General features: G+C 40.4%; 31 protein-coding genes and 2 pseudogenes across 42 annotated transcripts in view; 19 read left to right on the top strand and 14 right to left on the bottom strand.

The window, feature by feature from the left end:
* LOC117490018 (MICOS complex subunit Mic10-like) overlaps positions 1-1,798 on the top strand; it is a 4,869-nt gene extending 3,071 nt beyond the window's left edge. The window contains exons 2-4 of the mRNA XM_034139637.1: positions 1,301-1,348; positions 1,432-1,541; positions 1,628-1,798. Of these exons, the coding sequence (XP_033995528.1) occupies positions 1,301-1,348; positions 1,432-1,541; positions 1,628-1,636 (167 nt within the window). The 3' untranslated portion in view covers positions 1,637-1,798. The remainder of the gene's footprint in view (positions 1-1,300; positions 1,349-1,431; positions 1,542-1,627) is intronic.
* Positions 1,799-4,052: 2,254 nt separating this feature from the next.
* nbl1 (NBL1, DAN family BMP antagonist) lies at positions 4,053-9,376 on the top strand. Of its 2 annotated transcripts, XM_034139626.1 has the most exons (5): positions 4,053-4,297; positions 4,376-4,497; positions 6,092-6,272; positions 7,221-7,332; positions 8,773-9,376. In XM_034139626.1, the coding sequence occupies exons 3-5, from the start codon at positions 6,100-6,102 to the stop codon at positions 9,052-9,054; spliced, it is 567 nt and encodes a 188-aa protein (XP_033995517.1). In that variant the 5' UTR covers positions 4,053-4,297; positions 4,376-4,497; positions 6,092-6,099; the 3' UTR covers positions 9,055-9,376. The 2 variants fall into 2 exon arrangements, with proteins under 2 accessions (XP_033995517.1, XP_033995516.1); XM_034139625.1 differs by having other exon boundaries at positions 4,053-4,497.
* Positions 9,377-14,282: 4,906 nt separating this feature from the next.
* Positions 14,283-19,992, top strand: LOC117490011 (transmembrane protein 88). The gene is made up of 3 exons (XM_034139630.1): positions 14,283-14,440; positions 15,309-15,600; positions 17,767-19,992. The coding sequence occupies exons 2-3, from the start codon at positions 15,310-15,312 to the stop codon at positions 17,992-17,994; spliced, it is 519 nt and encodes a 172-aa protein (XP_033995521.1). The 5' UTR covers positions 14,283-14,440; position 15,309; the 3' UTR covers positions 17,995-19,992.
* A 34,282-nt stretch (positions 19,993-54,274) lies between these two features.
* On the top strand, positions 54,275-55,666 carry LOC117489650 (putative nuclease HARBI1). The gene is made up of 4 exons (XM_034139115.1): positions 54,275-54,683; positions 54,765-54,882; positions 55,098-55,207; positions 55,293-55,666. The coding sequence occupies exons 1-4, from the start codon at positions 54,275-54,277 to the stop codon at positions 55,664-55,666; spliced, it is 1,011 nt and encodes a 336-aa protein (XP_033995006.1).
* Positions 55,667-58,629: 2,963 nt separating this feature from the next.
* LOC117489987 (von Willebrand factor A domain-containing protein 1-like) lies at positions 58,630-68,609 on the top strand. The gene is made up of 5 exons (XM_034139597.1): positions 58,630-58,880; positions 64,506-65,045; positions 65,188-65,466; positions 65,967-66,242; positions 66,439-68,609. The coding sequence occupies exons 1-5, from the start codon at positions 58,799-58,801 to the stop codon at positions 66,738-66,740; spliced, it is 1,479 nt and encodes a 492-aa protein (XP_033995488.1). The 5' UTR covers positions 58,630-58,798; the 3' UTR covers positions 66,741-68,609.
* Positions 68,610-69,910: 1,301 nt separating this feature from the next.
* Positions 69,911-72,247, top strand: LOC117490017 (olfactory receptor class A-like protein 4). The gene is made up of 4 exons (XM_034139636.1): positions 69,911-70,180; positions 70,484-70,747; positions 71,396-71,641; positions 72,035-72,247. Exons 1-4 carry the CDS (start codon positions 69,950-69,952, stop codon positions 72,245-72,247), a joined length of 954 nt encoding a protein of 317 aa, XP_033995527.1. The 5' UTR covers positions 69,911-69,949.
* A 518-nt stretch (positions 72,248-72,765) lies between these two features.
* LOC117489992 (olfactory receptor class A-like protein 4) lies at positions 72,766-73,956 on the bottom strand. The gene is made up of 2 exons (XM_034139603.1): positions 73,870-73,956; positions 72,766-73,791 (listed from the first exon to the last, which is right to left on the bottom strand). Exons 1-2 carry the CDS (start codon positions 73,954-73,956, stop codon positions 72,766-72,768), a joined length of 1,113 nt encoding a protein of 370 aa, XP_033995494.1.
* Positions 73,957-75,827: 1,871 nt separating this feature from the next.
* fndc10 (fibronectin type III domain containing 10) lies at positions 75,828-77,794 on the top strand. Its single transcript, XM_034139605.1, has 2 exons — positions 75,828-75,899; positions 76,065-77,794. Exon 2 carries the CDS (start codon positions 76,211-76,213, stop codon positions 77,225-77,227), a length of 1,017 nt encoding a protein of 338 aa, XP_033995496.1. The 5' UTR covers positions 75,828-75,899; positions 76,065-76,210; the 3' UTR covers positions 77,228-77,794.
* A 1,637-nt stretch (positions 77,795-79,431) lies between these two features.
* On the top strand, positions 79,432-84,734 carry ssu72 (SSU72 homolog, RNA polymerase II CTD phosphatase). The gene is made up of 5 exons (XM_034139623.1): positions 79,432-79,713; positions 80,634-80,777; positions 82,798-82,937; positions 83,122-83,240; positions 83,758-84,734. The coding sequence occupies exons 1-5, from the start codon at positions 79,634-79,636 to the stop codon at positions 83,857-83,859; spliced, it is 585 nt and encodes a 194-aa protein (XP_033995514.1). The 5' UTR covers positions 79,432-79,633; the 3' UTR covers positions 83,860-84,734.
* Positions 84,735-85,506: 772 nt separating this feature from the next.
* Positions 85,507-87,528, top strand: LOC117489649 (annotated as a pseudogene).
* On the bottom strand, positions 87,127-93,864 carry atad3 (ATPase family AAA domain containing 3). Its single transcript, XM_034139587.1, has 16 exons — positions 93,672-93,864; positions 93,077-93,153; positions 92,851-92,952; positions 92,673-92,732; positions 92,525-92,594; positions 92,272-92,437; positions 91,796-91,865; positions 90,357-90,512; positions 90,213-90,269; positions 89,999-90,124; positions 89,779-89,903; positions 89,602-89,653; positions 89,399-89,469; positions 89,119-89,286; positions 88,671-88,779; positions 87,127-88,515 (listed from the first exon to the last, which is right to left on the bottom strand). The coding sequence occupies exons 1-16, from the start codon at positions 93,862-93,864 to the stop codon at positions 88,057-88,059; spliced, it is 2,061 nt and encodes a 686-aa protein (XP_033995478.1). The 3' UTR covers positions 87,127-88,056.
* Positions 93,865-95,299: 1,435 nt separating this feature from the next.
* Positions 95,300-97,909, bottom strand: mrpl20 (mitochondrial ribosomal protein L20). Its single transcript, XM_034139635.1, has 4 exons — positions 97,662-97,909; positions 97,266-97,376; positions 96,709-96,786; positions 95,300-96,605 (listed from the first exon to the last, which is right to left on the bottom strand). Exons 1-4 carry the CDS (start codon positions 97,746-97,748, stop codon positions 96,432-96,434), a joined length of 450 nt encoding a protein of 149 aa, XP_033995526.1. The 5' UTR covers positions 97,749-97,909; the 3' UTR covers positions 95,300-96,431.
* A 350-nt stretch (positions 97,910-98,259) lies between these two features.
* sdhb (succinate dehydrogenase complex, subunit B, iron sulfur (Ip)) lies at positions 98,260-105,323 on the top strand. Its single transcript, XM_034139616.1, has 8 exons — positions 98,260-98,403; positions 99,197-99,330; positions 102,884-102,969; positions 103,196-103,332; positions 103,747-103,863; positions 103,950-104,051; positions 104,163-104,285; positions 104,769-105,323. Exons 1-8 carry the CDS (start codon positions 98,332-98,334, stop codon positions 104,847-104,849), a joined length of 852 nt encoding a protein of 283 aa, XP_033995507.1. The 5' UTR covers positions 98,260-98,331; the 3' UTR covers positions 104,850-105,323.
* An 812-nt stretch (positions 105,324-106,135) lies between these two features.
* On the top strand, positions 106,136-113,196 carry mfap2 (microfibril associated protein 2). Its single transcript, XM_034139633.1, has 9 exons — positions 106,136-106,217; positions 107,895-107,956; positions 109,144-109,191; positions 109,598-109,624; positions 109,722-109,802; positions 109,891-109,932; positions 110,018-110,105; positions 110,405-110,478; positions 112,392-113,196. The coding sequence occupies exons 2-9, from the start codon at positions 107,926-107,928 to the stop codon at positions 112,493-112,495; spliced, it is 495 nt and encodes a 164-aa protein (XP_033995524.1). The 5' UTR covers positions 106,136-106,217; positions 107,895-107,925; the 3' UTR covers positions 112,496-113,196.
* Positions 113,197-113,265: 69 nt separating this feature from the next.
* Positions 113,266-133,683, bottom strand: LOC117489973 (rootletin-like). Its single transcript, XM_034139578.1, has 37 exons — positions 133,486-133,683; positions 133,062-133,188; positions 132,827-132,966; positions 130,590-130,781; positions 130,429-130,506; positions 130,259-130,350; positions 129,989-130,154; positions 129,791-129,897; positions 129,456-129,683; positions 129,280-129,370; positions 128,464-128,550; positions 128,178-128,390; positions 127,496-127,695; positions 127,197-127,379; positions 126,282-126,426; positions 126,050-126,196; positions 125,608-125,838; positions 124,751-124,944; positions 124,540-124,667; positions 124,243-124,412; positions 123,962-124,141; positions 123,338-123,472; positions 122,667-122,810; positions 121,603-121,841; positions 121,366-121,525; positions 121,078-121,245; positions 120,565-120,988; positions 119,936-120,093; positions 119,729-119,849; positions 119,483-119,646; positions 118,851-119,066; positions 117,879-118,103; positions 117,649-117,798; positions 117,271-117,471; positions 116,671-116,802; positions 114,825-114,998; positions 113,266-114,112 (listed from the first exon to the last, which is right to left on the bottom strand). The coding sequence occupies exons 1-37, from the start codon at positions 133,540-133,542 to the stop codon at positions 114,026-114,028; spliced, it is 6,054 nt and encodes a 2,017-aa protein (XP_033995469.1). The 5' UTR covers positions 133,543-133,683; the 3' UTR covers positions 113,266-114,025.
* Positions 133,684-138,642: 4,959 nt separating this feature from the next.
* necap2 (NECAP endocytosis associated 2) lies at positions 138,643-143,791 on the bottom strand. Its single transcript, XM_034139619.1, has 8 exons — positions 143,506-143,791; positions 142,398-142,498; positions 141,667-141,771; positions 141,489-141,570; positions 141,060-141,168; positions 140,155-140,299; positions 139,993-140,077; positions 138,643-139,667 (listed from the first exon to the last, which is right to left on the bottom strand). Exons 1-8 carry the CDS (start codon positions 143,598-143,600, stop codon positions 139,619-139,621), a joined length of 771 nt encoding a protein of 256 aa, XP_033995510.1. The 5' UTR covers positions 143,601-143,791; the 3' UTR covers positions 138,643-139,618.
* Positions 143,792-144,803: 1,012 nt separating this feature from the next.
* Positions 144,804-149,567, bottom strand: LOC117490014 (SUZ domain-containing protein 1-like). The gene is made up of 4 exons (XM_034139634.1): positions 148,938-149,567; positions 147,757-147,806; positions 147,387-147,653; positions 144,804-147,292 (listed from the first exon to the last, which is right to left on the bottom strand). Exons 1-4 carry the CDS (start codon positions 148,986-148,988, stop codon positions 147,181-147,183), a joined length of 480 nt encoding a protein of 159 aa, XP_033995525.1. The 5' UTR covers positions 148,989-149,567; the 3' UTR covers positions 144,804-147,180.
* Positions 149,568-151,848: 2,281 nt separating this feature from the next.
* fbxo42 (F-box protein 42) lies at positions 151,849-158,206 on the top strand. Its single transcript, XM_034139594.1, has 10 exons — positions 151,849-152,066; positions 152,991-153,270; positions 153,460-153,576; positions 153,930-154,064; positions 154,651-154,804; positions 154,922-155,032; positions 155,533-155,629; positions 155,860-155,916; positions 156,035-156,151; positions 156,465-158,206. Exons 2-10 carry the CDS (start codon positions 152,997-152,999, stop codon positions 157,515-157,517), a joined length of 2,115 nt encoding a protein of 704 aa, XP_033995485.1. The 5' UTR covers positions 151,849-152,066; positions 152,991-152,996; the 3' UTR covers positions 157,518-158,206.
* An 891-nt stretch (positions 158,207-159,097) lies between these two features.
* On the top strand, positions 159,098-167,013 carry slc25a34 (solute carrier family 25 member 34). The gene is made up of 6 exons (XM_034139604.1): positions 159,098-159,337; positions 159,754-160,504; positions 164,239-164,304; positions 164,787-164,939; positions 165,060-165,194; positions 165,534-167,013. The coding sequence occupies exons 2-6, from the start codon at positions 160,004-160,006 to the stop codon at positions 165,699-165,701; spliced, it is 1,023 nt and encodes a 340-aa protein (XP_033995495.1). The 5' UTR covers positions 159,098-159,337; positions 159,754-160,003; the 3' UTR covers positions 165,702-167,013.
* On the top strand, positions 166,839-170,834 carry LOC117489993 (annotated as a pseudogene).
* A 512-nt stretch (positions 170,835-171,346) lies between these two features.
* On the top strand, positions 171,347-176,066 carry fblim1 (filamin binding LIM protein 1). The gene is made up of 8 exons (XM_034139601.1): positions 171,347-171,777; positions 172,146-172,515; positions 173,058-173,215; positions 173,739-173,832; positions 173,925-174,094; positions 174,456-174,634; positions 174,872-174,992; positions 175,093-176,066. Exons 2-8 carry the CDS (start codon positions 172,170-172,172, stop codon positions 175,201-175,203), a joined length of 1,179 nt encoding a protein of 392 aa, XP_033995492.1. The 5' UTR covers positions 171,347-171,777; positions 172,146-172,169; the 3' UTR covers positions 175,204-176,066.
* Positions 176,067-177,010: 944 nt separating this feature from the next.
* si:ch1073-335m2.2 (msx2-interacting protein) lies at positions 177,011-195,128 on the top strand. Of its 4 annotated transcripts, none has more exons than XM_034139574.1 (15): positions 177,011-177,296; positions 178,503-178,817; positions 181,762-182,235; positions 182,389-182,543; positions 183,287-183,487; positions 183,620-183,771; positions 183,857-183,982; positions 184,087-184,200; positions 184,289-184,402; positions 184,486-184,586; positions 184,847-192,188; positions 192,474-192,542; positions 192,644-192,838; positions 193,365-193,523; positions 194,104-195,128. In XM_034139574.1, the coding sequence occupies exons 1-15, from the start codon at positions 177,214-177,216 to the stop codon at positions 194,233-194,235; spliced, it is 9,732 nt and encodes a 3,243-aa protein (XP_033995465.1). In that variant the 5' UTR covers positions 177,011-177,213; the 3' UTR covers positions 194,236-195,128. The 4 variants fall into 4 exon arrangements, with proteins under 4 accessions (XP_033995465.1, XP_033995466.1, XP_033995464.1 ...); XM_034139575.1 differs by having other exon boundaries at positions 181,759-182,235; positions 183,626-183,771; XM_034139573.1 differs by having other exon boundaries at positions 181,759-182,235.
* Positions 195,129-195,209: 81 nt separating this feature from the next.
* Positions 195,210-201,195, bottom strand: prkar2ab (protein kinase, cAMP-dependent, regulatory, type II, alpha, B). The gene is made up of 10 exons (XM_034139640.1): positions 200,941-201,195; positions 199,826-199,859; positions 199,595-199,734; positions 199,234-199,340; positions 197,631-197,784; positions 197,437-197,538; positions 197,250-197,324; positions 197,100-197,165; positions 196,744-196,882; positions 195,210-195,747 (listed from the first exon to the last, which is right to left on the bottom strand). Exons 1-10 carry the CDS (start codon positions 201,184-201,186, stop codon positions 195,623-195,625), a joined length of 1,188 nt encoding a protein of 395 aa, XP_033995531.1. The 5' UTR covers positions 201,187-201,195; the 3' UTR covers positions 195,210-195,622.
* Positions 201,196-201,875: 680 nt separating this feature from the next.
* Positions 201,876-209,154, bottom strand: slc25a20 (solute carrier family 25 member 20). The gene is made up of 10 exons (XM_034139614.1): positions 209,040-209,154; positions 208,833-208,945; positions 206,167-206,259; positions 205,941-206,068; positions 205,755-205,845; positions 205,254-205,371; positions 204,564-204,636; positions 204,371-204,480; positions 203,176-203,300; positions 201,876-202,600 (listed from the first exon to the last, which is right to left on the bottom strand). Exons 2-10 carry the CDS (start codon positions 208,938-208,940, stop codon positions 202,538-202,540), a joined length of 909 nt encoding a protein of 302 aa, XP_033995505.1. The 5' UTR covers positions 208,941-208,945; positions 209,040-209,154; the 3' UTR covers positions 201,876-202,537.
* A 1,284-nt stretch (positions 209,155-210,438) lies between these two features.
* Positions 210,439-219,886, bottom strand: LOC117489977 (NCK-interacting protein with SH3 domain-like). The gene is given in 14 exon segments (XM_034139586.1): positions 210,439-212,126; positions 212,624-212,796; positions 212,892-212,981; positions 213,625-213,753; positions 213,942-214,022; positions 214,124-214,262; positions 214,885-214,971; positions 215,523-215,693; positions 216,362-216,640; positions 216,642-216,910; positions 217,088-217,163; positions 218,093-218,297; positions 218,417-218,529; positions 219,391-219,886. Coding segments are annotated over 14 exon segments (2,208 nt in total). The 5' UTR covers positions 219,562-219,886; the 3' UTR covers positions 210,439-211,901.
* Positions 219,887-219,992: 106 nt separating this feature from the next.
* ndufaf3 (NADH:ubiquinone oxidoreductase complex assembly factor) lies at positions 219,993-223,256 on the top strand. Its single transcript, XM_034139620.1, has 5 exons — positions 219,993-220,283; positions 221,592-221,787; positions 221,879-221,945; positions 222,202-222,302; positions 222,420-223,256. The coding sequence occupies exons 1-5, from the start codon at positions 220,108-220,110 to the stop codon at positions 222,525-222,527; spliced, it is 648 nt and encodes a 215-aa protein (XP_033995511.1). The 5' UTR covers positions 219,993-220,107; the 3' UTR covers positions 222,528-223,256.
* An 838-nt stretch (positions 223,257-224,094) lies between these two features.
* On the bottom strand, positions 224,095-227,906 carry zgc:112334 (uncharacterized protein LOC619199 homolog). Its single transcript, XM_034139638.1, has 11 exons — positions 227,651-227,906; positions 227,085-227,192; positions 226,896-226,992; positions 226,670-226,807; positions 226,386-226,584; positions 226,160-226,291; positions 225,503-225,602; positions 225,224-225,395; positions 224,964-225,108; positions 224,467-224,521; positions 224,095-224,357 (listed from the first exon to the last, which is right to left on the bottom strand). The coding sequence occupies exons 1-11, from the start codon at positions 227,690-227,692 to the stop codon at positions 224,211-224,213; spliced, it is 1,335 nt and encodes a 444-aa protein (XP_033995529.1). The 5' UTR covers positions 227,693-227,906; the 3' UTR covers positions 224,095-224,210.
* Positions 227,907-228,378: 472 nt separating this feature from the next.
* Positions 228,379-234,041, top strand: LOC117489989 (transmembrane protein 43). Its single transcript, XM_034139600.1, has 12 exons — positions 228,379-228,601; positions 229,403-229,543; positions 229,666-229,800; positions 230,442-230,536; positions 230,653-230,702; positions 230,940-231,009; positions 231,089-231,159; positions 231,283-231,410; positions 231,520-231,594; positions 232,314-232,415; positions 232,675-232,792; positions 232,882-234,041. Exons 1-12 carry the CDS (start codon positions 228,584-228,586, stop codon positions 233,085-233,087), a joined length of 1,209 nt encoding a protein of 402 aa, XP_033995491.1. The 5' UTR covers positions 228,379-228,583; the 3' UTR covers positions 233,088-234,041.
* Positions 234,042-234,353: 312 nt separating this feature from the next.
* LOC117490008 (rho-related GTP-binding protein RhoA-B) lies at positions 234,354-238,092 on the bottom strand. Its single transcript, XM_034139624.1, has 5 exons — positions 237,981-238,092; positions 236,875-237,032; positions 236,380-236,500; positions 235,188-235,318; positions 234,354-235,103 (listed from the first exon to the last, which is right to left on the bottom strand). Exons 2-5 carry the CDS (start codon positions 237,028-237,030, stop codon positions 234,930-234,932), a joined length of 582 nt encoding a protein of 193 aa, XP_033995515.1. The 5' UTR covers positions 237,031-237,032; positions 237,981-238,092; the 3' UTR covers positions 234,354-234,929.
* A 1,877-nt stretch (positions 238,093-239,969) lies between these two features.
* LOC117490004 (cytokine-inducible SH2-containing protein-like) lies at positions 239,970-243,062 on the bottom strand. Its single transcript, XM_034139621.1, has 3 exons — positions 242,830-243,062; positions 241,803-241,959; positions 239,970-241,518 (listed from the first exon to the last, which is right to left on the bottom strand). The coding sequence occupies exons 2-3, from the start codon at positions 241,939-241,941 to the stop codon at positions 241,013-241,015; spliced, it is 645 nt and encodes a 214-aa protein (XP_033995512.1). The 5' UTR covers positions 241,942-241,959; positions 242,830-243,062; the 3' UTR covers positions 239,970-241,012.
* Positions 243,063-246,690: 3,628 nt separating this feature from the next.
* LOC117489996 (WD repeat-containing protein 82-like) lies at positions 246,691-257,514 on the bottom strand. 5 transcript variants are annotated; one of them, XM_034139611.1, is made up of 15 exons: positions 257,106-257,368; positions 256,793-256,893; positions 256,607-256,673; positions 256,248-256,350; positions 255,505-255,621; positions 254,932-255,087; positions 254,744-254,813; positions 253,937-254,079; positions 250,613-250,786; positions 249,667-249,762; positions 249,467-249,582; positions 248,269-248,332; positions 247,930-248,080; positions 247,017-247,138; positions 246,691-246,858 (listed from the first exon to the last, which is right to left on the bottom strand). In XM_034139611.1, exons 1-15 carry the CDS (start codon positions 257,264-257,266, stop codon positions 246,691-246,693), a joined length of 1,809 nt encoding a protein of 602 aa, XP_033995502.1. In that variant the 5' UTR covers positions 257,267-257,368. The 5 variants fall into 5 exon arrangements, with proteins under 5 accessions (XP_033995502.1, XP_033995499.1, XP_033995498.1 ...); XM_034139608.1 differs by lacking the exons at positions 253,937-254,079; positions 254,744-254,813; positions 254,932-255,087; ... (3 more) ...; positions 256,793-256,893; positions 257,106-257,368 and adding exons at positions 249,245-249,286; positions 249,368-249,382; positions 250,895-250,972; positions 251,786-251,861 and having other exon boundaries at positions 248,269-248,394; positions 249,478-249,582; positions 250,613-250,791; XM_034139607.1 differs by lacking the exons at positions 253,937-254,079; positions 254,744-254,813; positions 254,932-255,087; ... (3 more) ...; positions 256,793-256,893; positions 257,106-257,368 and adding exons at positions 249,245-249,286; positions 250,895-250,972; positions 251,786-251,861 and having other exon boundaries at positions 248,269-248,394; positions 249,478-249,582; positions 250,613-250,791.
* Positions 257,515-257,915: 401 nt separating this feature from the next.
* Positions 257,916-261,990, top strand: LOC117489991 (mitochondrial RNA pseudouridine synthase rpusd4-like). The gene is made up of 6 exons (XM_034139602.1): positions 257,916-258,411; positions 259,177-259,384; positions 259,952-260,045; positions 260,335-260,485; positions 260,595-260,692; positions 261,567-261,990. Exons 1-6 carry the CDS (start codon positions 257,988-257,990, stop codon positions 261,765-261,767), a joined length of 1,176 nt encoding a protein of 391 aa, XP_033995493.1. The 5' UTR covers positions 257,916-257,987; the 3' UTR covers positions 261,768-261,990.
* A 74-nt stretch (positions 261,991-262,064) lies between these two features.
* LOC117489975 (glutamine-rich protein 1-like) lies at positions 262,065-268,859 on the bottom strand. Of its 4 annotated transcripts, none has more exons than XM_034139582.1 (12): positions 268,841-268,859; positions 267,252-267,509; positions 267,107-267,169; positions 266,606-266,740; positions 265,335-266,522; positions 264,847-265,006; positions 264,439-264,593; positions 264,236-264,350; positions 264,050-264,158; positions 263,781-263,944; positions 263,597-263,687; positions 262,065-263,166 (listed from the first exon to the last, which is right to left on the bottom strand). In XM_034139582.1, the coding sequence occupies exons 2-12, from the start codon at positions 267,498-267,500 to the stop codon at positions 262,977-262,979; spliced, it is 2,619 nt and encodes an 872-aa protein (XP_033995473.1). In that variant the 5' UTR covers positions 267,501-267,509; positions 268,841-268,859; the 3' UTR covers positions 262,065-262,976. The 4 variants fall into 4 exon arrangements, with proteins under 4 accessions (XP_033995473.1, XP_033995472.1, XP_033995474.1 ...); XM_034139581.1 differs by lacking the exon at positions 268,841-268,859 and adding an exon at positions 268,180-268,637; XM_034139583.1 differs by lacking the exon at positions 268,841-268,859 and adding an exon at positions 268,180-268,637 and having other exon boundaries at positions 263,793-263,944.
* Positions 268,860-277,221: the final 8,362 nt, after the last annotated feature.

Below are 277,221 nucleotides of genomic sequence, written 5' to 3'. Positions count from 1 at the left end.
TAATCCTAACCCTACATTTGAAAATTGCAATGTCTGTTATACCATACATGCGGCAAACTGTTTTCACCCTTTGAGGCTGAAAGTTGGTCAAATGTTTTGTGAGATTGTGTGTGTGGATGCATGCATGCAAGTGGTCACAGCTATTGTGAATTAAGGCTAATTTAAAGTTAAAATATTTCACTAAGTCAAAATGATTGAAAATAAATGTCTTTAGTGATCCCGTTCCGTTTAAGTACTTGGAAAAACGACTTTAGATAATGAACAAAGGAAAAACAATACCACAGTTTCTGGGAGTACGTTCAGTTTTTTGGGTTATACAGTTCATTCTATTTCACATCCATAATCTATCCAACTTGAAGACATCCAGACAAATAGAATAGAGGCCAAAAGGAGATGTTTATCAGCCCTCATATTTTGCCAATGCTTTAACTGTATTACTGTCAGTGGAACATCATGGGACTTCAAAACTGCTCTGGCTCAAGAGTAAAGAAACACTGAGGCTTCAACAGACGGAGAACCTTAAATCTAACTGAATCTCTGCTTGAAATGGACGCAGAGGAAAATGATTTATTGTAGATCTGCAAAGATAGTGAGGGTGTGCGGGGTCTTTTGTGGTCTTGTTTTACATTTGTAAGTTGTGTAATAGAGAACAGTCTGAGGTTTCTGGTTCGGTCATGCTGCATAGCTCTCTGAATCCAATTAAGAGTCGGAGGGGCCCAAATGGATGTTTTTTTATGTGTTTTCTGTGCTGGCCGGCCTGCTGTTGGGTGTGGTGTGTCCTGCAGTGAGGTGAAGTTAAACGCACAAACACATTCCTCCTCAAGATCCCACTCCGGTCTCAGCACTTAAAACAACTCCTGTGCCACTGACTTACCTTCCGCTTGACCATACTGGCTCAAGACATTGCTTACCTGCACATGTTTGCACTCTTTGACCTACATTTGTTTTGTACTTCAGCCTCATGGACACTGTCGTTCCTCATTTTAGCTGATTTCCCCCTCCCTTTCACCCCTTTTAATATTTTCTTTCTTTCTTGGAAGGTTGTGCTCTTTCTGCTTTTTCTCTCCTTCTCTTTTCCTAATGAGCAATGTCTTGCTAACTTGTGCTATTTACCAACTCTTGCATCAAACATAATAGCGGCACCCCACTGACCTCATTACAACAGATTTAAATCTGTGCCAGACAGTTTTTATGTTGGATCAGACATGATCACATTACCTCAGTGCTCAAGTCAAATATTTTTTTGGAAGTGTATTTTAATCACAGCACTCTTACTTTGTTATTCTCTCACTTTTTGCAGTTACTGGCCTTGGTCTTGGCGTTTTGTTCTCTGTCGTTCTCTTCAAACGTAAGTGCTCCTTTTTAAGATAGACTTTTAAATGCATGTTTTTTTTATTTTAAACATAATTTATGGTTGAGTTTCTCCCTCAGGTCGCACATGGCCTGTTTCACTTGGTTCAGGTTTGGGACTGGGCATGGGATACGCCAACTGCCAGCATGACTTAAGGTCACCATACCTGGTTCATGGCAGCATGGTTAAGGTAAGCAGAGTGTATGAAATGTATTATTTACTAAAGGTTTGTGCACTGATCATACTTTTTAACAATATTTGTTTGCTTATTTACAGGACCAATAATGAAGGACTACAGATGATTAGGATTTGCCACGAAGATGCTTGTCTGTTCTTGTTGTTGTTTTGCTGCTCATTTCTGTCCTAGCACTAATGATCAATGATGCGAACATTGTGTGTATCAAGTGGCAGTCAGTGTATATTTAATAAAGCTATTCTGGAAATCTGTCTTTGTTTCTCTCTCTTTCTCTGTGTTTTTCTGAGGGGAACAAAATGTGGTTTGGGGTGGGATGCAATTTTGTGTGTTAATGAGCTGGGAGACTTGAACTCCTGCTGTTTTGGAATGAGTGCCAGGTTCAGCATCTGCAGCCCTTTTGGAGAGTGGGAGGATGAAAAGTTGCACAGAAAGAAGAACATACAGTTTGTGGGAGACTAATGCATAGAAAGAAAGGTAGGCCTATGTTAGTTCATATGGATTTCGCATTTATAGATTTATGTTTCTTTTGATACCATAATGGGTTGATTCCTAAGTAACAAAGTCCAAGTTTAACTCAAGCTAGATTAAGCATTTGCGCAGTATGCAATAATTTTGCAGTCCTGTTTTAAGTTGTGTGAATTGGACAAGTGTGTTTGCTGTGACTGTTTTCTTCACAGGGAGTCAGAAAAGCACACGTCTCCATATCAAGAAGAATCTCTGACGTCTTGTGTAATCGTTGGCCGTCAGTCTGTTTGGAGAGATTGTTTTGAGTGTGATTGATCACTTATGTGTAGTTGCGTGGGCTTGCTATGAGAGAAGAGGGATTGTTTGTGTGAGCGTGTGCAGGCGCACACGTTTATCCAGCCCCCTGGTGAAGCAGAATCCGTGGAATGCAGAGGAATGCCTTTTCTGGACTGGAGCTCGGTCTTATTACTAACAGGTGAGTTCTGCACTTTGCACTCTGAACATAACACATGGTTTACACTTCACATCAAAGAAAACATTGACACATGCGTGCATTCACTATCACACACACTCACATTTTCCCTCTCCATCACAATAACAGCCTTCTCAGCAATGTAAGCACATAATGAGCAAAGCCAGAAATTAAGCCATGTCACTCGTCCCCTGTCCATTAAAATATTTGTTTGCAAGTGGAGCGTGAGACAGCTAGGGGTGCTTATGGACACAAGCCAGGCTGAACACCTGTAGGCAGGTAGGATGAAGTGCAGGAATGGGGTGTGTGTGTGAGGGGGACCAGTGACACCGCTGAGATGTAACAAGGCAGTCGAAACCCATAGGCCATACTTGTCTGTGCCTGTCTGAAATGTCTCCTTGGTGAATCATAATTACAAGTCTAATAATGCTAATAAAATGTTTTCATTTAATAACTCAAAACGGTTCAGTCAGTGTTGGTGAAGGTCTGGCATGAAATATAAGACCAGACATGCCTTGTGTGCTGCTGCATGACTCAAGCTTTGAGCTACTGATGCTCACGTATTCAGATCTTTGTGTTAAAACATAGACCACACTGTAAAAAAACACCAAAAGTATGTAAGCCAAAAGTATTTGTATGTAATGCACAACAAAGGTCCCTGTGATTGCTTTTATTGTCTACTTAAAAAAAATAATATATATATATATATAATTTTTATATATATATATATATATATATATATATATATATATATATATATATATATATATATATATATATATATATATATATATATATATATATATATATATATATAGGCTAAAGTAAAGACAAATCTTTCGGCCAACTAATTCTTAAAAATATAATGTTTGGACTTCTTTAATGTCCCTCTGTTGTTGATAGTTGTCATTGGTATGTTCTTTTTTCCTCTTCTTTTTACTTTACGTATGTCGTTGTAATCAGTTTATTTTGTATTAATTTTTTTCGTGCTGAAAACACTGCTACTGACAGTTATTTGGAGCCAGAGAAGACACTTACATTTTGCCCAAAGATCTGAATTGTGTATCATAATATTAAGCCAATAGTTATGCCCGTATTCCTTTTAAAATAAGATTTCAAAGGGGTGAACTCCCAGGTCAGCAAAACCAGGGAACAACATCATGCCTTGAAGCAACTCGTGCTCATGAGTCTGTCAGTGGTTTCACTCCAAACATATTGAGGGGCCTTAATTAGATCATGTTGTCATGAGTTTATGGTTAACCTGCTGTTGATATAATTTCCTTAAGGAATCAGAGAAATGTATCAGAGCATTGATTCACATCTGCTTTACAGCTTGTATTGCATGTTCACAATGTCAAACGTATATCTAAAAAAAAACATATCTAGTAAAGCAATGACATATGTAGGCTCTTTGCAAAGTTAACGCATGGTTGTAAATATTTTGTAATCTTATTATATTTGCATTATGTCCTGTAAATCTGATCTGGGGTCTCGCCTCGATTATACTTTGGGAAACATTTCAAACCTTCCCCTGAGTCCCCCCTCCTCCTCCCCGTCTTCTTTCGTCCAGAAACAGCACAGCAGGACTCCAGTCTGTGGGCTCAACCGCGCCTAACCCCGGCTACAGAGTTTTACAACAAAAGACAACAACTTGGAAAGTATTTTTCCGTGGAGTTACGAGATAATTTAACACTGGCCGAGAGGAGAACAAAGGGGAGGGACGGTCTGATGGACTCTGGGATGAGATAGCGCTCATAACTAACCCCATCTCCCCATCCTTCCCCGTCGGACGCACGGTTCTTTTTCTTCCCGGGTGATGCATGTAACTCTTTTATGACTGACTGGGCTCTGAAGTATTCCTGCAGCTGACCAAGTGCTCATATTTTTCTAGAGATTATCAGCGCACGGAGGTATTCCGCAACCCGCATCCTCAGGCTTCGGTGAGGGGGCTCGATCAGCTCAGCGGGACATAGCGCTGTGTTCAACCGGCTGTTTCCTGTAGGGTCACTGTTGGTAAGTTTCTCTAGTAAGACCACTGCTGTAGCACGTTACTCAGGAAGTTACTTAATACTTTTAACTAAAGTTTTGAAGTAACAATTCTCAATTTACAGTCGTTTTTCTACCAACCGTTAGCTAGGTTAGCCAGTTTTCATCCGTAAGTCTACTTTAGCTGCGACACTTGTTTAAAAATGACGGAACAATTTCTCCCATCTTCCGAAGTAACCATAAACTGTATCAATAAAAGAAGTTACTCTAAGGAAACCCCGTAATTCGCCAGGGGGATATCACTTTGGGCGACTAAATATGTTCAGCCGTTAAACAGAACCGTGGCCGGCGTTAATGTTCATTACGTTACTGGGAGCTGATGTCTTGTGACAGATTGCGGCTATAAAATTGTTCAAAATCTAATTGAATCTTAAGCCATATAAAATGTCCGGAAAATAAGTAGTTTTTTGTATCGTAAAACTCGCTACATAGCCTATTTGGAAGGGTAATGTATCTGTTACTGCACGAGTTATACGCAGTGGTGTAAAGTAAGTAAATTTACTGAAGTACTGTACTTGAGTATAATGTTGAGGTAGCTACTTGTAGCTACTTTACTTTATTTTCAAATTAAACTACTTTATACTTTACTCTTTACAAATGTTGTACTTACTACAGTAGTACACTATAACGTAATTCAATTAAACCCCACTATTAACAAAGTACAACTTTGAAGAGCACAGATTAATGCTCCAAGAATTTGTAATAAAATAATAAAATAATATTTGGTGATAATGGTCCATTCTGTATAACGTGTACTTAAAGTATATTTTTATGCCAATACTTTTTTACTTTTACTTAAGTACAAATTATAATGCAATGCTTTTACTTTTAACAGAGTCTTTTTACACTATATTGCTACTATTACTTAAGAAAATAATCTGAGTATTTCTTCCACCTCTGGTTATAGGTGCTTAGTCTTGTGGTGTCTGCTGGGATTAAAGAAAGTAAAACATAATGTTAGCCTAAACTTTGAGATGTGAAGTTTTTCAAAAAACATAGAAAAGGCACATTTATATTTTTTATTTCAATTAAGTCTTCACCCTCATGGACATGGTCTATGGTCATAGACATGGTTTGTTGTGTCAGAGACATTTGGAAGTGCTAAAAAGTGTGTGAAGTAGTCGACGTGGGTGACCATGAGACACCTTTTTTTTTTATAAGCAGCAGGAGAAAACGATTTTGTAGGTTGTAAATGACGTGCCTGGTTGAGGTATTTTTAAAGAAGAGAATGAAACAGAGCAGACTTGGTATTAGAGTCAGTTTAGCCTCCCTCCCCCATCGTATTGTCTCTTTTGGTATATATTAACACATTATGTTCTCTCTGCCGCTGGTGATACATAAAGGCCATTAAGAAGTATCTTTTAATCATAATGAGCCAAACATGCAAGCTACTAATCACCAGGAAGTTGCCAATCCACATGTCCGTGGATATGTGAAGTCCAAAATGTACTGTACAGCTCGGCAACATCAGATCAGTGGCACTAGTTTTTGTGATTTGTGTTTTTGTGTGGAACAAGGTTAACAGAGCGTTAACTTGCTGACTGGTTTTACGCCCCTTTAGGTGCAGTCATGTGGCAGAGGATTCAGATTTGTTGGGCACTGTTTGCACTGTATTCAGCGGCACCGCCTGCCCACATCAACCGCCTGGCGCTGTTCCCTGACAAAAGCGCCTGGTGCGAGGCCAAGAACATCACACAGATAGTCGGGCACACAGGATGTCAGCCTCGCTCTATTCAAAACAGGTCAGGATGAAGGCCCTCTCTGTCTGTCTCTTTCTCTGTCTGACAATTTCTCTGCAACTCAAAAAGTGAATAATGCAGAATGTCTAGATGTCAATAATGTTGCATCCTCAAAGATCAAATCAAGTGAGTTGACACTTGTGAGGCAGAGCTAATCCTTCCATAACCCTACAAGTACAGTGTGAAGCTTGAATAAATAACAAACTACTCACACTACGCCGAGCAAGTTTCAACTCTGCATGTTGATTTCTAAACTTGCTCAAAATGAATGTTAATCATGCCTGCATGGTTGGAAAACTGCATTGAATAAATATAAAAGAATGTTGGGAAACTGCAGGCATGGTCTTAGAGGTAACACTGAGGATATCTGAATTTCTGTACCTTTTAGCTAACATACTCAAACAGGAGTAAAACAAAAATATAGGAGATTATTTGTTGCTCTGGGGAGTATTTACACAGGAGAGGTATTCATGTCTACAGATCATCCAGTGCACCAATAGAATTGGAGGGAAGAAACCCTCTTTAATGGTCACACATGCAGAGCACACAGCACACACACAGTGACATGTGTTCTCTACATTTAACCCATCCTAGTACCAGGAGCAGTGGGCTCCAGTAGCTTAGTAATGTGTTTTTATACATTTTTGGAGAACAATTAAGCTATAAGCTATTTTAGGCTTACTAGTATGGAAAGTCCATGCTGTATTGTCATTATAACATGATATGCCCACTGTTTTCATGATGGCTCACCTCACCAGCAGATGCAGACATACAATTCAATGCTTTACACATTTACCTGGCATTATAAGAACTACTTCCCTTTAGGTTTTATGTAAAACATGCCAGATATTGTCTTTGGCCTGAGGGTACCAGACATCCCCAGGTTACACAGGAATGAACAGACTGGCCGTGCAGTTAATCATGTAATAATGCACTTTGTCCTCCTCACAGAGCTTGTCTGGGCCAGTGTTTCAGCTACAGCGTCCCCAACACTTTCCCACAGTCAACCGAATCCCTGGTGCACTGTGACTCCTGCATGCCTGCCGAGTCACAGTGGGAAGTGGTAAGATTTATTACACCATTAGCTAATGTAGCAAGCGCACACCAGCACCAGTCTGTCAAACCCCCATGCAAAACCACAGGTTTCCAACATAAACGAATCCTGTTCACTGGCTTGCACAAAGCAGATAAGAAACACAGAAATTGAGACTTTTGAATAGATTTATGTCAGAATGTCTGCGGTTTCCTATGGGCCTACATCCTGTATTTATATTCCTCTAAAGTTCATTGTCCCTGTTAGCCAGAAGGAATCCAGTCTTTCGACAACAAAGCCTCTGTAGTGAGGTGTATGTCGTTTGGAGAGCTGCCAGGTAGACTTGGCGGGTGGGACCACAGGTGAGCCCGCCTCATGTTTCAGTTGGAAATATTGTATCTCTTGGAGTGCAACGCTGTTACCTGATAGATTAATTAATTTTCAAACTATTTTTTTTAGCTTCAGCAGTTCTAGAGAAATCACATTTACGGTCTCGCCTTACTTCTAATTATCTGAAAATTGATGTTTATGTCTGTGGTTATGATTGTTGTTGCAGGACTTTAAACAAAATTCAGTTTGAAGCAAAACAAAGTCAGCTCTCATGAAAGAGGATACTGCTCCATGCTGCTTTGGCACTTGGTGGTAGATCAAGATAAAACTGCTGAATGATCATTTTCAATGAATAATGGAAACAGTGAGGGGAAGTTGTGTGAGGTCTGGAAGAGCTTGTGCAACACTGAGGTTTTATATATTCTGTTTATTTCATACTTAGTGAGAATATAATCTTCGTGCAGTCTTTTTCTTGGCAATCAAATACAACAGTATAGGGAGTAAGAATTTGACCTAAAACACATCCACTCATCAATCCACATATACAAATATGTACATAGTGTAAAAATCTGATTATCTCAATAAATATAAAGTATATAAACCACTAAAAAATATAATTCCCGAATAAAATGGAAAATTCCCTTTTCTTACCAATTTAACAGTTATTGTCGGTGTTAATTATGTAAACACATAAAGGCAACCCTTTAGACAAATGGTAACCTACAAAAAACCCCACAAAATACCAGTTAAACGTGATTTACAACAATTTAATTGTTGTTACTTGACAAAACTTTTATTTGGTTGGTATAATTACTGTGTGAAACATAAGTAATAGTTTTTTGCAGAAAAATACTTTCGAAAACAATTTTTGGAAGTTGTAGATTAATATTTCCTCCATCCTTAAAGATATGAAAAGTAACAGCGTCATATCAGGCCAAACATTCAAAAATGGTTGGATTTCAGTACCGGCCAAATGCAAAGTTCAGTTTCTGTTCATGGGATCAGAATTCCGGTAGCCATTTACTTTGTAACTCCAGATATGAAAACAAAACCCTCTTTATCTCTCCCTCTCTCCTTTGTTCTCTCTGTCTGTATGACGTATGTATTTTTATTAACATAAATGCATGTGTGTGTGAACAGGTGACTCTGGATTGCCCGGGCAGTAAAGAGTCTCCTCACGTGGATAAGCTGGTGGAGAGGATCTTCTTCTGCAGCTGCCAGCCCTGCATTAAGGAGGGCGGCCAGGAGGGGGGGGTGATGCAGCTGTATCCAGCAGACAACGTGGTGGAAACTCCGTCTTTATCCGACACCATCAGCGGCGCTCAGGCTCGCCCTCTGCCCCCTCCAGACACACACTCTCATAAGCATGCTCACCCACACACAGATCATCACACACTACCGCACACATCAGACGGAGGTTAGGTGGCGCTCTCTTTGTAACTTTGCTCCTCTCTGCTGCCCTCTGTCCTCCACACCACATCCTTTGTACCAATCTGTAGTATTGTAAAGGCACTTTGAGAATATGGCTTACCTATGTGTTAAAACCTCTCTCTCACACAGAGACATACTTACACTCACATTTTTTTAAAGTAATGCTCTCAGATTTCACTCCATTGTATATAAACTCGAACAAACACATCAGTCCATGCACTCTTTTTGTTTGCTGATTTAACATGTGTGCTTACATGCGCTGTAGTCTGAATACTTTTAATCTGCTTTAATACACTATATCTTATTGTTGACATAACTGTCTTTTGTCTTTTGTTCTATTCATAAGTGCGAGTAAAAACATTTTTTTGACAGTGAGCCTCACAAGAAATTTGGTTTTGATTCAAAGAATCACCCACGGCTCCTTTTACAGTTTCTAAAAACTGAAGTTTTTTTTTTTTGTATCATGTGGCTGCTGTGGGAGTTTGGGCCACAGCACATGGTGTTGGTTATCAACAAAAACTCACAAAACCTGGACATTTAATAGATGCCACTTACTGGAGCACAGAAGAGGTGCATGATGGGAAGAGACCCCGCTGTTTGCTGCGTCTTTGGCTTAAATCTGTTCTCACTGTGCCAGAAAGTTTAATGACATGCTGTGATGGAAACCACTAAGAAAGTTTTGCAGAGATACTTTCACTTGTGTATCCATATTATTCATGCTCTTTGTATGTTCCTTAATTATAATGCAGAATTCTAAAAATATTTCAATCTTAAAACAAAGCTAGTTAATGGTCTCAATGTTATTCCTGTTCATGCTGACAGTAAAAATTGTCCCCTATTAGAGACTGCAAAGTGGGTAGATAGTGGGTATAACCCCCATTCCTCATTTTGTGCCCCTTTAAGCACTGTGTAAGATTTGGCCCCACGTTTTTAATTTGAAATGTTTAAAAACTTCTCTAAAATCTGTTGCTAATGTTAATTAATATTCAAGCTGTAACTGAAGATAGCACAATAGGTAAAATTGCTGTCATTGTGCCAAGTAGGGGTGGTATATGTATATTGAATTGTAAATCTGATATTGTGACAGCCATAGTGTCAAAAATACAGCTGTTGAAATGATGACCTTATTATCTCCATAACGGTACATCAGTTCACAGATAGACGTGGATAGGGAGACAGATATCCTTTTATGTGCATTGTTGGTGTTCGAGTGCTCCTTGTTGACCTGAAATGCTGCTGCTAAGATGAATTACCATGGCAACCTGCACGATGCTGTTCACAAATGGATGGAGAGTGACTTTGTGGCTGGAGGCAGAGAGCGGCACACAAAGCTCGATGTTCCTGAAAGGATACAAATGGAGGGCGTTCAGTTCATGCTCTGCTGGGTTAAATAAACTCAACCTCTGGCCAGTCAATGAAATAAGGCCAGAGGACATTTCTGAAGAACAGTGTTTGTAGTGGCTGCCAAAAAGAAAAGTGTTTGCTACGTTTAGTTAAAAAAATTCACAGAGAGTCCAGCAGATGTCAGCAGATGTTACAGGTGGAGTCTGGGTAGGCTTTATTACCAGTAAGCCCCTTAACTTTTAAACTCCTCAGGACCAGACACCAAACACACCAAGCAGTATTAGCCCCTTATTCTCTGAATCTCTCCTCTGCTTCATTAATAATTTCCTCATCTGTATCTCTACGTCCAGACCGTATCTCTTTTCCTCAGCTCTGTCCCATATCTACGGTGGCCCGGAAGTGCAAGACACCACAGCATTTCACAAAACACCACAGCATTTCACAAAACACAACAGCATTTCAGAAAACACAACAGCATTTCAGAAAACACCGCAGCATTTCAGAAAACGCTACAGCATTTCACAAAACGCCGCAGCATTTCACAAAACGCAACAGCATTTCACAAAACGCAACAGCATTTCACAAAACGCCGCAGCATTTCAGAAAACACAACAGCATTTCACAAAACACAACAGCATTTCACAAAACACAACAGCATTTCACAAAACACAACAGCATTTCACAAAACGCCGCAGCATTTCACAAAACGCCGCAGCATTTCAGAAAACGCCGCAGCATTTCAGAAAACGCCGCAGCATTTCAGAAAACACAACAGCATTTCAGAAAACACAACAGCATTTCACAAAACGCCGCAGCATTTCAGAAAACACAACAGCATTTCAGAAAACACAACAGCATTTCAGAAAACACAACAGCATTTCAGAAAACACAACAGCATTTCACAAAACGCCGCAGCATTTCAGAAAACACAACAGCATTTCAGAAAACACAACAGCATTTCAGAAAACACCACAGCATTTCACATTGGACGGAAAGGGTATTCCTTTAGGGAGAACACTTCTTGTTTGTGATTGGACAGAGCCAGCCAGAGAAGCACTGCTGTGATTGGTTGTTTTTGCTGCCAGTCAAGAAATGACGCTTCGTGATTGGTCAGCACCCGAGCGCAACATGTCCCAACACATCAACCGTTAGCTGTTAGCACACACTCAGAGCTCACAGCTCCTCATATCTGTTCAGAAACTGGACAAAAGTTAAACAAGTACAAACCACAGACTGTCTATGTCATGGCGAATACAGTCGCTGCTTTATTTATGTCTGTATGACGCTGTTGTGAGTGTGGACGGAGCAGCTACAGGTTAGTTTAGCCTGATCGATCCGCCCCCTCTCCAGCACGTCTTGTTTGAATGACAGGAGTAAACACTGACAGCTGCGGTGAAACTCGACAACAAAATGAACATATTGACCATGATTTAATTGTAATACACGTTTCAAAGTGATGCCGAAGTAACTACATACTGATACCGGTTAGTAAAATCCATGAATTAATGCTTTGACAAGTCTGCAGACAAGACGGCAGGCGAAAAGCTTTTAAAATGCGTGTTTTCTGAATGGAATCGGATCCATCAGGCTAAACTAACCTAGCTGCTCCGTCCACACTCACAACAACGTCATACAGACATAAATAAAGCAGCGACTGTATTCGCCATGACATATACAGTCTATGGTTTGTACTTGTTTAACTTTTGTCCCGTTTCTGAACAGATATGAGGAGCTGTGAGCTCTGAGTGTGTGCTAACAGCTAACGGCTGATGTGTTGGGACCATAGACTGTATATGACATGTTGCGCTGTCGGGTGCTGACCGATCACGAAGCGTCATTTCTTGACTGGCAGCAAAAACAACCAATCACAGCAGTGCTTCTCTGGCTGGCTCTGTCCAATCACAAACAAGAAGTGTTCTCCCTAAAGAAATACCCTTTCCGTCCAATGTGAAATGCTGTTGTGTTTTCTGAAATGCTGTTGCGTTTTCTGAAATGCTGTTGCGTTTTCTGAAATGCTGTTGTGTTTTGTGAAATGCTGTTGTGTTTTGTGAAATGCTGTTGTGTTTTGTGAAATGCTGCGGCGTTTTCTGAAATGCTGTTGCGTTTTCTGAAATGCTGTGGCGTTTTTTGAAATGCTGTTGCGTTTTCTGAAATGCTGTGGCGTTTTCTGAAATGCTGTTGTGTTTTCTGAAATGCTGTGGTGTTTTCAGAAATGCTGTGGTGTTTTCTGAAATGCTGTAGTGTTTTCTGAAATGCTGTGGTGTTTTCTGAAATGCTGTTGTGTTTTCTGAAATGCTGTAGTGTTTTGTGAAATGCTGTAGTGTTTTGTGAAATGCTGTAGTGTTTTCTGAAATGCTGTAGTGTTTTCTGAAATGCTGTAGTGTTTTCTGAAATGCTGTTGTGTTTCTGAAATGCTGTAGTGTTTTGTGAAATGCTGTTGTGTTTTCTGAAATGATGTGGTGTTTTATGAAATGCTGTGGTGTCTTGCACTTCCGGGCCACCGTACATATCCTCTCATTTCTTCCCCCTTGTTCTGAGTAATTACATTTGAGCAGTGAAAGGTTGACTGTCTGTCTGTGCTGCAAAACAAATCGATCATCCTCTTATCTCTCCTGCCACACAGCTGACTATGCTCTGAAGATTGGTGAGAGGCAGACTGCAGAAAGAGAAACTCAGAGGGACATTTCTGAACATATCACAGCTTTTTGTCATCTATTAACTCAAGTTTGATTTTTTTCCTTACCCTTTAACTGTCTACTGTGTTTTGTCCTCTGTGCACGCAGACAGGTTTTAATACTCTTCCTCTTTTACCTGTCATAAAACACTCCTTATGTAACTCCTTATAATACATGATACAATTTGGCGATTTCATTTTATAATATTCTAGTCTTTCTCATCATTTTTGTCTGTGTGAAAGTCACAGCATGTGTGACCGTTAGGATTTTAAGTGCACTCTAATCTAATTTTCGTGAGATGCTATCTGATTACCTGTCTTAAATGAAACACATTTAGTTATGTAAACCTCAGCAAAGGTCGCTGATTGGGCAGATTACATGAACAGGTCTGGCAGGTCTATTATAACTTAAAATGGCCTATTTTAGTTTTTTTTAAACAGACAAAAGTGCCACACCATCATCATTGACAATTACCTTATTAGAGAGTACTTAAAGACACTATGTATTAGGCCTGGAAACTACAGGACAAGAATACACACAAACTGTTTTAGTCTAAAAAACTGTTATTTTAATCTTCAGATGTCTCGTCGGCATATAGTTTAGGATGGCTATCCTTGCTTTTACTGAGCCACCAACTGTGTGATTGGTGTATGCTTTGATCCGATTAAATCTAGAGTGCACACTGTGGAATTTGCTAAAAAAGCATGCTTTGTCAAAGGTAAGTATGGCTTTCATATATCAGTTAACAGCCATTAATAAGAGCAAGTTTTGCCTGTAAAACAATCACTTTCATTGTTTGATATTTGATAGCAATGTATTTCATTCATTTATGAATACAAATATTGAATTTGTAAAAAGCCATCAGGTTTGCACTGAATGCATTAATGTTAGTAATTCCTTTCAGCCAGTTTTTATAAGTGGGCAGTTGTGATTTTTTATTATTATTGGTTTGAAGGAACATTTTCAACACCTTTCCCACACAAAAGTTGTTACGTGAATAGGGTTACATGATGCAAGAAAATGTACAGCAATGACGTGAAAACATGTTGTAAAAAATATTGGAACTAAAACTTTGTTTGTTTTTCAGCTTGGAAACGTTATTTTTGTTCACCAACGTGAGCGCGCATTTAACGATGGTGCGCGTGGCCCGGAGACGCTCGCTCCCACAGACGCGCGAGGTTTCTCACACAGCAGCACAACAGCAGCACGCGGGGTTCAACTCACAGGTGCTTCTGTCCGCTGCTTGTTTTTCAAAAAAAAAAAATTCCTTCATTTCGTATACAATTAAGAGCTCCGAGTGGATCAGCGGGAAAGGAACTATACCACAAAGACACCGGTTGGATTAACGGGATTTGGAGGTATGGCAACAATTCTCGTTTACATCGTGTTGTTTATTATAGTTTACATAACTCTTTCAAATGCATTAATGATTGTTGCATCTGACAGTTTCCAGACAGAAAATGCAGAGTAATCAGATCTAAAATAAATAAAGGAAAAGCAAATAAAGCAGACAATATGCATTCAGATTAGGAATCATGATTAAAGTGATTTGCAAATGCTGTTAGAAAAGCACAACATGTGTCCTGTCCAGTGTGATGCTCCTGGTTTGTGTATGCAGCTCAGCAGCAGCAGGTCGTTCAGGGTTAAATATAAAAAAGATTTCAGTCGATTTAAAATGGAACGCATTGGCATACAGTCAGTGCTTCAGTGACAAAGCCCTGATCAATGACACCGACCAGAGGAGCGATGAAGACAGCTCAAAGTGTGTGTGTGGTGTGTGTGTGTGTGTGTGTGTGTGTGTGTGTGTGGTGTGTGTGTGTGTGTGTGTGTGTGTGTGTGTGTGTGTGTGTGTGTGTGTGTGTGTGTGTGTGTGTGTGTGTGTGTGTGTGTGTGTGTGTGTGTGTGTGTGTGTGTGTGTGTGTGTGTGTGTGTGTGTTCTGTCAAAGCAGGCTATGTTCCTCATTTACATAGTTACAACGAGTTATTGGCTGAATTGATTTTTTTTTAAAGAGAAGAAGGGGGGCAGGGCATTGCAAATATGTTAAATAACTTAATTGTCCATTAAAACAGATTATCATTATACACATTTAAAAAGGCACAGGAATGTTTTTGCATGCATATTCTCTAATTCTATCTCTTTTTCATCCATTAAATAACAACTCAAGGGATGTATCAGTATTACCCCTAAATCCGCTCTCTCATTTTCTATCTCTCCTTCTGCCTCAGGATGTGTGGTGTGGATGTGGACCTGGAGGATGGTTCAGTCGAGGAAGAGAAAGAAGATGAGTTCTGGATCGGGGAGGGAGTGAAGATGCTGCCCCCTCCTGTGGCCCACAGCGGGGGCAGTGCATGGGGCAGCCGCAGGGGCAGGGTGGGATGCCTGGCCTGTGGGGCGGCCCTCGTCCTCTGGGACATCTTTGTGGTTTCAGCCAGCGCTTTGCTCCTGGCTGTTGTCTTCTCTGTGGTGCTGCTTCCTGCAATGCTGCTGCTGTACGCCGGGTTCCTCTGCCACTCCAGGGTGAGATATCACTCTGTTATGTGGTTATTGTTAATTTACAAGCTGAGAGGACAAGTTTACTATTATTCTAGTTGACTACTGATGTAAAAATGTCGCTCATTAAGTAAACCCACATAAAATGATCATTAATTTCGTGTTTCAGCTAAAGCAAGCACCTGTTTTTAGTCAGACACAGTTAATGGATAACAGGTGAACATTAAGAAGTATTTACTAGCTAGAGGGCCAGACGTTTCTTTCTCAAGGAGTTGTTGAAGAGCAAAACAGAGCTTTAAGCAGAGTAATTGATCATGTGAACAAAGTCACATGATCAATTAGATGAATAATAATGTTGAATGTGATAATATGTCAGTGTTGTCTCTACAGCTTATTCTGCTCCCCCGAGTGGCTAAAAAAAACATCCTGCAGCTTTAAAAAGGAAAGTGCTCTCTGTGTTGACCTGACAGTATGTTTACATATCCAACAAGAAGGACATCTGCACTTTTCAAGGGAAGTTTAGGCAAGTAATCTTGTGACATTTAGAAAGAGGATTATCTCTAACTGGCACCTGGAGTCTTTGAGGGAAACAGACAGCCTTTTTAACAGCAGTGATACATCTATACCTGACACTATCTCCACAACGTTTTTCAGGCTTTTTTATCCGGGTTGTACCTATAGTTTTGAAGCTTTCAATTGATTAAAGTGAATGCTGGAGCTTGTCAGTTTTCTTGTTATGAGGTGAGGAGAAGGGTGCGCCTTGTTATTTGGATGAGTGATATGCGGGGCAGACAGATCATCAGTAAAATATTGTGATTGCACGCATCATGCTGATTCATGCTGTGAAGATATACAGCTTTGTCTTCGTCTCACTGCACAGGTTGTAACCAAACAGCACCCTCGAGGTATTTAAAATGAAGCCAATTTGGAAAAGTGCCTTAAACCTGCATTCTCTCTAATGGCCATCATTACAAAAGGAAATCTCGGGTTGCATAGAAGTGTATGAGTACATTTACCCTTTTCCTGACTTTGGTTTGGGCTATCTTGGGATTGACAGGTTGCTACCCCTTTTGTTGAATGTTGTCAGTTTCTTCAGTTTACAACATTAACCCTCAAAGTGTTTTCAGTTCATGGATGTTATCAAATTTAAGTCAGTTAAAACATTTATGGTCGCTTCAATATGTCTTTTTCAGTGCTTGGTTGTATTTTGGCATTTTGCTCCACCCTCTCCAGTCACGTATGGTTCCAAATATACAAGATGGTGATGGTCAAAATGCTTACCTCGAGGCTTTAAAACTGAAATTCACAACCAACGGGTTTCATAACATATTGTTCATAACACCACATCCTACATTCGATACAGTTGGTCCTTTCCCCCTGGTTTCCCTGTGTTGAATGATTTGGTTTCTGAAGTATGACAAGAGCATACAATAATGAAGAACATTGAATGCGTGCGCATGCAACGCGACTATTATCGCGGTTATGCCAGAGCAAATGTCAGTTCTGAGCAAACAATTACAGACAATGTCAGTCAGAGAGTTCTCCCTTTTGTGGAGACAGACTGAACATGGCGAAAGGGCCCCACTGAGAAGACAAGAGTGTCTGGTTTGGTGCCAGCTGTGCACTGACACGCTGTACTGTGAGAGAGCACAGTGCACTTGACAGAGGTGTGTGTGTCTGTGTGTTCATGAGTGAGTTAGACACTGCCGTTGCTAGGGTGCTTTTGGTGGAGGGGAAGCTCCTTTTGAAAAGTCTTACAATAGGAGATTTAGTTTGTCTGAGTGGGCTTGACAGAGAAAGAGATGATGTTCTCGTACTTTGTGTCTGTATGTTTTTGTGAAGATGTTAGTGTACTTGTGAAGCTGCCCGTTTTACGTCTTTATAGTTCCCATCTCTTTCCTCCTCCCTCTCGTTCGCCCTCACAAGGTGATTGACAGCTCAGAGGGTTACTGACAGCTACTGAGCCATTTCTTATCTGAACTGCGGAGGGAGGCTGGGAGAAACTCTTTCACAGCCCACTACCCACAACGTCATTCTGCACATCGAGCATAGATCGACACACACAAATAATAATTCCCACCTCTTTGCTTTGTGACAGAAGAGAAGAAGCCCCTGCTGATCCCAAAAGGTGCATCATGTCCTCTGGGCCCCCCCATGTCTGCTTTAATGATGCCTCTGTGTTTTTCCTTGTAGGTCCTTGACGCCCCCACTGCGATATGCCGCTACCTTGATGACAACAGCTGCTCCGCCCTCATCATCTTGGGTTTTGTGATGATGTCACCGCTCGTGGTCGTGGCGGCGGCCATTTTCTGCGGGCTGGTCCGAAGGTTTCGAATCCTGCTTCTCATTCAGCCGATCTCACGTGCCTGGTACCGAGGGCGACTGTTGGACTGGGCCGGCAGCCTCCACGCCTGGGTCTGATCGAGGCGAGGCTCCGGAGGGTCGGAGGGTCGGATATGCTAACAGCCCGGGGAGAGCGGAAAGTTGGATTAGAGTGAAATCAACCAGAGAGATACAGGGGGTAGACAAAATAACAGAAACACCTCCAAATGTATTCAATATTGTGAAATACAGGGAGATGTAAACACAACTGGATGCTAGTTTCACGCTTTGGTAAAAAAAACAGTTATTCACGTTCTTGTAGAGAGGTACTTACATTTCTTTTTGAGGGTGGTTAATGGGGGGAATGGTTTTAGACAGCAATGGATTTTTGGGGGGGTTTCATTACCAGGATTGGCTACTAGGACAAATGGGCTGTGGACAGAGCCATGCTAGCTGTTTTCCCCTGTTTCCAGTCTTTATGCTAAGCTAGCTAACCTGCCCCTTACTTTATCATTTTACTTAACTGACAGGTGTGAGAGTTGTGTTGTCCTCAAGCTTTGTACTGTTGTTGTACTGAGTTGCATATTGAAAGGTGTCTTTGTTATTTTGTCTACCCACTCTATGTTTATTTTGTGAAAATATGGTCGTGCTTAAGTTTATTGTAGCAATTTCAGCCTTTGCGGAGTGATGTCTGTACTTAAACTTCACAAAACAAAACATATTCACAAGTAATTTGATACAAGAGGAACAAAATGCATCTTAGGACAGTTAAAAATCACTTTTGTAAAATGAAGGGGACAGGAAGGATTCTCATAAATATTGCAATATCACAATGGCTTTGACCCAAAAAGGACTCAGAGGAATTGTCATATATCTGTTGACAAGGTAGCAGAAACAAAAACCGCTTTATCATTGTGGTATTTGATTAAACATTATTTATTAAAAACATATTTTTGTGACTTTGTGTCGCTCTGTTTCATGTTGGACTTTCTCAGAAATGTATTTCTGTGAAGTTATGTGTGGTTGTACATTAGAAGTCTAGCAGAAAGTCAAAACATAATTGCGCAAATTATATTTGAGGTGTTTTGAGATTAACTTGGTTTGGTTAGTTGGTTTTCATTTCCGAGGACCTTCAAACACCCTGAACATAGGGTAAATAAAGACGTGATTTGAATATTGTCTGTTAGGCAAATAAATAGCCATTTATGTTTGTTTATCTGATACAGCAGCATCACTAGCAGTCATGTCTTGGTGGGAGGGAGGGCCTATATATGAAACATATTTCATTTAAGTGTCTCTCTTAGATCACATTGTGCCATAACAAAACAGACTCTCCATTATAAAAACAACAAACATCGACAGTACGACAAAGAAAAATGGCTGTTCAGTAGAGTCCAGGTGTTAAGGGAAAGATTTGAATCATCAGATAAGGAGCTCATCCTGCTGCCTCTTTGCTTTGCTCTTTGTCCGCGTGTCCATGCTCTGTATTCGGATTTGAAGTTTAGTTTTTTAGAAGAAGCTTTGAATTGTTTTCATGATGAACAGTTGTTACTTGTTCTGTGCCACTGTTATAACACTGACATTTATTTGTTTCCTATTAAAATATATTGAGTTGCATGCTTTCGTTAATCCTGTGTTGATCCTCCATTTAGTGGACATTGTTTATTTACATTAATTAAGCCCTTTTAACTTCAGGTATTTGAAGTTGATTGAAAATAAACTTTTTTATTTTTGCAAAGTTCGATACTGGTTAATCACCCCTAAAGATAATGTTTTTGGAAAAATGACAGGGTTTATTTTTTGTTTACTTTTTAATTTCAGTGTAAACAGAAACACATTGTCCTTTTCAGACCTTGCACCAAAAAAGGATGGTGTTTATTTTTACATTGTGTCTTTTGTCTCCTGTTGTAAAGGTTTGTGGATTTGAGTCCAGTGTGATGACCCGACATTCACCCTCTCCAAAATACATCCACATAACACATAAAAACACAACACAGGGCCACTATGACCTCAATAAATAAAAATAAAGCATTGTGACAAAGTCTATGACACAACATAAATGCTTCAACAATTTACTTTTTGTCCCATTTGTGCAAATTAAAGGGACATTTTGCCTCTGATGTTTTGTTTGTCGTGTCTGTCCTGATAATGTGTCTAGTCCATTTACCACCATATTGACGGATACATCATCCTCCTCTTGTTCAGAGTGATGTGCGATTGCACTCAGTAGAAATGTAGGCGTTCACTTAGCAATTTGTGTGAGCTCCTCACAATGTCTGCCCAGAAAAAGAATGTATTTCTGCTTGGCAGACAAATATACAAAAGGTCAAATCTCAACATCCAATCGTAAAGAGAAAATGTGTTTTTGGCACAGAGTAATCAAAACTGTGTAGTACCGCAAGCTCTAATTGATTCCTTGTTTTTCATCCAGGAAATTCAATTTTTAATGTAAGTGTTAAACATTTACACTACAGTGTTAGGAAGTAGTGGCTTGTAATTAAACATAAAATCAGTTATACCACACACTTGGGAAAAGGGATGTTGTTGTTTATTGTTGCTTTTTTTTACTATTGATTCTATACTTCAATTTTTCTTCATTAAATATAAGTCGAATATTTTTTTGTTGTTGGTAGGTTTACAGTATGTACGTCCTCTAAACTAGTCGGCACCTTTTTGGGATAAAAACAATTGAGTTGCATTTTTTGCTTACATGTCAAAAATGTTATATTGTATTTTGTTATAATTCACTATCACATGAACTGTGTCATTTTGATAATTTGTTTACAGAATACATTGAACTACTTTTTCTTAACATCAGCAGTACCAACTAGATGTATCCCAATGGTAGGGGAATGTTGGAGTAATATGTTGTTTTCAAAGCTACACCTTCAAAGTACCATCCCCAACATTGTCTATTTATCAACCCTACATCATCAAGGTAGAGTTCATGCACAGCTGATTGTGTTTAGACAGTGAAACTTGGCAGCTGGAGCAAAAATCCCACAGAAGCTGTTATCAGCAGCTTAACGTTGTTCACCCAGACATGTAGTGCAAGTGGTCGACATCACTTTGTTGTCAGTTGTCTCCTCTCCTCATTGTGTGGGTGTTTCTCAATGTCAAGGAAGGATCCTTCAGAGCCACTATTTCACGGATGCTACATCATCGAATCCCGCCGAAGGACTGTTCCAATGTCCAGATCAGGATCCTTAGAATTCTACCGAGGACTGAGTCCTTCGTTGCGGGACATTTCGAGGATGCGCATGTGTATCCTCGGCGGTCTTAAAAGCCCCACAATGCTTTGGGCACGGAACAATTTCCAAAATCTTAAAAGTAAGTATGTTCAGTGGCGTAGTAAATGTGCACATGACTTGTGTTTAAAGTATATAGTCCTTTTGAGTTTTGCCCGTGTGAACGCAAACCGAACCTTCTGAAAAATGAAACAATGTAACAAACTGTCGTCTGGTGCGCACCAGAGAAGCGGACTATTAGGTGTGAATGAGACCTTAGAGCGTTTTGCACCTAAATAAATAATTAAAATGAACCTTGTTTTGACTTTGCCTCTTTTGTAGATATTTGTGGTTTATGCTACAATGTGCACCAATATGTGTAAAAAAGGTTTGCAGACATCAAGTATGATATATTTTATTATTGATTGGTGATGGTGATTTTATGATTTTCTTATGGCTGCTTATCCTCCAGGACTTTTTCAAGGCTGCAAACAGAAGGAGAACGTTCTATGTTAGTTTAGTGGTTCTGTCCTGGAGAGATGATCATTTTACAAAATACAGTTACTCAAGTACGATCTTCGCAAATCAGTTATGAGTCTTCAAACAAATCGCGCTCAATTTAAGGCGGGGCCTCACATATGATGCACACCTGCACACTTGCTAGCCTGTTCCATTCTTCGTTCTCTGAATGCCAGGAAGGATTCTTGCCTAGCCTCTGAAGGACCTGGGTGTTTCTCAATGTCGAGGAGGCTTCCTTGGTAGGACATGTCTTCCGAGTCAGGTCCTTCAGATGCTAGGCAAGAATCCTTCCTAGCCTCGGATATCAAAAAATGGTGGAACAGGCTAACAGGTGTGCAGGTGTGCATCATATGTGAGGCCCCGCCTTAAATGGAGCGCGATTTCCGCCAAAGATTTTGGAAATTGGTCCGTGCGCAAAGCATTGTGGGGATTTTAAGACCGCGGAGGATACACATGTGCAGCCTCGAAATTTCCCGCAACGAAGGACGCCGGCCTCGGTAGAATTCCAAGGATCCTGGACATTGGAACAGTCCTTCGGTGGGACTCGATGACGTAGCATCCTTGAAATAGTGGATCTGGAGGAGCCTTCCTCGACATTGAGAAACACCCCCTGACTCGGAAGACATGTCCTACCAAGGAAGCGTCCTCGACATTGAGAAACACCCCCAGACTCATCCTCTTTAACTTTTAATTCATCCTCCATCTGTACGCTGTTGACTGTGAAGTGTCTGAAATGTCGCTGAGCTCTAGTGCTCGCCTGAGGCAGAAACAAGAGAACCAAACTCAATTGTTTTTAGTTAAAAAGGAGAATTGGCTTATAATGGGAGTCAATCGCTGTGACAATTAGAATAGATGCAGAGTATGGGGGAGGAAACTGCAGCAGGACGGATGTGTCAATGATCTTTGGATGCTAAGACCTTTAGCAAATGGCAGAGTGAGTGCATTGATGCCCTTGAGAACTACATTGTAATAATACCTCTCTGAACTATAATTAATCACAGATAATGAAATCCCTTAAAAACTTCCAAATAACCTTTTCATTCATGATGCCAATTTGTCAGCATTTAACATTGACTGTTTCTACTTGTTTCATTGCATGAGGGTTCAAACAGAGATCAATCTAATGGCGCATTTCCACTGCAGCGCGTAGCACGGTTTAAGCGTGCCGTGCCAAACCCGGCCCGTTTTTTGTTGGATTTCCACTAGGGGTAGTTCCAAGTTCTATTCCACGCAGCTAAGCTAACATGGCGGATGGATTCCGGAGACCCGACCCACTCGTCTTTAACGGTAACATCGCAGAGAACTGGCGGGTATTCAAACAGGAATATTACATTTTCTTCGCGGCGGCACACTATGACAAGCCAACTCGCACACGGCCATACATTCTCCTCAATATAACGGGACCAGAGGCCATCGAGTGCGAGAGGTCTTTTGTCTATGCGGCTGAGGTGAGGGGTCCTGGCGACGACGCGCACATCATCGAGTCTAAAGAAGACCCGGAGTATCTGAAAAGAAAATGTAGGGAGATGTGCAACCCTCAAACGAATGTCACCATGGAAAGACACAAGTTCAATACAAGGAATCAAAAAGTTGGTGAGTCAATTGAATCGTATGTCAGTGCTTTAACGGCCCGTCCACACAGCGGCGTGCAACGCGACCAACAACCAATCACATGAATCTCCCGCCCCCGACATACAGTTTACGAAGTAAACTGGATATAAACTCCCCAAACAGGCGAAAACCTACCAGTTTCACCCACTGTCTCTGCCACCTCCCTCCATGCCTGGCTCCTCCGGTTTGTATCCCGGTAGGTAAATAGGGACTGGTCGTAAAGCACCGGGTGATTCCCTACCGTTATAATTAATTTCTCCTCCATTTTTTGGAATATGTCTCTCCCAGCATACACGCGGTTTGTTTGGCTAGCGCTTGTACTGGCAGATTTGCATAAACGGGATTTGATTGGCTGACGCTTCCACCGAAGCTTCAAAAGCTTCAAAAGTTGAACATTGCTCAACTTTTTGCAGCGAGCAACGCGCGCAAAGCTACGCTTCGCTCCCACAATACAGTTCGGCGAAGCTTGACGTCACGCCATTCAACGTGAATGGGCAGAAGCGTTGAAGCTTCATCGCACGCCGCTGTGTGGACGGCCGTAAGGATCAAGGCAAAAAGCTGCAACTTTGGAAATCTCTGTGAAGAACTAATCAGAGATAGACTAGTCTGTGGTATCAGTAATGACAACTTAAGGAAAGTGCTCCTGAGAGACTGTGATTTAACACTAATCAAGGCTGTTAAAGGTCCCATGTCATGGCCATTTCTACTGATCATAATTCCATTGTTGAGGTATACTAAAATAGATTTATACTGTGCAATTTTCCAAACTCACATTGGTTTCGCATACAGCATCTCTGTAAAGTATGTGTATTCACCGGTATTCACTCTCGGTATACACACACAGGTGTTTCATAACGTAGTCACCTCAAACACAAACAAACAGACTGGAGTTAAAGACTGTCTCAGCCTATTATTTTCTGTTTGATGGAGACTTCATACTGACTTCAACACGTGCCACATATTTTATACATTATTGGTGATGTTTGGTTTTAGTTCAAAAGTTTGCAGTTAAAATATTCTGCTGCTTTCCCAAGCCTTTTTACTTTCTTTTCTCTTCTGAATACATATTCATTCACTACTATTTACATTTCATATCTAACTCCTTCAGCCTACTTTCAGCTATAAACCATTCAACTATTAACTTATTCAGCTATTTCAGGACATTGAGGCTATACATTTGGTTGTTTATACCTTTTTTAAACCTTTTCTTTTAAATATTAAGCTTCTTCACTATTTTTCCTACTCTTCAGTTTAACATTTCACTTTCAAGTTTTCAACAAAGTCATTGCAATGCATTTGAGCTGCAACAATTTTGATTCAAATCATTTCACTTTTCTGCATTTCTCCGCTAAGTTCAGCAACACACTTACTTGGTTTTTGTAGCTAAAAGCATACAGAGACCATTCAACTAACATAATATTCAGCTTTTTCTGCATTTTCAGCTAAATTCAGCCACAAATGTTCACAGTTTACAACATGCACACACATTTTCACCAGGAAATGCATTTTCTAGTTACTGAGGGAATTGCTACACTTATTCTTTGAGATAGCTTTTGTGTTTATCAGTTACTAAATGCACACATATTTGATAATCTGTACATTTGCAGCACTTTGTATGTTCTGTCATATGTGCTCAGTACAACTGTTTTGTTTACTACTGTAGGAAGAGCTAAAGAAAGGGGATGTAGAGTATTCACATTTGGTCTCTGTTGTCCTTCTACAGACACCATACCTGAATGTAGGGATCTACAGGGGTTGAACCCGTACCCAGGGGTTCTCTAGTTTGGTTCTGATAACTGCCATGTGTATATAATGTTGCTCCGTCACTATTAAGGTTATTAAACCAAGTTCCAAGATAAACATGACTCGTTTATGAGAACATCAAACAGAGCTCAAATGCTTTTTCTCTTGTGGGTTTACCACAAGGTGTTTTTTTATTTCCTGTTTTTTTACACATGCTCTCTGCAGTACAGGTTAGCTCTGAGTGTTAGCGATGCTTGCTAATGTAAACAAAGTCCATATTACTTCCAAAACACGTTGCGCATTGTTTCTGATAGCGACGTTTCTGATAGGGCCGTCGGTCAAAAGCCAGCCCACTTTCCGATATTACGTCATATCGGCAGCAAATCAGGATTAGCTCCGTTGTACCCCCGTTTTTAGAGATTTGGGTACGGAGGAAAAGAGAGAGGGTTTGACACTGTGAGTTCCCTGACACACCGGGGACACATATTTATGTATAAAAGACATCAAAAAGTGCATTTTGCATGATAGGAGACCTTTAAGTCAACCCACTGGTAAATATGTACATCATTTAGAAAAAGAACATTTGACGGACTTACTAAGTACTAAATGAACTGTTGAAATGATTGCAAGCAAATGGTCCAGCAATTCTGGCAGCATCATAAGCTCAACTGCAAACTGCACGTTGATTTTTTGAGCTAAATGCTAACCTCAGCATGCTATCATGATGACAGAAGAACCATTAAAAAAATCTCCCCGGATAAGGTAACAAACAAACAAAAAGCATTGATGTTTTGCGACAAAACGGTGAAGTGACAGACAAATGCATTTGATCCAGACCCTTTCCAAATATGACGGTATTCTTCTTTCAATACCTCACCGGCTCTTTCAACGTGAATGCATTAGTGTAAGAGTCCTTCACATTGCTCTCAACAGAGCTCGGAAAATGTCAATATTCACTTTTTGCTTTCAAAGTGAACTCGAGTGTATGCTTCTTTCTGCCTGAGTGCAGCTTTGACTGCAAAAAGAGACAAAAGAGAATATTGCAAAGCAGATGTTAAATGACACATAAAGTAGCCTACTTTGTGAAAGCTCTAATGTTTCCCTGCGAACACTAAAAACAGATTACATATAAAGCACAATTAGCTTCTGTGGCTGTGACATCACTTCCAGGGCGCGTGTCGTGACTCAAGGCTTTATCTCCATATAAACAACATGAGATCGGAATAGATCATTTCACAAAATGATGTTTCTTTTGTACTCATTCAGTTCCAATCTACAGAGCCAAAACAATGAAAAGCACATCACAAGGGCATCGTTAATGTCCTCTCACTCCAAATATGAATGCAACACTTCATTACTGAAAATGTCAACAAATAAAGTGCCATCCTGAACACAATCCAAAGCAAACAAAGAACAATGACAATTACACTGACAACAAATTAATTAGCAGGATTAAAAAAAAAATCACAACACTGATCTTGACTGATGCTAAGAGACCAGACACTATAGCTACATCGTAAACACACAGCAGGACAGGATGAAGATTATGTTTGCTGCAGTGAGTTTGTTTGTGAGCCTCCTCCCACTGCGGTCCTGCAATTTCCTCTCAATTATAATCAAAATACTACTTCAAACTCAACTATTATCGCCTGCATTTGAAGAAGGATTCAATAAAGCACAAGCTGTTTTTCTGGGCTGCTGAAGGTTAAAATATATTGCAAGTGGCCGCAGAATGGACACTTGTATTAATCTGTCGACATGGCTGCAGGTGTTTGTGTGTTTATTGTATTAAAATGAGTGGTGTCCTTGTTCATAGCCTGCTGAGTATGTCAGTGTGATGTATGTGTTTGTTTTTGTGCCTTCACTGTGTGTGCAGTGGGACATGATTATGTGTTTGTTGGACCCACTGTGTGGCTCTGTGGTAGTCACGAGTGGCTAAGCCAATAACCGACGTGTTAGCACACAGATGTTCGCCAGCTATGAGCAAACAAATTCAGATCTTTCATTTTCTCTGTGCCTGGTGTCGGTCAACTGCTGGTGATAAAGCAGAGGAATACAGAGGGATAATTACCACCAGGCAGCCAGGCGCGACGCCCACAGCAGGCTGTCTGGAGTTGACAATACTTCCAGGGCAGGGGCGTGTAAAGTTAAAGTGCTTTTAATTGGCGTAATTAACCTTTTGTCATACCTAGGCTTAATTTACATGCTCATCCAATTAGACTCTGTAATGTATGAGGCATGAAAATCATCCAGGGCTCCAGAGGCGAAGTAGGAGGAAGCATAAAGAGGCAGAGATGGTTGAAGTTGGCTCTCAGTGCTGATTGAAGAGGAAGCTGAGTAGCAGTTCATGTAAAAAGTAACACTGATTTGCATGAACGAGGTAGTACAAAAATAAAATTAATAGTTTTGGAGAAATCCATTAGAAACATAAAATAGTAGGCTACAGTTAATATTTCATGTAAACAGTCCGTTTTGTTTATATGTAATGGTTTATATATATATGGTCTGTTTGGAAGCTTTACAGTGAGGAGCACGTTAGCCTATTAGCAAAAAGACTGCGAAGAGGGGGGAAAAGCTAGCAGCTTACAAAATATGCCCATTAGCTCCTTTGAAGGGGACCTGTTATGCATTTCGAATTTCGCATTTTGCAAACCCAAAGTTCCTTCCTCTGCCTGAATCGCCTGCATTGTACTCCTTTGTTTACTTCCGTAACATAATGACATTGAAGGGGGAGACATCTCTAAGGGGTTTGACCAATCACAACAGAGCCGGCCAGCTAACCAATCAGAGCAGACTGGGCTCTGGTTTCAGACAGAGGGTGAAAAGAGGTTCTGGAGTAAAATAAAGAGCTTTTTGAACATTAAAGCATGGAGACATGCTCATGTCATTCTCCAACATGCAGTTACTTTTTGGATGGATTTATTTCTTGACTTTAGTTTAATAAAGTGTAATGCTAGTAAGCTAATGTCTAAAGAAAGTGTGCGTGTGTAAAAGTAAGAAAATGAATAAATTGTACCGTGACATTATGATATCCGCAGGTCTCCCTTGAAAAAGAGATCGTTGATCTCAATGGGATTTTTTAACCTGGTTAAATAAAGGCTACAAACAAACAATATGCTTTTACTTGTTGTGTACATGTGGAATGTTTGACCATATGGTGGAACAATGACGGTCTAACTTTAGGATCTTTCCCCAGGCGAAAAATAATGGTGTATTTGTACTTGAGTAAATGTACTTAGCTACTTACTACCACTGCACATCAGTATATTTTCACACATTTTACCCAACATTTGTTTTTGTAAGAGAGTAGACAGAACAACTTGATGTTTTAAAATGAACACTTTTACTTAAGACAATAAAGAAAACAAAGAAACAAGGTAAATAACAATAAAATAAAATCTGTGGGATCTGGATTTAAAGCTGCTGTTTTTAGCAGACGGACCAGTCCAACAGTTAATTCAGCAGGGATTGCTGGGGGCCATGGCTCTTGCAGGTGATGTATTCTTCGCGTTGAGCGTCTGCTTTCAGCCGGCGTTTCTCCCGCTTCTTCTCCCGCTTCTTCTCCTGGTTCTGCTGGTACTTTCCAACCCAGGGTCCAACTGAGAGTCTGTCCTTCTGCATGGACTGCAGGGTCTCTTTGACCTCAGCTGTTTTTCCTTTTGATAAAACAAGATAAATTGTTAACCCTTTTGTCATGTTCAGGTCAAATCTGACCAATACACTACTTGTATTAATCATACATATTGTGTTTTGCATTTGATTGCTTCAAGGCCTTACGAAATCCTCCACAGTAGGCATTTAAACATATAAAATTGATGATCACAACTTTCATTGCATATTGAGTGGTTGAGTGGCTATGGTGTGCCTGGTCCAAAATGACCGCCATATGAAATGAATAGGTAACGCTAGATTATGTTCATCCATCAGATAGTACACACTCAAATCGGATATAAATGTTAATTTTGGGATACATATTCAGTGTCTATTCTTTGTATATTCACTGTAGTTGTTCACGTAAACCAGTAGTCTGAGGCATTGTTTACAGCTTAAAAGGGGTTAAATAAAATGTTGGGATGATTAATGGTTTTTGTGTTAATGTAAGAGCAGTTAAAACAGACCGCTCAAATTTGACTGAGAACACCAAAGTAAGGTGGGAGAAACAATCACCACAGGAGGTTTAATTAAAGAAAACAAGTTAAACACAAGGCCACAGTAGAGGAATATGTAACCCTTCCAACCCTGATGAAACATACCCTCAAACTTTGGGATTGTTCTCGCAGCCAAAAGGAGATAGTCGGAGTAATCATCAACAAGCCTACTCTCCATTTCTTCCTCTGCAACCCAGTTGTTGAAGACATTTTTGTTTTTCAACACTTTTTTACTAAAGAAAAAATAATAAAGGAAACAAAGAAACAAGGTAAATAACAATAACAACAAAATGAAATCTGTTAGAAAGTGGATTTTAGGCAGTTGTATTAGCAGACGTACCAGTCCAACAGTTCATCGAGCAGAGATTGCTGGGGGCCATGGCTCTTGGAGGCGATGTATTTGGCGTGTTGAGCCTCTGCTTTCAGCCGGCGTTTCTCCCGCTTCTTCTCGTAGTTCTGCTGGTACTTTCCAACCCAGTGTTCAACTGAGAGTCTGTCCTTCTGCATGGACTGCAGGGTCTCTCTGACCTCAGCTGTTTTTCCTTCAGATAAAAGAAGATAAAAGTTTACTTCATGTTAATAAAAAATGTAACACAAGGCCACAGTAGAGGAATATGACACAGGCGTGTGGAGTATTGGATTACATGTAAAGACATAACGTAAACTTAATACAGTTGTGTGAAATCTGTTGACAGAATACATTTAATTAAAGATTTTTCAGTTTAACGGATTCAATTTGAAAAAGTAACACCCCAACCCTCATGATACCGTAAGACTTTGGGTTTGGTTTGGCAGCAAAGAGGAGATAGGTGGCGTCATCAATGACAGGCCTACTGTGCATTTCTTTCTCTGCAACCCAGTTGTTGTGGAGAGTCTTCTTCTTTCTCTGAGGTGACTTCAGGTCGGGGATCAGGATGTCAGCATCCTCTCGTCTCTTCTCCTGCTCTTCATTCAGAGCAATGAAATTGTGAGTTGGGCTTTGGACTCCCTTCAGCATCACCTGTTGCCACTGAAGCCTCTCTTGCTTCAACTGGTTCTGCTGTCTTTCCTTTGGGGCCTCCTGCCTCCTCCTGTCTGTCTCCATGTTTACTTTCTGGAGACTTTCTGTCACTTTTTGAGTCTCTTCTCTGTCCCTCTCGCTTTTTGCCAGGGTCTCCAGAGCAGCTGTTTGTCTGCGCTCCATCTCCACTGCTTTGAGCTCCACATACATTTGTCTTCTGACCTCCACCTTTCTCTCCTCTGGGGTCAGTTTAGATAAAGTATGGACAAGCTCCATCTCAGCAATGAGGTGTTGTCTAGAAGACATGTTAGTGTTCACAATTTGAACTTTTTTCTCTCTCTCCAGTAGGTTTGTGTGAAATGAACAGCAGAGAGGCCTCCGTTGGTATGGAGATCCAGCAGAGTTCCATGTTCATGTGTCGGGAACATTCAGGAGTTCCGGAGCAGAATATTTTCTCTAGAATTCCAAAGGTGCCATATAAGGTAATACTGTATAACTACTGTATGTACTTCAGCCTATGTGTTATTCTGTCTCTATTTTTTGATGATATGTCCCTTTTTGAAGTTTTTTTTTGTTTCTTTCTGCAGTTGTTTTGAGTCTATTAACATTTATTTTATAATTATACCTCTTTTGAGCCTTTTCCTGGTTGCTACATATGTCCCTTTAAGTAATGTTTTGCAGGTGAAGGGACCAAAAGTGTCACTGTCCCCTTGGTCTGTACCCCGCAGGTCCATTCAGTTATCCGTCATAATCAAATATATTGCCAGGAAACTCAGCTTCAGACAGTCCCCAGGTAATGACACGTTGGGGATCCCTTGACTTTACCCCTTTTGCAACTTATTTTTTTAGATTGTCTATGTTCGCACCACCAGATACCAAAGCAAATCCTTGTATGTGTAAACGTACCTGGAAATAAACTTGATTCTTATTTTGATTCTTCTGATTGCCACGCTGGGGTGGACCTTTTTGGGTTTTAGTTAAATATATTGATGAACATCAAATGGATCAATGAATGTGTGTGTGTGTGTGTGTGTGTGTGTGTGTGTGTGTGTGTGTGTGTGTGTGTGTGTGTGTGTGTGTGTGTGTGTGTGTGTGTGTGTGTGTGTGTGTGTGTGTGTGTGTGTGTGTGTGCATGTGTGCCCCTGGAAATATGTGTTGCCAGTCACTCAGACAGTGTAAGTTGAGTTCAGGATGGTGACAAACTGTCTACAGGTTCATGAATTCAGAAGACTTCTAGAATGATTTAATGACACATTGTCTCCAGGTAATGCTTCATAGACATTTTGTGATTTGCTTCAACTTCTCAAAGCAACACACTTTAAATTAATAGTTCAACACTTTGATGAAACAAACGTATTTGTCTTTGGTAAAGATGATTGATACCACTCTCATGTCTGTATGATAAATATGAAGCTACTGTCAGAAGATGGTTAGCTTAGCTTAGGAAAAAGATTAGAAAATGATTGATGTTTTTCATTTGACCCAAGGATTTATAATCACAAAAAACACAAAAAACACAAAAAAAGACCACTGCTGGAGTGGTGAGACATTTTTCAGATATAAAAGACATAACATGCAGCTGACATATTGTGCTTTTTCAGGGTGTTCCCTTTCCTGTAGAATGTTATAAAGGTTTTTGCGCCTATACAAATTTCACAAAATACAAATACCAACCTGAAAATGAGCATGGAAGAGACTTCAAACAAGAATGAATGTGTTAATTGCAGAGCTTTACACGTGTACATCTCTATTACTATTGGTCCCCAGTGTTAGGGAATCATTTGCTTAGGTATTCAACCTTCGACACAGGTCATCGTTTTCTCTTCTCACTGTCTCTTTTCCCATGGCATAGTTCTACGGCCTTGGGTATTGCTGCTATCTCTCTTAAGGAGGAGCAGCTTGGGCGCATTGTTGTTGCCAGTCTATGACAGAGCACAAGCCGCCATGGACGAGAGCTCTAGTTAGATTCAGGGTCCATATTTGTTTAGTCTCGCTGATGAAGAATGTTGATTATTACACTCCGAACTAGTTAAAACCTCGAGCTGCAGAAAGAGTTCTTCAGAATTGGTTTGGCAACCACTGTGTCAACTCGTGACACACCACCTGTCTTATCAATTCTCCGGCCGTAACTCCAAATAAACCATCAGTGTTTGCCATCAGTGTTTGCCATCAAAGCTCCAGCTCTACTCGTGTCTCTCTGAGTCCTGTTTCCAATTGCTTCAGAAGTTTCCCCCACACCCAGGCTCACGGTGTGGCAGTGAGTTTGTCATAATGGGATTTGATTATTAAATATAAAACAAAATGGAAGGGGCTTCAAGATGACCCTGCGTTTGTCATGTTTAGAAAAGTTGGTTTAATACAATAATTCTTACACTAGATGTTATGAATACATGGTACGTATTCTTCAATACTTTGACATTAAATCAGCTTATAACCAAAATGAATTGGGGAGCTCAGAAGAGGCCTACAACTCATTTAGATGATTCGGTTTCTGATTTTTAGTGAAGTGTCTGAAGTCATGAATTGTGTTCCTCATGCAATATGCACCTTATACTGTATGTACTCAGACAGGGATCTGAATTCCTGACGTACAGTTCTGGTCTAGGTTATTTATATCTGTACGATGACATCTATTCTTTGACACCGCGTCAAAGACGATCACACCTTCTCCAGACTCTCATGGCTGGCTGTTTGGTGGGCTTTGGGGATTTTTAGCAACAGATTTGTTGAGTACAAGAAGTTTCTTCCTTATGATAATCATGACAGAGCTGTGTCATCTGTTCTTGTGTTACAAAAGTAATCACAACTAATCACGCTCAGAGCTCAGAATCAGTGTACTTCGCATCACAATCACAGGCAATCATGAGAGAGCATTCACAGCGTTGAGTTCAACTCAGACTGGCTGCAAAAATTCCTAAGATGCATGCATCGTAAGAAAAAGGAAGAAGCTTTAACATCATTAATCTATTTCAATTTGAAATACTTTATTTGTCCTTCAAGTGGCAATACAAGGCTTTTTAAATCACAAGTATCGCAGTTTAGCACCATCAGAGATAATACAAAACAAAAATGTGATTTCCTGTCATCATAATGATTGTTGACTCTTGTGCCCTCTTTCTCTTTGTCAGTTTCTTTGCTGCTTTCCGAGCCACTCATGTGAAAATGAATCTGTTCTATGTGCCATTTACAGCAGGCTCTCTCAGTCCATTTTTCACTTGTACTCCTCCCAGCCTTTCTCTCACCAATCAGCCTCTTTGCTCTCTCTTTTTCCTGCGACAGAAAATTACAGCTCTCTTTCATCTCGTTCTCTGCCTCTTTGTCCTCCACATTCTGTCTTTCCCGCTGTAGCTTAGAGGAGCTAGATTTTACACAGCAAGACATTGCCAAAACCACATGAACATAAATATTTAGACAGATGTTTTTCTCCATTTTAATCATAGCTACAATTGCAAAGAATTAGCTATTATCTTAAAAACAATGTTGTTTCCTAACAACTGAGTTTTAGAAATATCAACAACTATTCGATCGTTGACAGTCAGAAGATGAATCCTATAGACTTTGTTGATCCCTGGGATTTCCTCTAGCTCCACCATTTGGTTGACATTTGTTTTGATTTTTGTGATTGATGAACAACTGTAGAATGCGTTGCCATGACATTCAGCATTCACCCTGAGAATGAATCTTGTGGTCCCTTACATTTTTCTCTAGTGCCAACAGTCAAAATAGATTATATTCATCAGCTGTACTTTGTAATGAGTGTTAATTATTGTTAAACACTGGGGACCATTTTGAGATGGGATCACACCAGCTGCGACTTCCCACAAGGCCAAGGGCTCAAAATGCCTCTCCCTACTTCTTACCTATCTTCATCCAAAGCCCATCTTTGAGTTTATTTCAAATTACCAATAATTGATGGACTAGTTTGATGTCAACTGCACACATGTAACGTTTTGTGATGCCAAAATGAACCAGGGGAGATCTTGCTTGGATCATGGCCATTTTTTAACTCTTCCTTCATTTCTTTCTCAAAACACAATCTCTTTCTAAACCTATCCAAGTTGTTTCCTGTGAAGATGAACGTTCATTTTGAAAAGACTGTATGCAGTTGAAAGCAATAAACTATTATACAGGAGAGCCTTTTTTTAAACCACCACCAACAATAGGAACCAAATGCTTCACAGGAAAATGACCTAGCTTCTGTTTACCACAGTACATCTCAAGTCTGATCTATAACTTCTTTCCTCATTGTTTGGGATTTTCTTTTCCAGACTAAGTGATTGATTTGAAGTGAACCAAGGAGAGACCCCTTGTGTAAAACTAGATTAAGAAATAACACTTACTCAGCTAGGAGGTTTCATAGACGCTTTAAATCCTCTCTTACAAATCCTCTACCCAATGCACACAGCCACAAAGCAAGTGACACAACGTAGCCTTCACAGGAGCATCACTCAGCAACCGAGTGAAATCATGACTAAACTTTTAGTGTGTGTGAATATCCAGTATCCACATAGTGTCTTTCAAACAGACCGCCACAGTAGACATGGTGGATGTGATCACTGCACAGGAAAAAAGAACAAACACCTCTCCTCAACCATCCCAGTACAATCAATTATGAAAACTGTTTTTTTTTCTTGAGGTCCAAACATATCCAGAATGGAAGCTGCCTGTTGCTGGACTTTTGTAGGAGAAAGTATGACAATCTTGGAATAAGCTCTTGTAAGATATACTAAGAACTGTTGAATAAGGAAACTTCTTTCCTGTCAGACAGCTACTGTACCCACTCTGACCAAACACAATAGTTTCTGCCCCCATGTCAGCCACGCTCCGTCTCTTAGTACCTCCCACCTGGGAGAAGAAAAGCTCCCACTGCTTCACATTACCCCCTCCTTCTCCTCCAGCTGTCCTCTCATTACTGTCCTTTCACTTCATGGCTTAGTACTTTGGGTCTTTACCGAGCGCTGCTGTCCTCCCTCGTCCCTCCTCCTATTTTCAGAGAATTAAAACCAATTTTCCTTTTTTTCCAATCTTGTCTCATTACAGCTTATTCCTCATCTCCTGTGGCTGCAGGATGAAAAGAGGAACCAACGCAGGCTATTCATGAACACTAATTCCGTCCTCTGCAGGAGACGTGCCGCCTCCAGGAGGTGATTGCACTGCACCCCATGGGGTCATCACACAAATGATCTCTGTACAGTCAATGTGACAGAAAAGGGACTTGTGATGTGGAGTGGCAGTGCTCTATTCTCCTTTGCACCTTTCTCCTTTGAAGAAACAAGCAGTCAAGATTAATCAAATCCTCTTTTTCCAATTCCTCATCAATCTGAAAATATGTTTGTTAAGGTGAAATGTAAAAAAGAAAAATCAAATAATGTGCTGCAGTTTGTGTGTTTAATTATTGAATGAAACAAGTAATCAACCAGTATTGATTTTTCTCTTGAGGTAAAGATGTTAATTTTGATAACAGATCTAATAAGACCAAATAAATCATAACTTTGATGATGAATGTAGTGATGAAGAGATTCTGTGTTATTGGTGTGACCATAATAATAAGTGTCACAGTACACAGACTCAATTTGACACAGAAGATTAAGGTTAATGTCATGAGTTTCATCTAATAAGGATTAAATGGTAAACCTTAAAGAAAAGAAGGATCCAAAGGATGATCCAAATCATTCTGTATGCAATCACTCACATGGCTGCTGTATTCATTTCATTTGTTGTGTTGTCTGAATGTGATTACGAATAATATATGTGAGGATCCACAGTTCTGCCTCCCTCTTTTCCCCCTCTGTGTTGGTTTTTGTCTGTCTGTGTGTCTGTCTTCCTGGCTGGGCGTGGCTGACCTACTTTTGGATTCCCGCCTCCACACCTGCTGCTCGTCACCCTGATTGCATCTACTCACCTACACCTGCATATAAACCCGGTTAACTCATCCAGTACTCGCCAGTTCGTCGTCTAACCACCAGTGGTAAAAACGTCTCGGCTAACTTAGCTTCTAGCTAAACCTTGAGCTCTAGTGTTTGTTGCTAATTCTAACCTTGTGCTCTCCCTGTCCAGTGACCAACTTACCTGCTCCTCTGCCTGCCGCGCCCAGCCACCTTCCCTCCTGCTGTGTTCCTCCGTGTTCCCTCGCTCCCCTGGTTCAATCTGCTCTCTCGGCACCCCAGGTCCCAGGATTCTGACCTCCGCTCCAGCTCTTGGTACATTCCCTGGCCCTGGCTTTTTGGATTCCCTTATCCCCTGTTTTTTGGATTATATCTCTCCTGCTCTGTCCCCTGCTACAGCCTAACCCCACAGACCCTGCCTGTTTGGAAATAAACCTTTTGGTTCAACATAACTTCAGTCTCCGTTCCTAGTGTTCAGTATTGCGGGTTCACTCCAGTAGCTTTTTGAGAGCGTAACAATATACCTCTCAGAGAAGACTCAAATTATCCCACAATGCAATATGAAAAGTAGTGTGCCATTCAAAGTCAATAATCAACAGCAGAATGTGAGTCATAGCCTGAGTTCTGTTCAAAGTTGCAGCTTGCCATTACATATTATATATGGTGTCCTATAGGTTTCCCTTTAATGGTGAAAAGGCTTTTAAGTATCATTATGAGTTTCTTTGAGTATTGTGTTAAAGTGGTGCCCTTATTTCTTTCAATGATGAAACGAGTTTCTGACGACGTGCTCAGGAGATGAGATGCAATTATGTAACGACAGAAGATGAATAATTTTAACAGATAATGTTAGAATATAAAATATTAAAAAGTTCTCTCTCTAATATAAAGTTTGCTGGTGTTCAAAATGATTATTACTTCTTAGTGTCACGTTAGGCTATCGAATACATTGACGCTAGGCTTTGTGTAGAACACTTGTTAACAGGCAAATATGTATTAAAGGTTTTCTATCATGCTATTTTTAGGCATATATTATGGGTCTCAGATATATCATTTTTTTTTTTAAAACATGTCTATGATGTGTTTTGCACAAAATACCAAACAGATCACCCATTCTAGCCATGCCTCATATCCCTCTATTTCAGCCCTGTTATGGCGCATTTCCACTACAGCGCGGAGCACGGTTTAAGCGTGCCGTGCCGTGCCCGGCCCGTTTTTGGTTGCGTTTCCACTAGGCGTAGTAGGTCCGGCTAGCGGGTACTTTTTCACAGTTTTCTGGCTCTCCAAAATCGAGGTTCTTTCCGGGCCAACAACCGGGCTGAGTATGCTAAACTAGTGAGAGAATCGCTGGCAACTACAACAAAATGAACATATTTTACCGTGATTTTATTGTAATACACGTTTCAGAATGATGCCGAAGTAACAACATACTGATACCGGTTAGTAAAAACCATGAATTAATGCTTTGACAAGTCTGCAGACAAGACGGCCGGCGAAAAACCTTTTAAAATGCGTGTTTTCTGAATGGAGATTGGCTAAGCTAACGCAGTATATGCTCCGACCGTCCACATTCACAACAACGGCCTACAGACATAAATAAACCAGCGACTGTACTCGCCATGACACAGACAGTCTGTGGTGTGTACTTGTTTAACTTTTGTCTAGTTTCTGAACAGATATGAGGAGCTGTGAGCTCTGAGGGCTAACAGCTAACGGCTGATGTTGGTTTTGTGTTTCGCATTGAAGATGACGTCACGGCTCCGCCTACACTGCGTTACTATAGATACTACCCCAGTTCCTAAACTGTAATGGAAACGCAGCATAAAGTGAGCCTGGCCTAACGAGGCCTAGCCATACCGTACTAAGCCGAGCGAGGCCCTGCAGTGGAAAAGCGCCATTAGAGAACTGCTGATTCTGGGTCTGTAGCTTTTTTTTTTAAAAAAGAGCTAATGCCTGCTCAGAATTCTACGAGATACAGCTAAATGCTGCCGTGATGAAACGCCATATCATGTTCAAAACCACATCAAGGATTATTTCTGAAACAGTGTTGAGCTCAAATGCTTTTTCTCGCGCGGGTTTACCACACCTCACAAGGTGAGTACCTTTTTATATCCTGTTTTTTTACACATACTCTCTCCAGCACAGGTTAGCTCTGAGTGTTAGCGATGCTTGCTAATGTAAACAAACACCATATTACATCCAAAACACGTCGGGCTGATAGCAACGTTTCTGATAGTGCCGTGGGTCCACATTTCCGATATTACGTCATATCGGCAGCAAATCTGGATCAGCTCCGTTGTACCCCCATTTTTAGAGATGTGGGTAAGGAGGAAAAGAGAGAGGGTTTTGTTTTCTGACACTTTGTGAGTTCCCTGACACACATTTACAGTATGTATAAAAGACATCAAAAAGTGCATTTTGCATAATAGGAGACCTTTAAACTAAATTCCTTATGGGCATGAACCTGCCTTACCTCACCTTAAAATGCTTATAGAGTAATGCAAATATTACATTATTGGTAAACATTTTTATTACAGTGTTGGTCAAGTCATTACACTTTTGAGTTATGATGAGGTTAAGTCAGGGGTGTCCAAACTACGGCCCGGGGGCAAAATGCGGCCTGCAGACCATTTTGAATCGGCCCAGCAAATTAAAAAAGTATAATGGAATATGGCCCACAAATTAAACTTGTGCTTGTCTTATATATATTACACTATGGTATTCATGTGTTAATAAGACAATTTTTCAAATAAATTCAGTCAATTAAAGTTGGAAACGTTTTCTAACATATCTTAGTTGATAAGAAAAAAGCCCAATGACTTATTTACATAACAAGCTTGAAATACACCCTTCCTATTTCTCATTATTATAATCAATCTGAGGCTTCTGTTTTAAGGGATGAGCTGCCAACACTCACAAGCATAATTGACCTACATTTGATAGATTTTGCTAACTGAACTTATGAGGCAATATACTTCTAGTGAGTGGCCCAGCCCTTCGTATATTTTACTGTATGTGGCCCTCTGGGTTAATTGCACGTTTTACAACAATTTCATGAACTTGATGGAGCCACCTGGGTGTAATTCAGCAGAACCTCTGTGATGAGATGTGAGATCCCTGAGTGTCCGTGATTCAGATAAGTATCAACACTGTGAACACCCTAAGATGTTTGCTGTGTAGTATAATATATGTATAACATTGCAGGTATTAACATCTGAGTACAAAAACCTGAGGCTTTGTTATTCAGGAACGCAGCTGAAGTTCATATACATTTTCCCCTAATTAATTCAGATGATTTTCCATTTTATTCAGAGATGAAGACAGATACACTGGTGCAAGTCTTTCATCTCTGGTTCAGCTTTGTCCCTGTTGGGTAAGAGAAGCCTTTTCACTCAGATTACGTGTTTCTTGCATGATGATAATAAGCAGAATGCAAAAAATGACCCTTGACAAATGCTGTAGAAGTGACTCAATATCATCTCAGGTGTTTACATCAGCAAAAATTCTGCAATCTTCTGCAGGTTATGGATAAAATATTCTTTGGCTATAGTGTTGTTGTTGGGACAAACACATTGTCATTATATTGATGATAGCATTGTTACAAATGTTTATTGTATATATTACTTTACAGTGCAAACATCGCATGTTCCCCTCACGATGAATTGTAATCACGTTTCATCCTGAGACATCATTAATAATTTAGTCAGTACAATCATTCGGTTTATAACCTCGACTATGAATCCAATGGGTCAAGCGAGCATATCAAAGACAAGGTGCTGTTAGTGTGCAGTAAAGGTTTCCATACATTTTCCTAAAACCCCAGCATTAGTCAATCAAATATCTTGAGGGGCTGGCGCTGTGAACACAAGGTACTATATGAGCTAAAAGGAAAATGGATGACAATCTTTTTTTATAAAAATAAAAACTTGTACTCTTTGATCCTCTCTTATTGTGAATATTTCAGCTGGATGTGATGAGAGCACTGTTTAGTAAATTAACCTGAAACCTCAAAACTGTAAAAGGTGAGAGGGTGTTTTTATTTGTATTTGTCAAAGTCAGGGGGTAATATAGTTAGCTGGGACCTGTAATGTCTAAGTAATCAGGTTACTGAATGTGCGATTCATTTAAGACCACAAACACTGTAACGTGCAGAAACAGGCCCTGATCATATTTGATGTGAACTCCCACAGACACACACAGAAAAAAGTGCTGTAAAATCAAAATAATGATAAGCCATCTTCACTCTCCTCATGTGTCCTCACAGCAGCCTCAGTGACTGAACATATGTTATCGTGTGTGTGTGTGTGTGTGTGTGTGTGTGGTGTGTGTGTGTGTGTGTGTGTGTGTGTGTGTGTGTGTGTGTGTGTGTGTGTGTGTGTGTGTGTGTGTGTGTGTGTGTGTGTGTGTGTGTATGTGTGTGTGTGTGTGTGTGTGTGTGTGTGTGTGTGTGTGTGTGTGTGTGTGTGTGTGTGTGTGTGTGTGTGTGTGTGTGTGTGTGTGTGTGTGTGTGTGTGTGTGTGTGTGTGTCCATAGAGAGAGACGGATGAGCTTGGAAAATATGGCATCAGTGCACACAAACTCAACCATAAATCAACATAAAAACGAACACAAGCACAGTGAGAATGAGAGAAAAAACGAGATTAGAGGAAAGTAAACGCAGGCTTCAGTTTACTCCAGAAATGTGGGTCTGTGACTAAAATTAAAACCAAAAATCACTCCTAAGAAGGCACCATTTAAAAAGTGTTATTAAGTTGTGAGTAATGGAATTATTATTAAGTCGTTAACTAAAGATTTATGGATCAGTTTTAATTAAATTATTAATACAAATCTCTAGTTGCCAGGTTCTGAAGAATCCCCTTGGCTGTTGCTTTACCACAGAATAACACTTATCTTTTTAATTAACGAGGAAGGACCCACCTTGTTCTCTGATTCGATGCTAACATCAATTCTATATTTAATTAAACATTAATTAATGACTATAGAGTGCTGCAAGAGTGACATATTTAAGTTCAACCCAGAAGTTAGCATCGCCCTAGTTTTAGATAAAAAGCCAACAGGATTTTTCAATTGGCTTTTGGATTGTTGCTGCGAATAAGGTTTATGGCAATCAAACATTTAGGATTACTTACACTTTCAGCAGATAGTCTTCACAAATACACCACTTTTATGATGTTTGAGTTTTTTTTTGGCTGAAGCTAACATTAGGTAATAAACGAACCACAATCCACTTACGCAGGCCAAAACATACTTGCTGGTTGGCTGTAGTGTTTGCAGTGTGTTTGAATGCGACCTTATGACACAGGTGACAAGAAGGCCGTTGAGCTGTACTGTCAGATGGTTTATCACAGCTGGTTAAAATGTAAGAGGCCCATCAGTCCTGACTCGACACTGAAGGCAGCCCAGCTCTCAGTCTTGCAGAGGATTGACAGTGTGACGTGCTCGGGGTCACGTATGAAGAGAACTGCAGAATCACAAGTGCTGTGCAGCAGCGGTAAGTACTCAAGCTGGACACGTTAGCGGTGAAGCAGAAAAACAATGACTGACAGAGGAGTGAGTCAAAGATTGAAAGCCGTGGCGTTAATGTACCATCCCCAAAACCATAACAAATACATAGAAAGATTGTAAGAAAAGCTCCAGTAAGAACTCTGGGAGTGAAAACACTATTTGATGCTGGAAAATGGGTAACCTCTCTACATCACATTGTCTACATAAACTAGAGTAATAGTCTTTTAGACATCATTGAGCTACACTTCCTTCCTCTCTCCAACTCAAGTTTCTGTCGCAAGTTACATGACAGGATAATAAATAGATCAGATTGGGCAAAAGGTAAACACATTTTCTTTCTCTGCATGGTCCTTTCCATTATGTTGTCAGACACTTCTAAGCTGATCTTGTAAGTGGCAGCAAAAAGCGGTTTTACGTGACGTACACTGAGAGTGCAGTATGGCCCTGTTCCATATACTTTAAATTGGACCAATTTTAAAACCTGTTTGCCTCCATCAGTCAGTTAGACACAAAAACATGGGGAAATAGGGCACAGATTGGAAAGTACGGGCACATACCTTCTAAAAAAAAAATCTAAATTCAAACGGTCACAGTGCAGCTTACTCGAGTGCAGTGATGGTTTACTTACTTGAACCTCTTTAATGCAAAATATTTCTAACTCGAGGCACTCTGAATACTCTGAATCTATTCTTATTTGGCTGGTTTTCACTCCACTCGTGTGCAGAGGGTCCTTTAGTTGCTGTGCATACATTTTCAGTAATAATGGTGTTTTTTTTCAGCAGCATACCTGTCATCTTTACCAAACACAGATAGTGTATAAGCCTCAGAGACAACTCCTGTGTCTCTTATAATAAATAAATAATCCCAACAAATAAACCGTCTCCCTCACTGCCACTTCCCTCTCGATGTGCAGCACTGAGATCACAGCCAGACTCCACAGTTTGCCTCCAGGGGCAGATGAAAGAGCAATATTGATGAGAAGGAAGCAGCTGATGGAGGACAGAAACAGTGAGACAATGCTGGAAATCAAGAAACTGCTGGACGTTGAGAGGAGTGAAGGTCAGACGAGAGGAAAGATGTGAAACTGAATGAAGTATTCACAAAAACACAGCGTGGTGCGGTTATCATCATCCGGCAATATGTTAGGCATCACTGGGCCTGGAAACATCTGGAAAAAACACAAACATCTGCTACATGTTCAGCCTGTGCAACATTACCTGAACAACACTGTCTTTATAAAACATGTTCTCAAACACCGAAAAGTCATCAAAAATCATTACACAAGGTTTTCAACACTGGTTCTTTGAAATACCTTTCTCTCTCTGACCAACATTCAAAACCAAAAGATTATCAATAAAAGACAAAGAAACCACCAAATATTCACATTTTAGAAGCTGAAACCAAATAATGTGTTTCCCTTTATGACTCTAACCCTGAGGCTGTTGACAAAGATTGGTTAATTCGACCCACTGAGGATGTTATACAATACACATTTAGAAATTCGTATATGGAAACCAGCAAAAAAAACAGCAAAGTAAACATTGTCCCCTTAGTGCGGTTAGATAAGTGTACCTTTTATCCTTTAAACATCTGATACTCTACTGATGTAACAGACTTTAGGTCTCTAGGCAGAGATTATAATTTACAAACACTTCTGTAATAAATTCAAACCAACATTAAACTTCCTCAGTTCTCTCCTTCTTGCCTCTTCCACCTGTGTGTGTGTGTGTGTTGTGTGTGTGTGTGTGTGTGTGTGTGTGTGTGTGTGTGTGTGTGTGTGTGTGTGTGTGTGTGTGTGCGTGCGTGCGTGCGTGCGTGCGTGCGTGCGTGCGTGCGTGCGTGCGTGCGTGCGTGCGTGCGTGCGTGCGTGCGTGCGTGCGTGCGTGCGTGCGTGCGTGCGTGCGTGCGTGCGTGCGTGCGTGATAACAATATAATTATTTGGGGAAAATACTGGAGATCTTTTGTGAATAGGCAAAGTAAAATGCTTGTGAAATCATTTTTAATAATACGCTCTGGATTCTTGATGGATATAAACCCAAGATAAAGATTTCAGATAATGTTTTCGAGGTTTAGATGATTAAAGGAATAGCTGCCTCTGGCCACGGACATGATTTATTGATTTGTTATTGTTTGAGTCATGCACATAGTGGCCTATACCCTCATGGCTTTACAAGAAACCGAAGACACAGTAAGAATGATTCAACCTTTTATTACAAAAATAGAGGTGACTTGTCTTACCGACTAGTCTTGTACAAAACATTCTGCAAGCTCTGCAGATCAAAAAGCTTACCTTTTCTGAAGCACAACTCAAGTTTCTCAGCAAATAATGTGACACCCCTAACATGACCCTACAGAGGTGGACCAACTCCTCAGTTTAATGATCATCAGTTCCCATTTGAATACACAATCAACTCTTTTTAGTCACAAAAGATATATGACTCGACAGTGTATGGATGCTAAACTGGATCAGAAATCTGAAGAGGAAAAGCTGGGACACCAATAATCATCTCCTCACAAAGCTCTCCTCACACACTCCCTGGTGGTCTCACACCAATTTACACCTTTATCATGTGGCTCGGACAACTCTCAGCATGTGTCTTATATGACGCCGGCAAATCACACTGACTCTTGTTCAAGGATGGGCAGTGACAGATGACATGTTACCAGGAACACACAACGTGATATCAAAAGTATTACAGGAAAACATATTGATGTGGCTGCGTCCATTTTCTTTTTAAAAGGTACAATATACCCAATGTTTGATTTTGAGGAAATCCGAAAGTATTCAGATAATATTATATGTTTCTATCACTGTTAGATATTACTAGGATAATCATTATGATTGTGTTTTTTATTATTATAAGAGAATTCCTCAAATATTAGGAAGCTATTCTCAAAATATTTAACTGTCTAATATCATGAGTGTTAGCAGTGGACAAGTAACTGCAAACATATTTGACTACCATTTTATCATTAATGAAAATAATCTGTCTGTTTTTCTATGTTTGCTGGTGTGAAATTAAGACATTTCCTTTGTGTTGTTCCCTTAGCAAGATTAAAGTCAATCAACACAAACAAATCAATGTAATGAGGAAGCATTTCAGTTAGCACCGTCCCTTGTTCAGCTGTTAAAGGTCACCTATTATGCAAAATCCACTTTCCATGCTATTTCCACATAAATATGTGTTCCCTCTGTGTTAAGAGATTCGGAGAGTTTCAGGAAAAAACATTCTCTCTCTTTTTCTCCTGATCCAGCAGCAGCTCATTAGCATTTAAAGCTACAGATACAGAATCAGCGCTTTTAAAACACTGCTGAAACAGATGAGTATATGGTATGCTACAATGCATGATCTGTTTGGTATTTCGAGCCAAACACTTCAGAGACATGTTTTGTGTATATCTGAGACCTATAATATATTGTTGGAAAAGAGTGTAATAGGGAACCTTTAAGGTCATCACAAACATAGGGAACATCCTGCTTTACAAGCACAAATCTAAAATGATACAAGAAACTGTATCATGAAAATAGTCCCACCACCTACTGCTAAAACAAACCCTCAGAACCACCAGAAGAAATACAATAAATAAGAATTAAGCAAGAAAACTCCAATTAAAGCAGAGTTTGAGACTAAAATACAACACTGGTGCTTGAAACACGAGCTGTCTGACACAGAGCCTGGATGAGAAACACAGAGGACAACCTGCTGCTGCCGACATCTTGTGAAGCAACTAGACAATGCTGCATTGATTAATAAATGGTGACCCATGCAGGACATCGACAGCTGAAATGCTGCAGTGTCAGACACCAACAGGAAACTAGACTATCTCCATTAAAAGGCATTTATTTTCACATTGAGCACCACATGTTGAAACTGTATAATGCTATAACATATTGATTATGGCAGATTTAACTGTGACAAAAAAGTTTGGACATAACCCAATTTCCACCAGATCTTTAATGACTTATATCTAATTTCCTTTTACCATCTGATTTCATAGTTTTCCTGTTAAGCCTCAGCCTTCTTCTTTAAATATGAACCCATGGAGACATTTTTATTTCACAGATATGTAAGTAAGTATTATTTTCTTCATTAAATCTTCATAATCCTATGATTAAAGAAAAGGTACAATCAAAGTAGTGAAACATGCTGATATATACTGATTACCAATGTGACAGGTATGCCTGGTTTCAATCAACGTCATCTTTTTAATACTGAATATTGGGACTGAAAATTCTCTTGAGATGTTCTCAAGTCATATGAATCCCATCATACATTCTCCAAAGGGTTAACACAAGTTTTAAGATAAAGTCCTTTTTCGTTATTTTACCAGCTTATCCTTTAGTTAACATGAATTTAACCCCAAACCTTCTTTATTTTTAACTTGCCTATTTGGTCACTGATTTGTTGTTTGTTTGTTTGTTGACAGCCAGAGATATTTTTTCATTCACACCCCTTTTTCATTTTTCATATTTGTCTGATGTTTAGACTTGCTTAGATATCAAATCATTTACTTGTTTTGTCAAAAAATGCTCTCCGTGGAAAAAAGATAAGAAGAGACGGGGACGAGAGGGGGAGATTAAATGTTTTTGAAGTATTGCTCCATATGTAATCAACTCTCTTTCATCAAAGATACAGTGAAAAAAGTAGGTACATCAATTCTGGTGAAAAGCCCAACCCCTCCTCCCTGTTGAAACCGCTGCCATCTGGCAAAAGAAACAGAAATATCTGCTTTCGTCCCTTCAGACTACAGAGCAGCTTCTCTCCTCAGGCCGGGAGATTCCTCCACTTATTCTCCAGAATCACCACTAAAAAACAGTGTGCGTTTGTGGACAGCTGTTGTCACTGCATTAGCTCTACAACTGTGAAACATGGATCGAGAAACATAACACTTTTTTGTGTTGGTGAGATCAACAAGCAGGTTCAGGTTGAAGATCCATGAAGACAAAGGGTTGGACCCACACACCCACACACCCAAAGACCAACCCTTTTATCCCTATACACATGCTGCTACATGACTACAAAGTGGTTGCTTGTCTAGTCACCTACCTTTTCTACCAAATGTCACCTAATATGTATACAAATGTAAAATATATCCTTCAACAGCCAAGATAAATGACATATTTAATACAAATCCAGCGCTGGTAAAACACTTGAGACCCCTGGGAGCGATGAGCATGAGCATGGGTTAGCACGTCCAGCATACAGACACTGAGGTAAATTGATCTTTTACTGGTCAGAAACATTCAGGTTGATTGATTGATTGATTGATTGATTGATTTATTGATTGATTGATTGATTGGTCCCAGGTCACAGCAGGACAAACATGCTGCTGATGTCACATCCCATTTATTTCTCTGATTGCTTAGAGTGTATGGTGATTTGCAGCTCAGCGAGGAAATCAAAAAGCGAATCAGTGTGTGTTTATCTGTGCCTGCAGCATTAACACCGTCCGAAGGTGAGATATGGTGTGTGACCATAATATTGACCTTACATGTGTTTTAATGGTTGCATCAGAGTTATTCTCTAGAGCAGGGCTATTCAATTAGTTTGGAATGGGGGCCGGTTGATGAAAATGATCCAAAGCAAGGGGCCGGGAAAAAGATGGCTTGAAATATGAGCAATCATATTTAAGAGCTTCAGATACAGTAAATACTACAACAGCATAGTGGAGTGCATATATTGTGTTTAATTCAATCAAACAACATAGCCCTAAGGCCTTTATAGATCTAAATGGCAAGTTCAGAACTCAGTGGGCCTACATGTTTCATTTGATTTCATTTAGGTGAAATTATCTAATCATTCACGCAGAGATGCAATCAATGACAGGAGTTGTCACTACAGTATAGTAGGTGGGTTCGAAACCCGAGCCCGTCGAAGTTTTCAGGCATTGTCTACCCCTCTATCTCTCAATGTAACACCCTCTCTGGAATAAAGGCACTATGGCACAAAAAAAAAAATTAAAAAAAAATCTTAAAAAAAAAAAATTGATTACTTTTTAACATTATACTCAAAGGGCCAGTAAATATCACCCCGGGGCCGGATTTGGCCCGCGGGCCGCCAATTGAATAGCCCTGCTCTAGAGTTTTCCAAAAAATCAATGAGGAAATATGTTGTGTGTAGGGCACACACATGGTTAGCAGTGCAACAGCTTTACATGTGTGGCTTCTTTCTATTCTCACTGCATTTAAAATAGATATGAGGTTCTGCTACACCTGAAGGCAGCTTCTGCTCTGTGGTCAGACTGCTGGAGATTATAATGAAGTATTCAGATTCAAATCAATAGTCAATATACATCATGGTGTGAACATGAAAGCACATTAATCACTTTTGAAGCCTCTGGCCTTTAATCAGCGGAACATTTTGCCTCTTAAGAAATATGTTGCAACATTTAGTGTTTTGACAACATCACGGCGTTCATATCATCTGTCTTTAAGGGATTGTTCAATAGTGATTCTTATGTTTCACTTTATTCCCAAACATAAGGTCAATATTACAGCTCATCGATGATACAAGCATTCTGCTTTTCACTGTTTCCATGAGATTATCCATCTTGTAGAAGGGCATGGTTTACAGTCACATTATTACAAAATCAATCTGCAAAGACTTGATTAAGGCAATTCATCCATGACAGCATATATCAACATCAATTAGTTATTTTGATTGCATGAAAATACAGCTGTAAGTGCAGCAACAATATCAATAATTGGGACACAATTAGATGTTAACAGCGAAATTACTCATCGTGTAAAGATTTCCAGTAACTCTTAATATATTTGCCGTACAGAAAATGTAAGACCAGTGCATTCAATTATCCACATCCTCTTTAGCGTACCTTACCCTGCCGTTACCATGGAAACAGGTAAATGTCTACTTGTCTATGCCTTTTCACAAATTGCATGTGTGCCGTTCAGTGATTAACCCCTATTGTTTTATTTGAATAGTCACAAATTAGATGAAGATTGTTAGTAATTGACAAGAAAATAAAAGGTCCTCTAGTTTGGAGTGATTTGTTAGCAAATAGATGTGGGATCCATAAACTCAAATCTTATCTTTCATGTCTTGAAGCAAATTATTAACTAGAATTTCACTGTTGGTTCGAATTTTTGAGAAAGCCAGTTTCATTTAAATGTGTAGATGACTTTCACTAGCCCTTGTGCACACTTTCTGCAGCTCCAACCCACAAACAACCAGGGCAGGGGACAGAAAGTCGATGTTGAATACGTTTCATTGACTGTTTAATGTGGCTGTAAAAACTAGGAAGGGTTGCCTGAAGTGCCTCTGCATTGGCATACCAGTCAAAGTATGAGGACTCACGAGGAGAGCAGTTTAACCATTTATTCTCTTCACATGCAGTTGACAGTTGATGTAGATGATGGTGGTGATGATGATGATTTTAAGGCTAGGATATAAAACACAAGTGGAAATCAAGAAGAGCTACAACACTCTGTAACAAACTAATCAAATATTGCTTTCGCCGGATAAGCCTAAACATCGACATATTTTCAAACTGATCCAAGCCTGAAGATTAAACTGGATAATAATTGAATAAAGGACTTTTGACAATATGTCAAAAGTCATGTAGAAGGTCACGTAGCACGTGATTGTACCTACAACATTGTGCAATCTTCAGATACATTTCTCTGCAGGGGTCGTTCTTCCAGCTACTTAGTGTTGTCCTCACTAAAGCTATGAACTTGTATTTCAGTGTTTTTCCAGGTCATCTTCTCAGTTATCTTCTCACAGCCTCCCCGTTACCATTTCCTGTATCCTTTTCCAAAAGGTCTACAACTCTCTGTATAAATGACCAATGTGATGTTTATATCGAATTAGAAATGTGACTGGCAGACATTAGCTTATAAGCCTATTACACGATTTCAGCTGCTCCATTAGCTAAATGGCGTTAGAGTCAGAAACCTACCTTCATCTGTTACATACCAGTGGGACAATTCGAGTCTGTTTTCAGAGTTACTATCTGGCGAAATGCCCACAGCCTCAGCGTGCAGCCAAAGCTGCATTCGAGTAATGGCTCTCTCTGTTTTAAGAGGCAGCTGAAGGTTAGTGTTGAAACTGAAACCGGAGAGTTTTATTTATTCCAGCGGACTCATCTTCTCACAGAGATCTGAAAGTGGTGATTAGATTTTACTCTGTGCCAGCTCACTGACACACACAATACAAAAACACCAACAAACTCATAGAGGAGTGAAGTCATTTTACACTTGACATTTAAATTGGACACAAATTGTGTTTTTGTGTGTGCGCTGTGGATCTATCTTTTTTTCCGCATAATTTACATCAATTTACGTTTACATCAATTAAAACAAAAAGGTGAAATCTGTTGACACAAAACATTTAGTTAAAGTCAACTTTTCAGTTTTTTCAGTTCTCCTAGAAATGTGAAACTGTGTGTTTAGTGGTAATTAACATATGTAAATGTACTTATATGCTAACTTAAGATGGTAAATATTTTGCATAATAAACATCAACATATTCACATTTTGTAAAAGTCTTTACATCCTGACAGTGGCTCAGTCAGTAGGGGCTTGGACTGGGAGCCGTAGGGTCGCTGGTTCAAAAATATGGAGTGTGGACTTCTACTTGGAGAGCTCCCAGTTCACCTCCTGCCCTGCTGTGGTGCCCTTGAGCAAGGCACCGGACACCCCCCTTCCCCCCCACTCCCATTGCTCCCCGGGCGCTGTACAATAGCTGCCCACTGCTCCTAGTACTAGACTCCTTGTACTAGGATGGGTTAAAAGCAGAGGCCAAATTTCACTGTGTGTGCTGTGTGCTCTGCATGTGTGACCATTAAAGAGGGTTTCATCCCTCTCTATTCTATTTAGCATTTAGCACCGTGCTCTAAGGTTTCCACGGAGCTTATGATGTCTGTTTTCACACTTTGGACATACCGTATTATTTGCTCAAGATACACCTACCTTTGATATCTTACGGTAAAACTGAACCTTTTTAAAACAAAATGTGGTTTTAATGTGCCAGGAAACAAAGCAAAGTCAGTGAAGAAGAAGACCACAACATGGATGTGAACAATGATGGATTTAAAATAATTTTAAAAAATTTAAAAAACACCCACATAAAAACTCACAAGTACACATCTACACATGCCCAGACCCACTAACACCCACGTTACGCTCATATACATATTTGTCCATGCAAACATGAAGAGAACACTGCCGTTAAAATCGTTTCAATGGGAAATTCCAGTTTCCATATTACAGGGAGGTCTGGTGCTGTCGCAGGCCCGGACATGCAGCAGACAGCGGATGAGAACTGAGAGGGAAGGAAGCGAGGCTCCATCCTTATTAATCTGTCCTTTGAGTCAATGCCGTCTAATCAATATCCGAAAGTGCTCTGTATATTATTTTCCCCCTGCTTTTACAAGGGAGACTATTTGGTTCAACGCTTGCCTTGAGGCCTTTTTCTGCCATTAATGTAAAAAAACTCAAATTTCAACTCCAACTTTTAAAGAGCATGTTCATAATGACAGCGGCCAGTCTTAGAAAAAACAGGTTACAACTTAATTATTGTACTGTGTGTTCAATATAATCGTATACGTGTGCTGTGGTGATAACAAATCCTGTCAATTTGTGCGGCAGAGGCAGTGAGCTGACAGCACATTAATCTGGACTTAATCAGCTGGACTCCGCAGAGTCCGAGCTTATCAACATGGTGTAAATAAAATAGCTTTTTAATAGCACGTCTCCCCTCTTTGTGCACAACCAGGCCTTGGTGTTTCTTACTCTGTGAAGAATGTAGTGATTGGAGTTTGTTAATCATGTATGTCTTCATGCTGCATGCACATAATGCATTTATAAAACTGCTTCTGTCAGTCTTCTTCAATAAATGAACATGAATATATGAACTCACTCACAAGCTGGCAGTGAGGTCACTTGTTATGCACAGAACTATGAAAATCAAAAGCAATCAAGTGTAAAGTGAAAGTAAAATCACATTTACAGAGTGATAGTTATAGGAAGCTGTTACTGATGCAGAACAAACATCACTTTGAATGAGACCTCTTGACTAAATATGCTTACTTGAAAAACAAATGCTGTGTTGGAGGGAAACTCCCTCTGGAGGGAACTTTTGGATTTTAGCCTTTGATGACCATTTAGATGCATAAAAAACCTAAATAACTTACTACAGGTGGGAAACCCCCAAACAGCACAATATGTCATCTGCATGTTATGTTTATGCCTGAAGAATGTTTCACCACTCCAGCAGTGGTCTATTGGTGTGTTTATAAGTCCATGGTGCCAATAGAAAGCATCAAGTTATTCCAATGTTTCCAATCGTTTCGCTAAGCTAAGCTAACCATCTTCTGACAGCAGCTTCATTTTTATCATACAGACATGAGAGTGGTATCAATCATCTCTACTAAAGACAAATACCTTTGTTTCATCGAAATGTTAAACTATTCATTTAAAGTGTGCTGCTTTGAGAAGATGAAACACACACACACACACACACACACACACACACACACACACACACACACACACACACACACACACACACACACACACACACACACACACACACACACACACACACACGCAATACCGTGAACTCGATCCAGGTTATCCTTCTGATAAGTGCCTGCAGTGATTTGTGTATTTCTTGCCATGGGTGCCCTGTTACTGTTTCCCAAAGTGGGGTCCTGTTTTTGTGGTCAGCATGAGGGGCTTCCAGCGTGTCCCCAGAAGAAAAGAAGACCTGAGGCCTGTACGACGAAGCCGCATTTTCGCTTAGCGAGCTAACTTCAGGGAAAACTCTGGGTTTCCGGTCCTACGACGCTGGTTCACTTCTTAACGGGCTAGATCTCCATGGTAACTTATGCTGAGCGGCTAACCAAAGGCCTATACTACGAATCTAGTTCAACATATCCTGGATATGTTTTGAGTTATCCGGTTGACCTAATCCAAAACAAACACGCTCTCGCTAAACGGTCCTACGACGCTGGCTATCAACTTGATCGCTCAAGCCAGCCGTGTCCTATCTAGTTAGGTGCGCGTTCACATAAAAGGGGTGGTATTTGGAGCGATCGACCAATCACAAACATGGACAAGCCGCGTACTGACAGCGCAGCGCGTCATACTTCCTGAATGAAAAGTCAACTATAATATTAGACATATGAAGAAGTTAAACTTTAAACATCCATGACTTAAACACTTTATCCAGGATAAAAGCCACATAGCTGCACCTGCAAGGTGAATACAGCTGGTAGAAAAAAAGTGTTTGAATGCGTACATCAACAGGTTTATGATATCACTGCTGCCCGTCTGGATCTGACTTTAATTACATTTGACTCGAGTGCTTCGTCAACTTAATGTGTTGCTTAAAATAATACTTCTGCATACAGTATGTGACACTGTAAGTGTTGCACGGCCAGATACGGCTCAAGAAGCTGACTCAAATAAGGAAATATATGATACATTATGATGTGATATGATATGAATGATAATGGGACACATCGCCGTCTGCACTCACAGTGCTGCGGACTGTACTTAATGTTACTCTGATCCGGTTACTTATGTTGTGGCAGATATTTAAGTAAGCTTTCTTAACGCTAATGTTATATTAGTCAGATTGCTCTGAAGATGGGAGGTGATATTCTATTCATTTTCACGTTCACACAGTCGGTGATTTTGGCCGGCCGTCTTTCCTGCAACGGCAGTTTAAACTGTATTTCCTTTATCCTGTAATATGACTTGATCGCTTTAAACTCTGCACACTGTTGTTATCAGCTGTTCCACCATGGTTGCTACTTGCTACCTCAACCTATAATAGATGTATCCTTATTGAAACGGTCTGAGGACAAGGATTTAACATGGACATTAAATAAATCAACAGTAGGTGGCGATATATGCTCCAAGTGGAAGCGATTCGCCATTAAAGCAAAGAAGAAGAAGAACTCCGCACAGTTGATCTCTTATCCTGGAACCTATCCTGCTCCGGAGCAGGCTAGCCGTTCAGCATAAGTTATCTAGCCCGCTAAGAAGTGAACCAGCGTCGTAGGACCGGAAATCCAGAAAGTTAGCTCGCTAAGTGAAAATCCTGATTCGTAGTACAGGCCCCTGTACTACGAATCAGGATTTTCGTTTAGCGAGCTAACTTCATATCATAAACCTGTTGATGTACGCATTCAAACACTTTTTCTTTTACCAGCTGTATTCACCTTGCAGGTGCAGCTATGTGGCTTTTATCCTGGATAAAGTGTTTAAGTCATGGATGTTTAAAGTTTAACTTCTTCATATGTCTAATATTATAGTTGACTTTTCATTCAGGAAGTATGACGCTGCACTGTCAGAACGCGGCTTGTCCATGTTTGTGATTGGTCGATCGCTCCAAATACCACCCCTTTTATGTGAACGCGCACCTAACTAGATAGGACACGGCTGGCTTGAGCGATCGAGTTGATAGCCAGCGTTGTAGGACCGTTTAGCGAAAACGCGTTTGTTTTGGATTAGGTCAACCGGATAACTCAAAACATATCCAGGATATGTTGAACTAGATTCGTAGTATAGGCCTCAGGCTAGCCGTTCAGAATAAGTTATCTAGCCCGCTAAGAAGTGAACCAGCGTCGTAGGACCAGAAATCCAGGAAGTTAGCTCGCTAAGCTAAAATCCTGCTTCGTAGTACAGGCCCCTGGTCCGGAGCAGGTTAGGTTGCAGGCTAAGAGATCAGTCTATAAAAGCTCCGCCAATCGACCAATGAAATCTCTGTGAAAATGACGTCGCCATTTGTCGATGACACTGTGGAGCTCGGAGCGAGAATTGTGAGATGCGCTCTGAGTCGGGAGAGGATCTTTAGGGACAGACTAAACCCTTTGGCTTTCTCTGAAGAGTATTTGTATGAAAGATACAGGTTCTCATCAGAAGGGCTGACTTATCCGTGTCAGCTCCTCGAGACATATATTGCTAATGCCACACATCGGAGTTGTGCTGCAGACTGTATGTATTGCTTTGCGACCGGTAGTTTCCTGTATGCTGTGGGTGATGCAGAGTACCTCAGCAAGAATACAGTCTGCAGTGCTATTCATAAGGTCGCACATGCTCTGACAGGGCTCGCAGAGTCCTTTGTGTTTCCTGGCACATGTCCCACGCAGACGATCAAAGAGGGATTTTACAACATGGCAGGTATGTGATTATATCTTTACAGTGAATGTTGTTCCTATGACGTACACTGTTGTATAATAAATGCAGCCTACTATTTCATAGGGTTTCCCAGGGTGCTTGGCTGTATCGACTGTACCCATATACCGATCTCTGCATGTCTGGGAGATAATGAAGGCGACTATGTAAATCGCAAATCATTGCACAGCCTCAACATTCAGGTAAATCTTGCACATTCACTTATAGAACACATATTGAAGTCTGGGTGATTAAAGGAAATCACACATTTAAATATTCACACAGTACATGTTTCACACTTGGACTGTCTTTCTCTATAACATGGACTCATTTCAAATGAACATTGATGCTACACTGACTATGATGCTCTTATTGTGGAAGTAGGCTTGTTAACCACAAATGCTTTTGCAGGCCACTGACCACATGTGACCACAGGTGTATAATCACGAGCCTTGAGGCAAAGTGGCCTGGGTCAGTCCATGACTCAAGGATCTTTTCTGAGTCTTCACTGTGTCACAAACTCGAGCAGGGTATGGCAACTGTACATTCTTTTGTTTTGTGCTTCTTAAGCTGCCTGTTGTGGTACTTATTATGGAAATGTTCCTTTATCTTCAGGGCTCTTCAGTGGAGTGCTGCTCGGGGACAGGGGTTATGCCTGCCAGTCTTTCCTGATGACCCCGTATCCTGACCCTGGTGAAGGGCCACAAACCAGTTTTAATGTGGCCCATGCCAAAACCAGGGTCAGGATTGAAATGACCTTTGGCATACTGAAGGCCCGATTCACCTGCCTGCGGGGGCTCAGAGTGGCCCCTGAAAGAGCTTGCCGAATCATAACGGCCTGTGTTGTGCTGCACAACATTGCCACAATGAGGAAGGAGAGGGGCCCTCCTGCAAACCCCCAACCTCCTGATGTGGTAGACCCCATCACCCTGGACTACCCTACTGGCAGGGCTGTCAGAGAAGCCATCGCATTATTATTTGCTTTATAAAAAAAGAACACACAGAGAGAGAGAGATGTTACAAATTTACCTGTCTTTCTCTGTCCAATTTTTCCACCTCCAGCTTGGTTTTTTTTATATATCAAGAGCTTTCGGTGCTCTATAAGCAGGTCATTTAATTGGATGCTTTGTACTAGGGTCCTTTTGTACAGGGCCCTCACAGTGTCTGCTTCAGCCTGAAACACATCAGAATCAGAATCAGAAACAGAATCAGAAACAGAAACAGGTTTATTGCCAGGTAGGTTCGCACATACTAGGAATTTGACTTGATGTCATGGTGCATACATAAAATATAAAAAACAAGAAATCTAATATAAAACAAAAAATCTTTTACACCGTAATAAAATATAGTTAAATAGCAATAAAAATAGAAATAAAACAGTAATTTACATGGAAATAGAATGCTATGAATGAATTTTAGAATGTAAACTATGAAATGTGAAATAAGAATAAGAATATGTGCAGTAAGGAGTATGAACATTGTGTGCATTAATGTAATGCATATAGTCTATGATGTGGCAGAGGTAAAGTGTCAGTGGGGGGGGCCGGGCCTTGTTTAAGAGGCCGGTAGCGGAGGGGAAGAAACTGTTCAGGTGGCGAGAGGTTTTGGTCCTGATGGAGCGCAGCCTCCTGCCAGAGGGGAGGGGGGCGAACAGTTTGTGTCCAGGGTGGGAGGGGTCGGCCACTATCTTCCCTGCCCGCCTCAGGGTCCTGGAGGCATGCAGGTCGTGGAGGGATGGCAGATTGCAGCCGATCACCTTCTCTGCAGAGCGGATGACCCGCTGCAGCCTGCCCTTATCCTTGGCTGTGGCTGTGGCTGTGGCTGTGGCTGTGGCTGCGGCTGCGGCGTACCAGATGGTGATGGAGGAGGTGAGGATGGACTCGATGATGGAGGTGTAGAAGTTCACCATCATCGTCTTTGGCAGGTTGAATTTCTTCAGCTGCCTCAGGAAGAACATCCTCTGCTGTACTTTTTTGATGAGGGAGCAGATGTTCTGCTCCCATTTGAGGTCCTGGGCGATGATGGTGCCCAGGAATCGGAAAGACTTCACAGCAGTTACTGGGGAGTCACACAGAGTGATGGGGGTGGGTGGGGCTGCGTTCTTCCTGAAGTCCACAACCATCTCCACTGTCTTGAGAGCGTTGAGCTCCAGGTGGTTGTCCCTACACCAGGTCACCAGATGGTCCATCTCCCACCTGTAGGCAGACTCGTCCCCACCAGAGATGAGTCCGATGAGGGTGGTGTCGTCTGCGAACTTCAGGAGCTTGACAGACTGGTGACTGGAGGTGCAGCTGTTGGTATACAGGGAGAAGAGCAGAGGTGAAAGAACGCAGCCTTGAGGGGAACCGGTGCCGGGGGTCAGAGACGTGTTTCCCCAGCCTCACGTGCTGCTTTCTGTCAGACAGGAAGTCTGTGATCCACCTGCAGGTGGAGTCGGGCACGTGCAGCTGGGAGAGCTTGTCCTGCAGCAGAGCCGGGATGATGGTGTTGAAGGTGGAGCTGAAGTCCACAAACAGGATCCTGGCGTAGGTTCCTGCTGTGTCCAGGTGTTGGAGGAGGAAGTGAAGGGCCATGTTGACAGCGTCGTCCACAGACCTGTTGGCTCTGTAGGCGAACTGCAGGGGGTCCAGGAGTGGGTCTGTGATGGATTTCAGGTGGGACAGGACAAGGCGCTCAAAGGACTTCATAACCACAGAGGTCAGGGCGACGGGTCTGTAGTCATTAGCCGCGTTCACACCGGAGTACTTTTCCCCGCACTTTTCCCCGTACTTTTCCCGTTTAGTTCCGTTAGTACCCCTTATGTCGCGTTCACACCAAAAAGAGTACTTAGTGCCGGGAACTTTTACCCCCATTTTTAGTGCCTGCTGAGAGGTGGTACTATCCTGGGGGGAAAAAGTGCCCCAGTTCTGATTGGCTGGGCGAATTGCAAACCACGCCCCGTAAAACTCTGAAAAGTTTTTTGAAGCCGCCATTGTATTTGCTGGCATTAGCATTATTAGCATTAGCCCCGCGCACCAACGGAGAGAGAATAACTTATGGCAACACAAAAAAAAACATGGGAGCGGTGGAGTGATGAGGAGGTGTCGGCGTTCTGGCGATTTACTCGGAAGGCTTCAGTAGAAGCTGCTGGGAGTCCCAGCAGCTTAAGGGCACGGCTGGCTTGAGTTAACGAGTTGATAACCCGCGTCATAGGACCGTTTAGCAAGAGCGCGTTTGTTTTGGATTAGGTAAACCGGGTAACTCAAACATATCCAGGTTATGTTGAACCGGCTTCGTCGTACAGGCCTCGGATGAGTTTCATTGTTATCCATTCAGCACAAGAAAAAGTAAAGCGACAACAGATGAGATCATTTGTTTCTTGAAACGACAGCAGACATGTCATTCCGGCCTGCTTGTGATGAGATTTTCTTGGTTCCCCTGGAACAGTCTGTAACATGGGTGTCTACAGGACCGTCCCTCCCTACAGGCCGATCATGGGGAGGGGTCCTCATCCTGCGGAGGGTGCCTCAACTGAGCCGAAAATGTGGCGCACCTATGCGCTTATGCGGCGCAATTAGTGTGGCGCGGCACCGTTTCGCCGCTGCGAGGCTTCACTAGTGCCATTCGACGCTCCGTCGGGCCTCATCATATAACTTTGCGTGGGGCCTCATGTTGGCCAGGGACGGCCCTGGGTGCCTATTTGGGTGCCTGTCTGTTTGTATGACTAAGTGATGACCTCTGCCTGGACTGAGGAAATTACAGTACAAAAGGGAAAATCAATCTATAAGAAAGCATTTGTCCTCACAAGTCCCATTAAAGACCAAACTCCAGATTGAATGTCCTGGCTCAGAAGCTAGATGAGGAGGAGTAATCGGGACATGACAGAGTGAAACAGTTTGAGTGAGAATCTAACATTAAAGGAAATAAATGCACCGTGAAAACCTTGTGCGCATGACGCACCTGCGTTTACTGAAGAAAAGTTTGGATGGCTCGTGCAGAAGCGTAACTGCGGAAGAGGCGACAGAGGTGCAGACAGGAGTGATTTCTGCGATGAGAGCCGATGAAGGGAGACCCGTCGTTGTTTATTTCACCTGCCTGTGCTGTTTCTGATCATTATTTTATTTAAATGCTGTTCAGAGAGGATGAGGGGCTTTTTACTTCGATGTGTTCTTCTATGGGCGATGTTGCAGCGGAGCAAAACGCAAAGTGCTGTACCTGCCACAGGTGAGTTGATAACACACGGGGCAGACTCAAACAGAAGAAGAAAACCGCAGGGACATGGCCGAATTAAACTTTAACAGACCTTTTTACACATATAAATAGATACAATGTTTCTCTTGCGTCTTCGGGGTTAGATTGGGGAAATGTGATGTTTTGTAAGTGGAGCCTGGGCTGAAAGTTAAACCTTGAGAAAAAAAGTATTTTGGACTCTTGTAGAAAGTCACAATTTGTTACACTATGGGTAACATAGACATATTTTATAGACATTAGGCTATAAAATGTGTTTTGTGAGTTAAATTGCATCACGAGACAGTCTGGCATAAAGCAACGTGAGTTAATGATCAGGCATTTAATATGTCACAACAGGCCAGGATCCTTTCCACTGACAATCTGGTTCAAACAAGTTGACACATGGACAGTGGTGTCTCAGGGTGTTGTTTTGTTGTTGTGCATTCCATAATAGTTCTTCATTACTTTAGATTCGGGATATGTATTGGGTGTGTCTTTTAATATGGTCCAAGTGTGTGATCTAATCAATATAATTGTCTGTAATCATCAGAATGACTGAGTCACGTTTTTAGGCTTCAATATAAACAGTGTCTGTGATTTATTTATCCTTATGAATCACACATTCACATTACATCCGCTTAAATACTGTATTTTAGTAGTTTTTAAAAGTTCTTGTAGACTTCTTGAGTATTTAAATATAATGCTTCATTATTATCACAGCTTGGTAATGTAATGTACTTTTTACTCCACTACTTTTATCTGACAACTGCAGTCTAGTTACTTTGTCAGATAATGATTTAACATACAAAACACATGATGCAGTGTTACAGAAAAAACTACCCACAAATATCAAGTTCACATTTGTTTTAACTTTACCTAACATCAAAACACTATTTATGAACCAATGCATCAGTATATTCCATTTATATATTATAGGTTAAAACTTGAAGGGGCCATTTTTCTGCATGTATTTCACTTTTGACTCCTTTGTCACATCGTTCTGATAAATAGTTCTGTACTTTTACTGAAGTGAAAGGCTGTGTCTATTTAAAAGTGTTCTGGACACCTCTCCCGCCACTGCAGGTGATGTCAGATATTTTTTATAGGTTTAAACTGGAAAATGAACTGGACTGAAGTTATGTTATTGACTCAATGGAACAAATGATCTGGGAGTATTAACTGCGACAAGCTATGGAAAATGAAAACGTGTTCAAATTATGACACAGTTACTACAGCCAAACTGGACCTTGACCAGTTTAACATTATAAGTTAACAGTACGTCCACCAGTCTGCCTTAAAATGCTTTCAGAGGCAGTCCTGCAATTTGTTACTGCACTTCCATAAAGTTGAGAAACCCACAACTTTTAAAAAAGAAGGGTAAAAAAAAAAAGAAACCCTGAATCCTACATTTTGCCAGTGTTGTGGAGTAGTGAAATGCATGTAATTAAACCAACATTTTGCAATAGCTCGCAGATAATGCCTCTGTCCAGCTTCCACTTGCACACATTTAACCTTTAACATGTGGGTAGTGCCTGCCTGAGCCAAAGGGCGGGCTCGCTCAGTGCTCACACAGCATCGTGGAAAACTTCAGAATATCAGGCCAAGGAAGAATCACCTTGGCCTGGACTATATACACAAAAAAACATGTATTTATTTGTTAGGTATGCAAAGACTAGTACATTTGAACTACTTTTCCCCCTATGGTGGCTTTGCTTCTTCTATTGTCAAATAAGTGGTGGCTAAGCTATGCTTGTAAAGTAGCTTCCCCAACACTGCATTTCCCACAATGCAACTACAACAGCATATTTCTGGTTACCCTCCCTGTCTGATCAACATTCACGACTTTCAAACTGCATGACCCCAGGTTGTAACAACAGGGTTTTTGTTATGATTTTGTAGGCCCAAACCCTAATGACTTCACTTTGACATCATCAGGGTTTTTTTCTCAGACTCCACCAAGACATTTAACTAGTTTTACTTGCATTTACTCCCTATAACAGGTAAACTTACCTTGCTTTGTGAATTTGATAGAGTGCCAATTTAAAACCAGAACGCTTTGGGTGTGTGATTAAACAACAAGATATTAAATGTGTTGATAAGAGAGATTAAAGGTGCTGGTAGGTGAATATAATTAGCTTTGGATAGACTCAGGCTAGATGTCTTAGATGCTAGATGCCCTTGTTTCCAGTCTATGCTAAGCTAAGCTAACTCTTTGTTGAGTTTATGAGTCTCATATTTAATGTAGAGAATTTAGTCGATCTTCCCATTTAATTTCTGCAAGAAAGCAAATCATTGTATCAGTAGTGAGAGGTCTGGAGGTAAAATAGGGGCTGATTTTTACACTACAGATTTTTTTAAAAGCTGACACCGATCCGTGAAGTGCTGAACTAAAGGCAAGGCAATTCAAAGTGCTTTGCAAAAATGAAAGACATTAACAGGATTAAGACATAGGGCAGCAGAAACACATTATACAATGGCATTTAAAAACAGTCATTAAAAAGCAAAGACAATTTAAAAAAAAACATGAAACAAGCTAACATGCATACAAAATACATGAATAAAAGTTACAGTGCAGTGTAAGATATAAATAGTTCAATTAAAAGCAGCAACAAAAAGAAAAGTCTTCAGCCTGGATTTAAAAGTAGCGGACCTGCAGATTTCTGGTAGTTTGTTCCAGATATTTGGAGCATAATAACTGAAAGCTGCTTCTCCATGTTTAGTTCTGACTCTGGGGACAGAAAGCAGACCAGTCCCAGAAGACCTGAGAGTTCTGGACCTAGCAGGATTTTGGCCCTAAACCATTCAATGCTATATGAACCAGCAGCAGTATTTTGAAATCAAATCTTCAGACAGGAAGCCAGTGTAAAGACCTCAGAACTGGAGTGATGTGATCCACTTTCTTAGTGTTACTGAGGACTCGAGCAGCAGACTTGTAAAGCCATCGTTACAGTAGTCTAGTCTACTGAAGATAAAAGCATGGACAAGTCTTTCCAAATCCTTCTGTGACATAAGGCCTTTAATCCTATATATATTCTTAAGGCGATAGTAGGCTGACTTAGTAAGTGTTTTAAAGTGACTCTTTAAATTCAGCTCAGAGTCCATAACTACAGTTATTTCTGGCTTTATCTGTTGCTTTGAACATTGCCAACTGAAGCTCAGTGCTGACTTTTATTAGTTCCTCCTTGGTTCCAAAAACAATTACCTGCATACCTGGCATTTTGTGTTAATTTAGCTTCACTTTCACTTTTTATGCAAGAAAATCTGCAAAAGGTTTAAAGGCAGCAGAGCAACATACATTTTATGTTTAAAATGTTTTAGATCACCATTAGTTGGGAAAGGCCTGCGTTGATTTTGATCCAACACAGACCAATACGCTCCCATCTGTGTGTTTGATGTCTGCGCAGGTTGATTTTACAGTAAACTTCACAGGAATCATTAACATATTTCCTGTTCATCTGCGCAATGTGGCATATGGCCTTGGCACAGCTTAAAACAAATTAAATGACAGATGACATGCTCAAATCTCTCACACACAAACACATTTTCACATGTATTTTACCTCTAATGTCTGCAAAGATAGAGAAATTCCTCTACATCTCAATCAACAACCCTAATCCAACCATCTCCCCTCTTCTTTCTTTCTCGTTTCTTTGTTCTCTGTCTCCTCTTCCCCTTTCAGCTTCTACTCTTTCTCCATGTATGTGAAAAGAGCTTTCACCTCTCTCCCCTGTATTTTCTCTTCTGTTGTTCCTGTCATTTGCTTTTCAATACGATGTTAGCTGGCACGTCCTTGCCTCATTTCCCTTTTCTCCCTAATTTCCTCTGTGCCTGTTTATTTTCCAGCCAATTTATTTTCTGCTTCCCTATTAATGTTTAATGATTATGGACTATGCTATAACATAATGGGTGTGTTTTGTGGAGGAGCTGTAAAAGGAAAAGAGTGTGAACGACATAGAAGAATCGAAGCAATAAAACAGATGTGTATAATATATAAGGGACAATTAGGAATGACCCTGTGTTGAATTAATTCTCATAAAGCACATCTCAAACCAGATTTTCAAATCGAATGTCAGTGTATTTATAATACGCAGAATATTTCATGAACTACAAGCAGCCAATTCACCAGAATTCACATGCAGTGAGCCGTGTCATTAAGAAACACTCAGTGGTGTACAGGAGGAACAGACAAATGAGACCCCAAATGTATTTGACAAGTATCTTGTGCAGGACGGAGCTTGCAGGTAGAATTGATTCTTATCATTGTAAATGATTCCACTTAGATGACATTTTGACAATGAAAGGGAGCGCAATAGCTTCTGAGAAATGATCAAAGGTGAAGACGGGGAAATGTGTTCATTCGAGTGGAGAGATCCCGATGTGTGGGATGTGATTTCTCTTTTTCTCACTGCACTGCCTTTTCTAGTGGCTTGTTTTTGTGTGTCAGTGATTTATCTTCAGTGTAGATTTTACTCTGGTTTGATAAATCGTCTGTGGGGACCCATTTCTCTTTATTGCTCTGCTGCTGTTTTCTCCATTTAAAGTATTCTCAGTGCAATATTATTCTGACATGTTTTGAATACGTTTGAGCAGATTGTTTATTATATTCATGAAACGACACCTCATATACCTGTTATTGCATTTCACTTTTTATATTAATGCTTCCCAAAGGACTGCAATGGCATCTTTGACATTTATAAGACCAGCCTAGAAAACGTAAATCTGTGTCCACTATATTTTATGAGTTATTAAGGGGATCTTTAAAGCTGCTTACGACAATATATTTATGAAACAAATGAATTTAGACATACAAAAGAGGTCCTTTGTAATGGAAAACTCAAAGAATTATCACCTGAATGCAGTTGTACTAACTTTCGGCCTCTTTTTTAGTTGTCCGTGCTTCTACTACTATTACTACTATTACTATTAATCCCTCTATCATCTCTCATCAGCAGAAATTAGGCGACTAGCTGGTGAACATAAAGATGCATTTATCAGGCGATTAGCAAATAGCAGAGTTTTTACTGGACTCATGTTGAGCATATAATCAGAAACTCCAAACCAATGCTCGTGTCCTGTTGTGTCGTACGCAAGCTATTCTGTTCAAAATAATAAAAACTGGTAACTGAATCGCTTTAGTTGCATGCAAAAGTAGAGGGACTCTCTGAGTGATTGACTCAAGTAAATTTCTCGCTAGCGGTTTTTATATCGCACTCAACTGGCATATTCCTCTTGAACATCCGTTCTCAGTTCACTAATTAATGAGCCGAACGTTTCAGTGAGTGGGACTACGCAGTCAAATCTCTGTTCAAGCATGGCAAGGAAACTGTGTATGTTCAGTGATATGTGTGTGCCAGGATAAGCTAATTATTCACTCATCTCCAGGATAAGACAATAATGCACACATGTTAAATGTACAACAAAATAATATGTAAATGTTGTGTTGATAGCTTGTTTTATACTGCCCCCAAGTGGCCAACAAAATGTTTGTACATGCAGCTTTGAACATTATAGGTTGCATAAATAAATCTAATGTATAACCATTTACCCTTTCAGTCCAACTGTCAATCCAGACCCATATAATGAAATGACCGTCCTTTTTCCCCCTTGTTTTTTGCAAAGCTTTAAACTGCTGTGAAGGCGATGTTCTCCTTCTCCTGGACTCTTCAGGAAGTGTTGCAAACCGAGAGTTCTCGCGCTTGTTGCACTTCGCCACCATTCTGCTTCGCCCCTTCTCATTGGGTCGTGGGCACGTAAGGGTCGGGCTGCTGCAGGTGGGCACAAACCCTAACCTGGAGTTTGGCCTGGACGTCCACAACAACCAGGAAAGTCTGCAGAAAGCTCTGCAGAGTGTCAGCCAGCTGCAGGGAGACACAAACACCAAGGCGGCGCTCAGGGTGGCCCAGGGGCTTCTGACAGAGACAGACGAGAACATGCCGAAGGTGCTGCTGTGGCTGACTGATGGTGTGGAACCCGGAGACGTAGGGGGGGCGATGGCCGAGCTGAAGGCGCAGGGAGTGTCAGTGTTAGCTGTGTCTACAGTACATGGAAACCACCAGGTGTTACAGCGTGCCGTGACACCTCCACTGGAGTCTCACCTCTACTCTGTTGACATCGATGACATCGACATCATCACAGAAGACCTGAGGGAGGCCATTATCAGTATGTGGGTTTTTAAATATGAAATTGAGCACAGTACAAGCATGCTTATTTTTTGGAAAGAAAAGGGGATTTTTCACTACAGGCTTACCCTCTTTCTATATTTTATCTCACGCTGCCTCTCTTTCTCTTGTCTTATCTGTAGAAATTATTCGTGCAGAACGGCTGCGTGTGGTTGACCTGACTTCCCACAGTGCCGTGCTGCAGTGGCGTCCTGTTCTGAAAGCAGACAGCGGTTACTATGAGATCTCATACAACTCTTTGGGGAAAGCAGGCCCTGAAACTAAACGCACTCTCTCAGGCAACTCCAGCTGGGTGGAGCTGACCAACCTGCAGCCTGACACCACCTACACTGCTGCCCTGCACCCAGAGTCCAACCAGAGGCTGTTCAACACACTCTCTGTTAACTTCACCACACTTCCTGGTGAGAGGATTTAAAAACATATACTTGAACGCTCCTGTAATGCACATAAAAAAACCATACTAGGTTCACGACTAAACAGTAAAAAGAAAGAAAGTAAATTCAGTTGTTATTGTTTTTATCATTTTGCAGAATATTCCTCAACTAATGGAGTTTTATCAGTTGAAATCGTATTGGACATGCTTAAATTAACATAGAAGTATCACAACACTGGAGACATTTACCATGTTAAGTGTCGAAGAGAGTTGATGACTTCTTTCTAGACAACAGATACCCATTAGAGAGCCTGTTACAGCATGTTTCTGTTCTCTGTCTGACATTTAAAGTTGGCTTAATGTATCATTGTTTAATTTGCAACAACGCACTTACCATCTGTGTTCTGTATCAGGTGCTGCACAGCAATATTCCTAATGCACACTAGGTTCAGACCTAAATAAATGTTGATGACTCTTAATTCCCTGCAGCCAGTCACCACTTCTCCCCCCTGTCTCCTCTCCCCTCAGATGTTTTAGGCCCGACAGTGGTTTCTGTGTCAGACTCTGGCTCTCGTCAGATCCGTGTGAGCTGGGGTCCCCTGCAGCCTGCTGGAGTTCAGAGATATACGGTGGAGTATGGAGCTTTTCCAAGCGGAGAGGTCCTCACCGTGACATTACCTAGCCAGCAGAACTCTACTTTACTGACCGGCCTGCAGCCAGGCACTCAGTACCTCGTCACAGTCAGTGCTCTGCATAGGAATGGAAAAGAAAGAGCAATGTCTGTTAGAGCATGCACTCAAGAGGGTATGTATACTATGTCTGACTGTGTGAGTTTGTGTCCTTCAGTTGTTCTCCCTTCAGGATCAGTTTGTCATCTTTGCTTAAAAGCATTGTTTACTTCTCTTGCTTGAAAGTTGACCTTTGAGTCCTGCATTCAGCTTTACTTTCCCTGGTGGTTTAAATATTTTCCTTACTTTTCTCTGTCTTTTTTATCCTGCAGCAGCTCTACCAGCCCTAAGCGACCTTCACTTGATCCCAGTGGAGCATCAGGAGGTGCAGGTAGCGTGGCAGGCCAATCAAGAAGGTTTAAAAGGCTACTGGCTGAGCTGGGAGAGACAAAACCCCCACACCTACACCTCTAAGCCCTCCATCTCCTCCCTCTACCTGCCTGCTTCTTCTCGTTCAACGCGCCTCAAGCACCTCGCACCGAGCAGTCGAGTGTGTGTGTCTCCGGTCTACAGCTCGGGCCGAGGAGAAGGGTTATGCTGCACTGCAGAGAGGCACACAGATTGGCTGAGCTGAATATTATTATCTGAAATGTTCTTCTTAATTCCTGCATAATGTTCATACTTGTCAGGGTTGGTCCATTAGAGCCAGTATAATTTCCCATTTGCCTGTCTCTCTTCCCTGATAGATTCCAGCCAGCAGGGTTAACAATCACAGTCTGCAGCAATCAAGCAGCTGGAGCAAAAAAAGTGGGTGAAATCGAGCATTTTGAGCGCTGGATGCTCTAGTCTAGATAACTAACGCAAGACTGAGTATCATTATGATTATTATTGTACTTGGTTAAAATGTTCACCTTGAAATGAATTATAGTGACAGACAAGTCTTTATCACATAGCTACAGACCACTGTCACACAATGGCTGAGCAAAATCTGGCATAATTATACATTTTAATCCTCAACTTTGCAGGAATGCCGCCCACCATACACACACATTTGCTTAACATATCAGTTAGTCAAGAATATAAACAGCTGCAAGACTACGCAGGTAGGCAGCAATCATTGTGTAAGCACCAATCATTGTGTAAGCAGCTATTGTTATTGAAAACATAAATAAAGGTCTGCACACTATAGCTCCCTTAAGAGCAGCTTATGAGCCCATCCACAGGTGACATTTAGTGCAAATGCGTTTCTTTAGAATAGATCTTTATTTATGTATTCATTGCCGTCTCCTATTAGTCCAGCGCCTACCTTTAACAGTGCATTCGTAGACTATTGATATAGAAAATCTGTATTTATTGTTCTTATTATCAGTAGGTCACGTCAGCCTAATACTTACTGTTACATAAGTAATGTGTATTGACTTGAAATTATCCTTACAATTATTTAAAGTTCTTTATATGTAAAACGTCCTTCCCAGTATTTTCCTTCTGTCATGTATTAGATCAAAAATAACTGGTATGACCTCTCACTGGTATTAGATCCTAAAAGCATTACATTGAGGATTCACCCAGCTGACTATACTTCATTACAGTTTGAATGTTGTTTTGGTAATAAAGCCTGACAAAAAATAAGATAAAGCATGAGAAAATGACATATTATTATTTAGGTACCATAAACCACAAATCATTGGGAGTTGTAGAGCTACAGTAAAGCTATAAAAGTCAGACAGAAGGTCCCTGATACTCTGCGACCTGAGAAGCTGAAGAAGCCGGATTCAATTTAATTATGTCATCTTTCAAATATGTAATTATTGATTTGCTAGTTTTCATATGAGTCTTAAATGAACGTATTTAACATTAGCCTGCAGCGGAAGATGGCCAATTTAGAGGATTATCACCTTGCCTGTTATTGTTTTTCAATAAGCATAGCGCTTAGAATAATAAAAACGCAGTGTTCATCTGTGAAAATGATCCAAATGTATGAATATAAAAAAGTGTATTACAGTATACAGCAGTGTCAGTGCAAGGTTATTTCCCCCAAAAATAACTACATGCAACAATCATTTTGCTGACGCATGCTGGAACATATTTTGGAATAACTTTTATTATCTATGACCACATTTTGGCTTATGTGCATTTCAGTTCATTATATAGAGATTTAGAAAATTAAAGAGCACACTGTAAACGGTAAACTCTGAATATATGTTTCTGCATTTCTGTATGTGGTAAAAACACAGAGAGGATTGTTATTATTATTATTGTTATCATTTTTTTCATTCTCCTAAACGTTTTCTACAGTGCTCAAGCGTTTTGACATATTTGTGCTGTGAATATATATTTTGTCATGTTTAGAATTCAGTTCCAGATTTGTCTATTAAGATGTTTCTCTGGTCAAATGAAAAGATAAGAAAAACATTATATTTATATTAAAGAGATTTGCACTGTGACCTTAAGCATTTTATTTATTTATCTTTTCAGAAGGGAATCAAAAAAATCAGTTTTAAAATATGTTTTCCTCTCTTGTATTTGTTTGCTTACGGAACCATCTAGTGGCTGTTAGCTGCAAACAGAAATTCAGAAAAGGTTCAGAAAATAAGTTAGAGGTGAACTTCATGTCTTCTTCTGATTTGAAACACATGTTTTAGAATGATTAGAAATCATCTCCCTTTATATTTACATGTTTATATTGAACACACACACACACACACACACACACCTGTTGAGGAAACATAATATTTAACCTGCACAGATAGAATGTAATGCAGGGACTGAAAAAAACATTTTGTTCTAGATGATCTTACAATCACACTTAATGTAACCATTAATTTGATTTGTGTTATTGGTTAAAACATTGGAGTTACTTGTTCTTGCAGCAGGGGTAATGCAAGGTCTGCTGCTGTTCAACTCTTACCTGCTGAATGTCTTGCTCATCTTACCTTTACCATTCACTGTTAAGATTAAATAAAGACATACTGTTGGATATAATTGGATGTAGGTTAAATCCTTAATGTTTGTTAAAACTGTTGTAGGATGTACCTCAGTGTCACTACCTAAACAGGTGAATGACAACAAGGGTCTTTTACAGGATGTGAGCGGAACGCAGGGCCGCTAGTGACCAAATGAATTAGTGACCACTGTGGTTCTGCAATGCTAAATGAGGAAGGGATGAAAACCACAACTTGAATTTCTGTAATAAAACAGATTTAAAGGCAAAATTATTTATTTTGGGGAATGGACTGTTTCAGTGTTTACTGGTTTTGACTTAAAGCCAAAACAGAGTTGCTATTAGTTTATTTCCTTCTCTACTGAACACCCCCGTACAAGAAGCACACAAAAAGAGAACGTCCACTTCCCAGAGGATGATGGCAAAAAAAATGAAGTTGCAAAGGAAGCACTTTGCATTCAGGGACGCTGATTAATCTCCTGTGTTTCATTAACATGCACCTGGAGCTCCCCAAGGCATTAAACATTATGTTGCTTTTTGGCTTTCTGATAGCCTAACGGTGGTTGTCTCACCAGACCGGAGCAAAAAGACACCTCTGCTGCCAGGTATTTGTCTTGATGACACACACAGGATCATGGACCCCTTTATTGGCCCCAAGAGGGAGTACTCTTAGGTTAGCTGCACCTGCAAAGATCTACAATCAGAATACCAGCGGGGTGAATGTACTGCTGCAGCATGCTGCAGGATGAGAGCTGGAGAATATTCCTCTGACAAACAAAAATGAAGATGGAACATATTTTTAAACTTTACATCACTTGCTAAAACTTTGTTGACAAGTTTTTGAGACAATGGTTGAAATTAACAGCCACATAGAGGGAGGCGAGGATGCAGGGCTTGTGGGGATGGGACTTCGTATCTCTGTGTCTCCCGTGCAAACTGCTTTTTACATCATCCTGGTGATGCTGGGGATCATTGGTAATGCCACCGTGGTTGGGGTGATTGGTAAGAGTGTCATAGTGGACCGGGTTGGGGGACGTAACTCGGACATAATTATCATTAACATGGCACTGTCCAACCTGCTGGTGTCTGTGATGAGGAACACACTGCTTATCGTCTCAGACGTGGGACTTGAGGTATGTGCTTTTTAAGTTCATGAGTTATGCTCCAGTGAGTTCAAATGTCTGTTGAATTTACTTTTTTTGCACCACCTAACTTACCAGTTGCCTAAATGCCAAAAGTGTACATATTGGTCAACCCGTTTTGTAAGAGAAGTACTGTGTTTGCCCTACACAAACTAGAAAGTTAAGTACACTGGAGGTGAATTAAATGTCAGTATGTTGGTGACTTCTTTGTATCTTAAGGAGAAAAGTGTGAGTACGGGGACAACAGTGAGGAAGAGTTCCAAATGTGTGATTATGCACCACTTTCTTTTACAGCTATACTCATCCAAAGAGTGGTGTCAGTTTCTCATGGGTGTCTGGGTGTGGCTGCGATCGGTCAACGTGTGGTCAACGCTCTTCCTCAGTGCGTTCCACCTCCAAACATTGAGGCGTGTGGCTCCAGCTATTGGGAACCTTCATGCGCCCCGGGGTCTCCCTAAGACCCTAATGTTCATTTTGGGCCTCATCTGGTGTCTCAACTTTATTTACTCCATTCCTGCTCATATCTATTCCACTAGTGGGGACGTAAACAGCACCGAGGTAGGAGCTTGCTGCATTAGATTCAATGAATGGAGCACACCTGTCGTTTTGCATATTTCAGCCTTTATTTTTGCCAATCCTGTACACCTTAAATCACAGCTAATGATTGTCCACACCTTGCTACTTGTTTTTAAATGTGCTTTACATTTTTTAACAATTCAAAGCTGGTTACTATTCATTGCTTTTAGAGCTGATTATCCGCATTGTTAAATAACCTGCTTTCAGTAAACATTGAGTTTGCATTTATTTCAGTTAAAACATTACTTTTAAAGACATTTCTATATATACAAATCCCTAATCAACTAATATTTCATGTGGAGCAAACATAGTTACACATGATTCAATATATGTATGTGATTTTGCATCCACCCTGAGAAAATGGTTGGATTTAAATGAATTGAGCATTTAGAACATTTTGAGTGAGGCTTTTAAAAAATGTATTTATAGGTAGTTTCCTGATCATACTCATTTGTATTCAATCATAAAACAACATTAATCTCTCCCTTGAGAGATTAATGGGGTTGAAACTACTTTTATGTGTCTAAGTTTATCTCTTTTTCTATAGAGTTAATTTGTCTCCTTAAATTGCTAACCCTGTGTATCTTTCACCCTGTTTCCTCCACTCTCATCTTCCTCCTCCTCTCTCAGACCCTGATGCTGGTGAGCAGCACGACGCGCCCCCTGCTGGGCTGTGTCTGGAACTTCCCCTCCAGCTACAGCGGCCTCGCCTACGCCACCACATCTATGGTGATCCATGAAACTATTCCCATAATCCTAATGGCCTTCACCAACCTGGGCTCCCTCTACACGCTCTACACCCACAGCAGGATGAGGAGCTCGGTACCAGATGCACCAGTCATAAAGCGCGTGCCTGCTGAGAGGAGAGCAGCCAAGGTGAGGAAGAGGAGGAAGGGTGTGAAGAGCTCACTGAAGCCATGTTCATCATGTGGATGAGTAGTGATTATTTTTGGTCAAATAGCAGTATTTTACAGTATAAATTAATAGTGTATAAGTCAACTTATACTGTATTTAAAATATTCCTAAGTATCTGGGCCACTCTCAAGCTTCAGAAAGATTATCAGGTTTACGCTATTCACATGTCTCTGTTAGGTCTTTAGATTTCACCTTTTAAGAGTTTGTAAATAAAACTGCAACTGAACTAGTGGATAGGATAAAACATTTAAATGTACACCAGTTTCCTTATAGGATTGTTTTTCATTTTTATTGGAGTCAATAACATATTTCATCGGTTTTACTTCCATCCTTTTTCCCATGTTTTTTTCTCAGGTAATTCTTGCTCTCATAATGCTCTTCATTGCATCCTGGGGAACCAGCATCATCTCAGTCAACTATTTCAACTACAACCGCGGCTCCTCAGCAGAGTTTCTTCTGGTCATCGCTCGTTTTGCCAACATCATCTTCATTGCCATGTCACCGGCTGTTCTGGCAGTGGGCCACCGGCGGCTGCGTTCGTTCATCAAGTCTATGCTCTCTAAATGACAGAGCCCCGTGCAGCTCTCACAATACCGCTAATCAAAAGCTATTGTTTGCATCAACTTCAAAAACACATTTAAAGGGGGTCAACATGTTGAGTACTTTTCTCTAATTTGTCCTCTGTACAACACTATTTTGGAAGAGTTTTCTTTGGCTTATTGAATTTGGTTTGAGCTTTTGTTTTTTTAGGCATGTAAAATATTGAGACATTGTATGTGATTTTGGCTAAAAGATTATTTGAATACATCTTAGCTCAAAAGAAACAACAAAGAAGCAATGATAGATTGAATTAGATTAACTAGTTTCGACCATACAAGAAAACAAATCCCCTGCTGATAATAATTTGTGACTCAGAAAACATACTGTGTCTCTGCTTGACTTGCACTTAATGGCTTGAAATATCTCAGAATAACCTCAAATAATACTTGACAAAAGTTCTGTCCAGAGGACACATGCAGTTGGTGCCTTCATATTGAGGATGCATCCCTGCTATTAAAGTAGTCGCATTTTCATTTTTGCTTCCATTATTTATCTTCTTTAACTTTCCCCTTAACTTGTATGACCTTACTATCTTTTTCAACAATAAAAACTGTTTGTTTTCCCTTCTTTTTGCCTTCAGTCTTTGGGGATTCACCCCCGTTTTCAGTGACCTCCCTGTGACATTTAAGAACTTTAGTCCACATCAGGAGCATACGCTTGATTCTCCTCCTCAGCTTGCCATGTCCCAGGGCCACCACCATGGGACTGAATCCTACAAACAGTGAGGCAGAGAAGTGGGCCACAGTCAGCAGCCCCTCAGCGTGGTGTCCCCCGTCATGGTTGTAGTACGTCACCGCAGCAACCTGTAGCACCCAGCAGACCACAAAGAGCGACACCAGCGACATGATTACATTAGCAGCTTTGCGTTCACTGGACACGTGTTTTTCCATATCCCCATGGGCTCCTCCTGACTCTCCCCCTGCCGTAACAGCTCGGATGTGCTTCGCCAGAGCATGAAGTGTGGCCAGGTTGGTGCAAACCATCAGCACCAGGGGCAACACCTCGTTAAGTGCGAGCGAGGAAGAGGCGAAGGCTGAGCCCTGTTGAAGGGAGGGGAACTCCCACACACAGCCCAGGAGAGGCCTGGTGGTGCAGCTGATCACCATCAGCTCTACAGTGAAGTTGCCGTGAACATGGGTGCTATATATCAGAGCTGGAATTGAGGTGACCAGGTTTGCCCCCCACACCATTCCTAGAACGATCCAGACCCGCCTCCTCTCCCTCTGCTGAGCCAGGGGTCCATGGGCCATGTGCTGCCTCCTCAGGGTGGTGCAGTGGAAGGCGCTAAGGGCCAGCGTCGCCCAACAGCCCACAGCTCGCCACCACACCCACAGCAGCATGAAGACTCGGCACCAGCCCGGAGACAGAGACACATCCAAGCCCAGGTCTGACACAAAGATGGGCACTGTGCGGAAAAGTGAGGTCAGAAGGTTGGCCAGTGACAGGTGCACCAAGATGGTGTCAGAGGGAGGGAGTCTTCCTGACGGACTGTCCACGGCTGACTGAAACACCTGAGACAACAAGACACACTGAGTACAATCCAAAACATACAGCTCCATCAACAATTACTAGTCTCTTTGTTATCTCACCACATGGATGACCAAGATGTTTCCCAGGATGCCAGAAAAGACCAAGAACCCAAACAAAAAAGCCTCTACAGTGAGGTCTTCTGACATGGCATCATCCTCTGCATGGGGACATACTTTGCTTTTTCTTTGTGTGAGAGTCAGAGTGAAACATCGAGGCTTCAACAAACCCCTACCACTGCTGATGGTCCTCATCACGTTTATATACACACACACACACAGATAAACACATTTGACACGCAGAAGGTTTCTTTGCTGAACAAGCTCAAGGTTAATTTAACCTAATATGTTGATCATTTGAGTGTGCACGCAGAGGCAGACATTTTCCACGTTTTCTTCCCGCATCAACGACCAACTGCAAATGCAACGCTGTCTCTTCGCCTGAATGATCGCATCAACAGCCATGGGTTGCTTTGTAACAGCCTGTTCTGCTCCCATGAAGTTATTCATACTAAACTATCACTTATGGAAATGTATTTTGTGAAGGACCAGCAATCTGCTCATTTATTTCTCAGGAGTAGTTCTTGAAGTTCCATAGTTAAGACAATACAAATATATAACTATAATTATACCATCAAAATAACTTTTACTGCAAATTAAACAGATTCAACCAATTACCCTGTGTGACCTTTAAGGGACAAATGGATCTAAATCAGTCCCACTGACACAGCATTTTCTTCTCCTAGCAGTCAGCTATTTACTCTTTTCCTGTACTAATTGTTTACTGAGTCGCCAAGTTTCTCTCCTGGGACGAGGCAATTATTATTTCAAATAATCTCACATAAGCACTGCTTAATTAAATTCATTGTGGAGGGCGATGATGCATCTTTTTTCCATCATGCTTGGGATAAACTTGTTTCTTTATAGGCGCTCTTGTTCATGCTGATTTTATACAGAGAACATGTGGCTTAAACCTCATTCAACAGTAATTAGCTTTTACAGGGAACAGACTAAATGAAAGCCACCTGCTCTGTACGTGCAATCTGACAATACAGCAGTCACTTTGTGGTGGTTATATTGTGTTACGGTTGTGTCAGAGTGGTCTTTGTATAAATTAATGCACATCTTTTTGTTGGTAGTGTGAATGTTTTTTAAGTGTTATAACAATGAGATGGATAGACAAAATGACATCAAGATCTTCCAATACAATTCTACACAAACCATTATTTCCCCTTCCTTCTCTTTTTATTCTATCATTCTATTTGAGCTGCACTTAAAAGCAGTGCAGTTTACAGAAAGCATGAATGCAATCGGAAGAGGTCCTTATTAGAAAATGACCTTTAGTTATTTTCTGTAGGTCTTGTGTGCATACAGTATACTGTATAGCAGCTTATTTATGCTTTAACTCTCCAGAAGCTACTATTTTACTTTTTACTCCACTACATGCACGTGCTAACCATAGGGTGCTAACTCAAGTTACTTTGAACATTTAGATTCAGCTGAGTAATGCACAATATTATAAATTAATAGTTGATCAACTTTATTGATACCATGATACAATTCACAAGCCATACTGTATGGTAATGAAAACAAACTGCTCCTTTAGTAGCTGCAACATTAAACTGATAATAATAATCCTTCAATAATAATAGGCTTTTACTTTTGGTACATTCAGTTGGATGGCAGTACTTACTTTTACTAAAGTAGTAGGACATGGAAATACAGTGGAGCAGAAGTTCCTGATTATTAAACTGAAGTAAAGACTTGAGTGAATGCTCTTGGTTTCTGTCCACCACTGACAGGTAGCTAACAGCAGGTGAGCAGCAGGTGGGTTGAAGTAACGCTGCATCTGTCAGTCTGTCAGGAGGACTCTGGTTGTTGACAGACACCTGAAGCACTGTGTGGGATGATGACTCAGAATGTACTTGATGACTACAAATATTCTGTGCACGCACCCACGCTCGCAAGCACACCGGCGCGCGCTCCTCTACGTGCACTCTCGCACAGCACCGGAGCATCACGTCGAGACAGATAGGAAGAAGAAAGGGAATCTGACGGCACGATAGCCGGGTCCTCTCGTACCACCGAAACTAGTAAGTGATTTTTATAAATGCCTGTCAGTCGGAGGCTGCAATGAGGTGACTTTTATCACCGTTTAGGCGCTGTAAACTTCATCCTGCAAGCTTATCCTACGCAAGGTCATACTCAACTGTCTTTCTGACAGGCATGACTAAATAGTTTTTTTTCTTTAATCGCAGATGAATCGCCGAACCTCTCGTCCATGGACGTGTTATTGTGTTTCAAGCGGGTTTCGTCGTTTGCACTGAGGCAGAGCTGATCTAATGGCAGACATCAGCCCATCTGATCCATTGTGAAAGAAAAGTATTCGACGAGAGGCAGTGAGATGGAAAGCCAAAAACGACCATCACTGCTCGCCTTATCGGCACTCCTGCTCTGCACATTACACCACACAGCTGGGAGCAGATCTCATCGCAGCAGCTCAGCACTGTCAACAACAACAACATCCCCATCAGGGGCTAGAGAAAGGCATCATTTGGGAACCATAAACTGGCTGAGACAGACTAACACCAGCTCAGGCAATCAAAGTCAAGAAAGTAGGCCATCACGAAAGCTAAAAGAGGTAACAGGCCAAGGGAATAGTTTCTCCTTTAACACCAACAGAGACAATAATACTACTGTGGTATCTGAAAGGTTTGGCAGGCCACCAAACTGGAGCCCAGAGGAGGAGGTGTCCCCACTGTGTGCCTACCGAGTGATCGAGGGAGGCATCGGTGGGCAGCTGTGTTTTCGACACACATTGTTTGGGTACGAGTGTCATAAGGGAGACTGCAGGACAGTGGTGTCTTTGGGGAATCTGGTGGCAAATATTCTCACCAATGGCAGCGTACTGTTACAGTGGACCCATGTGGCAAAATCTGCCATGAAAAAAGAGACTGCAGCAGGTCAGAGGAGCAGTGGAAAGCCAGGGACAAATTTAACTAGAGAGGAAACTAGAGCACCACACAGTGTTTTCAGTGGCCGACGACACAGGCGGGGAGGCTACGAGTTAAGCTGCTGGTGGAATGGAAGCTACACTCAGTTTGAGTGTGCCGGTGTCCATCTTGGATCTGGCTGCAGGGACTTTCTCCTCACTGAGCTGCATGAGAACATCCCATACCGCCTCTGCCTGCGCTCCTTGGCCAACTCTGATCCAACTCAGAAAGAAAACCATCGGGACTGTGTTGAGTTTACCCTGCCGCCGTCTGGGATGCAGGACATTGTGATTGCCATGACAACGGTTGGGGGAGCTATTTGCGTGATGCTGGTCATCATCTGCTTGCTGGTGGCGTACATTACAGAAAACATCATGAGCCCCGCTACACAGCACACATACTCCTACCACACTCACTCGCGACACTGAATTATACATTTAATATCCATGATGACCACATCTAATCTCCCAATCATGGTCCCTCACCGTCAATAATACATTATTCAATCGGCCATATAGTGATGCTCACATTTGTTATGACTGAATTGAAGCACAAACTACTGTGGCTCTGCAAATAACATGCCTTGTCAACCTCTGCGAGGATGCACTTAACCAAAATAACTGGTAACCTAAGTTAAGTATTATACAGTTTACTGTGTTGTGTTTCTATTTTAAGGTTGTCTGTGATTGGGTCTGTCACTCTGTGTGCTGGCAGCATTTATACAGCAATACAACGAATGAAATGGTGTTGAGGGCATCAGAAACAGCAGCAAAATGTGCAGCCTGTGAAAGTGTCCAGACTTGTCATGTCCTTGCTGCGACACAGCAAATAAAACGTTATTTTCACTCCACCGTATAGTTGTTTTTAGGTCCACCTCAGTATGGATCTGTTCCATTTTTTAAGGAAAATACAATCTGGTGTTAAATATCCAAATACTTTGTCAAACATCTTGAGTTGGAAAGCATTTATGTCCTGCTGTCAGTGAATAAAGTACCATGAGGTCACTTGTAATACTTGATAGCTCTCCTTGTCTTCCTTCTTGTGTGCATGTGTTCATCCTCACATCCCTGGACAAACAATCAATTCCAGACACAAATTCAAAATATCTGTATAAAAACTAACTTTTGCTAGGGCAGATGCTGGTCAACCACTCAGGCTTGATCTCGTTATTTAGTTATTTTAAAATGATTGTATTGAAAGTAAAGGAAAAATATATAAATATTTTTTTTTAAAAAGAGAGAGAGAAAAAGATGAAAGTTGTAAGATGAAAGTTTTTCCTTTTTTCAATGGATTCATTGTACATGTGTTCAAATACAGAGTAATATGTTTTTTTGTTTTTACCATAAGATGGTGCTAAATTGTTTCATTTTCGTTTCATTAATAAATTGCAGGGAAGTTGGCTTGGCTCCATTTATGAAATTTTCCAACAATAATAAATAGTTGTAGGATATACAGCATGTTATTTCTAACTCAATATTACAATCAATATCAAGAGTATTTGTAACACTACGAGGTGCATTATTTGTATCCTAATACCCTATAAAAGACACTTTTTAAAGCTTGGTTTTCATTAGGATTTATAATGTTTTCTTTTTTTCTCTCACCATAAATCTCTTAATAAGAAAGAGCAAAAAAATATAAATGAAGGGACAGTTATTAATAAGAGTGGACCTAATCTTTTTGTTAGAGCTCTTTGTTTTACAAATATACACATTTCCTACACAAGAAAACACATTGTCTTAAAAAAAATTACTGAAATTTCAGGCAATAGATTCAAATAATAATAATTACTCCACTATCACTGTGACATTCAACATTATGTAGAGAGTCAGATTAAAGACACAAAACAATAATATGATTACTAAATATAGCTTAATAAAAATGGTATAGGTAATAAAATCAAATATATTTTTTAAATGTTATTTGGCAAATTAATATTGTGATCACATGTGTTATTGTTTTTAAATTTGGATAAACTCAAAGTATGCCTTAAATTCAAGACTAAGTTGATAAGATGGACGAGAGTACTTGGTGTTATTGATGTGAAAAGCTGAAGAATTGACATTTGCTGCAGAAACAAAGTAATACAGCTGCTGCTCAACCAATTATTTAGTTCTCTTGCTCACTCCTCAACATTTAATTATTCCTAAGAGAATAATCAACATTTGATAACCAGTCAAAGCAAGCTCTGTTCCTAGCAGGATGCTTGGCTCCAGGGAGCTATCCACCTGATAAGATGGACTCCCGGATGTCTTTCCTGCTGTCTGACACTGTTTGTCCTCTTATCATCTGAAGAAGAGATTGTTTTATGAATGTTTTTGGGCAAGTCAATCAACTATCTGGGTCATACCAAGACACAGCTGTGGAGAAAGAATGTTAAAGCTCCAAGGCTGTTTGCCTGCATGAACCAGGGGAGGGAAAGGAGAGGAAATAGCTCAAATGACTACAACTAAACGAAAGGGTTTGTTTTTATTAGTAGCTTACAATATTACATACTTGGCTTCCATCCGAATGTAATCATTGGTTTAAGTTTCTAATTAGTTCTACATTTTATTTTAGTGACGTCACTTCTACTTTCTGCCTGATGCGCGGTAAGCCCCGCCCCCAAATTACATCACTTCATAAAGCCGTGGTCACCAACGGAGCTCCGCCATTTTAACTTCATCCATCTAAAGAAGACGAGCCACTCGCACAGTATTTTAAGTCGAACCGTTACCGTATTTAGCGTAACAAAGGGGGGTTTGTGTTGTTTATCGTCCTTACAGAGATCGACCTAACCGATTCTTTATAAATTCTGACAGCCTGTCTCGGTTATTTTCAACCGGAGAGTCGCAATGCCGAGCCACCCGCTGCGTGTAGCGGTTGTGTGCTCGAGCAACCAGAACCGCAGTATGGAGGCGCACAGTATCCTCAGGTAAACACGAGCCGCCAGGAGGACCAGGAAAACCTCCGTGAAGTGAACCGAATCTGTGCCGCTTTCTGAGCCCGTCATGAGTCAAACCAAGACCGTGTCGGACCGTCCGTCGGGCCTCTCGCAGTAAACAATGGACTCGCTGCTTTAGAGTTAACCCAGGGGCTATTGCCTACTCTAGACTCAGATTTAGGCGTATTTGTTTAGGTTTCGCGGTCGCCTTAAGTAAAAGTACACAGATTTTGATTTCAAAAAGAGAAAGGGCGTTTAAAAATGACCGGCCCGAGTTTTCTTTTCTCCCCACATGATGATTATAGCGCCCCCCTGTAGGGAATATTCCGGAAGAGAGCAACTGCAGCTTGTGGAGTTTTAGAGTGGTAACCAGCTCTGATTAGCCCCCTCTTTACACCTTGTACAAAGGCTGAATTGAGATGTATTAGTTTTTCTACTTAAGGTCTGGATGGTTCGGGACTGTTAAACAATTGTACCTGATCTCATCCTTAATGGCTGCTCTTTTCTCATTGGAAAGCTGTACAACTTGTATGTACTTGGAAAAGGATTTAAGGGCCAATGACAGTTGATGACAGACTGTCACCCTCGTGGTTAGCTGAAGTAAAACAAATAACGCTTTCCCTTCATTTTTGCTTTAAATTTACATGTTAAATCTCTTGTTTAGGGGGATATGAGGTGTGCATTAAGCCTTAATACAGCCATTGAAATTGATAGACCCTGTTATACATAGAATATTTATCTTTTAATAGAGGAGACCAATTGAAAACCTGACTTCATTGTGTACCTTTTTTATATACGACATGGAAAGAGGCTGATGACTGCATTATTTACTTCTGCAATGTTTTATTTTTTCTATAGTTGTTGCCAGAAATGGTATGTAATTTACTGTTTTGTTCTTTTCATCTCTGCAGCAAACGTGGATTTGATGTGCGTTCATTTGGGACAGGGTCTCATGTGAAGCTACCCGGTCCTGCCCCGGATAAGCCAAATGTGTATGACTTCAAAACTACATATGTACAGATGTACAACGACTTGGTCCGCAAGGACAAGGAACTGTATCCCCTTCTCACTCACTTTTCCACACGCATATATTCATACTGTATACAGGAAACCAGATAAGTAGACATGGCCCATGTACATGTATCGTGTTTGATATTAATCTAGGAAGGACAACATGCAGGTATGATGGCGTTTGAACGGCACAACAGATGGGACTGCACGGATGGGTAAATCACACGAAGGGAATGTTTAAAATGTGTAACAGACGTTTGCTTTGATATTAAACCTATTATATGCAGGGGTTGTGCAAACACCTTGCAATACAACAGTAAGTACTATTTGGTGAAGATCATGTATGCTCATCTTTTAAGATTTAAATTATAATTTCTCAAACTAAGTTAATGTTGAGTGTCAGTACTTGCAAACATGTTAACGTTACCACTGTTGTTCCTCACCATGCAGTTACCCTGTGTTTTTAATATATGCATTTCTTCCCCCCTGTCACAATATGTTTTTGCTGCTTCAGTAACACCAGCAATTTAGACAGAAGATTTTTTTTCCAGCAGGGAATTAACATAGACTTGTCTTTTGTAGTTAATTGCTGTTAGTTATCTGAATGTATGTTGTAACAGAGATAAGCACAGCAAAACTGAAGGGCTAAGGTATGCCAAATTTAAACTTCATTGACAAAATAAACCCAACATGGCATTTCACAGGAGTTAATTCTCAAAACAAGTGTAGTTTTCCTGCTTTCTTAGACATAAATATATTAAATATTGACTTCAGTGCTCCAAAGTAATGAGGAATTACTTGTGTTGGTTCTCATTAGTGAGACTGTAAATGCACATGCTAGCGGATACTCTAAAACTGGACCGCATTACTGAAAGCCTGTCATTTGTTGAAGCTGGAGATATAATAAAAATACATTAGTGAGTTATTTCCTATGTATCCTCACTGGCCCACGAAGAGTTTCCAAAAAGTACTGTATCTTTCGTTCATCACATCAAGTACAGACTGGAGGCGTTTTTATCTTTTTATTGATAATAGTTGAAATAATCCATGTCTCCACTATAAGGTAGCAGTCTGCCCTGGAAATGTCCCCCTTTATTGTATATGTTAAGGATGTTATTCCTGTTACATCTGGAATAAAAAAAAAATTAAAAATCATATTGCCGTGTTAAAGTAAAGAGTAATCTAAATGTAGGGCTATGTCTAAACTCAGCTTAAGTTATTCTGGTTAAATATGCTTCTTGTGAAATTCTGGTTTAAAAACTAGGAGATTTGTGCTTCACCAAATGTTACTTGCTAATCTTACTGTATTGCAGGTGTATATTTTGCAAATATATGTAGGTTGTCTGTATTGCTGCATTTCCAAGGTGCCGTGTTACAAAGTGTAAATTAGCTGCTCTGTTAATCCCCTATGTATTAATATATAATGTGTATATACTGCTTCTTACGAAACGACTTGTATTCTTGCACATTTGCATGGATTTCTTTAAAAAAAAATATATAGCCCACTATTATAGACAATTCGCTATGGTGGTTGGTCTTTTTTTATTTATATATTTGGCAATGTATTGAAGGATGATCCTGTGTAGAGAAAGTCTTACATAGACTTATGTTTGACTGCTGTTAACATTGAGTATTGGATAAACTAAATATTTTGTATAATTTATTCTTTTTTTATATATATTTATTAAGCTTAAACAAGTCATCTGCCCAATGACAGATGAAGCTTTTAGCTATAAGTGACTCATTTTTAATGTGGCCCTGAAATGCCATTCTTCGATCAGCCCTTTTTTTTTTTAAATAGCTGTTTAGTGGTAGTTTGTTCAGCCACCAGCAGGGGATGCTGCAGTTTCACACAAACACTGATGTAATCAGATGTGAACCCCAGCATGCAAACAGAATCTGCATTCTTTTTCAAACAAGTTAATATCTTTCTGTTTTTCCCACTGGCTGTTTTCTGGCCATTTTTTATTGTTCTATGGTCCTGTCTCTTATAGTGTGATGAGTGTATTACCTTGAAGTGTTTCTCTCGCTCCTGCTGTGTTCCTTGACCTACCAACTCCTAAGATACACACAGAATGGCATCCTGCACATGCTGGACCGCAACAAGCGCATCAAATCAAAGCCGGAGCGCTTTCAAAACTGCAAGGATAAGTTTGACCTGGTCATCACCTGTGAAGAGAGAGTCTATGACCAAGTGCTGGAGGGTGAGGCTTCTTATAAGTAATGACTAATCACTGAAAGGATGTTGTTGGTAATTCAGAGCCCCTTGCTAGAACACTGTTTTGATACAACTTTCTTAATCACATTTTTATCCCAAAATGATTTTAGGCAGACCAAGTTTTAATTACACTTATTGTATTGCTTTATTTTTCTGTTCTTGTTCCCCAGATCTAAATTCAAGAGAGCAGGAGACTCTGCAGTCTGTTCACGTCATCAATGTAGACATTCAGGATAACCACGAGGAAGCCACGCTGGGCGCCTTCCTCATCTGTGAGCTGTGTCAATGTGTGAGTGTCTCCATCTAAATGCTGTTGTACAGGACCACTGAGGCAAAGTACAACAAGGCTGCGCTGTAACCCCTATGACATTGTGGTTTAGTGATGAATCTGTATAGCCAAGTAAACATTTTTTTTTAAGGAAATATTTTACCCCATTTCCAAAATAGGGGGTTCAGTGGTCACCTGATAAAAATAGAGCTGCAAATGAGTAGTAAAATAATGGGCAACTATTTTGATAATTGTATACTCAAAGTAATGTTACAAGCAACAATTGCAAAAATGTTTTGTTTTTTTATCCTCTTGGACACCTTTTTTGTGTATTATATCATAATAAACTGGATATCTTTTGTTTTTACGACTCTCGAAACAAGAAATCTAAAGAACTAACATGGGAATTAATAAACAATATTTGCTAGTTTCCTATGCTATGAAAGGGTGCAATAAGATTCATAAATGGTATTTATTAGTGGTAATTTGTAGTTGGCATTCAGGCTGTGTTTAATGTGCTTCCTCCCCATCCCTGCAGATCCAGCACACTGATGACATGGAGGATGAAATGGATGAACTCATTCAGGAGTTTGAGGAGAAGAGCAACCGGCCTTTTCTCCACACTGTCTGTTTCTACTAATGCGCAATAGAAACTTGAAATACACACAAACCTAGATCACAAGCAATCAAACATTAGTATATGGACACACACTTCTTACTCCTCAGTCATCTACACAGTAGATAGACATACATAAACATTGTGTGCCTACACAACTACACACACATACACACGCAGCTTTGGGTCAGGACCTAACAAATGGCTGCTGTTGGACATATTGGGGATGATGGTGTTTGTCCTCTATGCAGAGGACGAACTGGCTGCTCTCGCTCTGCCTTTATTTCTCCTGATCAAGGTCAGGCCTTGGTCAGGCCTTGGTCAGCCCTTCATCCCAGTCCAGTGAAATCACTCAACCATGTCTCCTCAGGGAGAGCCATAGCACCCCACCCTGACTCAACCACTCCCTCTCCAGTCCCTCTGGTTTAGGCCACATTCAGAACAGCATATGAATGCTGATTTTTGTTTCCCCCAGATGATATACCGTATAATTGTTATTCATTTAAGCCCATGTCAGACTTTTTATTCCTGATCTTGGGAAGTGTAAATGTTTTGTTTTTTTTTGGGGTCAGACGGGGATGAGTTAATTGAACTGAATGCTTGTTTTTGTGTGACAATGTGTTGTGGATTAGTTTGGATAAGTGGGTGGGCTAATAATGATAACCAAACCTAGACCTCTGAGGCTCTCCTCCAGTGTGTTTCCTATATAATGTGTTGATTCTATTTCAACTTGGATATGCTATTTTTCAGGGCATAGTATGTATTTTTCTTTTGTAAATGTTAAAGAATTGAAACATTGTAATTATTTGCAAACTGCGAGCTCGGCTCAGAGTGCCTGATTTTTCTGTATGTACATATGAATCCTCTAAAGAAAGAAAGAAACATCTCTAAGAAACATGTCATGGCTCTTTATTTGGTTTGTGTTATGTAGTTCATGAGGGTTTCATGTAAAATGGGTATTGTTACACAAAATCTTCTAGCATTCAATTACCCACTATTATGCTTATGGTCCTGGTTATTTTAATGTCTGATTTAAATTTTAGAGATACATGTGAACAGATTATTTAGAAATATTTCAATTTGTAAATATTAGCGTAAAGCAAAACAGTTTAAATCAAATCCTCGGTCTGGCTTTGGATGTAGCTACCTTTGACCAACACTAATCTAGAGCAGTTTATTTGGGTCATTTTCACCTTCTAACCAGTAAATCAAATACACAAATCTAAAATAAAAACAATACGTCTTTACTTGTATATTAACCAAGGCAAAGGTTATTCTGACCAAACATATGTAGGCTGAAGACTTAAGAAATCAAGTTTACCTCACCTTGACAAACTATAATAAACACCCTCAACGACTGCATTTGTGAAAACGACAAAAAGTTGGCAGTTGAATAGTTTAGACGTTTTACCGTTTTTACGATTACAAAAACAATTTGTAAATCTACCTGTGACTTGGAAAATCCATCACCGACTCTCCCCTGCTGTGGTTCAAGATAACTGAGCACCGACCAGCTGTTGTTGGGTGCAGTGCACACAAGCAGTAAGATAAACCCCCATAATGTTCCTAACTTTGCCGGACATTATGCCTTTCCACCTTCATGTGACCTTTATGACATATTATCTCAGCTTACTGTTATTGTATTCTGCCAGACTGTGACGTTGTGCTGTCATGAACGCGCTTTCTGACCGCTTTCACAACCTCTTCTTACCGTGAATGAGAGGAGAGCACGGTGTCAGATACAACCAGCTGATCTAATACAACTTTATTGTAAAGAGTGAGACAAACTCGATGCTTCCTGAACCTGTTTTAATGGTTTCTGTGAGTTGATGTTAAGATATGTGGGAAGTGTTTAAAAAGTAATAATACCTCAGTGTAGAAATACTCGGTTACAAATAGAGGTCAAGTATTCTAAATGTCACGTGTCAGTGTGCAAAAAGGATGACCATCAAAATGTAGGCTACTTAAAGTAAAACATTTATAAAATATGTGTATTTATCAATATATAAATGTATAAGAGTTATTGTATATCGATAGATTTAGTGATTTTGCAGCTGGTAAAGATGAAATGCACTACTTTACATACAGCTTTGCAGCTGAATATATAAAAATACATTTGATGTTTTTTGATTGAATAATCTGAATCTGTGAGGTAAATAGCTATAGGTTTGCACGTTTATTAATAATAATGGAGTAAAAAGTACAATATAGTACCTCAAGTACAGGCCTGAGTAAAAGTTTTAAATGACTGACTCTATGTGGAATAAAGAGATGTTCAGACCAGTCTGTGATTCAGACATATCTGTTCAGAGGCAGAGAAATTGAGCTCTAGTTCCTGTGACTCAACTGTGACCTGTTGGTATTTATCAAATCATTCTCTTACCTCCAGGGACATAAAACCCATGTTAAAAATCTTTCACCATCGTGAGTTAATTTTTTTTTCTTTACTTTTCTGTGTTCAAATCTCCCACCACTGGCTGCTGCTCTCTCTACTGCAGACATCAAGTCTATGATGTGGTTCCATATAACGGGTCCCAGTCCATGTTGGATTCAAACTTTGTTGTAAGAGACATCAGGTCCCAGCAGAATATGGACGTGGTAGTTGGACTTCTGCTGATCCTCAGCATCAGGTTGTTCTTGCAGTCGCTGGACAGGGTTTGAAAAGCCTTTGGTTCCTGAAGGAAGGCCCTCTGCAGTGACCATACATGTATACACTATATTCCAAATTATTGGGCATTAATATGAAGTTGGTCCCCCCTTTGCAGTCATAATAGCTTCCACTCTTTTGTGAAGGCTTTCTACAAGATTTTGGAGTCACCTACACATTACAAACACCTGCATTCAATGATTAAGAGGAGTGTCCCAATACTTTTATACACTATATAGACAAAAAGTATTGGGCCACCTACACATTACACCTACAGGAGCTTTTGACATCCCATTCCAAATTCTTAGGCATTAATATGAAGTTGGTCCCCCCCTTTACAGCTATAACACCAACACAAATGTAGGAGCCTTCACCATCCCAGTTTCCCTGTCTTTCTCTCCAGATGCAGGTTTCTGGTCATGGAGGCCTACATTCAGTAACACAATGGAGTTATTCAGGACTCCAGTGGGAACATGCTGCAGAGCAATCAAAATGTGTGTGATAATGTTAATGAAACATGAAGATACAAATGTTGATTAGATTAAGTTGTTAATTTGTTTGTGTTTTTTATTTTCAATAACGTAATAGCCCTTTCCGGTGAGTTGAAATATAACTTTATATTTTCTGGCAACTTAGTGCCTTGATTGGATAGCTTGCATAAGGTAGCCTTCCTTTAATGTTGTCGGACTCACAATGAAGCTGTTGAGGGGACCTTGTTGCAGTGTTGTGAGCATACAGGAAAAACTATTTTTAAAATCAAGTTCACCATCATCAAAATATTACTTTCATAATAGGAATGACCAGATTGTTTGGATATTTAAGTGAACCTGTACTTCATATAACATCAAGTCATCCTATAATGTCTGACAGGAAGTTGTATCATGGGGCCTTTTCAAACCAAGGACAGCTTCACACCCTTGACTCTGCTCAGTAGAAAAAGCTTCCTGAAGCCCCCATTAGTTTGTATGAGTTATGAAATCCCTTGTGGGTTCCTATAGGACGGGATCACTGCCTCATCCAATCTCACCACCTCCTCTCTGACGTGATTCATTGTGTTGCTATACAGTCTTTGAAAACCCTTAATAATGCTTGATAATTTAATTGCAAGGTATGATGTTTCTAAATTGTACATAAGCATTTTACAAGGGTTATGTACAACTAAATCCAAAGATGTCATGCCCCTTACTGAAAGACTCTCTTGACCTCTGCTATACAGGTTGTGTAACATCACCAGCAACTGCACCCCGAAAACATGAGATCATTTGTTTATAAAAACACAGATGCATTTAATCATTTCAACAGACTCTCCACAGTGCATAACACTTATATACTGTTATTGCAGACACACAGTCTGGTTTCCATGTAAAGTACACTTTTACAATGTATATCATATATATTAGGTGTCAGGCATCATTTGTTTTTTTTGTCAAGTTAGTTGATTATTTGCTCCTACCTGCTGAACTCATCTTCTGTCACAGACAGTCCAACATACTTTAAGACAAACTGACACACTAGTTAAAGAGGCCGGACACTAATCTTTCTAATCCAGGCCGCCCATTGAACAAATCTAAGACTTAAACTGGAGTTCCATCCTTTGGAGGAGGAGATGCAGCTTTGTCTTCCTTTTCTGTCACTTTGCCTTCACTGTCAGTGGGGGCTAAACTCTCTGCTTCTGTCGCAGCTTTGACAGCATCGTCACAGTCCTGTCCAGCTGGGGGGGCACTTTTTCCTTCTGCTGGTTGGTCGATGTCTGAAAGAGGTGCTAAACTTTCACCTTCTAGTTTTGTACTTGACTCAAGAACTGGAGCGATCACCTCATGAGCCTCTGGGGCCTCGCTGAGGGGCAAAGTGAAGCCCATTTGGTCTACGCCGGCCTTCACTCCAGCTAGGGGACGGGTAAGGGTCCTGGTCTGAGCCTCTTCGTCTCCATGAAGCCAGTCCATCTTCTGAAGGTGCTGCTTGAAAGCTTCGTCGACTCGAGCGTCAATCATAGCCTCTGTCAGGACGCCATCTTGAGAGGAATATGCTGCCGCCTAAAAGATAACACGAGTTAACACAACTGGTCTTTAAATGTATTTTCTTCCAGATAAATGATGTAGCATTTTTGAAGTAAGATTTTACATGGCTGTTTATGAAAAACAATGGAACAATGGAACTATGGATTTCAATTTAAAAAAAGGGGACATACCTGCCAGGCCACACCCAGCTTAGAGATCTCTCTTCCTGACATGCCCTCTATACGCTTCGCTATGTCGGAGCACTTTTGACCATAATCAAACTGTGCCAGCTTCATCCTCCTGCAAAACAACAACACAAACACAAGGACAGATTAATGAGAGTTCAGTTCATTGCCTCCTGTCCTGTTTGCGGATCACTCTTCAGCCTCCATCGCTCCTCTCTGTAATAATTGCATCCAGATGACCAGCAGGCTATTTCACTACCTGCATCTAGGGCCTAAAACTAATCCTCATCCTGGCAACGACGTTCAGCCAAAGCTTCACTCTATCAAGTATAATACGACTCGTGAAAATGACTCAGGATAAATATATCTATATGTGAATGATTAACATGGTGGACTGAACCTTATTATAGCGACTTGACCTATTTAACGGCTGTGTTTCTGGGATAGTACTCACTGCCTCCCTCCAGTGGCGGGCTCCAGCACATATTTGTCAAAGTACAGCCGGACCAGCCTCTCCCTCTCATCAGGACCCGGAAGAGCAAAGTTCACCATTTCATCGATACGGTCGTTTATGGCCCAGTCAAACTGCTCTGGTTGGTTACTTGCCAACACCAGCATGAACCTGACAGAAAAACAAAGAAATCAAAAAGCTTAGTGGGAAGTTGAAGGAGAATGATGTGAAAATGACCACTGTTTAAGGGTTTAATTTGTACAGAATGTAAATCAATTCTTACTTGTTGCTCTGCTCTCCAGTGCGATACAAGAATGCATTCAAAGTGGCTCTGAGGTCTTCACTGATCTTTTCCTACATAAGTAAATATTGCACAATATGGAGTTAGAATAAATTAGGGATAATTTAAAGAATAGGAACATTTATTTTGAAACAAGGAACATTTAGCTTATGGAGCTAGGTTTCTGAAAAATGTAATAAACTTACAGTGGATCTCTTACGAAGGAATGCATCAGCTTCATCAACAAAAAGCAGAAGTCTGTAACAGGATAAAAAACACAAGATGAGATAAACTGTTGATTTTGTATCTGGAGTGGACAGTATTGCTGTCTGTATAGTCTTCTAAAAAAAGTGCGTAATGTAGTATACTATTAAGCAGCTTACCCGCGTCGACTTGTGCCAGCCCAGTCAAACACTTTGTGGATGGCTGTCACACCGTCACGGCCCATGGGTGCCACGTCACCACCAGTCATGATTGCGTAGTCCATCCCAGAATGCATTGCCAGCTTCTACTCAATAGGGAAAAAAAGGCCTTACAGTTAGAAAAGCTTTTTTTCCATATATGTAGGAGTTTATTAAGTCGTCGTTCAGCCCTCAGGTTTACCTTAGCAAAGAGAGTTTTGCCCGTGCCTGGCGGGCCGTACATCAGGATGTTCCTGTACAGGCCGTTGTTCTGCCTTGTGTTTCTTGTTGCTATGGCAATATCACGTACACGCTCCTCCAGGGAAGGCTAATAGTACATAGAAAAATACATTTACATCATCACTTCAGAAATACACGTTGGTTACATCCTCTGTAGTTTTGTGGTGTCCACTTACACTGAGCACAACTCCCTCAAGAGCGTCCTGAGGTTTGCTCTTCAGACGCTTGGCCATCTAAAAAGTGACCAGAAAGAGTTCAATTAGTATATCATAATCTGCAACTATCAAAACAAGCAAAGGATCCATGTGTTAATTTTCTACCTTGACCGGATGCTTGATAACCTCTGCCACGGTGAATCGGGACGTTTCCCGCACCAGCGACGGCTTCCCGAGCCTGGCCTCGATGTAACGTCCTGCCACCCCGGTTGCGCTTCGGGCTGAATAAACTCCCACAGCTAAAAGGGTCAGCCCTGCCACCTGGTGGTGAGAAGGAACAGTTAGACAACATTCACAATAATGCTCCCTCTGAGGATCAAATAATAGACATCCAAATAAAAAGCCATGACAGGAAACAGACAGTACAAACTTTCCAAAATAAAATGTTTTGTTACTCTTTTGTCTAAATATAACTAAATGAATAGGGCAATAATAGCAAAAGCATAAAAGCAATGGGGTAAATGTTTTAGCGTTGTATATATGGTGAATATTAGCCGCTTTCACACCAAGTACTTTGCCGTACTTAGTGCCAGCACTTATTACCCCAGGGCACTAAGTACCAATCGCGTTCACACCGGAGTACTTTTCCCTGAGGGAAGATTAGGCAAATGAGCCGCTGACGTCACTTCGTCTTCTTCTGCTTCTGCTTTGGGTTTACTGGCAGGCTGCAAACAACTTCACGGCGTATACTGCCGCCGGAAGTCCCCGGCCGGAAGTCCCCGGCCGGAAGTCCCCGGGACTGGCTTCAGTAGAAGCTGCTGGGACTCCCAGCAGCTTCTACTGAAGCCTTCCGAGTAAATCGCCAGAACGCCGACACCTCCTCATCTCCACCGCTCCCATGTTTTCTTTTGTGTTGCCATAAGTTATTCTCTCTCCGTTGGTGCGCGGGGCTAATGCTAATGCTGCTAACAAATACAATGGCGGCTTCAAAAAACTTTTCAGAGTTTTACGGGGCGTGGTTTGCAATTCGCCCAGCCAATAGAAATTGGTACTTTTTTGGTACCACCTCTCTAGCAGGCACTGAAAATGGGGGTAAAAGTTCCCGGCACTAAGTACTCTTTTTGGTGTGAACGCGACATCAGGGGTACTAACGGAACTAAACGGGAAAAGTACGGGGTAAAAGTACTCCGGTGTGAACGCGCCTAGTTAATTGAGTTATGGAGAAGCGCTGGGATAATATGAGTGTATAGTTCTTCCTATCTACCGCTTTTTGGACATTACATATTTATTTCTGTATTTTACTTGTGAGTATGTGTATATTAAGAGTTTACTGTTCTTTTTGTTACTAATTTGTTGGATGTTAAAAATAAATCTTAATCATTTGCAGATGCATGTTATGAAAAGATTTTTTTTTTTGGTACTTTTTTTTAACAATGGTATGAAACAGTGCTTTAACCATTTACTTTATGCTAAGGACTGAATTTATTAGAAGCCTTTTTAATGAACATGCTTCAGTAGTTGACAGGTCTTTCTTCAGCGGCTCCTTATGTATTTATAGTTTAATAATTCCCCAAACTGATTCTGAATGGAAACAAAAGTCTTACCGTGGCTGTAACTTTGTCCCAGTCCGACACAAAGGCCCTGAACCCTTCTCCAAACACAGCACCTGCAGTCCTAAAACAAAGCAAATACACGTCTCTGTCAGCATGCCTTTTGGGCGTTCACATGATGCAACTCTAGATTAACCAGTTAACATTAAAAAATAATCCCTTCTAAAATAACACTTATTCTATTACAGTTTTATACTGGTATTCATTTGTAATACCTTCAGTTTGAACTAGTAACACGATTAAGGACAGCAAGAACTTTCAATACACATCTTACCAGATTCAGAATCTGGTTTATTGCCAAGTAGGTTTACACATACGAGGAATTTGCTTTGGTGTAAATTGTGCAAACATAAACACAGTAAGAGGAATTAAGCAGAAGAAGCAAAAATAGTACTATTACAAAAACTATTTTAATTCCCAAAATCATAGAAACTGCAGTGTTAAATCTTAAAGAGGTCTGTGTGTCTTACTTTATGGACTCCAGGACCGTCTGCCTGTGTTCTGCAGCCTTCAGACGGATTTGCTCGCGGATGATGTCGGCGTTCTCTCGCTCCACCTGGGCTCGTGCTTTGGTCTCGGCCTGTATACGCAGGAGCTCGTTCTTGTGCCTCAGCCCCATCTCGTGCTCTATTGTCGCTATATAAAAAAGACACAACAAGTACATAAACCACCACTCAAGATCTTCAAAAGCTTCAACAAGATCTTAAAGGTAAAGCCTCTTACATTTCCTCATGGCCTCCTGCTTCTGCACAGACTCCTCTTGTTTGCGGAGGTTCTCATCATTCAGTGTTTGCTGTAATAGAAAGATATATTAGTACTATGTCACATTATAAGACTTTTTTTTTGATCGATATTTGGGAGATGACCTCACCTGTTGCCTTAGTTGGTCCTCATATCGCTGTCTGGCCAGCTTATCTTGAAAATGAGCTCTCTGTAACAGAACAAAACAAAACATAACCACACAACTCAAACCTCTCTAGTTCACTGCAAAGCATACTTCTAGTTGATCTTAAACTATTATATATTTAAAAAAATCCTCTCTGTCTCACCGCTTGATGCTGCTTGGTCTCCTCATTAAGAGTTTTCCTCCTCTCCTCCGCTTGAACTCGTATTTGGTCTCCTTTGATCTGCTCAACTGCTGCTTCGTACTCCTGTTACAGAAACACACAAAAGAGTGTATTCTTTAGTGTGTGTAAATTAGCCCAATTAATATCACCTTCATTCCCTGCTGGAAATGAAAAGAAGGCAGTAGTATAGTACACGTTTCCACTGTACCTTTATTTTGCTCTGATGCTCCATCTGAGTGCTCTGCTCCTGCATTCGAGACAAGTCCAGAGCTTCTTTGGCATGTCCTGGGTGGAGGAGAGAGAGGAGAGTCAACAACACGGTAGTAAAAGATGCTGTGGCTTCTCAACATGGAAACTTCCAGTGATCAATGTAACCTGCTTGCCTGGCACTTAATCCTCACAGATTTGTGTCTACTCTCTGTTCACCTCATATTACCTTAGCGGATAAGGACGATGCTTCAAATTATAAATGCATGTATGAGAAACAACAGATTGTGGGTGTTGCATACCAGATGGCAAGGTGATGACCTTTGAACCCAGTCCAATAGTTTGAATGAAGGTGAGAGAACACAGCGTTGTTCTCATGATCAACCAACAGTGTCTCAAAGCTGACCTAAAATGTACATTCACAGAAGCTGGCTGTGTTAATGTGGGCCTCATTTCCAAAGCTACAGCATCACTGAAGCGACCACCACCGTGAACCGGAGAGGTTCTGGATGCTGGAGCATCACGACTCTCTGCAGTCATAATTTTATAATAAGGAGAAACCTCCACTGAGCTACCCGGCCCTGCACAACACTTACGGGAGTTGTCGAGGTCCTTGGCCGCCTGAGCAGCCCTCTCCAGCCCGGTGGGATCGAAGTTGCTCCATTTGTCCTTGGGTTTATCTCCGCCGCCGCCGGAGCCTCCAGCCGGCGGGGCAGGCGGTGCAGGGGGAACCGGGAGACCGGGGGGCACTTCAGGCTGCCCCTTGTTCAGGCCGAACAGCCACGACATTTTGACGAGAAGGAATAAAACTCAGTTTATCCGCTTGTGTATGGAGCGAGAGACCTGTCACTGCACTCTCCACTACACTCGTGTCATGCCGCAATCTTCTGCGCATGTGCAGCATAAATGACAGGTTGGATTGAATAACTGCAGCGAGGATTGGCTGGTATCGAGTACATCTGCTTCTCATTGGCTGGCCCAACTACCTGTCCCCAGTAGAGGTCATTCATGTAGTCCACGATGTAGTCCCATCCAAAATGATACGGTAGCCGCAGAGGGTCATACATGCGAATCACAGGAAATTCGTTTTCTTTTGGTTGCATCAGGCTGTGTCTGGTTTTGTCAATTGAAGGTCATTGACATTAATGCATGTGTGCTTTGTATCCAGGGTTGGAAGAAGTATTCAGATCCTTTTCTTCCTTAAAAGTACTGAAAACTACAAGCACAGTCCTTCATTAAAAACTATCTGAAGTATCATCAGCAAAATGTAGTAAACGTTTAAAACAATGTAGCCTACTAATTGTGCAGTCAATTGTTTCCTGTAAGGGTTTTGCTATTATATATGATTTTGTGAATTAATATTACTGCTCTGTTCATGTGTATTGCATTGCAATGCTTTAGATGTTTAAGGTTATGCTAATGCTATACAATGTACATTCTAAGGTCTATGAAAAGTGTGTGTCATATCTCTTAAAATTCAACTTTTCATCAGAAAAACAGCACTGTTTTCAAAGAGAGTTTAAAAATAGTACATTTATCTTTAGTATAGTTAACTTTAAAATGCAAATGTTCAAGTAAAGTGAAATTATCTTTAATTTGTATTCCAGTAAACAGAGTGCACTTTTAGTAGTGTCCAGCACTGTTTTTCTAGCAAAGAGCAATAATCAAGAATACATGTTGGTACTGGAGGAATGTTAAGTTTTGAAACCTGGTTGTACGTGCTTCTCGATTACCTTGGGTTTATTGAATAAAGATAATTGTGTCCACACATTGTCTCAAGACACAAAGTTATAAGTTTTAGATTTTAGCAAATCTAAAACTATTTTAAAGACATTCCTGCTTGATTTTATTCCATTTTATACTATGTTTTTATTTTGTTTGTTTTAAATTTCATTTGTAAGTTTTGTTTTATTGTGTTTTTATTGTGTCTTAATTATGTTCTGGTGCTTTTATGACTTCTTAACATGTGGCTTGTGTGTTCATTGATCATTGTACGCCTCCTATGTTGATGTCTTATTGTTTTGTCAAGCACTTTGTGACTTTGTCTGTGAAAAGCGCTTTATAAATAAACTTTACTTACGCATAGTGTAAAATTACAGCTTTCACAGAAGAACACTTGTAGGCACAAAGCATCCAAAATTAAAGCTAGAAATGTCTAATCCAATTCGGATATATCTGATAATCACATATTTAACTTGTTTAAATAGAAGACAGGAAGACAACATATATATCAAAAATGTTTAATGAATAAACATTTAGAGGACAACCTTGCCAAAACAAATGGCAAAATATATATTTACAGAGACAAAAGTAATCAACAAAACTTAAGGACACTCTTCTTCCAAAAACTCACAATCATCATCAAATCCTAACTTAACAAAAAGTTATCATTATGCAAAGGAGGCTTGTGTAAATTGATAATCATGATACTGGAGGTAATCAGGGCGACCGTAGGAGTATCTTGTGGTAACACTGTTAGAACAGTGGCAGAAGCAGAGCGGACAGAAAGTGGACAAACAATTACTTTGCAGCTGGCATCTTGGACTATAACAAGATCCTTGTTATGATACGAGAGTGCACAAATTCTAAAATATTCTTCCATCTACTCTAAACTTAACTTGAAATGGTTCACCTTTAACACATTTTGAAAAGTATTCATGAGTTGCCAATTGCTGGAATCATCAGATAGGGACTTAAAAGGAAAAGACGTCTACATTTGTCTAACCTGTTTTCATGGTAACACAAAAACGCGGAATGGCTGAAGATGAGCATAGCAAGCAGAGGAACCTTCAAGGTCAGTCATTCGTAGAGACGCTAGAATGTCCAAGAGCAATATATTGTATCTCTTTTACTTTAGGGACATTACTCATTGCTTAACATGTCAACGTATTTACACCTGAAGCAGACAGAGACAGGTGCATCATTGTCTGCTCTCTGATCAGTCATTTTAACCCACGTACTGTATGATGACTTGACCCTGGTAATGAGATGTGAACATTTATGTGGGTTGTTGTACTCAGCCCTGGTAACTAGAGTTGCAGGATTTGGACCTTAATCCCAGACATTAGTCCGGAATTTTGCACTTCTGATTTCGTTGTTTTGCAGTCTATAGTTTGTGGTCAAAGAATAATCCCACTGGCTTGTTGTCCTGAAAACGGTGATGCTAACTGGGTTGCAATTCAGATACACGTCATCTCAGCAGCACTCTCAAGTGATCAAACATACTAAGTCAAAGCAACAACTTTAAAGAAAGTAAGGGATAGGATGCCTAATTGTTTAATGAACATCTTTATAGTCCACTGCCACAGTTCTTTAAACCACATAACATAAGAAATCTGTAACTGAAGCAAGTCATTTTACTGTAGCAAAACAACACGGGAGAAGACACCCACGGGCTCTTTGCCGTCACCCAACGCTGCCCGAAAGCCTTCCTGTTGTCTAGCCCGCGCCACTTTTGCAAGTGAGAGGAAGGACCGAGGTTCTGTGATGGCCATGTCGCTGATCACACGCCGGTTTAGCTGAACACTTGACTGTATGAAGGACAAGAAAAAATATGTCACACAGACAGAGTGAATAAACAGCCTGGAAAACAGAGATGATGGTTGCACCGCTGGGAAATTCAGCACAGCCTACCTTGGTGAGGTTGTGCATTAGGACGGGATACTTCATGCCGTGCTCACGTGATGCTGCTGCAATGCGTGAGATCCAGAGCTGAAGAAATAAAGAGCACAAAAAATACAATTAATGATGTTAATGGGAATTAGTGACAACAGTCACAATGGGACCAATCAATTGGGTTCTGTTTAAAATTATGCAAATTATTTACAATTGTTTTCATTCCTGTTTGTGTTTCAATCAATTTGTTACTGCTTGAAAAAAAAATTATTGACAATATTAGCCCTTGTGCAAGTTGTATGTTTATATATTTAATTTAATTATATGTATCGTCTATTTACCTTTTTAAATCATTTTTGATGACAACTAAAATTGTTGCATTGTAAGTATTTTTTATTGTTTTCTAATAACCTGACATTACCCTCTGTTACATACTCATCTATCTATCCATCTATTTATTTACTATTTTATTTCATACATTTTAAATCTCAGAGTGAAGCCTGTGTGCAGTCAGTGCCATGTGTTTGTCATCAGGTCGTTGGAGGACATTTGTATTTGAGTATTTCTTGTCTCACCGTCCTCATGTAGCGTTTCTTGAGCCTCCGACCTTTGGTGGCGTAGACGAAAGCCCTCCTGACCGCCTTCACTGCCAAGCTGTAGCAGCGGTTCTTCCTGCCTCTGAAGTGCTGGAGGAAGAAGCGACAGAAGGGATGACTTAAACCAAATAACCATAATTATGTATGCTACATTTATTGGATTAAAAATGATGAGGCATATTTACAACCGACTCAAACAGCATGGCTCATCTGTACACAGCAGGACTAACATTGCAAATTACTTTTACTGAAGGTCTGGTTTGAACAAGGTTTCAAATGTAACTTTCACAAAGATTACAATATTATAAAAAGCACAACCTGTTGACAGAACAGCTCTAAGCCATATTCTCCTCCAGAAAATAGTCGTGGCCTTACCTTGGCATTTTTGACTATGTCTTGTATTTTCCAGTATCTGTCCGGTCCACGGCTTCGGATCCAGCAAGACAGCGACAGGAACACCATCTTCAAGCGCACTACTTCACCACGGTCTTCTTGTTAACAGAATATAAACACTGAAGTGACCTTAGCACAGCCTTACTGTAAAGAGACTCACTGTTATGTGTGTCCAACACGCTGTGCGACAACTGACACAAGCGCACAGGGTTTGTTTGATTTGCAAGCCTGGTCGTCTCGGAAGGTGTCCTCTGCTGAAGCTCCGCCCGTCTACTGCTGACAAGAAAACGCTAGCATCATTAATCATTACCAATTGCTGACTATGATATTTCTAGATTTATTTTAAATAATATAATTGGTTTATATGGGCTCACATTTTTTTGAAAATTAGTATTTATAATCCATCAGAATATAACAAAAGAGATATTACAACTGTGAGACTGTGCTCCCATCAATTATGTTTTTAGTAATACAGTTTATGGATACTAGGTTATGTTGACATGACCCCTGTCATGTTTAAGGTTACTTTACAAAAACTTTTCTTGTCTGCCCGGTAGACGACGGTCAGCAAAACATTCGCTCCAACAAGAGCTATGACGCAGCCGTGGTGTATGCTGGGATAGCAGGCGGTGGAGGTCAGAGAATATCCAAAATGTCGGCTGCTTGCCTCTCGTCCTTGAGCCGCTGTGGGGTTTTGTCGTTCCGCTCGCCCGCAGGACTGGCGGTAAGTGGACATTAAACATTATAATAAAGAAACCGTCTCAACTAAACGTTAATGTCAGCAAGAGCTTCTGTCATCGCGTTGCTCATGGTAACGTCACATCGTAGCAACAACGCTCTCCCTGTTGACAGCGGAGGGCTCCGTCTATGCTCTGAAGCTCCTGTTACGTAGTCAGCTACTAGTTACCTGACTTTAGACTGACCAACAATCACTTATAACCTGTACTTTTCTTCTTTATCGACTGGTGTTTGTTTATCTTTAAATGTAGACGATTAATGTCCACGTAAACAGGCAACGTGACAGGAAATGAGCAAAACAAACATGTAAACAATGATAATCTTATTATAGTAACGTGAACTAAATATACTAGCTATTAAAACTACTTATTATAAAGAGGTATGATATGTTTTAAGTACATAATTCAGTCAAATCAAACAACGAGAAAACATTGAGTAATGTATCTTTAACCATGTCATGCTTTATGTTTTAAATTTAGGATCACGAATGATGGATATTATCAATAAATTATTATTTATTTGTGTTGTAGTTATTCTGCTTTAACTAAAATAAATACTTCACTTATGACTCAGTGCGTTAGGGTTCATGTTAAGTTGTTAATGTTTAAGTTATTTACAGAAGCAGACACAGAAGATCCACTGATATTGAAAAAAACTAGTGAAGTACAGTACTGTTCTGTTTCTTACTGTGAAGTATTTTCGCCAAAGTGTTTTGTAATGTGTAATGAGTAGAGTCAGTGTCAAAATAATCTTGTGTTTTCTCCCCTCCCTGGCCTCAGGCGGTGCGGTATGCCCAGACAGCGGCGGCTCCAGCAGCTGAGCCCAGAATAAAGAAGTTCCAGATTTACAGATGGGACCCCGACACTCCAGGGGACAAACCCCGCATGCAGACCTACGACATCAACCTCAACACGTAGGTGCTACAGCTCCTCCCTCTGCCACGAGGAAGTGTGTCTACCTGTGTTTTTCAATCCTAAATGACTGAAATACGCAAGACAAGGTTTCCTGATATCCTCAAATAATGGCCGAAGTGTAGCTGAATATGTTATTATCTAGACTCTCAGAAAAAAATCTCTGCTTATCCTTTTAAACTGAAGAATATGCCTCTTTTTCAAAGGCACTGCTATGAGCTGATCATGTTCATTTGCATTGTGGGAGGCGAATCTCTTAGGCGCTGTTTACACGAGGAGAAAACTGCTTGTATCTGCATAGTTTCGCGTGCGTATAGCCCTATTATTTACACGAGGCCGATAGAAACGGACCCCACAAACGATAACGGGTCCCAAGGTGGATAGATTTGCAAACAAAACGCTCTGGGGGGTCAACCGAGTCCGTGTAATCACCTCTATACGAATATTTCCTGAAAAAATAGCGATAGCCCCACCTCTCCTGCTCACTGCTGTAGCAACTATCAAAAATAGCTGTGTTAATTAAACGCACAAGGGGTTCTTGAATGAAATAATATTATAAAAGGCAAACCAGAATTGTTAACGCCCAATATACTCCTTAAACAAAATAAACAGAGTCAGATTTCATGCATTGATCCATTATATTGACAAAGGAGCGATCTCACCCGGTGTTTGTAGAGAATATCTCTCTTTCTGAGCGCGTCCTCTCCACAGAGACGTGCTTCTTGGTCGGTCGATGCAATATCCACAGATTCGGTTTCTTTCAGTTAACTTCCCCGTTGCATTTATCCATATGCTGAGGAAATTACTATATCCCGCTGAATACCAGGGCCCTTTCTCATGTCATCAAATGTCCCTGCTCGACTCCCCTCCTCGACTCCTATCCTCGAGACTTAGTCCCGCCCACAGGAGATGCGAGCGGAGGAGCCGAGGAGGGGAACCGAGGAGAGAGGAGGGGAAGCAGCAGGCGGTTAGAGAAATGAGAACTCCTCTCCTCTGAGTGGTCATTTTAAAGAGACGTCCATTAATGATGACAGGAGGCACAGCAGCCCTCTGTCTGATGGACAGATGTGTTCATGACGACTTATATATTTACTTTCATTCATTCACAGTGCGGTATAATGAGACAATAACAGGCTACAGATGCGGACACACACACACACACACACACACATACACACACACACATATATATATATTTATATATATATTTATATAAATGTATACAATTTCAGAATTAAACAGAGCACTCTCATAATAACGTAACACTATCAGAGACTGGATATATCCCCTCTCCCCTCTCTGGTCGCTACAATGAGGAAAATAAATTACGGGCCAAAAGTTTTATTTACAAGTATTAAAAGTAAGCAGAGGACACCAAACCAACTGAGACCTGTCTCTCCGCTGCATCTACGCACACACTGTACCACACACACCTACACCACACACACGCACCTACAGCTCCTAAAGCATAATAATCAGGCTACAGCCGTTATGTATTTTATTATGTGAAGCACTAAATGGTTTTAGAAAAATATCGACTCTTTGTTTGTAGATATCTACTAAACTAAAGCAAATAAAGAGAGTAGGCCTGTTATACTGAGTGATATGATATATATTATACACACTGCTCTGCTTTCTGCACGGACCTCACAGCTGTTCTCACTGTAAACATCGCGTCGCGATGAAAGCAGTTAATAAAATAATATCCAGGGGATGCATGCAGAGCTGTCATTGGCTGAGATAAGTCACGACTCTTTGAAACATCTCTGTTCCCGGAAATGCATCCACGGAGGAGCCGTGGAGGACTGTGGAGGACCCATCAGTGTATCCTCGGTTATAGCTCCTCCAGAGAGCCTCCTCGACGCTCGATGCTCGGTCCTCGATGTGCATTTCGAGAAATGAGATGTCCTTCAACATGGCGCGCTAAAATTCATTTCCGGGTCACTACCGGAGGACCGAGGAGTCGAGGAGGGACATTTGATGACATGAGAAAGGGCCCAGCAATCGCCACACACACTTCCTCCTGTCAGTAGCTACTGCTAGTGCTACTGCTACTGACCATGCTACAGATATTAGTGCAAAATCTACAGCTCCTCTACCACAACCATCAGCAACAAGTGGACATGGAGAATTACATGAACTACATGTTGCTAAATCCACCGCGGGGCTTAGGTGTAGGCTCCACGAGGACGAAAACGGGTTGAATCCGCATATTTCTCATGCGTATAGCCCTTTAAGCTTGACGACGCCGTAACGGAAACGTAGAAACAGACCCCGCAAACGACAACGGGTCCAAAGGTGGATAGATCTGGGAACGGAGCGCTCTGGGGGGTCCAACGGGGCCGTGGGGTCGCCTATACGGTCATGCGTTTCATAGCCCCGCCTCTCCCCACCTCTGCTGCTCACCCCCGCAAAAGTACACTGCACACTGAATTCAGATTATTTATCTTTATCTCGATATGAACATAAACGCGAGTGAAGTCTAATCTGACAGGACGGAGACACGCAGCTGTGAAGCAGCGGGAGCAAAACACACACTTCAAGTCAGATCACCACCCTTAGCTATTTTAATTACCTCTCAAACTACCTAAACTAGTTATAAATATGTTTATTTTTACTGTCGGGTTTACTTACTGGATCAGCTGCTGCATGAGGAAGCATGAAGATTTAAACTTTAACACACATTAACTCTGCGCGGTTCCCTCCGCCCCCACCGCGGAGAATAAACAGAAGTGCAGCCATGACAACCATTCTTCTTCGCTGCTTTTGTGGAGGAAGTTGCTGCTTTTGTGGAGGAAGTTACAGCGCCACGTACAGGTTCGGCATATGTACTGCAGCTTTTCCAGCGGTTGGATGTAAACGGAGCCGTCTCGTGGAGCTTGACACAATCCGGTGTATATTGCGTGTGGGCGGAAGGTTTTTTGCGGTTGCATTTGCGTTACTCCGATACGTTTTGCCGTATGCGTTCCCTTGGAGCCGGGGCCTTAAACAGAAGGGTAGCCATGGCAACATTGCTGCCGGGCTGCTCGGGCTGCTCTTCTTCGCTGCTTTTGGTGTATTTTGGCGGAAGTTACAGCGCCACTTACAGTCCCGGCATATGTACTACATCGTTTCCAGCGGCCTCGTTTGAACAGACACGTTAAATGAAACTAATGCATGTGAACGGAAGACTTTTTTGAATATGCATACTGTGCATAAACGCAAACGTTCCCGTGTGAAGGAGGCCTTAGTTTAGTTCAATGCAGTTCTCAATTGCGTGTAAACAGAGGGCATGTTTATTTAATTGAGAACAGCCTTCAGGTAAAATTAACCTAAGTGGATCCAAGAGTCTGGCATGTTTCCCATCCTCTCCCTCATGTGTTCTCTAATCACCTGCAGAAACATCATCTAACCCCTGTCAACATGACACTGCAGCCAATAAAGTCCAAATCCAAAAATGCTTGACTCCATACTAATCTGAATTTCTTGTTGGACAAGTCAAGCACATCAGAGAAATGTTACACTCATGTCTTGACATTCTGGATTTACCGCCTGGTTTTGTTCTTCTTCATGTAGATGTGGCCCGATGGTTCTTGACGCCCTGATCAAGATCAAAAATGAAATGGACCCGACCCTGACCTTCCGCCGCTCCTGCAGAGAAGGTGAGTAACATGGAGGCAAGGTTAAACCAATGTACAGAAGCATTAGCCTTTTAACAGAGAGTTACAGTCTTCATAACTCCTCTTTTCCTAAATAAATAAATAATGTTATTACTCTTAAATAAAAAATGCATATGCCCACTTTTGTGATACAAAACAACATTTGTCTTCACATTTTCCTGTCTCAGAAATGATATACATTTGTATTAATTATTTATTTTAAATGCAGGTATTTGTGGATCCTGTGCAATGAACATTAATGGAGGAAACACACTTGCCTGTCTCAACAAGATCGACAGCAACACTAGCAAGCCCTCTAAGATTTACCCTCTGCCACACATGTATGTGGTGAAGGACCTCGTACCTGTGAGTATTTGTCCACCATCACTGAGTAACTGAGTCCACTGACAACAGGCCCTGTCAGTTTTTATTTCTGTGTCCAACAATGTTGCCCCAATCTGTTTTACTCAACCCTAACATTACTAAATGAACAGACTTTTCATTCTATCATTAGTTGAATTTATTCAGGATATATATGTGCATGGTTCATTTGCTGTATAGATTGCCTAGCCTAGATTGAAATAATGTTTTTGATTTATAGACTCTAAAATGACACACTCAATACAAATACATATATTCCTGGCACTGAGTTAACCAAGCAAACGTTTCAGAGGCGTTTTTTAGACACTTAAACATCCTCAGCTTTTCTTCACTGCTTTTGCTGAAGCCCTGTTTACATAAAGTTCCCTTCTGACGTGTATGCCAACTGTGTCGCTGCAGGACATGAGTAACTTCTACGCCCAGTACAAGTCCATCGAGCCCTACCTGAAGAAGAAGGATGAGTCCAACGAAGGGAAGGAGCAGTACCTGCAGACCGTGGAGGACAGACAGAAACTGGTACACCGCTGGGTTTGATTTTTAGTAACACATAGCTGTTTTCCAGTCCCATGAAAATAAATATCACCCCTTCTTCCCCTGCGTAGGACGGGCTGTACGAGTGTATCCTGTGCGCCTGCTGCAGCACCAGCTGCCCCAGCTACTGGTGGAACGGAGACAAATACCTCGGCCCCGCTGTGCTCATGCAGGTGTGTGTCCGAGCAAACACACATTTCCCCGCCAATGACTTTTATTCTGAATTTGCATTTAAAAAATACAACGAATGAAGAGCTCATGGGTCCCATTGTGTTGTCTCTCAGGCGTACCGTTGGATGATCGACTCCCGAGACGAGTTCACGGAGGAACGTCTGGCCAAGCTGCAGGATCCTTTCTCCCTCTACCGCTGCCACACCATCATGAACTGCACCAAGACCTGCCCCAAGGTAACCTGCTGTGCATCTCCACAGCCACACAGCATAACACCGCTTATTTCTCCTGCCCTTTAATCACTAGGACTGGTATTTTAGTGTTTTTGGTCACCAGATTATATTTAGCATTGCAGTCATTATAGTTTAGCCACAATATCAGAAACAGAAAAGTGCTACATTGAAAGAAAATAAAAATTGTATTTAAAAGGTTGTCTGCTGTTCTTTGTTTAAAATAAAGAGAGATTTTGTAGTTTGTTAAAGATTAACATTGTCATTTTTTTAAATACATTTTTTGTCAGCAGTATTGCATGTTATTTGAGTCCCAGTTTTGTTTAATTACATGTGGGCCATCCATTCTTTGTCATTGTAAAAAATAAATAGTTTATGAACATATCTTTTACTAGTTTTGTTAAACAAAATCAACAAAACCTCAATACATATAACGTGCTGGAGGTGCTGTTTCTCACTGCTTTTGCCTCGTCTGTCTCTTTATTCTAGGGTCTGAACCCAGGAAAAGCGATAGCTGAGATCAAGAAGATGATGGCCACATACAAGGAGAAGAAGGCGGTCGCCGTCTGAAACCTCAGTTCTCCTCTTGTAATCTTTCCCTCCATGATAACATTATATATTGATTTTGAATAAAAAATGCTTTTTGAGGTCTGAAGGGCCAGTACACCAATCTGCTCCACCGCCACACTCCACAGACTGCACTCTGCTCTAATGGTGTGTGTGTGTGTGTGTGGTTGGAGGACTTGGTGTTAATGAAACGCACATATACAGTATGAATGCACGAGAGAGTGTGTGTCTGAGTCTTACATGTATCATAACAGAGGTATTTATATCTTCAACGCTACTGTATTTGTGTTTGAGCATTTGGGGCGACTTGCTGCTGCACATCAAAGAAAAAGGAGGGGTTTTGTTCTGTAAACATTTTTTTGCTTGCTTTTCAGCTTAGCAGCACTTCAGAGAGATACAGTATATCATGTTCCCTCAGATCTTCCAACATACCAACAACAGTCCTTTTTTTGATGGAAATTAAACCGTTTAAATGCCTGCAACTGTTTTCTTTGTTTATTTTGTTAAGTTGGTTAGTGTCCTCTAGATGCCACTATTGTGCAGAGCCTCAAACGAGTTACAACATCAGCTTCATCACTCATATTATTGAGTTTAGTTTAAGGAAAATGTGAAAAAATATGTATCCTGTAGATGTCGGTGACACTCGGGCAATTCGTCTGCTCAGACCTGAAGTGAATAACTTGTTAAAGAGCAGCACAGCCTAGATGGTACTAGACATAAACACTTAGACAAACTTGTGAAAAGCTCAAATTGAGTATTTGTTAGTTAGAAAAGTTATTGACCTTTTGCATTGCTGTCAATGTAAAAATAAGTTTACTAAAATAATCTAGGAACAAAAACCTATAAATACTAAAGTAATAAAGTGAAAATAGGTGTATACAAGCAACAATAAACCAAACATCTTTCTACGAGTCAACTGTTCTTGTAAACTACAAATAATACAAAGATGTAACTACTGAATGCATATATGTGTGTTTTGGTAATGCAGTTCAAACAGCTAGTAGGAAAAAAATGCATGCAAAATTAAAAATAATGAATGGAAGCAGTCGATTTTTCAGAGATTAGAATGTGTTTGCAATTGTGATTTGCTGCTTTAATTAGAATATGTAGCCTACAGATCACAGTAAGAACTTGTAACAGAAAATACTTACAATTAATAAATAAAACAATTAAATTGAGTGTTTTATAAAGATGTAAGTCTGGTCTCAGCACCTGACCGGCGGCTGGTCCAGGGTCGGTGCTGGGACCGGGGGCTGGAGCTGGGACGGGGAGGAGACTCCAGATGCGGGGTGGTACAATGTGGCGAGTCCTCCTGCACTCACAGGACGCATGAGAGCTGAGGATAGTCGGAGCAAACTGAAGCAAAGTTGGGTAAGAAACTGAAAAATAATTGTAGTATCGTTGAACCTACTTTATATGTTTTTTAAATATTTGTTGTGTTGTGCATGTTTCGGTTCTGATACTTCAGAAGACTTAAGTTGAGTTGCATTTGTGCTCATTATTATGGAAGAAAAAAATCAGGAGCTGTGAGGTGATGGCGCACAGATTGCATGCAGCCCAGTCCACGTTCCAAGGACATTAAAGCATCCAAAGCGTTTAGCAGTGTGCGTAATGTGTACCGAATAATTGTGGGATAATTTGCGTGTATGTTAATGGCTGTTGAGAGCTGACATGTGGTGCTGTGTTTTCACTGGAGAGGAGCAGGAGGAGGGACTTCACAGCTCAGCCTGCAGGAATGGCACTACAATGGAGAGAGAGGGTGCCAAGAAGGAAAACACACACACACACACACACAAACCAGTTGCTTCCAGAGGCTGGGGTCGATGAGGGCATGATTTAGATGTGTGTATTTTATTGTTACATGTCATAGTGGCCTAAAAACTAAAGTAAGCAAAATGACAGCATTGCATCTCATGTTGCTGTCCTCAGGAACTCTAACTTGTGTGTGTGTGTGTGTGTGTGTGTGTGTGTGTGTGTGTGTGTGTGTGTGTGTGTGTGTGTGTGTGTGTGTGGGGGGGAAAGGGGTCTTTAGCTGGAAAGGGAAGGACTAAATGGGGAGAGGGGGGTTAATCGCTCCCAGATGTGTGCTGTGAAAACATATGGTTTCCGATAGCCACTGTGATGCACAAGAAGAATGCGTGTGTGTGTGTGTGTGTGTGTGTGTGTGTGTGTGTGTGTGTGTGTGTGTGTGTGTGTGTGTGTGTGTGTGTGTGTGTGTGTGTGTGTGTGTGTGTGTGTGTGTGTGTGTGTGTGTGTGTGTGTGTGTGTGTGTGTGTGTGTGTGTGTGTGTGTGAGAAACAGCCTGCTGTGCTGCAGCAAAGGAGAAGCATTCATACTTTCCACAAAGTGGAAAAGTAGTTTAGTGAGTGTTGGAGGAAGTTAAGGTAATGGATTTTGCTGTATGCAACATTTTCCGAAGTGACTTCCGGAGTGTCATTGACAATTTAACTAAAAGGGGGATTATCAGTGATGTCTTTGATGTCCTGATGCTGTCATTGTTCATGTTTTTCTGTCCACATGTCATTTCCACTCAACATGAGAGGCTTTTGCTCTGTGGAGTGAAGAAGAAAGAAAAGGGGCAAAAGGAGGAGGGGGTTCGAGGAAATGACCAGTGAGGGCGACAGAAGGGAAATGAAGGATGTGGAGACAGACAGAGAGAGGGAGGGAGGGATGAAGAAAACTCAGGGAGAGGGGTGGGGTTGAGGGGTCCTCTGTTTCCTTTCCTGGAATGCAGCCCCAAGACTGTCTGCTGCAGTGAGGAAAAGTGGGAAAACAGAGAGATTGTTCCTAGGAAGACAGACGTGCCACATTCTTGCTGTCAGACTTTTCTCCCCCTCTTTTTCTTGCCGTGGCTGTTTGGGGCCAGTGGAGGGTGAGAGGGGGAGGAAGGAGGGCAGAGAGAGGGGAGAACAGTGGGGGGTTGGAAAGGTGACGGAGGGCAAGGACAAAGAGGGGAGAAGAGAGTTCAGGAATATCCAGCCCTGAGCTCTTTATTCCCCTCGTGTTGCTCTGTTTTGATTATTAACTTTCCCCTTATCTCCTCCTCAGGGTTAAAGTCAGTCTACCTCCCAGAGTGACCATGAGAGTCCTCCTACTCATCTGCATGCCAGGTAACTGCACCAACCGACCACTGAAGCCCCTGAAGACCTATATCACTTATTATAACTCATATTCATTACTAAACGGTGCAACCATTACAGTTAAAGGATATTCATTATCATAAATACTTGTATTAAATCTTCTGCTAATGATGATGAGAAGATTGATACAACTGAATATATTTGAAGCAACAGCTACCCGTTAGTTTAGCTTAGCATAAAGACTGTGAACGGGGAAATAACTAGCTTTGCTCTGTCTTACATACTTTCTCATAAGGTAATGTAATTTAAAAGCAATCTTAAATAGTTAAAGAAAATAGTAATGCTTTGCACTATTGCAAGACTATGTTACCTTTGAAAGCAGAAATTAAACACACTCTTGGAAATAAAAAGTTGAATTCATAAGAAACTAAAAGGCCACCAATGTTAGCAAAGTAAAGTAATGTGTGTATCCGCCTTGTGAGTCAGATCCTGTGCAACATTGTAAGTGTTCATCCTTGGCACATTCAACACACTTCAAAAATTGGGGCCAGCATTATTTTAAATCCTGAAAACAGAAAAACAAACAAATCGAATCAAACCGAAAACAATTTGGCAGCAAAAACACTTTCTCAGTTCAATACACTCAGGGGTTTTTTCAGCATTACTTGGCCTGGTATGACTATGGGGGCTAACGAAGCAAACTTTAATATGAACCCCTTCAAAGACAAAAAAATCTCATAAAACTAAAAAACTGTTTTAAAAAAAGTAATAATTAAAACACACCATGGCTCAATTCAAACCAGAACTCACTCGTGGTCTGGTGTCTTGATGTAGCTTTGGCTCACTGTGGCTGCAGAAGGGAGGAACAGGAAAATGGTGCATGCTCCAAAGTGTTACGCAATATCAAGCGTAATATCAAGCACTGGCTAACAACAGTCAAACAGATCAAGAATGGCGTATTCTATTGAATATATGGAAATAAATAAGGGTGTGTTTTATGTCATAAGAACTCAAAATGCCATTTGTGGTAGGAAGATTTCAAGAAAAAGTACAATGTTCAAACATGGACATTTAAAACCAAAACCAAAAGTAGAAGTGTACCTAAAAAAGAGAAAACAAGATGCTCAGTTACAGTATTCAGAGTAAATGCCGACCTTCCTTCCCTGTATTTCACTCATCACCCCATCTTTGTGATTATTCTTGTGAAATGTCAACAGCCCTGCTGCTCGCCCAGGCTCAGTACCAGGAACCCTTTCCTTTTCTGGGTGAGTTCATTAAGAGAATCTCGATTTGATTGTTGCAGCTCACCATCAGTTTATATCCCAGCTCCGCACATCTGTTCTCCATCTCTGTATGTCCTCTGATGTGTCCACCTAGCCTCAAGGATCTCTCTCCTCATCACTTTGTTATTTACCACCCGCACAGCAACTGTGCTCACAGTGTAAATAGCACTTTTGTAACTGCACGTTATTATTTTCGAACATCTTGCATATGAAGTCATTACACCCTTGCAAATGGCTTGTTTTGTTCAGTGTTGGCGTGCAGGTGGTTTATTTTTTATGGCGCAATGCTTTTTGTTGTGGGAAGTACTGCCTGTAATTAGTTCCACAATGTTGATGCCATTAAACTATTTTCTCTTCTTCTTCTTCTTCTTGTTCCATGGCTTCACAGAGGACTATGGGCCGGATTATTTCCCAGGTAAAGCATTATTATGTTCTTAAGAATATTCCTTGATGTTAGTAGCTAAACATGGGTGTTTTAAAAAAATGAAATGATTCCTCTTTCTCTTGTTCAGACTCTGAAAATCCTGACTCTCCTCCTGGAACCTACCAGCAGCAGGTTCGCCTCCAGCCAGTGGTTCGTCCAGAAAAATCAGGTATTATATCTGTCAGGATCAGGATATATCATGCGTTTGTATTGTTTTTTGAACTCATTTGCAAATCTCTTTTCCATGTGAACATCAGATTCCGATCTGGAGACAGAGCCCACAGAGCCTGGCCCACTTGGTAAGAAAACTTGAGAAAGGATGAGCGATAAATCAGTTGTTTAGTTTAAATCACATAATGATGATTTTGCTGGTTTGACTTCCAGACTGCAGAGAGGAGCAGTATCCCTGCACCAGACTCTACTCTGTTCACAAGCCATGCAAGCAGTGCCTGAACAGCCTCTGCTTCTACAGGTAAGCACTTAAATCCAAACTATTGAATCAACTTCTACGAAATCTCCAAAAATCACAAATTCATTCAAATACCTAAAACAATCTTTTCAAAACAGCTTCAAACAGAGAGCTCAAAAGTTACTGTTTACCTTTTTGATTGGTGTACTTTGATCTATTTGGTAATTTCGCCAATATGGTGTATGTGAGATTGCTGGAAAAAACAGCATGGTTTAGATAGGATAGAGATAATACCTGATGAAGTTATTGTTGCTTTTATCTTTCCAGTGTAATAGTTGACCTCTGCTTTTGTTTCCATTAAGCTTGCGACGGGTGTACGTCATCAACAAAGAGGTTTGCGTGAGGACTGTGTGTGCACATGAAGAGCTGCTCAGAGGTGCGTTCAGAGTTATGCTTTCTTTGTGTTTGACACTTGTAATTGTAGAATCTGATTTATTTACTGTAGACCAAATCTTGGTATGAAGTATAAACATAAACACAGAACAAAACAGCAGTACAAAGGTAAACAAGCAGAACAGACATTTAGCACAGCCTCCCTATCATCCTGGGTTTATCGGTCTGCAGTAATGGAAGGCTTGAACATAGTCAGATGTTTTGGCAGTATTTCTTTCTATTCTCAACAAGGTTTGTTTGTCTTATTTGGAAATGCATAGATTTCAAAACTTTTAAAGGTCACCTATTATGAAAAATCCACTTTTTCGCGTCTTTTATACATAAACATGTGTCCCCTCTGTGTAAAGAGATTCTGAAAGTTTCCGGAAAAAAGACCCCCTCTCTTTTTGTCCTGATCCATTTATATAAAAACCTGTCCGAAAATCAGCTGATCAGATTTTGCCCACTTTATGATGTCATAACGATTTTTTGGCTTGTGTAACCATTAGCCAATCACCAACCAAGATAACACCCCCCACCTTATCAATTGAATCTCCTCCTATGCCCCTTTCACACCAACGCGGTTCCCGTTCCGTGCTAGTGCTCTTCTGGTTCGGAACCGGTTTTTATTTTCAGCCTCCGTTTTGTTCACACCGCCCAGAGCCCGACTGGTGCTGCCGCGGCTGCGTCATGACATCACCGTTTACGTCGCTGATTTTCTCCCCAACGGCGTCGGGTCGATGATCGTGTTGCCTTTAATCATACGAAGCCAGATTAAATTAAATAACTACTTCTCAACCCTTATACTTTTCTCCAGAGTGCCGTGGTTCATTGTTTATTAATGTGTTTCAGCCGCATTTACCGACCGCTGCAGTGCTGCCCGCTGTTTGGCATCACAGCGCTGTTATGAAAGTTTCTCTGGTATAAAATGGGTGATGTTAGCATAGCAACCGAAGCTAAACTGACTATCTTGACTACTTGTTGCTATCCTATTGTGGCATAAGCCGTTTTCTAGAGGCACATTTTACCGGCGTATTTTTCATTATGATTCTACTTGTGATAGTCGGACATGACAACCTGTGCAGCCCATGTATTGATTCCATCCGATAGCTGCTATAATACAAAACAAATGTCTGCCTGCTCTCCACAATGATCAATAACAGCGAACGGATGGTCAAAGTAAGGTACAAATAAACAGAATCACACGAAGCCTGGTTAGTGTTGCCTGACTTTATAAAGTGTGTTTTTTTTTAAGAAGTGTGTGGTTGCATTCTAGTCACTTTGGTCAGCGCTACTGCTTGTTACAACTTTAATTTGCCGTACTCGCCATAAACTGTTATTGCTCAGGTTGATCCCGCCCCTGCCCCGGCCTCCGACGTAAGCGTGACGTATGCGGTTCTTGCTTCTAGACCGACAATATTTTGGTGCTTGGTAAGCACCGGTTTTCGGTGCTTAGAGCCGGCTCCGCTGCGGTGTGAACAGGAAAAAAACGGTGCTTATCAGGCTCTAGCTCCGAACCGGCCCTGGAACCGCGTTGGTGTGAAAGTGGCACTAGAGCACCATTGTGTTCTTTTTAACCAAATATCTCTCAGAGGGGTGTTGGGAGTGGAACCTTATTTTCATCTAAAGCTACAGACACAGAATCAGCCCTTTTGAAACAGGGCTGAAACAGAGGGGTTTATGGGATGCTACAATGCACGGTCTGTTTGGTATTTCGAGCCAAACACTTCAGAGACATGTTTTGTATATATCTGAGACCTATAATATATTGATGAAAAACAGTATAATAGGGGACCTTTAAGACTTTCTTGTTATTTTAGGACTATTGCTTTTAGAAGATTAGAGGTAGCCTAGGCCTACACAATGTTTAAACAAAGTAGATATTTTTCCTTCTTAACTCTGGGTCTCTGTGTTTAGCGGACATGTGTCGTGATCAGTTCTCTCGTTGCGGCGTGGCGGCGGTGAGTGGTCAGTGCTCATCGATAGGAGGAAGCTGTGGGAAGAGCTGCGGTGGCTGCTGATGGATTCAGAGATCAGGGACACGACCTGCCCAGATACTGCCACTTCTTCTTCAACCCCTCCTCATCCTCTTCCTGCTCCCACTTTCTCCTGACTTTACCTTCTGACTCTTTCCTGTAGGCCTACCAATTATTACTCCTGTGCGAAAAGCACTTTTTTGTTGTGTTTATCTTTGTCTTTTACCATGTATGTCTGCCCAGTAGATCCTGTGTGTATGGATGAATATACTCCAAAGAACATTGATGATTGTATAAATCGCTGGTGCTACAACATCATCACACGGGTGCTATAAAAACGAATAGAGATGCACATAAGACTGCGGAACATCTTATTTCTATTTGGCATATTGTACCGTATTAATCTCGTGCTTTGTGTTTGTTGGTATGTTACTGTACTTGTGTTGAAAAGCAGTCTCATGATGAGCAACTCATCAGTGGGGGCCCCTGTGCACTGACATCAGAAAAACGAATGAATATCCAGCCATGGTAGATCATGAGATGCGTGGTGAGAGACCTCAGTGTTTGTACTACTGCCACCTGGATCTGTGCTTAGCAACCGAGCTTACATACAAATACTTCAGTGGCAACAAGTGCTTTCGAAAGGCATCTCACAAACGGCCTCTGTACTACTGCTTTGTAAAACTGTCAGAAAACTGTCACTATAAAGACTGAGAAAAAAAATAAACTTTTTTTACTACATCTGTTCATTGTGTGATTGAGTCATCGCTGTAATTTCATCTGAGGAGGAAGCTCAGAGCGCTGAAAGACGTGAATGATGGAGCACACGTGAGTTTATTTAAGTCATATAGCTGTCATTCATCATCAGCCTGTCAGCATTTACACAATAAGTACAAAGAATACATCTAGTAAAACTAATATTAACTTTTAGAAACATGTACTGTAAGCATACCATCATATGTAGTGCCTTATGGTCTCCTTTTTTGTTATAAAACTATCTATAAAATCAGAAAAATATGTGCCTGTTTCTCAATGGAAATACAGTGCAGCTCCTTCATAATTCTGTTTCCTGGCCCTTGCACACAGTGTAGACCTCGCTGCTCCTCGACTGTTAATATAAATGTGGAGAAATCGAGGCCAAACTGCACAACTGGCAGACTTTCGTTCCTGCACTACATCCAGATTCTGTCTGGAGGAGACTCCTTTGCAGTGGTTTGGTTTTTCTTCTTGAATAAAAGCAGGACGTTTGGGAGGACGTTGGGCAAGGATCAAGTACAGATGGTTGCCAGTAATCATCGGACGGCTGGCGTTTTCAGCCCAGCTGCTGAATCACATCGCCTGACATGAGCTGAATGTGTGCTGCACGACTGGTAAAGTGTGTTTCACTGTACAAAATATCAATAAATCACCATCGAAATGATAGTAGTGTCACAAAGTAAAACAAGTTAAACAGTAGATTCAGAGTATGAAGACTTTCAGGATCGTTTCTGTGAGTAAATATTGCTTTCAGACATTCGTGATTAGTGGATTTTCCCTGGACGTGATGTGCTGGTGCTTCTGGTTTTATTCTGGATCTCACTTTCCTGCCGACAATAAGGAGGGAGGAAGAGAAGTTTGTCGCCGTTTCATCTCCTGCTGCAGCTGCTCCTTTAAGGTGGACACCTGCAGAGATACAGATGGTGACAAAACGACATTTTACACTCTGTGAGAAGGTTTCCTTTTTACCTTTTCACAAGCCCTGATCCCAACATGTCCTCCCTCTTCTGATTTGGCCTTTCCTTTTTACCAGTGTTATTGTTGTCTTTAGCAATTTGTATACAGAGGAAGGCGAGGGTCTTCCTCCTCTTGTGTTGCCAGACACTGTTGGTTAGTCATGGAGCATAACATCCATCACATAAGGGAAGAGTTAGTTGCTCACCTTTAAATGTTTTTCGCAATCAAAGGCTTGCCATGTTCCTTTAAGGATCAGGTTTTAGTGGGAATATCTCTCGCTGGTTTAGCTAGTCCCATGCAGTGGTTTTGTCCAATTTAGGGTGGGAACAGAAGGCCTGTACTGTTTAAGCGTCTGTGGGTGTGAGAGTGCTGTTAGTGGTAGCAACCTGCAGTAAGGCTGAGTCATTTAGGTTATTATTCGGCTTATTTGCTTTTTTACATTTTCCAGGACTTTCTGTTCTTTTCCTTTGTTTCATTATGATTTGGCACAAACCGACATCCTATTTCAAAACACCTCTAGTGCCGGACAGACATACTTAAATCCCTCATTTATGTAGAATTACTACATTTAATACTACACACCTAAACCAGCTATTTAATTGTAGCAGGGAAGGAAAATATTTAATATGAGAAGGACTTTGACTACACCATGATGCGTTACCTGCTCCTCCAGGCCCTTCACTCTGTGTCGGTGAGCTCGCTCTCTGGTGCCCAGCGTGCGCTCCACGTCCCTGAAGCTCGTCCTGAGTCTCTCCGCCTCCCGCTGGGCCTCGTCCCGCTGCCTCGCAAAACTCTCACACAGATTCTGTGACTGCTCCGTCTCAGCCAGCTGAGTCTACTCAAGACACACACGCACACACACATGCACACACACGCAGAAGGCCAAATGTTAACACAAAGGAGAAGGACAAAAAGGCTGGCCAGATGAACTCAGGACAGTTTATATTATAAAAACGGAGGAGAGACTTTGCTTCTTTATAAAACTCTGGATCAAAAGCAGACATCCAGTTACCAAACAGCCTTGATTAAGGCTCTGTGTCCTCATGGAGGAATACCATACTCATGCTTTTTGGAAATACACTTAACTAAAGCCCTTCTGGTACGTTGAAATGCAGGTATAAAAGCCATTATGAAATCTTCCTTTCCAACCTATACCTGTACCTATAGGGAATATTAAAGAGGGCATACAAAGAACATGTAACTTGAGCCTACAAAAAAGCTTTGCAAGAATTTGGTGTAAAGATGATCCACCAGCTGAAAATAAATGGTTAGATGCTGTACTTTATTTAAAGTAATTGTAGCTCCCTTTTGAAGGCCTAAAGGAGCATTTTTGGTAGGATTGGAAAGGATGCCTATCATATAACTTAATAATAATAATATATCTTAACTTGGGTAATAAAGTAGACTTTTATAGACGCGTAAACATCACAAATCTGTTGATGGTTACGTCACTGAGACAAAACTAACACCTGTGATGTTTATTGGTCTGGAGAAGGTCCTTTAACAAATGGCTAATGACCCCTCAGTAGAGAAACCTCCCACAGGCCTATAGCTTGTAGTTTATAGGTTCAATGACACAAGCTGCACTTCTCTTTCTTACTTTCCACAGCTTTTGTTCAACATTTTTTTTTTGTATCACCTCTGAAGTTGTACAAACATAATGGAGCTTTTTGCAATATCTTGAGGGTTTTGGTACATGAATTCTTCTGCAGCCTGGGCAATATCTAACTAAATGCAGATAAATGAACAGTGGTCCGAGATGTAAAATCAGCCTGAAATAAACAAGTTGAATTACTCTTACGGAATTCTTTCTAAACCCCACATAGCTTTAATTATTTGCTTGTTCATGGTGTGTCTGTGGTAAGTCGTTATGACTGGGATTGGTCTAACCTTTTGTTTTTGGAGTGAAACACTGACAATAATGAATGGTGCAGAGATAAAGAAAAACAGATCTTGAATGGGAACGTTTGATGTGTAACAAGAAGCAGATGTATCTAGAGATGAAGAGGTTATTAAGTAACACTGACATTAACAGAACATTCTAAAGTTGTGTGTCTACTAATTAGAATTAAGGGAGTCGAAATAAATGTTTTATTTCACGCAGTTATAAAAGGTTTGAGTTATTAATTGATCTAATCCTTCTAATGTAACAGTGAGGCACAAGCTAGCCTTGTCTTGTGACATTTACTGCAGTGAATGTGATGTTTATCAGTGAGGATACAGGGATCCACTTAGCGTAAACAGTCTTTTAAATAGGGGTTTTATGGTTTAAATAATAAGATGCTCTACATAACTCTACAAAAACATATAAAGCCACAACTATTAAATGAATTGGTCATGTTAAAGATGTTTGTAAAAGGTTTGCCCTGTTTCTCCATCAGTTATACATGGTGGACTATTCAGTAACATTTAGAGGTGGGAAGCGGCTAAGCTTTTGCCTTCAGTACACACTGGAAACCAGCAGATAAGACATATGATGAATGTGTGAGTGTAGGTTTGATCCCCACCTGCAGCATCAGGATCTGTTGCTGTGCGTCCTGCAGCTCCTGCTCAGTGGTGTTCAGAGAGCGGTCCAAGCGGCTTTTCTCCGCAGAGAGCCGCATACTGCCTTCCTCAGTCTTCAGCTTCTGACGCTCAACCTGATGAGAAGGGTGGTAAGAAAAGCTTGAGAGCACCTACATAAAAATCACATCCGCACAACAGCTGGCATGGCTGCAGACTCTTTATGTTTCAGGTGAATATTTGTATTTGTATATGTATGAAGAACGTTTTCATATGCTAAACAACTGAGGCAAGCTCAAATGAGGTCCTACCGAGCCAATAATTCTTGTCTTGTGTAAAAAAGAAAATCCTGTCTCCATCATTCACCAAACAATATTATCTTGAATTGCTCCTAAACCAAAATGATTGCATATATGTGGGTTTTGGAAAATGTTAACATGTCATCTTCCTTTATGACTCTAGTATCAAATTTCACCATGCTCACTTTGACCCAATGGGATCACAAAGCTTTATGTGTCCATAAACCATTTTTGAACTCACAAAGAAACGATTGAATACAAATATTTGTCACATTTGTTGAGCACAAGCCACTGTGCAGCGCTGACCTTATCCAGTGTATTCCTCAGTGCGTCCTTGTCTTTCTCCAGCCTCACAGCTTGTCTCTCTGCATCTTTTTTCTCTGTCTCGAGCATGGCCACGGCTCGCTGCAGCCCACGCAGCCGCTCCTCCACAGCGGCCCGCTCTGTCTGAGCCGACTGGGCGCCGCGCTGAGCCTCTGCCACACCGACAGAGCGCTGACAAAGAGCCTGATGGAGGGAAAGATCACATAGAGAGACATGACTCCAGAGAAGTAGGAAAAGCAGTCACATTGTGAGCGTTAACGCATTAAATGCGTTGGTAAACTGAGTTAATTTGTTCCTTTTGTCATGTTTTGATGAGGACGTTATTATTGCAGATATTTGCCCTCCCATCGTCTCTCTCACCTTTTGAGTGTTGTTGAGCTCGGCCTCCGCTTCTTCTCGTCTCAGCTTGCTCTGTTCCAGCTCACTCTGCAAACTTTGCACACGCTCAGTGAGGATGACCACGTTCCTTTTCCCCTCCGATAGTGCCGCCCGGGCTTCATCCATCCGCTCCTGAGTGGCACAAAATAATCATCACAACTCTCTCTGGGTGTTTTCCACTTTGTCCAACAATTCCCTTCCGCCTCACTCACCTGTAGAAGCCTTTTGTCCTGCTCAGCCACGCTCAGCGTCTTCTGCAGAGCGTTCAGGCGACTCTGTGTGCTGCTGTGAGAAGATGAAGCCTCCTGGAGGGTCTTTTTGAGGGAAGAGGTCATCTCTTTGAATAAAGACTCTCCTTCCTGAGCTTTGAGCAGAGCCTGGCTCAGCCTCTCCACCTCTCTCTGCAGCAGAGACACACGGGCTTCTCCTTCTGCCACCTGCAGGCATACAATCAGATGTACGTGTAATCCAGTCAGCAAACCAACAAAGAGAAGATAACTTTGCGTCTAGTCCTAATTGGCAAACTGACATGGTGGCCATAATGCCATAAACATTAGCATGTTGACTTTTAGCCTGACAGAGCAGCTAGCTTGACTGCATACTGTACTATCACTTTTTCCTTAAAAACAACTTTATTTAAAGTGGCCGCATCCTGATATACTAGCATTAAGAATAACTGTAATTTGTTTTAATGAAATATCGTTATCATGATAATAGTATGCATATAATAATATTGTGATGGCAGATGTTAGGCCTTGAGGATTGCTAGTGTATCAGTTTATCTGGTTTCCTTTTTACTATCTAATAGTGTAATTCTTATTTTTATATGCTTTTCAACACTTATTAGTCATTATTTTGTTAATAAAAACGTTATTATTCTTATTCTTTACATTGTTGCATGTTTAAACTTTAGATGACCGGCTGTGTACTGAGCAAATAACTTTGTAGGCCACAAACAGAACAATGTCTCTTTCCCTTATATTAGTATTTTTTCACAGTTCTTTGTAGTGAAAAGGTGGTTATTAGGACATGTTTAGGGAAAAACAGACCCATAATATACAGTATTTCCAAAATAAACAATGGCCTGGTAAGTATTGGGGCACATAAAATATAACATACATTTACAATACAAAAATAGCACTCAGGGCTTTGAGATAACAGCACTGTGTGTCAGCCTGCTGTACCTGTTTCAGGAGAGCCTCATGGTGCTGCAGGGCGGCCTGGCTGTCCGCCTCCCGGTCCCCCACACTCAGTTTGAGTCTCTGCAGCTCCCCCTCCAGGCCTCGCCTCGCCAGCTCCACCCTGGTGGCTCGGGCCTCGGCTGCCTCCAGCGCTTCCCGCAGACGCCTCCTCTCTGCCTCCAGACGCATCTCAGCCGCACGCTGCTTATTCAACTGATCCTGCAGAGAGAGAGGGGGGGGGGGGGGGAGGGGCAGGGATGCATTTAGACCCAGACAACAGAGGCATGCACAGCCAAACAGATACAAAGCACACACAGAGGAGCCACAGCTGCAACTTTACCCGTCTCTTTAGAAATAATCCTTTTTAAATATGTAACAAATATACATGTATTTCAATAACATCCAATTATACATAGTTCTGGCTGTCTTTCCCTCGCTCTCACGTTGTGTCCCTGCTCCTCCTGTTGTCCAGATGGTGAAATATTTTCAAACTCGCTGGCATTCAAAACAGACATATGGCGGGCTGACAGCGTGAGAGGTGTGACACTGTGTCTGTTGTCATTACATAACGACCCACTGTTGAGCACTGCCTTATGGTGATCATGGCTGAAAGTACGGATACATGGTGTGTGTACCTGTGTATGTTTTTTATCCTGCTCAGAGGCCTGCAGCGCTCGCTCTAAATCCTTCACTCTGTCGCTGAGAGCTCTCCTCTCTCTGTCCCCTCTCCTCACCGCCTCCTCCTGCTGCTGCAGCAAAATCTGAGTGGTGGTCAGGCGCTCGTCCAGTCCACGCTTCCCTGCAAACATTAACACTCATTACATTTCTTCTTTCTTTTTTTGGTAAAGGCATTTACTTCTGAAACTACATGGAAAATGAACCTTCTTGGTGTTCCTGACAGGTGTTTTGCAGGTGAGTGAGACGACCCAGAGCAGAGTCTCGTTCCAGCCTCAGCTCCTCCAGCTCCCGCTGCACGGCCCCCAGCTGGCACTGAGCGTCATCCTTGAAAAGCAGCAATAAAATAGACTTGAACCACTCAGAAAAGAAAACAAATCTTTAGATTATTATTCATATTTACTTTCTGTTACCCTCTCTCTCTGAGCCTCACGCAGTTCCAGCAGGAAGTCCCTCAAATCACTTCGCAGTGTGTCGGGGTCCAGCTCATGCTGAGGACCAGGCAGCGGTGTGTTCCCTCTCTCCGGAGACACTGAGCTCAAGGTATTGTCAGGAGTGCTTCCTCGAAATTCTGTGAAAATTAAATAAAAATAGTTCCATACACCAAGTAGTTTTGATAATGACGTTCAGCATCTAAAGAAGGGGACTGATCACATTATACTGGATACGAGTTACTGCTCACTGGAATAGTTTCCTATGCTTTACATCTTTACATTCAATTCTAAAAGTGACGTAACTGTATATCATTTTAATTTGATCTTACATTTTATAAATCTTTAATCTTGTGTGAATCTGTGCTGTCCTGTTTTTCACTCTCACCCTGTTGCTGTTTAAACTACTGAATTTCCCCACGGGGATTAATAAAGGTCCATCTTATCTTATCTCATTCATCTACTGAAAAAGAAAAAACGTATATATGACAATCCCTTCAAAAATAATGATGCTAAGATATAATTAGTTTTCTGGTTACTATGTGGTTAAGATTTTTTATAAAAATCTGAAGCCTATGTTGCAGAGTTAAAGCTGCATGCTTCATTCTAACCTTTGGGAGGCGTCAGTGAGGACCTGAGAGGTGAGATGCTGTGGTGGCGCGACATAGTGCCTGGTGATGTGGCGCCCCCCCCCGGGCTCCTCCCCCGGCCCCCCCTGCCCCCGGCCCCGATGCCCAGCGTCCGCGTCAGCGCCGACTGAAGGCTGCTCAGACGATACTCCAAGTCCCTCCTGGAGGCCTCGGCCCGGGTCAGCTCGGCCTCGGTGCCGGCCAGCCGGCCCTGAGCCTCGCTCAGCTGCAGGCTGCTCTGAGCCGCAGAGTCCTGAGCCGCCGCAGCGCGCAGGGCCAGGTTCTTGGCTTCATCCTGCAGCTTCTTCTCGCAGCCTCGCGCCTCCTGCAGCTGAGCCGTCAGCTCTCTCTCACAGCCTCGCCAGCCTGACTCAAACTCCAGCAGGCGCTTATGAGTCAAGGAGAGCTACATCGAAAAACAGAAGTATTAGAAATAGTATGACAGTGAAGAGAGCGAGTAGGCAAATAAAGGTTGACCCTCTAATGCAGCCTCACCTCTTTCTTGAGGGAGTCTCGAGCTGTTTCAGCTTCAGTTAACTTCTGTTTGTGGATAAAAACGTCTTTCCCTCTCTCCTCCTCTCTTTGCTCCTCCAGGGACAGGCGAGTCTGCAGCTCGGCCACCTCCCTCCCTCTCTCCTCCTTCTCTGCATCCAGAACCTTCAGCTGGAGCCAAGAAAAGCACAGGATCACAACACAGTCACGCATGTGAAGGCTAGACTGAGAAAAAGCTTCTTTCTACACAGTCACAGAGGTCTGAAGGCGGGGGGGGGGGGGGGGTCCAACCTGTCTGCGGAGCTCCTGGAGTTCTCGCCGAGCTTCAAGTCGTGACCTTTCGACTTCTCTCAGGCAGCTGCGCAGCTCCGTCACCTCCTTCTGAGTGGAGGACAGGTTTCCCTCCAGCACAGCCACCCTCTGCTCCTTCTCCTCACACTGGCGTTTCACACTGAAAAACCAAACCCAGACTCAGTCACAGTCACATTATTTGACACGGAATAATGCATTTGTCACTGGATAATTTACCTGATCCTCTCTGTTTCTGCACTTCGTAGAGCTTCTCTCAGATGAGTGTTGGACTGGCCGAGTGTGTCTCTCTCCTTGGTGACGTCAGTGAGGCTGCGCCGGAACTCCGTCCCGTCTCTTCTGATGATCTCTGCAGCGTCCTGAGTTTGGTTGAAACGCCGCTCGCTGTCCAACAGGTCCCGCCTCAGCTGGTCTCGACTCTCCTGGTTAGCTGCGAGAGAAGCTCTGCACTGGTCCAGCTGGGGGGGAAAGTAATGTGTGGTACAACGTGGTGTAACCAATTAAACTCAAATTGAGGTGAATTATCCCTTCAGGCCCACACGAAGGTGTGATTTATATTTGGTCGATAACAGATTGTCTTTGCATGTTGTTCACTAACATCTGGGGCAAGGGTTGGGCTTTCCACATCTGGGTCGAGTGACATAATCAAAACTTTATTCACCATGCAAGATAGGGCATGTCTAATTGTCTATTACTTCATGTATGTTGTTGCAATGAAGTAACAGCAGCCCTTTTTTTTTTTAAATTACCAATTTTTAAGATAGTTCATTATTCTCTTATTCTTTAACTTAAAATTCACCTGCATCTTTCTTTTTACTAATATCTCCCTTCAATACCACCCATTTTTGGGTACTTTGGTTTCAAATGAATTTAACTGATTATTGCGCTAACGTTTGAGCTGAAACCTAAACTGAAATTAACTGATGTTTTACACAGGGCTGTTTTTGTATGTTTGTTGATATTTCTTTTAAATCTTCAAATCCTTTCAGTATTTGTATATTATCTATTGCAGAACTTGCTCATCATTTTTTATAACTGGAAATGTTTCGGCAGTAAGCACATTTTCTTCAAAACGGTGCCTTTTTTCATGATATCCTGCACACACTTCATTGAAATAACACAGCATGTGATTGTCACTGTGTTTGTAGATGTAGAAATGCATACACAAATTGTAACTTTCTCTTATTAAAATAACAAGGTCTGTGCAGCCTTGGTGGAGGTATGTGCTCTCTGATTTGAACTGCATCACTCTCATTCATTCCCACTTGTACGGCATCCTCTACCTCTTTGAAAGCCACATCAGTGCGAGACTGAAGGTCAGCACAAGTCTCCCTCAGACTCTGGAGTTCCCTTTCATGAACAGAAGCTGCATCTTCCAGCTGAGAGCGAATCTCCAGCAGCTCGCTGGTGAGAGCCCCGACTCTAATCTGAGTAAAAGGCAAAACGTCAACAAAGTCAGTTGTAGCGACGAGCGACAAGCTGTCAGAATTACATCACTACCCACTTCCTTTAAACGTGGTTCATTTATGTTTCCCACAGTAAATGCCCACAATATTCCAAAAATCCAACACTTAAACAAACGGCACACTATAAGTGGGTTACATGGCGGCCAGTGTGCGAGTCAGTGCGGGAGAGACAAGGCTTTATTTGTATTTATGGCTATGATGATGCAGACCTGACAAAGCAATCTGCAGCAGAGGGTAAAGCTGCCTTTCTATTCATTAAAACAAACTTATAAGTTTCCTTTAGGTTGATTTCACCTGTGCAGTTCGTTTGAGGGTCCTGTTTGGATTATTGCAATATTGTGGGCGTTCACTGTGGGAAACAAACAAAAATGAACTATTGACAGATGGGGGGTGATGTAATTATGATCGCATGTAACTACAATGTTAGATAGGACAGGAGATCATTCAAAGATCCACAGAATATAAATTCAGACAGGAAGTCACTTCACCTGCTCCTGCTCGTTGGAAAGAGAGGCTTCTCTTGACATCCGCTCGACCTCCAGGCCTGCCACTGACAGCTCCGCCTGCAGGGAGGACGCCCTCTCAGACAACACACTTTTCTCTGCCTCCTTCAGAGAAAGGGCCTGAGAAGAGAGAGAAGACCTGGTTAACAAAGCTGACGAGCAGATATACCGGAGCTGAGCCACAATCTATCGAAAATGTATCTAAATGTTAGCTCCTATGATCCGAGCTGCTGCAACTGCCTGAGGATCGGAGAGCTGCTGGAAGTATTGAACATTTTAAAAGCATACTTAAACCTACATTTCCAGTTAAGTCTTTGATTAGGAATGGTTTATAGACAGCATTTAAAAAGTGTTTTAGTTTTGGTTTCAACTTGAAAATGTTATTATATTTTATTGTTATTATATAAATACCTTTCTTTATTGTATTTAAATTGTATAATTTGTATAATCTAGTTTTAATTTCAGGCTATTTTACTACTATTAATGTAATTATACATTTTAACTCTGATTTGAATACTTCACAATAATTGTATTGTTTCTTGTTCATTGGTAAAATGACAGTAAGGCCTAATAATATTTATTCGATGGGTTTTCCACAGTTGCTCAGACCTGCTGTTTCTCGCTCTCTGCCTGCAGCAGGCTCTGATCTCGGTCGTGCTGCAGACTCCTCAGCTCTCCCTGCAGCTCCTCTCTTTCTCTCTCTGCTCTGTGGAGCTGCTCCTCCGTCTCCTGTCTGAGCCTCCTCAGAGCGCCCTCCTGCTCCTTCAGCAGGCTCTGCCGCACCACTTCCTGTGGAACAGAGCAGCCAAACATGGATTTATTAGATTCATCCAAAAAGTCAAAACATCTGGCAGTGCTTCAGGTAACTGTGAACCACATACGCTTCTGACCTTTTCTGAGACCAGTCTCTCCGTCTCCTCCTGGTGTTCAGAGATGGCCTTGCGTAAAGCCTGCTGGGCCTCCAGCTGTGCAGCATGTAGGGTCTGCTTCAGAGCCTGTTTCTCCCGCTCAGCCTGAGCTGACATATTCTCCCCATCGGAGCGCACACGCTTCAGGTCAGCTGAGAAATAATCCAGATGAGGTAAACACAGGACCATCAGGTTCTTATTCTGTCATTTTACTCCCTCACCATTGTATAAAACATCTTCACCTGAGCTCTTCTCTCTTCTTCATACTAGGTCACTCACCTGCTGCGGTCTCACAGCGAACTCGAAGGTTTTGGTTCTCTGTCTCCAGCTGCTCTCTGCGAGACTCCACCTGAAGGAGCTGCTGCTGCACCTCGAACAGGCTGGTTTCCAGGGACTCGCGCTCCGACCTGCATAGTTACAAACACAGGTTACACATAAAACACACATATATGTGAAAATCCATGTGTCATTGACCATGGACAACACACACCTGAAAGCAGCCAGCTCCTCTGACAGCACCGTGTTTTCTCTCTCGGACGCCGTCAGCTGGACCACCAGTGCAGCTTTGTCTCGGGTCAGTTCTGCCCGCCCGCGGCCCACCTCCTCTAAAGCCACCTCGTTCCTCTCGCCCTCGCCTCTGGCCAGACTCAGCTCTGATCCCAGAGAGGTCACCTCGCCACAAAGCTGTCCACAAGAACCGACAAAGTAAACAGAGAGCGACAAACTAAATATAAAAGAAAAATATGTAAACTGGAACAAGGTTATAATAGTTTTGAATTTCGAATAGGTTTTCCCCTGTAATTCACTTGGACTTTCTGAGTTTAAGTTTACCGGTGGTTTTAGTATGTTTTTTGTTATAGCCCGGTATTATGTCTCAAAAGTATGTAAAAACATTTAGTAGTGGCCATAATGTTTACATTTTTAATATCAATTTATGCATTTATTTAAACAAGGACCAAGCATAAAAATACATTAATCTCAGAAAAGATAAGATATGATTTATGCCAGATTTTAGCTAGTAGCTCATTTCCATCTGCAATCCTTTTTATTTTTTGAGTAAAATTGAGCGCTCTTTCACTAGCACACTCAAAAACATCCCCATATGGTTTTCATTAGAGCTGAGCGAAATGGCTAGGTTAAATTGCATTTAATCCACTACAAAATAAAAACAACAGCGATAAATGTGAAGCATAGCGCCATCTCCTGGATTGTTAAGGCTGTTCAATATTTGAGTTTCAACAATTTGAAAGTGCCCACCATTTTTGTAATCCTAGTTTGTGGATTATTATTTCATATTGCCTATGTTTTTAGGATGGACTTTTAAATTATGATATAATTGTCATGTACCTGGGTAACTTTCTCCTGCAGCTTAAATCTCTCAGTCCTGAGAGTCTGGAGCTCTGCCTCCATCCCCCCCCGGCTCAGCTCTGCCTCCTGTAGTGATTGATGCAGCATGATGCGGGCGGAGTCCAGCTCCATCCGGTCCTGCTCCAACCGGACCAGCTCATCTCTGATGGTCAACTTCTCCTGCTCCGCCTCCCGTTTCTGAGCCTGCAGGAGAGCCTTCTCTTCCTCCAGCTAAGAGACAGAGGATATGGTCAGTCTATGAGGAGCTGAGACGTCCATATAAATGTCTATATATTGTATTATCAGCCACTAATGTGACCATCATAACCATCATCGTTTGGAAGAGGTCATTCACTTTTTGGCTGGACACATCATATAATCAAGTTCATTTCAGGCATACCGAACCCTTTAAGAGGTCAAATACATTGCTGAAATATCTCGCCTTGAGAATGTATCTGTTTAAGTCAGTTTTGTCCTGGGCCAGTCCCTCGTTCATGCTTCCCATCTTGGCCAGAGAGTCTCTGAGAGCTGCGTCCTCAGACTGCAGCTTGTTTATCAGCAGGGAGAGCTCTGCGTTACTGCCCTCAGCCTGGAAGGGAAATGAGGGTCGTATGAGTTAAATAAAATACAAGAATATAAAATCTGCTAAAAGAGCACAAGTTGACGTTTCCTACCCGAGCCAGTGCTTCAGACAGTTGGGCTTTCTCTTGCTGCAGCAGCTGCCGCTCAACCTCCACCTGCTGTTGAGACTCGCTCACTGCAGACAGCTTCCCACGCTGAGCGGAGGCCCGACTCTCACTCTGATCCAACTGCTTTTGTCTGAAAAGAACAATATGCATGCACATTTAATGATGATGATAATGATCTGTGTGTGTGCTACAGTGTGTAATGCTTTCAAATAAAGAGTAAAGAATTTTCTGTGTGGCACTGCCTTTTATTAAATCAACAATTCTTGCACTAAGCTTTTACACTCGTTTCTTTTATCTCTTATTCCAATTCAGCTTGTTATATTTTCTATTCTCTTGGCTTTTTCATAGAAGTTTTTAATTGTATTAAAATGTCCTTTTCTTATGTGTTTCTTTTGCAGTTTTTTCTTTGCTTTTTATGTTTTAAGTAAAGCTCTTTTTGTCTTGTTGCTAGAATGTGTACATAGACATGACTTTCCTTGCTTATTGCAGTGTGCAGGTACTGTTTAGGCAGCAGTCCTAAGGGCCAAGTTAAATGTGAAATACAGTGTATGCTCAAAGATGAGACATACAGCAGAAGTTGTAAGCATTAAAAACGACTAAATATGTTGGTGATTCTACTATTTAATTTCTTACTGTTTCAATTGATTTCATTCTGATTTTCTCCCATTAACAGGAATCCAAAAAGTAAAAAAGACTGGATGAGCTTGCTTGTCTAACATTTAAAAAAAGTATGTGGCTTTGAAGAAGAACTCTCACTATGGGAAGTTAATACAAATCTTGTAAATGGCTTCTTGTGGGTATGCACTGTGTTGGGTCAAAAAAGAGATTTTGTGAATTAGTGACCACAACCCATTTAATTAATCATCGCATTCCCTAATCACTATTAGTCAGCGCACTTACATCCTCTGAGTCTCGGCCTTGGCCCGCTCTCTCTCCTGCGTGGCGGCCTCCTTCTCCTCCCTCTCATGATCTCTCTCTCGCTGTGTGGACGCCTCGCTCAGCTGGAGCTTCTCACACTCCATCTGCAGGATCTGGTTGCTGCTCTGTGCCGTCTGCACTGTCTTCTCCAGGCTCACCTTCTCACTGCAATGTTTATAATGTGTGAGAGCAGTGTTTTGAGTTGAGTTATAGTTTCAAGAATATAGTTTCAAGAATATAGTTTCAAGAATGTCAAAATAATGTTATAACTGTGAGTAAACCTGGCCAGCGTGTCCCTCTCCTGCTTCAGACGCTCCTTCTCTCTCTGTGTGGTCTCCCTCTCTCTCTGAGCAGCATCCCTCTCTCTCTGCAGAGCTTGGTTGCGCTGTTCGGCATCTTTTTTTGCCAGATCAGTCTCCGAAAGCTGCTTGCGCAACTGATGAACCGAAGACTGAGCAGAGAGCAGACGCCCTCGAACATCCTGCAAACACAGTGGGGTCAAAAACTCTCGAGATCTCTATCCATGTTGATCATTTTGATTTTGTATTAGATGATGTTTTTGCTGAGGTTTGTTCCTACTCAAATTAATTGAATTTTCTGTGTAGGAATATTTGGGGAAAATAAAATTCAGTGTAATGGGGTAACATTTTTTGCCTCTGTTTGGATAAGAGCTGAGAGATATGGAGACAGTTAAATAACAATGTCTAGTCTCATATAACAATATCGATATAACATTGATTCATTGCCTGAGCAAACAAAAACAAAACCAAGTGACCCTTTAAGTCCTGCCAATGGATAGCTGCTTACATTGAGACGGTAATGTTGGGACTAAAACAATCTAAAAAGCGTAGTCTCTTTTTTCAGTGCTATTATAGTCTTAATTAACTTAGACTATACGTTATTTATATTCAAAAGATCTCAATACATGTCAAATTGGCCTTGTCTTTATAATCGACATGTCACCTGCAGCTGGAGTGTCTTGTTTGCGACTGCAGAGCACAGAGCTGACAGCCCCGCCTCAGAAAGGGGAGCCAGAGAGGAGGGTCGAGAGGGGGAGGACGACCTGCGGGGAGAGGAGGAGCGGTGGGGGGAGAAGCCCCGCACCAACGCTAGCAGTGGAGCTCCAGAGTTGTCCTGGTCCGCCTCTGATGACGACTCTCCATCAGACAACACCGTCTACAGAAGAAAAGCTCAAATTAAGCACTGTCAAATGTGTGATATAAAATCATGTGCATTGCGTAGTTTTTACCTGAGCGATGTCTCGCAGGGTGTCTGTTAGCGTCGCAGTGTGAGCTCTCATCACCTGCATGTCAGTCTCATCGTTACCACTCTGTTCCTGAAGGGAACAAAATAAAGCACAGACACCTCAGTGACCTGGAGGAGGAAGATTAATGCAGCTGGAAACACATTACAGGCATAAAGGAAAAGGAGAGAAAATCACAAAATGAGTTTGACGAAGAGATTTCATAAGCTACCCCAGCTAGGAAAACTTTTCCTACCCTGTCAGATATTGTTACTTGTTTTTCTAGACTGCCCTGCAGCTTCATTCATACTCACACCCCACACCTCATTTTATACAAATGTTTTGGTTCAAACTCTGCTGCAAATGTTGCTTCACTAAATAAATAAATAAAGTAAAAACCATGATGATGGAAGCAAAAATGTATGTATGCAAATGTGCTTCTCTCAATACTTCCTAAGTTTTGTTTGTGGTACAAATCTTGTTTCGAGAAGACATGCATAACCCTTAAAAAACGGTAAACATTATAAAATGTGATGTTTTAAGGCTTAAACAGCTGGGCATTGTGGTTTTTGGCAAATGTTTTATTTATACACTAGTATTTACTGTATTTAACGGAGGAGTATTTACAGCTGGGGATAGATAAACCTTTGGAACAACAATGAGCATTTACACAGCAGGACAGTATATGCAGGCTGAAGTTAAAATAAACTGCAGTCAGTGTGTGTTCATGGTAATGAAGGAACATGTAACCCAGGGCAACAGTGTGGTCCATATATGTGTGTTTTGAATTTTTGACAATAAGAAAAAACAGTAGCCTCTTACCTCAAGCCTCCTCATATGTACAACAATTTCTCTGTCTCTCTCTTCAATTTGTCCCTTTAGTCTCTCCGCCTCTCGCACTGACTCTGATAACCTGCGAGGCAATACAAAAGCATTAATATTAATGTTGTTTATTATATATCAAACCTGTAAGAGAGCTTAAAAAAGTCAAGTCTGACCTGATGTTGAGCTCACTCCTCTCTGTGTCTGTCCTGGTCTGGAGATTCATCATCTCGGACACTCGTTCTCTCAGCTGCTGCTCCAGCTGAACCCGCAGAGCTTTCTCTCTCTCCAGGTTCAGCGCTGCTCCCCCCTCCCGTGTGTTCAGGGTGGAAGACAGACCTGCACAAGACACCTGAGCAGAGTGGGACGCCCGAGACATCTCGTTACGCATGTCTGACAAGTCCCTGAGATTGTAAAGAGATTGACAAAGAAGGGTCAAAGTTAGTATCCTCAACACTTTAAATCAGAACAAAGGAAACAACATTTAGCAGACAGCATACACATTGTTGACCTTTCTGTGGCGCTCTTCAGTTCACAGACATGCCTCCGAAACCCGACCACTTGCCTCCACAGCGTCAGCAGTCGACTGTGCTCAGTACTGAAATAACTGTGGAAAGACTGAAAAAGGATCCAAAGACATAAATAACATGTAAGAATGACACTTTTTTTCTCAAATGTTGCACTGTTTTGTAAACAACCCATTTCCCACCTCTTCTTCCCTCCTCCAGTCAGACTCCTTCTGGTCCAGTTCCTCCCTGGCTTTCGTCCAATCAGCAGTAAGCCTGCGGATGTCGTGGCTGAGAGCCTCGTTGGCCAACCCGGCCTGCTCCAGCTGCTCTCTCAGCATGGCATTCACCGCAGACAAACTGCTGCTCCTGCAAACACACAAGGGACAAACAAACCATGTAGAGAGAGCAAGTCAGGCATCAACAATGTGATAGTATGATTAATTTGATGCACACAAGATGTAATCAGTCACCTCTGCTGTTCTTCCTCCAGACGGATTAAAGCATCCTCCAGGTTGCTGCTTGAGTCATCTTGATGCAGACCATTTGAGGATTCACTGTGGCTCTGAATGAGACGACAGTTTAAGTGTTACATGTGGAAAGTTAAAGTGCTCTAAAATCAATGAACGCCACTCACACTCACCCTGTGTTTCTCCAACTCTGATGAGCGCTCCTGCACCATCTGCTCTAGATCCCCACATCTCTTTTTGTACTGCAGTACCTGAAGAAACTAGAAAGCTGTTACGGAGTTCTAACACCATGGATGACTTCAGCTCAGCTAAAGACAGAGAAAAACATCCCCACCTTGGCCTGCAACTTCTGCACGAGCTGTGCCTGCCTCTGCTGACCCTCCTGGTACGCAGTGAGTTTACGCTTGTAGGCCGCCTGCTCCTCGTCCAGCCGCCGCCGCAAGTCCACATTCTGCTGCGCCAGGCTGCGAGAGTCCGGCGAATCGTGGTTGTTGTCTCCTGTCTCGAAACGCAGCGCCTGCTCCAGCTGTGGGTTTAATTTAAAGTAAGAGGATGTGCCACCATAATGTGCGTATGATATACAAATACTGTGTGTTTGAGATTTTAAGTTAATTCCTGACCTCATAAACAGAAAAGAAACACCACAAGGTCCATTAGCATCTGTTCTGGTGCTTTCTATTAAGCTTTAAGGGCTGCACATGTAATTGAGTATTAATCGCTAACAAGTATTTGGCTTCTCACAGTTAAATGAACATGATCAACTGCGACATTTACATATTAAATGCATGCACTTACAAAAATCATTTCTGCATGTTGTGGCTGCAGCATGATATTTAAGAGTTACATATGCAGCAGATACCGGAAAACATGAACTAAATTCAGGCTGTTTTGTGTGCGAGGGTCAAACTTAGTAGTGTAGATACTGAGGACAACACATTATTATTATTATTTCACCAGCAGGATCAATAAACTGATCAGGAAAGCTGGGTCAGTCATCGGCATCAAGCTGGACCCCTTTGAAGCTGTGGTGGAGAGGAGGACACTGAACAGGCTGTTGTCCATCATGGATAACCCCACCCATCCTCTCCACCTGCAGCTGGACAGTCAGTGGAGCTCCTTCTCCAACAGAATGCTGCAGCTCCCCTGTCACAAGGACCGATACAGGAAAACATTCCTGCCCACTGCCATAACACTGTACAATAAATCACCTCTGGCTGGAAGAGAACTCTCTGCTCCATAGTTTCTCTTGAAATAAAACCACGTTGTACATTTTACTCATACATAATCTGTTTCATATTTAATACTGCATATTCCATATATATATTTGTATATATATATATATATATATATATATATATTTGTATTTAATACTGCATATTCCATATATATATATATATATATATATATATATCTGCATGTATATTTTCTATTTCGACATGTATATTTTCTATTTTATTTTACTTTCTATTCTTGTATATTTTGTAGTTTTGTTTTATTGTAAAATGCCTTTTATGCTGCTGTAACAACAACAATTTCCCAATTTGGGATCAATAAAGTACGATCTATCTATCTATCTATCTTATTCTTCAAGTAACTGCTGCACTATTTTATGCAAAAATGTATGTGATTATAAATTAATCATGTCCAAAAGGGGGACCTCAAAGATTGTAGGTGAACCTTTTGGGAGACTCTTTGAATTAACCTACCATAATAACATATTGAGGCTGATCCCAACTATGTCCTGAACATTGAATAGGAATTGTAACAATGATCGGAGATACAGTCCCGCGATTTAATAAGAGTACACTAAAGCACTCTTTTGTGCACCAGTCAATCCATCGATACATAAGGGTAAATCCCAGGTCAAACCTTGCAAGAGGGTCTTGAGCATGTTACTCTTCAGATGTTTTGTTTTGTTGTCCGTTCTATTTTATCTTATCTGAAATACGTGTCCTTTTTGATGTTGCATATGAAGCTGCTGTGATGCAAGAAACATTTCAGACTTGATCTGACATTAAAGTATTATCGTATCGTACGTTAAAGTGTATTTTTTAAACTACAATTTAAAAAAACTCAAAGTATTTGGAACATCTTCTGCACTACCTCCCTGACATTTAACATAGGGAGTGTGAAATGGCCAGTAATATCATGTTTAAAACAGTTATAGGACCATTTGAGAACCTTGAAGGTGAATTTCTGAGTTGTCTTTTGTAATGTTCATCCCAAAAGCAGATTGTGTTGCGCCCACCCACCACTATACCACTGAAGACCCTGTTTACAGTTGCCCAGGGAGACAGACACCATGGCAACATTCCACTTCAGTTCATTCCAGCCCCCGTCACCTGGGAGACCCGAAAATCTCAGACAAAGAAAGATCAGGAAAATACTGAAATGGGGAAACCAGGAAGGTGCCACAACATTCCCGTAAGGCATTATAACTTTGAGGATTTCACTTTTGATACAGAGTGGAGAGGGGTCACCAACCATGACCTTTGATTGGGGGCGTCACGGTTTATAAATCCCAACTCACTGTTTCTATTTTAATTTAGAGTGATTATCCTGGTGTCTTACCCTCTCACTGATTGCACCGTACTTGATGGCGAGCTCGTCCCGGTCGGCTCGGCTGTGAGCCAGCAGGTCCTCCAGCCGGCCCAGCTCGCCCTGCAGCACCCGGTTCTCCTCCTGCAGCGACATGACGGAGGACATGGCTGCTGAGAGACAGGGCAGGCAGAGACAACAGTGAGGCAAATACAAAGGTCAAAGACATACATTTGATATAACGGGAGAGCAGATGGGAGCCACTCACAGTTCTCGTTGAGGTTCTTTGTGACAATCTCTCGTACTCTTGCTGGCAGACATGTGGGGGGGCCGTCTGGTGAAGGGCCCCGGACCGTCAGCTTCTTCTCCTCAGACAACACACTCTCCTCCAGCCTCTGATGTAAAAAAACACACAGAGTCCATGCTTTACCTTTGATGCATTTAAAGAAATAAAAATACCATGCAAAAAGCTCCATATACAGGCAATGACAAGAATAAAAAACTAATCAGAAGTATAATTATTTAATTGATAAGTGCCACAAAACCTATGCTGCCTGCCACTCATCAAAACTGCTGCATGATGAAATATGAACCCAACCATACATCAACAGCTTTATTTGTCACAAACACACACAACACACACACAGCATTAGGCCACTGTATGGAGTGGAGGACGGCCCGGTGCAGCTCACCTGTATCACAGACTCCAGTTTGTTGGAGTCGGTGTCTGCGTTTTCCGCAGCGCTCATCGCAGCAGATATTTAAAACCCTCCAGCGCGAAGGATTAACTCCGAGTGAATAAATGTGACGTCTTCACAAACAGAGCTGTTCCTGCTGGTGCGATAAAGTAGTGACGTTCACAGCCCGGAGACGCATGATTTGTGTTTTTTCGGACAAAGTTTGGTCGCCGAGGAGCGGAGTGTAAACCGTCCTGTTACCACCTCCTCCTCCACCTCCTCCTCCTCCTCCTCCTCCTCCGGTGCGGACAGGCAGAGATTGAGGGCAGCAGGATTAACAGGGTTTAAGATTCACACCCCTCCACCTGCACTCTCACTGCTCACACTACCAACAGACCACAGTGCTATTCAGCAGCACAACAGCGAGAAGCCCAAGGAAAACTTGAATAGCCCAATAAGATACTAGGAAATACATTTAAGATATTTTCACCATCGTCTTTTATTGTTGTAGGGGTAGAATGTTAATCAAAGTATAACAAATTAATAAAAGTAGGGATATCAGGTCAAATTCTTGAAAAACAAATCAGTAAAAATACTTTATTCTTCATCATTTATGACTGTGTTCTCATTTTGCAATTCGTTAAAACCTAAAAAATCCTGTGTGCTAATGCTCCAAATTCCACTGAGAATCAACTGTCCACTTTGTAGCTTTAGGGCCCTGTGAAAAAACTACTTTTTGGGACCATATTTTCACATAATGGTGATAAACTATGTTTTGGCTATGTCACTGATATAATGATAATTTAATATCATAATAATGCAAGTTGACACTTTCAAAATCCAATAACTTGTAATTGTTATTGATATTCATTTATTGAAATGGAATGTGAGAAAGTGAGCTGGTGAACATATTTGGAGCATTTAGCAGCTAAAGAGCCAGATATCTCCTCAGGACATGGTGGAGACCAAAAACAGAGCTAAAAGAGATTTTATATCATATCCAGAGGTGGGGAAAGTACTCAGTTCTTGTACTTGAGTAAAAGTGGAAGTACCAGAATGTAGGAATACTCTGTTACAAGTAGAGTCCTGCATTCAAAATGTTACTCAAGTAAAAGTACAAAAGTATTAGCATCAAAATATGCTTAAAGTACCAAAAGTAAAACTATTTATTATGCACATTGGTCCATTTCAGATTAATATATGTCTTGATTGAAATTATTTCTGCATTAAGTGTTATCAAAGCTGGTAAAGGTGCAGCATGTTTTAATTACTTTGTATACTACAGGGTAGCTTGTGAATTTACTCCAGGTGCAACTAAAGTCTTATTTAGGTGTTGATTATATTTCACATCATTAATCCAAATCTGTAAAGTAACTAAAAGGTACAAAATAAATGTGGTGGAGTAAAAGTACACAATTTACCTCTGAATTGTAGTGGAGTAGAAGTACAAAGTAGCATACAATGTAAATACTCAAGTAAAGTACAAGTATCTCAAAATTGTACTTAAGTACAGTAGTAAATGTACTTAGTTACTTCCCACCTCTGATCATATCAAAACTGTCGCTGGACCTTTAAATTCAAGGTAAAACCTAAACAACTTTACGGATGTTTACTGTAACACTGCCCTCAGACTCTGAGGTTAATATTTATTAAGTTAATGTTAGGCAGACTAACATCCGCAAGTATGAATCTGTTGGCAGCCACTCATAGAGATAACCAAAGGTAGAAGAAATTATCTTGAATCATACTCAAATGCGCCACTGCCTTTATTCAACAATACTATATAAAGTTTAAACAGATTATCTGTTATTCTAGGGAAATCAATTGCTAATTTTCTTGATCATATATTAATCATTTTAATCATTTATCTTTAACCAGTTATTATCTTGTTCCAGCTATAATGTATAATCTATATACAAAAGTAGGCATTATTCATTTTTGTCTGACATTTAACAGACCAAAAGAGTAATTAAGGTAATATACAGCAGCTGTATTGATAATGAAAATATTTGTTAGTTAAAGCCCTCAAAAGGTGTTGATGTGGTTTTACCATGTTGTTTAGACACATGAAGTGAAGGGGCAGTCAGTTGTATCTGATTGGAGGACGATTGTTCTAGCTGACCCCGTTCTCCACTAATAGTAAAACAAACCTGCAACATTAACCTGAATCATGTTTAATGTCTTTAAACCACAAGGGGCTATAAATACGTTTCAATAAAACAAACTCAAGATAAAAACTGAGTTATCCACATACTGATTGTCAAAAGAGTCTGTGGCCATGTGGATGTGAAACTATGACACTATTTTGAAACATGGGGTACTACAGTGCACTGCTTGTATTTGGATTGTCATAGTTACAGACAAGAAGGTCATTGTGTCAAGGCCAGACCCCCAGCATTGCATTAAAGCTGCCTTTAACATGCAAATAGTCTACAGTCAGTACTTCTGGATTATTACAGACAAACTGCTGAACATTTACCTTGTTTGTCCATGTAATATGATGAGGCTGGATGAATTTATCCATTAACATGAGCTAGAAGTGTTTTGTCTATAGGCCTACTGAGTTTTTAGTTGCTTTACTATCTGTGGCTCCCCCAGCTGGCTTTGAGCTGGCCACTGATTTTTACAGTGTGAGAGATTTGAGGCTTTTTGAAAATCGGATGAAACACACGCCTGTTGATCTTTCATGTTTCACCACAGACCAAACATCAACTGAATTTAGCCCAAACAGCTTGAGTATTTACAACAACCTGATGCAGCAATACACAAACCAAATGCTGAATAAACAGTCATTCTAAATTGCTTCCTCTTCTGGTTTTGTCCTTTCACACTTCAACGGATACTAATAACACAGCATCCTCTTTATCCTAAAACACATAAGGAAAACACATCCTAAAGACACGCCCAAGTTTTCAAAAGTCTTAAGAGTTGGAGGCGGGAGGAGGAAGAGGAGGATTGTATGTTAAACTGTGCAGCATCCGTGCAAACTTAACTATCATGTTTTGAAGGGTTTTCCAGCAGCCGATACTATTATACCCAGACACAATGGCGCTGCTTACCCATATTAATAAAGCCTTATGTAGCGACATTCACCCACATGATGTTATTGTAAACGCGGTGAAAACGTCCACTTCCCTGTTTGATTTAAAGCCTCACCTCGACAGATAGGTCTGATGGTTGTTATCCTGCCGTCCCTCCATTCTTCCGAGCGGGCTTTAACATTACAGAGGCAGAAACAATCCTCATTCAGCCGTTTTAAATGAAGCCTACCATCAGTGTCTCCTTCCTCTGAAATCTTCCTCCATGCTTTTTCCGGGGAGGGACTTCCAGTCGAGCAGCAGCCTGTTAACTGAGTCTGTTCTCACGAGGCTGCTGCCATCAACTCGTTTCTGTCAACACCGTTGGAATGAAACCCATCAATAAACACGTTTTTTATACAAATGCTTGTGAATTATAATAGTTTAAAACAATTCATTGAGCCTAAGCGAGACTCAAAATGCAAGGAATACCATATTTTAACATAACACCCAGTGCGTGGTAGAAGAATGTAATTTAAAACTGTTTCTAGGTAGCCTACTTGTTCTTTAACTGAGTTTTTCCTTTACTTCAGCTCAACTACCTTTTGGTGGCCAATATTGTACTTTTCACTGCACTACATTTATTTGACAACAGTATTTACTAGTTACGTTGAGTCAAATGATTCTAATAAAATATATATCAACTGATAAATGATCAAGTCATTTAAGGATGTAGATGCTCAGCAGTATAACAAAATAGATTGGATCTCTATTTCAAATATTTTAGTAAATAAACAAGTAGAGTAAGAAATAAGTTATGAGAAGTCGTGAGCCATTTTGCATAATGAATACTAACTGGAATTGAAGGTATATTTTGAAAGCAGTAGTTGGAAAGACTTTGAATACAGGACTGTTGTTTCTTGTTAACAGATTGTTTTTATGTTGTGATATTTCAATGTTAACTTAAAGTGGACCTATCATGCTATATTTGAATAATATAGTGTAGGACCATACCTATATAAGGCATATTTATACTTTTTTTTTTTCAAAATACCAAACAGATCATGCATTTTAGCCATGCCTCATTTAGCTCAATTTGACATTTTTTAACCCTGTTTTAGCAAGGGCAGATTCAGTGAGAACAGCACCATCTACTGGCCTGGCATATGTACTACAGCGTCTCCAGCGCTTTCGAACGGCAATGGCCGTGGCTGTCTCCTCCTGATTGGTGGAGTTGGCCCAATAGCCGTAGCGCCACTGTCCTGACGTCAGGACAGTGGCGCTACGGCTATTAGCCGTGATCACAGAATCAACCCTTGCAAAAACAGAGCTAGAAATTGTCAAATTGAGGCATGGCTAAAATGCATGATCTGTTTGGTATTTTGAAAAAGAAAAGGATAAATATGCCTTATATAGGTATGGTCCTACACTATATTATTCAAATATAGCATGATAGGTCCACTTTAAATAAAATATAATAAGTGCTGGATAGTGAGGTGGGTTGAAGATCGGAAGGTTGTGAGTTCAAATCCCGCCAGGAACACCACCACTAGTGTGCCCTTGAGTAAGGCACTTAGCCTTCAGTTACTCCAGGGAGAATGTCCCTGTAATTGGTAATTGTAAGTCGCTTTGGATAAAAGCGTCAGCTAAATGAAATGGAATGTAATGTAATGCTTCTTCCACCACTAAATTAGAAATATGTTTAATGACGCTTACTTCTTTAATGCCTGAACCATGTAGCTATTTGCACTAAATATGCTCAAATTATCTTACATTATAACTCCTATTTGCCCAACTAATTTTGCAGGTCCTCAAAAACCTACAACATCTAGGTTTTTCAAAGTAGTGGCTCATTTTTTGCAATTCACTCACAATGAAAAGAAATGGAACACAACTGTGGAAACCTTCCTGAAGTTAAATCCAATCCATATCATTAAAAGAAAAAAATCGGGACTTTTAGACAATCCTGTTAGATAATGCTGTTAATAACATCGAGGAGGTAACTAAGTACGCTAAATTGGTGCAGTACTCTATCATACTGATATCTGAGAAATACTGCAGCTTTGAAGAGTTGAAATGTGTAACATGAGCCCTGGAGAACATCTCTCTCAATCTCACAAGCAGAACAGTTCACCAATAAAAATTGAATACAAGAGTCAATGAAATATATTGTTTATTTACAAGAGGACATAGGTTTACATTTTATACATTTCGATTGTTTCCAGAAAGGCACTTATAATGAAATAATCGATACAAATTAGCGACAAGATTGAGGAAAATTCTGTTTGGTAAAAGGCACATTTTTAAAACCACAGAAAAAAAACACACAAGGAAAAGACAGATGAAAGGCGTACACACAGACAAACGTAAACAAAATATGTTCCAATGTGTGTGACAAAAAGAAAAAATTGCTATTATGACTTTCCAACACCATGATTTAAAAGTCTGGGTATATTTAATGTAGGCTTAAGAGGTTTAATGTGAACCTAATTAAATATCATAATAGTTTTCCAAGATCTCCTCAAACTAAAAACTAGTAAACAGAAACACACACACTGGTGTTAAACTAAACATGGACACCTCAACAGGTATACTAATGTTCCCAAAACGGTAAAAACAACCTTGAGATGAGTGGTGCTGGTGTAAATGAGATACATGTAGGATGGGAGCATGATGTCTTAAAGACGAAGAATACGATCAAATCTGATTCTGAACAGTGACAGAATAGAAAAAGGAAATAAAATAAGGGAACATTTGATTGAAGGCAGTGGATAGACACTTCTATCTGGTTAGTGTAACAAAACAATCTTTGCTTTTAACCATCACCATGCTTACTGCTCTTCAAGCATTAACAATAATGATGGTTAGGTGATCACCGGATTTCTAAAATCAAAAGATCCCACTTCATGGCAGAGTTTGAAACATATATAGGATTGTAAAAAATATTTACATGTTTACTGTTTGTTCCTCAAAAAGTGTGTTGTCTGTGGGCTGTAGTTTATGAGAACAAATTCAAAAACAAATGAGCCAGTTACATTTGCCAACAGTTCCTCTTTTACTTTCTTTTTGCCACAATCGTGCTATCCAAGGAATGTTTGGAACCTGAGTGTGTGTTCACATTTTCTCACCACTCAACTAAACTGCACCCATCCTCCCGCTTTGACACCATCTTGACTGGAGCTGTGGAGGAGAGGGGGGAGATGAGAGTGTGATGATGACGATCATAGAAGAAATAATGAAAACCCAGCCTATGACACCTATGTTTATTTTGCATTGTTATCTACTTCTAGCACTGTTTACTTGTAAGCACTTAATAATAACAGATTTGAAAACACATTATAATGACTTAAGACTATAGGCACACATATTTATTGTGCTTTATAAGCACTTTATAATGCATTCTAGACATGGGCATCATTGAAAGTGTTATACAAAATGTGAATGATGGACACGATGAATTAATACACAAACAAAAATACAGGTGACTTTTTTTGTGAAAACGTACTTGGCGCCTGCAGATGTGAAATCTCCCCACACATCGGTGCTGGGCGGGGCGGCGGGGCCGGGGGACCCAAAGTCTAAAAGAGAAGCTGGATGTGGAGAAAAATATTGTTTAAATGATGTGAACGTATTTTATACGTATTTTATATAATAGAACGTTTGTTACCAGTGTTAGTCTCCACAGCTAAGACTGGCGGCTGTCCCACCGGGGGCGGTATGACACCTCCAGCCTTAACACCTGGTGGAGGTGGGAGGAGACCCCCAGCCATTCCCCGCGGTTTGGCACCACCTGCTTCCCTCTTCTTGATGTTCTGAGATAGACACAGTTTCAGAACGTCTTGAACCTTTACTCTTTTCTTCATAAAATATGTCAATTTATCATTAAAGGGTTCTTACACCTTTAAGAGTAAGCACTTTCAAGGAAACTTAACCAAAAATATCCAGATCTTCCAAACCTTTATAATGTAAATGGTTAATGAAAACGCAATTGTTAAAATGTTTATGGAATTATTGTATCCCCTATATTTCAAAGTGTATTTATACTTTCATTTTAACTTAACAGATTCAAGAATTAGGGGGCAAAATAGGACTTATCTGACAAGAACCAAAGAAAAAAATGTTCAAATTTCAAATAACAGACAGCCTTTAAATATTTTGTTCTATAACAGTTTACAAGATTGCATAACAGTATGTGCAACAATGTCTGATCCCTTAAGACAACAACAAGGCTGAACATTTGACAAACTGATCAGACCATTCCAGCAGAATATCTACATTAGAAAAGTGCTGCTCATGTTACTAATTTAGTTATTTTACTTTACTCATTTAGGATGTGAGTCTGCTCCAAGTAGTTTGAGAAACATAACTAATAAGGCATAGTTTCAATTCAAATAGTAAAGTAGCTTAGGTTTACATGAGTTATTGTGTAGCAGGCATATTTCAAGGAGAATATTCCAATTCAAGCATATTACTTACTTTGAAAACAAAAGTCAAAATGTAACATTTTCCAACTTTGAAGGAGCCCTGTTAGTGATTGTTTTACATCTGTAAAGTTGGGGCTGAATGACTTACCCCAATACTGATCTTGATTGTCTGTCCCTCTTTAAAGCTGAGGTCCAGCTTAGGTGCTACGATATCAGAAGCTTCCTGTTTTGCGATCTCGCCTTCTTGCTTCACCCACCTTTAAAAAAAAGAGTTTGAAAGCATAATAATTATCATTTAGTTCCAGCTAGGAAAAGACAAACTGGGTCACTGCAGTATTAAGATACAGATGAACAACAGTATTGAATTTTATATATTGTAGCAAACACCTTTCTCACAAATGATATACAGTATATGTGATGGACCAATGTGCATCATTATCTTCTCAGAAAGCAAATGTGCAAGTTAGCATGTTGCTCACACTTTCACATTTAAACATAATCACGTTAATGTATCAGGATTTGCTTATTAATATGTACAAGATCATATAAAAAGGTGTGTTAAGAGAAGTGTACTTACTTAAAATGGTCTTGTAAAGCTACGTTGAAGTCAAAAGAGTCTCCACGATCAGCAAAACCCAGACCAATAAAAGCGTGACGTCCTTTACGAAAGACAAAAAACAATATCATGAGGGCACCTTATGCATGACAGGATGAAATATTTAACAAAAGCAGAGTCTCTGATAAAAGTGTCTTACCATTGCCATCTTCTATCCGGATCACAAAATACCTGCTAGAGTCTGATACTGATTCAACTACACACCCTGGATACTGTTCAACTGGAGCTTGGGCGAACAGCTCTCCTGCAAAGAAAAAGATAACTTTAAAGTTAACAGAAGATATCAGTTTTGTTAAATGTTGTGACAATCTCAGTGACTGAAGTCAAAGCTCACTTTGATACTAAATGTGTACAATTAAAAATGTGAAAGGGCTTCAAATCTGCTTCAAATTCACCAAAGCAATAACCTGTACAACAACAACCCAAAAACAAACCAAACCTTTGTAACCAGCCTTAGGCACTTAACCACTTCTAAAGACAGAAACAGCAATGTAAATATGTTGCAAACAAGTTATGTTATCCTACCTAAATTACATGAAGAGCAAGTTCAAATGTGTTTCTGGGTGCTTGACATCATCCAAAATTACACAAACACTGTCTCAAAGTTAAGCATTTGTTTAGCCTCATAATAACTTTTCAGCATATTGTAATTAAAGTGGTGTGACACAAAAAATGGAATTCTTTATAGCCTTATTGTACCATGTCTTTATCATTAATAAACCCTTATCTTGTGCCACCTAAAGCTGTGTCATTGATGACAACTGATGGCTCACTTTTAACAGTAGGTGCTTTACTGATACTTGTCACTATAGTTCTTTTAGAAGGTTAAGTTACTCACCTAAATGAGTCAGTTGTAAAGAGTGTGTTTACCTGTGTTTTTGTCCTCTAACTTGATGTAGGCTATCTTGCCTTTAGCAGTAATTTTCATCCTGCCACTCCATGAAGGTTCATCCAGCTTCCAGTCAGCAGCACTAGAAAAACAGGAAACACACATCTTAGTGTGAAAGTGGCTGACTTGATCAATGTTTTTACACAGGCAGCTGCAGCTTTTCACATCAAGAGGAAGTGAAAATGTCCAGGAATACTTGAATATATCTCTATGTCAAAAGGGAACTCCTTTCTTTGCTGGTAAATGAAGAAAAACAATATACAGAAGACAAAACAAAACCGTAGATGACCACAATACCAAACAAAGACACTTTCAGAATGTCTGTCTTTATTAACAAAACAAAACATGACATACATATCAGTTTACATTAGAGCAAATCAAATATGTGTAGGAACACCGTGAGATTCAGAGGAAAGCTCCACAAAAAGCTTTCAACTGGACATTGAGTTATAGTTGTTTTATTGTTTTCTGTCGGACTAAACTTAATTGAATGTTAGAGAATGACATCAAGGATCAGTCCGAGTTTGGTATTGACTCAAGTTAACTTTGTCACAGTTTAACAGTAGTCCATACACTTCTTTTTTGCTTTACTTTTATCGCTGACACGTAGCTTATACAACTGCTAGCATTAATTCTAACATTCATTATCGGACAGCCATGACGCGAATCAATTTAAACTGTCCATGCTTGTAGTGAGCAGCAGTGTCATCATGTCTTCTACATTAAAAGTGAACACCAGTTTCAATTTACAGTCAATTATCATCGTTGGGAATGTTGTGACCGATTTAAGTGAACAGTTGAAGTTACAGCTGCAAACTTGTGTTTGGAAATAATGCTAACGTGAGTAGCATACCTAGCCGTTAGCATATTTTTCAGCCAGCAGGGGTATGTCTGTTTATATAAAGTTTTAAAGTTATGGTTTGTGTATGCTTTAACAATCTTCCCGCACGTTATAGTTGAAGAAGTACAACAACATACATTCTAACAATTGGCTGTCCGATAATGGATGTACTTAAATTAGCATGGTGACGGACACTTGTCCCGCAGTCAGACAGACTCGTCAGTTACAGCCGTTACTGCTCTACTTACCGATATCCACGGTTCGAAGCCCGCGGAGGGATCTTGTAAACGTGGACCTCGGGCTTAACACAGAGCATTGACTCATAACTGTTGTCCTCTGCCATTTTGTCAAGTTTCACTAAACTATCAGAACCAACTTCCGACGTTCAATGGACACCAGTTGAAGAAGCAGACAGATGGACGACAGGATCCCAAAGCGAGCCGCGGTGCTCGGTTCAAACAGCGCCGCGCCTGGCCGGGGTGGTTAGGGCTACTGACCTGAGAAAGTACTCAGAATAGTAAGTAGGCCTACTACGTACAGTAGTCTCACCAGTGGTGGAATAGGTATTCAGATCCTTCACTTAAGTTGAAGTACTAATACAAACTGTTAAAATAGTCAATTTCTAGTAAAAGTACTAGATCAATAATGGTACTCAAGTAAAAGTCTTTAGGTACGAAAATATAACTGCACTTCAAGTATTAGGACTAGAAGTAGGCTACTCATTGAAGAAAAACTAAAACATTTGAAATATTTTGGAGCAAAAGAAGCATATTCACACATTCAAGAAGCTGGAACTGTGAAATATTTTGGAACAACAAACTTCTTACTAAAATGACTGCCAATTAAATGTTCTGTTAACCCACTCATTGTTTTAGTGACTTGAATATAATGTTGGATGGTTTAATACCAAAATAATCATTTTGTAATGGTTTTTCCTAAGTATTGTGTGTCAAAATCTGAATGTGTAAAGGTACTAGTAAATTAATCGGCACCACTTTACAATAAGACTACCCTTATAAAGGATTCATAAAGGGTTTATAATTAGGTTGTAAACACTTTATTAATAATTAAGAACCATTTATAAACCAGTTCTAACATACATCAACACAGGCTCACTCTTTGGCAAGATGACTAAGCCTTATATTGGCTACTTAGCGAGAATCAACTCAGTGAACAACAGATACCAAGGATGCTGGCTGATGAAGAAGACGAAGTAAGCTAAGTAGCCAATATAAGGCTTAGCAGTACAGATAAATGTGGGCTCACTATTTGGCAAGCAACCGGTCACGCACAGGTGCCCTGTTTATCTCATGTCTTATAAAAGCTTATTAATGATTTATAAAGTGTTCACAACCTAATTAATAAATAAATTACAAACTATTCGTAAACCCTTTATAAGGGTAGTCTTATTGTAAAGTGTTACCAATGAATCTGTAAGATAAATGTATTGGAGTAAAAAGTACACAATTTGCTTCCAAAATGTAGTAGAGTAGAAGTATAAAGTATACCCATGCAATGAGCTCTATACAAGATGAAAATCATTCCCCAAGTTTGAAGTGTGTTTATTAAAGGGTATTCAAATTTCATTTGTTTTTCAAGTTTTAAGTAGACAATGACATCAAATCCACCTCAAAGTAAACAGATGGTGGTGAATGACTGAAACAAAGCTTCATGTGTAGATCATATAGATACAGGATTTTTTTTTCGCTTTTCATTTTCAATTTGAAAGGATAGTAAATCCATTTCAATTATTGAACCTAATTCCTGGGACAGTATAACAATTAGTGTACAAAGTCATAAAACAAAAACATTGAGATGTTAGAGCTGCAATAGACACTTGTATATCAATAACAGAATCTTCAACTCTCACAAATGGACAATAAACAATGAATTCATTATTACCCTAAATGACTGTTTTTCGTGTGTTCTCGAAGCAAGTGAGGTTGTAAAAGTGGTCCAAATGTAGCAGGTCAATCAATTTTTCTAAGTTGGATGCTGTGTGAAGGTTATTTAATTTGCCATTCGTCAGTTTCAATTCACCTTTTTTCTTGCAAATATTACCAATCGATGGTTTTCTGACATTGGAAACTATTTGGATAAATTATGGTCAAACGTCTTACACTTCCTTAACAAAAGCGTTATTGCACGCTTACTGAATATGATTTATTACATGCCTAAAGCTGTTGCTGCTATAAACTGTGCCTCAATGACATTGGTTCATTATTTTGTTAAATAAATTCTATTACAATACACAGAAAGCTCAATATTAGCAAGCACTACCCGTTGGAAAGTGTGTGTAGGAATATGTTTTAATTTAAGGCATACAAGTGTCAAAGGGCTCAAAAATAGCTGCAGTAATTATCAGTATTTGATGAGTTTATTGATTTCATGATTTGCAAACTTTTATTTCAATGGGTAGCAAAGGATGGTGTATCTCTGTGTGGAAAAACACCACATGAAAGACATTCAATCCGGGCATGGGACATTTGGCTTCGTTGTTAAGGAAAATAATAGAGTTTGAGATTTCCAAAATATTTGTGTTCATATTTGTAGTTCTAACAAAAAATGTCCTAACCTTTTTCAAAAAAAGAAACGCAGATGTCATGTTTGTATCATCCTCCATGCTGGGCATCAAATAGTTATTTCTGAAGACTAAACCATAATCTTAACACAATCAGTCAATATATTTAAACTGGTGCGAAAACTGATCAAAATCGTCTTGTCTGGACCGATGCAATGCAGTTGGCTGTAAGAGAGGTTCCAACACAGCAATTTAGATAAACAGCAAGGCAACACACACTGGGACATTAACGCACAATGACTTAAGATTTTCAATTCATGAATAGCTCCGACTTCTTCCACTTTCATAACATTTAATGACACTACCAATAAAGTTTCGTCTGAAGGCTAAATCATCTAATATCTGGCAAACTACTGATCTCAAACATACTTTTGTCTCAGAAAAAAAAACACAAACATGGGAAAAATACCGTTAACTATTTAAAAAAAGGGTAACTTCAAACAACACAGCACAGGTTATTAGGCAGTTTGTAAAAATAATACAGGGAGTAAATTTGTCTTATTGCTTGAATAAGCTTTGATTTAGTGACATTCTGTCCTTGAGATCTGCAATCTTTGACCACAGGCTGTGTGCCCACCGGGCGTTTCTTTCATGGCCACAAGGGCCGAACGGAGGCCTATGGATGGTGGAAAGACCTGCTATGGGCCTCCGCCATTGTTACGCAACTACAGTATAAAAATGCCCTTTTGAGCACAGTGCACTTTCCCTCAAACTGTTGGATCAGTTTGACTTTCTCTCACTTGCACTCAAGCTGTTGGACATATAGTAAACTCTCAGCCCTGTCACACACTTAATTTCCACTGGACCCAACAAACTAAGGCCAGCTCTCCGGTGGACACCCAGCCATGATCCACGCTCCATCAGTGGAAAGGCCAGCTCGTTAGCTTGCTTCTCTCCGGGGAACTCCCACATATTGGAGAGCTCTTCTTATTCTCCCTGAAGAGACAGACACCTGATGTCCTTGTCTGGCCAATCATACTTAAAATCATAGGGCACCTCATGTGGCATCAAAGTATCACAGTGTGTAGGGATGTGAGGCCAAAGCCTGTTCACAGTGTGGAACAGAAGGGGTTTCAGATCTTTGGCGGATCTCTGCCAGGCCCTTGCAGCTTTCCACAGAAGGAAAAGACAATGTGAAAGCCAAAGACCATGCCAGTAAGCAGAGTAGAGAGAGGGTGGAGAAGCTCATTTCAATCCATGCTGCGTCTTCGTAATACTTTTGTCTGTTACATTTTGTCTCATCCCACCGCTCTGCTCTTCATACCACAAACAACCCCTTTAACTGCCACCCTTTATGCCCTCCTAGGTAGACAGCTGATTCCTTGCAGCAAGTAGTTCCTGTTTATCTGCAGAGTCTGAAGCCCGAGGTGCCATCCGGGCCAGTGGGCTGGCGGATCACATGAGTGTTTGGACAAATTGGTTCTGAAGGTTGCTGCACGCTCATACGACTTGGCCTTATGATATGAGAAGAAAAGAGAATAAATTAATAAAAGTGTTTTAGGTACTATGTCAATTTATTTGTTGTTCTTCTTTGTTGTTTTGTCTTACCTGTCCTGGCTTGGATTGTCCTGAGGCACATCACCTGAAGACGCACTACCCAAGATCCTTCTTCGTGCTTCGGCATACTCTGCCTCCCGCTGGGCCAGAGACTTCATCTGCTGAGAGGGACGAGTCGAGGATGCAAGGTTTCCTGCATTACCGTTTGAGGGACGTTTCAAAATTCTAATTTGTGGTGGGGGTGCTGCAGGCAAAGAGTCATCCTGAATTACAATAGCAGTCCGAACAGGAGAGCCACGAGACCCCAGGATGGACTTCCTGTACAGGTAAAAACAAGTGAGAGATATACAATTACTGTAAGAAAATTCTATGCAATCGAACCATACATTTACCATTCTTTTTGATAAATTGCTTTGCTTACTTTGCCTCCTGGTTTATTTTCAGTTTGGCCTCAAGCCTTCTGTCTATTTCCTGGGGAGAGAAACACATGTAAGACATGTGTAATCCAACAAGTTGATTATGTCTGCTAAATTGACCTGAACAGCAAACATTTTTACCAGATATTTAATTTGCTGCCTTATTGATGGAAATAAAGAAAACTGCCTTTAAGTTTTTTCAGATATTATGGAATGGTTTAATCATTGCAGATGATATTCCCTGATGACCTAAAATTGAAAATGTGAATACTCTGCATTTTGTAATTTTTTTTGTATCATGGGGGGCATCACATACTTGACCATTTGTTAGGAAATTGACTCAGCTCCTACTTGTTTTTTATTGAGTGCATTGTTGTATTCATTTTTAAACAGAAGTTGAAATGTATATTTTGTGATAAAACATGGTAGACTGTACATATCTCACCATCATATCAAAATGTTGCCAGCAGTTGGATTTCAGTTTGCAGTAATAAGGATGAGAGGATAAAATAATGCAGCAACTCAACCATAACATTTCCATAAAATCCATAATAATGTTATCATGTTGTGTCACAAAAGTGAAATGGTCATGTTTAGCAGCCACTTTAAATGTTATAATAGAAACATAAAATGTAATGACAGGGGGGATAGGTTACCAAAAACAAAAAATCATAGAAAGTGGACCGTCTATAGCTAACAGATCATTTGACCAACAAGGCAAGACAAATCTGCTAAATATGTTTGCTGAAACTCTAAATATACTTTAAAAAAGGTCAACTGTTGGTGGTATGGTATTACATGACTAAATCCAGCCTTTCATATCCGCAATAGTCGGGTCTAAAGAAATGAGATACATTTGAAAAAGTTGACTTTTTTTTTAAAACAAGTTTTCTTTATCGATATACATTGGGATTTGAAACATTATAAGATCATTTTTCTCGGTAAATAAATGGTCATGAAGCCAGCATTTGTCCTGTGTTGTTATGGGACAGTGAGGCCTACAAGACTCGGTGAGGAAAACAAGCTGATTTCTATGATGAAAAAACAACCCGAAATAAAAACATGTTTAAATCAGGAATTCAAACGCCAGACACACAGAGAGTATTGCGGATCATTGCTTTGCGACTGGATATGTGAATTCAACTCTTGCTTAGAATAATATCTGTACAAAGTTAGTGTTTCTCACCCCGCTGTCCGCCGCCTCTTCCCAGCTCTCTGCAACCTCTTCATCCTCCATGTTTAACAGGACTGCTGGTTAGCTCTCCGGCTCCTCTAACTCTCTCTCATCCACACAGAGGTACATGGGACGGTGGGCAGAGCTCACACACACCCACGGGTAGCTCAAACTCACGGGTGTTGGTGATCAAATGAGAATTGAACGATGAACAAATTCACAACCCGCCGCTTGGCCGCGTGTTAGCCTGCTAGCGCTAATGCTTAACTGAGGGCAATCCCCCCCTGGCTGCTGCCTGCTACTTTAAAACTGGCGTAATGTCGACCTCGCTAAATCCAGTGTCGTCCACACGTCGCTCGGACGGAAAAACACTGTGTGTAAACAATAGTTTTGGATTGTTGACAGCTGAATTAGATAGTGTGTAACATGGGAGCAGTGCCTCTTAAGTATAGCCGTAAAACAAGAGGGGAAATTACGTTATATTGACGTTAGCTTAGGTGGCGTCAAATTGCTAACCTCCGACAAGACAACTTAACGGGCAGAAATAGTCATTTCAAATGTGACATGTAACTGACTGACGCCTTATCCGTGTAACTTAACAATTAGAAATATGTGCACTATTGTGTTTGAGGATAGAGCGGTGAGAGTTGGCTGAGGCTGTTTATATTTGATTTTGAGGCTGTTTGTGTGACACCGTGGTATCGAAGGGAAGAGTTGCGTTCAAGTCTTGTACGTGGCACCGACACACCAACGACACAGTGGTCACTAGACATGTAAGAACGCTAAAGGGCAAACGTACAATTATATAAATGCCATGACAGTTACTGCAAATATAACTGTGTTGCATCATAGTTCCGTTTGTATGAAAGGGAAATCCACAAATGACCCAACATAATAGTTGTAACCAGTCTATGAATGTAACAAACAAGTAGCGGATGTGGAAATGAACGACAGTGACTTGAACACAGCATCAGAAATTGGCAAATAGTTTTCCTTGTTTTTGAGGCGTTTAGTGGATGTAGTATTTACTCAACTCAAGTACAGTACTTAAGTACATTTCGAGATACTAGTACTTTACTTGAGTATTACAATTTTGTGCAATTTAGTACTCTTATCCAATACAATTCAGAGGTAAATTGTATACTTTTACAACCTTTATACCTTTAGTTACTTTGCAGATTTGGATTATTGATATACAATGTAATCAGAATCAGAATCAGAATACCTTTATTAGTCCCACGGAGGGGAAATTTGCATCGTTACAGCAGGAAAGAGCCACAGACAGCTTAATGTTACCTATGTTAAGAAAAAAAAGTACTAAGTTATGATATAATAAAAAATATAATATAAAAAAATTAAAGTAAAAGAAAAATACTTTCCAAAATACAAATCCTGTAACAGTTCTTAGGATTTAGCAACCAGGTATATATTTAGCAGCCAGGTATATATTACACAGTTATTAATGGCATATGTATATAATGTATATATTGCACATATAGCACATATTGCACATAGTAATCACCTCTCTTTTACTATCGGTCATTTAAGTATAATTTAGATCAATACAATGTGCCCATTTAGACACAAAGATAGTGGACACACACACCGGCAAATGTAACACCTTAACCGTCTCACAAATGACAGAATTGCAGCAGTTTTATTTTTTTATGAATTGTATTAAAAAGGGACAATTTCCATATCAAACATAAATGTCATCATTACATGCAAGTTGAGTGTTTGCCTACATGTCTCTTAGGGGAGCATATTGTACACCACTCTATATTGCACACTTATGGTCAAACTACAGAAAAAGCAAGTACAGAGGCTTCAATGAGCTTATAATTATAGAATAAATCCCAAATAATATAACTTCAAAGTCCAGAGGGTGTGAACCAGGGGTGTCCAAACTACGGCCCGCGGCCCAGTTTGAAATGGCCCTCAGCTAATTAAAATAGTATAATGAAATATGGCCCACAAATTAAACTTGTGCTTGTCATATATTGTACTAATTAAATACATTATGTACAAATATATATCACAGTATCATATGTGCCCACTTTTCAAATAAATTCAATCAATTAAAGTTGGAAAAATGTTCAAACTCTTAGTTCATATAAAAAACCCAATCACTTATTTGCATAACAAATCTTTATATAAGCAATCTGAAGCATGAGCTGCAAACTAAATAAATGAAACCCTCTGGAGAGCTGTGAGGAAGGCTGTTGTGTTTCTTACAGCATTTTCAAGTATCAAGCTTAATTTACCTACATTTGATTGATTTTGCTAACTTATAACTTAGCATATGAGGCAATATACCTCACCTCTAGTGAGGGGACCAGACCTTCATATATATTTCTGTATGTGGCCCTCGGTGAAAAAAGTTTGGACACCCCTGGTGTAAATAGTCCAAACATAGAAAGAGATGTCATCTTCAAATGTATTTTCCATCTTAATTAGTAAATATAAGCAGTCATTAGTACTTGTATTAGTAGTTTTTATTTGAAAAACACTAATTATTATTATTTTATATATTTGTATACCATATTTTATTGTTATGATTTTGTATGTGATTTATTCTATGTAATGTGTTTTTGTTGCAACCATGCATTTGTAATTAAGTTTTGTTATTATTTGATGTTGAGGTTTGAGGTTAACATTTTTTCTTAAAAAAAAAAGCCATTACACTCTCAGCGGTCATTTAAATGCATAGACGTTTTTTTTGGACAGTTTACCAAATCTATTCCACTTTCGGTTTTATCTTCCTGTGGGTAGGCTATCACCCATTCTCAAAAGGATGCACTGATTGATTTCCCAAGATAACATTTATAATTGACAATGATGGTATTTTGTAATTTGCTACACTTTTAAAATCGGGTAATTATACAGCGTTATTCTAACATTCCCCTGGGCGAAACATTATCCCCCTGTATCAGCTGGGGGCGCAGTGTTGGTCCAGGAGACCCACCCTGGTGCAGACGGTCGGCGGCGGTGCTGCGTCGCTGTGCTGCGGAGGACGTTGTTCACAGAGCGGAAGATGGCGACTGTTTGGAGGCTGCAGAGGAAACTCCGGAGCTGATACCGGGGGAAAGAACAGCAAACACAAACACTCAGACCCACCAAATATCCACGGCTACACCAACGGTATTAACAATACTGCAACAGTGCAGGGGTGAAATTGACATCATGTGTCTGACATTGGAGGAACTAGTTAATTACTGCTTCTGCTCGAGCTAGCGTTAGCATAGATTATCAGCAGCAGACTGGAGATATCAGCTAGCTAGCTTGTTAGTTAGTTGGGTGTAACTGTAGCCGAGACTGCTGCCCTGAAAGGTTGCCGTGTCATTTACATACGTAACAATTTTGCATTTTAGGCAAATGTATTTATAAGAAAACGTGTAAGCTGTATTTTACACCGTTAGCTTATGATAAATGAATCTTAACGTTAGCTTGGATGCTCACGACCAGTAAGCTAGCGTTAGCCAGTGCTAACATATATTGTCTGAGGATCCAACGTCAAATCCTATAACATGCAACCTTACCCGCCGGTTAGTCAGTGTTGTGTAACAAAAACAATTCCTATTTTAAACATATGGCTTGTACCATGTTTCATGTATTCTTATGGGCGGTTATCTTTAGGGTGATAGCATTAGCAGTTCAGCTTTTCATTTAGTATGTGATGGCTAACCACAGCTATTTTGATGTAGCTAACGATATAAGAGGGGGCCAAGTCTAAAGAAAGAGCACCACCCGTTTCAGACAATGGGTGTGACAACTAAGACTGATGAGCACCGTGCCACAAAACTGTTATGGTGGTTATAGCTTTTCAGTGACATTGGCTTTCTTTGGTAAGACCTACTCTATTTCAAGTTTGTTTAAGGATTCATCCTAGTTAAATCTGAGTTGCACACATCCGATAAAACACAAATAGGGCAAATGTAAAAAGGGTGAGTATTATAATAGATGGTGTATATTGACCGTAGATACAGTGTAGGTAATTGTAGATGATGAAAGATATACTAACGTAGACAAGTGCATACATCTCAAACATGTCTCTCCGTTTCTCAGACGATAATGTCCCGCTCCCCTGATAATGAGGATGGATGCTTTGTTGCCATGGATACAGAAGACGATGGTGCAGATCCTGCCGGGGTAACAGAGGAGGAAGAGGCAAACATGGGGTCCTGCCGACAAGAAGGGAACATGGACAATTGTGCCAAACGAGGGGGGAGAACCATGGTTGAGTTGCCAGAGGAAGTTCTTGAATATATTCTGTCCTTCCTCTCACCTTACCAGGAGCACAAGACCGCTGCTCTTGTATGTAAGCAGTGGTATCGTCTCATTAAAGGTATGCCTCTCACATACATAGTCTTGTATCAAACTGAATCCTGAGTTGGACTGGTTAGCCTTACAGTGTGTATGAGTTAACATTAGCTTTACACACCTGCGAGGGAGCCGATTAAAAAGTAACACTTAAATGCAGAACAAAGTACACTTGTAAAATGTGTGTTGCTAACAATTATTTTATTTGAACTAGGTGTTGCTTATCAATGCTACCACGGTTTCTTGAAAGCTGTCCAGGAGGGGAATATCCAGTGGGAAAGTCGCACATACCCATATCCAGGAACCCCAATAACTCAGCGCTTCTCACACAGTCAGTATATGCTGCTTTACTCTACATCGTATCAAAATGAGTTGTCAAATATACTGTTTTTTACCAGAAGTCAAAGAAAAAGAACTTCAGGTTATCTAACATCTCAAAATGTTTCTGTGCATTTAAGCTGTGGAAAATATTATGAATGTGCAGGAGATAAATTGGCTCCTGCTGCCCATTGCAAGTTTAGTGATTCATGAAAAGAATAAATATGTTTTTGATGTCACTGACATAAAAATGCTACTCATCTCAAAGTGCATGTTGATGTAGAAAAAATACTATTACACTGACATTACACAACTCTTTCAGAGTCCACTGTGTATTGGGGTTAATTGATCTTCTTTCCGTTGCAGGTGCATGTTATTACGACTCAAACCAGTCCATGTATGTGTTTGGGGGTTGCACTCAGAGTAGCTGCAATGCTGCCTTCAATGATCTGTGGAGACTTGACCTCAACAGCAAGGAGTGGATCCGCCCTTTAGCCTCAGGTATGAGTAGGTTACAAGCAGTAACATTTAACAGTAAACAGAAATGTAAGCTGTTACTCTGGTAAAAAAAAAAAAGAAGCTGCACAAGGAGCTTATGTAAGGGAACTGTGGGAGGGCGAACCACATTAAGTTAATGTAGTAGTCGTATGCTCAGCAGCAGCAACTGAATACACAGTATTTGAAGAGGTGGTAATGAAAATGTAGCTCTGATAAAATTATATTGAGGGAAATAATTTTACTAGTGCACTTTTTATGAAATTGCATGCTAAGGCTTAAGAGGTAAAGACGTCTGTAAAGAGCACGTTACTGCGAGACATTTGGCCTACTGCAACATACAATTAATGTGAGTTTTTTTGTCACTTGAATGTGAGGTTAAACGGAAAAAGAATCACGTAGTCTCACCCTGTGCTGTGTTTTCCATTTCTGTTTGGTCTTTTTCACTGAATTTATTAAGGAACAGTTTACTCAAAGGTGATTTGGTGATTTATATGTTTAGGTATATATATATATTTTGCATTAATTCACACATAACATCATACTTATTTAGAGAAAATGTGATTTCATATCTTTGGTCTTTTCATTTCAGGCTCTTATCCATCTCCTAAAGCTGGGGCGACTCTAGTGATGCACAAAGATCTGTTAGTGCTGTTTGGGGGATGGACGCGGCCGAGCCCATATCCACTGCACCAACCAGAAAGGTTTTTTGATGAGATCCACACCTACTCTCCTTCAAAAAACTGGTGAGGCAGACTTCATTACTGGAGCGAAAGGATGTAGTTGTGACATGTGATTCAATTTTACGTTTTAGTTTGTCTTTTTTAACTATTTGTGATTCTCTTTTTCTTCTGTTCTCTCAGGTGGAACTGTATAGTAACAACACATGGACCTCCACCGATGGCTGGTCATTCTTCATCTGTGATTGGAAACACCATGGTGGTTTTTGGTGGATCACTAGGAGCTAGGCAAATGTAAGAATTGCTTTTTTTAATATAAGCGGCACAAATCAAAGGTGAAGATGAGTCAAGGGGACAATGATCCTGTATGTTTTAACCTTTCTATTTTTGCCTTCTTTTGAGTTTAAACATATTTTGAAGAGAATCCTGATAAGATGTTATATTGCTTTTATTTTGGTCAGCATAATAGTGATATGAAATGTACATATTGTTCTATGACTAGTCAGGTGAGTGTGATTTACTGAGTTGAGGAAGTTGCATAACCTCAGTAAATCATATACAGTCACTGAAATTACAGACATAATACATAAGAAACTAGACTTGAAACCAAAACTCACATGAGCTGTAACACTGCCAACCACACTGCACCTTTATAACAAATATCTAATGTTATTTAATGTAAAACCTTACATATTTCAGCCTTTCAAGTCCTACATTTGGTAATTGAATTGTATCTGAGATTGAAATCTGTGTCTGTCACACCTCACCGTGTTGTCTCTGATGGTTCTGATCAGGAGTAATGAAGTCTGGGTTCTGGATCTGGAGCAATGGTCCTGGTCCAAACCCCCCATATCTGGCCCCTTACCCCACCCGCGAGGAGGCCAATCACAAGTAAGGCTTAAACATTCAAACTAGTCAAATATGCCATTCCTTCAATCTTAGACATGTTATTGCTTGTTTAATCTTCTTTCTTTTTTACTTCTATGATCTCACGATAAAGATACTTAAAGTGGAGTTTTTGTCCTGCTTTCCCCTCTACATGCATTCAGCAAGTTATGTAGCAGAAACTTCCCCTTTTCTATATCAAATTAAATGATATCTATTAAATGTTTTCCTCTTAGATTGTGATTGATGATCAGACGCTGCTCATCTTGGGAGGCTGTGGCGGTCCTAATGCAGTAAGCTTTTGTTTATCCACTCGAGTATCAAAACAACACATCTTTAATCTATTGGCAAATGTTCCATGTGACGTTAAGTGACCAGGTTGACCTAAACGGTTGTCTTGTGTGTTTTAAGCTCCTTAAAGATGCCTGGCTCCTTCACATGGATTCACCACCATGGAGGTGGCAGCAGCTGCAGGTGGAGAACGAGGAGCACGGGGCCCCAGAGCTGTGGTGTCACCCAGCTTGTAGAGTAAGTGTCTGTCTTAAAACCCTTTTCAAGTTGTCTTCGCTGGTCATCGTAAAGCAAGCTAAATGAATAACAGATATACAAATAAATCAGCACAGCAGCTTTTCCACTGTTTACCAACCCTGCCTGCGACTTTGAACATGACATACCAGAAGAAAACAAAACAAAGCTATCCCTTGCAAATTATTTGTGGGTTTCCCCGTTTTTTATTAAACCTTCATTTTGAAAAAAGTACTTGGCTGTTGTCATATTCTGCATGTATGTGAATAAGAATGATCACTAATGTCTAATTTCTGATCTCTTCATTCACCTAAAGGTGGGCCAGTGTGTTGTGGTGTTCTCACAAGCTCCATCTGGCCGTGCACCTCTCAGCCCAAGTCTTAACTCTCGGCCCTCCCCGATAAGTGCCTCACCGGGCCCTCTGGGCTCCGAACCGCCTTCCCTGCGCTCTCAGTCTCCTGTTCGGAGCGGAGCGGCCGGCGTTGTCCTGGGAGCAGTTGAAGAGGCTCCTTGTGTAAATGGCCGATGGGGCACGCTGAGACCTCGGCCATCAGCGAGAGGGGCCAGAGAAGGGAGCCCCTCCTCCCCCCAGCAGCCGTCTCCTTCACAAGGCCCAGACAGCCCTCCTCTTCCTGCAGTTCCCCCGTTATTAAACGGATCCTCCCCTTCACCAAAGACCAGCCCGGCCCAGGCTGCCTCTCCTTCCTCACGGCCCCTCCTAAATGCCTCCACAGACTATGGCTGGGAGTCTCCTCTTGCTGCCGCTCAGCACCCTGAGGTGCCCAGTACCAACGGCCTGCATACCCCTCCTGCCGGCTCCCCACACACTCCCCCAGGAGCAGTGTCCCCCGCTGCCTTACGACGAGGTCTGGAGGCAGTGAAAAACAAATCTTCCTCATCTTTACCGTCTTCATCGTCATCGTCTTCCCTTCAGACACAGGGGGCTTCTCCTGGAGGAGGAAGCGGTGGAGGAGCCGGTCCACCTGGAACCCCTCCGTCTTCCTCCTCCAGCCCTCCGCAGGCTGCTGGAGCTGATGGACACGCTATCCCACCTATTGCACGGCGTCTGGGCCATCACCCACCCCAAAGCCTGAACGTAGGGAAACCTCTATACCAGTCTCTCAACTGCAAGCCCATGCAGATGTACGTGTTGGATGTTTCCAGGGCCAAGTCTGCGCGGGTGGTGTCCTGGAGAGTTTACGGGAACGGGACCCCCGCCGCGGTAACAGGGCCTCCGGAGACCAGCCTCCACACAGTGGTACAGGGAAGAGGAGAGCTCATCATTTTTGGTGGCCTCATGGACAAGAAACAGAATGTGAAGTACTACCCTAAAACTAACGCCTTGTACTTTGTACGCGCTAAGAGGTAATGCAGCTTCAGGCGGGATGGGTAGGACAGGCGCTCCGCCCTGTGATCACACAAGGGAAATGACAAACAAGGCCTTTTTCCTATAGAGAGGATTATGGGAAAAGAACATAATCATTGTTAGTTGTTCCACTTCTGAAATTCACTATTATCCCTTCTGCCTGCAAGCGTTCAAAATACAACACTTTTAACTACACTTTGATAAAAACATTTGGTTGAATGAGAATACTGACTGGTGGTATGGGTGTGTCAGTATGTGTGTGCTTGTGACTGCAGTGATTAGACAAGACATTTTGTTGTTGTTCCCAAAAAGGTGATCAACCAAAAAATAACATTACTTTTTTTCTGTGTCGCCCTCCTCCGAACTCTTGGAAGAACTGACGCAGAAACGTTTATAGACTACCTTGCTTTTGTATCGCTCTTTAAACCTGCAATGCAGAAAACAGTGTGAGTGTGTGTGTGTGTGTGTGTTATGTGTGCACGGTGGTGGTTAAAAGTTGTTGACTATTGTGTCGGGCGCCATGGCGGGTGAGAGATGTGGCACTGTACTATAAACATAGTTAAACAATACAGGCCTCCATGTCTGCTCTGTCACCGTCTTTAAATTCCTGCTGTGTGTGTGTTTATCAAACATTACTGCAATTAAAAAATATCTCACCATTAAGTCTATTATTTGGTGATCACAAGCTTCAATCATAGTATGTGAACTTCCTCATCATATGGGTTTGTCAAGTTGTCATCAATCTACAATTTTCAAATGTCCATTTTTTTTCTGAACATTTATTCAAAATGTTAACTTAATTTGAGATGAGTAAAACCCAAGAAACTCCAAAATAATTGATTTTACATGCAGCTGGAAACCTAAATATGATATTTATAAAGGACTCTGCTTAATGGTAATATTTAAACACTACTGGGTTTATAGATTTCTTTGAAAACTAGCTTTGAGAAAGTTTTATTGGAATCCCCCTCTTTCACATTTGCAATAAGCAATTGTAAGTTGTGCATTTAAAACCTCTCAAATGTATATGAAATTGTCTTTGAATGTTCAAGCATTAGCATTAGGTCATTTTTTTTTCATGCGTGGACTGACATTTAATTTGAATTGCAAAAAGTTGCTGAAACGGAAATCCTTTTCTGCTTATTTTTAAATGGTTCAAAAATATAACCAACCCAGCAGATAGAATGGCTCTGAACCAACCCATCTTTTGATTTGTCGTTGAGTTACACATTTCAAGACTTCTTTTCCCAAAATCATTAAAGAGCTGTAGAAGTGCGCCCTCAAGTGTCTGCTCTGCATACAGTAGACGAGTCTTTTTTTCGTCATAATTTATAGCTAATTTAAAAACAAACACCTAGCAGTTGTGAGTAAGTTTTTCTTAATGTTTTATACAACAAAATGTCTGGGTACCATAAGAAAATAACTAAGTTAAACAAATGGTTCAGAGGTAAAACAGAGCACGAGTTTATTTGTTTTGTTTCTAAGATTATCCTCATTTATCTCCAGCAGATTAACCTTGTTCAGACACCTGAAAGTCAGTATCGTCTCCTTTCCCTCAGACATACCCCCCACCCCCCTTTGACCAACAATAACCTTTTACCCAGAGAGCTCCCATAGGTCCAGTGCGGGGGCAGAGCGGAGCGGAGCGCTGTGATTGGTGCAGCCCCGGGGATGTGATGATGTGGCAGACAGCACGGAAACCGTATAGGCTCTGGTGAGACTGAAGGGGAGGGAACTTTGACAATGAATGTTCTGAGGACACATGTTTACAATGATGGGGGAGAGAGGAGGAATGGAGCTGCACAGGAGGATCACCAAACACTGTGAGTTTCTGAATGAAGTATCAAGATTCAAGAGACATTTTTCAGAACTTTCAAAAGGCTCAGGAGAGTAGTTTGTTCTATTTGAGTGTGTATGCACGTGTCACTTGTACCGTGTTGGTTTAATGAAGTTGAATGTTGGTTTGAATGAGTTTGACTATAGTGGCTGGTGGCTTGTGAGTGTCAGGTGAACTTCAGTGTGCGAGATCGTCTGCTCTTGAAGATGACCTCTATCGGTTGTTCAGGTTTAGTGGCTTCAAATATGTTTGCCATGTGAGCTCATACCTGAATGTTTCCATTCCAACACCTCACAGTCTGTCTCTTGAAGCACAAGCACTCTTTGTCCAGCCTTTTGTGAACACACCTGAACCTCACAATGATTATTTTTATAACTTACACATGAATACATTCTCTTGCAGATGGTGCCTCTGTTGAACAGACTGACAGTCAAGGAAGCTAATGAAAGCCTCCACAGAGGTACACCAATGCGCTCACTGACCTGCATTGTCGCAGGGGACACATACCAAACTTATGTTAGATGAGTTATCACGAAAGCTGATATCATCACTGACTTCATTGTTCTGTACTAAGTGAGATACACAATCCCTGTTCCCTAACAAACTGATTAAAGGGGGAGAAGTCACACTGACAGGACACTCACTTCCAGGGATGACAGATGGTCAGCTGCTGAAACCTTCACCAGAAGAGTCTGTGTTTGGTGCCCAGCCTTCCCACAGGATGGCATCCACTGTGTCTGCGGGACCCCGCAGCATCCTCGGCCCCTCGCGGCCCCCTCTGGCCGTCTGGCCTCCTCTGGACTTTGCTCTGGGAGCTTTCTCCTGCTGCGCTGCCTGTGTCTTCACCAACCCCCTGGAGGTGGTAAAGACTCGTCTGCAGCTTCAGGGAGAGCTGCGTGCACGGGGGTCCTACCAGAGACACTACCGCGGGGCCCTGCAGGCCCTGTGGGTGGTGGGCCGCACAGACGGGCTCCGGGGCCTGCAGAAGGGACTCTCTGTCGGGCTGATGTACCAGGGTGTGATGAACGGTGTGAGGCTGGGCTTCTACTCATACTGTGAATCTCTGGGTGTCACCTCCTTCCACGGGGGGAGTCTGCTGTCAGGGGCTGTGGCCGGGGCCCTGGGGGCCTTCATTGCCTCTCCTGCCTACCTGGTAAGTTTACTACAGTTTCTTTCTTTAAAGCAAGCTCTATTTCAGAAGTTCCCCTCATCAAAGAATGCAGTTCTTGTGTGAGCAGTTTGAAGTGAATCTTACCCTCTTCAGACTCTCTTGTGTATTTTGTGTTAAAATTCAAGGTCATTTTTCTTGTCCCTCTAAGGGACATTTGTTTTGCTGCCAGGGTTCACAAAAAGAAAACCTCATCCACACATCAACACAATAAAACACAGCCAGAGCATAGAAATGGAAATGAATACACATCTACCTGAAGTTTTACTGCCCATTTTAATTAGACGACATCAGTTTTTCTCTTTGGAAACCATTGATAGCTCCTGGTCACTATTGATCAGTATAGCTCAGCTCTTTATGTTTTAGATTAAATCAGTATGTATTGCAAGCCATTGTAGTGTATGCTATGTTGTGGCCAGCTACTGTATATATCAAAAATGCATACCTAAAAGATTAATGTTACCGTTGAAGCATAATCTTGGGTTATAGTTGTCTCTTTTTTGTAAACATTTGAAATAAGTCCTCTTAATGTTGGACAATATATCTTCCATGAGGTCATTTGGGGGTGTCTGTGTGAACCCTTAAGGTCAAAAACTAGAAGTAATAGGAAATTGAAACCCCATGTACCACAATGGTGGCTCGTTAGATTAGGTTACACTACATCTGAAACACGTTAAAGAAAACCAAATAAGTTAAATAATTAACAGCCACTGTTGTCAACCACTGACTTAAAGAAGGCGTGAGCTCATGTGAAAAGACGATATGTGTAATTAATTACTCTTTGTGTTAAGCTTCAGATAAATTATGCAAAAGGGTTTAGTGTAACACTCTTTTTACTCAAACAGACCATGCAGTTTGAATACAGCTGTTCTATGACCTCAACCATCAGACCATGTTTGCACCTGGTGTAGCAACAAAATGCATTTGTCAGCTTTGTAAGCGCATTAGCGACAGCCACTATAAAGTGAAGTTAGATTACATTGTTCATTTACACACAATGCTTGCGTAACACGATAAAGCAAGAGCTGTCCAAAGGTCATTCATATCAGTCACTATTGCGTTAGTGCGTTGGTGCGTTTCTGTAGTAAAGGAAAGGTTCAACTGTAAATCTGGATGATGCTCTTTCTAATTAAATCGCTTTAGAAAGTATTATTTTCAAGACCAGCACGGACAGGAGAAAAAATGGGATCTGAGAATTGTATGAAGTTAGAAAAACATTTAGACACAACGATAACTTCTCTGTCACTAAAGGAAAATATAAAGAGGAAAGCTTCTAAAGGAGTTTAAAGAGGAAACAATGAAAACAACAGCAAATTATCTGAGTAAAATAAATGGGGACAGAAACACCTTCTATTACAATCTATTGAGATTTGAGTAATTAAGATTATATTCAATCCTGTGCATGATGTATAACATTTTAAATGGATTGGCCCCTCCTCTAATCTGTGACTTTGTGTATACTCACTCAGTAAAGTCTATCAGATCCTCAAAAATAACCTCTTTGTGAGATTGTACCATACCATTTCAAACACTTAGGCAATCATCTTATTGTGAAATCAGTTAAATCACAGACGAGTGGAACATCCTGCCTGATGATGAGGAGCTGCAGAGCTATCAGGACTTTTAAAACCAATACCAAAGTCTGTTTTATGGTCTTCATGACTTTTATCTGACAAGCACACATTTTTGACATGCTGTTGGGTTTTGTTTTTACTGTGTCTCATGGGTTTATTATATATCTTTGTAGTATGCTTTAATTCTGTACTGTTTTTTTAAATGTATTTTACTTGTGACCTGCCAAGGAACTACAGATGCAATTTAGTTTCAGGCTATGAAATTATGGTGGTAACTTTTATTTTTTGAACTGTACATGGTCCGTTTTGAAACAACCTAATAATAAATTATTTGGAAAAAGGTATAAAAATACATTTGGAATCAATCAATCAATCAATCAATCAATCAATCAATGTTTATTTATATAGCCCAATATCACTAATGTTACATTTGTCTCAGTGGACTTCACAGTTTGTACAGAATATCAGTATGACAATACGACACCCTCTGTCCTTAGACCCTCACATCGTACAAGGAAAAACTTCTGGAGAAAACCCACAGTTTAAAGGGGAACATGGGAGAAACCTCAGGGAGAGCAACAGAGGAGGGATCCCTCTCCCAGGACAGACAGACGTGCAATAGATGCCGTGTGTAAATTGAAAAGATAATACATTTGCAACATAGGTAGTCCAAATGTTTGGAAATGCATGTCTATAATAAGAAGATGAATCCACGAGGATATCCATCCAGGACTTATGATCCAGGACCACAGCAGCAGGCACAGCCACGACTCAAGATCCAGGGCTCGCGATCCAGGACTCAGGACCACAGCAACACGATCAGCCATGACTCCGGATCCCGGCGTATATAGACACCAAAAAGAAATTTGGGGAAGCTGGGTTATTCGGAACATGAGAGTACACAGCTACAGACAGAGAGAAGGAAGAAGTAAGGTGTCCCCCGACAGTCTAAGCCTATAGCAGCAAAACTAGGGGCTGAATCTAATCAGCCCTAACTATAAGCTTTATCAAAAAGGAAGGTCTTAAGCGCACTCTTAAAAACGGATAGGGTGTCTGCCGCCCGAACACAAACTGGAAGCTGATTCCACAAAAGTGGAGCTTGATAAGAAAAGGCTCTGGCTCCCATTGTACTTTTAGAGACTCTAGGAAATTAAAAGGTGACATTGCAAACCACAAGCATTTAGCTTCAACAAAGGTATTGTAACTCAACATAATGAGAGAAAGGAAAGCCAACAAGCTCAATTTCAAAGAGGTCTCAAATGTCCTACATCTATTTTAATCCAGCATGAGTGCTCGTGAGGCAAGAGACATTATATGGGTGTATGTGGTACTCAGCTTAATCACAGATAAGGTTTTAATGACATCTACTTTGGAAAGAATACAAGATAAAACTATGATCTAAGGATGACTCCTATACTTGTCCACATGGATGAGTAAAATATTTTTTGATTAACCACCGGCTCACATCCAGGTCCCTTTCAGCTTTAAGTACATCTATAAAACAAGACGAGACTCAAAATGTTTAGACATTCACACCTGTCTGTCTCTGTTTCTTGAATTGCAATTTATGAATGTCCTCTGCATGTCTTTTAAACGGCAGGAGAAGTGTTGTTGTGATTCTTTCTCAGATGACAGTCAATACATTTGAACCATCTTTGCACCGTCATGGAAACGTTACCCAACCTTTTGCACCGTCATGGAAAGACAAAATAGTTTTGACAACACATTTGACTATATCTAGGTCACTAAATATACTCCACACTCCGCTTCCACCTACCCACTGCTGCCAGAAATATACAGTATCGTGTGGCTGCTTGGTGCTGGCAGTGAGTGAAGGACGCAGGGCTGAAGGTCATTTTTATTGAAACTTAAGATCAACTGGAGAGCCATTTTGGTTTTGTGCATGATATTACTGCCGTTTGATCTTTAGGGACTCAATTGAGGACTACTGAGGAATTTATTTCTCGCAACAAGTTTATGTTATGTGACTCAAACCTGGTCATTATTAGCAGAGTTACCTGTCATTGTTGCATCTGACACGGACATTAACTGACGTATGGACAATAATTAGTCTGTTTTTTATGGCCTAGGATTTAATACTGGCTGAATGCTGATGAATCATTTGTGCTTCATTGTTCCCTACAGGTGAAGACCCACCTGCAGGCTCAGACTATGGAGGCCATAGCAGTAGGCCACCAGCATAACCACCTGGTAAGACACATGAATACATTATTCGTTGTTTCATCTGAAAGGATGTCATAGTAAACATGTCATCAAATGCTTAGGAAAATAGTATGCGTTTTACATAAAAAATGTAAAAATGAAAAGCCTTCTTTATTTTTCCTGTAATTTAGGAAGACAATGCGATAACACTATATCTAGATACTCTATATACTGATTTTAATGTCTGTAAATTGTAGGGATGAATGAATACAAATACAGCTCTGATCACGAGATCCAGTGGTCTCAATGCCATCAAGAAACGTTTTTACACAAACGGCATTGCACTGCTGTTATAGTCAGACTACATACAGTGCGCTGATATGAAACAATATATGCATTGGAAAAGGCTTTTCAATCCATTATTCAACATATTTCTATCAACATCTACCACCACATGATATACACCGTATCATTAAGTGCTATTACCTGTTACTTCCAGCACACCAATGCCTTTGTTTTCTTCTTTTCAGGGAGTGTCTGATGCCTTTGTTACCATATATAGAAGAGACGGTGTAATTGGTCTGTGGAGGGGTGTGAATGGGGCCGTGCCTCGGGTCATGATGGGATCAGCTGCTCAACTGGCAACCTTCACGTCAGCCAAGGAATGGGTGTCACATTCCCAGGTAGAGGAGATAAACAGCTGACAGTTTTATAACACTTATTTAACAGTTGTCGTCAATCCATCAGCCAAAACGTAAACAAGTCAACATCTGTTTGTAATCCATTTATTTTATTTTATGTAGTGGGTTAGTCCTAACAGCTGGCTCACGACTTTGATAGCCGCCATGATCAGTGGAGTAGCTGTCGCCGTCAGCATGACACCTTTTGACGTCATCAGTACACGACTATACAATCAGCCCGTGGATGAGTTTCGTAGGGTGAGTTTAAATAACCTATGTTAAGTCCTCGACTAAAGAAAGTCTTAGTTGATTAACACTCTTTTGTTGATTAATGAATTAGTTGATTTAATCAACAGATGTGTAACGCTTAGTTTCTCCGTAGAGATTTGTGCAAAACATCTATTTCAATTGTGTTTTGTGCTTCAAAGTAAATGAAAATAAATAATTTTGCATTAAAATAGCAATAGAATAATGACTAAATCAAATAGATGCTCTTTTCATAAAAATGTGTTCTTGCGCTAAATAATGGCACAAAAACGTTTTTTATAAGTATTCTGGCCAAATCAACCTAACACTATTTTCTGATCCATCTTTCAGGGGCGTCTGTACCATGGATTTTCAGATTGTATGCTGAAGGTGTGCCAGGCTGAGGGCCTGAGGGGCTTTTATAAAGGCATGGGCCCTGTCTTCCTGCGCTTGGCCCCACACACAATGCTCAGCATGCTGTTCTGGGATCTGTTGAGGCAACAGACAGTGAAGGACTAACAAGGCTGAAACATCCTGAACCACTGACTCCATTCGGCTACTCTAACCTTAGCACTGAATATCGGACCTTCTCACAGACGAGTCATATCAATCTTCTCTTCTAACATTTTCTCAGAACAAGAATGAGCGTATTTTACGTGGAACAATTTAAGTGACACTCCCTGTGTTTGAAGAAAAGAAGATGGATCAGCATTAAATGCTTCATAAAGTTTGAAACATGTTGCACAGACTCAAACTAATGTTTTCAGGGCTTCCTACAATTTCTTAAATATATTTAAATGTATGCTGTTAAACTACCAAGTTTTGCCTTTAATACCTCAAAATGAATTGCATGTGTCTGCTGGCAGTAAAGCTAAAAAGAGAGGAGAGAGTCCTGATGGCTCGCAGTCATATTAATTCAGTTCAGATGAGATAAAAACACAAGCCTGGATTATTAAAACACGAGCTCTGTATTATATGTATCTCCCAGTGTGGCTGTTGTGATTTGTTGCAGGTTAAATCATTCTATTTGCCTTGTCTGTTAAATGTGAAAAAAAACATCGGATGGGAATGTTTTTATTTGCTGACATATCAAATTGAGGTTTTTATGTAAGGCAAGGCAAGGCAAGGCAAGCTTATTTATATAGCACTTTTCTGTACGCGACAATTCAAAGTGCTTTACAAAACAAATTAAAATACTTTTTATGAATAAATACAGTAAAAACACATTATATAATGTACAGAATTGTAACCTAAAAGTACTTCAAGCCTTTGAATATTAACAATAATAAGTTGTTTTGTATGAAAAGTATTTAATACATTCGTTTGTATCCTCTTGGACATAATTGCAGCATCTTTTAATTACATAATATCTAAGATGCATTGTAAGCAAAGGGTGATTCTATTTAATCTGGTTAAACAGGGATCTGTTAGCCTCGTTTTTGAGAGGATTTCAGCCTCTTTGATCAGCTAATGATTAGAATGACGAACGAACTCCAATCACATTTGACCTTTGGACCTTAAACATGGAGCTCACTAAGGGGAGGAAATAAAGGCAGCGTGAAGGTTTGGCACTCAGCATTAACTGACTTGTAGTTTCTAAACAGGTTTTTAGATTGAAAAGCATGGGTGGGTGATCATAGCACGGTATCTACTGTATATTATAAGGAAACCATAAAAATGTTCTTTCCCTTCTCCTGGATCCTGGGAATTTTTGAATGGATTATTTTAGATTCCAACCCACTAGACTGTTTTTTTCAAGGTGAGTCGATCGTATGTTTATATCTTCATCGCAATAAAAATCAGACTTTGGGTAGAGTACTTTCTTTGGATACTTATTTGTTGGCTGTGGTGTTATTTATGCTTCAAAGGTGTTGTGGGTGCCTGTGGTATAGCAGTGCTGTGCAACTTGTTGAGAGTCTACAACTTTATTCAAACATGCAGGTGAGTTATTTGAAAGGAGAAAACTGTGTAATGTATGTATGTGTTTATATGTGTATATGTGCATTTTTTGTCTAATTATCCCCATCCACACAGTGATTCTGAGACTGAAACTGAAAGCAAACAGAACTCCTCCTCAACTGGCAGTCGTCTGAGAGGAAACTGGACCACATCTCTCCAGTTCTGGTTCCTGACGGTCCTTCTGTCTCTGGTGGGGTCGAGGGTTTCCTCTGATCGTGCTGGAGTTTTCTCTCAGAGCTGTTTCTTCCTGGGCAACAGCACGACTGGTGAGTGTCCCAAACACATGAACAGATAACGCATTGATTTAGACTTGTTATATGTGTATGTGTCTTCTTTTAGGGGGGCATTATTACCCTAACAATATAAAATAATCTATCATATTTCTTTTTTATATATTGTTTGAAAAAAAAATAGGTTATGCTTATGTTTCTCTTTAATTTCAGTTCATTCTGCTCTAAGATTTGTAAATGATAAAGTACTTTCAAGTAGTTTTTTATTCACACAGAGTTGAACTGAATATGGCTTTACCATGTGTTTATTTAACTTTTTATTGAATTACCAGAAAACATGCTTTGTGTTTTTTGTGATTTTTAAATATAATAATAATAGATGACATTTGTATAGCGCCTTTCAGGGACCCTAGGCCACTTTACATGGTGAACAAACAAACAACCAACCAAAGGGGAAAATAATAAAGTAAAACATTTAATAAATAGCAGTTGGAGTGGAAGCAGGGGGACACATATGAAATGACACCCTAACACAGTGTAGATATTTCCAATGCTTGTCTAACCTATTTTCATCCAAACTCCTAAACCAATGTGAACTCAGGGTGCTGATGGCAGAAGCCTGGAGCTGCTGCTGATCCAGAGCCAGTTCACTCTGGGTTGTGGGCTCTCCTGTGCTCTGGGCTACCTCCATCAGGGGGCTCCACACAGCTCCCTCAGCCTCTTTCTGGCAGCTGCTTTCAGCTGGGCACTGGCAAGTGTCAGCCACAGTCTGTGGAGCCATGTGGCCAGACTCTACCCACTTCATAGCACAGAGCGTCACTGTGGGAAGTGCATCACCCTCCTGGCCTCCGGACACACCATACTGGCTTCACTGCAAAGAGCGGTCGTCTTGGTCTTCGCTCTAGCAGCTGTGGCTTCCACCGCCACGGTTTATGACCACTTCCTGTCCCAGAAGGATGCACTCAAGTTTTGGACTCCATTGACGCTTTGCTACTCCATCCTGGTGGTCTACGTCCAAGGTGATTGTCTAGCCTTGTATAGAGGTCAGGAAAATGGTCTTTAAGAAGATTTCTCGTTTTCTTTAATGAGATCAGATAACCTTGTTTAATATTGTTACATTTCTAACAGTAGGCCATAAGGGATGCACCTAAAAATGGCTCCAATAAAACAATACATAGAAAATTAGGCCATAAAATACCACAAAAAACACAATAATTAATGTTATTATACTGTTGTATACGTTTTGTTGTTTATTTTGAACAGAGGATCAGCAGCGTAAGCCCGGCACAGAAGCTCTGTTTCACACTGTGGTGCTGCGGCTGGGAGCCCTGCTGGTGCTGGTGCTGACCGTGGGCAACTGGTCCGATGTGCTCCACGTCCTCATCACTTTTCTGGGGGAAGCGGTCAGCCTGCTGCCCTCTCAGGATCTGTTGAGAGCCTCGTTACAGGTCTGTGTGAATCAACTCTTCACTCAGGGATTTTACATATTTGATGTTCCCTTTTTGGACTGCGATTTATCGAGTATAACTATTTCTGTATTAAAGAACTGTTGTGCTACTTGTAAGTCATTTTGAGAAATCTGAAAATTACATTTTGTCATGCTTCACTTTTAGGAAGAAGAAGCTACACACGTAAGAAAATATCAACCGAACTTCAATCACAAAATGAAGGATCGTAGGATGGACACATCATCAGATGACAGTTGATGGAGCACCCAAAATCTACCACGAAACCGGACACTACCTCGAATTTCAATTAATCCTAATAACACTGTTTACATAATAAAAGAATACACACTTGATGGCGCTAATTGTAGACTAACTGTTATTGGTATTATTATTTTTAAACTGAAGGCAAGAGGAGCATTTTGCACCATTTAGCTGCTGCTTTTCAGTATGAACTGGAAGATGTGGAGATGTTTCTGTTATTATTGATACTTTTGTTATGATAAAGGGATTGTCAAGTTGCTTATTAAATATATTGCATTACAGATAATTTTTCTATAGTAACAGCATAATTGTACCAAACACAAAAGTACTTTTAAAAGTTATTTGATAAGCTGATGAAATGTCCACACTGTAAACAGATAAGACCTCCACCGCCTCCCTCGTGTTCAATGGTGCCAAGGTTCATACAACAGCATATTTAAAGTACAGTATGTGGGGCAGAGCAACAAAAGCAGATCTTCCTAACTGTGGGTCTGCACACATTTTTGGTCAGGGATTGTAAATATTTTACAATTAATAAAGTAGCCTTTTGATGCATTTTTGACACACTAATTATAATTATTACATATTAAAAAAAAAAGCGTCTAACAAGTAACATGTAATGTAATTAGATCTTCTAAACAACTTCACACTTTGAAGACATTATTTCAGAAACACTTCCTTTATGAATAAAACCTTTAAAAGATTTTGATGAGTAGCACAGAAATTGGAGAGTAGGTACATTTTAAACATCAGGGTGCCGTATTGGTACCAAATGTCCAATTACAGGAACCATACGTTACTACTAGTTAAAGGGACACTCCACTAATATTCCACATGATATGAGTTACTCGTCAACGTAAGAAGTATGATGCAGAAGTATAAATGATATCCTGTGCCTTTGAAAGGAACTTTGTAAACTATTTTTGGAAGGGGGGACGTCCTATGAAAGACCCTATCCAGTTGCATTTTGGAGAATGCAGCCTTGGTTTTTGGCAGTAGACCCTTAGAAGGGACTATAGGGCACATTATCTTGGCCTCCAGCTCTCACCATTTCCCCAAACTTTATTACTGAAGTACTCCCATGCATGTTACTCAAAGCAGTAATCCTGCTCTCACTTGTGGTGTTTGGCTAAACTAACAGCGTTTCTCCTTGAGAAGTATTTTTTCTACCCCTGCAGATGTTTGCAATCAGGAAATCAACATCAACAACATGCAATCATCATTGTTTTTATATCTACTGGGCCTCTTCCTGTTGCTTTCTCTTCATTTCCCTGCATTCTGTATCCATTGTTCTCACCAAAGTAGACACAAAACTCCGGATTAAAGTACAACATTATTTTGGGATGCTGGAAAGTGAACTGAAACTTAATTCTGTAGAAGCATTGAGGAGGTTCAGAGGGTTTAATGAGGATCTTGGCTGTAGGGGGGTGGGGGCGGAGCGTAGAGGTCTGGGGATTGTGTCATCGGTAGGCATGCTCCCTCCTGCAGCCGTGACATCACCGCAGCATTCCTTTCCACAGAGCAGGAACAACAGAGACCCCCATCACTCCCCTCAGCCCGTCTCCTGTTAACCCTCCCTCACTCTTCTTCCACTCTGACCCACATCGATCACTTTTATTCTCACTCCATCCTCCCTTTTGAGCGTAGAGGGTTTGCCTCAGGAAACCCATCCCAATATTTGCTGATCAGCAGACCTGATATGTTTCTCTAGTGGAGGGCAGCAAACACAACAAAGCAGCTTTTTCATAGCTCTCACAGACATCACTCAATGCCCCCCCCCCCCCCCCCCCATCCTCTCCTAATACACCAATATCTCCTCCTGCACAATGCCCTGATTCATTGCACTGTAATGCTGCTGCTGCTCCTATACGGCCGCCTTCAACCACGAAAGCTCCACCAGGAGAGTCTGATGAAGCCCCCCACATATTATCAGACGTCGGTGGGGCACAAATGGAAGCAATGCCATGTGACACTGATAGTGAGTCAAGGCTTAAGTGATATAATGTAGTGGGGGAAGGGAAGAAGGAAAGAGGGAGAAGAAAAAAGGAGGCAGACTCAATGAGGGAGGTCGGGAAAATAAAGCTGACAGAACAATAAGGCAGAGCTGCACAGGAGAGAGAAAGAGGACAGTGAGATAGAGAGTTGCTGGAAAAGGCAGGTACAGTCACATCCTGCTGGCATGCAATAAGATAAAGAAGTGGGAGGTGGCTGGTGCCTATCTAAGGGCGAAAACCTTATGAGATACTTTATGATACTGTATATTACATTGTAAAAAAGTCTGACTGTGTGTTTTTGTTGGATTACCCAACTGTTGCATGACTCTCTTTGTGTGTCTTTGTGCATGTGTGTGTTGGTGTGTGTGTGTTTGTGTTGGTGTGAGCCAGCCAAGTTTTCATAATGCATGAATGTGTCATGTTTTTTACTGCACTTTGCTCGAGATTAACTGTTCACCTTTTACGGTCGGGAGGGGAGGAGGTATTGTCATTCGGCCAGAGAAGGAGGAGGGGTCGACGGACGAGAGAGTTGGAGGGAGGTGCAGAAGGAAAAGGAGTGGCCTTCTGCTGATAGTCGCCCGAGTAAAGCCTTCTCTCAGTGGCAGCTCACAGGAGGGAAAACAAACCAGAAGTTCTGAGATACAGAGCAGGGAAGGAGAAAGAAGAAAAGACAGAGCTGTCTTCAAACCGCATTTTCTCCCAGGTATGTAAGGGCAGCTTACAGACAGAGTGAGTGGGTTTTAAGAAAACTGTTGATCCAGGTTTGTGCTTTCTGCCTGTAGAACCATTCATTTTGACTAATGAGAGCTGTAAGTGTGTGAGTTTACCTCTCTGAAGTGAGAGTGAGCACTCCCACAAAGTTGACTGAGAGGGTGTGTACAATTAGATTCAGTATTATTGAGATAATAGGGACACAATGCCATGGCCACTATTGGTATGCTGTTTTTCTTACACTCCAAGGTACCTAAACAAATCAAGTAATGTGTTGAGTCTGTGAAGTGTTTCTGAAGGACTATTGAACATTACATATTGCAAGCAATGTACATCATACTTGTTCTGTCCTCCTTTTAGGCTGTATGTGGGTTGTATACAGCCATGGCATCAGCAGCTACATCAAAAAGGATGGTGTCCTCTGTCTTCATCACTCTGGCGCCTCCTCACCGAGCCACCGTGACACCGCAGCAGCCCGTCCTCAAAGCTCACAGCGCCCCGGCCAGAGACAAGCCTCAAACTGCTGTACGAGTCAGCCCGAGTGACAACATCCCCGTCAGCAGACTTAAGAAAGAGGACAACTCACAGTCTGAGTCTGAGGGCAGTTTAGAGAGCAAAGGCCAGACTCGTCAGGAGGCCTCAGTCAGACATTCAGACCCCAAGAGCCCCAAACCTGCCCAACCTGAACCCAGCAGAGGAAAGATTCAAGAAGATGATAGAGGGCCTGCAGGTATTCATGATAATATATTTGTATCAGTGTAAACTATTGTTTTGCAAGTTTTAGACCTGTCTTTCCAAAATCTCAGAACCATCAGCAGCATACTAGTTACCTGGTTCTGTGTCAAGTTTTTAACTTTCCAACATTCATCTGACAAAGTTATAAAAATGTAATGCTAATCGGTGAAATCATAGCTCTTTTCTCACACTTAAGTTGTATCTCTAAGGAACAGCTGCTACCGATCTTCTTGAAACATGCAGACATTTTTTCACTTTAGTTTGACTATGAGGAGCAAAACACTTATTTAGGAGACATAACTTCATAAGCATCTTTTTCTCCCTTTATTTTTCTTTTATAATTAGCACTTATTTCTCTTTTCTTTCTTCTTCTTATTTTTCTAATTTACTTTTTGGGTGGGTGGCATTTTCTGTATGTATGCACATGTATATATATTTGTGTATAATATTTTGATTTTCTTATTACAACTATCCTCAGTTCTAACTTGAAAAAGATCCTACAACTTACTAAAAATAATATTGTTTCCTGCCAAACAGAGCTCTTCCCTGCTCCTCCTCCTGATGCAGCACTTCCTTCATCTTTGGGAACATCGCTCTCTGAAGAATCAGCACTTCCACCACCTCCACCTCCACCTGCACAGACGCCTCCCTCCAGCTCTCTGACCCCAGGCCAGCAGCCCGTTTACAACAGAGAGGTATGCACACCTCTGTCACATTTGCATCACTAAAATGTTCATGTCGACCACTGTCATTTACTGTTTTAAACACAAAACTTCACTTAAAAAAAATCCACCAGTATTGAAGGATTACAACTGTCGATATAAGTATTTACTATGCATTGGTCTTAATGCATAATCTTCAAACACAAAGAGTGATACTTAAAAAAAATACTTAAATAAAAGCACTTTCCAAAATGTAGATATCTTCATGATAAATGTTTAGTTCTCATTAATGACAGATTAATGAGATACTTGTATACTCCAAATCTTGTAATTATATTTATTTGTAAATCCTCAAGAGGCATTTGTTTCTGCAAAGTTGATTTTATTCTACAACCAGTTTGACCTCTATGAGGTTATGTCTTCCTTTACCTTTCTACTAGCATCAACCATGACCACTTTCTGTTATTGTTTTTAAATCAAGCATTTTATAAATAGTGCCAACTTCTGCTCTAGGTTACAGTTGACTTGTACATTAAGCATGCACCTTTCATTTAAGGTGGAAACAAGCACACCATCTAGTGGGTTAAAACAAGATGAACAATCCCATGGGATCCAAAATAATGGGCAAGACACGAGCAGGGAGAGTAGAGGTAACATGATCTCTATTTACACACTCTTCCACTTTGACAATACACATATTATTATGACCCGCTTTGACATTTGATGTTTGTGTACTCTGCAGAGGTGTGTGGCTTCTGCAGGAAACCTGTGGCTCTATCTGAACCCGCAATAGAGGCCTTGAACAGGACGTACCATGATGGTTGCTTTCAGTGTAGATCTTGTCACATTCCCCTGGCTGGTAAACAGTACTACAACAAAGCAGGAATCCCCCTCTGTGAAGACTGCTACCAGGTAGATACTGCCCTGCACGATTGATTGTTTTTGGATTCTTATTTACTTCTAATCATTCATGCTTTATGTTAATGCTAACTGTTCTCTTAAGACTGCTTTGATGTTTTACATATTTGAATAGGGGTGTTTCCATACCTTCCAGGTGGCTATAGTTAGCTTGCACAGAATTTAAGATTATCCAACGTGTCACCTGTTGTTAATAATGTTGTGTTATCATTGCATGGCGTGGTTAAAAAATACCAAAATATGAGCTTCAAAAACCGTACATATGATATTTAAGTGGTTTGGTTAAACAGTAGAATTTTTGTTTTATTATTTTGTGAGAGAAGTGTATTCCATAACCCTTTTTTCTCTCTCTTAGGCTAGTCTGGAGCTTTGCTGGGCCTGTGGGGAGGTTATCACAGATCATGTGATCCGTGCACTGGAGCGAGCGTACCACCTTTCTTGTTTTACCTGTGCAACATGTAAACAGGAAATTGGAGAGCAAGCTTTTGCTCAGGGAGAAGTTGGGGAGGTGTATTGCCTCCGGGACTATTACAGGTATGATTGTTAAAATTGTGTCAAGCAAATCGCATGAAAACAATCCACAACTCACTTAAGAGGATTTGTGTAAAAAGTGTAAGAAAGAAAATCAACAAATTGCTGTTGAATTTGTTCTTATTATGCTCACCTTGAGTATTGATGACTTTAAACTGGCTATGTTTGAAAGGTGCTATGCAAATGAAGTTGCCTCGACTTATCTAATATTATTTTCTCTCTAAAATGTTGTCCATAAAGGAAGTATGCTCCAAAGTGTAATGCCTGCAACAAGCTAATCATTCCAAAAGAAGATGGTACTGACAGCTATAATGTTCAATGCCTGGGAAACTCATACCATGAGAACTGCTACAGATGTGAGGTAGGAACACAGTGTGTAGCAAACTGCACTGTACACAATGACCGGTGTGCAAACACACATTAATCATCACCAGTGGATAAGTCTTTCTTATCGTCTGCAGGTGTGTGTCATCCAGCTCTCTCCTGAACCAAATGAACGCGGCTGCTATCCATTGGAGGGGAAGTTGCTCTGCAAAACCTGCCATCTGAACCTGGTTTCTGGCCAGCACTAACACTGGCCTTGGAGCCGAGACAAACGAATGAAAAAATGTCACCACTCCAGGTTTAAAAATAATGGGTGACTTCGCATGTGCATTTTACTCTGGATTACAAATGTCACACATATTTTTCAACAATGAAATATGTTTGTTTTTTCTTTCTTATTTTGGATTTTTTTTATTACAATATATCGTGCTTTCTGAAAATCCTCCTTTTCTTATTTTATACTTGATAAATTTGCACTCAATAAAATACAAAATGCACCAAATATATTTATGCAACAGCCTTTTCCAAAATGTACGGCGAGCATTATTTGAGTTTTTTGTAAAAATCTTAATCAGTATAGACCTAGTGTTTCTCAATCACATTAACCCTTTGTATTAAAAAAAAAACTTTAAAAAAGTAAACTAATATATTTTATCTAGAGGCAGGCTCCAACATCTCCAACATGATATTTGCTAAATACACACATACACTTTCATTAAGGGTAACAATGGGAAAGAAGATTAACATTTAACTCACAACTCTTATATTGGGGAGAAAATTGACCACGGATATTAGAGCTTGAATAAAATAAAGTGTAACAGATACAATAGCACATCTTAAAGCAATTATTATGGACCAACACTTGAAGATGCTTTTGATGTGACTTCATTTAGAATATATGAAGATTTTTTACGGACCATATATGTTGTACTTTTGCCTGAAAAATAGAACTATTCACACTGAATTGATGTTTCAAGGTTAAAGTCTAATTCAGATCCCAGCTGAAATGTTTCGTTATTTATGTTCTGTATAACAAAATTACATTTGTGTATAAATATATTTCTTTGTATCAGACACATTTATTAAAACATTTTCTGTAAAAAAAATAAAAGCATTTGTGTTGTCTTTTTCTGGTCTTTAAAGTGAGCTTATATAACTTTTGAAATACATCAGCCATTCCCCTGACTCTAATCAATATCTTCCCCTTCTCATCATGAACATAGATCTCTGGGTTTCAGACATTTGAAAACATTTTATGTCCTTGGAATGTGTGATGCACATTACTCCCTATCTTCTGACATTAGAAATGTAACAAGAAATTGATTAACTGGTCCAGAGATTTATATGTAGGCTAGTCCTAGTTTTTGCTTCTGTTCACAAACAATACAAAAAAAACATTGACTGTGGTTGCAATTATCAGCAGCCCATTAGGAACTATTTGTCAGGGAATAGGTTCAACATAAAGGAAAATGTTAGATTCCTTTATTTACAGCGTTACCGCAAAAGTGACATAGCAGGTAAACAAGGGAGAAAATATTATAGCTAACATGTTAAATGTGGAGAAAAGCACACATTAGTAATACAAGAATAATAAAGACAAAGAAGTACTTATCCATGGCAAACAAATTGTAGCAGCGTTTATAGCTTAGTGAACATATAAGCTATGTTTTGCCCACACAAATTGTGTATTGCACATTACAGGTTTATTGCACAACAGTCTGTATTGTCAGGGGCCGTGGTGGTTGTGATCTGAGTGCTGCAAGTCCAAGATCACATAATAATATGTTGTATAATATTGATATCAAATAATTCAAATGTAAGGCATGTATCCAACACAGGAGCGTTAAAAAGATGATGGGATCTACGTGTATGTTACTGGTATTATGATAGAAAAACATTGATTACCTTGCAGACAGCACCACGTGACCGCGAAGACAAGTCGCGGGCTTAAGGTTGTTCCTCGTTGAAGAAATCGCGTGACGATTGTTGTTGTCTATTCGTAAACTGTCGAGTACGCGCAAGCACGTCGAGTTCGGGGCCGCGCAGCTCGCACCCAAAACCCATCAGGAGCGAGTCTCACGCTCGTGCCCGTACATGGATCAGGGACGCAGCGACAGCAGCTAAAGCTAAACGGGCAGCAGCTACCAGGCCCAAATTATTCACACCGTCGTTCATTTTGTTCAGGCGGACCTCCGACCGGCAGGGAATAGAAAACGTGCGAGATCATATGTGGTTGAAGGGGGGAAGAAAAGCTCAAGATGGTTCGGGAAACCAGACACCTTTGGGTGGGAAATTTACCCGAACATGTTCGAGAGGAGAAGATCGTGGAGCATTTTAAACGGTGGGTTACGCAAGCTGTGTTGGCCGAGCAGCGCGCGCTAGGTACTAACGTTAGCTCGTCGCAAAGGGCAGCCTAATGCTAACACGGCTAACGTTAGCATTTTACAAGTTTTACAAGTCAGAGGGTTTCTGCCTTTGTTATGTTGCAGCACAGCAATGTTATTTTAACAAGGTGTTGGTTATGGTACTGCTTAAGTGGACATGTTTACGGTTTGTAGTATTTGGCTAACTTTTGCTAAAGGAGCCAAGTAGCTAGGTGTGCTAGCCACCGAGCTACCACCCAACCAACCAACCATTTTGTGGGAAGTCGAGACGTTTTCATGATCAGTAAAAGCCAAACGTCAGCTAGCGTTAGCGGAGCAGCAGGTCAGATAGCATGACATGCCGTGTGTTATTTAGCAACGGGGACGTGTGCTTCACAGCGCTATTGCTCTGGTCAACAGTGTTGTTAGATAAATATTAAATGTAGAGAAGATACAATCGGCAACCGATCACTGAGCTCACCGACCTGCAAATCTAATGTTAGCTAGTTGTTGTGCTGCTTCACGTCGAAGTACTTGAACCCTGCTAACACACGCAGTGTTGTTTTCTAATTTTGCCAATTTACAAATAAAAGCAAACCAGGTGTTGCTCTCAAAAACAACGTTAGTATTTTAATATACAGGAAGCTAACAGGATACACTTCATGATCCCCATGTTCGTAGAAGTAAATACAAACCAAGTAACTTTATTATTTGCTACATTTTTGTGAATACCATTTGAATAACTTCTCATATAGCTCATCTGCAACACAATAAACACTACAGCCAGTGAAAGTTAATGGTAGCTATTGCGGTACACAATAACAAGTGGTGTGCTGTTTTGATGAGATGCTTTTTATAGTTGTTGAACACGAACATTTGGCATGTTTTAGTACCCGGAGGGATGTTTGATTAACGACAGAAACCTCCCAACATGACTTGTAACGCTAAGCATAGTCGCCCAGCATAACTGTCGCCGACACTGACAGTTTTATCTGTTCAGAGGCCTACAAGGAAATGTTGGTGTTAATTTTCTTTAGTTCATATTTTGAGAAGGATCATTGCTCTTTGCTTTTATTATCAGGGTCTCTATTGCTCTCCATTTACAGAAAAATGGCTACGCTGGCTCTAATATTAGCTGGTGTATATGTAATTTCCTGTTTGTTTTTATTGTCATTTCCTTTCAGGTATGGCCGTGTGGAAAGTGTTAAAGTTCTGCGGAAGCGAGGGTCAGAGGGCGGTGTTGCAGCCTTTGTGGATTTTGTGGATATTAAAAGTGCGCAGAAAGCTCACAATGCTGTCAACAAGATGGGAGACCGGGACCTTCGAACTGACTACAATGAACCGGGGTCAGTCCCTAGTGCTGTTCGAGGCCTTGAAGACAGCTCCCCCTCGAGCAGTCGAGACGTTACAGGATTCTCTAGGGCAACAGTTGGTCCAGTGTTTGGCCCACCTGTGTCCCTGCACACCAGAGAAGGACGTTATGAACGGAGAATAGAAGGGTAAGTGGACACGGCCTCCCCTTAAATACCAGGGGAATCGAGGTATTGGATAGGTGTAAAACCTAAACACATAGTGGGGTTATTCATGAGGGATATATGCCTCAAGGGAGTTGCACAAAGGTAATTAGGGATCCACTTTTCATCCTAATTGACTCGCCTTTCCCATGGGATTTAAGTAAATTAACCACACATTATCATTTGGTAGTGTAACTTCTTATTCAAGGTCTGACATCTGGTTTGGATATTACATCTGTGAGGAATATCCTGGTGAGTTTTGGATTTATTACATTTTGTGGGAAACTACCTTGGGGCCCTATTGGATACTTTTAAACATTTTCCTCCTAAATACGGGATATATCCTCGATTTTTACTTGGAATCGCTTGAAACTGGAAGTAAATCCCTATTATGAAGGATGTACTTTTCTTTGAAGAATCCATGCAGGTAACATATCATTATGTGAAGGATCTCCTCGGGTTGTCGACATTTTCTTCCTCATGGCCACATCAGACGGATGGACTACTTTTTATGATTTTTTTGCATCTGTGGATACGGCCCACTCTGGATTTACGTTTTGAACAACTGGATAGAAGAACCTCCTATTTATTAAACATTACAGGAAAGACAGATGTAGTGCGTACATCCTAGGCTATCTCAGTCATTAAAGTTTCAGGTTAACTTTTTATATTAAATACATTTTCTTCTCAAATATGGAAGCTATACGAAGAAGACTTCGCAAGATCACAGAGGATCCAACCACCACTTTGTGGAGCTATTCTTGTTGTGGATTGATGGCCATGAAGACCTGTGAAGACTGCATAGTTGGATGTACCCTCCTGGATGTATGCAAAGCATTTGGGATGTACTGATGTGGACCCTAGTATGGATAGGTGTAGATGCCATTCGTTTGGATTACTCAAGTGTGGATGTAGCTGTGTAAGACCTCTTCCTCAGCTCAGTGGGGAGAAGAGCACTCGTGTAACAGAGAGTTGAAGATAACCTTTTCCAAGTTACTTACTAGATGAAGCCTTCAATTACATAAACCTGATAAGATCCTAGGATTGTGGAATAAAGACATGCCTATGAGCCCATCTGGTGTTTTCGTGCTGTGATATTAGTATATGTGAGTCTACAAGCTTGTTTGACTACTTGATATCAGCAGTGGAATATATTTTCCCCCCTTTTTCGCAAGTATCCTGACTTTTGGAGCATCCTCGCACTTCAAGACAAAATTTATCCAGTTGGATGTATTTTCCATCCGGGCAACAAGTTACTGTGTAAACGAGCTGGATTTAGCTGAAAGTTCATCTTAAAAAAAATTATTATTACGGTCTTATGTTCCTATATATTTTTTTACCACATGTCCAGAAATCCATGAAGAAGTCCATCTCTGTGATTGTTTTTTTCCTTTTTCCATTCAATGAAGAGAATAAAGTAGCTGTGGATTATACGTCATCAACCTACTGACCTGGTGCATCACACTATTTGAAGATAACGTGCAGTGCGAATCAAGAAACCCGTTTTTGTCCAATTAGATAAATAGATTTTTCCCCTTGTTTTTTTCATTCGGGGTCTCACTCTCTGATCCACCTAGATTTTATTTGGATTAGTTTCGGTAACTTCTTTTCCAAAAGGTTGGTATTGCTCTGCCCTCTGCATATTTCTTTCTCTAACATTCCTTAGTGCTTTGTCTAATATCAGGTTTTGCACTGCTTTTAGGGAAAGATTCATTTGATGCAAGAGAGGGAACAAATGTGTATTAGTGCATATACTGTTTACAATACATAAATGTAGAATTTGTCATTTCTTTATGAAAGTGCTTCTTTTTCCAGCATTACATAAATACTACAAAGTATTGTTTTCACATTTACATACATCACTCTGAACTGCATGGCATTTTAGATTTCAATACGGCAGGTACATTCCAGAGACATTTTTGACTTTTTTTCTTACCATCAATAGTTCATTAACAGTCAGCCTCTTAAATCAGCTCCCCAGGAAACCCAGTGGAGTCAAAACTCTTCAAGGTTTTTGTTTCTGCAAATTAAAGTAAATAAAAAAGACTTACAACAGCATTTCAAGATTTCTGGATCATGTGTCCATGTGTAGTTTTTCAAAAATTAAACAAATACGTTTGTAGTGACAACGACTGGGGCAGCTTCTTTTCATGTGACTGTTTATGAATTTTAAAGTATTGAGAAAATTGTGCTTGACGTAGTCCTGTTTCTGTCAAATGTTAATTTAGTTTTAGAATGAGCACAGTTAAGCTATAGGAACGGCGCCACACAAGTCAATCTCACTTTTGAAGCCAAATGACACAAATTTGCCTTAAGAGTCTTTACAATCTCTAAAGCATACAACACCCTCTATCTGTAGACCCTCGTCTGGTGTTTGCAGAGAGTGCCAGCAGTTGATAGGTTGACCCCATTATGTCATGGCTTGAGGAGTCATTTTATTTGGCGTACTTGTATAGTTGTTAGACATTTTTCTACCAATTGTTTATCCTCATATATTGCAGGAAAATGTTTTTTTTTTTCTGAGTGAAAATATGAAACTTTTGTTGTAAAACATTTAGCTAAAAAGTGTATATATATATATATATATATATATTTTTTAAACATGGTTCCAATGAACTGGAACCCTATAGAAGAGATCGATGTTTGGTTTTGATGTTAACACATCAAAGATGACAGTTAGAATAATTAATTTTTGCCTATGGGCATAAATGTCAGAAACGGTTTGTTTAAAAAAAAACTGGCATTGCTATTTATAAGAATATTGATCGTACTTATCTGGCCTGCTCTCAGCTACATCTTTTCTGTACCGACCATTTGGATTTTCACTTAAATGCCAAATCATTTTTCAGGAAATAGTATTTTGCATTTTTTTTTTTTTTTTTAATCATAACTTTCTTTTCTTCTCTATCCTGTTCTTATTTTACAGTAGCTCAGAAACCCGCGAACGTGCATATGATCACAGCCCATATGGACACCATGAGCGCAGTGGCACTTTCGACAGACAGCGCCACTACAACGCTGATTATTACAGAGATCGTACCATGTTTGCTGCTGCTGGCCCTGGAAGTAGTGCCATTGGGGGAAGCTTTGAGGCAGCAGACCCACATTTTGACTCTAGAATTCGAGACCCATTTACTCTTACTAATTCTTCACGGCGTGACCTATACAGAGATGAGAGAGGACGGCGGGTTGATAGGACCTACCATCACCGGAGGAGCCGATCATCTCATTCCTCACAGTCGAGGCACCCTTCTCCACAACGGACCACGGGACAAACCCCTAAAACTCCTCATTCCCCTAAAAGAGCTCCTTTGTCCCCTGGGAGAGGTCCGCGATCTCGATCCCACAGCAGGTCGTCGAGCTCTGATTCTGTCAGCAGCACCAGCAGCACTGGCAGCGGCAGGTGTGGCATTTGTTTTGTTGAGATATTAATGCTTCACGTTTATGTTTGTTGACTTAATTATGTCACTGGCGAACCATCAACGGATATCAGAATATACTTTCTTGACTTGTGTGTATTCATTGTTCTTTTTACATTGATTTCTGGGGGCAACAGTGACTCAAACAGCAGCTCAAGTGATGGATCTCGGGCACGCTCTGTTCAGTCGTCAGCTACTCACGCCCCTACTCAGTCTTCTATGGGGCTCGACTCGGATGAGCCACGCAGAAGCTTTGGGATTAAAGTGCAAAACCTACCAGTACGCTCCACAGGTAGGTTTCTACATTTCAGCAACTCGGAGAGTCTTCCAATCACCAAATGTTCTTTTAATACTGACTCAGAAGTATCTGTAAATTGTAAAATAGGCTAGACAGAACCACGTTATCCATAAATGTGTACATTCTTTATTATTGTGCACAGCACTATGTTTGTTGCTGTACGACACATGTTGTTTTGATGAAATTAATTTGGGTTATGGAGCTACATTTCCATAAAAGCATTTGTTGGAGGATGGAGATTCCTCATCATGTTGTATTCTAATGGAGACTTAATACATCAATATTATCCAATCATGCACTGTTTATTTGTATACAGTTTTGTATTACTATATTTACAGTTATCTTTTAAACACTTAATTGCAGGCTAAGAGCTGTTAAACTTTGTTGTGCCTGACAAATATTTTTATGAAATAAAGTAAATACAACATTAGACATATTTCCTCTGCTTAGGGTGGGCGATACATTGATATACTTTATGTTTTGCAGCTATGAGTAAATTCTATGCCAACAAGAAGTACAAATATGAATTATCAAGTAATTTGGTGCATTTTAGCAAATAGTATGCAGGTCACTGAAGTTAAAGCAAAGGTTTCGGCTCAACAATCTTATATTCTGTAGTTTTACATTGTAAATATTTCAGTGATATTTTGTTCATGAATGTATACCTTTTGAAACCAATGTAGCTTGTAAACTTAAACAAGATGCAGTTGTGTAATATGTTTTTCCTTCCTCTGCAGACACAAGTTTAAAAGATGGACTTTTCCATGAATTCAAGAAACATGGGAAAGTGACGTCAGTGCAGATACATGGAGCGTCAGAAGACCGCTATGGTTTGGTGTTTTTTCGACAGCAAGAGGATCAAGAGAAAGCCCTCACTGTCTCCAAAGGAAAGCTGTTCTTTGGCATGCTTATTGAAGTCATAGCCTGGAATGGTCCTGGTAAGTGATGACAAATATACAAAGTAATACATAAGTAAAAAGTAAATAAATGATTTAATAAACTTGATCTAATCTACTTGACATTTAGCAGCATGTCAGTGATATTAATCCTAAACCGATTATTTTCACCAGAAACAGAGAGTGAAAACGAGTTCAGGCCCTTGGATGGTCGGATAGATGAGTTTCACCCAAAGGCCACAAGGACACTGTTTATAGGCAACCTTGAGAAGACTACTAGTTATCAACAACTCCTTGACATTTTTCAACGCTTTGGAGAAATTGTGGTATGCTACTATTTACGTTTGTTACTGTGCAAAGTTACAATTAACATTTGATGTGTCTCTAATTTATTTATCTTTAATCCTCAAGGACATTGACATCAAGAAAGTAAATGGAGTTCCCCAGTATGCCTTTGTGCAATACTCTGATATTGCCAGTGTCTGCAAGGCCATTAAGAAGATGGATGGAGAGTATCTGGGGAGCAACAGACTAAAGGTAGTGTTTTTACAAAAAACAACAGTAACATTTTGCTCAATTTAGGATTTCCAGGGAACATACGTTTTGTATCTAATATGTGTGTTTCTCTCTTATTATTGAAGCTTGGGTTTGGGAAGAGTATGCCTACAACGTGTGTCTGGCTAGATGGTTTGGCAACCAGCGTTACAGAGCAGTACCTCACACGGCATTTCTGCCGCTATGGACATGTTGTAAAGGTAAGGTGTTATATTTTCCCTTGTTTAAGCTATTTGTTTTATTGTTGTAGTTTTCACAACTCTTAATGTATCTTTTCTGTTTTTTCAGGTTGTGTTTGATCGATTAAAAGGGATGGCCCTCATCTTGTACAACAACACAGATTTCGCTCAGGCAGCTGTAAGGGAGACCAAAGGTTGGAAGATTGGGGGCAATAAAATAAAGGTAAATAATAACAATTATAGGGTTAATTATTTAAACATATTAATCAAACATGTGTGCTAACAACTTTTTTTTATCTATTAAAGGTGGATTTTGCAAGTCAAGAGAGTCAGATGGCCTTCTACCGAACTATGCAGACATCTGGTCAAGACATTAGAGACTTCTACGAAATTCCTACTGAACGACGGTAAATAGCTTGTATTTTTTTTATTGCATGCACAATTTAAGTTTTTTCTTTAAATTCAGCAAATGGAATTGCTTTTCTTTCAAATTATATTAACCCTGATTTAAATATGTCTGATGTTGGGTGTACTCATAATCACAGTTCTATTGCAAAATATTTAAGCACTTTTAAGTCTTAAAAGTGAACATGTTTGAGATGATACATTATTTAGGACCATGGCATTAATAATTTTTCTCTTGCTATTGTTTCTTTTTCTTCCACAGAGAGGAACGGAGACCTCCATACCATGAATTTACAGCAGAAAGGGCTTACTTTGAGAATATACGGACACCTGGCATCTATCCTGAAGAAGCTCGAAGAGACTACGCTGCTCGCAGCAGGGAACGTTTTCCTGAACTGGAACACTTTCAGGGGGAACACTTTGACCCACGTTTTCATGAAGACCCAAGAGACTTCCGGGACTTCAGAGACCCCTTTGAGCAAGACATTCGAAAATACACATATATTCAAAGAGAGCGAGAAAGAGAGCGAGAGCGATTTGAGGCTGATCGTAGCAGGTGGAGCCCTTCCCATCCAAGGCGACCTATTACTCCTACAGTATCACCATCACCCTCTGATCGAGCTCCCAGGGACTCAGAAAGACGCGTTTACAGTCAATCTTCAGAGAGAAGTGGTAGTGTGAGCTCAATGTCACCACCACACTTTGATAAATCTGAAAAGGCCCTGCTTGAACATGCCTCCAAGAGTGACAAGAGTGACAAAAGCAGCCAACCAGAGCTTGTGGCAAGTGCAGAGAAAATTAAACGTACAAAACGAAAAGAGAAAGGGGACAAAGACAAAGCTGAGAAGGTTAAATCCAGGAAAACAAAGGGGCAATCCCCATCCAACCTACTACCGGAAACAGAGCTTGAGACTGGTTTTGATGGAGCGTCTGGAAGAGGAAGGGGATCAGACCAGGATGCTCATGAGAGGAATAAATGCAAGGGGGAAGCTGAACCCTTACCTGGCAATCAGTTGGCAACTGCTCTTGACTCTGTAAAAAGTGACAGATCTGAAAATAGTAAAGGTGAGAACTCAGACTTGGATGGAAAAAATCGACTCAAGAAACATCTAAAGCCTGATATTGGAAATGATGGGAAAGATGTATCCGTTGACTCGGATCGCCTTGAGGCAAGAAAAAGGCGCTTTGCTGATTCAGGTGGCAGGACCATTCGTCAGAAAAGAAGCAGGCATGAAGAGGACGACGCCGTTCCATCTTCAGATTTTGGTGGTGCTGGTGCTCTTATGAAAGAGATTGACACTGACAAAAACAAAGATTCACAACGGAGAGATTCAAGACTCAAAAGTGATAAAAGTAGCACTCAGAAAGATGGTCAAGAGGACCTTAGAGGACAAAGGGAGAAGTCTGAGTCTCTGGACCCACGACATCCAGGGCACATTTCATCTAGAAGGTTTTCACACGAGGGGATTACAGATCAAAGCAGTATAAGAGAACACGAACACCATGCTGCTTTCACATGTGTTGCTCAGAATGCTGACACTGAGAAAAGTGTTAAGAACAAGGAAGACCATGTTGACATTGACCTCTCTCAGAGTTATCGCAAGCAAATGGAGCAAAACAGGCGACTGCACCAGCAGCAACTGCAGCGTGAATCTGACAAGTCTGACAAACCAGGAAGTCCTCAAGAAGCAGAGGACTTGGAACATCGCAGTCTTGTGCATGAAGTTGGCAAACCACCTGAGGATGTAACGGATACTTTTCCATCTCACAAATTAAAGAAAATAGACCTTTTAGAGACTGACTCCGGAATTAAGAGGGAGCGTGTCTACAGGAGAATTAGACAAAAAAGTGAAGATCGTGACTGGAACAACATCTCTCCTCCAGGACATCAGCACTTCTCTCACCATGCAGATGAAGAGTTTTCGGACCCTTCTCAGAAAGAGTTGAGTAGAAATGAGGAAAAACTTCACCCAGATCTGGAGCTGTTGGTCAAAAGGACACATAGCACACAGGTAAACAAGCCAAACACTCCTTTACTTAGTGTGGAAGAAGAGCAACAGAAGAGATGGGAGAGCAGAGTTAAACAAGACTTGTTACCTGACCTAAACTTTTCTAGAGGTCTTGGTAAAAATATTCACAATCGCAAGCGTTTGGAATATGGTATGTGGCATGACCTTGAGCCTGGGGAAGTTCGATCTGACTCTGAAGAGGACAGAGAAGCCAAACCCCACTCTCCAGTGCCCTCCACATCAGTGCCTTTTTCTGAAAGGCCAAGGGTTGATCGATTTTCAGACCCCAAGCTAGCAAGTCTTGAAAGGAACAAATTCTACTCCTTTGCACTTGATCAAACCATCACACCAGATACAAAGGCTCTGCTCGAACGTGCAAAATCTCTCTCCTCTTCAAGAGAAGATAACTGGTCCTTTTTGGATTATGATTCTCACTTTGCAGGTTTGCGCAACAGAAAGGATACTGAGAAGGTGGAATCAGCACCACGTCCTACACCCTCCTGGTACATGAAAAAGAAAAAGATTCGCAGTGGATCTGAAGACAAACTTGATGAGCGCAAGGAGGAGCCCAAGCCGGAAGAACAGGAACGTAGGGAGCTTTTTGCCTCCCGCTTTCTTCACAGCCCCGTGTTTGAGCTGGACACTCGGCGACTTCAACACTTGGAACGCAAACATGAAGAACCTGAGCTTGTAAACCTGCAACCTGGACAGCAAGGTGATGGTGAACTTGACACTGGGCCAGTTGTCCTTTTCCATAGTCGTTTTTTGGAACTTACACGACTTCAACAACAGAAGAATAAACCCCATCAGTTACCAGAGGCAAAAGAAGTCTCAATAATCACTAGTGAGAAAGTGGAAAAAACACCTGTTCAAGAGCAACAAGCAGTGCAGTCTCCTGAAACAACAGAATCCATCATGGAGCCAGAAATCAAACCAATCAGTCCTGCTGAAGAGGCTATTCCTGAACCCCGACTCACACTTACTTCTGTCACCCAATCTGTGGTCAAGGACCTTCCTCCACCGGAAGAGACATTTGTTGCATTAAATCCAACCCCCGATCCATATACCCCCGTGTCTGTCATAAAGGAAGAGATTAAAGTAGAGATCAAAGAGATTGAACCTATTGTACCTATGCACCATCAATTAACTGAGGGCTTATCTGATGCTGAACCTGCACCAGTTGCAGCACCTGCACCCATTTATTCGATGGATAAATATAAAGCTTCTCAATCTGTAGAGAAATATGATAATATCAGTGATGTAAAACCTCTCTGTATAGAAAAACCAAGCCGTCGGGATTCTAATGATGAGCTTGTTAGCATTTCAGAAGCAGAGCTAGATCCTCAGACAACACAACCAGAAGTGCCAGAAGCAACTAGTCCCATTCCACATAGTCTTGTAGAGGAAGAGAAGGAGACCAATGCTATTTGGAAAACAGAAGCAGAGCCTGAGGGAGAGGAGGAAAATCCTCAAGTTATTAAACTGCAGATGCCCATTGATGAGACAAACGACGAGCCCGTTTCACCTCAGAAGGAGTATAAAACGAAAGAAATGAAAAATAAAAAGCTCAAACACTCCCCTGCTCAAGTGGCTCCAGTTCCTGTGGTATCTAACTCTGGTCTGGAGAAACCATTAACACGCAAGAGTGAGCGCATTGACAAAGAGAAGCTAAAACGAGGATCATCCCCAAGGGCTGAATCAAAGTCAACAGGCAAGTCTCCGATTCAGGGATCAGAATCCGAGATGTCCGAGCCTGGCATATCAGCAGGCAGAGCAAGACGAAGAAATGTTAAATCTGTGTATGCCACTCCAGTTGAAGATGATGGGCCAGTTCGTCCTGGAAAGGAAATTCCAGACTCGCCACGCTCTGCCAGAAAGCGAGGTTCAGACAAAGATGCAACACAACAACAAAATATGGAACAGGATCCACCTGCTCCAGCCCCTACGAAACGGGGCCGTCCGCCCAAGAATCGCAAGCAAGTGGACGAGAGTTCAGCATGTAAAGTAGAAAAATCTAAATTGGACAATAAAGACACGGACTCAAATGAATCAGAAGGTGGGGAACGAATACCAAGAGTGTCAAAAGGTAAAACCTCTCCTCATGGCACCAAGGATTCATGGAATCCAATGTCGACAGTTCAAGGATCTGGATTACCACGGAAAGTGAGGAAAAGTGACGCGACTGAGGATGATCAGGAAATGGATTTCACAGATGAAGATTCCATGGTTTTGCAAGATTCATCAAGTTCATTTAAAGAAGATCCACCCATTCAAGTTGAAAAGAAAGAGGAGAAAGACAAACAAGGGAGAGAATTAGGCAGAGATAAAGATGATTTTCTCGATGAGGCTTCTGAAGGTAAATCAAATGGGAAAGAGTCCGATTCCCCAGTTTTAGAAGAGAAATCTGCTTCAGAGAAGATTGTTAGAGGAAAAACCAAGTTGACGAGAACTCCCAAGTCTCCTGTTCTCAAGAACCTCAAAATCAGACTAAATGTCACGGAGGTCAAGGATCTTCTTCAGTTAGGGGATGATGAACTTGGGAGTCAAGAGGATTCTTCCAAAAAGCTCAGACCAGATGACCACAGTGATCCTGTTTCAAAATGTACTAGTGCCGACCAAGAGGGCCCTAACGATGAGGAAAAGGACATTTCCGCTGAGGAAAAACAAGAGCTCCTTGAATCACCAAAACATGTCATTTCACAGGAGCTGGAATTGGAGCAAGCTGTTGAGAACATTGCTAAACTTACAGATCCAACTTTTCCAACAGAACCACCAACGCCACCTATTCCACCTCCAGAAGTCAAAAGTGAGCCAGAGGAAGAAAAACCTTATCCTGCTAGTGAGACAGAACTTATGGCTGCTATTGATTCGATAACTGCAGAGGATGGAAGTGTTATCTCATCCCAAGCGCCTCCTCCAAGTGCTGATGTCGTTTCAGAACCTGAGATACAAAACGTGATACCCTCTGCCAAGGACGATGAACCTGCAACAACAAATACACCTGCCATAAAGGAGGAGCCTGTCTTTCCTACAACACCGAAAAAGGGCCCGAAGGGAAGACCTAAAACACCTAAACGTTTTAAAGGACAAAAGCAAGTAAGAAGAGATTTTAAGGAAGGCCCTTCAATAAGTGAGGAGTTGACAACTCCTTTAGCAGAAAGCCCACCATCCAGTGTAAAGACTGTTCTTACATCAACTCCATCAGCAGCGACCACAACGGTTATCACTCCTACTACTTGGAAGCCAGAACCTGAGCCAGAGCCTTTGGCAGTCAAAGCCACAGATGTAAACAAAGATGGAGAGGCACCTTCTGAAGAACAGATTCAACATCTCAAATCTGTTAACCCCCAATCGAAGAGTCCAATACTTCCAAAGCCCCAACAGGTGCCAGCCGAGTGCACCACCCCTTCCCTGTCTCCACTAGCTAACAGGCCACATATACGACCCATTCAAACAAATAGAATTCCTGTTTCTCCACCAGATTGGCGCCACCAGTCTAAAGATACAGTCTCCGTCTCACCCTTCATGCCGTTATCATCAAAGGAAAACCAGTCTTTACCCTCAGACTCTGACAACATGATTATTGATCATGGCACAAGTGATTTGAGACAGATTCTTATGAAACACAAAAATCTTTCATTGCCAGGCAGTAGTTCTATTCCTGGTAATCTACCCACCCTACGAGACCAGAATCCTTCTGATAGTAATACTCCATCAGCTGTTGTGCCAAATAAGTCACCACTACCTAGCAGTTTAATGGTAGCTCATCCAGCGCCCCCTATAGTTCGACCTCCAGCCTTACTACCATCTCCTGAGTCGAAGTCTGTGATCTCTGTTATTGCATCCACTGCAACCTCTGTTATCAGTCGCGTCTGCAACCCTCCTGAGTCCGATGACAAAGTTAACATAAACATTGGAAATCCCTGTGTGGATATGACTTTACCCAAGCCAACTTATAGGCCTAACAAAGACGATGCTGGATCATACCACGGGCCTGTGGCGGATGAGGTGGGAAGTGCCACACGATTCATTGTCGAGAGCCCCACTCTTGGTGCAGGATCTTGCCCAGGTCTAAGAGTTAATACATCTGAAGGAGTGGTAGTTTTGAGCCACTCGGGCCAGAAAATAGAGGGACCACAGAGGATAAGTGCAAAAATAAGTCAGATCCCACAAGCAACAGCAGGTGACATGGAATCTCAGCAGTTGGTATCCATGCCCCAGATAAAACAAGAAATGTATGGTCATTCTCATCTAGGACTTCAAAAGGGGCCTTCATCGCAGACAGATCATGGGCATCCTGGTAAAATGCAGTCGACTTCTATTAAACAAGAAAGCACGGGTTTGGAAAAGATGGAATCTTCTTACCAACCCGGACCTCAAGGAGTAGTGAAGCGTCTCCCACAAGGTAACCAACAAGTAATGAGTTACCATCAAGAATACATGCCAATAAAACATCAGAAGAAAATGGACAGTGCTGATCCTCACAGTACGGATGGAGCCAAACCATCTTGGACCTCTGCTATAAGTCCTGCAATAAGCCCCCATTTGCCCTCTCCGCCTGGTAACCATGTTGGCTTTGTTACTGCGGCTGGTGACAGAGCTCCCTCTCATATCAGTGGAGTCAAACAAGAACCACGATCCCCTCGAAAGTCAGGTCATCCCCACTCTCCGTTTACTAAAGTGTCCTCACCCATTGGCTCCTCCTCACCCAAGGGCATACCAGGGATGTTATCCACTGGCCTTCCTGCCATGCAACAGTTTATCTCTGGTGTACATCATCAAGAGCAGTCGGTTATCATGCAACCTCACAGTGTGCAAGGAGGCTTGGGACGGATGTCTCCTCACCGTGTTGCCCAGTCAATTCCAGTGGGGCATCTTGTCCAAGGAGATGTTCGGGTTAATACTCCACCTCTCTCTGTGATGAGCTATGGGATGCATAGTGAGCCTCTTGCCTCTCCTTGGTCTGGATCCATGCAGCCACGGCCAACGTCACCACAGACTGTTGGCAGAGACAAGGTTCTCAAGGTAAATCCAGCTTCGTTGAGGGGTCATGAGGGGGAACAAGAAGAAGCCAGGCGCTTCCACCAGGCTCAAGCAAGACAGTCTGCTGCACAATTAAAACCAGAGACTATGCAGTCAGATCCTCGTGGGCGTAGTGTCCAGTTAGAAACATACATGGCACAACGAGATATGCGAGTGCTCTTGCACCAACAGGGAGAGCGCTTGGCCACAGATCCTCATTCTGGACACATTCAAGAGATTCTTCCCCCCTCCTCGGCGCCCTCCAACCTGTCCTTATCCTTGTCTCCAAGAGCACATGTTTTGTCTAAAGGTGTGTCCGAGAAGGATATAACAAAGCAATTAGAGGCAAAGAGGCCACACTCTCCTCTTCCTAAAGATGGATTGATGGGGATCAGACAATCTGGGCAAGCAATGGCATCTCCCCAGAGAGCTCAGCTAATGCCACCAGGACCTAGTGGCTCATTCCCCGAGTACTCGGGGATGTACTCAAACCGAGGAGGCATCCACTCTCAAATACCAGAGACGCCACCTGTTGGACTTAACCAGCCACCTCTGAATGTCACACCAACCATGGTGAGTTCACTGCAATAAACTATCCAGTAGGTTAACCTAGTCAAATGTCATGGAGTCCACATTCCTGCAATAAATCATACGATCTTGAAATGTTCCGTTTTTTAAAACTATTTAAAAAAAGCTGTTGATTTAACTTTATGGTCATTTTGAAAGCTGTTGTATGTGGCGGTAAGCGGGACCGGCAATATAACACTGGCCAACTGAGTAAATATGCAAGATCGGGGTGTCTTCATGTTTCAGAAACTACTTTTCATGACACATAACACTATTGTCTGTAATCCATAGGGTGCAGACCTCCAGACGAAACCAGATGGCAAGATGACGCAGCCTGTTAATATGTTGCAGTTGCTCACGGTAAGACAAAACGTATCAGTTTGAATTGTGTTCATGGTTGTTGGGCTGAACAAGAAGCGGCTTTGTCTGACATGTCTCTGTTTTGTCTCCCATTTAAACAGAAATACCCTATTGTTTGGCAAGGCCTGCTGGCACTGAAAAACGACACAGCTGCAGTCCAGTTGCATTTTGTCTGTGGCAACAAAGCTTTGGCTCATCGATCACTGCCCCTACAAGAAGGAGGCGCATTGCTTAGGATTGTCCAGAGAATGAGACTAGAGGCTTCACAATTGGAGAGTGTAGCCCGAAGAATGACGGTACGTGTCTTTTTTGTTTTAGTCAAACTATGGGTGTGTGGATTAACGCTTTAATGACTTTCACATTCTGCCAATACATGTGATAAACAAGCATACAAAGACCCTAACCCTTAAACAAGAAAAAAAAAAGTGTTTAAGGTTAACAGCTTACTCAGTTGCCTGTTCTCACTGACGACTCAAAGTTAGTTACTAACGCTGAGATTGAATCCCATAACATTTACTAATTGACATTATGACACCGAATACTACTTCCTTAACAGATGTTGACATGTTATTTTCCTTTTGAATCCAATAAATGCATCTATTTAAATAAATCCTTCTTAACATATGTTACTTCACATGGCCTGTGAAAAGAGATGGAATCATGTTTGAGGTCAATTACCCATCTACATTTTGTTATAACGGATAAAACACAGTCACAGCAAAAACCTAAAACGCACTGTGACATACATGTCAGTTCATATCCGAAACCCTAACTCCCTACTGTTTCCTTTGCTGAACAACATTTACATGTTTATTTGTACAGGGGGACAGCGACTTCTGTCTCCTCCTTGCACTGCCATGCGGGCGAGACCAAGACGACGTCCTGAACCAAACTCAAGCTCTTAAGGCTGCTTTCATCAACTACCTGCAGGCAAAGTTGGCTGCTGGTATCATCAATATCCCTAACCCAGGCTCCAATCAGGTGAGACGTGAAGGATTGTTTCACGCCGTCTTGTGTTTTAACACGTTTTCTTTATGGAAGGTTAATCATTATTTGATAAAGGGATTTAGTCCTAGTACTTGGGGGGAAAACAAGTTATTAGTTTAGTCACATTTGAGTCATTTCTATCTTTTATAGTTTTAGTCGGTATGATTTGTCAGCTGTATATTTTATTGAGCCTTACTCATGTATCAAATTTATTTATATTAGCATTTCAATCCATTCTAGGAAAACCAAATATTTTAGTTCTAAGGATCAGGATCTATGACTGGGACAAAGTCAGAGAGCAAACTGAACTGTGTGTTTGAAAGTTAAAGAGAGAAAATGACTACGGGATGGGATTACGTTTTATTTGTTTAACTATCGTTTTTTTCTTTACCAAAATGAACACGGGTGTGACCTCTAAAGTCTCCTTTAAAGATATTGTCTGTTTTCTGTGCGGACTGTATGTTATTATTTCTCTGTCATTGCACAAACACTGAGCATGTTCAGAAGTATAACCCTGCTTTATGAAACACCTTTCCGTAAATACCTATATGTAATAGACGTTTTCTTTTTTCAGCCTGCCTACGTGCTGCAGATTTTCCCACCATGTGAATTCTCCGAGAGCCACCTGTCGCAGCTCGCCCCCGACCTTCTCAACAGGATCTCCAGCATCTCACCACACCTCATGATTGTCATCACCTCTGTGTAACCGTCACTGCTGGGAGCCGTACCATCAACGGATGTTCTTGCTGATGAGCCTCAGGAAACCAGAGGAATATGAGACTTTGTTTTTGCCCGGACACAATGGGAATGTATAGGATAAACCCTATCAACGCTTTTTTTTTCGCCGTCTTTTTTCCTTTTGTCACTCCTGTCTGGTATTTTTTTTGTCCTTCTCAAAAGAACTCAGGGATGGACCGAACCAGAATCAGTCTTATTTGACCATTTCTCTGCTGTATTTCTATTTATTGGAGTTTTATTTTAATGTTCGGAGATGCTCTGAAAAAGAATCAGGATGTTTGATGAACAACATTGAGTGACTATCTGGGTGGCCTTTTTTTCTTTACTCTTGTCTTTTATTGATTGTCATTAATTTCTTCACAAGCGTGGATCATAGAGGCTGTTGCTCCGCGATGGCAATAGAGACATTTCAAAATGTAATTTTAAATAATTGTGTACAGACTTCCTCGCCCGGCTTTCTTTGAGAGGAACAATTGACTTATGGAGGCCCTGTAGGACCACGTTCGTTTTACAGCTCCTTTAATTCCACCAGCTCATTTTTCTCACCATCGTCGCAGTTTCACTTCTGGCGCCGGCCTTTGCATCGAACAAGCTACCTTATCATTTGGGAGTTTTTGAATACAGGACTTTGTAAATATTTTAAATATTTAAACTTTGAAAATGGAACTTGGACAACTTAACAGAGACTTGAAACTCTGGGACAAACCAGAATGCAAAGTGTGGAAATGTAGATGGATATCCTTGATTTTTGGGTGTAAATACTTGTAACACAAGAAGGTTGGCAAGCTCTCCTGTAGAGTCTGCTGATGGCACTTCATATTTTGTAACTCAAATAAAACAAACTCCAAAAAACTTGAAAAATGAAGATGTAATCCTTTATTTTTTTACATCATGTTTGTCATTTCTCACTCCTTACTCAAGATTTTATTTAAAAACTAGGTTACAAATGTCATCCAATACAACAAAGGTTTGAGTAAACAGCAGAAGGGGTTGTGAATAGTTTGCTAATTTCAATTGTAAAATGCACTTTTTATTGTCTTTAAATGAATTGGGGATCGACGAGCACAATAACGGCAAATTAACATGAATTCTGTGTAGGTGGACGATTCTCACATTTTTTATTTTGCATATAATTTTGATACTAAAGTGGTAATAAAAGTGTGCCTCAATTTCATATAAATTGTTTACAAATGAAAAATGTATTTAATGTTATGGATCGGTAGCTTATCTTAGAAAACCTTGACCTTTAGACGGATTTTCACATTTAAGTGTGTGTCGGACAATGTTAAAGGAGTACTGTACATTTACCCCAAGCAGGAGTTCACTAAGTTCTTATACACTACTTTATGATTGTCTTAGTGTTTCAAATCTACACGTGACCCCAAAAGTGCCACACGCTGTTCTTCATACTGGGAGATGTTCCTCTTCATGATGTCCATGCAGGGTCCCAGCAAACGCTCAAAAGCCTGGATGTCAATTACTGAAAGAAATAGAAAGTCAATTAAATGAATGTCATCATATTGCAGGCTCCTTGTCTTACACATGGATACATGTAGTTTAAAAAAAGTAGTGAGCCTGTCTAAAAGGAGTTGGATTCAACACATTTCTTCATGAATAACTTTCGCTTTAAAGAAATGTTTGTTTGCAGTCGAGTGCCATTTTTCTTTACGATGAAGACTGCCATTATTGGAGTCCATTACAAGCTCAGCAGATGGGGTGTGTCTCAATTAAATAACTTGATCAATATGATGTCAAACTAGAGGTTAAAAGGAATACAAATTGTATAATTAGAAGACATTTAAATCAAGAGGCTCAGTGGATATAATAGATTTAATAACAGTAGGGATGCAGATACATTGTATTGATATGTTCAGTGTCTTCCACAGCAAACTACAGCTTCAGTCTTTGCCTACTGCTTAATGGAAAGGGACTCAGAGCTGAACTCCAGTGGGGTGAGATATAGATGTCAGGTCTGTTGGCCCAACATAACTCTGGTTTATAAATGAGTGACTGCGTTCACTTTTGTCTCTACACAGTTCTCCCACTTTTTCAAAGACTTTGCCGGCCCTCAAAGTCATGCACATATCGTGGCATAGTTTGAGACATTTTTCAATGTTAACACATATACATATAATAAAACACCAGCAGGCTTTAAAGAAGCTCATATTGAACAATTCGGAGAGCAAGTCTTAAATGTGAGAGCACTCCACAACTGTGCTGCTGTGTTACAGTAAAAGCACAGCAAACCATATTTTGTGTAGATAGAGCATATAAACAGACATATTTACAAGTTGAAAAGCGAAGTAAGAAAACTTACATTTCTTTGATGGTCAAAATTCAATGAACTTTGCCTATTCATGACCATTTCTAAACTTCATTTTGTTCATCAAATTCACAAACTTTCAAGGACTTGTGGAAACAATTCCCTAAAATGAATTACTCCCTACACAAAGAAGGATAAACACTCGGGTCTTACCTAAACATTTGGTTTCTCCCACAGCGTAAACTGACGCTGCGCGGGGTTTGTTGGTGACCAGTGCCAACTCCCCAAAGTACTGTCCTTTAGAGCAGCGCGCCACCTCCACCTCTGTGTTATCCTGCTGGCCCGCCTTTGTCTGTAACACAAACAGCAGCCTGTGAGTCAATCAGTACATTAACATCACAGAAAAAAAATATTCAGGTTGCCAGGGTTATGATTAACCATATTATAATATATAATATTCCATATTAAGTTAAGTTAATATTACTAAGTTAATGGCAAAAACCAGCAATCAAATTCATAGATAAAAGAGGCTGATTATTCAGAACAACACATTTATTGTTCAGACTCACTTTGCTTTTTATCATTATCTTCACCTCTCCTGATTCCACAATGTAGAAACAGTCGGCCTCGTCCCCCTGCAGGAAGAAAACGGCACATTTAGTATTCAGTCCAACACAAAGACCAACAAAGATAGAGCGACAAATGTCCTAACACTTTACCTGCATTAATACGCACTCTCCATCTTTGAACACTCGCACTCCCAAAACATCCACAATCTGCATCCTCTCAGAGAGCTTGTGGAGGTAAAATAAATCACGATGTCACAACAAATGAATCGCTGACCAACCTGAATCACAAGGTAATGATGATTTTGCTTGTAAAGAGTTTGTGTTTTTTTTTACAAACCTCAAGAGACTTGAGAAGAGGAACGCACTCGATGAAGGCCTCGTACACCCTCCTCTTCTTCGCATTATTTCTAAGAATCAGCCTATGAAATGTGGCTCGATCCTGAAATTGCACACAAAAAGATATAGTGTTGTGTGTTTCATTTTAGCGTTTGTTTTGATTGTAGGCTACATTTGAATTGTTTTTGGACTCACCAGGCCCCACAGGGCTCCTTCCTGAGTTGCAGTGATGGTGGCAGCTCGCGGCGTGTTGTACATGAGAGCCAGCTCACCAAAACTGCCCTTATTGTCATACTTTCCAACACAAATGCTCACTCCGTCCTTCTGCACGAAAATATCATACACACCCCTGGAGGGGATAAGACACACAGAAGTCAGTAGAAGTCATTATAAGGATGCCTCAGGGCTCAGTCTTGGGGCCATTACTATTTATATTAACAATATATGTGAAGTATCAAAAACTATTAAAACCATTCTTTTTGCAAACGACACAAGTCTACTCTGCTGTGGGGACAATTTAGAACAGCTATTGGTCACAATGGAAAAGGAACTGAGCAGGATGAAGATCTGGTCTGACCAAAATAAATTAACATTGAACGCAAGCAAAACCAAACTCATAATATTTGGGAATCGATCGACCAATACAGAGAAGAAACTCACTATAAATGGCGTCCAACTAAAAAGAGTATCGGAAATAAAATTCCTTGGAGTAATCATAGACAATAAATTAAGTTGGAAACCACATATAAGCTATATCAAAGCCAAAATATCCAAATCAATAGCAATTCTGAATAAAGCCAAATACCTAAGTAATCAAGCTTCCTTGTTTATGCTGTACCGCTCCTTCATACTTCCATACATGATGTATTGTGTGGAAGTTTGGGGGAACACATATAAAACAAATACACATCCTATCTTCATCCTGCAAAAAAGAGCCATACGAGTTATACATAAAACTACGTACAGAGAACCAACAAATACATTATTTATCAAACTAAAAACACTAAAACTACAAGACCTGGTTGACTATAAAACTATTCAAATTATGTTCAAAGCCGCAAATCAACAATTACCTCATAATATCCAGGGACTTTTCACACGGAGAGAAAGCATGCACATGTTGAGAGGAAACTGCATTTTCAAAAAACCACCCGTACGAACAAATGCCAAACTTCATTGCATCTCATCAAAAGGTGTTAGTCTGTGGAATAACTGTACTGATGCACTGAAATGTTGTACAAGTCTATTTAAACTGAAAGTATTATTTAGGAGCCAAATCATTAATGGTTATGAACAGGACCTGTAAAATCCCATTTGTTATTTCTTGTAATTGTAAAAGTAATTTCTTTCTGATTGTTTTGTAAAAAAATAAAAAAAATAATAATACTAATAATTAACAAGACAAACATATCGCTGATGACGATGACCTAATATTTTATTTATAAGGAAAATGTATGCTAGAGGGGGTAGGACCAGAACAGTTTTTTTTAAGCTTCTTCTTGCCCCTGTTGAACATGACAGAGACTATTTGAGAATTATTATTATTTATTTTTGTTTTTTTCTGTTGTTTTTTTTGTATTATTATTTTTTTGTACTTTGTTATAATTATGAGTGAAAAAAACAAGAAAGAAAATAATATATATATATATTATTATTATTATTGTTGTATGTTTTCTTTCTGACATGTTAGATAAATAAATTGACAAAAAAAGAATTGACTAAAAAAAAAAAAAAATGACAAATGACAAAATGCCACCTAGTTTAACATTGTAAAGACACTTTGAAATCTGTTGCTCACTTCTCTATGACATAGAAGTTGTCTCCATCGTCTCCTTGGTCTATGATGTGATCCTGAGGTTTGACCAACACCTCGAACATGCCGTCCAAAACCTCAGAGAACTGCTCCTGCAGGACATCAACCAGGAATGTGTATGTATTAATGAGGAGAAGGAGAAAGAGGAGGAGGAGGAGAGGGAGAAGATGCACATACTCAGGTGATACAAAACTGGGAAAGTAGAAGCTTCAAAAATTAAATGGGGTCTCACTCTTTGTGCTCTCACAGTAACATTAGGTGTGTGTGTGTGTGTGTGTGTGTCTGTATAAAACCTGAATTTAATTAAAAAACTAAACACAAACCAGCCATCATCACAGTGTTGTACCTGCTCCAGGGTTTTGAACAGTAAGATGTCTCTGCAGGCGTCCTGGAGTCTGTGCCGCTGCTCGTCTGTTTTGGGATGCACGACCCGAGGCTCTGCATCATCGTCCTCATCGTCATCAGGGTTGTACGCTTCTGCACAGACTGCAGCAGGACCAACAAACAAAAACACTGTCAATCATAACCCTGGCAACCTGATTTAATATTCGTCACAAGTATTGTAACAGTTACTGACCTGAAACTCTGCGGTTGTATTTAGCCGTGGTGGACTCTGCCGAGAGGAAGACAGAGGCGGATGAATCACACTAGATTTGAGTGACCAAAATGTTACAAAATGTCATAGAATATTGAATTAAAATGTCATTGTTTAGCATGTGATACAAATGTCATGAAAAAGGCACAGAAAAGTAATTTAAAAGATAGTATAATAGTATGTCATTACATCATTTGTAAAAAGTAACAAAAAAACAGTCTTTAAAAAAGCATTGAAAAGCCATGGGACATCTATACAAAGTCATTAAAACGTTTCAAGAGAGTAACGTCATAGTTGAAGTGACCAGAGTGTACGGATCGATACCACATGAGTGAAAATGCCCTGAGCAGTCTGCTTTGATTCATGGCCCGCTGACCGTGTCACTCCACTATCACTAACAAATAATGACATAAAATGCTTGAGAAACAACCTTTAAAAATGTCATAGTATCATATGAACAAATCGTATTTATAAGTCATTGTATAGTATGTGGTAAAAAAGTAATTTATAAAGTCATAGTAAAGTTAATCATTAAAAAGTCATAAGAATGTCATGGTATAGTATAAAGCATCAGAGAGCTCCTCTGACGCGTGTGTGACGTGTGTTCTCGTGGGCACGTTTTAATTGTGTTATACATAGTGCATGTGTAGTAGGCTATTATCCTTCATGAACATATCTGTATAATTGAAATGTGTTTATATAGCAATCTTCTTTGTTTTATCTCGTATCATTTTGAATTCTCATCACTTTTTGCCTTGGCAGTTTTTAGCCACTGTTACAATATCCATGTACGGGATATTAGAGCTCCTTTTGGGATTACTTGAGGTAATGATTGTTATTTTGCATAATCATATCTGCTCGGTGTAGGGGGAGCAAACCTTTTTTAGCCAGTTTTTTTTTAACACATGTATGTAAGCCTTACTGTGAACTTGTAGGTCAAAACTTTGCATCAATGACACTTTTAAAAAAGATTGCACATTTCGTGTCATTTTGACAATATGAAGACTTTGAGGTTAAAAGACATCTACAAAATGACATTTCTTAGAGTAACATTTTCCATTTGAAAAACATGAAGTAGAAAATAAATACTTACTTACAGGCTCTTTCTCCTCCTCTTCATCCTCCTTTTTGGGCTTATTGGACTTTGTTTCAAAGGTCACTCCTTTCAGTGAAGATCTGTTGCTGCGTTTCTTGTTTTTTAGGTCATTTTTCTGACCCTCTAGAATTTGTGTAAAATGCTGCACGGCAAATTCCACCAAGTTTTCCGGCCTGCGTCGAAGCACCTCCATGGTGTAGCCCTGCAGCAGCTCCTTCAGGCCAGACGGTATCTCCGTGTTACTCATCGCACAGGGTCAAAGGTCACCCGCTGGACTCTGATAGTTCACAATCAACCCCAAAATATAAAATTCTCAGGTTAGAAAAATTAAATCTAAGCATCAGCTTGTCCCAGAGATTTGAGAGACATATTGGAGCATCATGCAGGGGCAGACTGACCCTCCTCTCGGCCCACTCTCTAACATTTCAGCAGCTTATTGATTTCTTTATTTAGCACGGCCTGTCGGAAAGTATTGACCAGGACATCAGATGTAATTAAAGGCTGTCCGATGGATTAGCACCCACAACGTGATGATTTGGCAAAGAAACAACAGAGAGAGCGAGAGAGGCCATTTTAACCGTTTACACTGGAAGCCAGGCTGGCGTTATAAAAGCTGCAGAAACAGACAACATGGCATAGATACGTTTATATAAAGTTCAAGTGGTTTCAAAAAATCACAATTGGAACATTAATTAATTAATTTCTGCATATAGAAAAAGCAAATACTTGTAATTATCATATTTTATTAGATCTCGCTATACTTATACTGTATATTTTAATAAACCTTTTTTTAAACTTATTTAATGTCTTTTATTTAGGCTATCATCACTCAGTTCATTATTATTGTTCTAATAAGCCAGGACAGTCAAGGCTTTCACTTTTTAACACAATAAATCCAATTTAAAAAGAGAATTCAGAAAAAATGCAAAAACAGGCTATTCTTCTAAATATGGATTCTGCTTTAATATTTGTACATGATGACATTCATAAACTGTTCAATCAATCTCAGTATGATTACTCTGATATTTCACATTAAAACAAACAGAAAGTGTAGCTAGCGTCGGTGTCGCTGAGTGGAGGCGGAGCTCACAGGAAGTGTTGTATTGCTGAGAGACTGAACACACACAGAACAACGCAGAGCACCTTTTCCCTGATATTCACACCTGCTCGCAGATAACGGTAAGGTAAGGCACGACATGCTCACTTCACTCCTTTTCTGATATAAAAAAGAACACCATTTAAAGAAAACAAGTAAAGCAAAAAGGAGTGAGAACAATCGGCTGTCTGTGTGTGTGTGTGTGTGTGTGTGTGTGTGTGTGTGTGTGTGTGTGTGTGTGTGTGTGTGTGTGTGTGTATATATATTGGTACCGAGCCAACATCTCTGCTCTGAATCCACCGCAGGTCTGAATGATCCAAGTGCCCTGCATAGCTTGAGGTTTCAAAGATAAAAAGCACATTATAGGAAATTGGAAAAATCTCTCTGTGATTCATTGAGTGTGTGTGTGTGTGTGTGTGTGTGTGTGTGTGTTGCTAATAACTACGTTGTGTTACGAGCACTCTTCTTCGGTTTCACAAATGAAGGCGATGCTGAGTCTTCATCACAGATCCGGTGCTATCCAGTTAAAGAACTTCATCGCCATCTCAAACCCTAAGAAACAAGCCTGAAAAAAATACACAAAGAAACACACACATTTTAGTTTGTTTATCATAGTGATGTAATAACATAGCCCTTAGATACATGTGACTAAATATGCAATAATTGTATTATTTTTCTCACTGCAAAGCTACAGTAAATCCAAAACATTGTGCCCTTAATTTCAGCTCACATCCTTAATAATTTTTTTTCATGAATCCATATCATGTAGAAACTTTACGTCTTAACTTGACCTGTAACTTTTAGCTTTATGAGGCGGTTCAAATGACAGCTTTTCCTTATTGATTCATCTTCCAGTTATTTAATTTGGTCTGAAAGATGTCAGATAGGAGAGGGATCATGCTTTCCTTTTTCTTGTTTTTGGTCTTAATCTTAAAACGTTGTCTTTGATTTGAGTGATAGGAGTCCATCTGATCTATTGCCTTTTCTTAGATCCTGCTGCCAATACAAGATTTATTCTCAATGGACGACTATTATTTGTTCTTTTACTCCTCAAACTGAACCCTGCTTTGTGTCATAACGCACTGTATAGCTCCTCTGACCCAATGTTACGGAAACCAAGGATAATTGAAGGGCACTCACAGCGTTTGCAGGGAAAGCTCTAAGCATGACTGCGTTGAAGCCTTTATACAGAGAGCCCACGCCCTCCTCTCTGATCAGCTCCCGCAGAACGTCCCGGAAACCATTGGGATATTTTCCATCAGGAGCTAAAGGAGAGACACATGTTTTAAACTTCGTAGAAGGAAAATTCATCTTCAGCAATACGAAAAAAGTGAAGACAGAAACACAGCTAGCAAAGATGTAAAAGCAGCCCTCGTTTGACTGCACTCATAGACACACCTCAACCTTTACTTTAACCTCAACAAATGATGGAATCTAAAAATAAACGGCCCTTAAATAATAAAAGGCATTTAATAATAATAATAAAGCTTTATTTATATAGCACTTTTCATTCAACACATGCAGCTCAAAGTGCTTTACAAAATGACACAAGTTAAAAACAAAACAAGAAATTCCCCTCAAATGCAGCAAAATGTAACATTTGCTCAGATAGACACCAGGAGGTCAAAGGTATAATAATACAAATAAAATAAATAATGGTTTCTCTCTGACAGATAAGACACAAGACAACGGAGTGGATGCAACAATATAAAATATAAAATATAATATAAAACCCCATAAAACAAAGTGAACATATAGGTACAACAGAAATAAAAAGATTAAAGACCTATAAAATAAATAAAACAATATAAAGGTAGGTAAATAATAAAGACTAAAAGAACATTTAAAGTGGGGGGTTGCTAATAAAAAGCTAATCTAAAACGATGTGTCTTTAGCTGTCGTTTAAACATTTAAAGGTAGGGTAGGTAAGTTTGAGAAACCGGCTCGAGATACACTTTTTGTTATATTCCATGGAATGCTCTTAACATCCCGATAGCAATGAATATCTTAAGTGCTTTGACAAAGAATCCATAAAGAAAATTCATCTGCCTGTCAGCCTTCCATCTGTGCACAAACTTATCTCGTGCCCTCATTGGTCATGTGCGCGTTCGTGTGTGTTGGAGGAGGGGCTCTGTAAGGAAGTGGCAGATTTTTTCCGGCTGTGTATTTTCAAATTCTAGCGCACTCGAGCTGGTTCCTCCAAAATTACCTACCCCACCTTTAACTACATCCTTGACTTCCCTTTTTCTAAAGTGAACCTGTTTGACTTGGAGCACAGTGCGTTACATCAAGTTGACTGCATCACAACTGAGAGCAGCGGCTGTTTTCTCCTCACCTGTTTGGTAACGTGACTTCAGAACGTCAGCTGGGATGGCGACGGCCCAGTTGAAGATGCCGGCCATGCCCCCGGCGAACAGCACACTGGGAATGCTGAGCTCGTTGTGGCTGCAGGGAGAACACACAGGGTTACATACTCAGAGGTCTTTTACACCATGTTGTTAATACTGCATTTAAGAACAAATATCCACCTTTTTCCCTCCGGTGTGAGGACGTTCTTCAACCACTCGTAGGACGTGAAGTACATCCCACTGGCTGGAACATCTACAAAACAGATAAAAGAGTGACTTTAGCGGGAATATTATGGACATAAGAAATCAAAGTGAATTGTTATTAATACAAAAACACATTATCATTAACATACACACCCGACAGGAGGGTAGACAAGACGTCATGAAAATGACCCTGAACGCTGACGTTGATTAATCACGGTTACAAAAGAGGGTAATTAGATTTCACGACAAAAAGCTGATGCTACGAGCCAGGTGCTGCGTCTTCAAAAGCACCTGAGAAAAATAGCAACGCTTCAAGTCCAGATCACAACAACGACAAAAACTGTACGTCTAATTCAAAATGTCTCAAGAAAGAGTAATGGCGGCCACAAGTGAACGCTGGATGACACTGAGAAGTGGAAAAATTAAACTCAATTTTTAACAATTAACATTGCACTGTTATAAAAATGTTTGACTCGTGTGTTAGACCAATTCAACACCAGCAAATGCATTGGATTTAAAATATCCAAACAGTATCTCAGTCTGTTTACACAAAAAACTCCACAGGGCATTTTTAAGTGACGTGTTCTCGTTGTTTTATCTAGCCGCGGTAAATGTCCAACTGACATCAAACTATGACTCCTAGGAAGTATCCGAGGAAAGCTTCACCTCTCATGAGAGTCAGAGCGGTGCCTCTGTAGATCCCTCTGATCCCAGACTGTTTGTAGAGCTGTTTCACACAGTCCATGGGTCCCGAATACTTCACCTCTCCTGTCGCTGCCTGGATCTGCACACGAGCGAGAAACATGTTTTTAAACTCACTGACATTTCATTTTTTAATAAAAAATCTACTATTAAGTTAACTGATTAGATCCTTGGTGTGTTTCATTATGCTAACGTATTCTTCCTCGCATCTTCTCTGAAATGGAAATGGAGGATTCAAATCAAATCCTCAGTCACACATATTTACATCCTTGTATTAGGAGCAGAGGGCAGTATCTTTACTAACGCTATGAATCAAAGAGTTCTCATTTAGCAGCTCCAGTCATCACGTCTCATTCTCACATTTCTCTCACACACACCTTCGCTGTTAGGAACTAAGACACGAGTCAAGGAAGCGAGAAGACACGTTAGCAAAATGAAAAGCACCGCCCTGTATTTCTGTCTGACCTGTAGGAGGCATTTGATTCGCTCTCCAGGAGCCATGATGGCCGTGGTGAACACACCAGATAACATCCCTGCCGCAAACAGCTGAGGATACCTTGAGAAGACAGGAAGCGTACATATTAACACTCTTAGAGAGTTTGAAACAGTTGAATGAAGAGTACCACAGTCTAAATCCAAGCCATCACCTACGTAAGGATATCATCGGGGGTTTTCTGTTGGAATTTCTTGCCCATTCCAAATCCAAGGAAACAGACAGCAAACATGGGTGTGACCCCGATGATCGGGGCTGCCATGCCTTTATAGAGTCCTTTGAAACCCTGGGATGGAAGAAGATGACAAGGTTACAGCATGACGGGGGAAATCCATTTAGCATGATATTCTTTATTTGATTAGTGAAGGCAGCAGGCATCCTCACCTCTTTGGCTAAGGTCTTTTTAAAGCAGTCGATGGTTCCAGCATAGATGAGCTTCTCTCCGGGTTTGGGTTTGGCTTGTGTCTGTAAACGCACCTGAAGGAGGAAGAGGATGCACTCTGTTTGTACGACTTCATACACAGAGACTTATCACGGTGGCAGCAGTTTGAACCTCACATTGTGTGTATCTTTGTGTGGTGAGCGCAACTATAGATCTTTAGGCTGAGTTTGAACTCCAACCACAAGCCTGTTTTAGATTTAGAGGAAAATGTTTGAGTTAATTCGCCTGGTGGCAAGAAGAATGACTCCTACTGTTGCTCGGTGTTTGCTTTATGTGTTAATAAGCAACTGTAACTACAATAGCAGCATCTCAATGCATATAGACACAGTAAACACAATAAGTGTTATGTTTCTTGGTTATAAAGTCTGCATTACAGTAAAGAGATGTCGTTTTCTGTATTTAACGGACTGTTCTAGCCGGTAAATAATTTGCCTTTAACAACTTAGTTATTATGTCAACATTACTGATGATCATTTGACAACATTTTCAATGTGTAAATAATCTGTGAAAGCATCAATGGCAGACCCGGCGCCAGAACAAATCTACAGAGAGGGCATATGATTTTCATGGGAGGGCACACAAAAACCACACAAACACACACACACACACACACACACACACACACACACACACACACACACACACACACACACACACACACACACACACACACACACACACACACACACACACACACACACACACACACACACACACACACACACACACACACACACACACACACACACACACACACACACACACACACACACACACACACACACACACACACACACACACACACACACACACACACACACACACACACACACACACACACACACACACACACACACACACACACACACACACACACACACACACACACACACACACACACACACACACACACACACACACACACACACACACACACCCTTTAATATTGAAGTTAAAAGCATCAATCTGGTGCACTCTCAACATCAATATGAAACAGAACTGTAAACAGATTTTCTTTTTCTTTATGGATATTTTACAAATCACTCCCCTTTTAAACTGTATTCTTGTCTTACTGTCTTTTATTTAATCGTTTATTTGAATAGGGACAATGCACATTAATGAACACTTTAGACAAATAATGCTTCAAGTGTAAACATGCCGGATTTTAGCTTTGAGCTCATTTCCATCCGTAGTCCCTGACATACAACATATAAGAACATGACATGTGTATACATAGCAAAAAATAAATACATGATATCCAAAAAGAGCAAGTGCAGCACACACAAGTATTTACCACATGGCAGTACACTATAGCAGCAACGACATATAAAGATTGCACGTCTGTTTGTTGCTCAACCATTCTTTGAGTTGACCTTTGAAGCTATTGAGAGTGGGACAATCCCATATCTCAGTTGGGAGGCTATTCCAGAATGAGCTGCCTTTAATGGAGAGGACATTTTGTCCAACAGTGGTCCGTCTACGGTGGACTTCACAGTCTCCTCTGGTTTCTGACCTAGTGCAGCGTCCAGTGTGCTTTCTGTGGATGAATTCCCCTAAGGGAGGGGGGGGCCAGTCCATGTAAACATTTATAAAAAAAACACATACTTTTAAAAGACTTAAAATGGTCAAAACTCAAGAAATTGTGTTTTTCAAGGATGGTACAGTGGTGGTATGAATATGGCTTTCTGTCAAACACCTTGATAGCTCTCTTGTACAGCTGTTCTATTGGTTTCAGGTTTGTGGCACAAGCAAACGACCAGTTTGTCAAACAGTATTCAATGTGGGATAGAATCATACAGTGGAGGTATGACATTTAAGAAAGGTCTAATTTGTTTAAAATGTTGCAAGTTGAATTTAATGGTATTGGATACTTTCTTAATATGTTTCTTAAAAGTCAAGTTTGAGTCCATTATGACTCGAAGATACTTGAAGTTGGGGACTAGTTCTATTTCTGCTCGGTTTAAAAACACATTGGATCCTTTGATTTTGTCATATTGTATTTCATAACTGTTTTTCATGCATTACTCTTATATTACTATTTGACATCACATACATCGTAGCATTAAAGTTCACAGTTTATTTATAATTTAAAAAAGAATGATAAAAAAAACGTGTTTATTGGGGGAGGGCAGGGATGTCAAATGGGAGGGCCTGGGCCTGGGCCTGGGCCTGGCCCTCCCACGGCGCCAGGTCTGGTCAACTATACAATATTGATACCAATGTATTTGGTAAAAAAATAGTTTGATATATGATTCTTTTTCATATTGCCCAAGCCTTAGTCCTTAGTTTCCTGCACCTTGTTGGCCGGTGTCATTAAGGTAATATTGGCCAACTGGCTGTTGGATAGGTATTAAGAGTATTGAACTAATTACTTTATATCTAATTGAATGACAACAGACTTCAACATACCTGACTGTATATATAACGTCCTGCATTCAGGTGAGGTACTTAAGCCGAGTCATGTTACAGTGAATGTGGGTCAAAGGTGCTCAGCTCTGCGCAACAACATATAATAATAATATTTGCATGAGTGCGATACATCCACCTGGTGCCCTCTGGAGGTTTATCCTAATGTAAAGCCAGTGTATTAGTGAGGGGCTTTAATCACCTTAATGGTGTCGAGAGGGTGTCCGGCTGCGACAAGGCAGACTCCTCCAAAGCCTCCAGCGAAGAAGTTCTTCAGAGGACTGATCGCCTGCTGCTTCTGTTTGGACATTTTGACTGAAAAACACAACAACATGAATGGAAGCGACACCGGAAATAGATGCAAACTCGCCTAGAAATTAGTTTTAAAATAGTAGGAATTATATCTTACCTGTGTGTTTGTGTCTCGGTGAGGTGTGTTGGTGAGCTGCTGTCACTCCTGCCTCTGGACCTTTCACCCACTTTCTCACCCGGACCGCTCTGAGTGCGACACCGCCGCACTCTGGTACGTCCCTGCGAAGCATCCGGGTGGAAACTTTCTTCTGAGGTTTAAAAAGTTTGAAGAAATAAGTGACAAGTAAAAGATGAGCAACAAAATCAATTAAAGAAAAAAACAATATAAAAAATATATATTTAATATGTATAAGTGTATTGGTGATTTTGGACAACATTGAATTGATATTCTCACAAAATTAAAATGATCACACTTTTTATTTGATTTATTATATCATAACAATTTACCCCTGACCCCCCATCCCTATCTATCCACCAACCAAGAAGACAGTAATACTTACACAGACCGAGCATCCTTATTTAGATCTTATGTCTTATTATCTCATGTCTTATATCTTAGATATTAACTTTTTCCACATTAAAATAGTTTGACCAAACATGAACGAAGAACATTTTAAGAAATACTAATAAAAGCAACAATGGCAGGCAAAAAAGTATTTAGTCATGCAAATGTCAAAAAAACCTCTGATCATGTGAATATTTGAAATATATGAATATATGAAAGGAGGTTTAAATGCTTGACTAAAAACTTGTCAAATACTTACTTAAAAAAAAAAAAGAATCCATATAATAACTATGGCAATATTACTGTATTACTTAATCCATTGTACAACCATTGGTATATATATAAAAGAAGGAGAGGAAAAAGAAGGTATGCGATTGTTTCATAATATACACCTACAATACTATTAATAATATATCACGTAGTTTAAAATAAAATATACTGTATGACTCAATTAACTATATATATTTATCTAACACTATACTGTATATCCAAACAACAAAATGTAACATTTTTTATTTATGAAGTTGTCATGCAGTGTCATGTTTAACTTTAGTTTAATGTATCTTGAATTTGTTTTTCTTTCTTTTTGTGATGTATAATCTTCAATATTACCATATCATATATTTTCCTTAAAAGTGTATACCCAATATTTAATTAATAAAACAAATGAATGTATATACTTTACATAAGTCAATGGTTTGCACGAACAACATGCAAACATGTCCACAGGAAAGGAAAAACAGAAGGTCTTTCTTAAACCGGGTAAACTGGGGTTAACAAACATGATCATGAGCAAAATGTAACCGTTTCCTTTAACATCAAACTCTAGACTTGCTGGAAGCTGCAACTTTAAAACATCTGTGTATCTCTTATGCTGGTTACATGCGAGACAGTGTGACCAACAGCATGTTTACAAAACTCTGAAATAATGTTTAATTGTGCTTTATAATTGTACTGTCTTCAAATGAACAACAACCAATCCGACCACGTGCACTGTTAAAATATAGCTTTATTAGTTTTAACACAGTCGTAACTCTTTTGCAGACAATGTTAATCATAAAAAGAATAGATGCTCACCTTTCTCACACACACTGTAAACAGACTCACATCTAATTAATGAACAAATACTGTGTCATTAACTAAAAACTGATATCATTTCTGGATTTCATCTACCATCTCCAGACGGGTCGCCATGCCGGGATCAAAACACAGATGAGTAGGATGGGAAAACATCGATCACTACATCATGAGGGAGAAACAAGGAAAGGTACATGTTGCTGTTAGAGTATTAAAACTAAAATTAAATAAAATACTTTATTTCTTCTCTCCATTGTCTTGATTTTCAGTAAGAGAGCATCAGATAATTAACTGGAAATCAACAACGCTAACGAATGTATTATCTTGAGTAATGACTGCAGAACACATTTCCCCTCCAGAAAGACTCAGCATATTACAGCAATATTGAAAGTGGCTATATAGAGACTTATTGCAGCAGTTAGTTTTAGTTTTAGTGTGAATGCAGCATACAGACACTAATCTGTAAACAGCCAAGACTTCTGACGCTAGAGGAGCTTTGCATAATAAGTACAGAGCGGTTATCTTAAAGTGTTTGAGAAGCAGTAAAGAGACAAAAGTACCGGACAGAGAGATCTGCAGGGGCCACAGGAGGGACTTGATATGTAGCAGCGGGTGACTCAGCTAATGATAACAGAGGAGTCAGTGTGCTCTCCCGCACTAGAACAGAAAACATGATCAACTCGTTCTACTTGAATTTAATTCTTATTATACTGAGTGAAGAGGAAGTCAGTTTTAAGAGTTGAATACTCTTTTAAGAAAACAATGATGTAACACACAGTAGTTTGGTCCCGCTACAACGGAAGCACATTAAGTATTTTCACAATAGATTGAATAATGGCACATTGTTCTGTAACATAACCTCAAATCTGCCTTTTTCAGTCAAAATCTTTGAATTTGGCCTAATTTGGTAAAATATATTTTGGTTATATAATGTTAAGTTGTGGTTGCAGCACATTTTCATTATACATACTCTGAGTACATACAGAGAATTGTTGTGTGATTTTAAAGGTCATTATTGCAAGGAATTCACTGAGAAACAGCTCCAATGTTTGGCCTACGTTTTAGATATGAATCCTCAAGTATGACTAAACCTCATATTTTCCCTTCTTGTTCAAGAACACCAGAGAAAGAAACCTCCCACTCCCACACAAATATAATTCATCTGAGAATGGAAGGAGCTGTGACAAAAATCACATGCATGCTGCAGCCGTGGACCACAAGTCCAAGAAAACATTGGCAAAACCGATTTGTTTCTCCTATCACAGGCTGGCACAGAAAGCAGGGCGTCGCATCAAATGTCAAGTGTTCTTCCTCCATGTGTTCCTCCCTGCAGTAGACGGGAGCGGACTACAGTGTGTGAGCATGATACTGATACGGTTAGTCCTGGTTCTCACTGATCTGAGGGAACTCTTTGTAGATCTGCTGTACAATTAGCTTATCCATCTGTTTCGCAGTAGCGCTCCCTTCATCCTCTCCTGGATCTTCCTCCTCCCTGAGAATCCTCTGCAGCACCCCCTGCAGGTCAGGCAGGCGGTGCTGGTGTTCCAGGTAGTCCGTCGAGCGTATGATGGAGTGCATGAGGGAGAGATACTCCATCCTCAGCTTCATGGGAGAGCGAAAGAGGGGGTAATAATCAGACATAGTTACAAACAATTAACATTTGCTTTTTTAGGAAAAACAGTTATTTGCTTTCTTGTCCAAAGTTAGATGATAAGATTGGTATATGAGACCTCTCATATCTAGCAAATAAATAAGAAGCTGCAATCTCGGGGAAGTTTCTGCTACTGGCGTCAAAATATTATGGCAAAAAACACCATTTCTGGATTTAACACTTTATTTCATACTGATCAAAAAAATAAGTTATAACTGGTCTGTTAGTAAGCTTTAGAAATTTGAAAGGCAGATTTTGTTATCTTTTGAATAACAAGGTTAGCCTTTTCCTCATCTTTGTGCTAAGCTAACCAGCTGAATTTACGGTACTAAGAATTGTATCAATCTTCTCGTCTACTTCTCAACAAGAAAACAGAAAGGAGTTCTTCCCAAATGTGAAACTACTACTTTAAAGCACAAGATCAATCAGTAGCCTGTCCAGGTCTCACCTTGTCTCCAGGCGAAAGGTCCGATATCTGTCTGACAGCAATATCAATCATCACCATCATGTCAGTGCGGTAGAAAATGTCAGCGGTCTCTCGGTTGGAGAAAGCGTCCTGCAGGAACTTGAGCACTGAGTGCGGTGCAGGCGGGGTGTGTTTGAACATACACACAGGGTCGTCTGGAGGGGAGGTGTCAAAGAGTCAGTCATGATGACGTCGGTACACAAAAGCATTGATGCAGAATGAGAAATATCACAACAGTGTATTATCTTACCGCCTCTGTTCAGAAGCAGCAGCACTTTCTCTGACAGGATCTTGACATTTTTCTTCTTCAGCTCCTGCATGATCACATTGCTGTCGGGTGCTGGGTGACACAGACAACACAGAAAAAAATAGTCAAACAATAAAAGCTCTGTACGTCAGCTGAGAAATAAAAATGTAGAACTTGTTAGTGTAGGGAAGAGTATTAGGTCCAGGCATAAGGAGAAACAAATAAGAGTAGGATACATTTGTAATTTTGCATTGCAGGAGTTATTTGAAATGTTGGGAATAATAGTTGCTGGATCTATTCTTGCCAATGACAAAATATCTTGTGTGGTGCAGTGGGTTGTGCGTTGGTGTTCGGATCAGGTTCAAACCCCACTGCAGTCAGCATGTCGTTGTGTCCCTGGGCAAGACACTTCACCCCAAATTGCTCCTGTGGGGATTGCCCACAGTATTGAGTATGTAAGTCGCTTTGGATAAAAGCGTCTAACAAGTGACATGTCATGTAATGTAATGTAATGTCATGTAATCTTCCTTCCTTCTCCTTTCATAAGCCTGGCCCTAATACACTTCCACAATTGTGCATTGTAGCAATTTTTTTGGCAGGCATTTTGATTTATTGTGGCAGGAAAAGCAGAGGTATTACACATCAAATTAATGATGGCTCTGCTTTTCCGTCCAGGACCAGAGTCCTAATAATGTAATCATTTATATTTTTGCTGTGTATTTGCTGCTGTTCTCACCCGTGTGGTGCAGGTTGAAGGAGAGCACGAGGTTCAGGAAGATGTCCGGCAGCTGCTCTGTGGGATCAGAGGGAAGCCCGTCCTCCACCACACCCAGCAGAAACTGAACAAAGTCTGCATTCAAGTGTTCTGAAAGCAGGGAGGGTCAGGATTACGTTTTAAGAATCAAATAAAAACACATTATCCCTGTAATACACCTTATACTGCATGTATGTAAAACTTAAAGACCAGGAAAATCAGCATATATATATATATATATCGTTTTATGTCTGCGTATAAGCTAATATGCAGAGGAGAACTGTGAATAAACAACATACCGTAGTGAAGATATGGCACCTGTTCGCCCATTGAGAAGATCATAGTGAGTACCAAAGCTGTGTAACAGATCTTCTGGTGCTCTGAGGACAGAAACACAGACCAGGAAAGAGAAATGGTGGTCAATATAAAGAAGGGTAATACTACAGATGAACAGGAGACAGGGGAGAGTTAATGTGTTCACCTTGTGTGTCAGTCTGTAGGTCCCTGGCCAGCTCCATGGGGAGGATGGAGTTCAGGAGGGTGGAGATGAGCGAAGCATCGAGGCTGCACATCGCCCCGAACACTTTGAGCAGCAGCAGCCGCAGAGACACTCGATTCTCCTGCACATGACGGCAAAAATGAAAGGACAACATTTAATTCTTTACTTATCAGCACCAAGCCTAGTTCAGATCAACGAGGGAAAACATCTAGTTTGCTCTTGGAACAGAACATTTGTATTTAGCATGTAATCAACAATAAATATCTTCATGGCCATCTTTGGGTAAGAAGTAACACTTTGATATATTCTTATAAGAACTGAATATATATGATAATAATAATAATAATAATAATAATAATAATAATAATAATAATAATAATAATAATAATAATAATAATAATAATAATAATAATAATAAAGAAGAACCATAAAAGAAAAGGACTTTCTTTTTTATTTTGACAGGAATATATTCCCTAATCCTTATCAACTAATTTGTCCCTAATACAAATTAATTAATGTTGCTTCATTATAATAAAGTCTGAAAAAAGAAGACTAAAACAGCAGTCCAGTTTGACATTTGAAAATCGTCACACAGATGTTTCGGCAGGACATCCTTCACATAATTTATTCTGGCAATATTTAAAAGGTCTAACTGGAGAGCTCTCCTACATAAGTATCTAGCACCCAGTCTTCAGGTTTGAATTAAGAGATGTGTGAATTGTTTCTTTTATTATATGCCTTACCATCTGATAATAAGAAACCAGGGACAGCTGATTCTCGTAGTGGTTGGTCTTGCACATCCTCTTACACACCTCTGGATCTGCATCAGTCTGAAATGAAACAGATTTGAGTTGTAACAGCAATGATATAATAATCTTTTAACTTCCTAATCTGTTTGACAGTTGTGGATTATGGAGCCCTTTTACAACTCATCTGGAAATCCCTGAGGTTGGGGCCAACAGAGAATATTTGGCAGCCAGAGGAGTTTTCAGACTCAGTCTTTAACACACTGCTGGATTTGTAAAGTCTGAGCCGGTCTGATCCCATCAAACATGTCTGGTATTTACAGCATGACAGCTGGGGAGTCCTGTGCTCCCATGGGAGATCCACACTTAATACTGGACTAATTTAAAGAAATCATTAGTAAATTAGACACATACATGTGGAGAAATAAGGTGAAAGCAGGTAATGTTAAATGACTTGTCTTCTACGTGTTCTTGTGTTACTGTACTACATGATATTTAAAGCTTTGACTGTGCACCTTTCATTTTGAAAAGTGCTTTTATAATTAAACACTGACAGATATACACTTCTGTGAAATTCATCCCATCTCCCTACACTTCAGAAACAGAGCCCTGCAGACGTAGCAGTAAGAGTTTACCAGGATCTTGAGCAGCTCCTCCAGGTAGCAGGCGATGAGAGCGTGGTCCTCGTGGAGCGCCCAGCTGCGCTGCTGAGAGTCTCCCTGGTGACGGGCGAGGTCGCTGAAGATCACCTCCAGCCTCTGCTCGTCGTGACACACCTGACCCTGAGGCAGCGCTGCACTCGAAACCTGCAGCCACAGAAAACACCATGACACACCTGTTAGTGCTCCAACTTGAAATACCAGTACACAGTGTCATTTATCTCTCTGATATAGAAAACGATATGGCTGGCGGATCATTTTCTGTAGGTTGAAAAGCACATTACAGATACCGACTTTAAAGGGTAATACTGGTGTTTTTTACAAGTGTAAGTTAATGACATTGTATGCTTCTCTGCTCTATTTGGTATTGTTTCAATTTGATCTGTATTATAAGTGTTTTGTGAAGCCCTAAATGAGTGTTCCTTAATTAAAAACCGCTGCAGAGACCTCAGAGTGTTTAAGACTTTATAATTGGATGAGCGGGGTCAAGTGTACCCACGTGTGGCCATGTAAATAAAGGATGCAGCCAAAAGCTTTCATCATAGCTATTCTAGGTTACATGACCCACTGCCCACTACTAACCACCTTTCACCCACAGGAAGAAACAGAAATGTGTGCCAGGAAAGAATCAGCAGTTCATTTCAAGTTTGCGTTTAGAAACAGGAAATGAGAGAGTGATTATGTGTGTGCTGTCCCCTGCCTTTCTAAACAACTCTGAGGTGTCAGCTAAATGCAGACTGAGCTGTAACCCTATAAGACATCGGTATTCTCCTGGGAGCGCTGAATCCACATGATGAAATGAAAACAAATCTGACCTTGCTGTCCACCAGCGAGAGCAGAACCTGCTCCAGGTCGGCGGCGGCCTGGGGTAAGGTGGTCTGCAGGTGGCCCACCACCACGCCCACCGCCACCCGCGACAGCTCGTAACTCAGGCCCGTGTTCTTCCGCACCAGCTCGATCAGCTCGGCCCCGATGGTCCTGGGAACCGGCTCAGAGGGAGAGGGGCTGCCGGCAGGGCTCTCAGCGATGGACGGGGGGGCCACAGGCCATTCGCTCTCACGCTGCTCCTCTACAGCGGGCTGCGAGGGAGGGGGGGGTGAGCTGGGGAGGCTGTGGCGCCGGGCTCTTCTTCTGTGGAGCCGGCTGAGGGGGGGAGTCGGAGGAAGGCTCGTCTGCGGGAGGAGCAACGGGCTTCACGCGGGATGGCACAGGAGGAGGGGGGGTGCTGGACACACTTGGCAAGCTGACCTCAGAGGAGACCATTGAGTGGGAGGAGCCCGACTCTAAAGAGGTGGTGCTGATCGTGAGGGAGGGAGCAGGGGACGGAGGGAGAGACGACCCTCTGGAGGGGACCTCTGGGTCTGCTGAGGGAGGGAAAGAGAGAGAGAGAGCTCCAGTTACAGAGAGGAGGGTGATCAGGAGTGACCTGACTAAGAATAGAGTGTTTGTGAAGTAATGGAGCTGCAGCAGGTAGCATCAGATGAAAACAACAAGGCTGCGCTGGGATCTGTGAGACTTAAAGTGAGGCTGAGAGATCTCACCTGGACGCCGGCTGTTCCTCTGTTTCTCCGGGGGAGGGGGGGTAGTTGGTGCCGCACGCCGAGCTTGAGGAGGCACCTGCAGGAGGAGAATACAAACCAGGTCATCTGAGGGCAAATGTTGTGTGCGTGATGTTCTACACTCCACAACATGAGCTTATTCACTCGACTCTGCTGTCAGAGATGCATTCCCCGGTAATGTCAACAAGGCTGCAACTAACCGTTGTTCTCATTTTCAATTTATGTGCTTCTTCATTCATTGTTTGATCTATAAATATTCAGTATGTTTGATATTTGTGATACGATAAAAAAAAAAGGATGAAATCTCCACATTAGAGATTCTGAAAACAGCATTTTCTGACTTTATAGCATTAAAAGAAAGATACTTTCTGTTAATGAATATTTTTTAATTGATCAATTAATTCGTCACATAATTGTTGGAGCTGAACTACTGATATTGCTTTTATCAAAGAAGAAAAAACTGAAGTTATAATCCTAAAGACGGGATGTGTTTTTGATCTGCACATTGAGAACAGATGTAGTTTCTGATCAACTTATCAAGCACAAATCCCAATATCTATCGAAAGAGATGTACCATGCGTTACAGAATGGTTATTGCAGGAATCCAAAACTTGGATGCATGGATGGACATGACAATGATTTGACAAAATGAAGAAGCTCACAGCTAATGTTCATTAGAAATTGGATCTGTTTGTGTCACACAATTTGGTTCGCTATGTTACAGGCTATAGTTTGTGATGTTGGGAATAAATGGACAATGTATGCATACAACATTTGTAACTCATCCTATAAAATTGTGTTAGATGCCGAACATAAGTAAAATATATAATTACATACATTACAAAAAAGTGCTTTACAGGTCGACAGAAAAGTAAAAACAAAAGACAGAATATTTAACAATATCTAAAGGTTTTACTCCTGTATATTTGACCATGGCAGGTGGTTTCAAATAAAACATTTAAATGTGTACTTTGTATAATTTCTTACCTGATAAAAACCCTGTTCTGACTGTATATTGTCTACGCTTCCTGACATCGGCATGCTGCTCTGCTGCCCGTCTCGGTTAAGGCCGTTGGGAGGAGGAGTTTTACTGAGAGATATTTCACTGCTGGAAGATGGGAGGCCTTGTTTGTGAACGGAGGACGAAGAACTCCGTCGTGCAAGCGTCTCCTTTCTGTGATGGATCAACTTTCTGCAACAGAAATGTATATATATGATTTTTATATGGAACATAGAAAGGGCCAGAAACTATAAGAGGAATAAGAACAAGAAGAAGAAGAACATAATTATAAACTATAATGTTAGTCTTACTGAAGAACATCTCTTTGCTCCAGGTTGTATTTGCCTCCATTCTTTAAGGCCACATTGTGGATTCCTTCGATCGCTCTGTCAATAGACTGCAACACTTCATCCTGCTCTGGGGCCTCCAGAAAAAAAAGAGAGAAATAGGGGACACATTCATTATTCATTAACATAATTATTAAACTTTAAACAAAACAGAACAGACTTGTGGCCCGGGGACTTGTGTGTGACTCCAGGCAGAAACAAACTAGGGCGGTTATCTAACGAATAAAAAAGAGCCTATTTAACCACATGCCCATTGAGGCCTCACATTCAGCTCATTAAACCTCAACAGCCAATGACAGGGACGAGAGAGCATTCCTATCCTGCCACTGTGTGAGCCTGTGATCTCACAAAGTACATGCTCTGACTAGTTATCCTTGGAGAAAAGAGTCCTCTGACTGCATAGTGCATGTGGGTGTGTCCAACAGAAAAGCTGTGGGGAGAGTAGCTACTTGTTAAACAATAAAAAGAACAGTGAGAATGATCCTTGATAATAAAATAGAGACAAAGTCACAGGAGTTTGGGCACAAACAGAGGGATTCTGTCTTGCTGCTGTATGGTCCTTGACTATGTCCTGTCTCATAGGATATACTAAATCATCCTATCCTGACATAATCCATCCTTCCTTCCTCCCTATCACTCCTCTCCTATATCTCCCCTCTGTCGCAGTGAGCAGCTGCAGTGCAGAAGGGCCATGTCCCTACATAATGCAACCTTTCCAATAATTTATGGATCCTACAGCAAGCGTGCATTTCTTTCCTCACTATAATCTGCAGTCAGCTTCAGTTTGGCCTGCACTTTAGGACATATAGTACAGTTACGAGTGATCTGTCTCTCTCGATCCCATCAATTCAACTCTGAACGTTACTACGCATTCACCAGATTTCACTTTCACCCCAGGATGCGACATGGTCCTCGCACAGGATATTGGTGTTGTTTACCTGTATTTTTTCGATGTATGACGAGGGGATGTAGCCGGTTTCCCCCGAGCTGCAGCGGGACCCCAGCCACCAGTGTTTGTTGCTCCTCTCCAGGATTAGGAAGCTTTCTCCGGCCGCGAAGTGCAGCGAGTTGGGCTCCGCGGATCGGAAGGCGTACAGAGACCGGTACATACTTTAATAAAAACACTTTAACAAGCCGAAATGACCAGAAATATCGAAAGAACCGGTGTCGGAAGATAAGTAGTCTCCGAGAGGAAAAATCTGCTCTGTTGGAGGAGATTTAAAGAGACTATGAAGGCATGGCCCCGGTGGATCGCCGCTGTCTATTTACAATGTAGCAGCCCGGATCATCTGACCTGAGTGCAGTGATCGATGATCACCGCAGGGGGCGCTGCTGCTCCACACAGGCATCTTAATCGAAGGCAGAGCAGGATCCTCGCATTACATTTCATAAAATAGTTCCTTATACAGGCAGCGATAACACTTTCTAAATGTTTAAATACTAATTAAATAATAACAGTAGACTATTATACAATCTCCTGTGCCTGACTTAATACATATTAAAGGTAGGGTAGGTAATTCACTTCAGAAACACTTTTTGTTATATTCCATGGAATGCTCTTAACATCCCGATAGCAATTAATACATCTTTAACTTTAACTTACCAGTTTTCAAGTGTTCTTAAACTGAAAGTACATTAATACAAGTAAAATTAAAATGGTTCGATTGAGCTTTACACAACACCGGAAACAGACGGCTGGTGTTACACAGAACTCCGTCCCCCTTCTGTGTCGCCGGTTGAACATGGCCACTGCTGTGCGTGCTAGATTGCTCCTTCAGAGATCAACACACGGGTTTCTCTTTTCCTCCAGGGCAGGACCCGCTCTCTCAAGGTACGGTAGTTTTTCTTCTAAAGTTTGTGTTTTTTTTAAGATGAAGATTGTATTGGTGTCACTTCAGCAACTGTCCCTAATCTTTCCTCCCTTCTGGGTAGAGGAGAGGAGTCCTGCTTTGTTATTAAATGCTTCGACTATCACCATTCTTTAATACAAGTTATATCTATTTAACAGAGGAAGAAATAGTTGTATGCCCTATTTTGTATAGCATAGTGTTATTCCCATTAAAATGAATACACAAATAAAATAACCATTACTATCCCAGTCATGCTCTTTACACTGAAGGTCACATTATATCATGGGATGTCACATCCATCCATTGTATATTTTTTAATAATCAACAATGTATTTTGTCAAATATGACAGAAAATAGAGATGGACCATTGACCATATGATTCCAAGGCGAGCATACTGTATGTGTCACATAACATCTAATTATTAACACTTGTGATTTAAAACGTCATAGTTTTGAGAAGACACATGTGTAGCTTTTCAGCTTGGGTACCTGTTTTAGATTATATGTACTCTATAAATCATTTAGAGGTCATGTAAGGTAATGTTTGGATGTGCTGTATTGTCGCTGACCAATTGATTGAATGATTGCTTAGAAAATAGGAATACAAAGTGAACTGATTTCACTTTTTGACATCTTCTGTGTAAAGGTTTTTGATGTAACTCCATTAAAACTCAAAGATTCCCATTATAAACAAACGTTAACCTTCTTCTGGCTCCATCTGGTGGAGTCTTTGGTTACTTTCAGTCTGACTCACCTCATAAGTCCTCTGCTCCACTGATGAGACACTAGTGGACTAACAAGAGCAGTGTGTCCCATCTCAACAAGGGCTTGCCCAATGTGTTTGTAAAGTCAGGAAGAAAATGGGTAAGAAGACGCTGAAATGTGCGGCTGCTCTTTGGACAAGCAGAATTTTTTCTTGGCTTTTTTTTCTGAAGAAACAGGCCTGAAGCTTTTGGCTGTCAGCCCTGTCAGTAGGTTGGCTTTAGATATGTTGGCTTTCAAACTGGGCCACATGGAAACAGTTCCTCAGTGCAGCCTGTTGAAGTGGTGGAGGATTCACAGAGAAAATAGGGCGAATAATTTTGATTATAATTCCCTTTCATACTCGATTATCACAACTGGTCACAATTACATTCATCCAGCCCAGGATAAGACCTGTGCAATACAAACATAATTTCAGAGACTCTTGTTACAAGCACTCTTAATACTTGCTATTGTTAGTATAAGTGACAAGTCCTGTGTAAATAAAATGACATTGATTCTAGTTAATTCTACTGTGTTTGTTGCAGCCCCTTTCTGTCTCGTGCACACAGATTGAGTCCCAGCGATGATGAGAAGTACCAGCGTACCTCGGTGTCCATCATGCAGAAGGAGCCGGGCAGCGGGGTCATGATCTACAGCTACAGCTCCAGAGGATTCAACGTCGACGGAAACAAAGTGTTGGGGCCCTGTGCTTTGCTGCCTCCTGCGATCCTGCAGTGGAATGTGAGATCAATATCCAAACTAGTACTGATTTATGATGAAGTCAAACAACTGTGTTTATTGTTGTTTATTAAATATCTCTCCCTCTCTGCAGGTTGGCACTCATAAAGACATCACAGAAGAAAGCGTCTCACTTTTCCACATGCTTGAACCAAGAATAGGTAAATATATGTGTAGCTGAGTGATGGATTAAAAAGAAAACCAAAATATAGTGTGAAGAGAAACATCAGAAAAAGATAGTGGTGTTTAGCGCTGTTTAACATGTTTGTCCAAAATCCCCCATGGTAAATAGTGTTTACATCTGCAGCCTGTGAAACAAATACATTTTATTTGCATTCATTACGTTTTCTAAGCAGTTATTCAGGTTATTCCGCATTTATTCACTTATCTGGACATATTTTCTTGTTGTTTACCCAGAGATTCTTGTGCTGGGCACAGGTTCACGGACTGAACGAATTGACCCCTCAGTCCTCGCTCTACTCAAGCGTAAAGGCATCGCTGTGGAGGTGCAAGACACGGTAAAGTATTCTCAGGGTCTCTCTGACTTTATGACTCACACACACAATGCTCTTACACTAATTGAGGCGCCCTAATTCAACTTTCTGTCTTTCTTTTTCATCTCTTCTGTTTTGCAGGCAAATGCATGTGCAACCTTCAACTTCCTGATCAGTGAGCGCAGAGTGGCCGCTGCAGGTCTGATCCCGCCTCCTGTCAGCACGGCGCTGTCACTCAAACGGGAATAAGAGTTGCTGCTGTGTCAACAGAAACAAGGACTGATTTGTGCAGATGGAGTTTAGAGGTGTCTGATTGACCCAAGGTCTACGGGAGGGTTATTCTTCTTCTGCACAATGCTTCCAAAGGAACAAACTCAGTGACGTCCAGCTCTAAAGAAACACTTTATTTAGTAACAACTATTCTTTATTAGATAAACGCGATAAATTCAGCCTCGTCACCCAGTCATCTGAGCAGTGAGCTGTCTCAGAAAGACTGTAAAAAAGTATAAACAGAAACAAACAATAACCTGTTATGATTTGCATGTGTTTTTTGTGGGATATGGAATATTTATTTTTGTAAAGACACCTGGAAGAGTAGCTATTTTCTGGGGTTGCAACCAACAACTATTTTCATTATTGATTAATTTGCTGGTTATGCTCTCAATTCATTGTTTGGTTTATAAAATTCCATCTCAGTTTCTCACTGGTGATGTTTCTAAAAATGTCTGTTTTTTTCAGTCCAAACACAGAGGATATTCAGATAACTATGATACCAAACAGAGAAATGCAGGTTATCCAATTCTGCCTGAATCTTTTTATTTAATTTATCAATGATCAAAATAATTTTCTGTTGATCGAGTAATTGATTAGTCGGTTATTCGTTGCAACTCTACAATGGTCTATGCAGCAGATAAAAGGGTTCTTTGTGTACAAATGTATAAATAAGAACAATAAACAATGTGTATGTATTCAACCCGAGGTGTTGGTGGTGACTGTCCTTCATTTGGCTAATCCTCCTTACGCTGTGTGTCCTCTGCCTCAGGCAGGCTCCACCCTACAAGCTGCCTGTGTACCACACATGACATCATGCAGTGGCTTTGTCCTTCTCACACATAAGCTGCAAAAGATAAGACGATCCACAAATCCTCCTCACATCCCCCGGATTCGTCCCCTAATCATCTGCCTCTGTGCCACATGCCCAGTGTCAGTCTCAATGTTTAAATCCATCAGATAAATAATATTGAATAATGAACACCAAGCTAGATACTAGATAAAGTAATGATTTATTAATAATAATACAGACCTAAGATGTATTTCTATCCTAAGTGCAAGCGTTCTCAGGATTTTATATCAGTCAAAAGCATCACCTTGTCCCATACAAAAACATTATATATATATATATATACTTTATTTATCCCAAATTTGGAGAAAAAAATTCCATCATCAGTGTAAAACATTACACTAGTTTAAAATGTTTAAAAGATGCAATAAGATACAAATATAATAAAAATAAAAATTAACATTAGCGGCAAGTATATATAGTAAGAATTTTAATTTGAAATTAGAAATTAAAATGTTCATTAGTGGCAAGTATTATACAAATTCAAAATAGAAAATACTAATATCCCCAGAGTATCTAAATAATACAGAATGTAACAAAATATTGAATACATTGAGTAAATTCTTCAATTAAGATTAAAGAAGATTAAAACTTCAAATCATAAATGTTTTTTTCCAAATTGTTATGAATTTTAATTTTTTTTAAATTTCACAGAAAGTATAAATAGCAAACTAACTAGAAAAAAAACATCCGATATTCCCTTAGTTAATCACTCTCCATCGCCCCCCCTCTGCTTCACGGCCGTGAGTATAACCTTCAATATTGTTATTACGGCCTCCCAGCGGTTGCATTACTTGTCCCTGAAGTCTTTTTCAGTCTTCATCCGAGGTGTGAGAGTTATGTCTCTGAGATCCTCCGAGGCAGAGCTCTGTTCCTGTGATCCGGCGGTACATGTCTCTAATGTCCTCGTATTCAGTCTCAAAGTGGTTTAATGCATCATATGAGCGGGACACAAATATCTAGTGAACAGAGAGGAGAGAGGAAATCTGTCACCAGCTCTGGACCAACCAAACTTCATCCCATTTCATTTTATGTTTTATTTTATTTCACAGAAAGTCTTCTCATTACCTGACTCTGTTTTCCATCATCATTGGGAACCAGCAAGTTGCTGACTGAAACAAATCTAGGTTCAAGGTGGTGAAATAAAATAACGTCATTTTTTTCGAAAGAGTGTAATTCTACTGTTGCTTTTATCATTACATTTGAAACATTTCATTTATATTAGTGTTGCATCAGAATGAAACAAACAGACAAGACATGCCTGGAAAACTTTAACAACAAAAATAAGAACTGATAATAAAATAATACTAATAATAATAAGTAGATAAATAAATATTAATACAATAAAGACCCTGACACCAATTCCTCTGAATACTTATTCTCTGTATGAATATATCTTCATACTGACAATAGAACTAAGAATGAAGACATTAGGGGTTATTCATATTTTACCATTGTCATTGCCTATCCATAAAAGAAAATATGTAAAATGAATTAAATTTAGCTTTAAAAAGTTATTTGATTAACACAACCATGATAAATAAATAAATGAAATCATTACTAACTTTTGCATGATGGGCTCGAGGAGCTCCAGCGCCGGCTGAACCTCTGTCTCTGGGTTTCTGGTTTCTGCAGTGGTGCTCACTGTGGCGATGTACATCCCGGCTGAGGCCACATTATGGGCATAAGACACCACAGATATGTAAATATCTGCATGGATGAAACAAAAGGGTTTTCTTATGAACCAAAATCAACCACAATAATTTATTCTCAAATAATAATTAGTAATTGTTGATGCTTCGTAAAAAAAATGGGATTAAAATACCAGATTTTCTGTTGAGTTGCGTTTGAGGCATGATGATTTGACAGGAGTTGACCTCGTGGGTGTTTTTAACCGGATGATTTAATAAAGAGATGACTCTTATCACACGCCCCACTTTCCTCACTCGATGAGGAACATAGCTGGGGTCGCAGATGAGCTGTTTACAGTGGAACAGCTGTTGACGAAAACAGAAAGACAATCTTTGAGTGAAGAATTGTGCTGCTGGACATTTTCTACAAACATCCCAACACTTCTACTCTTCCTCCATGTAAACACACTTGCCTTCCCCTCACATTTCACAGCTTTCACTTTTCCGTCATCCATCACGATCTCATCCACTGCTGTGCTCAAGAGGAAAGCTCCTCCGTACTCTGCACTCAGTCTGAAACACAGAACCAGGTAGGATATAAGGACCTGAACAATATGCACAGTGACTCTTATGTCGATGGTGCAAGATTAAAAATATATATATTGTTACAAACATCCAGGCTATCTTCTGTCATTGATCTATATCATGAAATCTAGTAGCCAATGCAAAGTTCCACACAGGGGTATCACAATATACCAGTATTGACAATAATTTAAAAGATTAAATATTGATATTTGTGTAAATAATCCAGTCCCTCTCAACTTCTATCTGTTTATATCATCTTTTGTTGCTCTTTTGTACAGTTACACTTACAGTAAACAAAGTTAAGGATGAATGTGACATTATTCATAGCATTATTATTGTTATTTCAATATTTCTATAGATATCGCAATATTGTTGTCATTGTTAGTTATTTTGGCCACAAACATTGTGTAGTGAAAGTCTGATCTTTTTACAGCCTGTATGCCACAATTTGTTTCCTATGTTGATCTTATGTTGACCTCTCTTAAAGAAAAACTAAAATGTATCAAAAATAATTCAGGGGACAATCTGATTCATTATAATATTACCTGGAAAATCCCTGCGGTAGTTCTCCCAGGCCGTACACGGGGTAGATGTATGGACTGGGGTTGTGGTGGGACAGAGACTCAGAGTACCGCCGGATCCGTCTGAGGGTTTCCCCACACGGCTGGTCCAGGTAGCTGCAGGGTGCAGGAGACAGAACCAGGCCGGTGAAACCAAAATGATCACCTGACATTCTTTGTTATCCAGTTTAAGTGAGTTCCTGTGACTGACCTCTCACTGTTGTGTAAGGCTATGGCATGACCTGTGAACTCCATGACATCTAGTCCCAGGTCGAAGCGGCAGAAGAGGTCCCGTGTGGTCATCTTGTTAGGATCCACATCCTGGTAGGACCGAGGATTTCTCATGTCAAAGTTCAGGGCAAACAACAGCAGCTTCCTGAATCTTCTCTTGTCGAACATGCCCATCAGATCTGAAACACATCATTTGGTTTTAAAATTAATCAATGGAATAAAAAGTCATCATTAAGAATTGTTCTTCAGGTTCAAATTAATCACCTGAAGCACGCATGGCTTCTTCTTCTGTGCCGGGGACTTTGTGCACTTTGCCTGCTTTGTAAACATAACTGCCTTCAACCACTTTGAAGTCCAAATATCGGGTAACTTCAGTGTGCACCAAGAGTTTCACCAGGTCACCTGATGCAAATACAAAGGCAGAGGGAACAGAAAACGACTCATTTACAATAATGCACCTATCACAAGTTCAACTGCGCTAGGCTCTCACCGTTGGCAAGAAAGAATTTAGGGATGAGGTCGATGTTCCACTCTTTTCCACGGCCCATTGACTGATCAGGACCAGGAACCTTAAACTTCCTGTGAAGCTGTAATTGTAGACAACATATCAAACATTAAACACCACAAATGGGTAACAACTTCTTCAAATTAAGGATATGCAATTTTCATGTGAACAAACCTCTTCAAGGGGAGAAAGTGATGCACTCTCTCCTCCATAGTAAGGATTCCTGTCAATGTGAAGAACCCTTTTCCCACTTTGAGACAATAAACCAGAAAGGATACATTCCTGAAAGAGATAGGGGAGGTCAGCCCTCAGTTCATAATAAAAGCCTACAAGCTCTTAGAAACTTAGAAATGTTGAATCTCACATCAGTAACATCACACTAACTGCCTTTTATCTAGAAATCTGTTTATCTCCCACGCAAATACTGAGTCTCATGCATGCTCAATTCAATATTAGCAGGCTCGACTGCTGCAATGCTCTCTTTTCTGTTCTACATGAGAAAGATTTTGAATTTTCATTGCATTTTTAAGTAATTGTGCATCTTACATGACAGGTGCTATACAAATAAATAAAGTTTACATTTAAGCGGGACCACTACTTTCATATAAAGTGTTAAAAAGTAAAATAGTCTAGGGTACATATATACTAAAAGATCATGTAGTAGCCTGTATCTTACCGTAATACAAAATGTAAATGGTATTGATGATTGTATTTTTTGCATTAAATATGTGTTTAATTACCTTAATTCCAGTTCCAAGCACAATTATATCATACTCCTCCATCCTAACAGTCTTTTCAGCCGTTCTGCTACTGCCACCCTCAGTCGTAGTGCTTTTCCCGAGTGTAACCTATTCAGTTATGTGAAGGTGTCTGTGTGCAGTCAGGTGTTTTCACAAATATGTTGATGATGATGATGATAGGAGGTGACAGACAGTAATTGCTTTGTGTGCCTTTGCAATAATCCTCTTAAGACTGGCACATCTTTGTTTGCTTGTGTGTTATCGAGTGTGTGTGTGTGTGTGTGTGTGTGTGTGTGTGTGTGTGTGTGTGTGTGTGTGTGTGTGTGTGTGTGTGTGTGTGTGTGTGTGTGTGTAAAGTTTTCAGATCCATGATTCAAAGTTCTATTCAGGTAATGTAGACTTACGTCAATTGTACTTACGTACTTTACTAATTATTGTACAAATTCTGAATAAAAAATGCCTTAACACGCAACAACAACTGCAACAACAATGGCTTTAACTGGCATAATTCCAAGTTTCCAACATTACGTAACCTTTAACTATTAGAGAATGAAATGTCTTAAGAAATTGCAGTAGGATTGCTTGCTGCTGACGCTGAGCTGCTTCAGAACTCGACTACCCATAATGCTTTGCGAAGTAGACGTGTGGGTCGGGAAAGCCCCCTTGAGATGCGCTTGTTTAACTTACCGTGACAACCATGCGGCATAGTGGAACATACCTCTATCGGTTGTACCGACTCCGCCTACCCGTGAGAGTTCCGTTCTACCCCGGGTGTCAATTAAAGCGCTCCCTGTGTCATTTCACTGGTGTCCTCACTGTCCTGTACCGTGTTTCAACCATAGACTGTATGGTTTCAACTTCCTGTCTCCTGGCATCTTCAACTCTCGCTAACAAACGTTTCTGTTTGACTGCAGAGTTCAACAAGTCAGAGACATGTCTTCAGCACAGACAGTAAGTGATTCATTTTAAGAAGCTTTGTTTTTACCTGAGAAACAAAAACAGTTTCTGGAGTTAGCTTTGCTGCAACGCTAGCGACATAACTCTTTTTCAGTTTCAGTTAACGTTAACATCTATACTGATAAACGTTTACGTTAACTCACGTTAATATAATGCAAATTAACGTCAGCACCTATATAGTAACATTACACGAGTACTGCTAATATCATGCAATAACTATCAGTCAAAGTTTGACTGACATATTTATATTCAGAAGTCAAATTAGCACAGAACAGAAGAGGTGTGTCCGTTACGCCTAGCTCTAGACAGATTTTGACTTTGCATATCTGTCTGTAATGTTCAACATCACTTAGAGAGCATTCTCCTGGAGTTTAAAGTAAAAGCAGCTTTTACAATGTTATACAACAGCAACAGACGGTATATATATAATCAAAACATAAAAATGAGCTTAACGTTTTAATTGATGCTCCACCATCAACACTCATTGAGTTATTCATTATGTCAGGGGAGACAAGCCAAACTCTCTATAGTTTTATGTTAGTAAACTATTCTAGTGACTGCTAGGCAAGTCTTTTATATTACTATCTAATGTCCTGGTGAATCATGCTACATTAAACATAATACAAATAGTTATTTAAAGTAAACATGACATACATTTGTGTCCTGTTGTGGAGGAGAATATAAAGCCAAAATGTATTAACTTGAGTGATTTATCAAAACTTCCTCTTCAAGTCAATAATGTCACCCATATTTCTAGTGCATTCAACTCTTGTTCTTGTTGCTTTTTTGTCTCAGATTACGGACCCAAACCAACACAAGCGTGTGTCTGTTAAATCCAACCCTGGATTCCTGGAGCGATTAAGTGAGACTGCAGGAGGAACAGTTGTTGGTGTCGGACTGTTTTTCCTCTCCATCTATATTCTCTTCACCAATGAGGTAAGGAATGCATTCATGTATGTCACGTCAAAGCCACAATGCACACTGTTCAAGTCAGAGTTACACTTTTGTTCATCCAGACCAACACAGTTCATGCTCTCTGTCACTGTTTCTGTTCACAGGGGCGGGCTCTGCGAACAGCATATTCCCTGGATGAGGGTCTTTCTCAGGTTGTGTCGTTGGAGCCTTTCTCCCACCTCGACTCGCAGAACAACGACCGTTTAGTTCATCTGTCTGCAAAGCTGCACACCTCACAGGTAAAATGATGTGTCAGAGCACTCGCTCTAATCACATACTGATAAAGACTCCATCGTTTTTTGTAATTTCTGAAGCAAACAACTGGGATCAACTTGTTGAGTATTTATGGTCATCAGATTCCTCCACAATGTCTCGATGACTCCTTGCATGTTGTTTTATCTTCCACACTTCAGCTAAAATCTTGATTTACCTTGAAAACCACTGGAAAGTTTTGTGTCATTGTTAAAAATACATACTTTTGATTTTGGAAATACTACTATGTACAATTCTGTAACAACCAAATAAGATCCTTATCAACAAAACGTTTATATTTTAGTAAAAAATTATCACTTCATTTTCAGTGTGTTTAAATCTGTATCTCACAAATCCTTTATCAGTCAGGCGGTATTCTATATTTATCTACTCATGTCAGAAAATGCTGATATAGATATATAAGTACAGTATATATATTTGACAAGTTCAGTCCAGATTAGGGGAAACATCTTGATATCATTTTCTTCGTTTTCTTTAATTCTTTATCTAGTTCGACACTTTAATTAAATGGCATGCTACCAGAAAACATTCTAAGTTGCTTAGTTAAAGTCATATTCTGAAGTAAACCTTATTTCAGGAGATTAATCAGATTCCGCTCTGTTCATAGCCCCTCCACGATCCAAACTACAGAGTGTTGGTGCAGGCAGTGAAACTGAAGAGGCAGGTGGAGATGTATCAGTGGGTGGAGTACCAGGAGAGCAAGTAAGTCTGTTCTCTGCTTATGACAACATTCAGGGTGCGGTCGGGTGGAAAAATGTTGGCTGGAATACAGAGCATCATTGGCTTGAAGTGAGTTTGTTACTCTGTTCTGATTTTAGGGATTACCAAGAGGATGGTCAGACCAAATCTGAGACGACATACAACTACAGTGAGTTGGTGATTTTTCCAGTATTTGACAACAACATGCTGTAAAGTATAAAATGTCAGAAAATAGTGAAAAATGTCTATCTCAAATCTTGTTTTGTCCACAACTTAAATACTGGATATTCTGGAACATATATCTGGATTTTAAGGATGTTAATTCTTTTTATTCGTAGAAAAATTATTAAAATACAACTAATGGATTCATCTGTGCTGTTTGAATTAAAGAGTGCATTTTCTTTAGACACCGAGTGGAAATCCGAGTTGGTTAACAGTCGCCATTTTGATAAGGAAATTGGTCACCAGAACCCGAGGTACACAAATATGGATCAATAAATAACATTTTTGTGTGTTTGTGTGCAGTTTATCTCTAATTTCATCTCTTGATTTTAGTGCCATGGCAGTTGGGAGTGTGACAGTCGTGGCTCCTGATGTTGGAGTTGGACCTTTTAGTCTGTCCAAAGGTACCTTTACAGAATTATACACACAAATACATTAAGTAAATGACAGCGATACACTATTGTGTGTATGTAACATTGTTTTAATTTGAATCCTAAATATTTAACTAACTGTTTTGTTGTCCTCAGGCCTGGTGGAGCAGATAAATAACTTCCAGACGCTGAGCCTGAGGGATTTATCCCTCTTTAACATCGACCCTTTCCTCAGCATTGATGACGATTATTTCTATCACACCCAAAACCCACGCAGGCCTGAGGTGAGCCTCATGAAGTGCACTTTCACTTTCACTACAAACATAAACTGCTGAAGGGTTATGCTCGTACATACATTGGTGCAGTTATTGAGTTTATTGTTTTGCTCACAAGGTCGGGGATGTGCGCGTGAGATTCTCCTTCGCTGGTTTGAGTGGCGAGACGTCTCCCTTCGGACCGGCTCAAACTGTAAGTGGACCAGTTAGAATATACATTTCCTTCATGATGGCAGAGCAGTAGATCATTGTCTTTAAGTAGTTTCCACTGTATCCTTGTGTGATATTTTGGTATCAACACTAGAACCGCCACAGGGTCATTTTTATCTCCCTGCACTTTCAAATAAATGTTACCCTGTAAACATAAAACCCACTCATCTCAAACTTTGTGACTTTTCCTAAAATGTGTATATTTATCATCTTGTGTGGAAAAAATATGAGCATTTATACCCAGAACATTTTGACCCCTCATAAACAAATGCATAGTGCTGCGCTATACTTGGCGCAACATTAACATCAAAGTCTTGAAAATAGATTTCTCTTTGGTCTCTCACACATAACTAAACATGACTAAATGCTTAATAAAAAAATAACGCAAAACATTGAACTAATAATACAAATAGTTATTCGTTATAGCCACTATTTCATTCAGCCCAATGAGAACTATTGAAATCATTGTTTGCTCAACCAGCAATCTAAAACGTCCTTTCTTCTGTTAATTAAAATAAAGAAAAAAAAACGAATTCTGTAAAATTACTTCTATGTAACCAAAATAGTGGCCAATTAATTGTCTTAAGATCTTATTCCGGCCTAAGTGTTTTAGCCCTAACTGAAACTATATCTTTCTTCAGATCACATACCTTTAATTCTAATGAAATCTTGTTCGTTGTGATAAACCATGACTGTTTTCAGGTCAGTGTTGTGGCCATGCAGAGAGGGGAGCAGCTGAGGCCGTATAGAACCAAGTCAGGAGACACTCTGGAGATCCTGTACCTGGAGGAGCTCTCTGCAGAGGTCAGCGGGGATTTCATTTGATTCCTTGGACAGCTTTGGGGAAGTTATTGAATTGTCAAAGTCTTGTTATTAACATACAGTTGAATTTAAATGTTCCAGAAATGTTTGTGTATGCCGTCAATTATAGTTCTTAGGAAGAAAAAACATCTGAAAATGATGGTTAGAAGGAATCAGCATAGAAAAATGCATACATAGCATGTTTTGATATTTTCCACGTAGTCTTTGGTTCTAGAAGTTGATCGTTCTGTTGTTTCTGTAGGAGATTTTTGAGAAGGAGCAGCAGTCCAACAGTATGAAGACGTGGGGACTCAGGGCTGCAGGCTGGGCCCTCATGTTCCTCAGCATCCAGATGACCATGCGCATCATCTACACGCTGGGTAAACACACACTCACTGCTCCACATCACACATCATGGATTGATTTCTTGCATCTCCTGTCCCTAATGTTTTCTGTTGTGTGCGTACAGTGGACTGGGTTCCTGTCCTCAGAGAGCTCGTCTCCGTGGGGCTGAAGATCTTCGCCCTGTGTGTCTCCTGCTCTCTGTCCCTCCTCACCATCGGAGTAGGATGGATGTTCTACCGACCGTTAGTGGCTGCAGCTCTGGGAGCTCTAGCTCTGCTTCCCATGTTTCTCGCCCGCTCAGGACTTGTAACAGCCAAGAAGAACGAATGACTATCAAACTGAGGATTTTCACAGCAGTGTCCGATGCCTGGCTGTATATTTATTTATCTGAGGAATGAGTGTGCAGCCATTTTTTTTTTGCCCAGCAGCAACAAGTGATCAGTGTTTTTATCATTAAGTGAGTGTCCAAGGAGCTCTGGTTACATTGGGCATCCCTTTTTCACCTTGGAGCTATGTTTATGGATACAAAGAAATCACACGTTAACCACTGCTCTTGCCTTCAGACCGCACATCTTATATGTTGCCTTTAAAAAATGTAATTCACCAAAGAAAATATTCACATCCTCTTGATATTGTGTTGCTTACAATGAGCATCATATCAGTCTTATTTTGACTGTCAATCATTTGTCTTAACTTATTGCTCTCTACACAAATCATACTCAATCATGCAGTAAATTCTAATTTCATGGAGGTTTAAATCATCATTTTTAGTTTTGTTTACGCAGGTGTCAATCAAATGTAACTTTGCTTTGTTGGGCTGTAGTTTGTTGTGCTTTTGAACTGTATTATGAGCCAGGTGATTATGTTTAGTGTATACTCACTGATGTAAATGGGGTAGAACAATATATATATTTTCCATGAAACTGAACACAATTACCATCATGTCGGTTTATTAGTGTAAGCTTAGTGTGCCCAATAAACTGGCAAGTGGACTGAATATTTGTCACCAATATAAATCACAGGTTATCCAAGATTTCCATCACCTTAAACTATTTTCAAAATACAACAGTGCTGATATCAGTGATTTCTTTACGAACTAAAACTGATTCAATTGACGTGTAAACATTTTTGAATAATATTCAGTTTGCATTTGTAAAATGATGAATGTCAGTGTTTGGTTTACACAGAAAGGCCAATCTTGGTAAATGCCAAAGAACAGAATCTGCAAATGTGTTGTAATGTTGGTTTTCATGCATGTTAAATAAAGCACTGGTTTCCTATGTTTCCTGTTGAAGTGCGAGTCAAGATGGCCTGGAAGGTAGGAGGCCAAAAAGTGAGGCAATTAAGCAAAAAAAGTGTTTCTCACGTTATACCTTATTTTTTTTATTAAAACACTTAAGGGATGGTTTTGTTAAAGTAGAATAAAGATTTTTTTATTAAAATAGCGACATTCCCCTCAAACACCCTGCATCTGTCCGCTGTTTTAATGAGATAACCAAAGATCGGCTTGTATCTTCACTAACAGACCCCAACTCTGAAACACGCCCTCACTGGGTTTACTGTAATTCAGCGTCATCAAGCACGTGATGCAAATGATCAAGATTCTTACAAAGTAATTTATTACACAAAACACTACGTTTCCATTTGCGTTTAACAAAATGAGTTTCCAGTCTCATATTGTGCAAGTGATCATAATGCACATTAGGATTTGTATATGAAGCACACAAACACATTTTGACTTCAATGTGCGCATCTGTTTGTTGAAATAATTAAAAGGATTAAGGGTCACAGTGTACAGGTACTTCACCCTATTGGCTGTGGAAACATTCCTCAGATCAGCAGACAGGGCTTAAGCACTTAACTGTAGTTGGCAGGTATGACACAGCAGGGCCCCTGGCTGACCTCTTTGATTACATAGTACATGTTGATAAAGGAGGTTTCATTATGGCAAATTTACTCATGTTAAAGTACAAAAAAGTAGTTTCCATAACCTCAAAAATGAATACTGACAGAACCTGACTACTTTTGCTTAAGACAAAGAAAGTAAAAGCATTACACCTTTAGGAAAAACTGGGGAGAACAGTCTTTTGTGTGGGTGTGTTTGGGGGTAGGTTTGACCTAATGCTCCTTCTTCTTTCCCCCTGGGGGAGGCAGTCCTCGTGCCCCCCCTGTTTACAGTAGGACACATTTATTGCTCTTCTTTCCTCGCCTGGCCTGTAGTGCAGCCCTGGTGGCCATTTCGAACACTTCCCTCACACCATCCTTTGTTTTTGCAGAGCACTCCATGTATCCAAAGGCACTGATCCTATTAGCCATGTCCCGTCCATCCTCCGGTTTCACAGGTTCCTGAAGAGAAGGTCAGGACACGTTTTAGGAAACAGGCTTTCAACACTAGAAGACTGGTTTATGTGTCAGTTTGACATTATTTACCTGCTTCATTTTGGCAAGCTCTCTCCGGGTGTGCTCATCGTTACGCAGGTCCTTTTTATTTCCCACCAGAATAATGGGCACATTAGGGCAGAAGTGTTTCACCTCAGGAGTCCACTTCTCAGGGATGTTCTCTGAAGGAGGGGACAAAAGACACCATCTGTCAGAGCCATAGACTCTATATAAGAAGTGGCCGTAGTCACTGTGACATCCCTTTTTTGTTAAGGGTCGTCTCAAATCCTTGAGTTTAGCATTTTGACTGGCGCCATCTTGTTTTTTTGGAACCAAAAGTGACAAATGAGGGAGTGCTGAACAAGACACTTTAGGCAGCAAAGCATTACAATTAACTTATAGGAATGGAAAACACTGTTAGATTCAAAGTTGTAACACGCAAACTGTACCACACTGTTGTAGCGACCTGCCAATCACAAGGTAGCCCCGCCCTAAAGCATATGCTGCTTCCTTCTGTTTTTCTCTTAATGAACATGAACAAAAAAACATGACAATTTTAACTAGCAATCAAGTCCATAAACTAATCAGGAAACGGTATGACAATAATAAACAAAGTGAGAAAGAGAGTCATTTCCCATTAGTCTTCTATTTCATGTGAAAAACTCCCCTTACTGCTGATTTATTAATTACACAATGTTTGTCCATCTGACCATTTATCAGGAATACATGATATACTATATATATAGAAAATTGATATACCATTTTGAAACCAGAGTCTCCCCCTGCTGGCCATTAGAAAAGATGCAGTTTAAGGCACTTCTGCATTGGCCCATATCAGACCTGGAAGTTGCTGCTTGGTCAGAACAGAGATACATGGGGCTGAAGTGTGCGTGTTGCACATGTTGCTCAAAAATGGAAAATGTGATCAGTGTGTTTGTATGTGTGACTGATGTACAGGGTTGAGAAAAAATGACACATGGTGTGTTACAATCAACAGAGGAGGAGTATAATAACATGCCTTCCTGTGTCCAGCAAAAGTGCAAGGTAAACCTTCTGAGAGCTATTTTTAAAAATCTCAAACTGGTGTGTCTACTTCCCTCCTGGGACAAAAAAAGTTATACCAGTAAATTGAAACTAAATCTTTAATGTGTTCACCGTCTCACTAATCCACAACTGTTTAGGCAGTAAGATTAATTAAAAGAGAAACATGTACCACAACTAATAGCGCTCTGTTTCGACTTACCAAGACTGTCGGGACTGTCGATGGAGAAGCACATGAGAATGACATCAGTGTCGGGATAGGAGAGGGGGCGCAGTCTGTCGTAGTCTTCCTGACCTGCTGTATCCCAAAGAGCTAACTCCACCTGCAATAAGAGGTCACAAGAAATCAATAAGAGGAAGGCAAAGCATGTTCAGGGTGCTTCAGGTCCACATATTTAATGTAACAAAGACTTAGATTAAACGCATGTTGTTGTCTTTGAAACGCACACCCAGAAACCATAATATTTAACAGTTTATCCAAAATATGAACCTAACATGATTAAGAACTGACGTAAATACTAATTTATCAATCCAAACCTGCAAAATAAGTCAACTTTATTGGTATTAATCAACACATCTCATAGCATACAACCTGTTCAAGTTGTACAGATTTGAGGGAGTAAAAAGGGACTTCAATTCAGCTGTAAGGGCCATCATGCTGATTGTAGACTGAAATGTGAAAAGAGAACTACATTACCTGTTTGCTATCAACTTCAATGTCAGCAACGTAGTTCTCAAACACTGTGGGCACATAGACCTCTGGAAACTGGTCCTTGCTGAACACAATGAGCAGACAGGTCTTCCCACAGGCTCCATCTCCCACTATGACCAGCTTTTTCCTGATTGCTGCCATAGCTACAGACAGGGGACAGAAAACATCAAAGGTTACAACATGAAAACACTTTATCAAAAACAACAGGGAGGTAATTAATATTGCATTCAGCATTATGCAACGTCCACCTCTACGCATGTGAGAAACGATGAGCAGTCACCCGTCTTCAGCTGTGTTGACACAACTCGTCTGAAACCAACACCCGGGGCTAACTATTTAGCTTTCAACATCACGGCCTTTTATTGTCTGTCAGCCAGCTATACTGCAGTTTTATACAATGAAGGACACGAGGACAGCATGTCAAGATGTGAGACCGTGCACCTTATGTTGAATTAGGATAACAATTTAAGTCAGACTAGCAACAAACATGATGATACACTTCCGCTTGAGTGTTTCTGACCCACCCCGGGATCAACATTGACAAATTACTCACTAACGTTCACATGTCCCATATAACATGAAGAACAGTGACTAGATTTACCGAAAAATGAACACGTTGCTCACTGGTATCAACATATAATTGTGATTAACTGCCGTGTATGTTGACCTAGTTTTCAGTTAGCTAGGGGGTTCTGTTTACAAAAGACTTAGCTACCCGAGCTAACCAGCTAGCGTTAGCCGGACAGTGCGCTGAGTTTACACATTTATAGTGTTATTCAAAGGTTGTGTTGGATACATGTGCGTTATTTATGTTATAATATATATAATCCCACGGCCTCGTTCGTGGTTTTCAACTAACTTCCCACAAAAACCTCGTTTTAAAGTCACTAACCGGTACGACTAGCTAGCTTGGGTTTTAGCTAGCAAAACGGAAGTCACAGCGACTCCATCGATCCGTTAGCTAGCTGGCTAGCGTCAGCAGAATATAGGATGAAAATATAGGTTAACAAAATACATATAACAATATTGTTGCCAACAAAGCACACTGACAATGTACTGTAACTTAACATTGCTTTTAATTACGTGCTTACCTAATGATTGCTTTAAAATATATCCAAATGATCTCCAAGTAGTGCTTTGTTGGCCTCCGTCGCTGCTGCTGACTGCGCTGCTGCTGGAGGATTAACAGGAGGGAAGTGAGGGGGTGGGGGAGGACAACAACCATATAAATGGAATACATGGTTAAAGCTACGATGGTTATTATTAGCAATTTGTTTTGTTATTATTATACTACCCATAGCCCTTATTCAAATAACTGTTAGAAGCATCTCACATTAATATAGGTCATTCAGACATTATGGTTAAAAGTACTACTTTTGTAAGGTGTGACTTTTTCACATAATATGTTTTTTTGTTTATTTTTATACCCATGGCGAGGATATTTCAGAAATAATTTATTTACAATAATTGTGTGTATATCTTAAAATGTATGGTTAACATGAATGTCCTATCATTATTATTTCTATACATTTGAATAATATATAATACAGAACAGCAACATCATTGCTTGTCTCTAGGACGAAATATCTAAATAACTGACATACTATATTATGGGCTGGGGTCCTTTATACCGCACATTTTCTTCCAGTGGTCCAATGCAACTTTACATTTACTCAGGTACTAGTGTTTTACTTGAGTATTTTCTTTTCATGCTACTTCATACTTCTACTCCACCAAATTTGGTTGGCAGTGTTGGCATTTGTTGTCCTCCAGAAAATTAACTTGTTTGGGTCTCCAGGGCAAACATAGCTGCTGGCCCCTATTAGCAACCCACTGCTTATCCTCTGTGAACTGTGAACATTTTTCCTGTAATAATAATGTAAATGTCCCCAGGCCTGCTGTTTTGTTTTATTTGTTGGTAACAGGATAGACGAAATGTCTCTATAAAATACAAACTACATTTTTAATATGCACTTTTTGACAGCAGACATTTGGACTTTAATCACATGTGTTACAATTAACTTTACAATTGTACATTTTAAATGTCTCAGTAAGTCCTGACATAATGACAGTCAGCAGCCAGGACCCAGAAACTGAGGCAGCCACCTTTTACTGTATTATTTACACCTGTGCCTCTTTTACTCTGACATGTCAAAGTAATTTATGTAAAAACATTTTTTGATCATTAAGAAAAAACAATTGACACAGGATCACAAGATAATTTAAAAACAGGAATCAAGCTGTTATCATGTTAGTGAATATTGTGCTTAGTATGGCATGTTTTCACCCACCTTGGTTGATATTGATCTGTAGTGATGCAAATGATTTACAGGTTACATGTCTGCAGCTCATAACAAAATATATATAGCAAATTCAGATTTTCGGAAACAGATCTGTTTGATTGTTTTAGGTGCACACTAGTACAAATTGTAAAAGTATATATAATAACATATATAAAATGTTTTTCTTTCTATTCTTGTATATTTTGTAGTTTTGTTTTATTGTTAAATGCCTTTTATGCTGCTGTAACTACAACAATTTCCCAATTTGGGATCAATAAAGTACGATCTATCTATCTATCTATCTAAATAAGACACCGAAAGGTGCTTTTGATTTATTTATTTTTTGAATGTGTTATGTTGAGTACACTTTGTTTATATTGTGGTATTTCTACATTATATCAAGTAAAGGATCTGAGTACTTCCTCTGTGGGTTTAATCCCTACAGTTCACGTCAGCTACACATACTCATCTTTATCAGTTGTGCATTTAACAGCAAAACTATTAAGACTGCATGTCAGAAACGTCCATGCTTTCCTGGTAGAGAATGTTATTAGAAAAGTGATTAAAAGATGCTGATCATTTAAGTAAAGACAGAAAAATGATTTAAATGTTTGACAGTGACGGGTTGACACAGGCAGAGAGAGATGATCTGCTCTCAGTTGGTGCAGCGGTGTATTAATAACTGCAGCTCTTACTTACTCTAATCCTGATAAGAGGCTTTCTCAGCATTGCTCAGTTCCTCCTCGTGGAAACCAACTTAAGCGTGTTTCCATGAAAACAGTAATACCGCACATTCATATGTTCAAGTGGCCAGCCTTTGAACCGTGAAAAAAAACCATGTTTAACGTTTATTTCTCTGAAATCCACAGGCATGATCATTTTCTGAGAATGAAACCAGTGTGTAAACATATTTCCGACAGTACCATTTTCTTCAACGAACACCCGTTGCTGTTCAGTCTGGTAATGATTTGTAAGAAGAGTTATGACTTACGATGATTTTGTACATAACAAAATACCATAGTCACATTTACCCTGTCTCTTATTATATATTATATAATTACTTTAAAAGGCCCTCCAGTCTGCATGTCATGTTAGTGTCAGGCTGACCTCACACTATTGGTAACACTATCTTAGAAGTGTACCCTGGATTATTTAAATTCTTAATTATACTGTGATAGGATTTGACCATGTCCAAGGTCAAAAAAGCCATATTTAAGATATTTTGTGATAATAATAGTGCCGAATAAATGTTACATGAGACGACTGGTGGCTTATGGTTCATCCGGTTCATTATGTTCATGAAGAGTGAATAAACATTGCTCCATTAAACACACTTTGCAAACGTCAAGTGCCGTAAAATGAGCTCCTAAAAGGAAAAACAAAATAAATCCAAAACATTTGTAATGTAAATCCTACTGGAACAACAAAATTACCAGAAGTCATATCTTAACAGATTTTAGTTTTTCTTTAATTATTATTGCTAAAATCATGTAAAAAATTGGAGCCACTCGTCCAAAACATGCAAAGACATTATGTGAATCTCTTCTTACTGATAGGAAATGGCACAAATAAATAGAAAAAGCTCACACATTGGCATTTAAATAAAATCAGTTCACAGTTGCTGACACAGACTTATGAAAATAGTAAAAAAAAATCTTATCCTAGAGAACAACAGTAGTACAAAGACTTAGCTCATCATTCATTTCAATTACCTCCAACTGGGTCAATCGCTGTCCCTTTGGGTGTCAAACTGTTCCAGATTCACAGTGTGTGGTCAACAAGGAGGGTGACCCTGACCCACGTCCCTGTCTCTGTGTCCTGCACCAGAGAGACAGAGACCCTCATATGTGGAAAGGATAGTCCTGCAGGTAGTGCAGCAGAGGCTTCGGGAGTGGCAGATGGTCAGGGCACTTTGTGTGTCTGTTGATTGCGAGGCGCGTCAGGTGCTGTAAAGAAGAGAAGGCCTCTGGTTTGTGCAGGGGGCGCACCAGCTCCAGAGGCACTCCGCTGTCACTGTCCGTGTGCTTGGTGGGGTCAGGCTTTGTTTGTGGATGGATGTCATTAGACCTCTGGCGCTGTTTTGTGTGTCCGGAGGCTGTGTAGTTCTGTATGAGGCTGAGCACATCTGGGAAGGACTGCAGGTGAGGCAGGCCGGGGGAAATGGAGTCCAGCCAGAAAGAGCCCCTGCAGTATTTGATGCGAATGCTGGTGGGTCCACAGCGGGTCTTCACCGACAGGGCCAGCATGAACTGAGGGTGACTGCTGTCCCGCATTAGAAATGTGCCTTCAGACCTTTTTTGGAGAGCTTCTCGAGCTTCATTCGCAGAGATAGAGCCCCAGTACCAGCCTGAATTCAAACAAATAGTTTTAATATCAGCTTTTTTTTTTTTCTTTAACATGAAAGTAGTTTTGGTGAATATATCCATACAAATGGTATTACTAGAGGTAGGGTTTGATTCCTAGATTATTATATTATACCGCAAAGCCATGGGCAATGAAATATCTCCCCTCACCTAATATAATCCATTTCAAATAAATAAAAAGTATATGGGATAGATTTTTTTTTAAAACAGTCACATTTTTTCAATGAAGTACAATCTGAGTTCAGAGTCGGAGAGGCTGCCGGTGTACCTGAGGTCTGTAGGTACTGGAAGGTGGTGGTGATGCAGCGGAGATCATCTGCTGGGTCACAGGGCGGAGGAAAGGGCTGCGGGCGGCAGGAAGCTTGTCGCTCCTCATGATGAAAAATGGTCACTGCACGGGCAACCATTTCTGATTAACAGCAGCCCTGTTAATACACAGAACATTACCTGTTAGGTATTTAACAGAGATTTCTGTTAAAGCTCTGAACTACTTTAATAGGTCACTGTCCCAAGTAAATTATATATTTACAAAAACAACCAACCCCAATTGGTGAAAGATTCTTGTTAGGTATTTTTAGTAAGTAAAATATCACAGTTTGAAATTACTCTGTATTAAAATGTATAGAAGCTTCAAAATGTCCTTAATTGCTATATACTTGAATTATTTAGATGGGCATTATACCCCATTTCCAAATAATATTTCTTATAAAGTTGAATTATAATGCATATTAATGTACGCATAAGTAAGCATTATATAAGTATTATATGAGTCAGCTGGTCAATTTGGCTTGATTCTTTTCACTAAATATTTAGCTGGGTGGCTTGTACATTTAACCAAGTGATACATTTATATTAAAAAACCTTATCTTTATGCAAATCAATACAACACTTTATGTATTTATTTGTATAATTTATTTAAATTATATTATTCATTAGAATCTGAAAAGTAATTCATGACTGAAGCTTTCAGATAAATGAAGTGGTTCCCTCCCAATTGTAGTGGAGTAAAAGTAGCAGAAAATTAAAATACTAAAGTAAAGTACAAGAACCCCAAAACAGTTCTACTAGTAATGTATTGATCTGAGCTAATGTAGGCTAGACTACATTAAGTAGACTAGTGAAATAAACAAAAAACACACGACACAGAATAGGCCTTAAAAAGCCAAAAACAAATGAAAGGGTTTATAAAGTGTCACAATCATTCAGACATCAGGCAATATCATTGTATATTAATAATGCAATTCTAGATCAAACAGACTTTGGAAATCATGAAATCATTTTTATGTCACTCTTACCTTAAATCAAAGATTATCATAGAGATCACGACGATTTGAATAAAACTGCCTTGTGGATAAGACAGCAGTTTCTCAATTTAAATAATGAACAAATGCCGAATAATCTCTGCTGGGGTCGAAAAGATAATATATTCCGTGTTAAAACCTGCAACAGTCGTAAAAACCGAGAGGATATATCCGTGTGTGAGCTGTGGTGTGCTGAGAGTGTGTGTGCTGTGAGGACAGAAAACAGCTCGCTTCACTTTGGACTGACTGGTTCCAGGAATCTGATTCCAAGAAAGGTTTTGTGTTTCAGCGCCCGCAGTGACAGACAAGCAGCAGCTCCTCTGATCTCTGTCAACGCACATACTGTCAACACACTGCACTTCCGGTACGGCTTTCAAAATAAGAAACTGGTGACTTTGTTAAGAAAAGCTCTTTGGAGGTCTGGTGTTATAGACAAACCCATCCTAAAGCCTCTTTGAGAAATGAGAGAGCACCTTGGACATTTTAGTGTGTATTTCGATCATTACGATGTTTATTTTGTCATGCGATTTATCATGAAGAATTTTGAAATAAACTCACCTATTTAAAAAAAGAAATGGCTTGCAATGACTTTTAAGGCATTGTCTCATTATACAATGTCACGGTTATACACGATAAGACTCAATGTATTAGATACAGATTTAACTAATGCGGTGGGACTTTTGTGTCAGACTGCATACGTTTTAGCTTGTTGTGCCATACAATATTTATTATTATGATAATCTGTTTAATTATGTATTATTTATTTTGTAATATTGAACACATTAGGTCTCCATACAAATCTGAATTTGTTATCACACAATACAGACTTTATTTTGTGCAGAATTAAATGTGATGAGTTTTACATATATTTTTGTTGTTTTCCCTATCACCTGTTAGTTAACATTTTATTCTGAAGGCCAATAGCCTTACTTCCGGTAATGTTATAGTTACCTCTGTCTGTTTTGATGCAGTTGCAGGCGTTAAGGTTTGTAATGCCACATTTCATCCAATGGAAATGTCGCTTTTCACATTTGCATATCTGTGTACATGTTTAATAATTAGTTAAGTAATAATGAGTTCATATTTAGCTGTTTTTATCATTAACCAAGTATATTGTGTTTATTATTGTAGAGTAAACCACACATTGATAAGCACCCAAACACTACTTGTTATTTCTCTCTTCTAATAATGTTTTGAGCGTTAACCTTTCAGCCCATTTTTTTTCTTGTTGTGGGCTATTAGTGTAAAGACAATTACCTGCTAATGGTTATATACTGGAGGATTATTTTTCCTGGAAATGATTCAAACTGTGTCATGTCAGAAGTCAGTATGTTTTAACAAGGTTCATCATTACCCAGCCCACAGTTCCCGTGTTCAAAGATAACGAGCACTTGAAAGCTACCATTCAGCTCTGAACCTTGTTTCCAGGAAAATGTTTCACATAAAGCGTCTTTCCCCAGAGGAATGAAAGCAGCAGAAGTGCACAGCTGAAGGCTTCTGAGTACAGCGACTTCCTGGAAAACACACACAACCCATTGACCTCTACTACTGAGCCGTGATCCTTGCTGCTGCCTGCATGCACGTCTACAGGACACACACAAACACTCAGAGAAACAGAGAAATGAGGACACAAACACTAAAAAATACAGAAAATATTTTATTGTAGGGCCATGTAAAACAATAGCCTTCAGCTGAGTGTAGTCAAACCTCACCCAAGCGACTGAAGAAGGCAACTGTGAATGTGATGTGGAGGGATTTGCAATGAACAATGGGTAAAGCATAGGCTGACTAGAGAAAATATAAAGGATAATCCACCATAAAACAAACATTTAAAAGCCATTTCACGATGATTTTGATTACCTGAATCAGTATTAGTGACTGGTGATGTTAATTATTTCCTGAAGAGGAGCACAGAAACAGGAGAAGACAGATCTGATTGAGCATTTGCCTTCAACTTGGATTGGCAAATGAAAAATGTATTAATAAAATAGTATCCTATTAACATCCAGTTGTTTTAAGAGGGCTACACTTTGGTTTTTGTACAGAATAAACTAACAAGATATCATCTTTAAATGAGAGAGCTTTGAGGGGGGGCTTGAACTCCCCATTTACAGTCTTTAATGCTTAACTAAGCTAACTGCGGCTGGCTGTAGTTAATAAAGTAAAATCAGCAACGTCTTATCAATCTTCCTTTCCACCAATAAATCGAGTGATTGTATTTCCCCTATATGTCATATTATTTGCAATAATTTTCACAGTGTATTGTCTTCAGAGTTGGGTGTAACGCGTTACAAAGTAACGCGTTTACTGTAATACTATTACTTTTGTCGGTAACGGAGTAGTGTAACGCGTTACTTTTATAATTCAGTAATCACACTACAGTTACTAACATTGCCCCGACACGCGTTACTTCGTTACTTTTATAAAATCAGTCATGCACACTGACAGACAAGAGGGGTTTCCGCCGCAGGTTTCTATGTACGTAATCTGCGCGACTTGCGCGTCCACATCTCCACGTGCAGTGCTGCATAAACATGGCAGAGTCAGCGATAACTTTCGAGGGGTGGAGGTATGCCCATTATTTTGAGTTCGTCCGAAGAATAGACAGGAATGTGACGGTGAGGTGCAAACTGTGTCCAGGCCAGAAGCTGTTATCCACTGCTGCAAACACCACGTCAAACCTCAACAAACACCTGCAAAGAACACATGCTAAGGTGAAGCTAATAGCTAAGGACCCCCGAACCCAGAGTGAGGATGTTGTGAGTGCGCCGCCGCGGACTCCGAAGCAGCACAAATTAGAATTTGGAGGACCGGTAACCAAAGCAGAGATGGACAGGCTTGTAGCATCCTTCATAGTAGAGGTAATGTTGCCCATTTGCACAGTGGAATCACCATCGCATCGTTCGGAGATATACTGCGCAAAATACAGATAGCAGGAGACAGAGGACAGCCATAGTCAGAGCTATTTGGATCAGTCTTATGCGACAATGGAAACTGAACTAAAGAGAACATTTGAAACTTTAGCAGTCTGCGTGATCTGCCTGTAGGGAGGGGCGGGCCGGCCCTGCGAGTAAAGTAACGAGTAAAGTAACGAGTAAAGTAACGAGTTACTTTATGTAGAGAGTAACGAAGTAGTGTAATATATTACTTTTTTTTAAAGTAATATGTAATATGTAATATATTACTTTTTTTTAGTAACGACCCCATTTGTCTTGTTGAAGTCTATATCAAAGATGTATATTCACAGTGAGCTTTTAGAATCTGATACTCCATGTTTTAAATCGCTTTCCACATTACATGAAATGGAAATAATATATCTGCTGAGCATATTATTGTATACACATTTCCCTATAAGGTCTATAAGTATTTAGTATTTCTGGAACGTTTTGGATCTCCTCTACAAGTGATAATAAAGTACTGTGGGTTTGAAAAAGGTTTTGCTGCACAATAAGTTGTTATGACTGACACCCGGATAAGTGGACAAGAACGGTTAAATTATCAACTCTGTGGATGCATTTACATATAAACCTCAAAACTGCCGCTTGATTCACTATTTTAACACGTTGTATGTCAAATTCAATTTAATGTAATCTTAATAGACCAAAATATTTGTCAGCTTGCCTACAGTTACACTAACAGTGTTAACTTTAGAAGCTCTCTCTTACCACAAGAAAAGATATAGGCTATATATTTTCCACACTCTCCTTTTTTGCATGGTGGATCTACTTTCTCCGTTTGAAATGTCTGAAGGTAAAAAGGAGAAATTACTAGAAGCTAAACAATCAAATAACAAGTACATTCATAGATATAGTGTGGTGTGTTTGTGTACTCATGTATAATATATTGTGTGTGCATCTAACTTTCTTCCCCGTTTTCCCCAGCGCCCTTGATGAGGCGTTTGTTGCCCCTCTTCCCCCCCGGTCCGCGGGGCTTGGCAAAGGCCTGCTTCAAGGCGTGCTCCATCGGGTGCACCTCCTCGTACAGGTAGTCTTCTGTCAGGCCATCGCCATTGTCTATCTCCATCTACACACACAGAATAAAACACAGATTCATTTTGACTATGATAACCAGTTTGTAGATCAAATTTGGTGACGTGGTTTACTGTTTATCTCCACAGAGATATATTACAGATCATGCATCAGTTTGTTATTTTAGTCGTGGGTGATTTTGGTGATGTGAACCTTTTTGGTGACCTCCAGCTGATAGTCTTTCTCCACCTCGTCCAGTAGTCGGTTCTTACAGCTTGAATACAACATCCGCTCCTTGATGCTACAGGTGTAACCAGGCATCGAATATATGAACACTGGAAGAGATATAAAGTTGTTGTTTCTAACTTCACTGTATTATATTTGGTTATCATATCTGTTATGAAACAAAACCCTGTCTCAGACGCTACAAAAACACCCATAATCATTCCCAGCTTCTCTAAACAACACACTACACAAAGTACATCCAGTACTTACAAGAGGTGCTATCACTTGACCTTAATCAAATAGTAGTTTAAGCACTTGTGTAAAAACTACTCAACAGGAGCGACTTAAACCAACATTTTGATAACCATTGTGGTCACTGGGAAAAAAAAATGTAAACCTTTTTTATTCAACCAGTGGATAAATATTGCATACCAAAAACAGACATAGAGAAAAAACATGGAAATAGAGTAATAGAATATAATGCCTGAAAGCAGTAAAAAACACAACATTGACATACAGTACTGTCCTCTTATAAAGTCCATATGGTTAAAATGTTAGTATAACATTATCTATTACCACACTGCATAATGGGCCAACATTATCATTGATTTGGAGTGATTGTTGTGTCAAGCCTGACAAATGAAAGTCCAATATTCACTCTCCTCTTTGTGTTCTTAAAATATATGTTTCTTTATCTGCTAAATGTTACATTATGTTAAACAATCAGATTAAAGACAATGGTTCATGTTGCACACGACCCATTGTTATATAGGTCAAATTGCAGATTAGTGCATTAAGTTTGGGGTCTGCAACCAGATGGTGTAACTTGAATATGTGACGTTCTGTGAAATTCTACGACGAGCACACTGAAGATAAAAATGCAATTGACAGAAAGACTCACCCAGCGCCTCCTGCCGCTGGCCCTGGTGGGAATGTTTGAAGATGAAGAAGTGGTATCTAGGAGAATCTGAGGGAATCCTGTAGGGAAGCTCGTGGGTCTCTGTAGGTTTGGTGTGAACCAACTCAATGGTCTCTTTCTCTACATCCAGCCTCTGCAACACACACAAACAAGCTTTGTTCAGGGGTCAAGTCACGCACAGCCAATTTCACCACATTTAACTGACATACACTGATACACAGTTTGCTGCAAAACATATTCTGACAGCTTGTTTGTTTTGTATAAATAAGTTACATGATGCACGCTGAGCAATTAGTAAAAATGGGTTTTGTTGGGGCTCACCAGCTGTATGTAGTTGATGCGTCTCTGCTTGAGTTGCTGCAGAGCTCGCTTGGCCTCTTCTTGTAAGGGGAAGGCAAGACCTTGAAGAGTCTGCGCTCTTTTGTCTAAGCCAAACTCCATTGTGACCTGCAGGATAAAATAAACACAGAAACCTTGGTGTAAAAATTACATGACATGTAAATGAAATCCTAGTGATATTAGTAGATTTCTTCTTATAACTATTTAGTGTGAAAAAGAACAACATGACGCCTTCTCTCTGTTTATTTATTTATATTTATTGTCTCCCACTTGATTCTTCTTTTTACCTTCTCTTTATTCTAAATTAAAGGTAGGGTAGGTAAGTTTGAGAAACCGGCTCGAGATCGCTAGAATTTGAAAATACACAACCGGAGAAAATCTGCCACTTCCTTATAGAGCCCCTCCTCCAACACACACGAACGTGCACATGACCAATGAGGGCACGAGATAAGTTTGTGCACAGATGGAAGGCTGACAGGCAGGTAGGCCATCCAGTTATTTTAGCCGGGCCGGCTAAAATGATTGGTTGTGCTTTTTACAGTATTACGGCTTCCACAGATGACGTTTTTTTATGGATTTTTTGTCAAAGCACTTAAGATATTAATTGCTATCGGGATGTTAAGAGCATTCCATGGAATATAACAAAAAGTGTATCTCGAGCCGGTTTCTCAAACTTACCTACCCCACCTTTAAGTTTGACCTTTTATCTATTCATTCTTTAATTTTTTTATTTATGTTTATATGCTGTGTTACTAATGAGTGTCCTAAAGGGGGAAATAAATTCAATACTGTTTTCTTCTCAATTTAATGGAGTAGTAAAACATCGAAAAGGCTCACAGTGGAAAGTAGAGCACCGATATCTGAAATGTGTGGCAATTTGGCATCCAACTGGTGAAATGATTTGTTGTTATATTTGAATTTCAACTTTGAATTTGGACTCAAAAAGATTGCAACAAACCCTTGCTCGCGCTGTTGGAGTCCCAATTCGTCTACGCTCATCCTGTGGATATGAGAGGCAGTTTTGTAATCTCCTCTTGATACAGAAACGGTTAGGATTGTACTAGGAAGAAAGTGTACTTACCCACACAACTTTATCCTGCAGAAAGAAAGTAAAAGCATACAAAATAAGTACACATAATGTACGTTTGTGTTTGATATCATATTCAGACAGTTTGTATTGTTGATCTTGACCTCTGTGACTCTGATTCGTTGTAACTCCTGCTCGGCTGCTGTGAGCGGGGCGGGGGAGCAGCAGGAGGACATGTGGCGCAGGTATCCCTGGAAGCACAGATCGTCCTGCAAACACAAACAGAATGGTACTGAACCACCAACAGTTAACGATTTAATGATCAGTTGTCATGTTGGTGGGATCTTCCTCACCTCCACGGTGCCAAACATTTCATCTTTAATGTGACCTCCTCCAAACTCTTTCTTCAGGGTGGCGCGGGTCGCTGCATACACCATCTTCTGCCTCACCTAACGGGTGCCAAGACAGACAGGAGGATACAAGAAACTTCCATTACTATTTTGACTATTGATTACTTTTGAATGGATTTCTAGTCATTTTTCATGTGTTTTGTTGAGTGTTGTGTTAATAGTTTTTCATTTTTCTTTTAAAGATTATCTTTGATGCTTTTCCCCCTTTATTATTCACGACAGCTGAAGATAGACAGGAAAGAAGGAGAGAGGGGAGGGGAAACATGCATCAAAAGGCTTTGTGTTGAATACGAACCCTTCCTTACCCAAACTCAAACAGTGACACATCTTTTTTACAGACGTTTGTTATGCTCTTTGAACACCCAGGATGTTTGCAAAATGATGGTTGTGCAGAGTTTGACTGATTTTTTGATGGTTGTTGAGTGACCTTTTATCCTTTTCTGTTGCTTATTGTCTTTTCTATTTACATTGAGGTTATGTGTCACGTTAATGCCACACATTTAGAAAAATTGTTATTAAGAAAAGGAAGAAGTTTATTAATCTGTTGAAGGGGGGACATTTTATTCTGGAGTCCGCTTTGTTTTCTGTTAAGTTCTTAATCAGTTTCTGAAATGTTATAGTATATTTTAAAAGGTAGTGTCATTTTGGGATTATGTGACTACATCAGACATGTTGATGTGTCCAAGGCAGTTGTTCTGTAATACCATAAACAATAAATCATAAAGCCTTTTCTATTTAAATACTTTTCAATTGTGGTTATCAAAGCTTAGGTGTTATGGTAGTTCCAGGAAGAGTTTCATTTAGTTAAAAGTAATGCAGTTTACGTTTTTACATAGACTTTGAATGACTACATTTGATCAGTGACAGCATGCAGCCTCTCCTGACATACTGGTGATTGGTCAGGTGACCAGGCGATGAAGATCCATTCGTGCCCCTGTGCATTCTGGGAGTCCAGACGGTAGAGGATGTAGCAGGGTTCCTGAGGCGTGAGCAGAGGGAGCAGGAACTGGTCGTAATCCTTGTCCCAGCTGTACGCTGGCTCTCTGTATGAATCTAACACCAACTCCTCTGCAGACAAGACACACGTATCAGCATCTTCCAATTTTCAACAAGTCACCTGGAAGCTTACTAGTGTAAAACTTTCTTAACACTTAAGACATTTACTGTTTACCGTTTCTGATGACAATCTTCATTATTCGGATGGCACCTCCCCTCGCTCGGGCCAGAAATTCTTTCAGCTCCGATGTTGCTAAAGTAACCAGATATAAGGCAGACAAGACAAAACTGAGGATGGGGGGTTGAAAGCAAATGAGACAGAGTTAGGTAGGTAAGAACCTGAGACTCCACTTCAGGGAGAACATTTGATCCACTGCCAGATGGTCACGCCATCACCTATAGTGACTCACACAGGGACGTACTGCAGGTACCAAGAAACTTCAGTCTGAATAATAAACAGCCTCATTTTCCCCACAATTATCAAAACAAGGAATGGCAGTTTTAATACAGGAAACCAGGTTTCGTTATTTATTGCCCTCCCTGCTTCTTTCTCACCATGGTTACCAAACACAGCGGTCTCATAAATGATGTAAGGTCAGGTGAGAAAGGTGAGAGAGGTACGCTCCTGCCAATCCATCCCCTGACGCTCCAATTACAAAATGCCATAACACACATATACGTAGCTCTTAAACTAACCATAAAAGCCTTTTGGTGCTAAATGATTACAAATAACACAAAATAGAAAGACATTTGAACTGTTCATCGCTCATATACTGTACTTTTCTAAATGTGTATCCTTTAAAGCCCACAATCATAATAAATAAAAAATAAAACTTGATTTGAATGTAGATCCACAGGTTTATAATGTCAGTGAAGTTTATGGACCATCTGTAAATGCACTTTTACAGGATATTAGAGAATTGTATCCCCTGTGTGGATGTATTACATGCTGTGGCAAAGCTTAAAGTAAAAAAGTGAATGTGAAACAACTTCCACTTTAATTTGAAGCATCCAAAGTTAAACACAAAAACGTTTGTACAGAGTGAATGTACAGAAAATAACTAACCATTGATTCCGGTTTGGTGTGACATCTTTTGGCCGTCAGCTTCACACTCCTCTCACGCAGGAAGGACCAGGTCCAGGTGTGTGTCCTCGCTCCTCTCGCTCAGCAGGTAGCTGCCTCTCCACTGACAGCAGACAGATGGACCCATGCGCATCAGTGACATAAACGCCTCGAGGGTGACTCGGGAGAATCCTCACACTTGAAATACAATCTGCGGAACTGTGGCTGATGAGTAATAACGAAGCTGTCAGTGGATATGCCGGCCTCACCACTGATCTAAAACTCTTTGCATATCGATGACCACAACTTTAACAGTCTCTCTGGGGGACCATCTCTCAAGTCACACACTGTCCTGCACTGTACTGTGTGTGAGGTCATGTAGAAATCCACCACTCATGACATCAGTGGTCAGTACAGGGTTTTCAGATGCTGTCAAAGCGCCACATGTAATGACATTTTATCACTGTTTGACATAGAGTTTCTGATCAGCTCAGACCGACTGCATCATCTCAAATTCCAGCCACCAGTCCACCGAAATGTGAAACTGAGCAACAATCTGTCTGAAACATTTCATGGAGCAATAATGGCTGGTTTTGTGTTTCTGTTCATGATAGTGGATATTTTTTGTTAATTTTGATGGCATACCTTTGTTAAATAGTTCATAAAAGGAAGATGGATGTGTACCTGAAGCGACAACAGCACTGCACTTAAATATAAGTGTGAGATTTCTCTCATACACCTTTTATCCCAAAATGTGAGCTATAAAGAGCACCAGATGATTTGTGTGAAGACTATAGAGTTGGCTACAGACAGTACTAATGGATTCATTACAGGCCGCTTAAATAAACACAAACAAACGCACCGAGGTAACACACACAAGATAGATCAGTGTGTATGTTAAGGGGGAGTGAGACATTTTTACAGTTGTAATAAAGTGTGCGCCAAATGCTCTAACTGTCTCACCTTTATCTCTTTACACGTCTTTCATGCACACATGCACATACAAGGGAGGTGAGAGAAAGATAAGTGTGTACCTGTGAGGTCACCTGTGAGGGGATCATCTATTATTCACTCAGTGGTGAGTACACAACCCAAGCATCTATACATTATTCAACAGAGCCCCCCCCCCCCTTCCTCTACTTCTGGAAGGCACTTACAGAGCACCAAAAAAAAGAAAAACACCCATTCATTAAATTGATTAAAACTGCCTGCGTTTCTCACACGCCTGCAGGTGTGTTCACAGATTGGTTTACTGATAGAGAAACTCGTGTTTGCTTTTGTAAAGTGAGATCATGTCAGTAGAGTGTTAATTGTTCTTAGAATAATCAATATACTAATCCTATAATTGTGTTTATTCATTGTGTTTAAGGTTGTTGTTTTTACCATACAATGAGAATCCCATTAATACCAGCTTGTTTTTAAATAGCACTGTGTAAATTGTTCTAAGTAATAGTTTTTTCAAGCACAAATGACCTAAATGTACCTACTTTCAGCTTCTGACTTGTAAGGGTTTGGTGTTTTTGGTCTATAATGAAAGTAAACTAAATAACATTGGCAAAGTAAGGGACGGGAAGAAATGACTTTGTGATTCATAGTTTGACCCATCTTCTGAAATGTTATATTTTTTGTCAAAACAAGCTATTAAATCAATTAGATTACATTAATAAATATTGTATAATACATTAAGATGTATTTGATGTATGATACAACTCAGAATAAAGGAGAAAAGAAAAAGTTTATTCATCTAAGACATTTTATTATAAAATGTTCAGACAATAACAAAAGTAAAAATTAACATGAAATATAAAAACAGGCCTAGAATGCCCAATGCGTGTAGATGTACCTCAAACAACATTAAAAACCTAAAGTTTGTGGGATATTATTCAGTCACAGCAGGATCCACACGGTTAAAATACTGAAGGTAAAAAGTTTGAAATGTTTTAAAAACCACAAGGACACAGGTCCAAAACGTAATCCTTCATCTCTGCATGATTCCACCGAGGACTCACTCTGATGAACGTCCCTCTATGAGTCATCAATACACGGGAGCCAAAAAGTCTGTTAAAAGAAGAGAAAGAGTTATGAAGTGGCCCTTTATTCGCAGTTTGTCTAACAGCAGCTACTGAACATGAGGCTTAATAAGTGAGACCTCACCATGTTAGTGCAGGCGCTGGCAAACGTCATGTATCTGGGGTTGAACTGTAGCGTGTTGATGGGTCCTGAGTGTTTCCCGTCCAGCACAGCCACCTTCATCCCGCTCTCAGTGCTCCAGACATGGACTCTCCCATCCTCTGAGCCTGCACAACAAGACATAACTTAAATAGAGATGCAGGGTATACATCTGGCCTATAAATGGGAAACATTATATTATTCAGATACTAATATTATTTCCAAAAATGTATCAGGCATTAGCACGAAACCCCATTGCTTTCCTTGAATCAACAAGCACAGCCTCTACACATTCTGATATAGTAGGTACACATCTTTAAAGTTAAATGTGTCATCCATTCATAAACATGTATTGTATAGACATTGACATGACTAATAAAAAAAAAAATTGTCATACATTTAATTGGAATTGCAAAATGCTGTGAAAAAGCTAATAAAGACGTTTTTTTCATGTAGTTTAATAGAAACATTTATGAAATCTTAATAAACTCTAAACTGTTTATTCTGTTGTCAATATGGTTAGGTTATGGAATAATTATTCACCCGTCTTTACTCACAACAAGCCTTTCTTGAACTTGGGTATGCATCAACTAAAGGTTATGAGCTTCTTTAAAAAAAAACTAAAATGGGAAATGATTTGCTATTTAATCAGAATTGGCCATGAGTGATTAATGATTGTTGGTATCAGCTGAGAAGAAAATCCATATTGTGTATCCCCAATTTACCACACAGGTGCAACAGAGATCTTACAGGTAGAGACTAAAATATTAAACATGATGTAGTTCGTCTTACCGATCATGACAAACTGAGAGTCAGGAGTGAAGCAGGCCTCCAGGGAGATGCCTTTACTGTTGTTGTAGCCCTTAAAATAAACAGTAAAATTAATAGATAGAAAACACTTTTAAAAAATCACACTCATTTATACACAGGTGTAATTCAGTTGGTTAACAGCAATGTGATGTGATAGCTTTACGTCTTACAGAAAAAGTATGCAGCACAGATCCATTGAAAGCATTTAGGACACGAATTATCCCTCCGTTTGTTGAGATGAGAATTTGTTTCCCATCGTTACTGAATTTGACTCCAGTCAAGTCACAGGCGCGATTGAACTTTGTCTCAAATGAGGCAAAGGGACCCTTTTAACAGAGAGATTAGATGTATTATAATACAGTATAACAGGGGAAAAAATGTATCAGGGATATGAATATCAAGGTTCAAGGTTCAAGGTTCTTTATTGTCAATCTGACATAGCTACAGAGTAATTATGCAGTTGAAAATCTTATGTCACAGGCTTCTCCAACAATGCAACATAATAACATAACATAATAACAATAAGAGCATGAGCAATACAAAAATAATAATAGTTATAAAAATGAAATAAAGTTATGATGTGGAATAGTGCAGTATGAGTCTATATACAAGTTATTGGAATGATATATATATATTAGGTATTAGATACATACTACTGAGTAGCCTTTATTTATTTATTTATTTATCCTGTGTACATGCAGGGATGCACAAGCAAACCACAGACACATCGATTTGCCTTTTACCTTGTCAAAAGCACGCAGGTCGTATAGTTTGATGGCCTGTGATTCCACTCCTGCAGCAAATATCAGCCCATCAGGGTCGAAGGAACAAACAGGTTTCCCCAGTGGATTAGTCAAACCCTGAAACATACAAAGGCATTGGAAATTGGTTATATGGTTTAAAAAGCTTGGGATTGAATCATTCCTATACAAATGCTGTTTTTATAATACAGATATAGGCCACGGATAGCCGACAGCTTATTCTAGACCACTGCCAAATTTGAAAATTCACCGAAACCACTGCTATGCTGTGTCTCCGTACCGTTCTTACACTACCTACGTTACACTATCTGTAAACAGCATAAAACTGATTTATTATAACTTGAAAATACAGTAAACTGTTTCCTTCCATTAAGTTTGTTTGTTTGTAGCCTTTATTTAACCAGGTAAAATCCCATTGAGATCAACGATCTCTTTTTCAAACCTGCTAGTCTCTGTTTAAAGTTAATGTCTTACAGAATTGTGGGAAGATCCAAGTGTTCCATGGTTGCTAAATCAGGTCTGGGGACACCCAGTGGTCACAGGACTAATGTTTCTTAAAAGGTGTACAGTGACTATCTTACAGTGATCTAAGTACCTTCATGCTTATTAAACAGCTGTAACACTGTCTAAAAGCTGTACAAGTTTACTAAGCAGTAGCTGTTATTATACACTTCAGTAACTGCCTACTGAGAGAAGAGGAAGTGTCATTTTCCAGCCTGACGTACTACTTGACAGTTTGGAGCGCGCAGATCCCAGATCCGGATCGTTTTGTCCAAAGAGCCCGAGATAAATGTATCGTCCACTGGTGACATGGAGAGAGCTATAACCCTACAATTGAGATTTTTGTTGAGACAAAACAAGACATTTGATTACAGGAAATAGTGATGGATATTATTTTCATATATTTTATGGATATTGAAAATAATTGATGGTTGCAGCTTGTGTAGATAGTTTAATGGCAATGTTTCCCTGGTGTGCACACTTTGTATTTAGAATGAGTTTGTTAATGGAAACATATACAGTATCTTTGTCCACATCCATCTACAGCAAACAGTCCCACATTTTATCCTTCTTTTTTACTCACCTTGCAGTGTGACCAGGGAAATACCTGATGTACTGGTTGTCAGTAAGTGAAAGGTATCGGATGGTATCTAGAACAAAATAATATTTCATTGGCAAATCATCAAGAGAACGTATGTGCAATTTATTTTGAGTTCATCATGTTTGGTTGCTTTGTGTCAGCAGCTGACTGTCAGTACTCAGTAATTACCGTCTAGTTTGTTGGAGCTGTAGACCACTGTCTGTGTATCTCCATGTGTGTAGCGGATCAGATCTACTCCATACTTCTTGCTGTAGAGGGTCCCTTTAGGTCTGAGAAAGGAAAGAATATTTAAACACGTTAATAACTTGATCAGCTGGTGAACCGCACTAAATACGCTGCACTGCCATGGTCCACACACACTATATGGACATTCATATTCACAATCTGTATATGAGAATATGGGTCATTCCCATATATTTGGGGCGCAAATGCATAAAACGGCTATATCTTGTTTTTAAATGTAATATTATTGGCCACTTACTTTCCCTCTCGGATGTCATACAACACAATGCAGTCGTCGTCGCTGCTTGATATTGCATGTTCACCATCTGGGCTGAAGTCCACACAGTTGACTTTTTGGGAATTTTGTCGAAATGTTCTGGCAACCCTGAAACTCCGAAACACGCTGTCTGTGATCTTCATGTCTGCAGCTTTTCATTCAAAAATAATACACTGTGTAAAACATACAAGTGGACATTTTTATCAGCTCAGTTTTTAAAGAAACCTGCTTGTCAACACTAGTCGAGCGAAACATGAGTAAAAGCGCCTAAGATCCTTCATTCAAATGACATAAATACATTTTCAGATAAAAACAAGCGGATAAGGGCTGCAGATATAAAGCAACACGAGCTGAAAGGGAAGCGTTTGGTTTGAAAATCTTCATCTACCAGAGGGGCGGTGCCATCCAATCGCCATTACATTTAGATGTTTCAACAAACCGGGCAGTGGCGGGAAGAGAAACGAGCATACATGTTGGAAAAAAACGGAAGCACTGCATACACCACAGGAAATGGTGTCTTGTTGCATCGTTACAACGTTTTTCTTTTAAAACTGGTTTAAAAAGGAATTATGCTTTGTCTATGCTTGAACATGATCACGGTTATACATATTCAAACATTGGACTGTTGTGTTGTATTCCTTGTTTATAGTTAAAATACATATCCTACGCTTTTATTCTGAAGTGTGCGGTTTGCAATCCGTCAAAAACGAAGAGAAGAAGAAGAAGAAGATGAAGTGTGCTTCCCGGGCCATCCGGAAGTCACCGGAAACGGCAAACATGTGTCACACTGTCCTCTGAAGTTTATGTTTGTAAGCTGCTAGTGTGTAGCCGACTGACCAAAGCGACCGTGTAGCTCCATCCACAATGAACAGCTGTAGGAGAATAGCCTGTAGTGGCTGGAGGTCCGGCCTGAACACCGTCTTCTCCCGGGTCACAGCCCCGTCCCTCAGCCGGAGCCAGGCCACCTCCGCTGCCCCAGACCCCGACACGGGAGAGAAACCCCGGCTTAGAGCTATCGACCTGGCGAAGGAGGTCCAGCAGGAGAAGACGAAGCCCCCGGTGGTGGGACAGAGGAAGAAGCCCCAGGCGGAGGCGTCGAGACCAGCGGAGGCAGAGACTCCTCCGCCGCCGTCCGGGCAGCAGAAGAGGGTGATGGAGCTGAAACGGTTCACTCTGCAACTGCAACAAGTTCATCCCAACGTGCTGGCCAAACACCTGCTCAGAGGTGTGCTGTACAAGGACAAAGATGTGGTGATCACCAACAAACCTTATGGAGTTCCTGTCAAAGGTAAACTATCAATAGTTGAAGACAATCAAACATATTTAAAATCTAAGTTCAGTCAAAGAGAGTTTTGGGACAACACTTTGGTAAGGAAAATTCATAAATGTATGGTTATTTCCTTAGAGCTAATACGATTAGTTGATTAATCCATTGGTGTGTTATTGCGAGAAGATATATATATATAAAATGTTAAATTAAAATGCTTGATTTCTCAGTTTTTAACCAGCTTGATAGATGGCTGTTTTAGAGATTTCCCATTTGTTAAACTTCAACTGATTTTTTATTTTTTTATTTAATTTAATGTAAATGGTCACTACATGTTTTGAAAGCCAGCATATTGTATTACAACGTATTGTTTTGTACTGTCCACAACTCAAACATTTAATTTAAAATAAGATGCAACAACTGAAACAACTACATATTTTATATTTTTGTTAAATAATTAACTTAAAATATGAATTAATTATGTTTTGTACAGTCTATTGGGTGGACAGAACCATCAACTATTAATTTGCTTAATTGGCTGTCTGGAATTCCATGCAAATCTGCCATTATACTCTATGCACAATGTGCGAAAAGATAATAAGCCAATATAAGCCCATTACATAATTATGTGTCTGCTGATATTCATCATAATGGTAACTACTGACAGTGTAGTATTGCAGTATTTGAATAGTTTTGATCGTTACAATATTTTCATAAATGTAAAATCCTACTGACATTGGACTGCCTGGACCTGAATACATGTGTCTTTGCTGTTGCTGTTCTCAGATGATTGCGGGGGAACATCCATCTCCTCTGTGCTGCCTGTTCTCTCCAAAATGATGGATGGGTTGAAGATGAAGTCTGATTCTCAGCTGATCCCATGTCTGCGGCTGGAGAAGGAGACAACAGGAGTGTTCCTGCTGGCCAGGAGTGAAGAAGTAGTGCAGCACATACGCAGCCTTGTCACAAATAACCAAGTGCAGAGAAAATACTGGTAAGAGAAGTAGGACATAACACTGCAGTGCATACCCTTTTATCTTTGATCTGATGTCACAGAAATACATGTCTGTGACTGTGAAACTTTAACTCGGGTAAACAATTGAACAAACTTCATAGGCAGTACCAAATAATCAATGTGTATACACAATTTCACAATTTTTAACATAAATGGATTTTGATGTATGCTTAATCCCAGGATGAATTTAGATTTGTTGTAATAGTCTGGGATATGTCAATGATAGGAATGGAGCAGGAAGTTAGCATTAGATGCCTCATAAAGCAACCATGAGAAACTGGTTCAATCTGGTGGAAAACTGTAAAAATTACAACATTGAAACTAGCGTTGCGGATGTAAAGATGTATATGCAAATGTTGACGTTTTGCTGTAATTGCTGTGGGATCAGAAATTGTGTCTTTTAATGAGGACATCTTTGTCCATAAGAGTCTCTGAGTGTCTGTCTTTTTGCTGCACAGTTTATTATAAACTTATTATATTATCCCTAGTGATGCACAATGGTTAAAGATCTTTGTGAGTCTTAACATTTTCACTGTTCCTCCTCAGGGTGGTCTTACTGGGTGTACCTGTTCCATCTGAAGGAGTGATCGACATCCCCATCATAGAGAAAGAGGTCCCAGGCCCTCGCCCGCACTACAAGGTGACTCTTCATTAAAAATGTGTCAATTAGTTTTTTCAGCTGACAGAAAATGAAATCTAAATTTGATAATGAATTGTCGTTAAAGTTGTGAGTATGCATACCAGTTGCAGCTTTACAATTACAGAGAGCTGCTACAGTATAGTATGTTTGCTATTGGTCACATTGTGTTAACTTAGTAGACTTTTGCTATTTACAGTTGCTTTTAGTAAAAAAAGTCGAATATCTTTAAATATTAAAATAATTATCATTCTTGGTATCACTCTTCTATAAACCTTTTCTTTTATTTCAGATGGCACTAAGTCCTCTTTTCAGAGTGAGTGAAACAGGCGAAGGTGTGACCAAAGTCCGCGCCAATCGGCAATCCCAGCCTGCAGTAACCAAGTACAAAGTGTTGGACAGCGGCAGTGGCTGCAGCCTCGTGGAGCTCCAGCCTTTAACTGGTAAGATGGGTGTTCCTTCTTTTACCAGGTTGCCATTTCAGCTTGTCAAATTTCCTTTCAAGAAGACTGGATACATTTTTTCAACACAATGTTCTTCTTTCATCCACAGAAGTGAAGCACCAGATGAGAGTTCACATGGCACTTGGTCTGACATGCCCCATTCTTGGAGACCACAAATATTCCCACTCAAGCATACTGGCTCCTCAGGTAAGATGTTTACATTGTAACACAGAGACAAGACAACATTTGCTCCCAATTACAAATAGAAAATGACCCTTAAGGAAGAGTGTAATATCATCAGCTGCATTTTGACAAGGGGACAAACAGAGGCATATCCGTTGTTAAAGCTGTACTTTGATAGGTCCCTGCGCTTCATTAACCCATTATATAATAATAATTGCCTAATAGAAGTTGTATTAAATGTACCATTGCTGTATGTCAAATAGTTTAAAACAAATTCCTAAACATGTTGTAGATGTTTTCATTTGGAATCAACTTTCCCAGATTATGCAAATCACACATGAATGTTTTAATCGCCTCTAGTTGTAAACAGCTACTGGTTCTACAGTAGAGGTAGAGAAGCCAAAATAATCAGATCAGAAATAATGTAAATAGCTGCTAACAGCCAACTGATCGTACGCCTTATATGATCTATCTTTCGCCCTTGGTGGCGGAAATTGAAAATAAGAAGTAACCTGTGTGGTGATAAGGCTGATAAACCTCAACAGGAGACAGTGAGATGTGTCACATGTATATCCTTGAATTCTTTATAAATGTATTTCAACTGTAAGTCTTTGTGCTGGGGAAGAGCAGCATCCTTTAATGTCATCTCCCTCCCAGTTAACAAACCAGCTACTCTTAATATGACTGATCCTCAAACCCACCCTATTGGCATTATAAATCTGATGGATGATTCTTTAATTCAACATGTCATGTTGACTTTTGGTTTGCTTTCACTTGGGTATATAATTAAAAATGTATTAACAGATTATGAGGATCAACATTTCTGCAAGAGCCCAGTTTCTCTCACTCAGTATGTGCACCTTTGATAAGTAACACATTTGTTCATTTTGGTGCGCAGAAATTACCGGATCGTGTACTGGGAAAGCTTGGACTGGAGCAAAGCAAGGTCCGCAATCTTCCTCTTCACGTGCTCGCTCGACAGCTGACGCTGGCAGGAAACACACAAGACATCAACGTGACCTGTCCCCTGCCTAAATACTTCAAACAGACGTTGAAACAACTGCATTTAACGTTTTCGGATGAAAAGGACCAGCTATAACCACCTTTTAGTTTTTTTGTTAGCAATCCAAAGGATGTATAAATGCAGTGAGCAACTGCTGTAAAGGATTTCAGCTGCAACATGGGACAGGAGTGCACCATTTAAGTTAAATGGGAAATTAAATAATATCAAGCTTTGTAAATGTGAGATGCAAAATTATCAAACGGAAAATGTGCAGTGCTATACAACTCGTTTTTTAGTAATAAACAAAAGCAGAACTGTATTACAACTATTTTTTTTCAATGTAGTAAATCCAAATGTACACGTCATATCAAGGGAGGCATAGCCAGGCTGCTGTTGGTGTGACAAGTCATCTTTAAAAAAGGCCCACAAATAATCCATACTTCAAAAGTCAGAGTTGCATTTCCACAAACAGTGCTAAATTACTTTCACTTTGCTTGTCATGAGTTTGGATACAAGGATTAATATTAAGCTAAATAAATGTTTTTTCATCTGCATGTCCTGTTTAATAACCCACTATTCATACATACAGGAATAAGTTGGCAAATATCCTTGATGGTTGTTTAAATCACTAGCTATGACCTGAGAAAAAAAGTTCCTAATCTCCTGAACGACCACAATATAGCACTTTGACCTTGTATCTGAGGTTTGACTCTCACAAGCATAAGCTATGAAGTCTTTTTTGAAAACAGGCACACGTTTTTAAGCTCTGAACGTATCAATACAGGATTCAAAATGCAATCAATATACAAAAACAGTTGTAAGAAGTGGTCCTGTATTCGTCCATTAATATGTATCATAGTGGGACTTTGAAGAAAACGCAAATGTGGTAAATAGTCGGCAAGGTTAAGTAGTAAAGGGTTTAATATCCTCATATTGTTTTGATACTTTTACAGAAAAATGTACCCCCTCTGATGAGCTCAGAGGGCAGGAGGTCAAATAGGTCCAGCAGTGGTGAGACTAAATCCTCCCTTACTTGCCAGTTTAAAGGTTACAGAGGCAATGGCTTACAAAAGGTGGTCAAAGAATACAGTCCAACCCAGCAGTTGAAAACAGAAAATGTAAGAAAAAAAAAAGATTCATTCAAGATGAACTCCTTATAGAGATAAAAGGATTGTTGTACGATGTTTCAGAAGTTGTCTCATTTGATTTGAGATGACGGGGCTTGAGGTTTATAGAGTCAGGATGGATACTGCATAGTCAACAATCAGTGACTGGAGTCCCATGAGTCCAGGGAGTCTTCTCAGCCTAGCTCATGATACCCTCTACAACACCGAAGATCTCCTGGATCTCTCGGACCACAATGATGCGGGCCAGCACCTGCTCCACTTGCTGACTCGTGAGGGGCTGAGACGAGTACCACATCGGGCTGTTGGGTGCAACGACAGGCTCTGGAGTCATGTAGTATGCATCGTTTCTCCCCTTAGCGCTTTGAGGACTGGAAAAAGAAAAGGAAGGTACGTTTTTAGGAAAGCTATACTCGAAAAAAAGTTGTAATCTCTCCTCTCAAGATATCTGAAAAAGCTCAGAAGTCTCCCCATTACAAAAATGCCAACCAAATGTTCCTATGGTGTTCTTCAAGGTCTTAATTATTGGGCACAGATCTGGGTAATACAAATAATATCCACCCAAAAATAGCTGCAAAACTTAGGAGACAACATAGATCATGGGAATGGTCAATAAGGTATTAAGCCTTTACACAGTGCTGTTATTTCTCTCAAAAACATGTTTAGGTACCCATCTTTACTTCTATGTGGCATTTACTGTTGACATTTAATCAGCCCCAGTCCCCAATAGTAAGAGGTTGACGATGAGGCACACTGATGAATGATCCAGTTACACAGGATGTATGTGATCGAGTCACTCACCATTTGAAGAGATAAAAGTCATAAAGTTTAATGGGGCAGCGAAGAGGATTCTCTGGATCCTCAATCTGCTCTTCATACATGTCGTCAGTTCCTGAAAAAGAAGACACACAACACATCAGCACAAGAAACGTCTGCTGTCCAAGTCTGTCACTCATAGCATGGCTTCCTCCCACATTAGGCTTACTGTATTGAGCACCTTTCTGTCCTGCACTCTGTGGACCTTGTCCTTTGAGAAGGCGGATACTGGTGGCTTTGTCCTTGGCATTAGCGGGGTTCTTCCTCGTGTGTCTTAGGACCTTGGAGAAAGCAACTTTCATGTGTTGTTCAGCTGTCATCAGTTGGAAATGCCTGTGAAAAACACACGTTTAGCACATCATAGACATCTAAACTGCACGTCTGTGTCATTAAAGAGAACATATTCAGGTCAGTCAGTGCTGAGACAGGGTTACTCACTTAGTGTTGAAATACATTAGGGTTGTGAGCAGTGTGGATGGTGAATGTGCACCGAGCTGTTTGCACTCCCACAGCATTTCCTCTGTCACATGACTTGGAATGACATAACCTAAGATGAAAACACACAATGAGCAAGTCTTTCTATAACACAATGAAATACAAGCATTCGTGTTGATTGTCTCTTACCTAAGGGATGGACACTGGGTCTCCAACCATCCAGAATTTTGTGTAAACACCCACAAAATCGTGTGTAATATGGATCAGAGAAAATGTCATCCACACGTCCATTTTCAGAGAGATACTGATCAAAGAAAGAAAAATGAGCAGGTTAAAACTTTAAGCAGACAGAGTGTTGGCATGATGCACAAGTTGAGCATGGGAAAACTAACCTTTTGTATGCACAAGAAAACATAATATAGAACATCGGATGTGAATTGCTCTTCCTCTGATCCTCGTGCCTCTTGCGTCATGAGGGAAAGACCCAGGTTCAGCTCGGCTACTGCACTTGACACCAAGTCTTCTTGAAAACGCAGCGGCTGACGACCTGTAAGAAGCCACGGACAGAAGAGCACAGGAAACTTTTTTATCAGTGCTATTATAACTAAATCAACATGCTTATTTCTCAGTTTAAAGCAGAATGAAAGTTATTAAGAAGTAAAATATGAACATTGATGTATCAGGAATGAAAAAGAAACTGAAACTATTCTTGTTTGAGTAAGTATACATTTATAGACATCAGGGCTGTTTGATTAATATCAAATAGGAATGTGTGTGCTAATAGGGATTAGTTGACTTACGTCCTATGGGTGCAAGCTTTGTCTTTTCCTGCTTATTAAGCTCTGCATTTTTTCTCTTAACCCAAAGACGCCAGACCTCCAGGCCCTCCTCTGGCTTCAGGGAGATAGGAACCATGATCTCTGTAGGCTGCTCCACATGAGCCTCCGTCTCTATGTGGCCCTGCACAAAACCAAAATGAAATAATCACAGTTAATACTTTCTGCGATACAGTGCAGCAAGAATGAAAAGCATCTTTGTAATCACATGATAACTCAGCTAGATAACTGTAATTACTTAAGTAGCAACATCTTACATGTCATTTTTCTTATTCATTTGTTTAGTCTATCAAATTCCGATGTTTGAATATTCTTAGGAATAAAAGGTTCATTATTCTTTGAAATGGGTATATTAACATTATTATGCTATTATTTGATCATTACATCAGTGCCATGGAAGAGTGACAGAATGTTGTTAATAATAAAAGATTACAAAGAAAGTCTGTTCGAACCTGCAGATGGAGCTGCTGGTCTTGTCCATCTTCTCCTTGGCCATGCTGCTGATTTGGATCCCAGATATGGACCGACTGCGTGGTGTTGTAAGACCCTCCTACAGTCTGCACTGCCACAGGGATATGAATGTTCCCGTTCATGAACTGTGCTGGGAACAGGGTCTGCACTATTTCTTCCTGCGCCCCAGTTGAGGGCGACTGCACATCTGCAGACCTTGATGAACTGGGGGACATTTTGTCCTTACCATTGGTGGTGGACACTTGCATTGAGTTGTATGTGTCCTGTGGTATGGTGATGTGAGTAACCCCCTGCTGCTGGGGAGTGGAGTACACAGGGATGGTCCAGGTCTCGCCTGTGGGACCAGTGATGGTTCCTGTAGTGCTGTACAGTTGAGCGCTGTCAACAGTGAGCAAATCTGGTCGTAGGGACACATAGCTCTGCTGCTGCCCTTGAGGGATGGCTACAACTGTGGCTACCTGCTGGCCCTGTGGGACTGCATAGGACACCGACACAGGGACATCCACCTTACGCTTCTTGGCAGGTTGAAGGACAGTTGACACAGTGGAGGACCTCCTCTCTGCCTCTCTGGCAGAGTCCTGTTGCTGTGATGGAGACGAGGTTTCTATGGTCCGAATCTGGATCTGTTGGCCATCTTGTAGTTGAATTTGCTGGCCACCCTGTAGCTGAATCTGTTGGCCACTGTGTAGCTGAATTTGCTGGCCACCTGGTAGCTGAATTTGTTGGCCTCCCTGTAGCTGAATTTGTTGGCCACCCGGTAACTGAATTTGCTGGCCTCCTTGTAGCTGAATTTGTTGGCCACCGGGTAACTGAATTTGCTGGCCTCCTTGTAGCTGAATTTGTTGGCCACCGGGTAACTGAATTTGCTGGCCACTCTGTAGCTGAATTTGTTGGCCACCAGGTAACTGAATTTGCTGGCCACTCTGTAGCTGAATTTGCTGGCCATCGTGTAGTTGAATTTGTTGGCCACCCTGGAGCTGAATTTGCTGGCCACCCGGTAACTGAATTTGCTGGCCACTCTGTAGCTGAATATGTTGACCATCATGTAGTTGAATATGTTGACCTGCTTGAAGTTGAATTTGCTGGCCGCCTGGCAACTGAATATGCTGCAATCCTTGCAACTGGATTTGTTGTCCTCCAGCTACAGCAGCCACCAGCTGCGCCTGAATCTGTGGAACACAGTCGAAATAATGAACAACCAGAATCACATTAAAGCACTTGATATGGGTAACTGTTTAACTACATCCAGTACCTGCTGCTGCTGCTCCTCTGTGAGCTCTCCCTGCTGGATAAAATGTGTTGAGATTCCCTGCAGGTCCTGCTGAGAGGGGGTAGCCACTTGAAGAACCTGGCCAACGGTTTGGTCCTGCTGTTCCTGGATCTGAACCTGGCACAGTGCAAGAGTTTGACAAATAAACAGGCCTGTCAGAACACACATCAACAAAAGACCCTACTTACAATTACTTTTTTCCAGATCTATGAATACTGAGTTGATCAAACTTCTTCTAATCAAACAGAGGAAGTTACTAAACTCTATGTGTTTTTGTTCTTCACAGTGAGTGGTATTAGAGCAGCAAGGGCAAAGATAGTTCACCCCAGCTCCACTTTAACCCAAAGATTCAAACACCAGGCTGCCTTATCTTTTGTTTTCCTCTTGGCAATGAGTAGTGAGCGTGTTTCTGTACCTTTCAGGCCCCATCTGTCTTGTGCAATTTAAGCATAGAGAGAAACTGACAGTGCCATATAAACTAACCTGCTGTTCAGACTCTTGATGCACAGACAAATTAGGTGAAATCTCTGCCGATGTCACCTGTACCTGTCATAAAGCATGTACATGTATGAAGTGAATAATATAATTCAACATCTACAACCATAACAAAAAAAGGACCTGCTCTTACCGGACAAGCCAGCTCTAAGAGAGAGCCAGCCACCTCAGTGCTGTCTGCGTACACACAGTTGGTGTCTTGCTGTTGGTACACCATGGCTGTGGTGGTGGCTGCCCCACCCTGTTGGCTGAACTCCTGCAGCACCTCTGGGCCCTTGGAGAGAGACTCCAGGAACTCCTTCATCCTGTGCTGAGGCACAGTACGGGCCTTCTGCCGCACATACTCATCAAAGGAGACCACCCCACTCTCCTGCTCATTCATCCTCAAGACCTAGAAAGAAAATAAAACATTAAAAAAAAAATGCTCTAGTCTAAAACAGCTCACTTTTACAATGTATACGCACAGATATCGATAATGAATATTATTCCAATAAAGCATGGGCAGTGCAATAATACAAGCACAAAATAGTTAGCTTAATAATGTTATTTTAACCTCTACTTCTAAAAAAGGGGGCGTTGAATTAAAATAGGAAGCACACGGTCCAAAGTGCATTTTCAATACAATGACTGCTAGTGCACTTTTTCTAGTAACTTAAATAGTACGTTCACATATATAGCTCACAGCTAGGTCTAAACTGTTATAATATGAAAAACTAGTTCAGATACATTTTAGAGCACCAACAGTACATATGCCTGCATTTTCGTCCTAACTGACTGATAATAGTGTCTACGTTACAGCTAGTGGCTAACAAGTTAGCTTTACGATGTTAGCAAGCCACTGTTTTGTAGCATATGGATAGTTAGCTAGCAACCGCGATTTGTATACAACATAATCGAATACCAATGTGAAATATACTGTAAATTGAGCGAACAGGTGACACATTTTGCTCGTAGCACAAGTTAACAAACATTAAAGCAACAGTACATTCATAGCAACGCTAGCTAACCATTGTGCTAAGGTTAGCTAGCTAGCTCGATGGCTCTGAATCCTGTCATGCTACCTTAAATAAAACGAAATCCTCTCCTTTCCGCCAAGGCACGGTGTTTAAAACTAAAAAAGCCGATAACGTCTAACAGCTACCACCAGCACACCATTCACTTCGCTGCATAGTGTGTGTAGCGACGTTGTAATCCTGCAAACAATGCTGTGATTATAGATTGCGATAAAAATGTAAGAGCAGCGGCAGCGAGGAGGCGAGGTCTGACGTCTGATGAGGTCCAGGCACGCCTCGGTGTAAAACTAGTTTCACAGCTCCAGGAAAGCACACGATGTATGGATCCAACTTAATTCCAATTGGTGTTGCTACAACATTCACAACACAGCGACACATGCAAAAAGTTCCACTGTTTATCCAGTAAGATACAAAATGACGGAAGTATAGGCCCCGAAAACAACGCGACTCCTCTCTAGATTGCTCTGCAAGGCGACGGCCTGCCGAGGTGTCCTGTGAACAAGAAGAGTTTCCATCCTGAGAAAACACCATGCAGGCATGCACTGTAGGGCTATGTCACAAGCTGCAAGGATGCTTTATCAGATCTCATAATTTGCCTGTTTAATTAAAAATGCCACACTTTAATATCTAGTTTTGATTAGGAGCCATACCTTGCCAAACACCACTATTAATAATATCCCACCATTTAATATATAATTGATATGCTTACCTGTATTACATGACTATATTATTATCTGGCCCTGAAAAGCAGAGAGGGTAAATAACTGAACTGAGAATATATAAAGTGAAAACACACACACACACACACACACACACACACACACACACACACACACACACACACACACACACACACACACACACACACACACACACACACACACACACACACACATTGTACACTTATAAATATATGCAGTCAGATAGATAGATAGATAGATAGATAGATAAATACTACATCCAAATTAAAGGCCCTTATCATAAACTGTTCTCTTCTCTAAACTGTCACTTAAAAATATAAAAACTTCAGTTGTTAATTTGCCTCACAATTATCTCCTTGTCAAACTTGATTTCAGACCAACAACAGGGTCCATAGCAATAATAAAGAGACATGTGGCCTGAAATTCTGGAAATAATATGGTAAATGGACCTTTTTTTGTCAGACTATCTCGTACAATCACTATATTTTTGACTGTGTACTACAGGAATTTGGTTTATTGTCATTCAAAATTGACTCATGGACTTATATGAGCTGCCAACATTTATACATACTTTCCAGGATTGTTCTGGTGATGTCTAGTAAACATTTGAATGCATGTACCTTTAACAAAATGTAACTTCCCCAGTCTGCCTTAAAGAGCCAGGCATGTGCCGCTGAGGGCCTCCCCCAGTACTCTCCACAACAAACTGCCTCTCGCCCGTCTTAAGGTGGACCAGCAAAGATGCACTGTGAGCATAGGCTATGTCCTCTACACACTGGATAGGAAAGAGTTAATTCCCACACTCACTGCAGACTGCAGGGGCTCTGTAGTGGAAGTGGTGGTAGGGGTAATATACGTATGTAAATATTTGTTATATTAATTAAATAAAAAAGCTTTAGAGTAATGCAAAAACACAATAAAATTAACCTAACTGGTGGTCATAAATAACAGTCTCTTATAAATTTTACAATACAGTATGCATCTAGCCTCTAAATGTCATGATATGGGTTTGCATATCTTTCAAACTAATTAGCTAGTGAGTTTGCATGAAACAAATCTAGAGTGCACGTGTCTTGTTGGCCTCACATTATCACTTCATTCGACTTTGTGCTTCTTAATGTAATCCCTTAGGGAAGGGATTTGCCTTTATTTAACTCTAGTGCAAAAGTGCCAATTGAGCCTTGTTTGTTTCTAATAGTCAATTATCTATAAAAAGGTTCCTTTTTTTATATCTACTGAGAGGAATAATCTCCTGGAAGATTATTTGTTTTTAATTGGCCCCTGATATTTTTTGTTTTGCAGGTGACATCAGCATGGGAGGCTGCCGAGTAACCAGCCGTGCTGTAGTAGGAATAAGACGTCATCTTGATGGCTGTGTGCATGTCTGTAAATCCAATGTGTTGAACCCTGAACGGGATGCTATTTATGTACCTCAATACTAAAATCAGATGCTATGCTTGTAATGCAGCTAGAAGTGGAGTGCTACCCTTGACGCACCACAGGGAAGAAGAGCAAAATGAATCACAGGTCAGTTATCTGGTTTTATTGAGTTTTAGCAAATTGTCTTGGGTTTAGTTTATAGTAGCGATTGTTTTTGGTAAGAGATTATTTTGGTAATGATGTGTTATGAGACCGGAGAATTGGTCAATCCTTCGCTTGCTTTAGAGAATCCACAAGAGCATTTTATGTCAAGCTTTGTTAATGCTTTTGTATTTGTTTTTGACAAAATGCACTTTGACATTCTTAACACAAAGTCAGGAGAAAGGGCATTTCTTAACCTATGGTTAATAGTTTGAGCATTTTTAAATAGACAAACATAAATCAAGTTTGTTTATCATGTAATGTTCCCTGATTTTTAAATAAGGTAATCTTTAAGAATTGTTTATGGCATTCTGAAAATGTTGTTATTATGTATAATGTAATATATACCAACTATAGAGGTCACAGACTGGCTCATCCTGTTTGTGCCAAGCTGTGTTGTATTTTTGTTATAAAGAACACAATAACCGGGCTGGCAATGAAAACCTTTCTGGGTCTGGAACCACACTAACTAAATCACCAGCACTTACTCTTCACCACTCAGAGGCTCATGAGAGCTGACAAAGCTAATACTTCAATTACAGGAAACACTCCCTCCACTGCACACACAATCTCAGAGAAAGCTCCCTGGGAAGGCAGCAACATTACAACTGAGGAAAAGTTAAAAGATTATTCGTACATCAATAGTGAGTTAATCAATGGAAGTGAACATAGTTAATTGAAGTCAAAACATGTCATCCATTTCTAAATTATTTTCTTTAGGTTGATATGATGATAAGACATCACAATATACTGTCAGTTCTTAAAGATAGATCAAATGTAATATCTTTTAGCCACATAATAAAATGCACAATTAATTAAAACATATATTTTTACAAATTGAATCCTCCTCAAAATAAGACTCTCCTCTGCCTCTCATTTTAAGGTTTGGACAGCCCTGATCTCATCAAACAATGCGTCATCTTCCACAATGAACCAGAACCTGTCGGAACCTGCAGGTCCATGTGCGCTTGGTTTGAGTCCTTGTGTAGTTCTTGCAAACTCAAATGGTACCAATCTGCTCTGGGATGACATGGGCTGCACACTGGCATTAGCCTGGGAATTTCATGTTTTTGGATCAGCCACCCTTTTCATATTGATGGCAGGCCTGGCAGTCTTGGGAGTGGCTGGTGCATGCACTCTTCCTCGTCCCCTCTGTGAAGCCCTGATTTTGGCAAATAGTCTCCTGATGCTAGGTGGTACTCTGCGTGGTGTCGTTTTACTCCTCGATCCTTATGGCACTCGTGGTATCCTGCCCCGTGCAACTCTGACTGCACTTCATAATGTTCCTCTGCTGATCCTCCTGTGGGCGCAGGTGTTCATTGCTCTGGTCACTTTTAAAGGATTGAAATGGGTTTTTTTCCCGCTTAAGCTGCAGCACCCGTGGGTGGTTGGATTACTGGCTTTATCACACTGTACCCCATTAATTGCAGCAGACCTTTTTTGTTACACACTATGCCCCATTCTCCCTCTGTTGCTGCAGACTATTTCCCTCTGCTTGGGCCTGTTTTTCTGCATGGGAATCCTCATCATGTCTTTCTCTAGTCTGCACCCCAGTCTCAGGTCGCCTGTACCCCAGTGCGTTTCCTCACAGAGGATTGAGAAACGTGCAAAGCGAGTTACGGCAGTGTGCGCCTTCTTCGGGTTTCTCTGCTGCAGCATTCACATGTATGGTCTCCTCTGGCTTTATGGACTCCTGGGGAACTGGAGATACTTTGGCTGGGGCTGGTGGCTCAGTCAGTTTTGGGCAAGAATACTCGAGTTAGCTTGGGGATTCTTTTTGCTTGTCCTGGGATCTTGGATCTTTTGGACATCTTCTAGGGGTCATTCGGAGCAGGGCAGAAGTGAAGTGGCTAAAGCGTTCGAGAAGACCAGCTGGTGCGGTAGGATCTTGGCCAGAATACGGAGAGGACCACTTAAAAAATCTGAAAAAACTTGGGAAGATCTGAAGCCAAGTAACTGGGCAAAATATGATGTGTCTAGAGCATGTTTCATCAACAACTTAACATGTCCGTATGACGATCAACCGTCTAACATTACACCAGAATACAACCATGAACCTCTCAGCAAAAGCAGCTCTGACTCTCAAGCTGCATTACTTTGGCAAAAAGTTGGGGAGTGTGAATGTATTATTTCACTGGTAGAATTAGACATTCGGCCTCCATCTCCCATTAACCTTAGGTGCAGCATTGACAATGCCCTTTACCATAGGCAGCTTGTACCAGGTCTGTTTACACCTCCACCTTCCCCTTGGACACAAACTATGTGCAAGGACACCACTGAGGAAAATTATGGTACAGCAATATTCCCTGCATCTTATTCTGGCCATGGCTGGACGTTGGATACAGAGTCTCTATCTGCATCTGTGGAAGGTATTGTCGCTAAAGAACCGTTACAGTCAGTCAGTGTTACCACAGATTTTAATCGTAGTGTTAGGTCTCCAGCTGCTGCAGTGATGCATCAGCATGACTGGTCTGAAGAAGATGTCACAGACCTCTAAACTGTTTCTAAGTTCAAGAGACCCACTCATACTCTCTATCATCTAGCCTTCATGAAAAGGTACAATCACATGTTGAGAGAGCTTCCTCAAGACATGGCACCAAGCAAGAACTGATTTCCTTATGTGTTATATTCATTTTCATTTGACTCCCATTGACTCTTCTAAATACATCTTTACTTGTTGTAGCATAATTGTATTCACATGTGAAGAGCATGGACATTTCCCCCAGGGTATATAGTTAGCATTTCAGGATTTATAGATGTTTATATTCTTTGTCTCTGTATGCCAGTGTTATTTTTGTATGAAGAATAGACCATCTTTAAATTAAAGTGTGAAATTCCTACCATCTGAGTTGACACCGCTCTCTTGTTGTTGTAACCTCACTGGTTAAAAGCCATGTTGTTTAGGCTCATCTTTGATAATATGTGAAAGCTGCATTATATTCAACCTCAAAAATGAATATGATTGTATTTTTTGGTGTTAAAAAAGTTTCAATGAATGACTTTGATAAAGTCCATGTGCAAAAGGTGCATTAAACCGAGAATTGTCGTTTGAAATAGTTTATGTGTAGCAAAGTTTGTAAAGCACAAATTCAATTATATTGTTCCAATGTTTGTTCTGCACAGTATACTAACAGTAGTTTACTCATCATCAATTTGATTGAATTGTGGCTTTTAAAAAATCAATTTGACTTTCTTTTTAGTTGAATCTGTTGTTGCGATCATCAATGCACTTCTTAAATTCTTCTTAAATCTAGTTTAACTATTTAAACAGGTTCAGGCAGATTATGTTCAACCACTGCATTTTCATGGAGCCCCAATGAAAACGGCCTAACTCTGCTGTGATACCAGCACCATCTGTTTTACCCCCTGTGATGATGGTGAATATTTGTGGTACAGTATTACAGCTTTTAGTAAAAGTTAAGGGTTAGGGAATGAACATAATATTCAATTGGCTTAAAAACGGCTCTAGTTTTTTTCTAATCTGTTATTAAAGCTGTTGCATTGTCTGACCTTTGGAAGTCCCTCATCAAACTGTAGCTGTTAAACGTTTAGTTTGAAGGGTTTTCTGGAGGACTGACCTCACTGCTGTACAACAAAGGCTTGTGCACTGAGCTCAAAGTATAGTGAGCCCTCTTGTGGTTAAAAACTGAAGCTGAAGTGTACACATGCCCTTGATCAGAGGTCGGAAGTAACTAAGTACATTTACTCAAGTACTGTACTTAAGTAACATGTTGAGATACTTGTACTTACTTGAGTATTTCCATATTATGCTACTTTCTACTTCTTATCCACTAATTCAGAGGTAAATGGTGTACTTTTACTCGACTACATTTATTTTATACTTTTAGTTTAGATTTGGATTAATGATGAGAAACATAATCAACACCTAAATAAGACTTTAGTTACACCTTGAGTAAATCCACAAGCTACCCTGCAGTATACAAAGTCACTAAAACTAGCTGCACCTTTACCAGCTTTGATAACACTTTAATGATCAATAATTATAATCACAACTTGTGATATTTATTATTCTGAAATGGACCAATTTGCGTAATAAGTACTTTTACGTATTATCTTACTTTTGTGCTTTAACTTGAGTGACTTTTACTTGGAACTAGTATTCCTGCACTCTGGTACTGTTACTTAAGTATAACATCTGAGTACTTCTCACACCTCTGCTCAAAGGGACATTTAGCAACCAGGAGAAGGGTAACAATTAGTAAACTTATGAAACAAATTCAAATGAACTCAAAACAACTTCAGAAAGGGACCTAACATCAATACATAGACATAGAATAACACATAAACTGAAGTACATACAGTAGTTAAACAGTATTACCTATGGCACATTTGGAATTCTAGAGAAAGTATTCCTGGCAAAAAGCGAGAGGGACAGAGAAGAGACTCAAAAAGTGACAGAAAGTCTCCAGAAAGTAAACATGGAGAAAGACAGGAGGAGGCAGGAGGCCCCAAAGGAAAGACGGCAGAACCAGTTGAAGCAAGAGAGGCTTCAGTGGCAACAGGTGATGCTGAAGGGAGTCCAAAGCCCAACTCACAATTTCATTGCTCTGAATGAAGAGCAGGAGAAGAGGCGAGAGGAGGCTGACAGCCTGATCCCCGACCTGAAGTCACCTCAGAGAAAGAAGAAGACTCTCCACAACAACTGGGTTGCAGAGAAAGAAATGCACAGTAGCCTGTCGTTGATGACGCCACCTATCTCCTCTTTGCTGCCAAACCAAACCCAAAGTCTGATGGTATCATGAGGGTTGGGGTGTTATTTTTTTTAATGTAATCCGTTACACTGACAAATATTTAATTAAACGTATTCTGTCAACAGATTTCACACAACTGTATTAAGTTTACGTTATGTCTTTACATGTAATCCGATACTCCACACGCCTGTGTCATATTCCTCTACTGTGGCCTTGTGTTACATTTTTTATTAACATGAAGTAAACTTTTATTTTCTTTTATCTGAAGGAAAAACAGCTGAGGTCAGAGAGACCCTGCAGTCCATGCAGAAGGACAGACTCTCAGTTGAACACTGGGTTGGAAAGTACCAGCAGAACTACGAGAAGAAGTGGGAGAAACGCCGGCTGAAAGCAGAGGCTCAACACGAAGAATACATCACCTCCAAGAGCCATGGCCCCCAGCAATCCCTGCTGAACGAACTGTTGGACTGGTACGTCTGCTAAAAACAGCAGCTTGAAATCCAGATCTCACAGATTTCATTTGATTGTTATTTATCTTGTTTCTTTATTGTTTTTATTGTATTTTCTTAAGTATAAAAGTGTTACATTTAGTGTGACATAAAACATCAAGTTGTTACGTCTACTCTCTTGCATAAATGTTGGTTAAGATGTGTGGAAATATATACTGATGTACTGTGGTGGTAGGAACAAAGAACATTTGTTGTAGTACTTTGAGGTACTTTACTTGAGTATTTCAATGTTGTGCTACTTACTGTACTTCTACTCCACTACAATTCAAAGGTCAATATTGTACTTTTACTCTACTACATTTATGTAGTACCTTACTTTGCAGGTAGAGCTTAATGATAAACAATAAGATCAACACATAAAGAAACTTTAGATACACCTGGATTGATTTCACACTCTACACACTAGTAAATAAAGTAATTGAAATTAGTTGTAGTTTTACCAGCTTGATAAACACAACAATACATCAATAATTATAACCAAAACAAATAATATATATGATTCTGAAATGGGGCCATCTGCATAATGAGTACTTTTACTTTTGGTACTTTAAGTACATTTAGATGCCAATACTTTTGTACTTTTACTTGAGTAACATTTTAACTGCAGAACTTTTACTTTAAATAGAATATTCCTACACTCTGGTACTTCTACTTTTACTTATAGATCTGAGTACTTCTTCCCACTCTGCTCTTGATGTAGTCAGATGGTTTGCTGGTTTCCTTGCAGAATGAGAAGTATTGAATCTCTTTTCAGTTGATGGATGTTGGGCTCTGAGTCACATGCCCACCAATAAGGACATCATGCCTACTACAGCAACAATAGGTCCCACAGTTTCTTCAGTACCCCCAGTTCCAATGTTTTCTCCATTATATAGATATATATATATTTTATTACCGGTGTCTCCTGGGCCCACAACTACGCCACACAGTCCTGAATCTTCCACAGGTAGAGTGGCAGCATCGCCAAAACATCCAAAGCTTCCCTCAGGTACTCCACAGTGGTTATTTCCTTTTTCCCCCCATAATTCCCCATGGTACCTGGAATTTTCCACCCAACTTTTTTCCTCCTCCTCCTCCTCTTCCTTCTGCTAGCAAAGAGGCTTTTGTAACCACATCTACAACAATTAAACTTGAGGGGAGCTCTTGTGTTCCCCTAGTTTCCAACAGCAGTGTATACTGCCATTACTAAAACTTGCGCTGCCCTTCAAGGTCAAACTCAAACTCTTCACCACCTGTAATCTAGCTATCCAAACCATATTGTGCTTTTCAGACCTACCAGATTTTTAAGTTCTATCCTCATCCTAAGTATCTTTTTCAAAGACAACATTACTCAAACCGCCGCTCCTGTTACAACTATAGTGAAGATGCCAGTCCAAAACCTGCAGCTAAAAAGCCATTATAGCCCACGCCCTTATTTGGCAACATATTACGTTTCTCAACAGGATCCTATTCCAGTATTTCCTGATCCTCCTGCAAACCAAACTCCATCTGATCAGCATGAATGTCAGCCGTATATAACGTGCCATGCCTTTATTATATCCAATCCCTTCCCATCAAAGTAAACAATCAGCTGCAAGAATCTGAAAT

The sequence above is a fragment of the Trematomus bernacchii genome, unplaced genomic scaffold (genome assembly GCF_902827165.1).
Source record: "Trematomus bernacchii unplaced genomic scaffold, fTreBer1.1, whole genome shotgun sequence".
Classification (NCBI taxonomy): Eukaryota; Metazoa; Chordata; class Actinopteri; order Perciformes; family Nototheniidae; genus Trematomus; species Trematomus bernacchii.
Note: the sequence above shows the minus strand (reverse complement) of the source record. Positions and strands in the feature narration are given on the sequence as shown.

What these genes read in the sequence shown, in the direction of transcription:
- nbl1 (XM_034139626.1), top strand. Translation starts at nt 6,100, where the DNA reads ATGTGGCAGAGGATTCAGATTTGTTGGGCACTGTTTGCACTGTATTCA. An exon ending in CCTCGCTCTATTCAAAACAG is followed by an intron (nt 6,273 to 7,220) that starts GTCAGGATGAAG and finishes TCCTCCTCACAG; the next exon opens with AGCTTGTCTGGGCCAGTGTT. An exon ending in CCGAGTCACAGTGGGAAGTG is followed by an intron (nt 7,333 to 8,772) that starts GTAAGATTTATT and finishes GTGTGTGAACAG; the next exon opens with GTGACTCTGGATTGCCCGGG.
- LOC117490011 (XM_034139630.1), top strand. Translation starts at nt 15,310, where the DNA reads ATGTGTGGTGTGGATGTGGACCTGGAGGATGGTTCAGTCGAGGAAGAG. An exon ending in GGTTCCTCTGCCACTCCAGG is followed by an intron (nt 15,601 to 17,766) that starts GTGAGATATCAC and finishes TTTTCCTTGTAG; the next exon opens with GTCCTTGACGCCCCCACTGC.
- LOC117489650 (XM_034139115.1), top strand. Translation starts at nt 54,275, where the DNA reads ATGACGTCGCCATTTGTCGATGACACTGTGGAGCTCGGAGCGAGAATT. An exon ending in GGGATTTTACAACATGGCAG is followed by an intron (nt 54,684 to 54,764) that starts GTATGTGATTAT and finishes ACTATTTCATAG; the next exon opens with GGTTTCCCAGGGTGCTTGGC. An exon ending in GTGTCACAAACTCGAGCAGG is followed by an intron (nt 55,208 to 55,292) that starts GTATGGCAACTG and finishes CTTTATCTTCAG; the next exon opens with GGCTCTTCAGTGGAGTGCTG.
- LOC117489987 (XM_034139597.1), top strand. Translation starts at nt 58,799, where the DNA reads ATGAGGGGCTTTTTACTTCGATGTGTTCTTCTATGGGCGATGTTGCAG. An exon ending in AAGTGCTGTACCTGCCACAG is followed by an intron (nt 58,881 to 64,505) that starts GTGAGTTGATAA and finishes TTTTTTGCAAAG; the next exon opens with CTTTAAACTGCTGTGAAGGC. An exon ending in TAACTTCACCACACTTCCTG is followed by an intron (nt 65,467 to 65,966) that starts GTGAGAGGATTT and finishes CTCTCCCCTCAG; the next exon opens with ATGTTTTAGGCCCGACAGTG.
- LOC117490017 (XM_034139636.1), top strand. Translation starts at nt 69,950, where the DNA reads ATGGGACTTCGTATCTCTGTGTCTCCCGTGCAAACTGCTTTTTACATC. An exon ending in TCTCAGACGTGGGACTTGAG is followed by an intron (nt 70,181 to 70,483) that starts GTATGTGCTTTT and finishes TTTCTTTTACAG; the next exon opens with CTATACTCATCCAAAGAGTG. An exon ending in CTGAGAGGAGAGCAGCCAAG is followed by an intron (nt 71,642 to 72,034) that starts GTGAGGAAGAGG and finishes TTTTTTTCTCAG; the next exon opens with GTAATTCTTGCTCTCATAAT.
- LOC117489992 (XM_034139603.1), bottom strand. Translation starts at nt 73,956, where the DNA reads ATGTCAGAAGACCTCACTGTAGAGGCTTTTTTGTTTGGGTTCTTGGTC. An exon ending in ACATCTTGGTCATCCATGTG is followed by an intron (nt 73,792 to 73,869) that starts GTGAGATAACAA and finishes TTGTTGTCTCAG; the next exon opens with GTGTTTCAGTCAGCCGTGGA.
- fndc10 (XM_034139605.1), top strand. Translation starts at nt 76,211, where the DNA reads ATGGAAAGCCAAAAACGACCATCACTGCTCGCCTTATCGGCACTCCTG.
- ssu72 (XM_034139623.1), top strand. Translation starts at nt 79,634, where the DNA reads ATGCCGAGCCACCCGCTGCGTGTAGCGGTTGTGTGCTCGAGCAACCAG. An exon ending in GAGGCGCACAGTATCCTCAG is followed by an intron (nt 79,714 to 80,633) that starts GTAAACACGAGC and finishes TCATCTCTGCAG; the next exon opens with CAAACGTGGATTTGATGTGC. An exon ending in GTCCGCAAGGACAAGGAACT is followed by an intron (nt 80,778 to 82,797) that starts GTATCCCCTTCT and finishes CCAACTCCTAAG; the next exon opens with ATACACACAGAATGGCATCC.
- atad3 (XM_034139587.1), bottom strand. Translation starts at nt 93,864, where the DNA reads ATGTCGTGGCTGTTCGGCCTGAACAAGGGGCAGCCTGAAGTGCCCCCC. An exon ending in AGACCAAGCAGCATCAAGCG is followed by an intron (nt 92,733 to 92,850) that starts GTGAGACAGAGA and finishes GTTCTGTTACAG; the next exon opens with AGAGCTCATTTTCAAGATAA. An exon ending in ACTGGAGAGCAGAGCAACAA is followed by an intron (nt 89,287 to 89,398) that starts GTAAGAATTGAT and finishes TTTTTCTGTCAG; the next exon opens with GTTCATGCTGGTGTTGGCAA.
- mrpl20 (XM_034139635.1), bottom strand. Translation starts at nt 97,748, where the DNA reads ATGGTGTTCCTGTCGCTGTCTTGCTGGATCCGAAGCCGTGGACCGGAC. An exon ending in ACATAGTCAAAAATGCCAAG is followed by an intron (nt 97,377 to 97,661) that starts GTAAGGCCACGA and finishes TTCTTCCTCCAG; the next exon opens with CACTTCAGAGGCAGGAAGAA. An exon ending in TAATGCACAACCTCACCAAG is followed by an intron (nt 96,606 to 96,708) that starts GTAGGCTGTGCT and finishes TCCTTCATACAG; the next exon opens with TCAAGTGTTCAGCTAAACCG.
- sdhb (XM_034139616.1), top strand. Translation starts at nt 98,332, where the DNA reads ATGTCGGCTGCTTGCCTCTCGTCCTTGAGCCGCTGTGGGGTTTTGTCG. An exon ending in GCTCGCCCGCAGGACTGGCG is followed by an intron (nt 98,404 to 99,196) that starts GTAAGTGGACAT and finishes CCCTGGCCTCAG; the next exon opens with GCGGTGCGGTATGCCCAGAC. An exon ending in TGGAGGACAGACAGAAACTG is followed by an intron (nt 103,864 to 103,949) that starts GTACACCGCTGG and finishes TCCCCTGCGTAG; the next exon opens with GACGGGCTGTACGAGTGTAT.
- mfap2 (XM_034139633.1), top strand. Translation starts at nt 107,926, where the DNA reads ATGAGAGTCCTCCTACTCATCTGCATGCCAG. An exon ending in CCTACTCATCTGCATGCCAG is followed by an intron (nt 107,957 to 109,143) that starts GTAACTGCACCA and finishes AAATGTCAACAG; the next exon opens with CCCTGCTGCTCGCCCAGGCT. An exon ending in AACAGCCTCTGCTTCTACAG is followed by an intron (nt 110,106 to 110,404) that starts GTAAGCACTTAA and finishes GTTTCCATTAAG; the next exon opens with CTTGCGACGGGTGTACGTCA.
- LOC117489973 (XM_034139578.1), bottom strand. Translation starts at nt 133,542, where the DNA reads ATGAGCGCTGCGGAAAACGCAGACACCGACTCCAACAAACTGGAGTCT. An exon ending in TGTCTGAAGCACTGGCTCGG is followed by an intron (nt 126,197 to 126,281) that starts GTAGGAAACGTC and finishes TTTCCCTTCCAG; the next exon opens with GCTGAGGGCAGTAACGCAGA. An exon ending in GTGAGGCTCAGAGAGAGAGG is followed by an intron (nt 119,850 to 119,935) that starts GTAACAGAAAGT and finishes CTGCTTTTCAAG; the next exon opens with GATGACGCTCAGTGCCAGCT.
- necap2 (XM_034139619.1), bottom strand. Translation starts at nt 143,600, where the DNA reads ATGGCAGAGGACAACAGTTATGAGTCAATGCTCTGTGTTAAGCCCGAG. An exon ending in GTTAGAGGACAAAAACACAG is followed by an intron (nt 141,772 to 142,397) that starts GTAAACACACTC and finishes TTTTCTTTGCAG; the next exon opens with GAGAGCTGTTCGCCCAAGCT. An exon ending in CAATCAAGATCAGTATTGGG is followed by an intron (nt 140,300 to 141,059) that starts GTAAGTCATTCA and finishes TGTCTATCTCAG; the next exon opens with AACATCAAGAAGAGGGAAGC.
- LOC117490014 (XM_034139634.1), bottom strand. Translation starts at nt 148,988, where the DNA reads ATGGAGGATGAAGAGGTTGCAGAGAGCTGGGAAGAGGCGGCGGACAGC. An exon ending in AAGAGGCGGCGGACAGCGGG is followed by an intron (nt 147,807 to 148,937) that starts GTGAGAAACACT and finishes TTCTCTCCCCAG; the next exon opens with GAAATAGACAGAAGGCTTGA. An exon ending in GACAATCCAAGCCAGGACAG is followed by an intron (nt 147,293 to 147,386) that starts GTAAGACAAAAC and finishes TCATATCATAAG; the next exon opens with GCCAAGTCGTATGAGCGTGC.
- fbxo42 (XM_034139594.1), top strand. Translation starts at nt 152,997, where the DNA reads ATGTCCCGCTCCCCTGATAATGAGGATGGATGCTTTGTTGCCATGGAT. An exon ending in GCTGTGGCGGTCCTAATGCA is followed by an intron (nt 155,917 to 156,034) that starts GTAAGCTTTTGT and finishes GTGTGTTTTAAG; the next exon opens with CTCCTTAAAGATGCCTGGCT. An exon ending in GGTGTCACCCAGCTTGTAGA is followed by an intron (nt 156,152 to 156,464) that starts GTAAGTGTCTGT and finishes ATTCACCTAAAG; the next exon opens with GTGGGCCAGTGTGTTGTGGT.
- slc25a34 (XM_034139604.1), top strand. Translation starts at nt 160,004, where the DNA reads ATGACAGATGGTCAGCTGCTGAAACCTTCACCAGAAGAGTCTGTGTTT. An exon ending in GCCACCAGCATAACCACCTG is followed by an intron (nt 164,305 to 164,786) that starts GTAAGACACATG and finishes TCTTCTTTTCAG; the next exon opens with GGAGTGTCTGATGCCTTTGT. An exon ending in AATGGGTGTCACATTCCCAG is followed by an intron (nt 164,940 to 165,059) that starts GTAGAGGAGATA and finishes TATTTTATGTAG; the next exon opens with TGGGTTAGTCCTAACAGCTG.
- fblim1 (XM_034139601.1), top strand. Translation starts at nt 172,170, where the DNA reads ATGGCATCAGCAGCTACATCAAAAAGGATGGTGTCCTCTGTCTTCATC. An exon ending in TCTGTGAAGACTGCTACCAG is followed by an intron (nt 174,095 to 174,455) that starts GTAGATACTGCC and finishes TCTCTCTCTTAG; the next exon opens with GCTAGTCTGGAGCTTTGCTG. An exon ending in AGAACTGCTACAGATGTGAG is followed by an intron (nt 174,993 to 175,092) that starts GTAGGAACACAG and finishes TATCGTCTGCAG; the next exon opens with GTGTGTGTCATCCAGCTCTC.
- si:ch1073-335m2.2 (XM_034139573.1), top strand. Translation starts at nt 177,214, where the DNA reads ATGGTTCGGGAAACCAGACACCTTTGGGTGGGAAATTTACCCGAACAT. An exon ending in AACGCTTTGGAGAAATTGTG is followed by an intron (nt 183,772 to 183,856) that starts GTATGCTACTAT and finishes TTAATCCTCAAG; the next exon opens with GACATTGACATCAAGAAAGT. An exon ending in ATATGTTGCAGTTGCTCACG is followed by an intron (nt 192,543 to 192,643) that starts GTAAGACAAAAC and finishes CCATTTAAACAG; the next exon opens with AAATACCCTATTGTTTGGCA.
- prkar2ab (XM_034139640.1), bottom strand. Translation starts at nt 201,186, where the DNA reads ATGAGTAACACGGAGATACCGTCTGGCCTGAAGGAGCTGCTGCAGGGC. An exon ending in AAGGAGCCCTGTGGGGCCTG is followed by an intron (nt 197,539 to 197,630) that starts GTGAGTCCAAAA and finishes GTGCAATTTCAG; the next exon opens with GATCGAGCCACATTTCATAG. An exon ending in CTCTTCTCAAGTCTCTTGAG is followed by an intron (nt 197,325 to 197,436) that starts GTTTGTAAAAAA and finishes TACCTCCACAAG; the next exon opens with CTCTCTGAGAGGATGCAGAT.
- slc25a20 (XM_034139614.1), bottom strand. Translation starts at nt 208,940, where the DNA reads ATGTCCAAACAGAAGCAGCAGGCGATCAGTCCTCTGAAGAACTTCTTC. An exon ending in GAATCAAATGCCTCCTACAG is followed by an intron (nt 205,372 to 205,754) that starts GTCAGACAGAAA and finishes GCTCGTGTGCAG; the next exon opens with ATCCAGGCAGCGACAGGAGA. An exon ending in GAGCTTTCCCTGCAAACGCT is followed by an intron (nt 202,601 to 203,175) that starts GTGAGTGCCCTT and finishes TATTTTTTTCAG; the next exon opens with GCTTGTTTCTTAGGGTTTGA.
- ndufaf3 (XM_034139620.1), top strand. Translation starts at nt 220,108, where the DNA reads ATGGTTCGATTGAGCTTTACACAACACCGGAAACAGACGGCTGGTGTT. An exon ending in CTGCGATCCTGCAGTGGAAT is followed by an intron (nt 221,788 to 221,878) that starts GTGAGATCAATA and finishes CCCTCTCTGCAG; the next exon opens with GTTGGCACTCATAAAGACAT. An exon ending in CATGCTTGAACCAAGAATAG is followed by an intron (nt 221,946 to 222,201) that starts GTAAATATATGT and finishes TTGTTTACCCAG; the next exon opens with AGATTCTTGTGCTGGGCACA.
- zgc:112334 (XM_034139638.1), bottom strand. Translation starts at nt 227,692, where the DNA reads ATGGAGGAGTATGATATAATTGTGCTTGGAACTGGAATTAAG. An exon ending in TGCTTGGAACTGGAATTAAG is followed by an intron (nt 227,193 to 227,650) that starts GTAATTAAACAC and finishes TATCTCTTTCAG; the next exon opens with GAATGTATCCTTTCTGGTTT. An exon ending in CTACCGCAGGGATTTTCCAG is followed by an intron (nt 225,603 to 226,159) that starts GTAATATTATAA and finishes TCTGTGTTTCAG; the next exon opens with ACTGAGTGCAGAGTACGGAG.
- LOC117489989 (XM_034139600.1), top strand. An exon ending in CAAAGCTGCACACCTCACAG is followed by an intron (nt 229,801 to 230,441) that starts GTAAAATGATGT and finishes CTCTGTTCATAG; the next exon opens with CCCCTCCACGATCCAAACTA. An exon ending in AAAACCCACGCAGGCCTGAG is followed by an intron (nt 231,411 to 231,519) that starts GTGAGCCTCATG and finishes TTTGCTCACAAG; the next exon opens with GTCGGGGATGTGCGCGTGAG.
- LOC117490008 (XM_034139624.1), bottom strand. Translation starts at nt 237,030, where the DNA reads ATGGCAGCAATCAGGAAAAAGCTGGTCATAGTGGGAGATGGAGCCTGT. An exon ending in TTGAAGTTGATAGCAAACAG is followed by an intron (nt 236,501 to 236,874) that starts GTAATGTAGTTC and finishes CTCTTATTGCAG; the next exon opens with GTGGAGTTAGCTCTTTGGGA. An exon ending in CGACAGTCCCGACAGTCTTG is followed by an intron (nt 235,319 to 236,379) that starts GTAAGTCGAAAC and finishes CCCCTCCTTCAG; the next exon opens with AGAACATCCCTGAGAAGTGG.
- LOC117490004 (XM_034139621.1), bottom strand. Translation starts at nt 241,941, where the DNA reads ATGGTTGCCCGTGCAGTGACCATTTTTCATCATGAGGAGCGACAAGCT. An exon ending in CCAGTACCTACAGACCTCAG is followed by an intron (nt 241,519 to 241,802) that starts GTACACCGGCAG and finishes GTTTGAATTCAG; the next exon opens with GCTGGTACTGGGGCTCTATC.
- LOC117489996 (XM_034139611.1), bottom strand. Translation starts at nt 257,266, where the DNA reads ATGAAGATCACAGACAGCGTGTTTCGGAGTTTCAGGGTTGCCAGAACA. An exon ending in TTCCCTGGTCACACTGCAAG is followed by an intron (nt 256,351 to 256,606) that starts GTGAGTAAAAAA and finishes TCTCAATTGTAG; the next exon opens with GGTTATAGCTCTCTCCATGT. An exon ending in AGCTGGAGGTCACCAAAAAG is followed by an intron (nt 246,859 to 247,016) that starts GTTCACATCACC and finishes CTGTGTGTGTAG; the next exon opens with ATGGAGATAGACAATGGCGA.
- LOC117489991 (XM_034139602.1), top strand. Translation starts at nt 257,988, where the DNA reads ATGAACAGCTGTAGGAGAATAGCCTGTAGTGGCTGGAGGTCCGGCCTG. An exon ending in CAAGTGCAGAGAAAATACTG is followed by an intron (nt 259,385 to 259,951) that starts GTAAGAGAAGTA and finishes GTTCCTCCTCAG; the next exon opens with GGTGGTCTTACTGGGTGTAC. An exon ending in GCCCTCGCCCGCACTACAAG is followed by an intron (nt 260,046 to 260,334) that starts GTGACTCTTCAT and finishes CTTTTATTTCAG; the next exon opens with ATGGCACTAAGTCCTCTTTT.
- LOC117489975 (XM_034139582.1), bottom strand. Translation starts at nt 267,500, where the DNA reads ATGAATGAGCAGGAGAGTGGGGTGGTCTCCTTTGATGAGTATGTGCGG. An exon ending in ACCCAGTGTCCATCCCTTAG is followed by an intron (nt 264,159 to 264,235) that starts GTAAGAGACAAT and finishes TTTTCATCTTAG; the next exon opens with GTTATGTCATTCCAAGTCAT. An exon ending in ACAGAAAGGTGCTCAATACA is followed by an intron (nt 263,688 to 263,780) that starts GTAAGCCTAATG and finishes CTTCTTTTTCAG; the next exon opens with GAACTGACGACATGTATGAA.